Genomic DNA, 288,358 nt, shown 5'->3' with positions numbered 1-288,358 from the left:
GATCAAGAAAGGAGGTGGCAGAAGGGATTGGGAGTGGGAGGAGATTAAGAGCTCTCTTTTAGTTATGTTGAGCTTGAGCTAATGGCTAGACATCCACTAATAGACTTCAGAGAGACAGGCTGAAATTTTAGTAAGACATGAGACAGGTCTGGGATAGAGAGGCATATCTGTGAGTCATCAGCAAAGAGATGGTAGTTAAATTTGTGTTTGCAGATGAGATGACCCAGGGATAAAATGTAGAGGGAGAATAAAAAGGGCACCAGTTTTGCAATAACCATAAAGCATGCCCAGTTGCCCCAGATTCTGCTCCTTTCACCACTGCAGTTCCCAATCCTTGGAGAGCCCTGCAATTCAGTTCAACGGCTGGTTCCTGGGATCAGCGAGCCCATGTTCTGCTCCTTTCGCTGCTGCAATTCCCAGGACAGCCCTGCGGTTCAACAACAGAACCGCAGGACTCTCCTGGGAACCGCAGCGCTGAAAGGAGCAGAACATGGGTCTGCCACTCCCAAGAGCCAGCGCCCTGCACTGGCAGCTCCTCCTTCACAGCTGTACCAGTAGTGCCCCCAGCCCTGCCCTCTGGAAGGGCTATACAGACCCCAGACAGGAGACACAGCTGAGTGGAAGGGCTGGGGGCAATACAGCCATTCCAGAGGAGCTGCCAGCGTGGGGCTGCCTGGTGGCAGCACATTCTGTTCCTGTCTTTTTCCGGTACAGTGTACTAGCAATAAATATCATAATGGTACGGTGTACAATACTGTACCGCCGTACTTGCACCACTGTCAACAGCAAGTATGTTATTCCTGGGGGCATTCTGCACCAAAAAATTAAAAGTTCTGCACACACCGCAGAAAAAAAGTTCTTTAATATTTTAAAATTCCACAAAATTCTGAAATGTTTATTTTTCAAAATAACAGTACATAATCACACCAGTTTCAATTATTTTGGTTATTTCTTTCAAAATACCTGTCAGCTACTATGTCTGTAACAATACAGACACACAAAAAATCCCCCCAAGAGTAGAGAGTTAAAGAAACTGCTATGACAATCCAGTTCCTGTTTCTCTGCCCCCTTCCTCACCCAGAGCCCGGCCGGGGGAGGGGGTCAGACACCCACAACCCCTCCCCGCAGAGTTCAGCCACACACACCCAGTCAATACACCCAAACCCCCTTCCCTCCCAGAGCCCAGCCATGGGCCCTTTCCTTGCCCAGATACCCACCACTCCTCCCCCCAGAGTCCAGGGATCCGGAGAGAGAAACAGCCTAATGCTCAGTCCCAGGCTTGCATGGAGTTTCCTGCACGCCGCCCTCTCCTTCCCTCAGGGCATGCTGGGAACTGCAGTTGCTGGGAATCCTCTAGCTGCCCCCCACCGTCAGTGTCTTCTATGTGCAAGCGGATCTCTTCCAGGTCCAGTGGCCCCTAGTGGTGGCTAGCAGCACTGCAGCACATTTCTGTGGGGGAAAGGAAATTCTGCATGCACATTAATTTCTGCAAAATTCTTCATTGCACAGTGGCGGAGAATTCCCCCAGGAGTAAATATGTGGCAGAGGGAACAGAACTTCTATCTTTTTATTCCAAAACACAGATCCTTATATACAATAGGCTAAAGATACAACGCCACCAACAGAAATAACTCACACTTGAGTAGGTATGACATTACATTCAGGAGAGATCAACTGGTACACCTACATTGTCTTCATAGTCCAATGCATTACCAGTGGGACACAAACAGTCAAAAGCAAACTGAAGGCAACATATATGATTATTTGCCTTGTGGGCAGGTGGCATATATGTGTATTTGGTGCAAGCAATCCATGGCCTTCAGAGACCAAGTATGGGTTCTTGAGACCAGAGTGCTGAACTGGAGGAGCTAAGGGAGATAGAGGTACACAGATGAGACCTTCCAGAACACGGAGCAGTCCCACCCCCAGCCTGACAGCCTCTGTGCCATTGAGGAGGATGAAAGGCTCAGGGAAGGAGAACATCAAGCTGGAGTGGAGGGAAATGATCCCATAGTTTGGACCCTCCCTTCAGATGATATTATGGTATCTTCTCACACTGAGGATATCTCTCCCAGAGAGGAGAGGTAATAGTAATGGGGGATTTGATTATTAGAAATATAAATAGTTGGTTTTTGATGTCCAAAAGAACAGTGTGGTGAATTGCCTGCTGGGTACAAAGGTTGTGGATGTTTCAAGACATCTAGATATACTTATGTGTAGTGCTGGGGAGGAGCTGGTGGTCATGGTACATGTAGGTTCCAATGGCATTGGGAAGGATAAGAGAGAGATCCTGAGGGCAAATTTAGGCTGCTAGGTAAGAGATTAAAGTCCATGACCTCCTTGGTAGCATTCTCTGAAATGTTTCAAGTTCCATGTGCAAGGCCAGTTAGACAGGCAGAACTTTGGAGTCTCAATGTGTGGATGACACAATGGTGCTGGAAGGAGGGATTTCGGTTTATTAGGAACTAGGGAACCTTTGGGGGAAAGGAAGAACCAATATAGGAAGAATGGGCTCCACCCAAAAAAACCCCCCAGAACCAGATTTCTGACATGAAAAATAAAAGGTCACAGAGGTGTTTTTAAACTGAGGGCTGGGGGGAAATGGAGGAGCATACAGTTGCAGACAAACACATCCTTAGGGGAGAATTTACTAAAGGGGATACTCTATATCAACTTGTAGCCTCTCCTCTTTACTATGATAAAGTGCAGGTAGAAACTGAAGAGAAAACAGTCAAAGGAAAGTGTTCCATTCAGTTGTATCACATGAAGACAGACAACTAAATATTGATTAATTTTATTAGTGCTTGTATACAAATGCTAGAAGTTTAAAACACGAAGATGGGTGAACTTGAGTGCCAGGTATTAAATTAGGATATTGATACAATAGGCATCACAGCAACTTGGTGGGATGATGATAATCAATGGGACATGGTAATACCAGGGCACAAAATATATAGGAATGACAGAGTAAGCCACACTGGTGGAGAAGTGTGTGAAAGAAAGCATAGTCAAATATAGTAAAAAGCTTAAATGAATCAAACTTTACCATAGAATCTCTGTACATAGAAAGTCCATGCTTGAATAGTAAGAATATAGCAGTAGGAATATACAGCTAACCACCTGACCAGAATGATTGTGAAATGCTCAGCGATTAGACTGGCTACGAAACCAGAAAACACCAGTAATAATGGGGGATTTCAACTATCCCCATATTGACTTGGAATGTGTAACCTCAGGATGGGATGCAGAGATAAAATTTCTAGACACCATTAATGACTGCTTCTAGACACCATTAAAGGGCCGCTTGTCCTAGTATACACAAAGGAAGAGGCAATTCTCAATTTATTCGTAAGTGGAACACAGGATCTGGTCCAAGAGATGAATATAGCTGAATCACTCAGTAATAGAAAAATAATATAATTACATTTTATATCTTTGTCGAGGAGAAAATACCAAATAACCCCACCAGAGTAGTTTTTAATTTCAAACAGAGGAACTACACAAAAATGTGGAGACCGGTTATGTGAAAAATAAAAGGAACAGTCAGAAGGGTGAAATGCGAGCAAGCTTCACAGAAACTTTTTAAAAACACAATAGAGGCTCAAGCTATGTATATCCCAAATAAAAAAAATGAAAAAACTGTAAGAGGCCAAAAAAATGCCACCATGCCACCATGGCTAACCAGGATAAAAGAGGTGGTTACAGACAAAAATACATCCTTTAAAAATTGGCAGGAAAACAGAAAGAAGCATAAACTCTGGTAAGTCAAGTTTAAAAGTATAGTTAGATAGGGCAAAAGAGAATTTGAAGAGCAACTTTGCAAGAGAAAAACAAACTATCAGCATTGTTTTTTATTTTTTAAGTACATTCGAAGCAGGAAGCTTACCCAAGAGTCAGTGGAGCCAAAACACGACTGAGGTGCTAAAGGAGCATTCAAGGAAGACAAGACCACTGCAGAGGAGTTTAATGAATTTGTTGCATCATCTTCATTGCAGATGATGTGAGTGATTCTCACACTTGAGCCATTCTTTTTCTGAGGAACTGTCCAAGATTGAGGTATCAACGGAGGAAATTTTGGAACAGATTGATAAATTAAACAGTAATAAGTCACCAGGACCAGATGGTATTACCCAAGAGTTCTGAAGAAACTCAAATGTGAAGTTGCAGAACTACTAAGTGGTATGTGACCTATCACTTAACTCAGACTCTGTACCAGATGACTGGAGAATAGCTAATATAATGCAATTTTTTTTAAAAAAAGGCTTCAGAGGCGATCCTGGCAATTACAGACCAGTAAGTCTAACAGTACCAGACAAATTGGTTGAAACTATAGCAAAGAGTATTATTAGACACACAGATGAACATAATATGTTGGGGAAGAGTCATGCTTCACCAATATATTAGAATTCTTTGAAAGGGCCAATAAGCATGTGGCCAAGGGTGATTCAATACATATAGTGTACTTGGCCTTTCAGAAAGCCTTTGACAAGATCCCTCACCAAAGACCTTTAAGCAAAGTAACCTATCAAGGGATAAGAAGGAAGGTCCTCTGATGGACCAGTAGCTGGTTAAAAGACAGGAAACAAAGAATAGGAATAAATGGTCAGTTTTCATAGTGGAGAGAGGTAAATAGCAGGGTCCCCCAAGGATCTTTACTGGGACCAGTGCTGTTCAACATATTTAAATGATCGGGAAAAGGGGGTAAACAATGAGGTGGCAAATTTTGCATCTAATACAAAATTATTCAAGGTAGTCAAGTCCAAAGCTGACTGAAGAGTTGCAAAAGGATCTCAAAACTGGGCAACAAAATGGCAGATGAAATTCAATGTTGATAAATGCAAAATAATGCACATTGGAAAATAAATCCAAACCATATATGCGATGATGGGGTATAAATCAGCTGTTCTCTCTCAAGAAGGATTTTGGAGTCATTGTCAATAGTTCTCTGAAAACATCTGCTCGGTGTGTAGAGGTAGCCAAAAAAGCTAACAGAATGTTGGGAATCATTAGGAAAGGGATAGATAATAGGACAGAAAATATCAGAATGCCACTATATAAATCCATGGAACACCCAACCCTTGAATACTGCATGCAGTTCTGGTCACCCCATTTCAAAAATATATACTAGAATTGGGAAAAGTACTGGAAAGGCAACAAAAATGACTAGGTATGTGGAACACCTTCCATATGAGGAGAGATTAAAAAGCCTGTGACTATTCAGATTAGAAAAGAGATTATTAGATGGGATATGAGAAGTCTATAAAATCATGAATGGTGTGGAGAAAGTGAATAGCAAAGTGTTATTTACCTCTTCACATAACACAAGGGGTCTTCCAATGAAACAGGCAGCAGGTTTAAAACTAACAAAATTAAGTACCGGTACTTCTTCACACAACACAGTCAGCCTGTGGAACTTGGTGCCCTGGAATATGGTAAAGGCCAAGAGTATAACTGAACCCAAAAAAGAATTATGTAAGTTCATAGAGGATAGGACATCACCAGCTATTAGCCAAGATGGTCAGGGATGCAACACCATGCATTGGGTATCCCTGAACCTCTGACTGACAGAAGCTCAACCTCAATGACAGGGGATGGTTGACTTGATAAATTTCCCTATTCTGATTATTCCCTCCGAAGCATCTGGCACGAGCCACCGTCAGAAGTCAGGATTCTGGGATAGATGGACCATTGTTCTGACTCAGTGTGACCATTCTTATGTTGTTATTAGAGAAGGTTTATAGTTCAGAAAGAGAGAGAGAGAGAGAGACCATGAGTGGAAATGGTTCTGCATTTTAAGATATCTTGCCATATTATGATTAATTTTATAGTCTATGCACGGATGTTTAGTTAGTGAAGGGCTGTAGATATCCAGTACAATCCATCAAGATGGTAGGAATAAACTGTCACTCCCAGTCTAAGATGTGAACATGTTTATTTATAAGCCATTCTGCTGTAATAGGAAGAGAGGGATATCTAAAATGTTGTATGTTAAAACAGCAGCTAGCAGAAAACATGCAACAAAAAAGACACTCAATCTTTTTTCTATTTACAAAGAGGAGAACACCATCAAGTAGGTTTTTAGGCCCAACATTTGACAAACTTTAAAACTGTTACAATTGGGGTGGGGTAGGAATATATTCCGAATTCAAAATACTAATTAGGTTTGCTTTGTTTTTATTCAGATCAACAACACTGTTGCTGTGAAAATTTGTAAAGCCAATACTCATTACACCATGTTGGTCTATTCTTGCAGAAATAGCAACACAGCACAAGTTACAATCAAGAAAAACTTCCAGGTAATATAAAAGATTTTCTAAACTCTACCTATAATTATAAAGAGTAATTCAAAGTGCTTAAATATATTATAGAGCTTTTTGATTAGACACAAGTACAGCCAACATGATTTTAATAGTTGAGTCAATATTTATAGAAGAGCAAATAAAACCTGATGGTTTCTTCTTGGATTGTGAGGGTAAACCCCATTTGTGGGGGCAAGGTTCATATTTCCATCAGAATCATAAGTATAGCCTTGTTTAGCTTGGGTCTTTCTTTTAAAATGTTATTACCAAGTGTCTAATTCTATTTTCATCTTTTGACTCAGGCTGTAATTTTAGATTGAACTTTAATAAGAAAACCTCCATTTCTTAATACTGAGGGGGAAATAATGCACATTCTAGGAATCTTTATAGCTTCATAACTTACACAGCCATAAGACAAAGGTAATTTTATTCTGTACAAATGAATACCAACCTGTATTTAACTTGGAATCTAAGGTATTATGAAATTTACATACTCACAAATTGAAGTAACATTAAAGGTTACCTCTTCCAACCACTGAATATTGTTTTAGCTACATGGCTCCCACAGCCTTTAAAGGGAGATTTGGGACTAAAAAAACCACATGATACTCTCAAATTTACCAATAAGTGTTAGACGTTCTGGTGGATAATTCTGCTAGTTAATTCTGAAGCTAGAAAATTCTGTCTTCGTTCTGTCCTTGATTGTATCCATTTATATAATTCTTGGGACATCCCAAAAGCAGTTGATTTTGCAAGTCCTTCAGAACCATTACAATTTATTGAGGAAGATATCTACACTTTTTTGAATGTATTTTTGAGGACCATCCTGATATATTCCTACTTAGTTTTGTGCAGTTTATTGTACTGGAATCATTTTATATGAAACCTCAGAAACAAAGGTTCTGCTGCTTGGAATTTCCAGCCATTACACCTTCTGACAACTCAATAACTCAAGCCTGGTCTTGGAGTTATCTTTGACTCCTCCCTGTCTCTAGGCCAAATCCTCATCTGCCTTAAATCAGTGTCACACCATTAAATTCAACAGAACAACACAGATTTACACCATTTAGGAGTCTTCTCCCTCACATTCAAGCTTGACACAATCCAATTTATGGAGCTGAACTTTCCCAAGTTTGAGGTGATTCAGAATGAATGATTTAATTCTGGACCATCTCTACTTTGTACGTTTTATCCAATAATCTCAAACAGCTTTACAAAATATTATTTAATTAAAGCTCTCCCAAACTCTGTGAAATAAGAATACAAGGGACCACTTAGCCTAGAACTAGCATGATGGTGGTCACCTATGAGATGGGAATACTGTATCTGTTTAACAACACAACACTATCTAGCACTTTAAGACAAGAAAGATAATATATATAATTCAGAAATGAGAACAGAGAGAATATGATTATTAAAGCTGGATGAAAAATGATAAAAATAGAGTTGCAAACATTTTCACCATTCCCCTCCATCCCTGCCCCAATTTTTTCATTTACATTTTGTCCAGTCCTAATGAAGACTGGATCTTGAATTTGGCCATCATAAAAGCTTTAGCACTCCTACTATTCAAAATATGCCCTCTGATCATTAACGATCATGAGTAGTCAAGACTCTGGCTTTATGTCTCTTCTCCAAGATGGCACCTCTAGCATGATGGAAGGGCTTAGGTTTTCTGTTAAAGTAGAACGATGAGTACCATGTACCAAGTCACCAACATGAATTCTTGTAGTGCCTAGATGACCTCCAGGAGTCTTCCGTGAGAGAACTGTTCCAGTTTAACCCTACTTTTCTTTTGCAAACTAATTGAACAATAGCACAAAGGTGATGGGCCTGCATGTACATCCACTAAAGTGCTAGTTCACTATTTCCATCTAGTAAATGCTAGAGTTTCCCATAATGTTTACACTACATATTTTTAAAATATCTGCAAAATGATACATTCCTCCACTGTGTCCTAACTGTACAACAATTTGTTAGTGTATAATACCATGAGACTACAGATAGGAGGATCTAATTGTTGCTAATGTGCCTTATCTGAGCTATGGTTTCACTAACATATACTTCAGGTTGTAATTTTAGATTGAACTGCTGGCTAATAATGCCCTTGGAAAGATTTGTTTTAGCAAGAACTGTATGTAGGCTATAAACAGAACTAATTATATTTTCAATGTTATCCATGTTAGATGATAAAACTAATAAGAAAGCAGCTTTAAAAATATTTTGCAGAACAGGTCTCTAACACTGAACAACTCAACAATACACACAATGGTGGCAGGACTCTTTATTCAAGTCCCAAATTGGCCTGTGGGCAAGTAGGGCCAGCAACAGAGGTGAGAGGGAGAAAGAGGAAGCCCTTTCTAATGTTAGCAGCAACACTTGCCGTTTCATCGCTTAAAAGTTCTGATGTATTTTACATGGATATCCAATTCAGTCCAGATACATGGGAACATCAATACTATCTTAAAAAGGAGATGAGGATTGGGAAAGGGAAAAGATGTCTTCATATAATGATATGAGAGTGCCTCAGATTTCCTCCAAGTTTACCTGTGTGGTTTAGTGGTTAGTACAGGGGAATGGAAGTACGAACTCCTTAGTTCCATTCATGGCTCTTAGAATCTGGGCAAGTCACTTAACTGAGTGTCACTGAGGTTTTCCCATCTGTAAAAGAATCTTATCTACCTTGGATAGGTTTTATGAGTCTCAGTGAATGTTTGTAAAGCACTTGGAGATACTGAGCTCAAAACCAAAGTTTCACAGGTAAAGAGCAAAGTACTACTATTTCAGCTTACCAACAACTAGTTTAAATCATCTACATGTTAAAATGGCTGCTAATAGGCACAATAAAACATTTTTAAGATATAAAAAATCAACTGATATTTAGAGTGCTAAATGATTTCAGGATTACACCCTGAGACCATAAGTCAATATAACATTTATATAATGACTTTTATAAGGACTGTTTTATATTTTAGAGAAAAGGACTCAGATATCAGACACTGTCATCCATTCACAACCCAAACACATTTTAAAAACACAGTTAATTGATCTAGATACCTACAAGGTATCTAGTACACCCTCTACTGTACTAGAACATGCCCAAAATGTTAATAATCATAATTATAAACAATTGTGACCAACATCCAACCACCAACTCATTTTCTTGTTTGTCTTTTAGCTTTTCACCTTGTGTTCAGCTGCCGCAGCTTGGTGACAATGCAATTCTCTGGTAGATGACACATTTGTCTATGCCCTTGGACCAAGACCAAGACAGGTTACAGAAACTCTTTATGCTTCAGTATCTCTCCTGCGGAGATACAGGGGTCTTTTGAGATGTTTCCAATAGATTACCCATGCAGCAGTAATCTTAACAAAAAGAAGATATTACAATCAGAGAAATAATGGAATTAAAACTAAAATTTTCCCAATAAGGTAAGTGTAACTTAGGCCTGGTCCAACATGAGTAATTAACATATGGAGGGAGATATGGAGGGAATGGAGGGAGATATGGAGGGAATGGAGGGAGATATGGAGGGAATATAGAATTAGGGAAGTTAACAAATCATCAGGTTGAAAACAGAATCTTTATGTTAAATAAGATGAGTAAATAGGTCAGTAGGCTAAGATAGAATGTCTGAGCCAACTAAGATAAGAGGGAGAACATGCATGGAACTATTTACTATGAACTAGATAACAAAGGAAGTTATCTAGTTATGATCAGTGCATGGACAGAGCGTGTTGCACTGGGGTTGTTTCCTGCAAAGTAACCAAGCCAAGCCAAAAATGTGTGATGCAATGTATAGTAAATGTAATGAGATATGTAATGTATATAAAAGGGAGAAGGTTTCTGTGTAACTTGGGGCTGTGATGTACCCTGCATCCTCCCCTCTGCGTTTGAATCTGATTGACCCAGCATAGCACTGCTGTATGCTAAATAACGATACCTGAGTGATGAAGGCTGGAGTCAAACTGAGTTCTTGGGAAGCTGAGTGGAAAGAGGTCTCAGAGGGAATCCCAACAGTAAACTATATAAGGCATTTTCAATTTATTCACAGAGAATAGGAAAGTGAATAGCTTATATATCTGACCATTCTTCTCATCCACCTTTCACTACCATCTCATCCACTTGTCAGTATCAATTGTTGTCCCCAGAATTCCCTTTTAGAGTCCCCATCCCTGGATCACCTTGCATGTACTGATATGCCTCTCCTGTATGTTCATCCATCTCTCACATGTTAAGAGTCCATTCACACACCAGAGTGAGATTTTTGCTAACGTTTATACAAATGAGTCTTTGAATCAGAAGTCTTACCTGGGAAGAAAGTCATGTGACTATTGCCTCACAATCACCTCTTGAAGTTCCCCCCAGCCATCCTATCTTCAAGGCTATCATAAACCCCGTGAGTTTCATTTATTTAAATATAGTAATCTACTTTTAGTCTGCCATTGTTCCATTCTAGAGGAGCTAGCTCATGGCTCCAGATGAATATATACAGTCTCCACCACTGATGATCACAGAGGCAGCTTGGGTATAACCCTTTTAAAAGTTTATTTTATTAATTTCTCTTACCATAGAACAAATAGACATACCCTAGATCCTCTGCCATATCTATGAACACAAAAAAATCTGCTATGACACAGGCTGACCTAAAATGCAATGGAAAGGCCCATTACAGAAAGCCACATCTATGTTTACAGCATTCACAGTTCAGAGTGGCCTGGAGAATCATTGCTCAATATACACATGTATAGTAAGCAATGCATCTCAGTGCTCTATCAAAAGTCTCCATGTCTAAATTGAATAGATGAGTCACTTTTCACACAGTCATATCTATGCACTATATAAGAAACCACCAACATTGCACAAGACATCACATTATGTGCCATGGGTACATGGCTGAGTGGTTCATAGGAGAAACATCTCTTAGCTGTACTGCTTAGCGAGGAAACAACTCAGTTACTATCCTATAGTTGTCACACATAATCACAGTTCTGAGACTGAATGCTAATATGTCACAGCAGGAATCCATTTTTGACAGCATGGTTGCAACCATTGTGGAGATACATTCACCAAGTGCACAGGTGCCTTGTCAATCACTGCACACAGTCCACCACAAATCTTGATGATGTCATGTGAACAACACTCATCGAGAGGACATGTAAAGATTTGCTGTCATCACATAAGCACTCATATGTGAATTACAAGCTGTGAGTTGCCTTGGCAGTCATTCACTGTTGTCAAGCAATTTGAGAAGTCTGTTCTTTAGGTCTGATATGTGAAATATAAATATACTATGGGAGTAACCTGGAGAGTACACAATAACATGACTGTCACACACCCTATTCATGCATGCTTATAATGTGGGAGTGTCTATAGTTATGGTGGATAGCGGATGTTCCAATGCAGGTGGAGTCACTCCTTGTAGTGACTCTGAAATCTGGTATTACAGGCCAATCTAAGGTTTAGAAACAAGTTTAGGATCCCAGTGGGAAATTAGGAATCTCACCTTTTCCAGTAGCATAATACACCACTTACTACCTCTGTAGGTATCTTGTCACCAAGTTAAGGAAGTATGGGCTGGATGAATGCACTATAAGGTGGGTAGAAATCTGGCTAGATTGTCGGGCTCAACGGGTAGTGATCAATGGCTCCATGTCTAGTTGGCAGCCGGTATCAAGTGGAGTGCCCCAAGGGTTGGTCCTGGGGCCGGTTTTATTCAATATCTTCATAAATGATCTGGAGGATGGTGTGGATTGCACTCTCAGCAAATTTGCGGATGATACTAAACTGGGAGGAGTGGTAGATACGCTGGAGGGAAGGGATAGGATACAGAAGGACCTAGACCAATTGGAAGATTGGGCCAAAAGGAATCTGATGAGGTTCAATAAGGATAAGTGCAGGGTCCTGCACTTAGAATGGAAGAACCCAATGCACAGCTACAGACTAGGGACCGAATGGCTAGGCAGCAGTTCTGCGGAAAAGGACCTAGGGGTGACAGTGGACGAGAAGCTGGATATGAGTCAGCAGTGTGCCCTTGTTGCCAAGAAGGCCAATGGCATTTTGGGATGTATAAGTAGGGGCATAGCGAGCAGATCGAGGGACGTGATCGTTCCCCTCTATTCGACATTGGTGAGGCCTCATCTGGAGTACTGTGTCCAGTTTTGGGCCCCACACTTCAAGAAGGATGTGGATAAATTGGAGAGAGTCCAGCGAAGGGCAACAAAAATGATTAGGGGACTGGAACACATGACTTATGAGGAGAGGCTGAGGGAGCTGGGATTGTTTAGCCTGCAGAAGAGAAGAATGAGGGGGGATTTGATAGCTGCTTTCAACTACCTGAAAGGGGGTTCCAAAGAGGATGGCTCTAGACTGTTCTCAATGGTAGCAGATGACAGAACGAGGAGTAATGGTCTCAAGTTGCAGTGGGGGAGGTTTAGATTGGATATTAGGAAAAACTTTTTCACTAAGAGGGTGGTGAAACACTGGAATGAGTTACCTAGGGAGGTGGTAGAATCTCCTTCCTTAGAGGTTTTTAAGGTCAGGCTTGACAAAGCCCTGGCTGGGATGATTTAACTGGGAATTGGTCCTGCTTTAAGCAGGGGGTTGGACTAGATGACCTTCTGGGGTCCCTTCCAACCCTGATATTCTATGATTCTATGTCAGACAAAAAAAGAAAGATCAAGGATGGTATGGGTCTGCTGCTCAGTGGAGAAGGTGAGCTGGTAACAGAAGATGATAAGAAGACAGAGTTGCTCAATGCCTATTTTGTTTCAGTCTTCACACAAAAAATAACATGTGACCAGGTGACTAGTGAAGTTACCAGAGACAATAAAAGGGAAGGGATGCAGATCAGGATAAGTAAAGAACATGTCAGAGATCTTCTGACCAATTTAAATGAATTCAGTTCAGCAGGGCTTGATGCTATTCACCCCAGCTTGCTGAAGGAATTAGCTGAAAAAATCTAAGAACAACTGGCAATAATATTTGCAAATTCATGGATGAAAGGAGATGTCCCAGAAGACTGGAGAAGGGTTAATGTAGTGCCCATCTTTAAAAACGGGGGAAAGGAGTAGCCGGGGAACTATAAGCCTATCAGCCTGATCTTGATATCTGGGAAGCTATTAAAGCATGTATTAAACACTCAGTTTGCAAATATTTGGAGAATGAAGGGGTGATCACTAGCAGTCAGCATGGATTGATTAAGAATCAGTTATGCCAAACCATCTTGATTTCTTTATTTGACAAGGTAACTGGTTTGGTGGAGAGTGGGAATGTGATGGACATAATATACCTGGACTTTAGCAAGGCTTTTGACACAGTCCCACATAACATTCTCTTAAGTAAGCTAGAGAAATGTTGGCTTGGTAGAACTACCTTATGTGGATACATTATTGGGTAAACAACCTCAAATAAAGAGTAATGGAATTATGTCAGATTGGAAGGAGGTCTCAACTGGGGCTCCATAGAGATCTGTTTTGGGTCCGGTGTTTTTTAACATCTTTATTAATTACCTGGATGTAGGAATAGAGACCATACTGATCAAATTTGCAGATGGCACAAAGCTAGGGGGTTTGCAAACTGTGACAGGGCGTACCTCACCACTGCGGCATCTCCTGCTGGGTGTCCGGGGAATTAGCACTGACTCCTCTTCTGGTGGTGTCTCGCCTGCTATCACCTTTGTTCCTGGACCCACATCACTCCTCAGACCATGGTGTCCTCTTCAGCAACACTGCCCTCCAGCTGTGCCACACTCCATATCCCCCTCCCTTCCAAGGGGGCCAGCAGTCTATTGTCCAGCCACTCCCTACAGTGGCAAACTGCAGTCCACTGTCTAGCCACTTCCTTCAGTGGCTCCAGCAGCCTCTTAGCCCTTCCATCAGGGCCTCAGTCTGCAGATCCCTGCAGCCTGCCAGGAGCTGCCTTTAGCTCTCTGAGTCTCTGCCTGTAGCACTGCTTGGTCCTGGGTGCTTGCTGCCCTCTGCCTGTAAGGCAGCAAGTCCTCCTCCCATCTCAAGCTCCAGGGAATCACTCAACTCTGCTCTGCCCTGCAGGCCTTTTTACATGAGCCTGCCAAGCCATGATTGGCTACTCCTCTCAGCCCCTTTCTAATTGGCTGCCTCCTGCACAGCCTCCCTATGGCTGCTTTTAACCCCTGTTCTACCAGTGATGGGCAGCTGACCCATCACACAAACACACTGGAAGATAGAGCTACTATGCAAAGGGATTTTGATAAACTGGAGAACTGGGCTATAGACAACAAAAATTAAATTAAAAAAAAGACAAATGTAAGGTATTACACATGGTGGGGAGGGGGAACCAAATGCACAAATAGAGAATGGAGGATAACTAGCTTGGCAGCAGCACTGTTGAGAAGGATCTGGGAGTTGTATTGAATCACAACCTCAACATGAGTCAACAATACAATGTTGTTGCAAAAAAAAAAAAAAGCAAATGCAGTTTTGGGTTCCATTAACAAAGGCATAGTATGCAAATCAGGGGAGGTAATAGTACCATTCTACGCAGTGCTGTTTAGGCCTCAGCTGGGCTATTGTGTCCAGTTCTGGATGTAGAGAAACTGGAAAGGATCCAGAGGCAAGTGACAAAGATGAAGAAAGGGATGGAATGCAAGCCATATGAGCAAAGACTGATGGAACTGGTTATGTTTAGTTTGGAAAAGAGGAGATTAAGAGGAGGATATAGTAGCAGTCTTCAAATCCTTGAAAGGCTGCCATAAAAAAAGATGGAAAAAAATTGTTCTTTCTTGCCACAGAGGGAAGGAAAAGAGGCAATAGTTTCAAGCTATAGCATAGCAGATTTAGATTAAATCTCAGGAAAAACTTCCTAACTGTACAAACAAATTGACTAGGGAAGTCATGGAAGTTCCTTCTTTGGAGGTTTTCAAAAAGAGGCTGGATAGCCATCTGTCTTGGATGGTTTAGACACAACAAATCCTACATCTTGGCTGGGGGTTAGACTAGATGACCCTTGCTGTCCCTTCTAACCCTATGGTTCTATGACTCAATAATTCTATTGTATGATTCTACTTGGTACCTAATTTTACCGATGCTGGTGTCAGGCTGGGACAGACCTGTCTACATAGCTCAACTAAAAGCCTGAAAAAAGTCCGTATGTTATATTTAAAATATACATGCATGCAACATAAAATGGGTATCACACTACACAATGTACTACCCCCAGAACACACATGTGTACGCCTCCGTTGATTCCCATCAAATCTATCAGTTACTTCCTAGTACATAAGGCATCAGGTTTTCAGGATCAGGCCCCAGATTTGTTTTTAAAATATCTTGGAAGTGTAAAACAATACACTTACAGCTAAGTCACTGACTAAGTCTCCTGTCAAGTGCTATGGGGAAAATTTTGCATTGAGGAAGAGCCCCATATTATAACAGATATACAAATAAGTGTTTAAAAAGATAAAATATAACAATAATGGATCACACACTCATGAAGGCCAAATGCTGTGTGTTATCCAACTTTTTAACTGCAAATGGCTTTTCAGGTTTAATGTCCAGGGGTTCAGAATCTTAGCCTGGCTGCCCTCAGAAACTGAGAATGGGTTTGTTGAAGCTGAGGCTGGAAGAGTTGTGACAGGAATGAATTCTCCATTAGAAGAGAATGGGCAATGTCATTCCTAGCTAACAGACTCCACAGAAACAACAGAAACCCTTCAGGTGCCCTTTGATAGCATCGCCTCTCAGATGGCTGAAGAGAAATTGAGCAAGGAGGGGAAAGGGCCAAAGAAATTTGAATGGGAGTAAAATTGATTGGGGTGATGATGTGGAAAAGTCCTGTGTGGAGAAAACACTATATATAAATATGTAAGTAGTTAAGTTTGTGTTAATTGCTGGCATTAATAGCAAACCTACTTAAAGCTGAGGTGTGTGTCCCCCAATACTCCCTTTCCCTCCCCATACCAGGTCCCCCATTCCTCCTATCTCTCATGTCAAGGGCTCTGTGTATCCACACATCTCCCCCTCCATCCCCATGCCAGGGTTCCCCATTCTTTCCCCTGTGCCATAGATGCCACATCCCCCATCCCCACCCTCTTCCCTTTTCCCTCCCATGCCAGGACCTCAAAACTACCTTTCTTCTCCTGGAATTGGAAGGGATAGGCAGACAGTTGATGTCCTCTGTCTTCTCTTCCCTCCACCCCACCATCCAATATGCTTCGGGGAGGCAGCACAGTAGGAAATGCAGCCTTCTCTTCTACCTCTACAATCCCCTGCTAGGTCAGCAACCATCCCACAGCAGTTAAACAATTGCCAGACATACAAGCATCCTCAAATTCAGATAGACATACAGAGAAGTGTAATTAAGTTGAGTGTCAGACCTCACTTTGCTCACCCACTTAAACAGGTTAAAAATGAATTATCCAGATAATTATAATATAAGATGAAATGGCAAAGTGGCACTGTATTAACACCATGACAAACTGGAAATATTAGTTATGTTTAAAGGATTCATAATCCTATATATTTACAGAAAATGTATACAAATTATATAAGCATCATCTTCCAATATTTCTTCAGATCTCACACCTTCAAAAATACCACACAATCTAACATTAAGACAATATTTAGGATTCTTGTGGGATTCAATCCACACTTATTTTAGAGAATTGTTTTGGAAGGATCTGATCCAAAGCCTATTGAAGTCACTGGAAAGACTGTTATTATCTGGATCAGGCTATAAGGGCAGATATTCTCTCTCTGCCTTTGTCTCTTCTGGCCATTGTGGAAGATCACTTTTTGAATGGTACAGTGCTGCTAGGCTGAAAAATATGGAACTTGAGAACTTTATCCTGCAAAGCTTTATGCCAGTGAGTAATTGTTACTTACCTGAGGAGTCCCATATTGACTTCAAAGATGACTTATATAATAGTTGAGCCAGATGGTTTGCAGGATTTAGAATTTTGTTTGTGTTTAATTTGGATGAGGACAGTGAGGTAGTCATTGGGGATTCAGAAATGTCCTTCCTATGGGCCCAATCCTGGGGGAAGGGGGGTGTCTAAGAAGTGCTTGGCACTTTCAACTCCCATTGGTATTTAAATGAGAGTTAAGTGTGTTCACCATCTCACCCAAAATTATGGTGTCATGGTCATTTTATATATTCAGTAGTAGGCCCACTGTTCTCAGTGTTTCATTCATGTGCTAAACTACCTGCCTTCTGTTATAAAACTGCTTCCACATGGAAGTTCTCTTGGGACTTTAATTTCAATCCTAGCTGAGACCACTAAACTCACTCTGTATTATTTAGCACTTCAAGCTAGACAGCAACTTGGCTGTAGAAAGGAACAGACAGTGTTTTATTCACCATTAAACACAGACACCTTTTAAACTGTTCACTGTGCATTTTTATTAAAGAAATGGCATTTTACTGGCACAGAGCCATTTTACATAAGTATTTCTCGGTCAAGATCCAATAACGTAGAACATCCTGAATAACATTAAAAGAACTATATAACAAGATTTGTATGTCAGATTATATTAAAGTGAGAAATTTAAGGTAGCTTAGTTTGAAAATTATTGTAGTGTATGAACTGGATCTTGCTCAAATATATAGAAAATAAACCATAAATACACACATGCAGAAGTTAGTTATCTATTCCAGATGTATGGTTTTCTTTTCAATGTTCATAATTTCCTTCTGGTAAACCCAGTCACTTTCCCTCTATTATATTCTGGAAGGGGAAAGGAGATATATTCACACACTGACAACCTTGTAACTATTAAGTTATCAGTATAATTCAGGATGTCCTCTTGTTGTCATTGTGCCCTTGGTATGAGCTGTCGGAGGCCTGTAGATCTGAAGTAGCAAAACATTGAGGCCTGATCTACACTACAAACTTAGGTCAACGGAATCTGCCTTATGTCAACCTAATAATGTATGTGTCTACACTACCAGGTCCCTTCTGCTAACCCAATTCACCTGTTACGTTTGACTTAATTACTCCACCTCTGCGAGAGGCATAGCACTTTCGATGTTGATGGGTCAACAGAGGGGCAGTTTAATGCAGTGTTGTGTAAATTGACTGAATTGGCCTCCAGAAGGTGTCCCATAATGCTCCGCTATTACCGCTCTGGTGATTGTTTTAAACTCTGTTGCAGAGCAGCCAGGTACATAGAAATAGCCCCTCCCCTGTTAAAGCCCCAGGCACTCTTGAATTACCATTTCCTGTTCGATCAACATGGAGAGCTCGCCAGCCCAGCTGGTCATGATGACTCAATGCCCAAAACATGCTCCAGCCTGGAATACACAGGAGGTGGTGGATCTTAGTGATCTGTGGAGAAAAGAGTCTGTGCAGGCACAGTTCTGATCTAGCCGTAGAAACGTAGACATCTACACAAAGATCGAGTGGGGCATAGGGGAGAAGGGGTACAACAGGGACACACAGCAGGGACACATGAAAATCAGAGAACTTCAGCAGGCGTACCAGAAGACAAGGGAGGTGAACACTCATTCTGGTTCTCTACCACAGACATGCTGCTTCTACAACGAGCTGCATGCAGTTCTGGGTGGTTATCCCACCACTACCCCCAAATATAGCGTGGACACCTCCCCAGAGTCTGAGTCCCGAGCTACCTCAGGCAACAATGAGGAGGACATTTTGGATGAGGAAGAGGAGTAGGAGGAAAATGGGAGACAGGCAAGTAGGGCATCCTTTCTCCCTGAGAGCCAGGAGCTATTTTTAACCCAGGAGCAGTCCAGCTGGTGGCAGGACAGTATCGTGGCTGAGCATGATGCCAGAAAGAAACCTCTGGTAAGCATGCAACTCCAATTAAACTGTAGGGGTTACATGCCCTTATGTTTTATGTTTAATATGAAGAAAAAGTGAGGTGCAGTGGATATCTGCTTCCCAATGGCCACTCCAGCTATGCAGAGGGTGCCCCCTAGAAAAGACTGTTTATGTGCATTGGGATAGCCCGGGAGTCCTCCATGGAGATCTCTAGGAAACTTGTATGAAGGTACTCTGCAATCCTTTGAAGAAGGTTTCTGGGAAGGGCTGCGTTATTTCTTCCACCTTGGTAGGAAACTTTCCCACGCAACTCCAGTATTAATTCTGCTGGCATCATTGCAGTATGCAGCATAGCAGCATAAGGACCAGTCTGCAACCAGACACTTACAGCATCTGCTGCCTTGCTGCCCTTGTTACCCTCCAGAGATTGATATCAAATAGGGTCACCTACATGAGATGATGGAAGTTTTCATTACAAGCACTCATACCACAAACAATAGACGATGTGATCCCCCACACATGGTGATGTCCAGGTTCCTCAACTACAGTTTCCCTAACATGCCAGAGGTTAGGGAGAGGGAGCATTTTTCACCTGCCCACCTGTGCTCCCAACACAGATTGCCCACAAGTTGCAACACAAGGCCTGTTGAGCATGCCACTGAGCCATGTTCACCATGGCTGGAACAGGATACCGGTTCATTGAATAGTTAGGGATAATGATTATGGTCTGACTTGCATTTCTGTGCTTTCACAGACAAGCTGACTTGGTTTCTCTTCTCCCAATTTTATCACACCGTTTGCCCAAGATTAAATTATTTTCCTGGTCTTTCAGTTTCTTTGTTTGTGCAATAAAGTCAATGTTTGAAAATGAAATACTCTTTATTTATCCCAAGCATGGGAGGGTCGGGGAGGGCAGGGGAGGTACAGGGAAACGGATGTAACCAAGGGGATGGTATGGGAAGGCACAACCCAGATAAGCAGTGCACGTTGCTGTGGCTCATTGCTGAAACAGGTTTTCCAAGCCTCCTTGAAACATAGAGCTCCTCACTGGACTCTTATTGCCCTGGTATCTGGCTGCTCAAAATTAGCTGCCAGTCTATCCATCTACGCCCCACCCCTGTGGAAATGTGACCAATCTCACTGCTCAGATATCAAATTCTGAATACTCAGTACTTGCAAGGAGCTGCTTGCAAACAAGCTACAGGAAATATTCATTGAAGTTATTAAGTGAATAATTGAACAATACATTTTTTAAAATGTGATCTGCTCATTAACAATATGTAAACATAAGAAGGTGAAACTCATCCAGTAAATTATTCAGTACTCACTATTCTCGTAATTAATGACTCATTGTCAAGTTGGCAGGAGATAGTAAGTTGGGACCTATTCTGGCTCCAGTATTATTCAATATTTTCATAAATGACTTGGAGGCTGGAGTGGGAAATATGCTAATTGCATTTGTGGATAAATCCAATGCTGAAAGGAATTAAAAAGTTGGGCTTGTGGGGCAAGGGCAGGATTAAACTGCATGTTGATGTTCTTAAATTACAAACTCTTTTTTCGACAAGGACTGAGTTTACCTTTGTGTCTGTACAGTACCTAGCACAATGGGATGTCAAGCCTGACCACGAACTCTGGGCAGGACCTTAATATATTAACATTAACAAAAATGATAAATTGGAGTAAGTGACTGAAATAAATAATACTCGATTCAATAAGTACTTCAGATAAGAAGAAATAATCAAATGCCCAAATTCAAAATGAGAGAACTCCCTAATTTAGAACTACAGCAGAAGATCTAAGCATTTTAGGGTGATAAATTAAATGGGTCAATAATATGACACTTTCAAAAATGGTAAACGCTATCGTGGGTTGTAATAAAAGGAATATCGTAAAACAAGCAGGGCAATTATGCTATATTACATGGTACCTCTGGTTGCAGTACTGTTTTCAGTTCTGGATACAACTCAGAAAAGCACATAGAAAAAACTGAGATATTAGGGGGAAGCACTGGTTTTATCAAGCTTGGAAAGGAAGACCTAAGTGAAAAGATTTAAGAAGTTGGGCATGTTCAGCGTAGAGAAAAGATGAGACACAATAAAAGTAACAATAAATAGGTGCTGTTAACAGGACATGGCTCACAATCCTCATGTTAACCATTATTAAACAAGAAGTTGTTGGATTAAGAGAGAAGTTTAACCTAAGTTTTGTGGAAAACTTTAACAGTGTTTAACCACACACCACCTCTTGGAGTTTGCCAGCTAATGGGGTCTGAACTTCTAAGGAGCCCTACTAAAAAGACTACAACTAAGATGACTACCAGAGCCCTTTGATATACCCAGCATGCTTGGAATCAGAAGTGGAGAGAAAAAGAACAAGAAACTCCAGCTGATCTGCACAGCGATCTGGACATGCAGTCCACTAGTCAAAAAACAAGCCAGTGTTGAGAAAGCCTGTCTTCAGACAAAAAAAGAGAGTTTTGAATTTGGAGAGACTGTGCTTCTCAGAGATTCCCTGCTGATTGACCCCTTCCTCCAAAAGGAATTTTTGTACTGCTCTTTTATTTTAGCTGCATGAGGCCGCTCCAGCACTGTAATGACCAGCATTCAGAAAGAGAAATCTGACCTGGCACTGCCTCCAAGAGCCAGCCAGGAGAATTCCAGACCAGGGAACCAGTGAACTTGGTTGGAGATAGGAGAGGCCCCTGCCCCACATATGGGTGAAGAACAAATAAGGTGACTTTTCTTTAAACCAGCCAATGCCACAGTGCTACAACACTTCATCTCAGGACATGAAACCTCAGCTTACCTTCTGCCTTGGCAACATGTCTTGGAGAGAGCTGGGCTTTGGAGAAGTTTCTGAGTGTTATGAGGCAGAGTGTTATTTTATTTATAAATGTTTATTAATGATTATTTATTCTGAATCCCTTCCTTCCCCAGATTCTGTTCCCAATAAAGTTCCTCCCAGTTTGTTTTAGTTATTTTTGATGTGTCATTCCTTTGCTGGGGTTTGTGTTATTTACCTTATTGTCTCCTGTAAGCTGGGCTTTATACTCCTTGCCAGCTTGTAGTATCATTTTTTTCTCAAGGGACAGCACCTCTGTGTATCTGGCACAGAGAGGAACCACTTTGAGTGGAGGCACCTGATACCCAGGACCAAACTTACACAAGGAGAAGGGAGAAAGCAAACAGCTGGGAGATAAAAGGGAGGAAGCTTATGCCAACACTTCAGGGGAGGAGCTACCTATGAGAAGTGGCAATGGAAACAGTTGCCAATGGAATATCTTTCAGCGATGGAAGGATGAATTAAACATACGTTTAGTAGGGGGGGTTTGTGAGTAGTAGAATCAGTCCAGCTACCATATAGAAAAAAGGATTATGTAAGTTACTAGAGGTCTTTTTCCAAATCAAATGATTACATAGTCCATTATAATGCAGACTGATGGACCTGAACTCCGTTTTTGCATCTTGGCTGAATAACATAAAAGTCTAATAAATATTCATACGTATTGAAGACGATAATAGGCCAGATTCTGTGTCTTTTACACTGCTGAACTGGCCAGTTCTTACCACCTGAGAACACCAATTTCTGTAGAGAAGTTATTGGTCCAGATTTGTTGCTGCATCCAGTCTTTACTGGGTGCAGCAGAGTAGGGGTGGGTTGAGGGTCAGAAAGGAGCCAGTTATGGATTCCTAATTCTCAGAGTGACTCTACACTAGTCCTGGCATAGTGTAGAATAGACTCATAGACTATCAGAGTTGGAAGGGACTTCAGGAGATCATCTAGTACAACCCCCTGCTCAAAGCAGGCATAATCCCCAATTTTTTTTTGCCCCAGATCCCTAAATGGCCCCCTCAAGGATTGAACTCACAACCCTGGGTTTAGCAGGCCAATGCTCAAACCACTGAGCTATCCCTTGACATGGAACTGCTCAAAACAATGCCATCTGGTACCAGGTTCCAAGGGCCACCTGGCAGCTGAGACTAGCCAGTGTAAAACAGTGATCCAGCCATACTCCATCCTACCCCAGCATAATTCGAACAGTTCAACAATGACAACCTCCACTGCTATTTGTTTGCCTCACCTACAGACACCTTAATGATTTCTTCCATGCTGTCTTATACATGGAATAACCTCCACTGCCTTAAACTTTGCTACAGTGGATGATTCTCTAATTGGCAATATGGGGATATTCCCACACATGTAACTATATTTTTAATTAATGCTAAAGGGACATCCATATATAATTCCCACATACATTTAGAACTCAGTGTAATGGAGAGATGGAGGGCTGACTGGACATTTCTCTTAATAAAATAAAAGTAACTAGTTTAAGGACAAAAGGGAAAGGAAGTGTGCTTTTAATGTTGTTAACAATGTTTACCACACAGTTATTAGATGTATCCCAATAAACTATAATAGCAAAGGACTACTCAATGGGAACTCTGAGGGCTCAGAATCGTAGGGTCAAGCTGTATCTTTGCATATTTAATGTTTTGTTTGGTGTTTACGTCCTTAATACAAGTCATAGAAAAGTCTGGGATTTTTTAAGTGAATAAAACATGCTCTCTGAAAATTATTTGATCTTTGTCTCAAAATTTTTATGATTGAAAAAATCTCATTTTACCAATTTTAATATTATAATATTTATTGCACATAGCATTTGGTGAGCTATATGAGAGAAAAATCTATTTTTCCCCCTTGATTTATTTTTATCTCAGTTCCCAGCTCTGCCTGTTTGGGAGTAGATGACAGAAGCATTGACATTTCCACAAGCCAATGGCACTATTCAGTGCCATAGACCGACAGGTGGAATTGACTGCCTAGACATCACCATTTGATAACCTTGCTAAGTGACTTGCCAACTCTCGATAAACTTAGAATACAAGAAAAATGCATTTTAAACACTGTATATAATTAACAATGTAAAGTCATTCTGTTAACATTTACATTGTAGGAGCATGCTAACACTTTCAGGAGAAAAGTTCTAATATCATTTATGAAAACTGCATATTTTTCCAGTCACCAAAATACAGAAGTTGTGTGTTGGAAGTAAAAGTTTTGAGTACGAAGTAACCCTTTCATGTGTGACACATACACCACAGAAGGAAAGGTTGGCTATATCACATAAAGGTCCAGTCCTGCAAACTCATGAGTATATGAGTAACTTTAATTAGAAGTAGTAGTCCCATTTAAAGTATTCATATAAATGTTTGGAAGATCTGGCCCCAATAAGGTACTTAAAATAATACAAAGGATTGAAGGAATATGATTTTCAAACACTCAGTCTTCTGTGTATAGTAGCCTATGGAAACTGCATGTAGTATTTTCTCTTACTGACAAGGAAAGTCCAGTACTAGTGGAAAAAATATATATTTACTTGGAAGGTAAATGTTTACATTTCTAAAGAGGTGTAAGGGAATTCAGGTACTCAAATATATAGTTGATGGCTAAGTCACATGCCTACATCACAGCTACCATTTTGCAAATGAAGAGATTAGTAAGAGAAGTGTCTGTATAAATGTACTGTATGTGGATAGGACATAGGCCCTCTAAGATTCAAATTTATATGCCAAAATTGTTGACAGCAGCTACTCTAATAATTAGCAGCAAGTTCTCACAACACTTGAATCACAAACGTTGGGGGTCACCTCATCTAAATCAATGCTGGAGGTTGTTCAAGTCATACTGTATTGCAGAATTATAAAATGGACATATAATAAATTCTGTGATATCCTCAACTGGCATTGACAGAACTCTACTGTACTTTACATGACTTTTGATTTACTTTATGGAAAAAATGAAGTATACATTGTGGAGGTGACAGTGATGGAAATTCTCAGAGGGAGGCTTTGTTGTGCTAATAAAGCAATTCAGATGGAGTTTAAGCTCTCTATTATTTCATCAACTGCAGAAGCAGAGCCTGCAAGGACACTAAATTTTTTCTTCCAAAGCATAATTTGGTGACTACAACTTGCGGGCCAAATCCTGCTAGCCTTCCACATAAGCTGGTACAAAAACCAAAGAGTCAGCTAGTCAGATCCCAATTTCCTTGGTCACAAAAAAATAGACATACCTGTTATATTTTCCATCTCAGGGTTTCCTGCTCAAACACAAAGCCCTGGGCTTAGAGAACATCCTTCTTCCAGGCAGTCTCCTCCCCCTTATAACTAGAGACACTGCTTTTATAACACCTCTTTGCAGCACCTCCGTTCCTATCAACTCCCTGTTTGCCAGAGACATGGCATGTCTTTGCACCTACTCACAGTCCCACTGATGGATGACTCACATATATAGTAAGGTGACTGCACCTTCTATAAACAGAATAAAAGTAACTCCCACTTCCTGCCCACCAAACATCCTCTTTCCTTCTCCAAACCCATTTCCTCCAGGAATCTTTTCTTCCCAATCTCATCGCACTTTCCCTGCCACAACTGTTGTCTCGTGTCTTATCACTGTTGGTCTTGATTAATTTAGGGACAGATTCTGCCACCTTTATTCAAGGTGAGTAGAATGTTACTTCTTAAGTAGTCCTATTGATTTCAATGGTACTACTTTCTGAGTAAGGCACTTCTCATCCTGGGGGTGACAGAATCTGGTCCTTACTTTGTAGATGCTTGAGGGCAGGGATGTTTAACTTACTCTATATTTGTAAAGTACTATATGAATTTACAACACTGAATAAAATAAAATACATATTATAAAATTTTAAAAATAGGTTAGAGAATTATAAGACTAAGTATGAAGTTCAACATCATCCTGCCCCCCATGCTGTAGGGGCTACAGTCACAAAGAAATGTAGACCTGCCAACACTGAGCATCACCATGCCTAACTTTTAGGTGCCTAGAAAATCACTGGGAATCACAAAGCCTGAATTAAGCACCTAGACTCCTTTTACGATGAAAAGGGAGAGGAAGGTGCCTCAGAATGGATTCACAATAGCCAGCATGGCTAGGCAGCTCCCTGCCTAAGATAGCCAATGGGAGATGCCAAGAAGAGGGATATGTTCTAAGTCTTGCTCCTCTCAGGGAGGTCAGCATCTAAATCGAGGCTTTTGGGAGGCACCTCACTGCATTTAGGATTCTCAGCTGCTAACCCTCTCTTGGAGTTGGGTTCCTACACTGATTTTTTTTTTCCGTTTGTTTTTTGTTTTGGTTTTTGTAAGAGGCCAGGAGAGGCTTGTGACTTTGAGTCCAGTGGTTAGGGTACTTAACTGGAATGTGGAAAACACACTGTTCAAGTCCCCGACTCCTCCACCTGGGAAGCAGGAAGGAGGGAGGAAAGAGAGTTGAACAGGGATCTGTCACCTCTCAGCTGAGTGCAGTAATCAGTAGACTATTGGATATTCTGATGTGGGGCTCCCTCAGTCTCTCCTGTTGACGCTGTGGATCTGGTAGGCAAGTTCTGAGCATACTTACTGGATCAGGCCCCACAAGTGAGTAAGACAGAGGAATGCCCATCTTTTCCCAATTTGGACATTGCTCCGAGGCTTCGTGTGGGGTGCCCGCTGCTTGTAGACAGGCAGAAACATAGGTGCCTAGGGAAATTTTACTGCAAAAAAATTAGGAACTGAGCAAGTTTAGGTACCTACAGGGTTTGGCAGTAGCTGAGCAGGGGTTCTGTGAATGTCAGTGGGGCCTAATTTTGGAATTTAGGTGCGTAAGGTGGCAGTTAGGTGCCCAAGTCTTTTTGTGAATCTAGTTCTAACTGACTAGGGAGGAGGTGAAGGGCATAAGGGCTCAAAGGGTAGGCCACGGTCCCATTTCCCCTTCTGTGGCAGAATGTATGAATCAGTATGCTAAATCACTTAAAGAACTATAGGAGCATACGCCTTCCTGTGGGGTGGTGCAACTAGTTTTGCCTATGGGACACAACTAAGGCCATAATTTTCAGTTACACCAGCAGGAATACAATTATAAAGGTTCTCAATCCTAAAATATTAAGGGTAAAATTTTCAAAAGTACCTACATGACTTCAGAGGTTACGTCTCATTTTCAAACATGGTTTAGGCCTAATTCCTATCGACTTTCCTAAATGCCTTGGGCTTCAATTTTTTATAAGGTAGTTAGACAGTGGTGTGCGCAGTGTTACAATGCCTAACTGATTTAGGTGCCTAAATCTTATTTTCAAAAGGCATTTAGGTTCTTAGGATCTGTCAATGGGAGTTTGGCTCCTAAGTGCCTGAATCCTTTTGAAAAGGAGATGTAGGCTCCTAAATCAGTTAGGCATTACAACATTGAGTGCAACAACTCCTAAATACCTTTAAAATGTGGGCCTAAATCGCTTTTGAAAATGGGACTTAGGAGTGTGAATCACTTAGGCACTTTTGAAAATTTTAGCCAAGATGATCACCAAATGTTGTCAGGCAAAAGACCACCTTCTGCCCAAGGGATAGCATTACATGACTCGGTGCATGATTGACATTCTTCATCTTATTTGAAGCATGCTGACTGCTGGAGACAGGATACTGAAATAGATGAGATATTAATCTGTAGCAATTCGTTTAAAAATGCTAGTCACCATTTTATGCTTGTCCATGATATGCATGCTAAATAAAGGACTAGGAAGTTCTTTTGAGGCAGGATAGAGGAGAACATCAGAAAGCATATAAAATCATGTGTGAGTTAAATACTGACTGTGGTTGGCAGTTAATAGGCGTTGTTCATGTAACTCAAGGACAGTTTATGGCCCTATGTGTAAATCTTCAAAACAGTAGAAATAATCCAGAATTTATTTTCAGTCTCTCACAAACATTAAACCATAGGCTGTTCTGTCTATGTGAATAACTCCAACTGATGTCAGTAGGTGTTCCACTGCATATCAGGGCCAATCTATGGATCTTTGAGTGTGAAACCAATGGTTGTCTCTAATTAATTTCCAGTATAAATCCTGTCCGAAGCTCTCTCTCTCTGATTTTATGGTCTTAAAACCCGTGTATATTCTTCAATAATCATTCTAATAGCATCTATTCTTCAGTGAGTGAGGTAATATATTTTCTTGGACCAACTTTTAAAGAGTAGAGATTGCTCTTTGTATTTATAAGATATATTATGTCACCCACGTCTCTCTTAGGCCACGTCTACACCCGCCAGATCGGCAGGTAGTGATCGATCTATTGGGGATCAATTTATCCCGTCTAGTGTAGATGCAATAAATCGATCCCTGATCGCTCTGCCATCGACTCCAGAACTCCACCACTGCAAGAGGCGGAAGCGGAGTCGACGGGGGAGCAGTGGCCGTCGATCCCGCACCGCGAGGACACGAAGTAAGTGATTCTAAGTCGATCTAAGATGCATCATCTTCGGCTACGCTATTCTCGTAGCTGAAGTTGCGTATCTTAGATCGATCCCACCCCCAGTGTAGACCAGGCCTAATATCCTGGGACCAACATGGCTACAATAACACTGCATATCTACCCCTCAAGGGTAAGACCTGTACTGAAATCTGGCATGTAAGGCCTTCAGATAGAGGCCACCCCTGTTTTTCACTTTCAGTATTTTCTAATAAAATTGATTCTGCAGACTCAAGTTAAAGTAACCCCAAATATGTATGTTTCAGATTCTTTCTTTCTTTCCTCTTCCAAGCAAATGAAAAAGCCACCACACCCCAAAACAGCTGTGATTTTTATAATGAAATTTTGCAGGCAATTAGCTTGTAATGCAGAATAATCGGTTTAGGTAATTTAAATTGGACAAGATGTTGAGGTTTAAAAGCGGCTACTGCACACTCGGTTTTCTACTGGTGTGTTTACTGTGCATTAAATACTGTGGGTATACTGTTATTACAACACAGCAAGTCCATGTTTGGAGGGCAATTACCATTCTGATGCAAAGGAATAATAGCAGAGATTGCTCTTTGTATTTATAAAACATAAAAGATGGTGATGTTGGAAAAGTGTCTAGTGAGCTTGCTCAATAACTGCCTTACATAAAGGAGTTTCACTCTGCATTAGGTGATGCAAATCCACCATAACCATTCAATTTTATTGTGCATACACAGTCATGGTATGTGCAATAACCACTCCTGAGATGAAGTTTAGGAAAAAAAATCTTCTTTATATTAGACAAAATGGTGCATGTGAAGAAGCCTTAAAACCCAGTGCATTTCAACAGGGCTTCCCTACACTGACTTTAAAATTCTGAGATAAAAGAAAGGAATGACAAAGAATTAAGTGTAAAGTTACAAGTACATTTTCAACACCTGGTGCTGTGCACAAATGCACCAAACAAATGGCTTGTTAAAAAATTGTTAAACAATGTTGTTGCAGATCAAATTCATTGCACTCGTGCTAAAAATTTACACCAAAGGCCCAATTTAAACTCAGAGCAGAGGCATTCAGAATTAAGGGCTCAGAGCAGAGCTCAGGACCGAGTGGTACAAAGGGGCTGTAAAGCATGCTATGAGTCCCCAGTCAAGTAAAGCAGCCACAGTTAGCTCCTACACCACCCCCTCTGCAGCCTTGATACAGGGGTTGTACAGAGAAGTAAGGTTGGCTGTGAAGAAAAGATCTGACCAGTATACAACAATGGATGGCTCTATGAAAGCATAGCCAGTGTTGTATTCATTTAGATGGAATATATGAGCCCAAAGCATCAAGGTGTTAACATAACTCAGTCACTGTCCAACATTAAACAGTTTCCAACAAGGTTTGGTATACAGAGACTTCAGCCTGCTTAGTATCTAGTAAAAACACCGTTTAACATCTTTAACCTTTCATTAAAAATACAGACGAGAAGGAAAAAACAGTTGAAGTATTTGAAATGTAAATTATTAAATAAGCCTTACATTTTAACATTGTTCCCTTTAGCAGGGGAGAGTTTTTAAAGGGAATAATCCCCTTGTTTGGCAGGCTCTCGGATGGTATTAAAGATGGTAATAACTTTTTTCTGGGGGGAAAAGAAGTTGGTTGAGATGGGCTGGAGCTGTCTTTGTTGCTGCTGTTAAAGTCCAATCCCATTTCCTAAAAGACAAAACAAGATGAACACACACAAAAGAGGGGTGAAAAGAATAATAAAGACAGAAAATGCAGCTTCTATGTCTGCTGTTGACTCTCACTTGCAACCTTGCTGCTAGAAAAATACAGGCACAGCACATGGTCTTAGCAGCCACTCCAAGACCTGGCAAACTTGTACCAGCATCAGGCTGCTTACAGCATTAAGAATATAAGGCAAACATAAGACTGGCCACACCAAAGGTCCATCTAGCCCAGTTTCCTGTCTTCCAACAGTGGCCAATGCTCAGTGCCCCAGAGGGAATGAACAGAACAGGTAATCATCAAGTTATCCATCCCCTTGTTATCCCCCCAGCTTCTGTCAAACAGAGAATAGGGACATCATCCCTGTCCTGCATTGTATTTCTGGTCACAGGCACACAAGCTGCAAAATATACAGCCTTGGCCATCTAAGACACACTCTCATCAGATAGAAGGAAAGAAGGAGAGAGATAGGGAAGAGAAGAAATAAGGTAAGGAATGAAAAGGCTATGTGTTAGGTGGAGAAGACATTCTCACATTCCTGGTGGTGACTGGGATTTAGCCAGAGGCAGTAGTGGTGGTGAGGTCATCTGGTACCTGCCTTCTGCATGGTCAGGACCTCTCAGGACTAGGATCTTGAAAGCCTGTGGTCCCAGGAGGTAGTGGGGATGGCAGTCACGAGGATGAAGCTCACTCCAATAGCCAATTTTTCTCCTAAAGTATCTTTCTTTAAAGGACCTCAAAAGGACTGCTGGGTAGAATAGCTCATCCCTTTATTCTTTTGTCTGCTAGTTAGGCCTAGTTTCCAAATTTTGATTCACTGATTTCTGATCTCATCCTGTTCTTGTTTACCAGGGATTATCTCAACACAACCTTTGAATTGTATCAGTAGGCCCTTTTGTTTGTACTAATTCAATCTTTCTCTCTCTTTTTTGCAACTTTTCCCATCAACATTTGTTATAGGTTATTGTGATATTTTATTAATCTTCATTCCCTTTTTACAGTTTAGCTCAAAGGTGAATCTGTAGGCCCAATTACTACAACACCAGTGAGGTATATTTTAGAGCAGCGTGAGGATGGCTCTAAAATATAGTAGGGGACAAATCAGCCACACTGACAAGCAGCCACATATGTCGCCCCCAATCACCAAAAAATATTGGGCACAGCTGAGGACTGATGATTAATGACTGGTCTACACAAAAACTTTACATCAGCACAGCTATGTCTCTCAGGGGTCTGAAAAATCCATACTCCAGAGAGATAGTTAAGCCAGCCTAACTCCTGGTTTAGACAGTGTGAGGTTGACTGAATTCTTCCATTTTAGCTACTGCTTCTTGGAGAGGTGGATTAACCAGTTCCTCTCACAATACAATCATATTTTAATCTCTCCAATCTTAAAAAAAACCCATCCATAACCCCATTTGCCTCTTCAGCTACAGCCCCATCTCTCTTCCATTTTGATGCTTACTGAACGTACTGTTTGCAATTGCCGTCTGGAATTCCTTTCCTCCAATTCTATACTAGAACCTCTCCAATCTGACTTCCATGCCTTGAACTCCACTGAAACTGCTCTTGCCAAAGTCTTTAATGACCTCTTCCTACCCAAGACTCAGAACTAGTACCCCATCCTCATCCTCCTTGATCTGTCAGGTGCCTTCAAAATGGCTAACCATGCTTTTTTTCTTGAAATCTTGTCTTACCTTGGCTTCTGAGAGTCTCTTCTCCTGGTTCTCCTACCTCTCTAATCCTTCAGCATGTTCAGGGGGTGCTCCTCATCCACCTTCCAACTTTCTGGGGAGTTCCACAGAGCTCTGGCCTTTGTTCCCTTCTCTTATCCCTCTACACCTTATCTCTGGGTTCTCTCATTCACAAACACAAATTCAACTACTGTCTCTTTGACGACACCTCACAGGTTTACCTCTCTCTGCTCCAGACCTGTCGCCTCCTCTCCAAACTTAAATCTTAGCCTGTCTCTTTGACATCTCATCGAGGATGTTTAGCCGTTGTCTAGAATGTCATCATCTCATGCTCAATATGGCTAAAATAGAAGTCTTAATCTCCCCCACCCCACTCCCCTGCCCAAGTCCTCCCCACTACCTCCTTTCTCGATCAGTGTACCACCACCCTGCCTGTCAGTCAGGTGCATAATCTGGGTATTATCTTCAAATCAGATATTTCTCTAGGTGTTCACATCCTGCGCTATGTCTAAATCTTGCTGATTCTTTCTGTATAATATCTCTAAGACATGGCCTTTCCTATCCATCTACACAGCTGACATTCTCCTCCAGGATCTCATCTACCTTCTCAATTACTGTAACACCCTTTTCTCAGGCCTCAACAAATGCAGTATTGCCCTTCTCATACCTATTCTGAATGCTGCTGCAAAGATCATTCTTCCAGCCCATCACACCCTCTCTTTTTATCCCTCCAATGGCTCCCACTTCTCTACTGAATCAAATATAAGTTGTTTGTCTTCACTTTCAAGGCCCTTCATGGCCTAGTCTCACCCTACAGATTATCTCTGATTTACTATAAATATGTCAATTCTGGCCTCCAATCGGCCCATGATGGCAGCCTCCCTTGCTCACTTGCTAAATTTTCAAACAAGCACCTTCATGCTTTCTTCCAAGCTTCCCCCCATGCTTGAGATATCCATAAATATCTGCCAAGCTAACACATTATCCTCCTTCACATCTTTCTTTTAAACTCTTCTTTGCCATGATGCCTTCAAAATATTTGACAATGGCTAGGCTTCTGGTGTGCTGATACAACTGTCTATCATGCTGACTAATATTGTCTCATTATTCCCTAGTACTGTCCATCTGTCTCCATCTGTTATCTCTTGTTTTACACAAGATTGCAAGCTCTGTGGGGCAGGGATAATCTATTATTTTTATTTGTGCTGCTCTTACAACATTTGAGTCATGGTCCTAGGGCTCCTAGGCACTACAGTTATATAAATAATATTAATCTCTGGTCTTGTTTATTCTGTTATTGCTATTTACTGTTAGAGGGCCTTCCAGTTAAAAATTGGGGTCCTGTTGTGCTAGGTTCTTTATAAATTTCCATAAACCTCTTTCCCAGATTAGGTGTTTTTCTTTCTTTAAGACAAGGAGCTTCCGTTCCCCTTCCCCTCAGACTCACAAAAACATAGCCACACAGGAGAGAGCTGAAATAGCTCTCTTGGGCTGGGCACTCCAGGTTAGAGGGCAGGTGTTTCTAAGAAGTAGGGATTTTTAAGTGCAGGGAGAGATGAGCTCATTTCCATTCATTCTCTTTACCCTCAGGTAGTTCTGAGACTCACTGTTGCAGGTTTGATTTTCTTGGGGGACTAGCCATCTGTCTTAAGTTGACCTATACTGTGAATAGGCCAGCCTGCCACAGAGCCATCATCTGTGGCCTTTGAGGGCCTGCATAGCCCACAACATTATTGATACATTGGGCTTTTATTCCTTCTTGCGTGAAATCCTGAAATCCTCCCTAACTTTCATAAATCAAGTTTTGTGCAAATAACTAAAGTAGACATCAAAGTTTTATACAAAGGAATTTTGTCAAAGTATTCTTCAGGAAAATTAAATTACATAAACCTCTTAAGTATCTCCAAGCACTGTATTCTTTATTTTAAGATATGTACTGTGTTAACCAACTGTGAGTTTGAATGTTTGACTGATATTTTTGTTTTATTACATAATCTTATTTTTAAAATGTCTGGAATATTACTACAGCGTTTTTATAGTTAATCCTATTTACTAATACCAGTTATTGGGGGTGAATTAAAGCTAAATTTGGCCAGACCCACAAACATTTCAAGGATCGCACCTGACGGCCTTTTCCCTCTCAGCTCCTCCGCCATCCCAGAATGTTTCCTCTAATCATTTACTCCACTCCCTTTTGAAGTCCTGAACATGGGTGCTGTCTCATGATAGTTTGGCAGTGTGGTGTATTTGCTTTAGTTGTCATCTCCTTAATGCAATATGTGCAACACACTGAGTGAGAATTACTCCCACATTATCACTCAACTGTCACCTTCCTAGGACTACCATTTTCCTGGTTATGGAGGTGGAAAGGCGTGGGGGTGGGGGGATATTCCCTCCTCAATATTTGAAAGCAGAGGGAACAGAAAATTACTTCAACCCCATCCTCCCATTGTCCAGGCTGCTACTTATCTAATTCACTTTGGTATTTCTATAATGCACATCTCCTTGACAATAAGTGCCAAATGGTTAAGTAGAAAGCAGAAAGATAACCAATAAGGTATTCTGTCTGGCAAAGTTTCCACTCCTCCGACAACAGGTAGGATACTAACTTTCCTTCACCCAGCCTTTCAGCCCTGGGAGGACTCCATCCATTCTCCACTCTTCAAAAAATGCTTCCTCCTCTGCCCATGTGGGGTGGTGGGGTGGTCTTGGTGGCTATTTCTCTCTCATGCCACGTGAGGGGTTCTTAAAATCTCATTTTCCTCCATCCCAGTTGATTGTGGAGGAGGGGGATGTTGGTGCTTTCCTGCAGCTTCTCACATGAGCAGAAGTATTCCTGGTGGCTCCAAGACACTGTTAGGTCTTCTTTTGGAATCTTCTGGACAGTGCTATCAGGCAGAGAGAGGTGAGCAATGGTCAGCATGTTCAGTATAAGGAGAAACAGCTCCTCAGCATGAACTTCTGCTGAGTAACCATGAGTACAGGAGTGTTGGAACCACTCTTGCTGCTTCAGGCCTGCAGAATCTGTTAGTATAATACAGTGTATGTATGGTGGCACATATCTATGGAAATCCTCAGGTGTCTAACATTTTTGTCCTCCTTTGTTAATTGTACCACTGTTCAAAATTAACCATAATAAAAAAAAAAGTAAATTATCCATGGGCAGAGGGGTGATTGTAGCTTAGCATCCTGGAAATGTGGCACCACGTATTATCTAAAATTGTGTGATCCATTGCAACATGTAAAAAATGGCTCCCACCAATGACATGGCTAAGCAGTATGTGCTGACTACATCTTCTATCAGATGCAGATTGCAGAGGGCAACACTTAACAGCTGTGGCCTATAAATCCCCCTCAAGTAATATATAAAAAAAAGCAATACCAGGCCGCTTTTATAAAATAAATCAACACATCTGCTGGGAAGGGGAAGCTTTGGAATATGCCCCCACTAAGGCCCAGGTGTTTACCAATACCTCTGTGTGTGTTTGAAGGACCGCCTACCCCAGGATGTCCCTTGATTTGCTGTTACACTCTCAGGCGCAAAATTTTTCGGTGCATTGGCCCGCAGTTATGCAAAGTATGGTTAATATCTCTAACTATGTTGCGTTTAATTTTTCATAAATTACACCCAATGTTTTCCTGCCCTTAATGCACACCCAAAAACAACTAACTGTATTCCAGATGAATGCCTCCTCCTTTACAGTGTTGCAGCACACGTTTAATCTGAAAAAAGCTGCCTTTGCCACAGCCATTCAAGTGGGGCATCTATGCCAACAAAATATATACGCTATCCTATGTTACTAATAAAGCCAAAAGTCATTATTAGCTAGTGTCTGCAATTATTGCTGCCTTAACAATTTTATGTATGTTATATTATTTATATAAAAGGCCAACAGTAACCCTACCCACTGTGTCAGAGGGAGGATAAAAACCTAAGTGGTGACCCCTCACAACAAAATGTTGATTCGGGGTCAAGGGGGGGAATGTCACACCCCAATGCCCCCCTCCCACAGGGAGTCTCCGGGGAAGACATATCAGCATTGTATGTGGCTAACACTGGTGCAAGCATCAGAAAGCATTTTGGGGAGGGTCAAAGGTGTGTAAGTAAAGAGTGAAAGTTTCCTTTGCAGAATATGAGAGGACGGGGGACTGGGGGGCGGGGAAAGAAGAGGAGCAAAGAACGGGTTAACTCAACACTTCAGCTAGCTCCGGGTGAAGATAAGATGCTGGCCCCGGCCCAAGGTCATGGGCTCGAGAAGAAATCAGCAGCTGCCCAGCCATAACAAGAGGAGAAAATAAGTTGAGCAGAGCTGCAGAGATAGCAGCAAGAACAGTGAGAGCACATAAGATGGCGACAGTGAAGGCCAATAGAAGGGAAAACAAAGTCTCTGGAGCCGGGATGTTTTGTGAAATTGAGGAGGCCACAGCAAGCTGGTTTGGACTGGCACAAAAAGCACCAGAAGCAGAGGTCCCTGAGTAGAATACCCACCCCAAAGAGCCCAGGACTTAAAACCCTCCTGAGAGCTGGAGCAACTTGGAGATCAACAGCAGATCCTCAGACTACCTGGGCCCAAGACACCACTCCCGTCCACCCTTCCCCACCTCTTCTTCTGATGTTACGCCCAGGCCTGGCCAGTCTCGGGTAGTGCATGTGTAAGTATGAAAGTGGGTTAGGGCTTGGGGCATTAACACTTTCTTTCTTCCCCTGATTGACGTGGGAGCATTCCCAGCACTCTCTGCTGTTTTTTTATTATTTTATCAATAAAGCTTTAAAACTTAGACACTTGGTGTGTTACGTCATCTCCTCCCTTAATGATCTTGTGGCATCAGCCTAATCACCTGATGCCCCAGACAAATTGGTAACTTAAATCTGTCACACTCAGCATTCCCAAATCTGGAATGCCTTAACTCCAGGCCCATGGCTGAAAGTCTGAAGGATCCGATCTTAATCTGCCACTGCCAATTATATTAGCTTTCACAGTTTCATGGGAAACAGTCTTCCTTATTAAAGGCAAACTTACACAACATATTTCATTATATCCTACTTACCGTAGCAACCAAAGAGATAATCACATTGCTGTCAGCAAACAACAAGAAAACTTGGAAAGTTGTATTTTCTTCTGGCTTTTCTTTTCTTTGTAATATCCAGTTAATCAAACAGCACTTTCCCTTTCATAGTTAAGAACCCTGGCCAATGACACAGCTGAAGCTAAAACTATTTCAAAGGGAGTGCAAGCTTTTGTTGGGATTTGGCTGGAAGTCATAGCTTAGTGGAAGGCGAGAGTGCTCCTTGCATTGTAAAGGAACTTTACAAGGCAAGGAACTTTAAAGAGGGTTGACAGCAAAAACTATTGGAAGATTAATGAGGATCCCCACAGCCTGGTCTTTTATGGATCACCAGTTTCTCTTTCATCAGCTATATGTACTGGGCAAGTAAATCTACTGCTAAAAAATATGAAAGGCAACTCCCACAAGCCTGTGTAAAGGTAAGAGTCCCAAACAAAAAAAGAGTTAACAGCATTCTACCAACAATGAAAGCCCTAATAAAACATCATAAAAATAAATACTGAGTATCATCATCATTGTGCCTGCCAATTAGTCATTTTGCTATTCACTGCCATGTAGCTCTGGGACTGTCTTTTCTCAAACATAAAGAAGGGTGGTTAATCATATTGCTGTATTGATCTTTTATTAAGCACTATGCTAAACCTCTAAGATTGTTAATAAAATTATAATGTATTTATGACACCCAGCATTTAAGTACAGAGTTATGACTCAAAGTATATCTAGGCACTGACACATATTAATGAGGTGAGGCAAGTTCAGACTATTCAAACATATTTATCATGGTAACAAAATGTGTAATATATATAAAATCTTAGGAATAGATCCATAAATGGAATTTAGATTCAACATTGCAGCACCTAGTTTTAGGCACCCTGCCACCCAGTGGAATCCACAGCCTTGAGTTAGGCACCTGGGCTCCCTATACAATGCATGGGGAGAGCTAGCCACCTAAGAATGGGATCCAGAAAATCCAGCATGATGAGCAAGGAGCTCTCCTAAACTAGCCAACAGGATATGCCAAGGAGAGAGTGGGGCTGTCAAGGTTCCTTCCCCATTCTGAACTCTAGGGTACAGATGTGGGAACCTGCATGAAAGACCCCCTAAGATTTTTCTTACCAGCTTAGGTTAAAACTTCCCCAAGGTTCAAACTGTTTTACCTTTTGTCCTTGAACCTTTATGCTGCCACCATCAAAGTGTCTAACAAAAATAACATGGGAAGTGTCCACTTGGAAATGTCTCCCCCCCAAAAAAATATCCCCCCAAGCACTACACCCCCTTTCCTGGGGAAGGCTTGATAAAAATCCTCACCAATTTGCATAGGTGAACACAGACCCAAACCCTTGGATCTTAAGAACAATGAAAAAGCAATCAGGTTCTTAAAAGAGAATTTTAACTAAAGAAAAAGTAAAAGAATCACCTCTGTAAAATCAGGACGGTAAATACCTTACAGGGTAATCAGATTCAAAACATAGAGAATCCCTCTAGGCAAAACCTTAAGTTACAAAAAGACACAAAAACAGGAATATACATTCCATTCAGCACAACTTATTTTATCAGCCATTTAAACAAAACAGAATCTAATGCATATCTAACTAGAATGCTTACTAACGCTTTACAGGAGTTCTGACCTGCATTCCTGCTCTGGTCCCAGCAAAAGCATCTCACAGACAAAGAGGACCCTTTCCTCCTCCCCCCCCCCTCCAGCTTTGAAAGTATTTTGTCTCTCATTGGTCATTTTAGTCAGGTGCTAGCGAGGATATCTTAGCTTCTTAATCCTTTACAGGTGAAAGGGTTTTTCCTCTGGCCAGGAGGGATTTAAAGGTGTTTACCCTTCCCTTTATATTTATGACAGGGGCCTAAGTCCCATCCCTCAAATATAGTTAGTCAACTAATTGTGGGAGGGAGGGAAGCATCTATCTCTGCTCTGGATTCACGGACATGAACTCTCTCCCATAGTTAGGTGCCTAAGAACTTTTTCTCATGGAAAACAAAGGAGGTGGTGGTGCAGGGCTCTCTGCCTCCCTATTATACGCAAGAACCCAGGGATTTGAACTCAGGTCTCCCACCTTACAGGTGAGCATTCTAACCAATGGGCTATTGGATGTCAGAGTGGGGTGATACTACCACCATGGCTGTATTTTGTGCAGGCTACGTGTGCTCTGAGAACACCTATTGAATGAGGCCCAGCAGGTGAGATAGCTGGGGGAAAGTCTAGTTTGAGGGACCCACCAGGGTTTAGGCATGAGTAAGAGGCTGGGCATGAGGACTGAGGGAGCTTTGTTCAAGCCCACAGGGGGGGGGAATCTAGGTGCTTAGGGAATTTAGGTGCCTATAGGTTTAGGGGGAGACTGCACAGGGATTTTGGGGATGTACATATTGGATGTATAATGACAGGTTTCAGAGTAGCAGCCGTGTTAGTCTGTATCCACAAAAAGAACTCCTGTTCTTATATTGGATGTAGGCACCTAAAGTGGCAGTTAAGCACCTAAATCCCTTTGTGGATCCAGTCCTTAATGTTTTACCTAGGTCCTGATGTTAACTCGTAATAAATCACATTTGTAACTTACTACAACAGGTTCAATTCATAATATGTTATGTAATAGCCCATGGAGACATAATTATATTGCCAGTTTTCTCATCTCTGTATGTTATTTTCTTGATGGTATAGCAGTTTACACACTATTTAAAATGAGCATGTACTCAGTGCAGTACAGACCCCCAAAGAGCCCATTCCTCCACCACTGTCCCCACCTGCATATAGGCCCACACCAGGGGCAAAAGTAACATTTAACACTTACCAGTACAGGGGCTGGCTCTGGCCCCTGGAAGGGGTGGGGCCTCGGGCAGAAGGGGCGGGCTGGGGTCAGCTTCCTCCAGCCAGCCCATCTGCACTGCCTGGCCCATGCCGCCCAGGACTCCAGCGGGGATTTAAATGGCCCAGGGCTCTGGCCCTCTGGCCACTGCCACAGTAGCAGTGGCTGGAGCCCTGGGCCCTTTTAAATTGCGACCCTGGGGCAGCTGGTCCTTTTGCCCCGCCAGGGTGGTGGGGAGAAGAGGCCATGATGAGTGCTTTAAGGACCTTGCTTAAAGGACTACTGTGGCAGTACTTTAATGTCAGCTGAATACGGGCCAGTACTAGTGGCCACTTTTTACAAGAACATCATACCAGCCTGTACCAGCTTACTTTCACCCCGACCCACACCCATAGTGAACATGGCTGTATTTTTCAGCAACTCATCCAATCACTGAAGCCCTAATTCAGCAAGGTACTTAAGCATGTGCCTAATATTAAGCACAGGGATAATCCCATTGACGCCAACATGACTTAAATCTACTTAGAGATCTGAGGTTCTGGAACAGCCTCCCAACAGGATTTTTGGGAGCAAACAACATAATTAGTTTCAAGAGAAAGTTGGACAAACGTATGAGTGGGATCATATGATAGGGTTGCTATGCTTGTCAGGCAGGTCTTCGGTGACTGAGCCCACCAGCCAAGACACAGTCCATGTGCAAAACAAACCCCTTCAGGGCTACACAATCCAAGGTGTCCCCCAATATCCCACAGACCCCCTTGGGCTCAGTCTTCTAAAACTGTTCAACACAGCCTATTGCAGTATCCTCAGTTGGTGTGTCCTCCTCTGCAGCCATCCCTGGGCTCAGACTTTAACCAGTTCATCAGGGCCCATCATGATACCCTTGCTTGGCCTGGCTAGGTTACAAGGCTACTACTTTGGAATTGAGCAACAGCCCCAGGATTTCTTTCCTGGGGACTTTTTGCCTCTACTTGAGTCCTCAGTGAGGCCAGCCTTCCTGCTGAGCCACCCATCTTGGACTCAGTTCACTGACCACAACTCCCCACTGAGTCAGTCCAGTGCAGCCCCCTTCTCTGGGATACCACAGTTATAATTCCCTTCATTAGGGCATAGCCACTTCCCACCAGTGGATTATGGGGGGGAACCCGGTCCCACCCACTGCTCTGGGTCCCAACCCAAGGACTCTTTAAGTATAGTGGCCTCATGCTGCATCACTTTACTAATTGTTCCTCTGGGCCACTTTCCATAGTCCATCTTAGTTGAGTCCCAGGGGGCAGCCTGTTATACCAATAAAATAAAAACCAGCAGGATCTTATTAAAGGGGAAAAGGCAAAATGCCACATTTATTGTGACTACAAACCTGGATTTGTGCTGGAAATGGCCCACCTGTTGATCACTTTAGATAAGCTATTACCAGCAGGACAGTGGGGTGGGAGGAGGTATTGTTTCATGATTTCTGTGTGTATATAAAGTCTGCTGCAGTTTCCACGGTAAACATCTGATGAAGTGAGCTGTAGCTCACGAAAGCTCATGCTCAAATAAATTGGTTAGTCTCTAAGGTGCCACAAGTACTCCTTTTCAGTAAGCAGTTAGTTATAGCTATAACATTCCATTCAATTTCATATTTATTCACACACACACACAGGTTTTGCAAGGTTGTTATCATAGTTGCCAGCCTTAGAGTTGCTTATGCCAAGCCACTGGCCAGGTGACCTGGACATGAGGAGGGAGCAGGGCTTTGTCAGATGCTCATCTGATGCTCCTGGAAGTTGGTTTGCAGAATCAGACCCCAAAGTTCTCACTTTCTAGAGTCCATTTTTATAGGAATTTCTTCCTATGCCAGTCTATGGGAATTGCTTCATCATGCTGTTGCTGAATCAATCAGCAGATAGCACATTCCTGACAGCTCCGTGCTGCTAGATGTTATCTTGTTCTTTGGTTCTCCCATTCTTGAGGCTGTTGGGTGGATTCCAGTCTGCCCTCCGGGGGTCCTCTGGTTATTTCCACTTGGTTCCAGTATCCTTTATGCAAATTTTCTAGTGCCCCCAGGACGATATATGCTGTATAAAGAAAATATTGCAAGGAATTAAACAACAAGTAAGAAGAAATTTCAGTTCAATGATATAGTTTGCCCTCCATTTGCAGGAGAGAGCAGGGAGAGCATGATAGTTTCAAAGTCTTATTTCAAAACAAAATAGAAAGTTTTAAATCTTTATTCTCCACACCATATTCTGCACCATATTTTCTAATCCCAGTTCACTATGATTTTGGGATTATATTATTGTGTTGACAGCCAGTTGCTGTTTCTGGAAATGCTTGTCAATCCTAAAAGTTACACACACAATTATTCATAATAAGCGTTTTTATTCCCTGTACTTCATTCTCTTGTTGTTTCAATCAAACGGTCAGGCGTGGAATCAATAACATGTGGTTTAGATGACTAACCACTTAGCATCAATATTGACTAGCTGAGGTGAGCAGTTCATGAGCACCCCATAGCCCGAAAATTATTTATTCAAACTATTTAGTGAGTAGTAACAAATACAAAAACAATCAATGATCCAGTAACCAAATGGAGGTCTCGATTTGTATGGAATATTGTTAACCAATAGTTTGAGCAGCTTTAGCAAAGAGTAATTGCTGTACTGTGCTCCAACTAAACAGTGCAGCTGGAGTAACTCCTCTGCTTCAGTATCGAAGGATAGGCAAAGTAGGATAACTCTTCACTGTGGAGGTAACTCTAATTAGCTGCACTTGAATTATTCCTCTTGAGTTAGTCTAGCTTGAGTGAGAGCAGTCACACTGTGAAATAATACATGCACTGTGCCATCCACACAGATGCTTCACTCACTTCATGTGAGGTGCTAGGACTTCTGGGGGCACATCTTAGTGCTGCACTAAGCTGAGCCACTCTATTGATTCTTTCACAGGGTATTGTGGGAGAACTTGTCTGTCCTTTCTGGGCAATTGGGTGGTATTATGGAAAGGCATTGGAGAACTAGAGGTACATGAGTGGGGCTAGCCTGCATCCACTTTACAGTACGCTCCTGTTAGCAACTGAGTTGTGCTCACTGGAGTTTTAGCCTATATTCGTTCTTGGGGCAGCTGGCTTGAGTTAAAAGCACCACTGAACTTGAGTGAAAGGTTTTAGTATGTTGATAGGGCTTGAGTTAGGGACATGTAATTGGGTGGACTAAGCCCAGAGGCCCCCTGCCGGAAGCCTCAGAGTCCTGGCACATCTGTTCTAGGAAAGGAGCAGTAGAGAGGTCCTCCAAGTGGGCTAGAGTGGCTGCAGAGAACAGCCAATCAGGGCCCAGCAGGCCCATATAAAAGAAAGTGCTGGTCCCCCATCAGTTCAGTTTGTTAGCAGAAACTTCAAGGAGTAAGAGGTGCAGCTGGCTGGAGGTGGGGGGCTGTAAGGGCCAAAGCAGGTAGTTACTGGAAGGGACTGTGAGAGTGAGGAAGGAGCTTCTGGCTTGTTGGATCATATTAAAGAAGTTCTGTATTAAAATCATAAATGAGTTTGAGTCCCCATAGTTTAAATTCCAGGGTATTACTAATGAAGAGGTCTCTTGGTTTTTCGTAGTGTTTCTCTCTGTCTATGCGTGAAACTTGCAAGTTGCTAATTGTGTCAGTACATTCTAAGACAGAGTTTGTTCTCAAAGCAATTCTTTGTAACAACAACTACTCACACAGAGAGAGACTCAAAGCAATACTCTGTAACAACAGAAACAGCACACAGAGACTCCCCGCCCTTTTGTTGTATTCATCTCACTTTGTTAACAATTGTGATTAAAATAGAGATAGAGGATGTATGTGGATGGATGCTTGGTGTGGATAATAACTGAATGATCAGGGAGGTGCCAGCCTAAGAATCCAGTGTCCATCAGCTGAAGAAGGCTAAGTGGTTAGTCATCTAAACCACATGTTATTGATTCCACGCCTGACTGTTTGATTGAAACAACAAGAGAATGAAGTACAGGGAATAAAAACGCTTATTATGAATAATTGTGTGTGTAACTTTTAGGATTGACAAGCATTTCCAGAAACAGCAACTGGCTGTCAACACAATAATATAATCCCAAAATCATAGTGAACTGGGATTAGAAAATATTTCCATGAAAATATTAATGGAACTGATTTTGAGGAGATTACTATTTGATCAGCTCTGCTTTTAGCTTTCTGCAAAAACACAAAATGGATTTATTGGTCATTGAAACCAAGTAACCACTCCAATTTTGAAAGTTATAACTAACAACTGGAGCCTCTTTCCACAAATTTTATTTCAGTTAAAACAATCATAGTGCTGAAATGGCTTTAAGAGAAGATGACATTGGTTAATGAAAGTTGTATTAAATAATTTTCTCTATGTTTGCTAGACCCCTTCTTCTGACATCAATAATTTAGCAATTTGTATTCTCACATTACCTACAAGTACACTGCTTTTTCCCTACCCCAGATTTTTATATTTTCAGTTTGGTTCCAGTATCCTTTATGCAAATTTTCTAGTGCCCCCAGGACGATATATGCTGTATAAAGAAAATATTGCAAGGAATTAAACAACAAGTAAGAAGAAATTTCAGTTCAATGATATAGTTTGCCCTCCATTTGCAGGAGAGAGCAGGGAGAGCATGATAGTTTCAAAGTCTTATTTCAGAACAAAATAGAAAGTTTTAAATCTTTATTCTCCACACCATATTCTGCACCTATAATCCAAGTTTATCATGTCATCAGACTGAGTTATAGTTTGAAGCACTCTCTGATACAAAGTCTCCTAAACAGAAGTGGGAATGAGAGATCATGTATTTTGCCATTCACATCCAGTATCTTTTAAGAAAAACCTAGAAATTCATAACTTTCAGCATAACAATAGTAATGCCATCAATAATAAAGTCATCTAAAACATTCCATTTTAAACTTTCAGGCAACAAAAGTTGTTAATCAAAAAAACAAGCTTTCAGTCTTGTGATGTTCATCAGATTGTACAACCATATTCTCTTCAATAACCAGTAAATCGTTTTCTGAGCACTCTGACTGTTTATTTTATTTTAGATTGCAGAGTTTGTTGAGCCTCCATCTTCTCTTTACTTTTCACTCCTTTAGAAGGTTATATTTGTAACATCTTCATTCTATAAGCTCACTGAGAACTTTCACTTTCTTCTTGTTGCCTGTTCATTTCCAGCCTCTTCAGCACCAGTTTTAAGATCCAGGATCATGTTTATGAGCCATCCATGCCTGCTGAACATCAAGAAATATGGTGCATGCATAAGGTATATTGTTATGCTCATAAGTCAGACGAGGCAGGCAGAAAGGCTGTTTTCTGATAGGGACCTCTGCCCCATTATTAGTGTTTGCTTGGCTCATTCACAAAGCCCATTGCTTTGTAGATAGGCCATGGTCTTTAGCTTGTGTCTGCCAAAGAGCACAATTCCTCGAACATCTGTGATTCAAAGCATGTGCCTTGGACTGGGATCACTTTGATGCAGCAGCCATGGGACTGGACAAAGTAGAGCAGAAAAGGTTTCTGCAGTTTACCCGGCAATAATGTCAGGAATTTGATAAAGTGATCCACAATTATAAGGAAGCTGGATATCCTACTCTGTTTACATTCAAGTGGCTTAAGACTACCAACTTGAAATCTAAGCTGGTCTCCTGTCCTCTGATGCTGGTTTCCTCCTCTTGGTAAAGGCCTGATAGGCCTTCCATCCTTCCTGTACATCTCAGTTCCATCGGAGCAAGTAAAAAACTGCCTGCGAACATCCACTTAAGTCTTTTTCTCCCCAAAGTGGTCAGAAGCATTGTGGAAGGCTTCAAGAATCATGCCACCCCCCATTTGAAGCAATACAATCTGGGTAATTTCTTCATTCGTTCCAAGATCCATGCTATTATGTTACCCTGCTTCCGACCACCCAGTTGTATAGCTTCCTAGGGCAGCCTGTTCTGGTCAGTGGCAGAGAGTTGTGTCATGTCAGATGATCTTCTGAATTATAGGGTTCTGATCTTGGATCTGGACTATAGGTTCTAGTCTCTCTCATACTCCTTTAGAGGTTCCTTCTATGCTCATCCTCATGGGAGGCGTCAAAAGTCTGAGAATACATCAGCTGGGCCTGGGCCAGTGACAAATTATCAGAATCTGAGTCTTTATGTTTGTTGGGTGCATCTGTAGACATGATTTTTTAAATAGGAAAGCTTAGATTCTTGAGCACAAGATGGCAGCCACAAATGCAAAGTATCAGCTCACTGAACCACAGAAAACTGGACCAATTCACCTCCTACCTTCACGCCTGCAGAGATGGTAGAGATTCTGTTCCAAGGTCCTGTGTGGTCCTAGATGTAGGGATATATTCTAGGGTGGGGCTTAATTTCAGGGGGTTTGGGTGGAAGGTTTCAGACCCTTGATCAGATGTGAAACAGTCAGAAATAATCCATGGGGGCTAGTGGGACTGCATTATAGGACTGTGAGCAGCAATGATACAAGTGAAAATTAATGGTGCAAAAAAAAAATGCAGCTATTTGGGGAAGCAAAGAAAAGAGCCTGAATCTGACCCCTGATTATTAAACTATTCTTATACCTAGCTTCTTCTTGTTGCAAATGTTATTAGATTATACTTTAACTAATCCCTTGAATTTTGTTCTTTTTAATCTCAAAATTCTTTCAGGGTTATACAAGCATAAAAACTCATCTTAAACTTCTCAATTCTGATCTTTTTGCAGTGTTCTAGTTCAAAAAAGGGCAAAAAGGATTTTTTTAAAAAGTTTATTTTGGAAAAAAGATTCCAGCCTGAACTCTGAATACCAAATTTCAACTCAGCCTTAATTTTTATGGCCCATTTATAAACATCTAAAATATAGGTTTGAAATGGAAATACTGACATACCCGTAGCTATAGTGTTGCTGTAATAAGAAGCCGTATGTCACCTATTATTAATTGGGGACAGGCTTAAAACATCTTTTCTAAAACATCTCCTTCCATCCTACTTTAAATTCTCATAGTACTGTATCATAAAAATAAGTTGCCCAATTTTGTCAAGTGTCAGAGGCATTCTGATTGTTTATCCCTAATGATAATCCAAGTTTGACATGTTATAATTTGTTATGTTCCACTTCAATTAAACTGATTTTCCTGAAAATCTACAAAAACCGTGGCTGGAAACTTCAGAGTCTTTTTAACAGTGTGTTTCCAACAGCTACAGTATTGCTAATCTGTAAAATATAACTAGACTCATAATGGATACATGCTTAATTGCATGATTAAAATAAGAATGCAAAAAACTGATTGTTTAGCTGAAGACTATTTAAAAAGGTTTCCATTCTAAATGCTACTCTTAGTGTATTACTACCACTTTGGGAGTGCAGTTAGTTTACCCTAGGGTAATCAAATTTGGTGGTTAATCTGTTTCCAAAAGGTGTTTGGAGATGCAGCTGTACAAGCAAATGGGATTGTACACAAAATGTGAATATTGATGAAGTTCCAGATTTCTTTATTCCCAAGGGAACTGAATTTTTACACTAAATCTTTAAAAATTAATTTGTATTTTGCTTGTTTTATATACTAGTGATGTGGGTTGCTAATTAATCAATATTTAACAATGTAATTACAGCTGGTTTTAGTCTTACCAAATAACACAGATTAATAAATGACCTGAAACTAGTGAAGTGTGTAGAAAGGGTAATGAATTCTTTCCATCAGCACATTAATTTATTAGTAATAAACAAAGAGTATGATTAATTAGGAGAATTTGTAGAGTTTCTGGATATTGCAACAAAAATTTCCAGATGAAAGCATTTAATCATTCAGTTTTCCTTCGTTTACTTCTCTTCATGTGTTATAATGGTTTGGGATTTGCTTTTCTGAGCTGCATTAAGCAGCCCATCTAAAGCTCTATTTCTACACTTTATGTAGGTTCACGTTGATCCAGCTCATATTGCTACACATCAATTTTACCTACCACTGAAGGTGGTGTAACTTTGATGTGAACTAATTAAATTCTTTCCATTTAGATGAACAGCTTAATGCAGCTCAGCAAAGTGCTGCTGAATTAGCCCTGTCTTTCTAAACTACATTTGATTCCATTTGAAAAGGATACCCAATTGCAGGTAGAAAGAAGCAACTCTAGAAGTAGTCTGATTAACGTTACCTGCCTCTGTCAGGTAAGTGGGTTATCATACATATCTGCATTTCGTAGAGACATAACTGTTAAACCCTAAGCAAATCTTGTTTTTTTTTTTTAATTCTTATTATAGCCTTTTTATGAACTCCAGAGGTATTCAGATATGGACAGACACCTATTGTATTTAAAGTTGCATGTGAAAAGTAATGCTCAAAATCAACTAATTTCTACTTACTTTTATCAGGTTTGGGTAAGTATACAGGACCAGCAAATCACCAGATAAAAATAACAGCTGAGAAACCCTACTGTATAGGATACTAGGCTGGAACTCAGAAGACCAGGGCTCAATTCCATTGACTCCAGTGGAGCTATGTTGAGTTACACCAGCTGAGGATCTGGCCCCGTTACCTTACCTCAGGCTCTGCAGTTCTATGACCAGCTCCCAGGCCTACAGCATGGATGCAAGGAAATCTTCTGTTGACTTCTGTTAGACTTACAACAAGTAAATATTAAAAGATCAGATCCCAAAGGTGCGGTGGCAGATGCAGCACTTATTTGGAGGGACTTATCAAAAGGAGATACAGGTATTGGGTTCTTGCCTTTGGGGGTTCTGACAGCACTTACTCACAAGGGCTGCAGACGCAGTATAACTTAAAAATATGTATGAGATTTCACTCGGTTAGAATGGGGTGAAATCACTGTTACCCTAATGGGCCTCAATACTCAAAATCTAGCATAATCATGAGATTCATGGATCAAGCCTATTTACAGCCGCTAAGGATCTGGCTCTTTATTTGTATATGGTCATGTATGTAGCTTCACTGTGTTTACGTTGCTAATATGAACATGTACACCATATATAACTAAAGATATTTTTAATTTGCAGTTTTTCACAACTGCAATATAGATTTCCCAAATGCTCAGCCGACAGACATACGTGTGGATGGCAGTTAGTCCAGCTCAGGATCTGCAGTTGAATAAAAAGCCTCAATCCTTCTTCCTTTATGTAAAACTACTATGAATGTAGTGTGGGAATTGTGCATGTACTTTGCATGTTATGCACATACTGAAAGATCAGGCCCTAAACAGATATGCTTCAGCATTTTTTCTGTAAGGATAAGAAATTGGGTTCTCCTCCAATTTCTGATGAAGCATCCTTCCCTTTCAGTCTTTGATAGCAGTAATGCACAGGTGCAGTAGAGGCAGTACAGATTTAAAAGATATGTACTGATTTCAACAGGAAGGAATGTGACCAAATATGTTAATTTGCTCAGCCTGATTAAACTCCCCAAATCTAGCATACTCACGCTTCAACTTCCTATATGCAATGCACATTATATGGCAGGATACAAGGGCTGGAGCCACATAAATGGCCCTGAATCCCTGGTGCAGGTACTATGGAAAACAGCCTTCTTATCACAAGTTTTGTCAAAAAGGGCATGGTGGGGATAGGAAGGGTATGTCAGGGGCAGAGCTTCTGCATGAAGGTTGCTGCCAGTGCTGCTGTCCTCAGAGCATCCCCTGAAGGCTGCCTTAATTTAGACAAGCTTCCAGGGCCTTTCTAGCCCCCACAACACTGCAGGATAGGTGAGCCCAGAAGTGGCTGAACGCTGTCTTAGCCCCCCATTCCCTGGGCTGCAAGCTCTGTGCTGTGCCTCCACATATCTCACCTTCTAGGTGAAAACATTCAATGTGAACCTTGTTCTTGTTTCATGGGAAGCAAATTCCCCCCTTCCTAATGGGGTGATTAGGAGGAAACGCATGTTAAAATTGTATAGGGGACAGTCTAGTCTAGACTTTTACACCAAGTGTTCAGAAAACTAATGTCTAGTGACGTGTTCCTGACAGATCCATTGAGCTGTAAAACTACATTAAAATAAAATTGAAAGGTATGAAAAATCATGGAGCCTCAGTTAGGTTTTAAATATATCCCCTATTGGTAGGATAATTATTGCAACAGATTGGTTAATTTTGCTCAATGGTTTGGACCCCAATAGAATAGAATATATGGACAAAATACTGCAGTTTACTACAGAGTATCTTAATTCCAGATGTCCTGGTTCTATCGATTTAAATCTGCCAATTCAGATTATTTGAATTCATATTTTTGGTTTCATTTAATCTGACTGTTTATGATCATATTTAAAAAGAAAAAACAAAATGAAACTCAAAATGAAACAGGAGAGTCCCTCACAGGAGACTATTCCAGAAACTGAGTTATTGCAGAGTGACAGCTAAAGTTCTGACAGTTTGCAAATTAGGTAAGAGATAGGAAATAAAGAGTATTAATAAATGTTAAATTTCATCACAGAAGCAGATAAATTATGGGGTGTGCCAAAGTAATATACTATAACGAACATTGTTTAATATATTTAGTAATGATCTCAAAAAGAGTGAACAACAAAGTGAAAAAAATTGCCAGTGACACAAGATTTTCGGTACAAAGAAAAGGAGGACTAGTGGCACCTTAGAGACTAACCAATTTATTTGAGCATAAGCTTTCGTGAGCTATAGCTCACTTCATCGGATGCATTTACGGTAGTCAATTTTAGAAAAGACTGAGGAACTCGAAAAGCCCTAACAAAGCTAGGCAACCAGGCGACACAATGATAGAGAAATTCACTGTAGACAACTGCAAAGTTATGCATTTGGAAAGAAAAATGTGAACTACTCAAACACATTGATGGGCTTTACATTTTTTGCAACCACTTAGGAGAAAGATCTAGACATCACTGTAAACACTACAGCTCAGGGACAACTGCTCATTGTGCCATCACTGATAAACAAAACAAAGACATTAGGTTGTATTTAAAAAAGTCATACTGAAAATATAATACATAAATTCATGGTGTGCCCTCACATTGAGTACTGTGTTCAATTCCTGCCACCCGTTCCTCAGAGAAGATATATCTGAAATAAAAAAAGATCTAGAAAAGAGCAATGAAAATGATTAGTGGCATAGAATGACTTTCATTTGAGTGGGCATTAAAAAAAAAGATTTGGAGTGTTCTGTTAGGGCCTGATTCTGTCACTCTTATTCAGATTGACTAGTACAGGGATCGGCAACCTGTGGCACATGGCTTGCTAGGGTAAGCCCCCGGCGGGCCGGGCCGGTTTGTTTATCTGCCGTGTCTGCAGGTTCGGACAATGGCAGCTCCCACTGGCCGCGGTTCACCACTCCAGGCCAATGGGGGCTGTGGGAAGCGGCGGCCAGCACATCCCTTGGCCTGCGCTGCTTCCTGCAGCCCCCATTGGCCTGGAGCAGCGAACCACGGCCAGTGAGAGCTGCGATCGGCCAAACCTGCAGATGCAGCAGGTAAACAAACCAGCCCGGCCTGCCAGGGGGCCTACCCGGTGGGCTGCGTGCCAAAGGTTGCTGATCCCTACTCTCGCTCTCTCCCCCCCCGAGCAGTGTCTACTATGTGCAAGCTGGGGGGGAGTGGCTGTTAGGTCCAGTGGCTCTAGTGGCGGCCAGCAGTACTGCATCCCATTTCTGTGGAGGAAAGGAAATTCTGCATGCACAACATTAATTACTGCAAAATACTGCAAAGGTTCTACCAATCCGAAAAGATCGGACCTATTACCTCCCAGCTTAAAGAATATTTCAGATCTTACCCAAATACACAAAAGAGCATGGTTAAAAGATCAATATACATACAGACATGAGTTCAATTCATTGAGGTTCAGATTCACAGCAGAGACAGTGAGCTTTGTAATTGCAAAGGGTCCAATGTTTAAATCTCATTTTCAGGGCGTACCAGTATAACTGGGACCTCAGTCTTGCAACTCAAGCTTCCCCAGATGAAGTCTAAGCAGATCTGAGATGACAGAATCAGGACCCAAGGATCTTTTATATCTTTTTCATGTCTTTTGACAAGTTGGGATTTCCTCAGGGACCAAGAGAATTAGGATGACTTTGAAGGAAGTCCATCATCGATACTTAGCTATACAAATTAACATAAGGCCAGAATTTATGCAAATGCCCTGCTCATTCAGGGTAGTACAGCCCAAGAGCTGGAGTTCACAAAGCTGGAGTTCACTGCTCCTACTGTCAGGGCAGTGTGGCCCCAATGGCCAGTCTATGCAAACACCCTGCTCATTCAGGGTAGTACAGCCTAACAGCCAGAGTCCATGAAACACACCCCTACTGTCAGGCAGGGGGGCCCAGACCCACCCAACTCCACCAGGCCCCGACCCAGGGCTCTAGTAGAAGTGGAAAGACCAGCTACCAGCTCAGCAGGGAGTCCCACAAAAACACACCAAGCTTACCTCTATGGTGACCAGATAGCACATGTGAAAAATTGGGACTGGGGTAGGGAGTAATAGTTGCCTATATAAGAAAAAGCTCTGAATATCAGGACAGTCCCTATAAAATCAGGACATCTGGTCACCCTACTTACCTCAGTGGGAGATACCACTCTGACACCGCCCCTGGGTCTCTTCCTACCACAGTCTTGGGCATTGTAGTCCAGGAGGCTTTGGGATCTCTTAGTTCCCCAGCACCGGTCACTCCCTGGGGCTCTGTGAGCTGCTGTGGTCCACTCCCCTCTGGCACAGGTTGGAGGTCACCCATCAGCATCTCTCCCTGGCTGAGCTGGGCTGCTCTCTTTTATACTGGTACACCTGGAGCATGCCCAGTAAGGAGAAGGGTGCATGGCTTCCTCAGCCCACAATGTGGCGTTAACCCCTTCCTGTCCTGTGTGAGGTGAGTGCGCCCTGTCACAAGGTACAAAAATTCTTCCAGTATATAATAAACACAGTATGTAAATAGTTTTCTGCACAGAGAAAAGATTATTTGGATTTGGACTAAAATGACAAATAACCAGACTCTTTTCTATCATTTCTATTAATAGAGACTGATTTCTACTATCACTCATTGTTTTAAAACACATCAAATGTGACTGCCCTTGCAACTGGTTTTGTGGGCAGTAGCTTGTGTAGATGGACCTGTATTCAGAATCGTTTTTTGAACATCTTTGTAACCACAATTTTGAACTTGATTTAGCCCTGTAAACAATAGCAAACAAAGCATGTTCAAAATCGGCTGAGAGGGGAGCTTTTGTGAACTGAATTTTGAAACTACTTGCAAATACAGTTCTTTCTCCACTGTAAACTGTACAACCTCGTAATTTGGCCATTTTTTCGACATGGCTGCTTTACTAATTCATAATAAATTATGTGGCCAAATGTGCATTTTCACATTAGTAAAGGGGCTGATTTATTGAACAGTGGACCAAATTCTGCTGTTGGTGCAATGGGGTCAGTCTGTGTAACTCAGTCAGTGTCAACAAAATGAGGCTACGTAAGAATAGCTATACTGGATCAGACCAAAGGTCCATCTAGCCCAGTAACCTGTATTGTGACAGTGGCCAATGCCAGGTGCACCAGAGGGAATGAACAGAACAGGTAACCATCAAGTGATCCATCCCCTGTTGCCCATTCCCAGCTTCTGGCAAACAGGCTAGGGACACCATCCATTCCTATCCTGGCTAATAGCCATTAATAGACCTATCCTTCATGAATCTATCTAGTTCTTTTTTGAACTATAGTCTTGGCCTTCACAACATCCTCTGGCAAGGAATTCCACAAGTTGATTGTGTGTTTGTGTGAAAAATACTTCCTTTTGTTTGTTTTAAACCTGTTGCCTATTAATTTCATTTGGACCGCTAGTTCTTGTGGTATGAGAAGGAGTAAATAACACTTCCTTTTTTACTTTCTCAACACCAGTCATGATTTTATAGACTTCTATCACATTCCGCCTTAGTCATCTCTTTTCCAAGCTGAAAAGTTCCAGTCTAATAATTGCTCCTGATATGGAAGACGTTTCATATGCCTAACCATTTTTGTTGCCCTTTTCTGAACCTTTTCCAATTCCAATATACCTCTTTTGAGAAGGGGTGACCAGATCTGCATGCAGTATTCAAGGTGTGGGTGTACCATGGGTTTATATAGATGCAATATGATATTTTCTGTCTTATTATTTATCCCTTTCTTAATGATTCCCAACATTCTGTTCACTTTTTTGACTGCCGCTGCACACTGAGTGGATGTTTTCAGAGAACTATCCACAGTGATTCCAAGATCTCTTTCTTGAATGGTAAGAGCTAATTTAGACCCCATCATTTTATATGTATAGTTGGGATTATGTTTTCCAATGTGCATTACCTTGTATTTATCAACATTGAATTTCATTTGCCATTTTGTTGCCCTGTCACCCAGTTTTGTAAGATCTTTTTGTAACTCTTTGCAGTCTGCTTGGGACTTAACTATCTCGAGTAGCTTTGTGTCATCCCCAAATTTTGCCACCTTGCTGTTTACCCCTTTTTCCAGATCATTTATGAATATGTTAAATTGGACTGGTCCAAGTACAGACCCCTGGGGGACACCACTATTTACCACTCTCCAATCTGAAAACTGCCCATTTATTCCTATCCTTTGTTTCCTATCTTTTAACCAAAAAGAAAAGGAGTACTTGTGGCACCTTAGAGACTAACCAATTTATTTGAGTAGCTCACGAAAGCTTATGCTCAAATAAATTGGTTAGTCTCTAAGGTGCCATAAGTACTCCTTTTCTTTTTGCGAATACAGACTAACACGGCTGTTACTCTGAAACCTATCTTTTAACCAGTTACTGATCCATGAGAGGACCTTCCCTCTTATCCCATGACAGCTGACTTTGCTTAAGAGCCTTTGGTGTGGAACCTTGTCAAAGGCTTTCTGAAAATCTAAGTATACTATACTCCCTGGATCACCCTTGTTCACATGCTTTTTGACCACCTCAAAGAATGCTAATGGATTGGTGAGGCATGATTTCCGTTTACAAAAACCATGTTGACTCTTCCCCAACAAATTATGTTCATCTATGTGTCCGACAGTTTTGTTCTTTATTATAGTTTCAACCACTTTGCCCTGTACTGAAGTCAGGCTTACTGGTTTGTAATTGCCAGAATCACCTCTGGAGCCCTTTTTAAAAATTGGCATCTAGATTCACACTACTTTAATTGAGAACAGAATTTGGCCTAGTAAGTGTAAATTTTCAATCAACAAAAAGGATTAGCTTAAAAAAACCTAGACTTTTGATTTCTTTGTTGCAGTTAACCATTTAATTTGATGGTGTTTTAATTGTAACATACTGAATTGAATGGAATTTCCAGTTGCTTTTTTCTCAGGGATTTGTATATGAAAATTGATGCTTATAGTCCATTCCTCTCAGGTATTTCAGTTTATTTGTAAGTAATATTTCTTCTTTTATAATCTGTTCTTGTTTACACAAGGTAAATAGCAACCACTCAGTGCGATGAGACAAAGTAACTCTGTACCATCTTACAGAATAAAAGGAAGTATTAAGAAACATTACCAAGAGGCAGGGGAGAAGGAAAAATCATATTAATTGAAAAGGATTTCAACTTCTGTGTACATCTCATAAAGATTCCTTGTGGTAGAACCTGAATTCAATCAGCAACATTATTTTCTTTCCTATCCATGTGACCATAAAAGAGAGGAAGAACAACAGGGGAGCTTTAAGATGTTTTACTATTGTATTTTAAAGTTGCTTCATCTTAACTGTGAATAAATCCATTACTGTCTTTAGGATGCAGTAGGTACTTAAAATGTGTAAAGGATTCTGTAAAACTGCCAGATTTAGCCCAGTGACTGATGGTCAGGCAGGCAGGTCAGTTTGAAAATGGTGCTATTGAGGAAAAAAATAAGTATTTTTAGAAATACAGCAATTTAATTTGTGTTTGTGACAGAGAAAGTATACACATACACACACATACACACACATAAACACACACATACACATTCTTTTTGTTGCCAAATTTTGAAGGGTTTTATGTGTTCAGATAATTAACATAATATAACATATGCATAAAATATAGTATAGAAAATTATAAGAACGTTTGTATACTGCAGGTGAGACAACAAAAACACTTATTTTTTTATTATACCCAGGACATGTATATATCTCTTTATCACCCTCTTCCCTAGCTTTCCTCTAAAAAAGCTTTTACCTTTCCTATTCTTAGCCAACCCTAGTCCCAACCATAGGTACTAGAACTACAGAGCCTGGGAGGGCTGCAGCACCCCCTGGCTTGAAGTGGTTTCCAGGGTTTACAGTTTGTTTCAATGGCTCTCAGCACCCCTCACCCCCCCAAAAAAAAATGTTCCAGCACCCTTTGTCCAAACTGAAATGTATATATTGTTCTTTTCTTTTTTACAAATGCTATATAGTGAAAATCATCTTTATGACTTAGCGATCCTGAATTGAAATGTTACCACTGATCACAGTTATGCTAGGAAACTGGAAGACTAGCTGGATTAAGGACTTTTTCCTATCTGGCTTTATTACAGTTACAGTGTTTGACATTTTGATGCTATATGAAAACCAAATTTACCTGTGAAAACCTGCAGGGAAATTACAAAATACCTGTACATATGGGTTTAAAGTAAAATAGTCTTTTAAAGAAATGTACCAGCAAACTCATTGTTTTTCTCTTTCTCTCTATTTATGTGTGTGAGAGAGACAGCAAGAGAATAATAGCACCAGAAAGCATGTCACCATATAAATAACTGTATCTACAATAGCTAAAAATGCTATGTTCAAGAATTTCTTGAATTTAATGGAAAAATATTCCTACTCTCACCAGTGAGTATTAGTTATTCAGTAGATGAAAGGAATACAGTAAACTTCACATGCTACCTCAGTATCATTCTCAGAAGTAATGATGAGGCGCTGGAAAGTGTTGAAAGCCTGGAGGATCTATTCCATTTCAGAGGTTGCTTATCAGATGATGCTGCATAGATGATTTTTTAAATTCTAATTTTGTTTTATCTACTCAAGGATTCTATAAACAACCTCCCACATTTTAAAATTTTATTTATAACATACCGTTTTGCGGTATCAGTGTCTCCATTTACATATGGATTGTTTCAGATTCTCATATAATCTTGGCAATGAATTGTAGTTACATTCCCTGTGTTTCTTTATAATTATCTGCTTCTAAGATATAATCAGTTATTCAGTTTATGTCCTTTAAAAGGACACAGCCAAACTATTTTTATTTAATTATATAAAACATTTAACATTTAATATAAAATAAATCTGTGGGACATATACATTATAAAATCAAAAATACCAACCCAAGAATTTAAGAGAAGGAGAAAGGAAAGGAGAAGATCATTTAACTATTATGTTATGGCATCCTGCTGTAATCTCATCTGAAGAGTAGAAACTTCACATTCCTTCACAGCACAACTGTGCATATGGCAGTTGTTGACAAAATTAGGTTGTGTATTCCATTCAGACAAAGGCCATCCGTGGTAACATCCCCATTACAGTCATCAGTAGCACTTCTATTTTCCCCTCACTCCATCTCCAGATCCATCCTTCCTTTTTAAATTTTTTAAAGCTTCATTTCAGGAACAGAAACTTTGTTTGATTCACCCTTTAAAAAAGCAAGATATAGGTAACAGACATATAAGGGCGAGGAGGGTGGATCTTCTGCTGGAAAAGCACTCTTCAAGTCAGTGGGGGTGAACTTTGACAAAGGGAGATTTGGCAAGTTTCTTTCTTTTTCTTATTATCTCATTGTTATTGGATTACCCTTCTTTTGGATTACACCCGATTGGGAAAAAGCGTCTAGTATCAACCAGATTTATGTTGTCTTTAACTCGTCTCTTCACAGTTTTGTGAAAGCAGGGAAATGAAATGTTAGTGTTATGTCTCGAAGAATTTTGATTTTTTTTTTACAGAGACTTGTTTTAAGAAATGAAACACAAAACGTACAAACGTTCTGAGTTTCAGTAGCAAAGTGTTTACTTGCTCTGTGTTATGGGTAGCACCACACAGATCGGAAAATATTGTAAAAGATTCCCGCAGAGGTCAGAGAAATAAGGGAAACCATCAAGGCGGAATGTTCTGATGAGCGGTTTCGACTTGTCCAGCTTTTTCTCAACAAACCTTCCCTTCCTCTTGGGCGATGCTCATTGTGGCACGGATGCCGCGATCGAAGGGGTTTTTAAATGATCACGTTATTGGGTGGGGGGTGTTCTCCACCCCCCCCCCCCCCGCTTCCTTGGTCGGGGCTTGTTTAAAACTCTTGCAAACGCGCTATTTCACGGTGATCAGTAAAACACACTGCGTTCATCACCCACTCCGAGCGGTGCCCACTCCGGGGAACTAATTTGGTGGCGGCCGCGGGGATGCTGCAGGAAAGATAATTAAGGAAGTTAGCAGGCGAGGGAGGGTCTAAAGAGTCAGTGCCCTGAATCACTTGACTTAGAGGAACGATCAGAAAATCCCCGTCTCCTTAAAGGCTGGGGCTTGCGCAGCCAGACTCCTTTACGCTATCCTGAGAGAGCGTCTCGTCTTTTTTAACCACTACTGTTTTTGCTTTATTGCAATCCCCAGCAGTAACGAGCCTGCCTAGAGCGCGGCTCCCAGTCCTGCCATGCCCTCCCCACACTCACAGCCCGGCCCCGGCTACGCACTCAACCTGCGGGGAACCCTGTGCCAGCGGCAACCTGACACCTCCCCCCGCTCATTGGACAGCGCCGCCGGCCCCGCCTCCATTGCCGGGGCTAGTCGTTCCCCAGCTCAGCCTCCCCGGTCTAGCTTGCAGCTCCTCTTAGGCCGGCTGCGGCTGCCAGTCACTTTGAGGGACGGCCCGCTCTCCCGGCCCCGGCCCCGCCCCTTCCCCCCTAATTGATATTATTGGAGTGTGGAGCTCGCAGCCAGGCTGCAGTCAGAGACTCGCAGGCAGCAACTACGGTGTGCAGGAAACGCATAGGCAAGAGGAGCAGGCAGCCGGGGGAGAGAGAGCTCCATGCAAAGGCAAAATAAAACACATAGCACAACAAACCCTTTAATCCCCAACAAGCGGCGGCAATAGCAGCAGCGATCGTCCAGTAAATTTCAAAATATCCTGCTCCTCCACCATGGTTTTTCAAACTAGGCTCCCTTCTTGGATTATTTTATGCTTCCTCTGGCTGTTTCGCTTTGCACACACGGGGGAGGCACAGGCTGCAAAAGAAGGTAAGGTGATGCAGAAAACAAAGTTTGGGCTTATTTATTTCCGTGCGCACACATTGCAATGTTTTAGTGTAGGGTCTACTGCAAACTGCATGCTGCCCTCTCCCCTCGTTAAACAGCGTCTTACTGAGGTGGGGGAGAGGCATCCACCACGGGCAGTGTGTGTGTGAATGCGTGCGTGTGTGAGAAAGAGGGAGGTCGGGACAAACTGCTTTTCCTTTAAGGAATTGGGTTTGCACGGCAGTGCACTTGAGGAGCTGATATATTGGGGAGGGGGTCACTGCAGGGGGTGCTGTCTATTGAATTGTTAATAGTACTAATAGTATTACTACTAGTAAGGTGAGGGTAAGAATCTCTCCCCCCCTCCCCTCGGGTGGAAGCTACTGTAGTTTGTCAGGGGCACGCAACCCGAGTGCCACAACCAGGACTGCACCGGAGTTTCACTACTCTGGGCGCACCCCCAAAGGGGTTGGGGGGGATTTCTGTTAGTCCCCCAGGCAATCATAAACTAGCTAATAAAGTCCGCTTCTCCGTTTCCTACTGATGCGGGCCTGCAGGTCTCAGAAACCTCTGGAAATGAGACACTACGGGGAAAGATGTGGCATAGATCATGTTGGGGGACGATTAAATGTCTCCGAGGGATGGGTCTATAGGATGCTATATACATGCATTATATTTGTGTATGTTATCTAGTAATCTGTAGGCATCTCTGACTAGATGTATATAGATAGAGATTTTTGTTCCATCTGCGTATCACAAACAGGGCTTCATAAATCCCATCACTCCAGCATCAATGTTTTGCATAAAACAAACGCATAATATTTCCTACTAAAAGAGAGCACGGGAAATTTTCTATCGGAGACTAACATACACACCAATTCAGAAAGTCAGTCCAGGCATTTCTTTTCGTATGGGGTGGGGGGATCTAAAAATGAGACCTTTTCACTCTGATAGTGTGGTATCAGTTTCCATCTTTGGGAAGAGAGGGCTTGGGGGTTTTCCCCTCTCCCAGATAGGTCAGTATTCGTCTCTGAACCATTGGCATAAAGGTAAAGGACCTTTCTGAGCCTGTAGCTGGAGCTTTACAACTAAGCTCTCTCTCAATTAAGATGTTCTTTGTCCCTAATAGAAGAGAAAAAAAAAAAAAAAAACAACCCAAAGGCCCTTCCTGGACGGCATTTCCAAAGTTTATTTGAAGAGATTTGCAAACTGGAATAATGAACTAACTCCTGGAAGGGCGAGAGAGGCTGCATGGGGGAGGTGAGCGGAAGCGAAGCGCAGACGGGAGCGGGGAGCTGGGCTTGGCAGCTGCTTTGTGCAGGCTGCGTGGGGAGAGCGCTTGGAGCTGTGACATGCTGCTCGACGGGCCAGAGTCCCACGTACACCTCGAGTTTGTGTTTCCGCTTCTAGCGCCCAGCAGTTCGTGTAGGCTGAGCTGGCAGGAGGCGGGGGTGGGGGGGAGCAGGCAGGGATTTCGGATCCCTATGGCTGTTAACCTGCTGCAGGCTCGGAAATCTCCTGCGCAAAAGTAACTTTCGTTGCCGCTGGCCCTCACCGTCTCTGGTGGTGAGAGAATCCAGCCCTCTGCAGACACCTCCTTCTCCGTCGGAAAGTAGCCAGGCAAAGGGGCTGGGGATAAGGGAGGAGAGAGCCCAGAAGTCCCTAAAGTTTTCCCAGCAGGAGCTGGATGAATAGGCGTCTCAAGAGGGAGAGAAGGTGATGGGGGTATCACTAGGGCGACGGGAGTTTGCAGGGGCAGAGGTGACCCAGCCAGGCCGGGTCTGGAAAGTTTGGAATAAAGGGATCCTGAGTGTGGGGAGAATTGAGCCTGGGTCCCGCCCGGGGTCACGGTGCACGCTGGTTTACACTGGGCGGTGAGTTCGCTGCCTTCCAGCCCGTCGCGGAGTCGCAGCGGCAGGGCTCGGAGGTTGCACACAGGTTAAACACCACCTTTGACTCAGCTCCCTCCTGCCTCCCGTAGGCTGCGGCTGCTGGGCTGGGAAAGGCTGCTTCAGCCCTAAAGCGCGTGGGGGAAGATCCTGGCCCTGTTGACGCCAAGGGGAGCCTTTGCCATTGACTTGAAGCGCGGCGGGGGGGGACGGGACGGACGGACACGATTGCGCCCGTGAGCTGGGCACGGAGATGCCCTGCCAGCGCGGACTGGCGGCATTTGAACCCCAGCGCCGAAGTGAGGGACCCGGCGGCGGGTTAGGGGGAGACCTCAGCTCCCCGGAGAACACGCGTGGGTCGGGGGTATGGAGGAGGCGAGAGGCTGCCCTTGGCTGTCCGCAAACAGCGGGCCCCTCCGGCTGGGTGCAGAGCCCGCGGGGGGAGTCCCCAGCTCGGGGAGCGCACGGGAGCTCAGCGCAAGGGGCACCGGGGGAGTGAATGATTCAGGCCGAAAAGGGCGGATTAAAGCCTCCCATTGACTTCCCCAGCCACTTTTCACTCTCTCTCTCCCAGCTTTGTCTTGTGTCCGCTGTAACGCAGTGAACCAGGCAGTCTTGCCTTTCTTCAAAACTGGGTAGCGTTGCTAGTCAGTTTCTGCAACAAGAAGAAGTTCCGAAGCTCAGCTCCTGCTCACTTTGAGCGCTGCATACAAGAACTTCAGGGCTGCCTTGGGAAGTAAATGGAGAATGTTTCCCACCTCTTGGGGAAAGTGTCTTTATCTCAGAAACGGGACATGCTGGATCTAGACTGTAACTGTGTAGTAAAAAAGGCTGTCACCCACATAACTTTTAAAAACTAAGCCCGCACTAGGAAATTAGCAATTCATATAACATTTTACCTATTCAAGGCATTGTACAAACGTCTGATTAGGAAAGATATTTCCCAGTAAGTTCTAGTGCAGTGAGGAGTACAACATATGATCATGGAAAGGTCATCTGTGTGGCACTGGCTTTTCATACTGCTTTTTTATGAAGAATTACTGCCAGATGACAACATGGTGTGTCCATCCACTACTGCATGGGCATGGTGATGAATGAATTACCTTAAACTTGCGCCATACCTAAATTTTTAGCTTATCAGCATTGTCCTTGATTAGCAAGCCAACACACACACCATCAATTCTTCTTTAGGTAGTTTTACTAGTTAAAGACCCTTAGATAGTGAGATTAATTAATTAATTAATTAAGAAGATAATCTATGTAAAGAGAGAAGAGCAAATTTAATTGGTTAGTTTAAGTGTATGTTGGCTTACAGAAATGGAAGTTACAGTTTTGTCTTTAACATGTTTTAGCTATTCCTGTCAGCATGAACCTTTGTGAAAAAAAGTTTGATCCTTCTAATAATGTTTTAAAAAACTATTATTTGAAATTATATTTGACATGGAGTCTAAACCAAAGGTATTGCTCAACTTAACAAAAAGTTAATTATACTGAATTCAAGTTTAAGAATTAAAGCAGAAGATCAAAATATATGTAACTACTTATTCCTATACAGCCTTTTACATTGGTATTGGTAGAGATGTAATAATTTTTTATAATTAAAATATATTTGTGGTTATTTGAAATTGAAATGTGTTTCTCTTTTGTTAAAAATGGAACAGTTATTTGTTAAGCAGTAAATATGACTGTTTTTGTTCCAAAAATGTAGCATATATAGGCAGATATAACATATATACAGATATAACATTAGGATTTCTTTCTTTCCAGTTTACAAGATTATTTTTTAAAATGCAATCTAACAACTTATTTCATAGAGTTGCTTAGAAATTTCAAGGTTAACTAATGCAAGTGCTTTTTAGAAATTTGTGAAAACATATGCAATAATATATTCTGAGATTTAAGACTATCATTAAATATAATCTCAAGCTGATAGTTAACAAAATATCAATATGATTTCCCCCAATATGTAATAAAGTGGACATTTTATATTTATATTTAACAATTTGTTTATTGGACTAAGATTGAGAAGTCTGCATTAAACACTTTTACCAGAAAGTCACATCTAATTAACAGCTCTGTGTATCAGAACTTTTTAGAAGTCTCATTGGATGTGTATACACATATGAAAATATTTACTTAATAAAATGTTGCACAAGAATTAATTCTAACTAATATGCGCGTTCAGTATTTTGAAAATGCATGATGCTACATAAGTACAAATCCTTATTTTGTGGAAGCTTATTTGTCATATATTGACTTATTTAAATTAAGTCTCATAAATATTAAGGAACCATCTTTCCTTGTGCATTACCCTTGACTTCAGAGTGGGGGTCCAAGAAGGATGTAGTGTCCAACAGTGTCCAAATCAGTCTGGACAATGTTGAAATATTGCTGAATTTCATTTTTAAAAAAATCCTAATTTTAATGAAAAGTACATGGGAAATATCCTTTGTAAGAAGGAGCAAGAGGAACAGATATTTACGATTAAACCTTAGAATCTTTGACACTTAGATAATAAGATGGTAAGTATAAATATGTAGACAGGCATAGACAAAGATGCAGTAAAAAAATAAGATTTAAATATTTCTGCTTAATAAAAAATGTGAATATCATACCTTAAATAATATAAAAACTTTTCTAATTACAAACATGCATATAATGGTGAATATACATAATATATTTATTCCTTTATTAAATAATTTTGACTGATAAAAAGAAGACTTTATATACATTCTTGTTGAATTTCATCACAAAGTTTTTGATTTAGTTTTTTAAATTATGAAGTTCTTTCTTTAATACATAGCGGATACTTTTTCTCTTGCAGTAATATTGCTGGACTCTAAAGCACAACAGACAGAGTTGGAGTGGATTTCCTTCCCTCCTAATGGGGTAAGTACTCAGAACAAACAAACAAACAAAACAAAAAAAACCCATCGTCCAAACATTGCTGGGTGTTTCATCGAGAGAAATTTTTAAACGTGCTTTAAACAAGCTGGTATTCCCCAAATTTCCCTCAGTAATCATAGTGAGTGTTTACAGCTCTTAAGTTTCTGTTGTGAAAAGAAGCATACCTCAGGTTACAGTGTACAAAAGCAAGCTAATTACAAGGAAGAGTCTCTTCAGTAACTCACCTAAACCCCTTTATTAGCTTTATGCTTTGTAGTGTAATCCTTTGTGGTGTACTAGAAGGCTTTGTGTACTTGTGACACTGTATTTTAAATATATTTTTCTTTTCTCTTTTTCTTTTTAGAAGCATTGTAGGCAACAAATATATTTGTATATGGAAACTGCCTCAGATATTGGATAATCAGATATTTGGATATTTTCCAAATAAACAGTGATAAGAACTTTATATACAATATATTTGTTGTAATTGAATAGCGTAGTATGAAGTGCTCTAAAATATAAATGTCTGAATTAGAGATAGGTCTAAACCAAAACCCACACCTGAGCATCCCCAAATTTTAAGGAGTTTGAAATCTGGCTCTAAGTCCAAATTTTGTGGCTTGGGCCTAGTTCTCATTTATATACTGCAATGCCTTTTAGAACACATGCATCCCAAGATGTTCTATGAAAACTTATCAACATGCAAATCCATCATTACACAAATGATAAACTTAGGACATCCTATGCTAATTGTCATGTTTATTGTCTATTAATAAGTTATCAAATAGCTGTGTCTTCAGCTCTTAATTAGAAATTGTGAAAAAACATATCCCTCATCTCTTGAGGAAGAACATTTCAAGAGAGGAGAGTATGGCCAGTTGTATTTACCTTAGAACTCAATCCTACAAACCTGAAGTCATGTGAGTGGTTCTTACTCCTGGAAGCCATCTCATTGACTTTGTTGGGGCTCCTCGCATGAATAAGTGCTTGCGGGATCAGGCCCTTAATCTTCAGCGCCTTATGAAATCTGGAGCCAGAAGAGCATGACGTGTAAGTGAGGATATAAAAGTGAAATAAATCCTTTAAATAAGAAGAATGAAAATCTGAAAGTGTCTTAGTTTAAAAGCAAGATCGTAAAATCAATACAAGCACAAACTGGAAAGGAGTCTGAAGACGTGAGAAACTACATAATGTGAGCCGAATGCTTAAGATTGATAATAACTTTGGCATTAGCATTTTGCATTGATTGAAGCCTTTTAATAGAGGTGTCTAAAAGATTAGTTAGAAGAGAATTGCAGTAGTCTAGCCTGGAGGTAATAAAAGTATGAGCTTTGCCAATGTATTTGAGGATGAAAGGTAGAAACATAGTTGACTAATATTGTACAAATGGTAAAAAGATGACTTTGTAAGGTTAGAAATACGGATTCAAAGGAACACTGAGAATCTAAAATAACAGCTAAACGATCGTCAGAGAGAATGGCTAAAAAGTAGTTTCTTATAAACTAACAAAAAATTACAATTTATTAATGGTGTTATTAAAAAATTAAAAATATAGTACAATTTTTTGTTAAATTCAGCTGCATTTAATTCTCCCCTATGTAGTACAAATATCATGAAAACATTCACAAATAGATGAGAGAAACCAATACATCATCGTATGCTAGTTAAATTTCAGTGGCAAATGTACTCTCTGGCTCTGAGTGGCATGAAACATGTTTTAAATAACTAAAGGAATTAACATGTAATATGGTGTAGGTATACGATATGTATTAGTGGGAGAGAACATCATGTATTTCACATATATGTATATAAAAACAATGGGATAAAGACAAATAAAAAAAGTTAAGTGTCTGAAAAGTCAAATATAGTGTTCAGATCACTCCAAGATGATTTTTTAAGCAGTAGTTTTCAAATATCGTCGACAAATACAATTATATTCCGAAGTATGTATAATGTGTGCCTGTCAAGGGGAGGAAGTTTGAACTCTTTCAGGGGAATGTTTGAGTAGTACAGCTATTACTACTGAAATTTTTCAGAGAAACCAAAAAAGAAATGCACACAAACTATCCTTATGATCTTCCCCGTGGTTTTAGAAAGATGGGTAAGGTGAGACAATGGGTGTTAGCATAAGAGATGATCTCTACTGGATCGTTTTTTTGCCATCCAAAGGAATAATCTGAGCACCTCCAAGATTAATTATATTGGTGTGGTAGGATTTTAACACGCATGGAATCTCTGGCTCTTCTTCTGGTTTGTGTTACCCTACCCAATGCAGAGTTTTGTATTTTTATGGTTATTTTGGAGGATTTTGGGGAGAGAAGAAAGGAATGCAGATGATCAGTTGTCTGTATTCTGCTCTTTGGATACGCTTGGGTAACTCATTTGACTTCAAAGGTGTTGCACTATTGTAACTTTGGAAATCTGAGAGCAGGATCTCGATCATGATGGGAAGACTGCTTACATGAGATAAAACATAAAATACTCAAAATGAAACTGAGAACGAGAGCAGCAGAATGAAACTCTCAGAGTGAACTTAGGCGCTGAGCCCTTTTTGTGAACTGTTTTTTGTACTGCAGTAATGCCAAAAGCCCTGCTTCATGGCCGTGTTTCTCTTTTGTTGTTGTTGTTGTTTGTTTGCTAACCTTATCAATACTAGTCCATACAGGAGAAAAAAATCTTGGTGGTTAAAATCTACTAAATGTATAATGAAGATAAGCTTTCTTCCTTTCTAAAGAGTGTTAGGTTTTAAAATGTAATAATTTGTTAACTATAGAAACATTTCATAATATTTTACTATAAGCTAATACCAGATGTGTGGTACCATATATACCATATCTATAGTAGCTGAAATACTTTGAAATGCATTTTGATATTTACAACTTCTGTCCATTTCAACACTTACAGCCATAATATATTTTGTGGTAATAACTTCCAGCATCAGTTCATCAGCATTTACTTTTCTTGGCGTAGTGGAGCAACATTAAATGATCTCATTTGCTGTCAAGTAGGCTTGTGAAATATTGCATGCTGCATGACTTTTGGTCTGAGAAACCAATGTCTGTTCGTGTTTGCCTTCCCTGCCTGACTACCAGTAACAGCACATTCTTTAGGTGTTCAGTCCTGGCAGGTGCTGTGTGCTCTAGCCAATCCAATAAAGCACATGCTTAATGTTAAGCACATGAGTAGTTTCACTGATGTTAAGCATATTGTAAAGTGCTTTGTTGAAATGGTCTGAGCACTTGGAGGGATTGAGATCTAGTTGGCTGTGTTATTAGACACCATTTAACTAATTGAACTCTTTAAAATATTCCCATTTTATTCAAGTTGTAATTTCTGCTATGAATTGAGCACTGCAATACATTTATAAAAGGTGTAAGGGCCAGATTCTGCTTTTAGTTATACCTGGGTAAATCTGGAATAAGGGTCTAACCTTAGCCCAACTGATTTCAGTGGGAGTTTTGATGTTGACTTCAGTAGGTCTGGGATTTGTTTCCAACTTCGTAAAGACAATGGAATTATTGTGCATTTACCATTTTAGCGCCTAGATACCATAGTGACTGAGAAATGAAAAAAGAAGGAAAGCAGGCCCTGAAACTTGCAGATCCTTATTCAGATGATTAGCCCTTACTCAAGTATGTAACCCCATTGACTTCAAATGAAATCCCATTATAGTGAGATAAGATTGTTTTACTATTGGTCAGTGAAACCTATTCATATGAGTAGGGGTTTGCAGGATCAGGTTTGTAGTTTGTAAATGGGAGCTGAAAATGGCCCTAAATGCATAAAGTGACAAAACTTCATGATTTCTTTTTTCTCCATTTTCAGTTTGTTTTCCCTGCAAAATGTGATGATGATCACAATAATGGTAATAAATTAAAGTGTAAAAATAATAATTTCAAATGCAGAGTAAAAAGAAAAGGAGTACTAGTGGCACCTTAGAGACTAACCAATTTATTTGAGCATAAGCTTTTGTGAGTTAGTCTCTAAGGTGCCACTAGTACTCCTTTTCTTTTTGTGAATACAGAGTAACATGGCTGCTACTTTGAAATGCAGAGTAGTAACTAATAAAGAATCAGGGCTTATTGAGTCAGGGCTCATTGCTTGTGAACCAAAAAGTGTCACTGAGGTTTAGGTGTGCAAGGTCTGCAAGTTTAAGGGCTCTCAGTTTCTGAGACTTCTTTGTTGATTATAGATTTGTTTCTAGCAGCAAATCATTGACCACCTTCTTCATTCCTTGCTTACCTAAAATTCTGATTGATGTAAGAGAATGTAGGACTGAACCCCAACTATAAGCAGTATTTGAGTATATTGTACAGTACTTTCTAAAACTTGTAATTAATGTAACTGTAAACTGTTGTAATATGAATAATATATTTTGAAGGTTATTTACTTGCTAAAATACATGGAACACAAACTAGAATGCGCTTAAAATTTGTACTTTTCTTATACAAAACATTAGCATTTTAATAGTACTCCACTATTTTTTATGAGGCTTCACTGTTTACAAAGAAGGAAGACCAGATCTGTGTCAGAGTATTTTTATATATGTACGGATTTAGTACAGCAGTAAAATTCTGTCTTGTATTAATAACTGTTTGTTGTTGTTTTAGTGGGAAGAAATTAGTGGACTGGATGAAAATTACACTCCTATACGAACATACCAGGTATGCCAGGTCATGGAACCTAACCAAAATAACTGGCTTCGGACTAACTGGATTGCAAAAGGCAATGCACAAAGGATTTTTGTAGAACTGAAATTCACTCTGAGGGATTGTAACAGTCTTCCTGGAGTACTGGGGACATGTAAAGAAACTTTTAACTTATATTATTATGAAACAGACTACGACAATGGCAGGAATATCCGAGAAAATCAGTATGTAAAAATAGACACCATTGCAGCAGATGAAAGTTTTACCCAAGGTGACCTTGGGGAGAGAAAAATGAAACTTAACACAGAGGTGAGAGAGATTGGAGCTTTGTCCAAGAAAGGATTTTATCTTGCATTTCAAGATGTAGGTGCCTGCATTGCTTTGGTTTCTGTCAAAGTCTACTACAAGAAATGCTGGTCTATTATTGAGAACTTAGCTATTTTTCCAGATACAGTGACTGGCTCAGAGTTTTCCTCTCTAGTTGAGGTACGAGGAACTTGTGTCAGCAGCGCAGAAGAGGAGGCTGATAACTCTCCTAGGATGCACTGTAGTGCAGAAGGAGAATGGTTAGTGCCTATTGGAAAGTGTATCTGCAAAGCTGGATACCAGCAAAAAGGAGACACTTGTGAACGTGAGTAAACCTACACTTTTAATAATATCCTACAATAGCAGGTGGGTTCTACAGTCACATTTCTATTGTCTTTGCATCAAAATATGGTATTAGGCCCATACTAATACTTTGAGCATTTGAATCTATACACTTCATACTGGCGAACTTAAATCAGTCAGCTCTTTCAGGAATGGAAGTCAACATTTGCATATTGCATTTTCAAATATAAAATAGGCAATTCAGAGCACAGTTTAATGTAAATACAGTTGCAGAAATTACAATTCACACAGAAATAAGCTCAGGATGACATTCAGTGTAGTTCTTTGTAATGCTACTGAACAGATTGTATCTTGCTAAGAAGACCTTATTAACGTTCTTGTGTATGAGCATTATATAAACTACTTGCTGCTGTTCCATATGTTTTGTGACAGAAAATTATAAGGAAAATAAAACTCAGGATATATGGAATTTGTGCTAAAGCATGTTTATTAATGTATAGCACATACTCCAAATGAAACCTGAGCTACAAAGTTTTGAATCTGCATTTCATTCTCACTCCTGTGCAAATGCAGTAGATTTATTTATTTTAAATCTGTTTCTTTCAAACAGAATATATCAAAATATCGAGTGGCAGAATTTCAGTCAATATTTTTTACATAAAATTAATTCAGCTAGAATCTTAAAAATAAAACTTTTGGGTTATTTATGGATTACATTGGGACTACTATGGAGAGCTTTTTATTTTGTATTTTCAGCATGTAGTTCATCTGGTAGTGTTAGGTTATTGGAAAGCAGTTACATTTCAGAGTAACACACAGGATTAACATTTTCACTCTGGCTAGTGAATAAAAATCTCAACGTAGTTTGCTTTTTGAAAACAATCTCTTTAGGTCTTGATGCTGTCACCTGTATTCATATACTTACTCTGCAAGTAAATGGAGCTACTTGGGTACAAAGGCAATTCTGAGCATAAGTGTGACACAATCGGGCTGTTTTGTTTACAGTGAAGGTTCTAGGATACTAGGTACTTTGTATAGTGAGTAATGGTTTCAAATATATTTAACACAGAAACTGATATGCCATCAGATTTTTCTTGTAGCGTATGATAGAAACATACTTGTCTGTTTGTAGTGCTGCAGAAAAAATGATATAAAATAAATGTGAAAGTGAGAAAATACCAAAAAGTAAAACAATTACAGGCATTGAAAAATCAAGGGAGTGACGTATACCTGACTTATTTTGGGGTTAAGACTAAACCCTGCAGTCAATGAGTTTAATGAGAGTTTTGTCTGTGTAAGGATTGGAAAAGGACTGCAGAATTTGGCTCATACTGAAAGGAAGAAAGCAAGCAGCGTCTGATCCTGAATCCTTAGTCTTCAGGAAATTCACATGATTGCCTTCAGCAGGGGTTTACAATGGAAGATTTGGTACATAGTTGGAGTGTGTGGAGTTGGTCTGGGATCTTTCCAGCTTTCTTTCAGCATTGTGGGGGAAGGGCTGAGTTTCTACCGTGTGGAGGGTGATCTCATTAAGAGTTATAATGTGAAAACTGCCCACAAAAATCAGTTCAATACGGTGTGTCTAGGCTCTGTTAAAAGTATTAAAATCATTTGGCCCCCATCAGAGCACATTCTGAAACCTTCAAAGGCTTTCTCTGGAGACACTGACTTTTTTTTTTTAAGCATCTTAGTTAACTCACAGTTGATGATGTGAACCATGGATAGGTCTATAATTATAATACTAATTTTCTTTGACTTTCAGTAAAGGAGAGAAAGTGCCCAGCCAAAGGGAAGTAGGGGTAAAGGGGGAGGGGGAAGGGAATCAGTGTTTGGTAATTGGAATTCAAGTAAATTGTTTATTAAATAGGCTTCTTAATTTCTAACCACAGCGATGTTGACAAAGGAATTAAATGATAACTTGTACTTGAGTTCATTTGCAAGAACATTGCCCATTTTTGGCCTGCTTCCAGAGCAATTGCTAAGAGAATACGCAACTCTGGAAGCAGTCCAGAGGCACATTGATAGGATTTCTCCACTTTTCTTTCAGTGATCTTGTTAAGAGTTTGAAAACAAACTCTGGCTCCATATTGAGGCAAGTTAATATATTGAGGCGAGAGAGAGGGTGGGAGGCAGCCACTCACAGAATGAATGCTGTTACCAGCTTGAAGTCCAAATGATCTGGGTGACTCTGTGGCTCTGTAGTAGTTGCATTCTGTGATACTCGTTAGGATTCTCTGCACTTGAAGATGTTATTAAGTATGATCAACTATATAGTGACTGATAATGCAGCTGACATACTGATACTGTCACTGTTTTTGTGACAGATATTGAAAGAAACTTATCAGGATGTTGACACTAATGCAAGTGGCTATCTGTTACTGTCAAACTTTGAAACAGATCAAGCAGAAGCAGGTCGGTGCATGCTTCCTTAATCCAAACCTTTTGTGGTCCTTCTTAAGGACTCAAAGCTGCAAACCCAGGCATTCTGCATTGACTTCATGCTAGTAAGCACTGGACATAAGACCCTGTCTTGATGGTTGAAAAAGATACCTTTTCTTTCTTCAATCATGGTGGCTCAATGGACTAAATTTAAGTTAACACCATTGGAACCCTGCTAAGATGCAGGCTAACATGTTTGAAGATGTATTAGTTGGCTGGGTTGTAGCCAAGGGAGGATGGTTGGTGAGAGCATAGGCTACAACATAGTCATCTAATACATCTTCAGATGTGTTAGCCAGCATCCTAACAGGGCTTTTTGATTGTGTTACGCTAACTTATTTGAGCTACACTGGTTGAAAAAGTCATCTTTTTTGTCTCTCATGACATTACCAGTGAGTAAGTATTTGCAGGACCTTAAGAAACAACATTTTATCTTTTAATTTTAATTTAGACAAATTTCACTCCCAGTACGTTGGCAGAGGATATTTGTGTCATGTAAACAAATACTCTGCAAATAGTAGTAACTGATAGTGCTTATCAAAGATTAAATATTAAACTTGGGCACTAGTTTTCCCCTTGTGTTCTATCTCCAGTACCAAATCTTTTAATGTGTATCTATATATAAATGTCCTTATTTTGGATGTACATTGAATTATTCACATAATAAATTTGCATTCCATTAGCATCTTGATGCATAAACCAAGTTAGGACTACATTGTGCTAGGTACTGCACAGACGTATAATAGAAACTGTCTCTGCCCCCAAAGAATTTACAGTCCTAGTTTAAGGCAAGCCACAACAGCTAGGTGAAATGAAGTGTGTGTGGGGGTGGGGAGGAGGAGGGCGGTAGCGGTAATAACATAGGCCACGTCTGCGCTATCTGCTGGATCGGTGGGTAGTGATTGATTGATTGGGGATCACTGGACGCGATAAATCAATCCCCAATCGCTCTGCTGTCGACTCTGGAGCTCCACCAGGGTGACAAGCTGAAGCGGAGTCGACGGGGGAGCGGCAGCAGTCGATCCAGCGCTGTGAGGACGCGAAGTAAGTAATTCTAATTCGATCGAAGGTACGTCGACTTCAGCTACGCTATTCTCGTAACTGAAGTTGCGTATCTGAGATCGACCCCCACCCCCCACCCCAGTGTAGACCAGGCCATAGTCTTAGCTTTAGAGAGCTTACATTTTAAGGCTTGATCCTGACAGTGCTTAGGAAATGGTGAGCCCCTAAAACATCCACAGACATACTGTTTCTGCTACTGTAAAAACAAATGGAAATGTTAGCACTTGGGAGCACTACATAGGACCCATTCCTGCAATTCTCACGTAGCCTATGACCTGTGCAGTGGGAATTTCACCTATTTTGCCTATGCAAGGACCGCATTTGGGATAATATTTGAATAACTGTGGTTTGGGGGAAAGGAGGGAAATTCTTTGTAAAGTTCTACTATAATCCACTTGCCATATGTTTCACATTATTTAAAGAGAAACTATGCCCATTTGCTCCTGAGCAGCAGTATGATATTTCAGAAGGTAGGAAGCACCTTTCAACATGAATGAACTGAAAAAATATAGGTGAAAATTAATTTGGCACCACGTCTGAAAATTCAGATTTCTGGAGTAAGCCAAACAGGTACAGTTTACTCTTATCTGCTTTGTAATACTATGTGCATTAGAAGAACACAACAGAATACAATTTGCTTATCCAAAAAATGGGAGAGGGCTACAACTTGTTATGGAATGCATGTCACTGAAGTGAAGGGTACATGCTTGATTTTTGGGCTGCACTGTATATTGTATGCAGCAACTTGCAACCTGCCACAAACTGCTACAGGAACTACTGATTTCTTTTGGGATATAAACTTTTGGAGCTAGTAAATGTGACTTGACAGAGAGGTCCAGTCTATGAGATGCATTATATGTGACACATTTGTGATATGTCATTTTTAGTTACATTTTCAGGCATATTCCACTTCAGAATAATTTTTCTGATCAGTCTGTGTTAACACTGAGCTAATGTCATAGCATACTGTTAGGAGGGACTGCACTGCTGGAGGAGCCTGCTTCAGAGACTTAAAGATTGGCCATTAAAAATCTCATAGCACTTCTAATAAGAGTAGATTGTATGAACTGTAAATCAATGTAGAATTTGGCCCAGGGTGTCTTTCTGAAGAGTTGTGGCTAACCTGCAGTTTGGGGTAATTATCTCCTGTCTACCTAAATTCCATGCTGTTTCAGTTTTCCCTGTTCCTCTTCCTTTGCACTGCTGCAAAGGCTTATACGGAGTCAAAACCTTCAAGTCCTTTGCTGGAGTAGAGTAAGTAAGGTTGGATCCGTCTCCCTCCCAGTACTCCCAGGCACAGAGCTGTATTGTATTAGGTGGGGCATTTCAGTGTGGGGAGGTGGTGTGCTTGGAACACAATGCACTAGCTGTCCTCACCTGTCTATGGTGTGACTTCAAGCAAGTTGTAGCTAAGGCAGAGCACAGGCAATTTGTAGCTGGGTCTCTGATGGCCTCTCTCCTGTCTGCACCCAGCAAAAGCTGGATGCGGCAGACTCTGCCCCACGTTCTTTTCCCTTTTCTAAAGTGTTCTGTAATGTTTCTGTGCACTATTAAACAGTTACTGGTTTGGTCCCCAGATGTGACTCTGTTTCAGTGGTGGATGCTTCTGTGTATATCAGTTTGTGAAGAATTTATGTAGGGTTTAAAAAATGTGGCTGAAACCTACTTGCTGGAGGATGAGAAAGGTAAGTACAGGGCTCTGACCTCCTGCCATCCCCAGCTGTTCAGAGGAGAGCTGGAATTTCCATGGGCTTTCCTGAAGATGCTGCTTAGGGACACCATGTTTTTATATTAGTCTTTGGCTAAAAAATGACTCAGTTGCTAGAAGGTAAAAGGATACTGGTTTGTTTTTCTTTTCCAGAGAGTTGTGGCTGCCTTTCATGGAGTGGCTAGGTAGGAGAGTTATCTCTTCCACAGCATCCTAGCTGTTATGGAGACAAGGGTTTTTTACTACTCTACTACATCCTTCTGGTCTAACTGAAGGTGGAATGGGTCTTCAGTACTGTCCTGCTCCTTTAGCCTTTTGGGTGCTTTGAGTAGAGGAGGGAAGGGGGAAGAAGTTTATTCTATTTTACTACTTCTCCAGCCTTCTCCCCCTCTTCTTCAACCCTCCCCCCTCAGAATTCCATGCTTTCCTAAGTTAAAGGAGGGAGAGGGAGTCTTGCTTGTGGTCAGCGGGTGATAGGTCCCCAACACCACCACCCTTTCAGTCACTCAACTACTTACCTACAGGCTATACCAGGCCTGTTAAGCTGCAAGGCATAGATAGGAGGTTCCTTTGAAGCATTTCCTTATGATATATGCCCCTGAAACTGGCTACTCACAAAATCGAAGACCCTCAGAATCAATGTAGCCCATTTTACCAATTTTACCTTAAACTACCGCTCCTGCATAACACACAGCACTTGCAATGAAACAAAAGTAAGCTTATTTAAGAAAGAATAGAGATTCCATTAGAAACGAGAGAGTGACGAGGAACAAATGGTTACAGTACAAAGCAAAATCATAAAACGCAAACTAAGACCTACACCTATGAATAGTTCTTTCCTTTCTAGTAGGAACAGGAGAAAATAGTAGGTTGCCCCCCAAGTTCAGTCTGTTGCAGAGCTCATTGGCTTCACAGGAACCGGGGTCCAGCCTTTCACAAAAAATACCTCTGCACAACAAAATGTCTGATCAGTGAATGGATTCAGAGTACTTCTCCTCACTGTGTTATACTGAAAGTCTTTTGTCTTTATTCATAGGCAGGGCGATCCCCTGTCTGTTATAATGCTTCTTTTTTGTTTCCAAGTGGTTTTGATTGTTGGCAGGAGGATTCTGGTGGTTTTCCATTGACTGTTCTGTGATGGGGCAGTGGTAGACAATTGAACCTTGCATTATGTTACTTGCTAACCAGGGAGGGAGGCAACTCCCTCCTGCTTGAATAGGCCATCACCAAAAAAATCACTCCATGGTGACTGCCTTTAACTTTGAGACCTTAGGGCCATAAACTACAATATAGTTACATTCTTCCTTCGGTATTACCCCTACATACATTATGCCATGATTTTGAACAAGCTTTCAGCAGAGACCTTACATGTTACCCTTTGTGGATAATTATCCTGTGAGCAATGTATTTGATGTAATGAGTTTGTCATGTCTGAGATGAGAGCTGTTTGCAAAGAACGGGGGATCCTTTGTCAAGAAACCTGTGCCAGAGAAGCCTTCCCTGAATAATCAAAATCAGGTATAAATCCAGATTTGTGTTTAGTTGTTGATCAAATGCTGGGTATATCCACTCCCAAGAGAAGGAGACGCACGGTGGTGGTCGGGGACTCTCCCCTCGGGGACTGAGTCATCTATCTGCCGCCCTGATCGGGAAAACAGAGAAGTCTGCTGCTTGCCAGGGGCTAAGATTTGCGATGTGTCAGAGAGACTGCCGAGACTCATCAAGCCCTCGGATCGCTACCCCTTCCTGCTTCTCCACGTGGGCACCAATGATACTGCCAAGAATGACCTTGAGCGGATCACTGCGGACTACATGGCTCTGGGAAGAAGGATAAAGGAGTTTGAGGCGCAAGTGGTGTTCTCGTCCATCCTCCCCGTGGAAGGAAAGGGCCAGGGTAGGGACCGTCGAATCGTGGAAGTCAACAAATGGCTACGCAGGTGGTGTCGGAGAGAAGGCTTTGGATTCTTTGATCACGGGATGGTGTTCTATGAAGGAGGAGTGCTAGGCAGAGACGGGCTCCACCTTACGAAGAGAGGGAAGAGCATCTTTGGGAGCAGGCTGGCTAACCTAGTGAGTAGGGCTTTAAACTAGGTTCACCGGGGGAAGGAGACCAAAGCCCTGAGGTAAGTGGGCAAGCAGGATACCGGGAGGAAGCACAGGCAGGAACATCTGTGAGGGGAGGGCTCCTACCTCATACTGAGAATGAGGGGCGATCAGCACGTTATTTCAAGTGCCTATATACAAATGCACAAAGCCTTGGAAACAAGCAGGGAGAACTGGAGGTTCTGGTGAAGGCAAGGAATTATGACGTGATTGGAATAACAGAGACTTGGTGGGATAACTCACAAGACTGGAGTACTGTCATGGACGGTTATAAACTGTTCAGGAAGGACAGGCAGGGCAGAAAAGGTGGGGGAGTAGCAATGTATGTAAGGGAGCAGTATGACTGCTCAGAGCTCCGGTACGAAACTGCAGAAAAACCTGAGTGTTTCTGGATTAAGTTTAGAAGTGTGAGCAATAAGAGTGATGTAGTAGTGGGAGTCTGTTATAGACCACCGGACCAAGGGAATGAGGTGGATGAGGCTTTCTTCTGGCAACTCGCAGAAGGAAGCAGTGACCATGAGTTGGTCGAGTTCAGGATCCTGACATGGGGAAGAAAGGTAAGCAGCAGAATATGGACCCTGGACTTCAGGAAAGCAGACTTTGACTCCCTCAGGGAACTGATGGGTAGGATCCCCTGGGGGAATAACATGAGGGGGAAAGGAGTTCAGGAGAGCTGGCTGTATTTCAAAGAATCCCTATTGAGGTTACAGGAACAAACCATCCCGATGAGTCGAAAGAATAGTAAATATGGCAGGCGACCAGCTTGGCTTAACAGTGACATCCTTGCGGATCTTAAACATAGAAAAGAAGCTTACAAGAAGTGGAAGATTGGACAAATGACCAGGGAAGAGTATAAAAATATTGCTCAGGCATGTAGGAATGAAATCAGGAGGGCCACATCGCACCTGGAGCTGCAGCTAGCAAGAGATTTTAAGAGTAACAAGAAGGGTTTCTTCAGGTATGTTGGCAACAAGAAGAAAGCCAAGGAAAGTGTGGGCCCCTTACTGAATGAGGGAGGCAACCTAGTGACAGAGGATGTGGAAAAAGCTAATGTACTCAATGCTTTTTTTGCCTCTGTTTTCACGAACAAGGTCAGCTCCCAGACTGCTGCACTGGGCAACACAGCATGGGGAGTAGGTGGCCTGCCCTCTGTGGAGAAAGAAGTGGTTAGGGACTATTTAGAAAAGCTGGACGTACACAAGTCCGTGGGGCCGGATGTGTTGCATCCGAGAGTGCTAAAGGAGTTGGCGGCTGTGATTGCAGAGCCATTGGCCATTATCTTTGAAAACTCATGGCAATCGGGGGAAGTCCCGGACGACTGGAAAAAGGCTAATGTAGTGCCCATCTTTAAAAAAGAGAAGGAGGATCCTGGGAACTACAGGCCAGTCAGCCTCACCTCAGTCCCCGGAAAAATCATGGAGCAGGTCCTCAAGGAATCAATCCTGAAGCATTTACACGAGAGGAAAGTGATCAGGAACAGTCAGCATGGATTCACCAAGGGAAGGTCATGCCTGACTAATCTAATCGCCTTCTATGATGAGATTACTGGTTTTGTGGATGAAGGGAAAGCAGTGGATGTATTGTTTCTTGACTTTAGCAAAGCTTTTGACACGGTCTCCCACAGTATTCTTGTCAGCAAGTTAAAGACATATGGGCTGGATGAATGCACTATAAGGTGGGTAGAAAGTTGGCTAGATTGTCAGGCTCAACGGGTAGTGATCAATGGCTCCATGTCTAGATGACAGCCGGTATCAAGTGGAGAGCCCCAAGGATCGGTCCTGGGGCCAGTTTTGTTCAATATTTCATAAATGATCTGGAGGATGGTGTGGATTGCACTCTCAGCAAATTTGCGGATGATACTAAACTAGGAGGAGTGGTAGATACAGTGGCAGGTAGGGATAGGATACAGAGGGACCTAGACAAATTGGAGGATTGGGCCAAAAGAAATCTGATGAGGTTCAACAAGGGTAAGTGCAGGGTCCTCCTGCACTTAGGACGGAAGAACCCAATGCACAGCTACAGACTAGGGACCGAATGACAAGGCAGCAGTTCTGCGGAAAAGGACCTAGGGGTGACTGTGGACGAGAAGCTGGATATGAGTCAACAGTGTGCCCTTGTTGCCAAGAAGGCCAATGGCATTTTGGGCTGTATAAGTAGGGGCATAGCCAGCAGATCGAGGGATGTGATCGTTCCCCTCTATTTGACATTGGTGAGGGCCTCATCTGGAGTACTGTGTCCAGTTTTGGGCCCCACACTACAAGAAGGATGTGGAAAAATTGGAGAGTCCAGTGAAGGGCAACAAAAATGATTAGGGGACTGGAACACATGACTTATGAGGAGAGGCTGAGGGAACTGGGATTGTTTAGTCTGCAGAAGAGAAGAATGAGGGGGGATTTGATAGCTGCTTTCAACTACCTGAGAGGTGGTTCCAAAGAGGATGGTTCTAGACTATTCTCAGTGGTAGAAGATGACAGGACAAGGAGTAATGGTCTCAAGTTGCAGTGGGGGAGGTTTAGGTTGGATATTAGGAAAAACTTTCACTAGGAGGGTGGTGAAACACTGGAATGCGTTACCTAGGGAGGTGGTAGAATCTCCTTCCTTAGAAGTTTTTAAGGTGAGGCTTGACAAAGCCCTGGCTGGGATGATTTAATTGGGGATTGGTACTGCTTTGACCCCCTGAGGTCCCTTCCAACCCTGATATTCTATGTTTTTAAATTATGAGGATCTCCAAAGTACTCCCATTGCTGTCCAGCTGTGAGATCTGCACATTGGGGATACATACTTGTGATGTTTTTCTGAGCCTTTTCCTGCACTGTTTCCCCGAGGCTTTCCTCCTTCCCTCTCTAATCCAGAAAGTAGCCACAGGCTCCCTCATTGCAGCCCTTTCTGGTGACAACTTCCTGGCTTTTTACTAGCACTGTCTGTTCCTTCTCAGCTGAGTTCCTTCATAAATCAGGGGTTACTTAGGCCACCTGATTCTCTTCAAGTGTGGCCTGTCTGCTTAGTTGGCCCTTGTCAGTCTCATTAACCATTTCCAGGCTAGTGTGGAGTGAATACCACATCACAGATGCCCAGAAAAATGGGAGTTAAATGTGAGGATTTCCCAGGCTAAAGAATTTTAGCTTAAGAGTGAGCAATTACAAACTTGATGCTCACCTGGTGTGAATCATAAAATGTAGAATTCTGATTCAGTGGATAAAATGATTTCTGTTTTCACTTTTTACATTTGTTTAGAGCGATCAATGAGTGAGCTAGGGTGCGGGAGACAGGGTGTGTGTGTGGTGGTAATGGGGCTAGAAGGAGCTGCAAGCCAGGAGGAAGGAAGCAATAGAGAGGCTGCAGAAGAGTGGAGAGCAGAGAGTAGTTGTTTTTGTTTTTTCTCAGGAAGGATCGGGGAGCATGTGTGTGTATATATAAGACCTCTGTCACTTTGGAGTCCAAGTGCAGATAAATGTGTAAATGTGTTTGGGTAAATCATTTTTGAAATAAAGATGGGGCAGTGGGGGAATAATAGGGATATATGGAAACAAAAAAAGAAAAGATGCAGGAGGTGGTATTTGTTAAAAAAGTGAGTCCATACCTGCTATGTGTGGCACAGGAGTTGAAGGCAACAGAAGTTCCATGTGCAAAGTTTTTTCGTAATTGGGCTAGTGTTTTAAGAGTTTTGTTGTATTTCAGAGCTTCAACAGTGTATGACATGAAATCATGTTTTCACTTTGTTCCAGCTGTCAGTTCATTAGTATTGATTAGCTCAGGAATTCTAAGAATACCTGGCTCTTATTACCTGAGAAATTATGGACGTTGTTCTTTCTTTGATCTTTATCTGGGCCTGCAGTTGCTATTGTTTTATTACCACTGAAGATTTTTAGAGTAAAAAATAAGTTATTGCTCCCTCACTTCAGGCATTAATAGTATATGATTTAAATGTTTTCCCTTCATTCTGCAAGCCCTGTACCGCAGTGGTAGTCTGGTTGATTTAAAACACTAAGATGTTCAGAGAGTGTGAATGTATATTAACTTAACGTGAAATACTATAAATTAAATTATTTTAAACTACCGTGTCTGCAAAAGGCAAACTGGAATTTTCTAAGTTGATTCCCTTACTGAAATATTTCAGTAGCTTTTATAAATTGAATAATTTTGTTTTACATTTTATTCTTCTGTACATATTAGAACTCACACTTTTTAAATATACCTTATTAATCAGAACTAAATTTTTGTTGAGATCAGAAGAGAACTAAGAACAAAACCTGGATTTTAAAAAAAAATCTAGTGTCAGTTCAAGGGCTCATAATAAATGTGAGAGATCACTCATGTAATTGGAGAAACTTCATCTTTGCCATTGTAAGTCTTCACTAAAATGTGGTGTTGTGATTAACTTTTTCATGAAGCCAGAGAAACAATGGTCAGCTCCTATTTAATTCAGTGTTACCTGTCATTTAATTCCCTGAAGTGACCTGCTGTTTGCAAGAGTTTCCTTACCAGACAATGAGTGAACTACCCAACTTCTCCTTTGGCCTTGAGCTGGTGCAGTGCAGGTGGAAACAACATGATTCATAGATTCTATGGCCAGAAGGGACTACTGTGTACCACCTAGTCTGACCACCTGTATAACTCACGCCATAGAACTTCCCCAAAATAATTCCTACAGAATATCTTTTAGAAAAAAAGCATCCTATCTTGATTTAAAAACAGTCAGTGATGGAGAATCCACTATGACCCTTGGTAAATTTTTCCAATGGTTAATTACTCTCACTGTTACAAATTTATACCTTATTGCATAGAGCTATTTTGAGAGCTGTGTTGTTCTAAGTTTAACATACACTTAAAATTTCATTGATAATTTAACAGTTCACTAATTATTAAAGTTTAAATCTCATTCAGGAGCTTTCATTCCCTCACATTTCAAACTCCTTTAATTTTCCATGACTGTCATTGAAAGCATTTAGTCCCTTAAGGCAGTAAAATGATTTTCTTATAGTGTGTGTGTGACCCTCTTTCTCTCTGTCTCTTTCTTTCTGTTGTAGTTTATAACAGAAAAGTGTTCTCAGAACTTTTCCTCTCAGGACCCTCTTCAGACATGTGCCAAACATGGCAAAATCTGCCCAGAGCTTAAGGGGGCTCTTTTGGCAGGGCAGAAGAGCATTTTTTTAAACCTTTTCACCAGCAACTGCTTGTGACTCTGCTTGAACCTCTGTAGTACAAAAATGTTGCCCAACGCATTGAACAAATGACCAACAGTTGGGAAAATACACTCATGGCTTCTTGATGACATTATGATTCCCTCATGGAGGTAATTTATTATATCCTTTGAGCAATAATTTTCCTCATACAGTAAAAGCTTCTGTCTTTGGGCCTAAATCTAATCTCACGTCTAGTGGACTAAATCAGGAACAGCCCTACTAAAGGCAAAGAAGTGTAAAAGTGGTGTAAGTCAAATCAGACTCTGACTCAGTTTTTTTTTACAGCCCCTATGTATTTGTGTGGGTAACCCCATTGACTTCATTGGAACAATTTATGAGGGTAAAGTTAGGCACATGCATAAATGTTTGCAGGACTGGAGCTTAATATTGTGGTTTTTTGTCTTACATGTACTGCAGCTGTAGTAATCCTCTGCTGCTGATTCTGTTTTAGATTATAGCTTCACGTGATCTTTTTAGATAATAGCAGATCTACTGGAATAATAGCATCAGCCATCTTGAATGAACGGATAAATGTTAATTAACATTACTACCAATTGTTATAGTTTCTGGTGCTTCATATTTACTTCAAAATGTGTTATATGAGAGCTAGGTTATTGTTAATTTTTTTGTTTTTACGCAGAATATTACTGTGCATATCTCCTGGTGCATAAGAGTACCACAGATGGTGTGACAAGTGGGGAGTAAATGTTACGGTCAGATTTTCAAAAGTTGATTTTTGAAATTGTGCACTCAATTAACACTATGTAATTTTTACTTGTACAATTTTAGAGAGAAATTTTAAAAAGTAATCCCAAAATATTTCCAATGGAATTTTTTTTTGCCATATATGGTGCAGCTACAGTGGGCCATAATGATGATTTTTTTTTTTCTTTTTGAGGACATTGGAGTTTTGGGTGTATAAGGCCCAATCCTACAAACTCTGTATTTAAAGAAATGTAATGATGGGTCATAAACTATGTAACTGAAGTCGACGTAACCTATGTCGACTTACTGCGGTGTGGTCGCCGCTCCAGGTCAATGGGGGCTGCGGGAAGCGGCGTGGGCTGAGGCATGTGGTGGGAGCTGGAATCGGCCGAACCTGCGGATGCAGCAGGTAAACAAACCGGCCTGGCCCGGCCCGCCCGGGGACTTACCCTGGCAGGCCACATGCTAAAGATTGCCGATCCCTGGACTATTAAGTTCTAGTCTGACCTTCTGCATAACACAGGACAATGTCCAGTCCAATGTCCTGCATCAAGCCTATAACTTTGGGTTGAGTTAAAGTATATATCAGGGATCGGCAACCTTTGGCATGCGGCCTGTCAGGGAAATCCGCTGGCGGGCCGGGATTGTTTGTTTACCGGCAGCATATGCAGGTTCAGCCGATTGCAGCTTCCACTGACCGCGGTTTGCTGTTCCAGGCCAATGAGGGCTGCGGGAAGCGGCAGCCAGTACATCCCTTAGCCCACACTGCTTCCCACAGCCCCCATTGGCCTGGAACGGCGAACCACGGATAGTGGGAGCTGTGATCGGCCGAACCTGTGGACGCTGCAGGTAAACAAACCATCCCGGCCCACCAGAAGATTTCCCTGACGGGTTGCATGTCAAAGGTTGCCGATCCCTGGTATATATCTTGGAAAGACATCCCATGTTTTAAAGACTTCAAGTAATGTAATATCCCATGTCCTTAGGTAAATTGTTCCAGTGGTTAATTACCTTCACTGTTAAAAGTTTGAACTTTGTTTCTAGTTTGAGTTTGTCTGGCTTTGGCTTCCCACCATTCAACCTTGTTTTCCCTCTCTCTGCTAAAGTAAAGAGCTTTGTACTATTAGAAATGTTATCCAAATGTAGGTATTTATAGATTGTGATCAAGTCACCTCTTAACTTTCTCTTTGATAAATTATATAATTGACAGGTTTCAGAGTAGCAGCCGTGTTAGTCTGTATCCGCAAAAAGAACAGGAGTACTTGTGCACCTTAGAGACTAACAAGTTTATTTGATCATAAGCTTTTGTGGGCTACAGCCCACTTAATTGGATGCATGCAGTGGAAAATACAGTAGGAAGATTTTATATACACAGAGAACATGCAACATTGGGTGTTACCATACACACTATAACGAAAGTGATCAGTTAAGGTGAGCTATTATCAGCAGGAGAGGAAAAAAACCCTTTTGTAGTGATAATCAGGAGGGCCATAATTGAGCTTTCACTGTAAGGCAGGTTTTCCAGACCTTGAATCATTCTGGTAGCTTTTTTCTGAATCCTTTCCAGTATGTTAACTGAGGCACCAGAACTGGCATAGAGTTCCAGTAATTGTCTCTCTAATGTATGACCTTTGCCATGGAAGTCAAAGCTAGCAAAGGCCTTGGCCAGATATTTAGAGGTATTTAGATGCCTAAAGATACAGAAGTCACTGGGAGTTAGGCACCTAGCCACTTTTGAAAATCCCACTAGGTGTCTGTTTTTATCTTTAGTTGCTTAAATGCATTTAAAAATCTGGCCCTAAGTGCACCTAAAGCTGATGTTTTCAATTTGGCCATATACCGTCCTATTTGTACACCTATGTAATATTAACAGTACTTATTCCTGACTGGATTTTCTCCTTTATTTCTTAAAAGCTCCCCTTTCTTCTTTGTAAAGCACTCACATGCTCTCTGACTTGTTTTAATGTTTATTTCTTAATTGCTGATGAGATATTTTAGAACATGATCCATCAACCATTTAACTAAAGTTGGATGTTAGAGCTGGTCATAGTCTTTCAAGTTTCAAAATTTCAACAGGTTTCATGGTAGCAGCCGTGTTAGTCTGTATTCACAAAAAGAAAAGGAGGACTTGTGGCACCTTAGAGACTAACAAATTTATTTGAGCATAAGCTTTCGTGAGCTACAGCTCACTTCATCGGATTTGTTGCTGGATTTTGCCAAAGAATGGGATTGGACAGTTTTCATAATTTTTATTTGTTTTGTTTTGACAAGTTATATTGATTGTGTGTTATTATTCATCTGACCCCTGTGCAGTAGAATTAAACACTGATTTTTTTTCACACTGAGCATACTGTCACTAGAAAATATTCTGAGTCTTAATATACTTATTTTCATGTTTGCTGTATATGAACAATATATACAAATGGAAAATAAAAATGCCAGGTTGCTCTTGGAACTAGGAGGAATTATTATTATTATTATTTATTTATTTTGCAAGACTTAGAAAGTGGCATTGCTATTTTAACTGGCAGCAAATTCCAACATTCTGTACTGTCAGCTACTAATTAACTCACCTGTAGAATTTTCAGCCAGATCCAACCTGCAGCTTCTTGGGAGACCAAAAAGTATCATATATATTTCAAATCTTAAGGAAGATAGAAAATATTGTCTTGGCTATGAACACAGTACTCTATCGATGAACCATGAATATGCCTTTTCATTCCACTCACTTTTGCCTCTCATTAGTTATATAAGGGTGTCATTGGCTGAATACAGAGGGATACTCTTCGGCCTTCCAGGGATCATGGTCTGTCAGTTGTTTCAATGTGTCAATTAAAGTGAATCTGTTTATCTTTGTGACTGGTCTAATGTAAAAAAAAAAAAAAAAAGTCTTGTCAGTGAGATTGCTAGTGAATTGTGACAAGAAATGAAGAAAAGTGGAAGAATGTCTTTCTAACATGTTTTTTTTGGAGTGGGGGGGGAGTGACATAATTCCTTTTGATCTTTAGTTTAAAGATTTCCTGTCATAAGTACAGAGTTGCAGAGACACAGTATTGTGTGTTAGAATGGTTTAAAAATGCATATTCAGAAGTCTGAGATTTAAGCTTGTATAACACAAGCTGAGACAAGGTTGCCTTGTTAGAAAATAAAAACATTCATGTTCACAATAGTTCAAATTAAATGAATCTTTTAACACAGACTTTTCTTTTTTTCTCTCTCCTAATACAGCAGGTAGATGAAAACACAATCTACATTTTCCCTGATCAAGCCACACATTTAAAGTCCACCATTTTAACGAGATGTATGTATATTTAAGCAATGACAAAGGTATTCATCATTCATTAACATTCAGTAGATAGCTGACTGCCAGTTGCCAGTCAAAATAGCGTCTGGGTGAGTATTGACATTGATTGATGGACATGCTCTGAGAATATGCACAAACAGGCTGTTTAGGTCATTTGAACACATAAAAACCACGGTAGCTAGGCTCCACAGACACAAAAAGACTCTTTGCTTGCGCTTTCCTTTCTTTCTAAAGCATCCCAGAGTATCTGAGATTCACATGATTGATAAGGTAAACCTTAGTTTTCGAACAACATTGTCATCAATTAAGGAAAGTTTCTAGTTTGATCTGGTAAATACGGGCGGATTGTATTCATGCTGCTTCTAGCTCTGAGCTGAGTGTCTGAGCGGGTGCTTAATCATTCAGCTTGACACTTTTTTTTGGATGTTGTTTTATAATGTGCATTTTACATGCATACCTAAAGATGATTGGTTCTCTCCAGGGGATGTGTGTGGAGGCGGGGACGGACAAATAGAACACTAAAAATGCAGAGCTGGAAGAGTTTACATGTTGATATAGCACCACCCAGTACTTCACTGAAGCTTTCAGTCTCCCAAGTAATGCAGAAATGAACTTGTGATTTTGCTTATCTAGTGCAGTAGCTAAGTACTATAAAGGATTGATTGTGGTGTTGCCGCAAACCCAAGGTAAAGGGCATTGAGGTGTTGTGCTTCCCCGGGAGTAGACCGTTGATCATATTGTGACTGCAGTTTGGTCCCTGGTTACTTCCGCCTTGGAATAGGAAGAATTTTGCCATAGACTTATTTCTGGCACGATGTTATTTCCCTTCCATGCTGGTTCAGCTGTGCTGGCTGGTGCAGGAGAGGACAGTGTAAGCTCTGCCCACTTCTCACTGCTGCCCACCCACACTTGTGCACAAGTAGGGACAGTGGCCTGATAGAGGCCCTGTGCTGCAACCTGTGATATTGGCACGTAGATATTGGTAGAGGGGGCACGTTCTGTCTTCTTACTCCCTTGTGCAGGTGTACAATATAAGTGACTTGAAGCTGTGGAGTGCTATATAGGCACTGCATTTTCTTATTAGCATTTTCATGCATCTTAACACTGGCAAAGTGATCATATTTGACTTGCATTATGTGACCAAGGTTAAATAGAAAATGGGCTGTTCTCATTTGTGCCAATTGCAAATCACATCAACGTGATTACATGACAGATAGGATCTAGCAAGATGTTTGTGGCCAGGCCTCTTTGCGCCTGGCTAGGGACCTACATTGGCCATGATGGAAATGGCATAGGGGTTGTTACATTGGCTGTACAGCACTGGAGGACCAATCTTTCTATGTGTGGCTACACTGTTTGTAGGATCACTTTGAACCACCAGTGAAGTACAAAACAGATGTAGCACAGCCCAAAATCTGGGGCAATATATGTAAGTGTTTGTGAGAGGCTGTTTCCACAGCGGGTGTAGGAACTTAAGTATTGCTGTGTTGGGGCAGACCAGTGGGGCATCCGGTCCATTATCTTTTCTCTGGTAGTGGCCGTCTGTGGATGATTCAGAAGAAGGTGCGAAAACCCTGTAAATCTTTCCTCCTCCCTGAAGCATTCTCTTTAACTCTGTTCTTTTCATGTTCTTGTACAATGGCCATAACTATGGTATCGGAATGCCGGAGGGTTTAAATCTCTAATAATTTTTTTTATCCTATCTAACATAACTGTGGATAGTCCCATTCATCTAAATGCTTAACCCTTTTTTGTGACTCCTACTAAGCTCTTGGCCTCAATGCTATTTGTGTCAACAAGTTCCACAAGGTAATTAAGTGTTTGTGTGGGGGAGTTAAACCTGTTTTTACTTACACATTTGTAGCCTTTCAGTTTGATTGCAAACAGTATAAAAATAGAATTCTACTGTGTGGACAGATTTCTATACATACAGTTATGAGAATTAATAGCAAGTCCTTTATTTTTTTGGTATTTTCTGTCAGTGAAATTAATTTGTCTAGCCATTATGTCTGGTATCAAGACAAACATATTGTTCCCTGATGGTCGCAAAATTACAATGGTTGTTTTTTGGCTTATCAGCACTTTATGAGATATGAAAGGGTTAAACTCTCCAGGCAAACCACCTATCTCTTTCCTTAAAATGCCATTGGAAAACTGAGATAAATGGCGAAACATTTTCTGTGTTGACATGATGTTCGCCTGTCCGATTGCATCCTTCCCAACAGACAGCGGAGAAGCAATTACAGAAAAAGACATCTGTGCCAAGGTTTGGCTAGCCAAAGAGGGCAAGCTCTCGTGTTTAAAAGGTATAGAATCCAATCGACGAAAACGTCTGGACCTGTTAGCACCAATAAAGCTGAAGGCCACTGGGAAGCTCAGAGAGGGTCTTTTGTTATGGAGAGAGAAAGGAGGCTGAAACTGTGACACTTAGGGAGGAATAGGGTCAGCTGGTATGATCATCCATCTTCCGCTGTGGCAGCTTTTTGTCAGCTTCTAACCCTGCTCAGCAGAGGATCTAAACACCTCTATTGTTGACAACAGCCAATTCTCAGCCAAGTGTAAATGAAGTTAATATTCACTGACCTTATGCATAGCCAATGAAGGCCCTCTGATGACATCCTGGAAATAATGTTATCTGACACTTTAAAAAGCAAATGTTGGCGAGTTTTGGTTTTTTGGGTTTTTTTTGTTGTTTTTTGGCTGAGCAAGAAAACAAATATACATTGTTTAGCCACCTCACATTTTAACTGATTTCCATCATAATCACAAATGTCTTTTTGGCCTTAAATCAACTTTGTTATATTTTCAGTTTGTTTCTCATTATATCTTACTCTGAGTCTGTGGGAGGTACCTCGGCTTACTTGCATAAGAAATGTAGAGGCCAGTGAGCAAAACTGTATGTATGTTGATAACTGAATAGGAAATTAAAATAGTTTTCAAGAGAACATGTGAGCCAAGAGAATGCCTTTTTCAGAACCCAGTGAGTTAAAAGTTCAGACTAGAGTTTATTTGATTGATAGATGTATTCAGAGAAAGTACAGTATTTTAAAACAAGACTATGAAAGTCTTTTTGAGAGACCTCGTTAAAATTAATTGCTAAGATCTTCCTTTGTCTCCGCTGTTTGTCATGACCAAATCTTGTTGATCTAACAAGTATTTTAATTACAGAAAGTCCAGCAATTCTCACAATCCTGCTTTGCCAGAAAATGTATTTAAGAGAAAAATATCATCATAAGCTTTCAGAGAAGGATTTATATTTCAGTAAAATATTAGCTAATAAAGAGCCACAGGAAGGAGTGTGTATAAACTGTCTTCTTGAATATGTACTCTTGAGTGTTGATTATTATGCGGATAGCTGTATTTATTTAGTAGTTTTCATCCAAATGGATCCCCAGACACCTCACAGACTTACTAACTGAATGCATGTGCACCATCTCTGTATAAAATCAATTGGAAAACAGCTACCATAGTTCAAAAATGAAACGCTGCATCTATTTTTAAAGCACAGCAATGCTGCACAGCAGTGTATGGCCCTGATTCAAGGAAGCACTTGTGCTTAAGTGCTTTTCCGAATAGCACCTAGCACTGGAGGTGAAAATTACCTTATCTAACAGAAATGCTTATCGCCCGCTCTAGTCTTCCCTGGAGGTATGCCAGCTATCTGCTGTCTCATGTCAGGCATGCTTACCTTATAAGAGATTAGGAGATCACAGTTTATGGTAGCAAAGTATGGCTTCAGGATGAACAGTTATAATTAATCAAGTATGTCCAGGTGTATCCAGCAAACTTTGCACAGCTGCTTTCCCCCTGCCATCCCCACCATGAGCAGAAAACAGCAATAGATAACAGAATTATCTGTAAGTATACTATAGGTATCAGTCTTTTTGAAAATTCTGTGGAAAGATGATTATCAATGTTGGCTAGAACCCATACCAGTATCTGTAAGGAAACAATCCAAAGCTGTCAGGTTTCAGTGTGGTAGCCCTGTTAGTCTATATCAGCAAAAGAACGAGGAGTACTCGTGGCACCTTAGAGAGTAACCAATTTCTTTATAATTATACATTAATTTATAAATTAGTTAGTCTCTAAGGTGCCACGAGTACTCCTCGTTCTTTTTAATCCAAAGCTGTGACATTTTTGGCAAAGATTGGGTTAATGGTTGAAGTGAGTACTGTAATCACAGGGATTGCTGGTAGGTGATTATCTGACATGCTGGCTATCATGACAATCACCAGAACAGATCTGCATCTAATTGGCATCACTCATATTTGATCTCAAAGTAAACAGTCCTAACATTTTTTTGGAAGCTGTGTATTGATTCTGTTCACCTCATCAGTTTTGTTTATTTGTATCTATTATAGCTGTGAACATGTTTCCTGTAATGACAGATTTACTTAGGCAGCATCTGATCAGCTAGATGTTTTACTTATGGGTTTTGCTTGATATAAACTCAGATCTTCAGATGGGATTTTAAAAGAGTCAGTCTGACCATGTTCCTGCATTTATGAAATTGCCAACCAGTTTTGTTTAAAATACAGCACTGTGTTGCATTAGCTTTTGGATGGTCACCTACAGACTGAGAGGACCATGCAGTCTATCTCACAGAGCAAATAATTAAAAGGTCCACTTTCAATTTTGGACTGATCATACTGAAGTGGTCAACAAGACAAATATATACAGACAGATTAATTAAAATAAGACATTTTTACAGTGGTTTTGGGATGGACAATATTATTATTATTCTCGAGTTACCTGGGGAAGCAAGAGAACTTTTGAAATATAGTCAGCTACTGAACTGTGCAATAGGGGGCCTCATCCAAAGCCCATTGAAGACAATGGGAGTCTTTTCATTAATTTGATTGGGCTTTGGATCAAGCCATAAAATTACTAAACAGGCAAATTTCTACCTACGAGACTTTTAAAAGGATCTATTTATTGTGCAGACAATATCCAATAATAGCTAGATTCTGAGCCAGGTCTTGATTTCCTAAATCCACTGACTTCTGGCACGGTTCTGAAATTCTGTCCCTTTGTCAGGTTTATCCTGGGGAAGGTGTGGAATGCCAAAAACATATCAAAACTTTTTTGGTTTTGCCATTGCTTATAAAATAAACAGATAGTGGAATACAGTGTTTTGTTTAATATTTCTGGCTCAATTCTGTGTTTTGCTCTGAGAGAAAAAAAAACTTGTTTCTCTGAATTAAACTATGGGAAAGTTGATTCATTTCTCCTTTTGGTATTGAATATGAGTCCTGTTTTTGTTGAAAGTTTACAAAATCTTAGCTTTCTATAGGCAAAGAACTGAGTAAGTGATCCAAAAATAATGTAAATTGAAAATGTTTGGTTTAATGTACCTTTCTGTTTGTTTGTTTTTCTCTGTAAAAAGACAGAAGGCAGGTTCTTTGTACTAAATGTCAGGGGAAGATTCATTAGGCCAATAGTGAACTGTGGGTGTCTGAGGAGGTGGCTTTTTCTCTTTGTTGCTGTTTGAAGGGAGAAATAAGCCTGATAGTACCAATAGCTGGTTTAACATTGTCACTCTGTCCAGCTGTTCCTGTGGAGGAAGCCATGCAAAAGAGCATGCAGGGACTGGGGATATAACATTCTCATTGGGAGCTAGGATGATTTTACTATGATTAATTTAACTTGTAGGGGGTAAGGACTTCAGTGACAGGTTTTGGTCTGCTTCTGTTATTCAGAATAATGGGTAACTTTCACCTCCTACCTCTGGGTCTGTGTAGAAAAGATCTGTATGGATCGGTGTTCATTCTGAATTGCATTGTCAGCATAGCTGTGATTTTCTTTGACAGTTACATCAGTGGGGATGAGAAGAAAGGAATTAGGCATGAAAAATTGCTTTGTTCTCTTGAGTTCTAGACAAGATTTTGAATGTGTGCCATGCAGTCTTCAGCACATCTGCAGATGATTACATTTATAAAGAATAAACATCAAAAATTATTTGAAAAACTTAATAGTGCAGGAAAAAAGAAAAAAAATCAATTTGAAGAGGAGACTGAATATTCTATGGTGAGTAGCCTACCCTATTCAATAAAAAAAAAACAACAGATTATAAAGAATCGCCTTGAAGGCTGAGTCGACCAGATACCCCATCACTAATTTAACCAAAGCATATAATTTTACAACAAACAAAATTTGAGACACGCAGAAAGGATCTTGGTTAAATCTTAGATATTATTCTTTAATCCTCACATTAATGAAACAGTCCACTTGTTTCCACCAGTAGGGCAACTGCAGCATAATGCCTCCAATTGGTTAAAGGGCATTTTTTTGTTTTCATACTGTAACATACCTATAGTTCAACCGTGGTAATGTCCATTGTGCTGAAGATCTGGGCCTGGGGTTAGCCACAGAAAGATACAATTTAGGCAATAGGTTTATTTGAGACATTCTTAGAAGTACCTTTTGGTTTTGATTAGTGACAAGTTGGTAAAATGAACACAAGAAAATAAGTTTGGGACCTGATCCTGCTTCTCCTGAAGTCAGTGGGAGTCTTGTCATTGACATCAGTGGGAATAGGGGAAGGCCCAGTTCCTGTTTGAGTGTTCCCCCCGCCCCCAATACTATTTCCAAAGTACACTTTGTACCTTAAGGTATCAGCGATTCCCTTTTTTTTTTTGTTTTGTTTTGGAGACACATTTTCTGATTGATACAAAGGCCTTAACTTGGAGAACTAAACTTGACAACAAAGGGCTCAATTATGAGCCTTTCTGCGCACCCAGACAGTGAAGTAACGAAGCATGAGGAGCCACTTTACTGTACCCTGTGGGCTGTGTGCATCACCATACCCTGCACTGGAGGGTGTAGTAGGCACCAGGGTGCTGCTACTGGCCTTCCTGCTCAAATGGGTGGGAATGGACAGGCAGAAGTGGATGAAGCTGGAGGCTTTCCCCACATCCTGCCTGTTGCCAGAACTTTTTCCCGCTGCCAGAGTCTTTCACTGCTAAAAATAGTAAAGATGGGGCTTGCACTGCGTGGGTATATATATACACAGAGAGCTGTGTAGGATATATACCCTGGGGGTTCAGGCATGTGGGGCACTCTACTCTACTTCCCCGAGCTGTGCCTCACTGTCTACACCGTTATTTGTACCCGTGCTAGCTGGGAGTGCAGTGTCTATACTCTACCCCCCCTCCCCCCAGTATAGGCACGCTGTAAGAAATATCACCAAATATCGCGAGAATCCCCATAAAATCATGTGAGTTGGCAACACTGTTAAATAAGTAGTTCTTCTCTGAAATTCCTGTGTAAAAATCAGACCTTCTTACTGAATAGATGTGTTCCATTTGTGTATTCCTAGTCAGACCTGCTCACTCTCTTGCTGTTTTTTTAACGCGCTTAGCCAACACACTTCAGACCGAGTGAGCTGAGGATGCTATTATATCTGATCATCACCAACAACATTGTTTACTGAGTTGCAATAGAAGACAAATGGGTTGCAGAGGTCTCTCTGAATACAATGGGGTTGCACAGATATAATTGAGGGTGTAATTTAGCTTGCAGAAACTTCATTGTGCCTGAGATGGAAAGAAGCCAGTTTGGCTTTCACAGTCCAGAAGTCCGGACTGAGTTGGCATGGTTGGCTGCTAGCAAAAATACCTCTTTACTTGCAAACCGAGCAAATTTGATACAGAAATAATTGAAGAACCATAAACATGAATCCACATAATGCCATTTTTAGAGTCCCTTTTTAGAGTAGAAACACGCTTTAAGCAGTGTGTGCTGAATACCCCCAATGGACAAGCTAAATGGGACATTGAACACATAATGGCATGATCATGCAAATCCTTCTATGGTAAACATCAGGGAGCACATGATAATTGCATTCCTTTCCTCATGTAAACAGAGGCTACGTGTGGTCTCAGGTTGGGTTCAGAATTAGGAATATTCCCTCTGCACTGAGCAGAATAGGTTTTAGGCCCATGGACACCTACTCCTTTGTACTCAAAAGTGCAGGATAAGAAAGGAATGGGGGAAGAGCTGGTGAAAAACAAGCATATCTGAGGAAACGTGGGTTGAAAATTGCAGATCAAATGCTCAGCTATGTATTTCTCCATTTGGCCTTACTACTGCTGCAAAACTGGAGTAAGCTGGTGGCTATGCAGAAGCAATCTAATTATTTCAGGGTTGGTTTCCACTGCTCTCCCTATCCTGCACATACGCTTTTACATGTACAACATTGCACTTACACTGTGCAGATCTAGCCCTATATGTTTAAAACTTCTTTTTTATTGTTCTTGTGTTTCACAACATCCAGCCCTGCTTGGATTTTCAATTCCTGCTTCATTCTAATATTTGGCATAACTTATCTGGTAACATCACATCACTCCCTGAATCTCCATGGAGCAGTGGGTGACCTGTAGGGAGGTGGGCAGGTATGTCAGCTAATATAACTTCCAGTTCTCCACTTACCACTTTGATAATGTGATGCCGTAGCCATGTATTCCAGGGCTGAATTTTATTCACTGTGCAATGAACAGTGTTTCCAAACTGAACAATTTTATCACACATTTTGTGATATTGTGTGTGTTCCCCCTGCCCCCATTAAAGACCCTGTTCCTGGAGCCATGAATCTTAGCTTTCATTTTTGGATAAGGAGCAAAGCTGGAAAATGTAACCTGAATGTACCTCAGAGGCTTATAAATCTGAGGGAAAAGAAAAAGAACCTTATACGTATTATTTAAAAATCTCATGACTTTTAAGCCAGTTTTATGATTTTGGGGGTCTTGGCTGATGTTTTTTTTTTTTTTTTAATGCTTGATGTGGGCATTAGTGAACATATCTCCTTTTCATTCCCTTGTACAGCGTTCTCCGCTCTCTCTGTATGTTAGTACCTGTCATTTGTTTTTCCCCTTGGTGGCAGTGGAACATGAACACTCGGGGTTTGATTCTCATCTCATATCACTTTTACAACACTAACTTCAGCAGGTTACTCCTAACTTTTATGGGTGTAAGTGGAATCAGAATGAGGCTGTTGACATAAACAGATTGTCCCAAAGTTCTCAAGTTCGTGTGTTCATGTGACAGATGTGTATTTGCGGGGACTACTCTGTGACAGCTGGTCCAAAAATGTGTTTCCAGGATTATTGTACCCCATACACAGAGTGTAGGAGAAGTCTGTCATGGGACAGCGATTACATCCCTGTGATGTGAGATGCTATACCATGCTGTGGGAGAAGCTGCACAGAAGTCCTTCTGTCCAGAAAAAAAGAACCCTAGCAGCCTGACTCCTAGAGCACAGGAGCACAAACAGGTGAAGTTACACAGCCCATGGCAGGACTTTCTGGATAACTTCCACATCACTAGGCAGGGGCCAGTAGTTTTTGTGAGGTTTAGGTTGGACTAACTCTGCCTACCTTTTGAGCTTCCAAGAGGAATATTTATGCCCCGGAGGGGGAAAGTAACTAATGTTTTGTGGTATTATATTTTTGGATGGAGAAAGAAGGTAGTTCTTGTTTTGTGTGGACTCATTTTCCCCCCTTTTCTTTCTAATTGCCTGTTGTATACTTCAGAGGTGGAAGGGGAAGAAAGTTGATTTATTTATTAATAACAAATAATGGATTATATTTGTGGATAGTGCCTGTCAGCAAGAGTATCCTTGATGCTGCCCAGAAGCATCCCTATTAAACTCATTAAAACCACATAGATATATTTATTCTTACCATCATGTATTAATAGCACTCAGAGCTATTAGTATCTTTCTATTGTGCATATGCAATAAGTTGCATTATTAGGTCAGCACATACACTGCTTTTCTGTGATAAATGAGCAATATTAACTATCAGGGCAAGTACAGATTAAAAATGTTTAGATGTCAGCTTTTTATTTTACGTTTCGGCTATTTTTCTTTCTGTTGCTAAAATTCTAAGGTAAGTGCTAATTAGATAGTACGTAATGTTGTTCTGGACAAAATGCACCACAAACCAATGATATATGTGAGATACATGAATGATATTTTTATCCTCTGGACAGACAACTTAGTCCCTCATAGATTTCCACCACAAATTCAACCACTACCACCCGTCCTTTAAACTCTCTGGAACGTTCCCACACTTAGCATCAACTTCCAGGACATCAAGATCAGCTTCAGCAATGGAGCCCCACAAATAACTATATACAAGAAACCCCCGGATCACCACACCTACCTTCACAGATCCAGTAACCACCCCAAGCACACCAAGAAATCTGTTATCTGAGCCAGGGACTCAGATAACACAGAATGTGCTCGAAAGAGAAAGTCCGTGATATACACCTTAACACACTCAAAACCACCTTCACCAAACAAACAAGGACACGTCACCAGAGAAGTAGACTGCATCATAGAATGGGCCACCCAAATACCCTGAGAGAACCTGCTACAATTCAGAAATAAAATCCCCTCTGATCACACACCCTTAGCTGTCAACTACCACCCCACACTGGAACCTATTCGGGTTAATATCAAACTACAACCCATACTTGATAAGGTCCTAATCTAGAAAGTAATCTTTCTTGAATCCGCTCTTCTGACCTTCAAACAACCCCCAATCTCTCCAAGCTCACCATCAGATGCAAGCTCCCCGCAGATCAGGACACACCAACTCAAAGCGGCACCAGACCTTGCAAGAGCAACAGATGCAAAACCTGCAGACATATCTCCACTGCTACAATGATCAACACCCCACACAACACACCTTTCAAGATCCATGGGTCCTTCACATGCCTATCACAACATATGGTGTACCTCATCCAGTGCACTAAATGCCCCAATAGTAACTATGTGGGTGAAACCAGACAATCACTATGCTGTCGAATGAACTCACACAGGAAAACAGTAAAAGACAAAAACACACGCATCACCTGTGGGCGAACACTTTTCACAAAGCGATCACTCTATATCTGACCTGTCAATCCTCATTCTCATAGGAAACCTGCACAACACTCTCAAAAGTTGAGCCTGGGAGTTTAAATTCATAACTTTGCTAAATACTAAAAATCTTGGTCTTTATTAAGACCCTGGATTTATGGCTTATTATAACAATCTGTAACTCACTTACCACCCCTTTTTGTCCTATGAATATATGGGTGTTTAAGGGCCACTTCACCTTGAGTGGTCCCTTAATTTAGCATAAACACCACATATTCTATCTGTTTGATCTTGTATTTAGCTTTGACACACTTAGTATCTTTCCCAGACCTGAAAAAGAGCTCTGTGTGGCATGAAAGCTTGTCTTTCTCAACTACAGAAGTTGGTCCATTGAAAGATATTACCTCTCCCACCGTGCCTCTCTAATTAGGTAGCATATCATGTAGGTGTTGTAACTTTAACTCTTAATATTTTGAATCTGAAAGAATGATAAAACATTTCCCTGCAAATCTACAAAATGATGTGAAATGCTTTAAAAAACAACAACAAAAAAACAGTGCTTGCCTCTCCCTTCTCCTTCCACCACGCATTCCTTAATCCAGTTCCTTGGTTCAAGGTTGATACAACCTCACCAGCAAAGTGCCCAACATTATTCAAATAGGAGGAGATGTTCAGAGCAAAGCAGGATAATTTGGGATTCAAGAACAAAAAAAGTAACCTTCACATTTATACTGAATGCCCTCACTTAATTTGCCTCTTTGGAGAATTAGCACATTGCTAAAGTTAGCGGGATTGTACAAAAAAGATGTTCAGGTCACTTTAAAGATATACTGGTTCCTTATGAAAAGTCTGAAAAACATTCCATAGTACACAAATATTTCTTCATGTGTGCTGCCATGTATGTGTGCGTGTGTATTTATTTCTATCACTATTCTATTTACAGGTGATGGGTCGCCTTGTGCTCCCATAGAAATAAATGGCAAAACTATTGGATTCAGTTGGTAAAGGATTGGTCCAAATACTTGCATGAAAACTAGATCTTTGTTGCTCAGTTCCAGCTGATGGTTTCTCAGCTAAAGTCAATGGGTAGAATCCTGGCGCCTATTGAGTGCAATGGGGCCAGAATTTGACTTTGAATATTCTGTTTGTTACTGCATAATCATTTCTATGACAACTAATTGATGTCACAGAAGACTTGTGACTTCAGATAAGAAATATCAGCAAGAGCTGAACTTCTGAATAACGTAAGATTTAGGTAAATGTGTTTTGTAAAACCATACAATAAAAAAAAGGGAAGTCCATGACACACAAAGTTTTTTTTCAAGGTTTTTGATGAGTCAGCAGCTCCTCAGGGGATTATGATGAGAAGTGAAAAGGAAAATGGTCAACTTTTTGAAAGATGTTTAATAGAGTTAGGATATAGGTTACTTTGCCATGTTGAATTTTGTAACTATGAACAATGCATAGAGCACTTGCCAATACATTCATGAACTATTTTTTTTTTAAAAAGTGTTTTCTATAGTAACAGGAGAAGTGAACTTTATAAGAGATGTGATTTTTACTATGCTTCTGTGTAGAAAGTTATTGGTTGTAAAAGGTGGACTTCTGAATGAAACATTTGTCTTCAGCTTCCTTGTAATCTGCATTACGCTTAAGCCTGTTAGCTCAGTAGGAATAATGTGCCGATTTTCTAAGGATAAAGAGAATTTTATCCCCTTTCCCCCTTCTAAGGTCTCTGTGCAGTGTTTCCTTAGATTTCACAGTACCTGTTTGGTTTTAGCAGCTCTAATTTCAGTCTATCGCTTTCCCTGGCTGAAGTGTAAAAACTGATATGCCCTTCTCCTTGAAGGGGAATATTCAAGAAATGCAATCCCAGTAAGAGTGCTATTTACCAGCAGCAGGGATCCTTTCTTCCTGTCATTTTCTTAATTCAGGCTCTGTTTCAAATCTTTATCAGCACCTGTCCTTTTAAGGAAACAGATTAAAATGTCTGGGGTAAATGGAGGATTGATTTGGTGTGAACATAGAGCTTCTGTGCTTTTACAATGCATGCAGTTATAAAAGGGGAGCCACATGTTTTAACACTCTTGCTAGCTGTGTAAGATCAGTCTTCCTTGCTTGCTTACCCATGCTGCTTTTAATTCTGCCTTGAACAATTTAGAATTAAACTGCATGTTGTATTTTAGGGGGCGGAAAGCTTTTAGGTAAAGTGTAAGAAGAGTTGCCAGTTTTGGTTGGACATATTTCTGGAGGTTTCATTATGACATAATCTTTAATTTAAGAAATTAGTCTTTAGTTCCTTGCGACTCCAGGACAGTCCTGGAGGGCTGGCAATCGTAAGTGTAAGAGTAAAAAGAAAAGGAGTATTTGTGGCACCTTAGAGACTCACCAATTTATTTGAGCATAAATTGGTTAGTCTCTAAGGTGCCACAAGTACTCCTTTTCTTTTTGCGAATACAGACTAACACGGCTGTTACTCTGAAAAGTGTAAGAGTGGGGCTGTTCTATGGAAATACTGAAAAATTCAATCATTGGTTGGTTTTATCTGTTATAAAGATTAATGAAGTATGCAAATTGCAAACAGTAACAAAAATTATATTCCTAAAGGTTACAGAACTCATTTCTGGTTACTGTACCTCAGAATGTTTCAGTGACTCTTTCACTGAGCTAGAGATAAAAGCTCTAGATATACATTTTGTCTATTTGTTCTCATTTAATTTCACTGGAATGAGTCACATAGACATCAAGATTTATTTATTTGAGTCTAATAAGTAGTTGGAACAGAGCATCCAAATAATGGCTGTAGAGCTTTCTGGAATTCCATTTCTCCTGACTTTGGTTGACATTGTGAGTCTGAATACTGGAAATTAGAAAGGGGGATGTGGGAAGATCCTAATTCAGAATTCACATTTTATTCATCATTATTTAGCCTGTATGAACAAAATCATATTTAAGTTGAGTTTTCTACATTGCCATATAGGTACAGAATTTTGAGTACACTGTATTCCTTAGCAAAAATTTCCCAAATAAGTGCAGTGTATGTTTATCAGACAGCAATTTGAAGAAAATAATTCATGAGCTCTGATTTAAAATATGGCTAGATAACTTCAGACATTACTCATCAACTCAAAGGAATCCTCCATCAGCAATCAGTGGACAGAGTAGCTGAGTCTTATTGTCTCACGTGGGAGAAGTGGATCAAACATGATCCGTTTATGCTGATGGCACTAATTTTGGTACAACTGATGCTATGAAACCTGCTACCTCTGTCACCATTGTTGGTACCATTATGAATTTTTAAAGGAAAGCTACAATGACTTTTACTATAGCTGTACGTGAATACAGAAGAAAAAATTCCACTACAGCCTGATCCTGTGAGGTGTTGAGTGCCTAGTGGATCGAGCACTGACTGGGACTCGCAGACTGGACTCTATTCCCTATTCTGCAGTTGGCCTGCTGGAGAACCTTGGGAAAGTCACTTCACCCCCTCTGCCTCAGTTTCCTCAGAATGCAAATAAGTATTTTAAAATTTCTGGAACTATTTCACCTCTTTTATATGAACAAGGAATCTGTGTAGTCCCTGGAAGCTGCCATTTTAATGGCACTTCTAAAAGGCAATGCCTTTTGATGAAATGAATTGAGACAGGAATACCAGAGCTGCTGCCAGAGATACCGAAAACGATACTTAAAGCCACAGGGACCAGCAGGAATTTTTCACGCTCTTTGTAGGTAGGAAATGTAAGTAATTATTTTTGTAGCTCAGTTTTTCAGTGGATCAACTGCTTAAGACGGTTTCTCTGTTCCACTGACATTTTCCTTCAAGCTATAAAAGTGCTTTCTGGAGCTGTATATATTTATTGAATACAATTTTGTTTTTAGTTATTACAGAAATATCTTGGCTCACTCTCCTCACTACTCCTCACTCTCCTCACTATACGCCAATAAGAGACCGTCTCCGCCCTGAAGAGCTGACAGTGTAAACTGACAAGACAAAGAGGAAAATGAGATGGCAAGTGGCAAACTCAGTGGCACAGCTAGGAATAGAAACCAGAGCTGTTAGCTCCCAGTCTAGTCCCCTGGCCACTGGATCTTACTGCCTCACAGTGGTATCAACAACAGTGAAGAAGAGGCAGCAGCTTTCACAGCATCTGGTGTGTCAGCATTAGTGCCATCAGCATAAATGGACAGGTCTCTAAGCAAGTCAGTTTATTGTGCAAAAGCAGATCATGTAAAACTTACCAAACACCTGTAATATTTAGCTAGCAATGGCGTCTTGAAAGTGAATAAAGAAAAGAAGGTTTAAGGTTGGAAAGCTGCCCCGCATAGCCCACTGTGCTGCACAGAAACAAATGTTGCTTGTATATACAATTTGTCCAGGTAAGATGGTACCTTAGTAATGATTAAAAATTAGTCAGACCGAAACAGTGAGTCACATTTCCATCTGTTCATGGGACAGATTATCTGCTGCTTCCAGGCTGGGTGTTTGTTTTTGCTTGTTCGTTTTGCTTTTTGATTTCTCTTCTTTATCTGAGAATCACAAAGGGGGTGAAACTGGGTGGAGAATATGCTCCTGCATGCTTAAAGAAGTAGATATATATGTATCTTTAAAAGAAAAAATCAGTATCACAACTTGCTGTGCTTTTTTGTTTGTTTGCGTGACATTTAAACGTCTGTTCTTCACATCAAGGCCAACTGGAGCAAGGCAGAGTAAGAAAGCCCAAACCTATTTTTTTAAGATAGGTGTGATACAGCTTCTATATGTAGCTTCGGATTAGCTATATTGCCTTCCATAGAAGTTGAGGCTACTCATCACCTTGCAGTATAGAGACCAGAATGAAGGCAATGATGAGCAGTGGAGGAATAATAGGTATGTTTCAGCATGAAGGAATTTGCAGTGCAAACTGAAACAGAAGTTCTGTGAATCTAAATGCCAGCTGGACAGTCTGAGGAAGAGTAGGTAGACAAAAGTAGTCTTAAAAGATTTTGCTAGAAGCTCCACTTATAGAAAGGGAAGCAAGGAGGGGACAAATCAAATTATTGTGGTCATCATCTTATAAGAAATAGGGTATTCAAGAGAGAACCCACTCAACACAACAGCAGTAGCTCATTGGAGAGACTTGTTAGACATCTTCAAAGACTGAGAAGTAAAGAAAATAACTACAATAACTGTAATGTACTTTGCAATCCTGGCTGTTAAATTGTGGTTAAGGAGAAAATGGAAATGTTTAGGTTAATCAAGGAGGTATATTATCTTTATTTATAATGTTGCTTACCCCTCACTGCACCACAATATTTGGAGTGTCTGTATATCATAATTTAGAGTAATTTAAAACTTATGAAATTAAGACTGCTCTCGGAAAGCTTAACAGATGCAAACAGTAAATGGGTCTGCTCAGAAAAGACTGTATGGGCTGTTTTCAGAGTAACAGCCGTGTTAGTCTGTATTCGCAAAAAGAAAAGGAGTACTTGTGGCACCTTAGAGACTAACCATGGGCTGTGTGATCTTCAGTAGAACAGAAGGGTACTCTTATCTCCTGGATTTAACAGGGGTAGTATAAAACCAGTAGTACCAGTAGTATAAAAACATCTATGTATAGGGGAAGGGGTGTGTGGGTACATGGGCTAGGTTCCTTCCCAGTACTTAGCAGAGCACACAGACCCATTTCTGAAGTTTGGCTTTATCCGTAAATCAAAACCTAAAAGGCAACATAAACCTCAGCCTCATCTTCCTTCCTGAGCTTGACTGACCCTGGGCTTTCCCTCCACCTGCCCTTCTACTCTACTCCTCCCTGCTTACAGAGATATCCTACCCCCTTTAAGTTGTGGTGGGAGTTAAGTGGACTCACCTGGCAGCAAGGGTCAGCAGTAATTCCCCTGAATCTTAATGGGGGTTGTAGTACCTGAGCCTAGAGTGACAGAACACAAGGACCCTGCATTCTTTTGCAGGGTCTTACAATCTGCTGACTTGTTATGGAGTGTTACAAAGAGAAGAGGGATAATTTATTTTCACCTGCCAGTGGGTATAAATAAAGATGCTGTGTGCTTAAACTCCAGCAGGAACAATTCACATTAGTTTTTTTTTTTTTGGGGGGGTGGGATTATACGATCAATTAGACATTGGGATAAGCTGCCAACAGATGTTGTAGAAACTTCATCTTGGAGAAGGTCAAAAATCTAGACTATACCCCTGTATGGTAGACTAGACTGTAGACATTTTGTAGCAGCTTCAGTCAAACTCTAAGATGGTTGTGTCAATGGATTGAATATAAAAACAGATTCAATCAGTACAGGATCCCCTGTGTTACTTATTTTCACATTAAATTCCATTTCTTTTATGCTGCCTCCCATTTTCATATTTCTGTGACAGATTTTTCTGTTGATGATGCACACACATTGTGTGGTGTGTGCTGGGGTACTAGTGCGAGGAGGGAGAGCTGGAGGCTTTAGTAGGCATACCTTTGGAGCTTTGGGCACTTGTGGAAAGGTAGGAGGCAGTTTGTGGAGCAGGAACAAGACTAAAGTCTGTTTAAGAATTAAAACTGGCTGGAAAACAACTCTCTCATATGTGTACATATTTGGGCATGATCCTGAAAATACACTTACGCAGAGTTATTCATGTGGAAAGTCTCATTGTTGTCAAGCAAGTAAGAGTTTGCAGGATGAGGCCTTCTTCTGTGTGCTTGAGGATTTTAGGTGAGTTTATGTTCCTTTTTAATCGTAATCCATGTTACAACTAGCCAAGTGTTGCTTGGCAAAGTTATTCACTATTATATAAAAAAAAATGCTGCAGGTCAAACACAGTGTTCAGCTTGGTCCATTTGGGTACCTTATTGGATAAGGGCAGCAAAAATAAACACAAAAATGCTTTGTGATTTGAACAGTAGAGTTAATGGTTGGACAGAGGAGCTGGTAGACTCTTCCATGCAGAATGTGATGGTGAGCTGTTAATTAGGGATTCTCAGAACCTTAGTCCATGTTTCCTGCTTATTGTGCCGCGTGGGCATGATTGCAGAGTCCAATATGTTGCTGTTGCATCTGAGATTTTACAGATGTCGTATGCCTGATGTGTCTCAAAATTTAAAGGAAAATAAAATGGGGAAAACCAATTAGAGTGCTTTACTTTTCTAAAAGTGTAATAGTAGAATAATGACAAAGCCTTGGAAACCTGAACTTTTGCAAGGCCAGTAATAGTTTTTAATGTTTAACTGCTCTTGGCTTCATCTCAGTTACTTACCTGTTCCTGTCACTTACCAGGTTAAAAATAAGACCAGAATAGAGCGGCATAGCACCAAGTAAAACAGTAATGCATTTTGAGACTCTGTCATTGCTGATGTGTTTTACCATTGTATAGTAAATAAAAGAAAGGGGTCTAATGATAGCACTTCTAAAGAAAATACTAGTCAGCCAAGACTAAGGCCCCGATCCTACAAACACGCACGGGCTTAACTTTAGGAACACATGCAAGGGAATGTAAATAGTCCCACTGATGTCAATGGAACTTGTGTACTCAAAGTTATTCATATGTTCAAGTCGTAATAGGAACAACGTTTATTTTCGCTTGTTACCTTGAATATAAACCAGTGGCTAAAACTTTTTTAAGAAAGTTATTGTATGGCACAGCAATGTTGGTTCTGGGAATTTCAGGAGATCTAATATTGACTATGTGGATTCCACAAACGAACAAACATAAAAAAAACAAACAATTTTTATTTTGCAGAACATGTCTATTATAAGTAAAACTAATATCGTTTTCTCAACATCACACAACAAATGTCAGATAATGAGTGAGGTCTGGAAACAAAGAAAATCTGAAATAAATTTTCAGTTTTTCTTGCTTTCTCTAAAATTACTTATACTCCATATAGAAAATTATCAGTTTTATCATCAGATTCTCTTCTGTGTCTTTCCAGTCCTTGGTATCACTTTCCACTAACTTTATTTAATTAAAATAGTAAGTCATTACATAACACTAATGCAAAGACTTTTTTCATTTTACAGTTTAATAACAGAACTCACTTCTTGTAAGTGAAGAACAGGATTCAGGTGTTGAAATCCCTGATAAATCCTTGCTCCCTGAATATCAATACCTTGTGATGTTCTCTTTCCGACAATATCTTTCTAGGGTTTAATTTGATTTTATGCCAAAAATCACTGTATTGCACTCTTTGTGATAATCACTAGCTAAAAGATGCTCAGTTCTTTTAATACTTGGTTGTCTGTATGGTGTTATTTTCTATTGGCTGTTTTCTGTAGTAGGATTTGATATGCTCTAATTTCCCCCTTCTATGTGATTTATTACTCAGTTCCTGCATTTTACTTTCTCAAAGAATGTATACTTTCAATTATTGCAAAAGCTCATTAAAGGAAAAAAGCAAAGCAAAAAACCCTACACATTTTATGCTGTGGCACATAAGTTATTCCCTATAGGTTCAATTCTTCCTTAATAGAACCGCACACAGAAAATCCTTAATTTAGCATTAAGGTTGCTCAAGTGCATGTTCACTCAATACAGTCACTGAAAATCAAAAATTACCAGCTAAGCCAATGTTCACATTCACACCAAACTCTGTTTTGGTGCCTTACCATAAAAATTTAATACCCCCCCCAACAAGAAAAAACCCTCTCAGAAGATTCAGCTCCGTAACTAACTCACTTTCAGTTCCAACAGATAGCCAGCCACAACGTATGCGACCAGTTCTCCTCATGCACACTCAAACATACCAACCTCAATGGATTAAGATCTGTTCTCCACAGTAGACTGATTGTTGGCCTCATTTTAGTCACTGAGATTTTACTGGCATGACAGAGCAATACAAGTGTTACCAAAGCCTGTGTGTGGAGGAAAAAAAACAGACCCCTCTGGTATTTGTCAGGGGAAGATATGATTTTCACAGGATAGCTTTACACTGTTAGGAGATTGGTCCACTGTGTCCATTTGTCCTTACTCTCCATTCTTCATCTAGCGGCTCAGGTAGACTTTAAAAAAGGTGTTATTTGTGCATGAAAAAGTGTAATATTGAGGGTGAGGTTGTGCATTTGAATGTGATTTGAGGAACTGGATGGGTGTATTGTGGTTGGCTGTATACATTAGAACTGACATGAGAAGCTGAGAAACTAGTCTAGAACCTCTAGGCAGTTTTGAAGTGCAGACCATGGAGTTTGTTAGCATCTCTGGTCCTGAGCTCCCTTGCATGTGTTTATTCATCCCATCCATGCTTCACCATCAACAATCCCCTCTCCCCCAGCTTTCCTAGGAGTGGCCAGCAGGCATTCCACTCCATCTCCTAGGCTTGTTAATAAAGGGGTAAGGAGAAAAAGAAGCATTTTGAGATGCAAGTTTCTCAGAGGTTGCAGATCTGTTATGGAGAGACCCTCTCCCTTTGAGCACCCTGTAGTTCTCCAGCGGGCAAACCCATTCAAACAGAAATGAACAGGTCTATTGGACTGTATTCCTGTTGCCAGATGTAATAGACATCAGGGAGTCTCAGGTGGAAGGGAGTGAACATAGATGTTGGCAGGAGAACTAATAGGCATGAAGGCCATTGGGGGAGAGGGAGGATGAACCTAGAGAGTCAGACTTCCCACTGGGGCCAGGACACTGGACTGTGTAGTAGGACTATGAAATACAGTGTAGTGTATGAGTACAGTGTACAGTACAGTGTACAGTGTAGTGAATGAGTGTGCAATGAAGCATTTTTTAATCTTTCAGAAGAGTACAGTCAAAGCTACAGTCATAGTAAATGGCTAATGATGTCAGAAGAAAGCTTGCAGTTAATTTCAGAGAAGAAGGTTAAGTTACCCTCAAAAATGAATTCCCCTGAAATCCCTAAATTGGTTTGCAATTTTTTCTTACTTTACTTTTCTACCCTCTTTTTTCTTTTTTTACGGTTGCCCTTGAAAGATTACTTCCTGTAGTCTTTCCCGGAGAGTGACATAGTTAAAAAGCTTGATTAAGTAGCAGTATAGCACTTTCCAATCCAAGAAAAATATTCTTTTGTGTGGGTTCAGTGAGTATTCTTTTGTCTTGTATAACAGGGATAAAGTCTGTTGCTTCAGAGGATGCCATGCTGGCACTAAAATGCGTTTTCAGGCATCCAACTCCTCCACTTTGTATTGGTGTTTAATCACTTGCAGAAGCCATGTGTTGCTTCATACTCTTCCACCATGCACATTACATTATCCCTTAATTATATACAACTAAGCCCCTCTTGACTAGAAGACATTTTGTTTGTTCAAACGCATTTACAAATACATTTTCTTATCAGTTCTTTGTTGAACATTTACACACAGGGAGCTGTTTAAGTATGAAAATAAACCATTTTTTTTTTAAAAAAACCTTGTTTGACCCACCCACCTGGCCTCCATCTGTAATTGTTCTGTTTTCACAATCTGTCGTCTGCTTTTCCTATGCATGCTTTTTATCGTTTCAGATGGGTGCTGTCTTTGAACTGCCTTACTACACCTCCCTATTTTCTCTGAGCTGCTTAGTGTGAAGTGACATTTCCATATCCTCAGGATCAGCCAGGCAGATTTGATACATTATCAGCTATAAGATACAGTTGTGATCAGGGTGTGCAATTAGTAGAGACAGCTTCATTTCACAGTATTGTGCCTCTGCTTTACTATTTGGATCTGCAGAGTTACGAGATTCTGGGACGTTTCCCTCATGAAAACTTTCAGCAAATAAATCTAACATAGGGTTATCACCCTTTCTATTGCCACAGCCTTACTGAAGCAAACCCAGAAAAAGAAATCTGTTCACATTTTATTCTAACTCCATTTCGTACTAGTACATTGCCATGATGTCTTTCTTCCTGAATTTCTTTAAAATGGGGGTGTTAGATTTGTTTTTATCTCTTCATAAACTGCTGCCTATTTCTTTAGATTATTAATAAATCCTAATCTAACTTAATTTTTTGATTATAATATTAGAAACGTAGGGCCCGATGAAGCTCCTCCTGTATTCAGTGGCAAAAGTTCCATTGGCTTCAATGGGATTTGGAGTGGGTCCATATTTTGAAAAAGTTAAATGTTTTTATTTCCTTTCCCATACCTTCTAGTCCCCCGCCCAACCAGACCTAGTTGTGGAGTACAGGGAGCTCGTTTACATAAGTTTTCCACCATAAAACACCAGTCCTACAAATGCTTATGCGCTTCCTTAACTATAGCCATGTGACTGTTCCCACTGAAGTCAGTAAGATTACCTACTGCTTAAAGTTAAGCACATCAATAAATATTTGCAGGATTGGGGCCTAAATCAGGTCCTCCATTCCCCAGCCCCAAGAGGCAGAGAATGATCTGTTTTGCTTTTCCTTGTCACAACAGACTGACCTTTCTCTTGGCTAGGCTGGCCTGCTGTATAGTTATGGGGGACAGCCTGGAATCCCCCAGATATGTTCTGCTGGATCAAGGTCTAGAACTTTAACAGTAGGTCACAGACTATCGAAAGGAAACAAAAACATGATATTAAATTATTTTAATTACATTTCAATTGGAAAGCCTATAGAGATACCTGCTGCTGTTTTACATTATGAACAAGCCCTCCGGATCTATTTCTTGCTGGTTTGTCATTAAGCATTATTACCATTAAATTAAAAATCTAATTCAAATAGATTGTGTAAAAGCATTTTTTTAAAATCTACGCTTACTGCTTTTTTTTTTTAAATTAAACAAAATAGTTTATCCTGAAACAGGCTACCTTAGTTTTCTCAAGAAAATCCCTGTAATTCAATCTGTGACAGATTTCATGCAGTGAAGCAGAATTTTGAGATTGTCCTCTGGAGATCTGTACATGTATGTCAGGGATGCTGGAACAATTTGTATAGTGGGGGTGCTGAGAGCCATTAAATCAAGCTGTAAACTCTGTATATAATGAAAACCACTTCAAGCCAGGGGGTGTGGCACCTCTAGTTCCAGCACCTATAATGCATGTTCTCCTTTGCATGTGGAATAAGGAGGTCAACAGCCTTGAGACACAATGCTCAGATCCTGCAGAAAACTCTTTGTGGGGATGGGAATCCAGGACTGAAAAGAATGGAGCCAAATTTGGGGAGGAATGGGAGTGTTCGTAATGTCCTTACCCCACAACTATGGGGAAATGTGCTCAGAAGTTTATACCTGAGGGTGCATTAATTCTTGAAAGCACTCGTCTGAGTAGTGGAGCCTCCCTTTGCAAGTTGTTCAAGGGGTTGCTGCCCTTTGGAGAAGCCCAGAGTCAGTCTGGCTCTGACAGAGCTGTACTAATCAGAGGAGAGCTGCAGTGGACAGGTAGGAAGGAAGCACAGGGCATCTGAACACATAGACCTCTAGTGCTGGCAGACCCCAAATTATACAGGGCAACAACTGCTGACCAGAATTTACCACCTGGTAACCTATAGTTTTAGCTCTTGCTATGTATTTCTAGCTGAACTTTCTTCCTTAAATAGAAATATTTTAAAGCCATCCTGGGTGAAATTCTGTGTCATATCTTACGCAGGTCAGACAAGAGGATCATAGTGGTCCTTTCGGGCCTTGAAATCATGGATCTTCTGTAGTTCATTATATAGCCTTCAGACAAATACAACAATTGTCAGCTTTGACTGCTTTTTTCATTTTTTCAGAAAATTGAATTGTATTATTACTTACTATATACTATTTATTGAGCTTTGGCAGTAATCTTGGTGCTATGTAGGACATAAAAGAAGACCGTTCTTTGCCTAAGCTGTTTGATATCTAAGGCCCTGATTGTGCTTTGCTCATGGACAGACCCCCGTGCGTGGACAGACACTTGTGTCTGCGAAGACCCACACTGATTTTGGTGGAGTTGGAGTTTAATTGCAGTGGAGTTTGAAAAAAGGAGAGCACAAAATGTAGCTGGCTTGTGGATCATTCTCATTGGGATGCTTCAAGTAACTTTGTTCATCCAAGCTACAATCAAAGGAATAGCTGATGAAAATAATCTATTTTATTGATTTCCTCACTGGTAATTTTGTTGCCTTTTTGTTTGCTTTTGGAGCTATTTCTTCTACAATCTCAGAATAATACACTAAAACAAGTCTGTGACCTTTTTTCAGCATAAACCTTCCATGAGTCTATTTAGAAAATGTTGCTTTATTTGTATTGAAAGTTTGAGTTTGTATAGCTAGTTTTATTTCATTATAACAATGTCTAGTGACTAAAACCAGCATGGCTAAATGATCTGTCAGTGTTTGTGTTATACAGTCATAAAACTTCACTGTGAGAGCATAATGATCTAGGGGCTGATTGTTCCCCTGAGGTCCTCTGATGGTGGCTGTTGCCCTTTGCCCATGGAGAAACCATACATGCTGCTCTGAATCCCTTTGAAGAGCCTTCAGCAAGGAGAAGGATGGGCCAGTAGCTGAAATGGGAGGGCCCAGACAAAGTTGGGAGGGGAGAGTCTTAGTACCTCATTCCCTCTAGTCATTCAGACTTCTCCATGGATAAGTCCTCTGAGCAAGTGAGGAGGCACACAGTCTCCAAATGAATGGCTCAGGTTCTGGTAGGGGGAATCCACTTTCTTCTTTGGCGGCGCCGGGGATGTATTTCTCTACCCTGATGTTGGGTTGGGGGACGCATTTCACTTCCCCAACCCCTCCACACACTACCTGCCTAGAGCTCATATCCCAGGTGTGGTGAATTTCACCCACAGGATAAAGGGTTGTTATTAGAACATGTTAGCGAGCATGTTTAACTAATGGATTCTAAAATTCTAGCATACAAGAAGTTGTATTTAGCAGCACATACTAAGGTAAAATGTGGCTCATCTGTATGAGAGTTTTAGAAGCTGTTAGTTACAATGTGCTAGCTAACATTTTCTGTTAAAAAAAACTGTTTATCCTAGTCCACACAAACCCAAAGTGAGTGTTGTGTACACAGGCTATCTGGAAAGATTATTTTTTTGTTTTGGTTGGTTTTTTTACCTTCCCCCACTCTCTCTCTTCCCCCCCCCCCGCCCCCGCCCGGAATATCAGAAATGTCAAGTCTTGTTTTCCCTATATTTGTTGGTGTACTTCATTCATGACTCAGAAACATATAGTGGGAGTTTTCTCAGCTGTTATTAGAGCTGACCAAGAACAAGTAAAATTATTTACAAAAGTCTTGATGATGAAAAGTGTGTCCTCTTTTTAAGAAATTTTGACCAAAGTTTCTTGTTGAAATGTTAACATTCAAAAATGTACTTTTTGTGATTAGAATTTCTAATTGAGTCCAAAAATAGTTTTGAAAAGAATCTAAATTCAGAACATTTTTACCAGCTCAACCTTTTGAAAGAATAGGCATGTTAAATAATCAACAAGAGTCATTTTTATACCAGGGTTTTTACTTAACTAAGTAAAAAAACCCCCACATTTTCCATCTCAATTAATCATATTTTTCTTCCATACTTGTCATAATGCCATAATACCATTAATTCTCCAGTTTAACATAGAATCTTCAGTGGACTCCAGCAGGGAAAAATAAATTTCTGAGGAATTGGAAAAACCCTGAACTTTTAGACATTTTTTATGGGTATGATTCTGCAAGGTGCTTGAGTTCTGTGGCCCCGATCAAGCAAAGCACTTAGTGTGTGTGATGAACTTCAAACATTGGAGTGAGCATCTTGAAGGTTTGATCCTTATATTTTCATAAAAAAACAAAAATGGAAAGAACTAATCTATTTTCCTCTTTTCCCATCCACACTTCGCAGGTCATCATTAACAGAGTTTCAGCCTTTCTTCATTTTCCTTTTTTTGTGAGTTTCACACGTTAATTTTCAAAGCTGTTTGTGGTGATTTAGCGGTGCCATTCACATGAAGGTTAATGTGAGGTCACATGTCTAAATCTTTACATACTTTGAAAATGTAGGGGGTAAGCACTACATACTATGCAACAGTAAAGTATGTCCAAGCACTTAATTTTGTTCAAGACTGCACTAGTGTCACTGTAATTGCCATTTAAATGCATTCTTTATTCTAGCCTTTTCATTCATAGGTATTTAGGCTCTGAGTAGTTCTGTTGTTGGACTGCAGTGAAACTGTATTCTCTGACTTGCTCACTCAAGAAAAAAAGCTTTATATTCCGTAATTGTTTTAAGTATAAGCCAGCAAAACATTTGAGAGTATTGCTCTATAACTATTGGATTTCTTTGCACCTAGAGAAGTTAAATAAATGATCTGGCATCTTGCTACACTGTTTGAAACTTAAATGTATTAGAAGGAACTTCTGATATTTAAGAGGATTTGTAGGAAGGAGGAATTTTCATTTAATCTTGAAAAAAGCTTTATAGTATTATTTAAATGTTCAAAAACTGAACAAAGTTTATTTGTGCAAACAGCAATATGTGAACATCTCAGGGAAGACAGGAAGGCTTTGGACAACACGGGTTTATTAGGTTTGGGAGGTGAATATGAAGTCAGAGAGATTCTTGACAGGCAACAGCAAACATTCTGCTAGTGATGGTATGCAGTCACAGGACAGTCCTGTTTAGATATGTCATTCACACTATTGCTGATGCACCATTAAAAGGCTTGTGTTTACTCTGGCTAAACCATACAACATAATTCTTTGATTGAAACATACATAATCTTTAGACACTATTGCAGTTAAAAAAATTTGCAAGATAAAATAAACATCTTTTTCAGCTAGACATTTATCACTGTATAGTAGTTAGATAAATGAAATACTACAGTCTTAGATCCTTATAAAACACTATATATTAGGTGCCATAGAAGGCATAACAGATGCCGTCTCTGGCTATAAAAGTAATTTACACTGTCTAACTTAGTCATGACTGGAACACGCACATGAATTATTGGAAAAGGGGATCTGGGATTATAAAGTCTCCCTTTGCTGCTGGATGTCTTCCCAGTCCCCCTTTGCACTGAACTGTGCATTTGAGAGTTATTATAGGCTGATCTGCTTTCACTTACCTAAACGTTGCAAATAGACTGACTCTAAAACTACCAGTGCTTAATGTTATTATCTATTAGTCAAGTCTGTGTTGTAAAAGTGTGAAACTTTTTCTTTTAAAAACTTCTGTTTATAACCATATTGACTGCCCAGGTGATTACAAATCTTATATGTCCTGTGCCAAATTGTCATGTGTTTGCAGCAGGATAATGCAGAAGGGGTCTCACAAATCTTAATATAATCATTACACCATGTTGTTTTCATCCTCCCAGTCTGCTGTTCATTTTCATTGTGAAAAATCATTATAGATCAGTGACAGGAGGTCTGCATTTGAGGCTGACTGTTGTAATTACTCCCACTGAGGCACTGTCAGTAGGATTAAAATAAAGATTCTGGACCTGTCCATCCTAGATGAGGTCAGCAACACTAGCAGTGGGAGTACTCTTTCTGCAAGCTGTGCTTTCAGTTCTGAATGATAGAACCATCGATATTAATATGATACAAATATTCAAAAGCTCCAATGCAGAAACGCCAGCCTTTTTCTGCATTAGCTGAAGTGTCCATCTGTAATAAATAATCTAGCAATATCAATCCCAGTCCTGAGTAGATATGTATGTTAATTTTAAAATGTATCAGAACCCCAGAGAGTTACAATTACAGAACAATCCATTTTATGTTTTATAATTAATAAGCTCCTTGCAGCTGCATAACTTCAGCCAGGAAACATCTGCACAAACTCCTAGCATATAAATAATTTCTACAAGAAGGGTTTAGCTGAATTACCCTTAATGTCTACCAGCTTAGAAAGTGGTCTTGTGATTTGGTCTGCATTATCTGAAGAACGGATGTATATGTTCAGTATGTCCACATCAAAACAAAACAAAAATTCTAGCCATTGCCTATGAAAAAATAATCATCACACAACAGAGCAAAACTAAAAGGTAAATGGGAATCCCTATTGATCAAATCAATTTTTATTCAAAATTTACAGGAGGAGAGGAGTAAGGGTGAAAAACCTGGCCTCATTTAAGTCAATAGGAGTCTTGCCATTGACTTCAATGGGGCCAGGATTTCTCCACACATTCATAAGTAAATTATTAGCAGTTTAACCCTCATCTTCACCAAGGTCCGCTTTTTTGACACCATTGGATTATTAACTTTAGGCTACTGTTTTTTTAACATTACTTTAATCTTCACTATGTATAAAATTATGGTATTTGTGCCAGTATGATATGCATATGATGGCAGGGTAAATTAAACATGACATATCAAGCATTAATGAATGAGCTCTATTATTCTGATAACACAGTGTATATTTATTCATTTCCTTACACTGATTATTCTAATATTATATATTGGTGACAAACAGTAATTAAAGTTGCAATCATCACATGCAACATATTAAGTTTTTGTTATTTTTCATGCAGACTGAGAAGTTATGATCAAAAAATCATGTTCAGTCAAGCGTCCACCATGCCAAAAATGGTAGAAAGCGTGGTTGTATGCCCTTTGATTCTCTAATCTAACTGCTCTCCCTAATCTCTCCACATTTCTTCATAACAATAATTCTCCTGAATGAATGTATCATTAACGTCAGTCCTATTTGCCATCTTTCCTCCTATTATCTGAACAAGATTTATTACTAATCTATCTTTCTTTCCCATATTCTCCAAATTTAAATCCAAACCAAGCTGTTCTAGCACAAAAAAACACATCTCGCTTTCCACAGCTTTTACGCTGAAAAGTTTTTAAAGGTGCATCAAAAAATTTATATTACTTATGTTAACACCTTTCTTTGTCCTCTTTGTCTCCCACAAGAGGGACTCCAAAATGCCATATACTGCTTTCCACATCCGCTCCTTTCCCTCTCGTGGAATTTCTTGGAAAACTGTTCCTCATATATACAAAGAAATAAAAAGAGAAGAAATTATTTGATCACCATTGGCCCTCGGGTGGCTGAAGCTTGTGCAGAGCTCACTGCAGAGGAGCTGCCATTTTTGTACATATACAACCATAACCAGCATCCCAGGTTATCACTGCCAATGCAGAATTGAACTCCAGATGTGGGAGTGGAATTCACAATGCCTTGGGTTAACACCCTTCAAATTATTGGAGGGGTTTCCAGCATTAATATTTCCATACAGCAAGCTCTGAAAGGTCCCCAAAGACATCGTCTTTGAAACATGCCTGGCCATACTGTCACACACTATGCATATGTGAGAGAGAACACCATATTTTGTCAAGGTTGCCTTTCCATTCCATGCGCCCTATCATATGAACGCAAAACATAAGCTTTCAGGCTGTGTACGCCAGGTATGCAAGAAAGAAATAAAGTTACTAATGCTAGGCCAAGAACAGTTACTTAAGCAACCTTCACTGGCTTTAGCATGTGTACATCAGGGTCTGTCATTATATGAGGACTCCACATATGGATGGACTACCGAATGTTACAGCACATGTAAGGTTTCAGAGTAACAGCCGTGTTAGTCTGTATTTGCAAAAAGAAAAGGAGTACTTGTGGCACCTTAGAGACTAACCAATTTATTTGAGCATGAGCTTTCGTGAGCTACAGCTCACTTCATCGATGAAGTGAGCTGTAGTTCACGAAAGCTCATGCTCAAATAAATTGGTTAGTCTCTAAGGTGCCACAAGTACTCCTTTTCTTTTAGCACATGTAAGGTTATCAGAATAGGAGCAGTTTAAATATATATAATCAGAACCCTTTTCAATTACAGACCTCAGCTATGCAGGACAAGGAGTAGCTGTCTCCTGGGTGGATTCTTCCCTGCATAGCAGAACGACACCAGGTCCTTTGTAGGACGATTTTTTTCACTTATGGAGGATGAGGGAGGATTTGCTCTTAAGAGCAGGCAAGGCTATCCTAGACACAAGCCTAGGATGCTAGGCCCAAATACTGGTGAGGGTGAGACAGATTTTAAATGAGGAGCTGTGACTTGGCTGGACTCTGACTTCCTCTCTGTATTTGTTGCGTGTTACACAATGAAGCCCTGATTTGGTAATATAACTATTTCAATAATAAGCACAATAATCTTCATGTATTCATCATTTTTAGGGTACTTTTGAAAGTACCATTTGGAGGCTTGCTGTAGCCTCTGTGCTGTTCAGCGAAGTGGTCTTACTGCTGTTGGGTTGGAGCCCCCTTCGTGTAATGTGCACTTACTAGCTATTACAGACTGGGCTCTGGAGCAGCTGCTTGAACAAAACAGACCCTTCATCTGGGGAAGAGCTATTCTATTCAATTAACAGCTGTGCATAACACACAGAATTGAGTGAAGGTCAATTTGTTTCACTGTTTTCTTGTTTTTCACACCTTTCTGAATGGGCAGTGCCCTGGATGACCTCGTAACAGAACCCCCACTGGACCGTACTTCGCTTTGCTTTTAAAGTTAAACGAGCTCAGACGAGGAGTGCAGTGGCTTCAAACATCACAGTGCTACCCCTTCAGTTAAAATGTACTGTGGCTTTCATATATTATTCATCCCAAGATGCACTGTTATGCATCTTTAACATCACTATTTGCATTTGTGTTACCATTTGATTTAATGGCTACGGGCTGAAACGTGCACTAGGGGTTTTATCTCAGGTGAACAGTGTTGCTGAGCAGTGCTCTCCCGCAGTGTTCTTTAGAGGGTGAGCTTGCTTAGGAAAGTCTCCAAGTCTTTACCTCACCCTTTGACTGTCCCAATCTTCCCAGTTATAAATTCAGTGAGAATTACTGATGGCTGTGGGTTGAACCTCTCTAATCCGGCACTCCATGGTCTGGCAACATCCGTGGTCCAGCATAGGCGCTGACTTTGTGAGTGCTCCAGGGCTGGAGCACCTACGGGGAAAAATTAGTGGGTGTGGTGATCCACTGGTACCAAGCTCCTCCTGCCTCCCCATGCCTCTCATGCACCGGCGGCCCTGTACTTACCAACTCCTCCCTCCAACGCTTCCAGAGTGCCATGAATCAGCTGATTCATGGCGTTCAAGCTCTGGGACTGAGGGAGAGAAGCAGGGACAGGGCGCGCTTGGGGGAGGAGGCAGGGCGGGGGTGGAGCAGGGGTGGGAAGAGGCAGAGCGGAGGCTTGGGGGAAGGGGTGGAGTGGGGACTGGGCCTGGAGCGAAGGGAGGGGGTCAACCCCCCTGCAAGATGAGGGGTCAGTGCCTAAGCATGATTTTTAGTTAGCCAGATGTCCGCTTATCAGGGGTGGGCCCAAGTTTCCTGTGGTCAGGCAAAGTCCTGCCAGTCCTGGCTCTCAGTGTACTGTGCTGTATCCACCTCCAATTTACCCCTAAATACGTCTTCTAAGAGACCAGCAAGCAGTGGCAGTGGTGGTAATGCTGCTAATGGTAAGCACGTGTCAATATCAATACAGCAAAAGGTGGAAGTGTTGCAGAAATAGGAAAAGGGCACATCAGTACATGCCTTGTGTGAGTTTAACCATGTAAGGTCACCTATTTGAAGAATCAAAAGAAGCATATCCTTAAGTTTTTGCCAAAAGTGACAGTAAAAAAAGTATGAGTGTTTGTAAGACACTGAAGGAGGGGGAAAGCAGCGATTTAGATAGTCCGCTTATACATTGGTTCAAGCTGTGTAGGAACAAAGGTATTCGAATTTCAGGCGAGATGGTGATGGCACAAGCAAAGATATTCCACAGAGAACTTAACCTGCAGCATGAGTGTGACTATTTGCAAGGATGGCTTCAGAAATTTAAAAACAGACATGGCATTAGTCTACATCGCATGTGCAGTGAAAAAAGAAGTGCAGCTACGGAAGCTGCCGCTAAGTACGTTGATAAATTTGCACAGTTAGTTGCAAATGAGAAGTCATCCCCAGAGCAGGTATACAATGCCGATGAAACTGCTCTCTATTGGGATTGTATGCCTACACAAACGTTGGCTCGTGATGCAAAGGAGCCACCATCTGGTATGAAGGAGTCGAAGGACAGGGTTACTGTCCTTGGTTGTAGCGACGCTTCAGGCATGCAAAAATGCAAGCTCATGGTTATTGGGAAAAGTGTGAATCCAAGGACATTCAAAGGGGTGAAAATATTCCCGGTGATATACCATGGCAACAAAAAGGGATGGAAAATGACTAATCTATGTCTCGAGTGGTTTGAGAAATAGTTTATACCAGAGGCAAGAGCCCATTGCACCATGGTAGGTCTGGATCCGAAGTGCAAAATTGCGCTGATTCTCGACAATTGCTCTGTCCACCCTAAAGCAGAGCTGCTTGTCAAAGATAATGTGGTGGGACTGTATTTACCCCCAAACTGTACCTCACAGATTCAGCCTTGTGATCAGGGTATCTTATGATCCCTGAAGTGTATGTACAGGTCCAAGTTTATGCACCAATTGCTAGTATTTCTTAATGATGGGAGCAGTTTGACAATATTTAGGAAAGAATTTAACCTCAAGGGTATGATTTGGACACTAGCTAGAGCCTGGGAAAGAGTAACTCCATCTACTCTGAAGAATGGATGGCACAAATTGTTACCAGCACTAATGTTCGAGGACAGTCCTGCCGTCAATGACGAGTCCGAGTTCACTGGATTTGAAGTGTCTGAAAACCAACAAATTGTTATAGAGTTAATGGAGTATGCCAGCGGTATGTCCTATCCTGTAGTGCTTGAGCTGGCCAAGGATTTGGGAGAGGAAAATTTATTAGACTGGATGGAAGTTGACAAAGATGCACTAATTGCTAATCAAATGACAGATGGAGAAATTGTGCAAATGGTACAGCAGGGGAAAAACAAAGATAACAAGGAAGCCATTGATGGTGATGAAGATGATGAGGAGTACATCACAGAAAAAATTTCTATCGATAAATGCATACAGTTAGCAACAAATTTAATAGAAGGACTGGAGCAAAGACGTTTCATTTCTGAGCAAGAGATCATGTCTCTCTACATGATACAAGAAAACCTCATTAAAGAAAAACCAAAATACATGAGACAAGCCCAGCTGGAAGATTGGTTAAAGTGGCGAAGAGGAGCGGGGAGCAGCACTCTACAGTCGGAAGTCCTGTTGCCTCCACTCATCTAACCCGGATATACCTACAGCTGAGACCCCAGATGTAACTTTAGTTAGCAGTTATTGTCACTTCATTTTGGAAGTGGAATTCAGAGATTATTTTAGATGAGCAAATGATAGATTTGCCTGTATTATTATCTATTTATTTTTCATATTATTTTATTCTTTTTGCTTTATCTACTTATTTCCTTGTGCCAATACAGTAAAATTGGGTAACAACACTAATGCTTTGTTCTGACGCGAGCTGGTAAGCCTTGGCTAGGCAGCATTGCAAGCATAGTTCAGTTTATTCACCTCAGCGGTGACATAAAAATAACAATTGATCCATAGGCACAGGAAGTAGGGGGCCCAGCTTGGCACCCTGCCTGTGGTCCCTGCTGCTGCCTAGGGTCCCGGCCACCGGCCCCCCGACCGGGGGCTCCAATGCTGGCCCCTCACCCGGGGTCCCAACCGCTGGCCGCTCTGCTGCAGCCCAGGGTCCCAGCTGCTGGCCCCACGTCCCAGCCACGCCCCTCTGCTATCGCCCGGGGTCCCAGCTCCCGGCCGCAAGGCCTCTGCTGCTGCCCAGGGTCCGGGCCGCTGAGCTTCGCTCCCGGCCCCAGCCCTGGGCTCTGCAGCTGCCCCCAGCAGTGGTCTCAGCCGGGGGCAGTGAGGTGCTCAGAGAGGGATAAGACTCAGACAACAGGTGAGGGCATCTGCGGAGCCCTGCGGTCAGTGTCTAGGACTCCAGGTGACAGCAGAGGTGCCAGCGACTGGGACCTGGGGCCGGCGGCCGGGCTCAAAGCCTGGGGGTGCTGCAACACCCCCCGCATCCCTACTTCCCGCACCAATAGAGACCTGCTGGACTCTGCATTGACCTCCCGTGGTTTGGTAAATTCTCTGGTTCGGCATCGGTCAGGTCTCAAGAGTGCTGGACTAGAGAATTCAACCTGTACAACCATATGTGTACTAGGAAATACCCAGAGTTACTGCAGTATGGTACATTGGACAGGGCTTCTGGAGACATTAGTTCTGTTCTCAGCGCTGATGAACTGTTTGACCTTGGGCAATTTGCATTCATTCTGTGTGCCTTTGTTTCCCCCTTTCAGGCTTTTTTCTATTATTTCTCTTCAGGAGACACGCTGTCTTTTCCTACATATTTGTACAGTGCCTATCACAATGGGGCCCTGAGCTTATGTGGGGCCTCTAAGTGCTAATGTGGCATGAACAATAATTTTGTTGTTTTGCTTATCATTCACCACCACCATCATTGAAATGTGACTCATATTATTTTTTCAAACATGGCAAATTGTCTTTTTCCCATTTAGGACCACCACACATGCGAAATCTGAAATTTTAAAACAAAGCTACTTGTTACCGAGGCAAAGTATCAAAATATTGAGAGCTATAGGATCAAAAGTAAACTGGGGGTTAAACTGAAATCACCACCTCAACCTTAGCTACAGAGTAGCTGTTATAAAAGGATAATACTATATATACAGGTCTACGAATAGCATTAGCATTTCTTTGGCAAATGGTTATTTACAATTAATGAGAGACAAGTTGGGTGAGGCAATATCTCTCAGTGGACCAACTTTTGGTGCTGAAAAAGGTAAGATTTCCAGCTCCACAGACCTTGAAAGTACCATCTAAAGATGTTAGTCATTTTTTCTCCATTAGATCAAAAATATATTTTTAATTATTTATAATTTAAAAAAAAGTAAATGTTGACAATTCTGAGAGATTGGGCCAAGGGGAAAAACAATCAATAGAAAATTTCCTGTCTTAGCTTAAAAGAACAGAAACTATCTCCGACTTAAAAATAAAATAAAATTTAGAAAGGAAAAAATAACAATAAGCTAATTTGTTTCTTTAATTCCATCAGAAAAAGAGGAGCATTGCCCTTTTTAATATAATGTATGATACCTTGAATGTATCCCTTTTTAAATTTCTTAAAACCTTTTTGTGTGTGATATTGGTGACAATTTGCTATTAAGACTGTGGTAGAATCAGTTGAAAGCACCTTTTTAAGGTTGTTAAGGAGTGCATTGCAGGAATAATGTTGCTCTATATTTATGGGGTGCTTAAGTCAAAGGAATAGTAATTAAATGCCATCACATGGGCCTCTTTTATTAGAACTAAAGATGATGGAGATAGTAGTATGATACAATGAGTGTCTGATCCTGCTGCCTCTGGTATGCACTGCAGAAGAATAGAGATTTCACTTAGACTAGTAGCAGACATTCAAATCCTTTGAACTATAATAAGAAATGCACACTTACTTTAAATAACAAGTGACTGAGCATATAAATGTCTAGATCAAGCCATCAAGAAAAAAAATGTAAAGGGGTTTTCTGTTTGTTTTGTTGTTTCTGTCTGAAATCTCTATTTTCTTTTGGCATCTTTGCTTTGAAATGTTCCCTGCCGAGAGGGACAGACTGGATTCACAGTAGGCATCTGTGCCTTTCAAGTTGCTCTTTGCTCTGCAGAGGGCGGCATGCTGGAAGATGCAGTGTGTTTGTCCAGTGCTTTTCTCATCTTCTGTGGAACTTGACTAGCTAAGACAAGACAGGAAACTTATTATTTGGTCAGGTGGCTGGATCTTAATTGAGTGTGCTGGAATAATAGACCTAAGTTTAATGCATTAATATTTATTTATAGTTCATGTTTACAAAATAGTTTAGCGTCAGTGCTCTTCACCCTTGACCTGGAAATCTTTAGAATAATCTTGAAAGAGGATGAAAAAGACTAATTCCGCATTAAATTTGAACTCCTAGCATCATCTGAAAACTCAAGAAGTCAAGTTTATCCAAATGTTTGTTCCAGAATGCTCTGATGAATGCGTACTAAGGTGTTCTCGTTAGATGTTTGTTTTTTAGTGGTGCTATATTTGGCATAATCATATGTTACCTTGCAGTGATACAATCAATGAAAGAGAACATATATTTTCAAAACATAGGGCTAAATTCTCTTCTGAGGTAAATTAATGCAATTTTATTGAAGGCAAGCCAATCATTTGGCTTAGAACCCCTACATTTAAACAGGACAAACTCCAAAATATCATTATGATTATTGTCTTTTGGACCTGCTTTTTCTTTAGAAAATTAAAAAAAAATCAGAAGTAAATCTTCAGAGAATTTTTCATTTGTTTCCTCTGTAATGAACTAAATCAAGAGTGGATTTTATCAGTCCGAGTGAGGAAAATTTGACCTGTATAATTTATAGCAGGGTTGCATAGTGCTCATATATATTAAGTGGAATAGTATGGCTACTACACTACAATGCACCCGATATAAAGCCCACTGAAGTTCATCTGACTCTTTTTTTCATTGATTCTAGTGGGTTTTGAATGAGGCCCAGTGTTTTTAGACTGTGCCCATCACTGTGGTATCTGATCTCCAAAACTACATGTAAATATTTTAAGTATCAGTAACTCAATATCTGCTGTGAGACAACCTCCCCAATCAATGTGGATGTTACCAGAGCAAATGCTTTCTCTGTGGATTTATAAGGACTATTTAACTAGTTTTTCCCTGTGAAGATTTTAACACCTGATATTCAGCTTCACCCACAATAGATTTTTTACACACATAAGCAGGGCCTTAGAGGTTAAATTGTCTGTGCTGCAGTTGCCTGATTTATTGGAGAACAGAACTTGAATGAAGCTGTGCAATTGAAAGAGCCTGAGTTTCATTAGAAGTTTCCAGGGGAATTCTGTACTCTTGCATGTTTTCTGTTGACCATGGTTGCTATATTAGCAAGTGTGCCCCTGTAACCTTCTTCACTTAAGGTGGAATGGGGTCATAATCTGTTTACCATTGGTGGCATTTCCCTTTGTTTAGTATGATGCAGCCATCCTCCATTTGGAACATTCCATCAGGTTTGGGAGCAAGAAGGATTACTTAGAAAATAATCTGTTTAATAACTTGTGCAGGTTGATTCCCCCCTAGTAGTTAACTGAAGTAAAGATTAAAAATATAGCCATTAATCACATTCAGGTAGGTTTATAAATGTTTTGCTCTGTAAGCCAGAAAACACAGTGTGGTTTGTTTAATGGCAAATAAATGGTGGTGATTGAAAATGTGTTTAAAAATCACAGTTTAATAGCTAGTACAATAAGCAAGCAAGCAAACAAACGTAACTTCACAATGGGCTAGTTTGTCCATAGCCCTTTAGTGGGTGCACACAGGTGGGAGTGGGGATCCAATGAGCCATTCCCCACTCTTTGTATCCCTGGAACAATTGTCCAGGACAGTCACAGACTGCACATGAGGGGGAATGTTCCTTTCGAGTGCTCCCTGAGCTGCTTGCCCAGATAGAGTGGAAGGGGTGGGAAGGGAAAGCTAGAAGGACCAGGATCCGTTTCTTACTGGCGTAAGGTGCTTTTTGGGCACCCTGGTGAAAGCAGGCTGCTTAATCCAAAAGAATGGGGTAGAATGCACATTTTCTCTGTGTACTAGGAAACCCTTGGAGGGATTGTGCCTCTCCTTGAGGGGTGTAGCTAAATACCACCAAATGGACCACAGTGTACCTATAACACAAGTCCTGGTACTGATTGCAGCTGTGATTTTCATTCTATTCTATTAAAACTTTCAATGTATTTTGACTTTTGCTGAGTTAACTTACCCAGGGGGTCATCTGTTGCGGTTCAGTGATGAGACAGAACACAGCTTTATGCAAGCAAACAGGCTGGTCAGCGGAGATGGGCTGTTCTGCCCCCCCCCTGCCTTCCACCTTCTCCTTTTATTATATTTCTCCCCCTAAGCATTACACACTGCTACACAAAGGAATGTATGACGTTGATTCATATGCTTAGTTACCATCCTCTATCTACTACAATCCTGGTTCTCAGGCCTTGAGCCCAGGCTAAAGAAACCTCCCACAGTTGCTGTCCAAACAATCAAGTTCTCAGGGTTCATATCTAGCCCTTGTCCTTGGATAGAGCAATGTGTGCATTGCTCCTAGGAAACAGTCAGGGTGTGCCCCGCCTGCTTCCAGGTGGAATAGCTAGACATTAACCCTTCAGTCATCATGCCTTTAGATACACACTTCTGAGGCCAGATGCTTAGCTGGAGCTGTGCTGATTATACCAGCTGAGGTTCTGGTCCAGTTCTCATTGATTTCTGTGTGTCTGAGTGGAGAATTGAGTCCTAGCTGTCATATTTCTTTCGTCTTCACCGTCAAAATACTTTGCCGCCAGCTGCTGGTCCAATTGTAGTGTATGTTTGCATTGCAGCTTATGCCACAAAATCAAGTTAATAGCACACGATGAAGAATAATATATATTTATCATGATGGAGTTGAGCACAATGCCTTGCTTTTGCTGAAGTAATTTGCTGTGGAAGTGTACACTCTACATATAACTGAAATGGAAAAGAAAGCAGGCCAGATGCACATGCAAATGTATATCTTAGTTTTTCTTCTTCTCCCTTAGCATGTGGCCGAGGATTCTACAAATCATCTTCCCAAGATCTACAGTGCTCTCGCTGTCCTACTCACAGTTTCTCTGACAAGGAAGGATCTTCCCGATGTGATTGTGATGATAGCTATTATAGAGCGCCTTCTGATCCACCATATGTTGCGTGCACAAGTGAGTCAGTCATGAATTTAATAGTGAAGGACGTTGCTTAACCAACTGGGTACAGCCATTTGTAGTTTGTTCTCACTAGTCCTTACTATTGGTCTTCAGCATGTTTGCAAAGTAATAAATAAAACTGATAAATTAAATTGAACTGCAATGGGAAAATGTACACTGAATATAGAATCAACATAAATATAATTTCATGTTTGCCCGATGTAACCTTGGGAAAGAGAAGTTACTGGGTAAATACATAACTAGACATAACAGAAAGAATGCAAGCATGGTTTTCCTATAGTCTTAAAATTGTCACAGGCTGTATGCCTAATATGATACTACACAAAAATGAATTGAATGCAAAATGAAAAGTAACCTGTGTGGATTTGGACTTTGATTAAAATGTAATGGGATCTAGCTTAACATTCCATCTGCAAATAGACTAACCTACACAGGTTGGTGGTTCAAGTAATGAAAGTCTCCAAAATCCAAAGCTGTACCCAAATACTGTTGTAAATCATATCAGATCTGATTAAGGACTGTCTAAATGCATTCTGTGCTGTTTGTTTAAAAGGGAAAAAAAATCCCCATACTAAAAATGTTGTAAGAGTAAACTTCTGAGGTGTGTTAACTGATCCTTTTAGTTGCACAGAAGAAAAACTGCTAAAGTCAGTTGCAGTAAATACACAGACAATTGTTATCCTGATTCCTTAATGGGAAATAAATAAAGCTTTTTGCCAAGTGAGGTCAAGGAGGCTTTTATGTAGCTTGTAGTAAATATAATGAAATGTTTATGTGAAGAAAAATGCTTCATCTAGTTTGAGCGTCAGTAATTAAAACACTAGGTAAATGTTCCTCACTGATTTCATGTATTTACATTGTCTTTTTTATGTGTTTTACAAAGGACCTCCATCTGCACCACAGAACCTCATCTTCAATATCAACCAGACTACTGTGAGTTTGGAATGGAGCCCTCCTGCCGACAATGGGGGAAGAAATGATGTGACCTACCGAATTTTGTGCAAGAGGTGCAGCTGGGAGCAGGGTGAATGTGTTCCCTGTGGGAGTAACATTGGATATATGCCCCAGCAAACTGGATTAGTAGAAAACTACGTTACTGTCCTGGACCTCCTGGCTCATGCTAATTACACTTTTGAAGTGGAAGCGGTAAATGGCGTATCTGACTTGAGCCGTTCCCAGAGGCTCTTTGCAGCTGTCAGTATTACCACTGGTCAAGCAGGTAAGTTTTTATGACTCACTGTGAGAGCAAGACAGACTGTGAACCTGCAAAATGCGGATGCAGTTTTTCAGGTTTATGTTTGATGGATTCTATCTCATGAATCTTTTCGTTTTGCCACTTAATTAGCATATGTTTATGCTATATCATGATAACCTGCTACCTTTTCTTGGCATGATAATTGTTTTTGGCAAATAGAGTTTCACAGAATGTATTTATCTTCATCCTTTTATATAGGTTCTCTTGCGTCTGTACAAAAATTCTGTCTCCTACTTACTACGGCATTGGTGCTACAAGGAGCTGAAGAAAAAATACAGTGTGAAGGTTCTTCTGTACAGGCTCCCTTTCTGAGTATTTTAAACCTGTATTAGAATGTTGTGTGCCTGGAAGATGACTTGGGTATCTGACACTGTTTTCAGCATTCATGTCTTCTTCCCTCAGGATTACACTTCCAATTTATTTAATGTGTCCAGATATTTGATGATTAAATTCAGCGAGAATGTGACAATTATTCTTTGTTTCTTATATTTAACATAATCTGACAGGTGAAATGTCAGGGAAAATAAAATCAAACTAACATATCGCCCATAGTGGGAAAACGATTCAGTTTTCCGCATGTGGAGTGAAAAAAACTTGGAAATCTCATATCGGGATAGTGAAATGGTAAATTGCTTGTTGATAAAAAAAATGGTCTTATGACTCTACTGTATTTTGCTTTGTGGCATGATCTTGGGAGAGTAGTAACCCTGCTAGGAAACTAACCACCTGAGGTTTAAGCAGAAGTCTTAACCCATGCAGTAATTACATTTGCTAGGTTTCTGAGGGAATTCTAAGTGGCAAATAGGAAATGAATGTGTATAGACTGGTTTAAGAAATATTGTTAAGTAATGTTTTAAAGTATTTCTCGTAATTTATATGTCTTTTTAGCACTTTTTATTGATCATCATAATCCGGATTTTTTTAATGCAGATATTTATTCTTTTCTGTGGAAGCAAGCATTCACTATACCAGTGCATTTAATCATAGTCTACCCACTTTGGTCTCCATAGTGAATTGAATTCAAAGGCTGTGTGTGTGTGTGGGGGGGGGGGGGGTCTGTGGCGATAAGTAAGAAAAACAGCCTTGAAAATGTAAAATGATTACTATCTTTTCAATAAAAAGGGGCTATAATTTTTTCTAATGCTAAGATTGTCTGTGACATTTCTAGGTTCTGTGGATCACAGTCCTCAAATTTAGGCTTTGTCAGGTTCAAGTATTTCCACACTGATCTGCCAATATACCTAAGTTCTTGCCTATAGGAAATCTCTGTTTCCATGTTTCTTCAGCCTTTGGCCTTTCAGTTGGGATTACGAATGTAGACTAATTACTGTCCAAAAGTTACCCCACTTTGCTGCCTTTAAATCACTTGCTTATGTTTTTTTTAAGTTGCCACCAATTTAATTAAATGGCTGTCTCATTTCAAGCAAACAGATGGACGGTGTTCAGGACTGGATATACATCTATTCTGAGCTATCCTATGGTGAAGAGAATTAGAATCCTCTGGTATTTAGCTGGCCAAATGGACTTCCATTATATGTACCTTGGTGATCCAGTCGCACACCATATATATAAGAGGAAGTGTGGTCCAGTGGCTGAATTCATAGCTGAGATGGAAAAGACCTATTAGGTCATCTGTTCTATCTGTCTGCCAACATAGGATCGTTCCTAGTACATTTTCTAGTATTTTCATAGTCATGGATTTATAGATTTTAAGGCCAGAGGGGATCATTATGATGATCTAGTCTGATATCCTACGTAACACAGGCTATAGAATTACTCCAAGTGATTCCTGCATCGAGCCCATAACATCTACGATAAATTCTGTAGCTCATCCAGAAAGACATCCGGTTTTAATTTTAAAGCATGTAAGTAGCAGAAAATCCACCATGTCTCTAGGTAATTTTTTTAAGAGCTCAGGAGTTGAGAGTCCTGGATTCTGTTTTTAGCATGCTTGCTCTCTATGGCTTGTTGTGTGATCTTGAGCAAGTCACTTAGGCCAACATTTTCAAGTGCCCACTAATTTTGAAAGCTCAAATTATGGCACAAAGACCCTGATTTCAATGAAGTTTTGGATGCTAATCACTTCTGAAAATCAGGAGCTAGATATCTCTGGTTGGGCAATCAAATAGTGACACATCATGGGTCTGGTTTTGAAAATTTCGTGTTCAACCTCTGCACTGCAGTTGCCCCGTCTGTAAAATGGAAACAATACATGCCCATCTTTTAAAAATCACTTTGAGATCTTCTGATTAAAAGTGCTAAATAAATGTAAAGTATTTTTTCTGTTTCAACTACAGAAAACCTTTTAAAGAAAAGACTAGCTTCCTTCGTACATTTTTCAAGGACAATTATATTCACAAAAAAGGAATATTCTCATTTACGTTATTTTATAGCAAAATGTTTTGCTGCATAATGCTGATTTCTTTGGTTAAATGAGGGGGGAATATTTTATATGGAACAGATTGATTATTATAATTGAAAATGGAGAGACTGGTTACACAAAGGAGAGTGTAATGCATCTGTGCTCCTGTTTTATTTTTACCATGGAGAGAAGACAAATATTAGATTTATTTGTAGCCAAGTAAACTAGAATTCATGCAGCTCTCATTTGTGACTGTGACTCTTCTATACTACTTGCAAAAAATATTCTTTTTGTATGCCTGTATTGGTTTTTGTTTGTGTGAATGTGTGTATGACTAAACCCTTTGAACTTCCTATTGTGTTGTCACGTTAGGTGGCTATATGTAATAACTGGGCATACCACATGCATGGAAACTTGCAGTAAGATTTGCCTTTTTTGTGACTGGATCCCTGGGGCTATCTTCCCAAAATTCAGATAATTGTGTAATGATAATGTGACATTATTTATACAAGAATGGGCTTACAGAATACTTTCTGCTCATTAATCGGCTTTTATTCTCCCACGTATAACAGGATCCTAATCGGACAAAGAGATCATGTCAGGGAGGGGGATGCCAAGTTGGCTAGATGTTTAAGATCAAATTATTTGTTTTTGTGAAATAAATATTAGTGGAGGAGGTATGTAAGTGGATAAATGGCAGCGTCACAGTGCTCGCAATGTGTATGTGTGACGCACAGCTGTTGGATCTTGTGTTTAAAAGCTGTGTGGTGGATAACAGCAGATGCTATGTGACGTCGTTATAGGCTGTATCCACAGCCATGCAGCCTACTTTACAAAAACAAAAAAAGAACATAGTCAGAAGTGGAAATGCAACAATTATGTGAGCCCACAGGTATGAGCTAGCAATTTCCAAAGAACATGAATCTAAATTGAGGTTTACTGGTATGAAATGTGCAAAATAAACTCTGATCCTGCAAGTTGATCTATGCACACCCCAGCAGCCACCAGTCTTGTAGGATCTTGTAGATTATACTCCTGTATAAGTCCCAGACACAGTGGATGAGTGCATTGGCGAGGGAGGCAAAGGAGTGGTGCACTACCCACCTTGTGGGGCCTGTAAGAAAGTTGTTCATGGAGGGTGAAATTCACCTATGTTTTTCATAGGGGCCACACAAGGCTTATGCACCATTTAAGACTCCATTAAATCCTCAAAATGGGGCTGAAATGGTGCCTGGACCTCATGTCATCTGTCTGCACGCAGGCACATTTCAACTTGATTCAGCACGGAACACAGGGAGACCAGAGGAGTTGAGAGAAGAAGCAACTATTGTAGCTTTTTGGGGTCATCCCTCAAAAGTACCCTTATGGAGAACCACTATAGGTCCTAAATGAATGGCCTATTAGTAATTACAGTAATATACAGTATAGTTGTATATAAGATTGAAAATGTTACAAAATCAAAAGCGTTTATAATAGGTCAAATATATGACCTATTGGTAATTTGGTAACTGTGTATTGCTAATTTGCGTATAGCCCTCAATTTCTTTTGCAAAATACATCAATAATTAATTTTTTTATATGTAAATGTATGCCAATTAACTAGAATTGATACTGATACAGAATATTGGACCAAAATTTAGTTGCCTGATTCCTGCAGACAATCCCACTGAAATCCATACAACCCTCTTTTCACTGTTGAAATGCTGTTTGGATCCAGGAGGAGACTTGCATTCAACAGCGTGGTGCCACTGAGGTCTTTGTGAGTGCACTTGGGAATGCATTTGTTCAGATGTAAGTTTCAGTAGGGTTGGTGAGCTTCTTTGTCTTACACCATCCTCTTAGTCCCTTTATGACTTCCTGGACCACAGTTGGTCTTGGGTTAGTGAGAAATTCACCTTTTTGCACACCTGGAATATCTTCTTTCTGACTGATCACAACTCCGATCAGTCAGATCCCTCTCCCCACCCCCGATTTCCTACTCTCCCCACCTAGCACCCACAAGACTACAAGGAGTTAGACTCCTTTTGTGCAAACTTGATATTTATCAGGTGTGCAACTTAGGCTACTTTGGCACTTAGGCCCCAATATTTACATCACTGATAATTCTATCCCATATAATTGGAGTTGTCATTTAAGGGAATTATATATTTAAGCAGTCATCACATTTTTTACCAATGTGTATCATTACCAGTGTGTTTTAAAATTGCCTTATTCTGCATTCTTGCTTACCCAATAAACACTGATGGATCACTCTACATTTTAAATGACAAGCAGAAGCAATAAATAAGATGTTGGAATTTTAGTGGCCTTCCCCCTCCTTGCACAGGTTCCTTGCCCATGTCAGGAATTACCAGACGAGTGCTTGCTCTGTCTCAACAAGTGAAAGTCACCCAGTAGTTTTGTTCCAAGCCGATTCCATGTGGCCAGCCCAAAGCATTTAAAAATCCACAAGTTAAGCCCCCCTCCCCTAAAAAAGATTAACTTAAAACTCATGAAATTTTTAAAAATAACAAACTCAGGCTCTTTTTATTTGCCTTTCAATGTTTGTGCTTTCAGGATGATGTTTTCAAGCTTTTCTCTGCAATCATTAGGGCTAGAACTCCCTCCCCCCCCCCCATTTTAAATGAAAGCTGAGTTTCTGATGTAATTATATGATTCTAAGAGCTGGGGCTTTAAGAAAAACAAAAAATATCATGACTCACAATACAATCATGAGAGTTGGCTATTTGACATAAGATAACAAGAAATGAACAAACGGATAAAACAATTAAACTGGTTCTAAAATATCCCTCTTGTAAGGTTGTGTGACATGAACTGTTTCTAGCATTCTTAGGTACTTCTGCAGTCTCTCTCATTATGGGTATCTGAGCCTCTGCATTGTCCTTCACTGCCTGTTGCTGCTTCCCATCCTTTTCTTTCCTTGCTTCTCCTGACACTTCCCAGAATTGTTGCCCATACCTTTTCCCCTCCCTTTCCACCATCCATCCTGTCTCATCCCCTTCAACCTTTCTTCTGCTTACTTTGGAATGTCTGCTCCAGGTATAACTATCTCACCACTATCCACATCCTGTTTTTGTCCTCCTCCTCCTCATTCTCTCTAAAATCTGACTCTCCTTCTTCAAAATGAGCTGTCTCATAGAAGAGGCAGTAAGCAAGAAAAGGTGCACTAGAAGAGCTATTGGTCTCTTGCTCTCCCACTCCTGTTTGTTGCCTCCTTCCCTGTGACTCCCTTTCTGCCTTCCTCCCTAATAATGTTCGCTTGGTTATGTACTGCAAATGGCTTCATATATTCAGTCCTTAACACTTACATTCATCCCTCAATTTCCCATCCACACCTTCTGTGACTTCAGCTCTCACCCGGATGTCCTGTCTGACACCTCAACTTCCAACTTGTTGGACCTTACTTCTTCATGTATCTTTTCAGCCTGATTAGATCTCCCACAATTAAAATGGCCACTCCCTGAACTTTTTCTACATCTGTTCCCAGTTCCTTTTCTCTGACCACTCTCTGATCTCTCAGTATTGTGCAGTAATCCCCAACCCCTTAGCCTTCCATGCTTTAATCCATCAACATCCCTAAATTCTCTGCTGCCTTTTATCCACTCTTTCCCTCCCTCTGCACTGTGGATTGCTTGGTCAGCTCTGTTCTTTCTCCCACTGTTGATTCCTTTGTCTCTCTCTCTTACCACAAACTCCTGCCCTAGCCCGCACTTCACATCCTCTTCTTCAGCTCTGCTTATGTGCCTCTGAACACCTCTGGAGGAAATCCAGGAAGTATTCAGACTTTCTCCCCTATACATTTATTTTTTTCCCTATTTTTAACACTGTTTCTCCTCTCTCATTGTGTTCAGAACTTTCAATCCCCACCACATCTAATGTCTTTCAACATCTTCCTCAAGTTTGTATCCTCCGTAGCACTGTAAGCCCAGATTTTGCTAACTACTAGAGGTGCTCAAATTTTTCCAAATGTTAAGTTTTGGGGCAAACTGTTTTGTCAAAAAAATTTCATCTAAAGAACAGCTAAATATTTTTTTCAAAAAAATGTCCAGCTACAGACCTGGTGGAAATTTTTCAATAATCAAAGTTTTTTGACTTGTTTCAAAATTTTTTTAAAAACCCACAAATTTTGTGGGGTTTTTTGTTTGTTTTTAACTGGATCAGCAACCCATTCTACTAACTATTTTAAGGAAAAAATTGACAAAACCCAGCATGTCCTTTCTCCACCCCTTCCCATTCCTCGTTTCCGAACTATTAAGTTTTGGAGTGGAACCAATTCATACATACCTTAGTGTGCAGCTGTGTTCCCAAATGCTTCACATGTTTAAAGTTAAGATGTACATAAGTGTTTTCAGGATTGGGCCCATTATCACTAAAAATATGACATTTTTTTAATAAAGCCCCAGATTGTGTGCAGGGTAACATTAATAAAACAGTTCTGTTGAAGCTGTAGGGATCAGAAGGGTACACGTAATGATGATTATATTTTGGGCTACCATTGTGTTTGGTTTTTGTAATAAGAGTTAGAAAACCACTGCTACTTCTGTTTATTAAAATAATGTCCAAGGTGTATCCTAATGTCTTTTGTTTATTTTGCATTTTCTTCAACCTTGCATACACCCCTGTAAGCCAAAGGATGGACAGGATAGTTCTTTAGGAACTTTGTACAGTCTGTGTCTTCACTTGTGTACAAGTAACACTGTAAAAAAAAATATTGGCTCATTTTAGTCATTTTTTCTCTCACTTGCTATTATGCCTTTTCTGCACATTTTTAAAATTGTAAGAAATAGATCAGGTTATTTCCACTGAAATAAATACAATTGATCTAAATCACTTTGTCAGATTAATATTACATGTATTTTACAGGAGGTTGTAGCTAGTTTTATGCCTGAATGAAGCTTATGGATAAAGACAATAAAAAAATTCCTCTGTCTGAAACAAAGACCACCAGATCTGGGGAAGGAGTTTGTTCATTGACTGATTATGTCAGTCAGTGTAGCATTTTCATGGAAGATCCACAAGATTAAAGAGATACTTAAAAATGCTAGCTAGGGCATTATTATAGAATCAACCCTAAATATTATACTAAGAGTTTTAAACCATCTGAAGCATAGTAATCAATCCACTGAGATTTCAGTCGCAGTAAACTAGAGTGGTCAAAATATGTGATTTCCAGGCTGTTTTGATAAGTTAGAAATCAAAAAAGCCTGAAAGGGCAAAGATTATGTTCTTGAAAACTTGCTGCAGAGCATGGGATTTAAATTTGTTTTAGGTAGATATTCCCAACTAAGAGGTAGAAAAGAAACACAGGGGCAGATGTTAATCATGTCACGTAGGGTCTGATCCTGCACCATTGAAGGAAGTTCTGTAATTCGCTTCAGTGAGAGACAGGTCTGAGCCTTAATGCACTGGCTAGAAGGCACTGATACTATAATGTTGGGTAAGAGATAAGGAATAGAATAGAATAGAAAACTCACTTTATGTCAAATCTTACTACTTATTGCTGACTACAGCTGTTTAAAGTTTTCTAAACTTAAGTATTTTTTGTCAAAATTAGATATTTTGATGAAATATTGGCTTTTTTTTGCATTTTTTTTTGTTCAAAAATGTTTCCCATATTTTGACCAGCTGTACACCTGACAGTTTTCTAGAGTAGGGTGCCACAGTCATTTAAAGGAATACAGTAAGTATCTGTGGCACAGCATATATGAAATTTATATTAACATTAATAATAATGGGCTACTCTAAGGAAGTAGGAGATTGGCTTATAAATTTGCAGCTGAATTCTGTGTTGCCAGTTACACAATCAAAAAGCAATGTGAAATAGAGATAATCAGACCTGGCAGTGTGACTGTTAAATGTTCAGTCTTGTGCACTGAAGCTACTTTTCACTTACTTTGTGCCTTCATTCCTCCTCCCTCCCCAAATTTCTTAACTAATGTCATAAAATGGTGTATAGGACACACAGAAGCAGCATGTGTCAAAGAACATTGGTTTGCTGATGGACTATGCAGTGCTAATACTGAGCAGTGATTTCATGCTGAAAAATGGCTTTGTCCTCAACCTTGACTTACGTGAATTTAACTGTTGGGCAGTCAGATTTCCCATGCCTCAAGCGTTTTTTGCTTTGTCTTTTTACTACATGTTATCTCCCGTTAGTGTGGGTAGAAGATGACTCTGTATGGAGAGATTATGAGATGGGTGAATTGGCTTGCGAAGGGAGTGTAAGTAGGATATCTGAAGATATGTTATGGTGCGCTTATCTACACTTAGCAGGGGATCGAGGAGTGGCGATTGCTGCATTGGCAGTTGATTTAGCAGGTCTAGTGAAGACCCACTGAATTGATCACAGATTGGGCTCCCGTTGACTCCTGTACTCCACATGAACGAGAAGCGCAAGGGTAGTCGATGGAAGAGCATCTTCCGTCGACATAATGTAGTGTGGATCCCGCGGTACGTAGATCTAAATAAGTCGACTTCAGCTACGTTATTCACATAGCTGAAGTTGTGTAACTTTGTTCCATCTCCCCCTGTAGTGTAGACGAGGCCGATGACTCTCCATAAGGGAGGTAAGACTTGGCACATCTTCAGTGAATCCCCTTAGCTCCCTTTGAGAAATTTCCAAAGTGGGAACAAAAGTGGAACATGAAATCAAACTTCTTGGCTAAATAACACCAGCTCTGTTGTGGACAAAGAGAGCATTAATCATCACTCTGCCATGGAGTGTCACACACATATCAATAATTATTTACTGTTTATATTAATCATACACAAGGACTCCATTGTGCCAGGTGCTGTACAAACACAGAACAAAAAGATAGTCCCTGCCCCAAAGAGCTGACAATCTAAGTATAAGATGAGACAAATAGCTGAAGATGGGGAAGTACAAGGAAACAATGAGACAATGTTGGTCAGCCTGATAGACAGTGGTCTCTCCAAGCCAGAAGCCTGTTGTCAAATTTTTTGTACGTCCTGTGGAAAAAGGAGTGTTTTCAGGAGGATTTTGAAGGAGGATAATGGATTAGTTTTGTGCATATTCTTCCCAAATGTGAGCCTAGGAGAAAGCATGAAGGTGCTTGTTTGAAAAATTAACAAGTGAGTATTGGAGGCAGCTGGCATGTACCACTAAATTCTGCTTGGATGATGCTGTAGACCCAATTTTAGCATAATTTTGGGTGGTTCCATCTAGTTAATCCATGATCTACCTACTGATTTAGGAAGTAGCTATGTTATTTTCAGCCTTCTTTTAATGCACAAAGTGGCCAGCTGTGGAAATGAGCTTATTTAAGTATTTGGCCATTTTTTGTGTTCCTTGGGCAGGACCAAAATGTGTCTAGCTTTGTTGACATATAGACTATTTGGTTATATAAGCGAGAACACGCCTGAGTTGATATTAGTGCTGCTGTTTGGAGTCTGTGCATTATTGATCGTTGCAGATACTTATTAAATTACAGATACTCAGCTACTGCTGTTGTTGTGCCTTACATGAGTTCCTCCATTTCAATACAGAGACACTATTCCATGTCTACTTCAGCACCACAGTCATTCTTTTTTCTTTTTTCTCTCAGCCTCAGAGACTTATGGATCTGATGGATTTGTGTGTGTGTATGTGGTCTCCTAACTGTTGCTGGAGCAAATCAGATTATCCCTTTCAATCAGGTGGTTGGTAAATTCACCAGCATCTCACATTAACTCTGAGTTCTGTAGAAGTCTATCTCACCACAGTGAAATGTGCAAAACCAAGGCAGGCTGATCAAATACAGAATCAGTGACCACATCCCAGTGCAGCTTATTTTTATGAAGTGCAGCTTACTATCTCCTTTGTAAGAAGGTAGCAGTTCCATAGGCTAATGTTTCTGGCAGTAAAGTCATGACCCCACCTCCTTTTCTGCCTGTCTCACTTAGGCTATAATGAGCCACTGGGAGTGCAGGGATGGAGCAGTCCAAGTAGGTGCCTAAGGCCATAGAATAAGTCAGGGGCTCAAGTGATGACTCTTACTTGCTTGGAATGTTTTACACATGTGTGCACCTGCATCATTATGTAAATAAATTATATATCAATGATCATGAGCTGTATAGAAGTACTTATTCTGAAATGTTGAAGTTCTATAGGACCTGTGTCATATTAGCTAAAGCATTGTAGTGGTTATATTTATACCTAATTATTGAGGAAAAATAGTATAGTGGAGAAAATAGAGGTCTGGGAAACTAGAGATTTGGGTTGTATTCTGGGTTCTACAGCAGACTTCCTGTGTGGCCTGAGTATTTACATTTAGTTCCTTTGCCTCAGTAGCCTCATCTGTAAAATAGAAATAATAATACTTAGCCTATCCTTCGTTTTAAGGATTTACGTCTCAGGATTTGCAAGGTATTTTGCAATTTACCAGTGGAAAAAAAACAATGGGAACTTAAAGTATTATCAATATAATATAATATATAAATATTTTGGTTTATTGTGTTTGAATTATACTAAACTCAAGATACTATGTTAACATGATTTCAAAGAGCTAACTGAAGTACTGGAAAATTTAGAATTAAAATGTTTCACTCATGTTTTTTGCCTAGTAAAAACAATTTTAAGAGCAGTGCTTGATTATAATTGTGGTTAAAGATGATGTGAAATGTTTTTTGACCCAGAATTTCCTGAGTTTTGTAGGTTTATATCACATCCTTGGTATTGGGGGGGGGAGGGGTTGTAGTTTTTTTTTTTTAATAGTAAAAGCTCACAGTCACTCTTATATAAGCAAATGAACACTACTGCTGAAATATACTATTGCGAATGCATAAGCGCTCTCATGTCTGAAAGCATAATTGAGCTTCTATGTAGTGAATTAAATTTCTTTAAATGTAACATCTCTACATAATAAACAATGTGATGATAGAGGCAGTGTACTGTAATGGTCTCTATGGAAGTCTGTCAGTAAAGAAAAGAAGATGGTTCACAGAGGGATAAGGAGTTTTTACATTAAGCTTAAATGAGAGAGTATCTGTGTGCTGGGATACCTTCTGAGACCTTTTCTGCTCAGCTTATGCAGAACACCTTGTCGAGTTCTGGGAGAACACTAAGTCTACAAGTTCTAGGAGGGACAGATTCCTCACATTGATGCCTATTTAATGGATGCCCGCTGTGATGAATTTGTCACAGCGGGCATGGTTTGTAGGCCAAATGTGCAATGAGGCAATGGTTTGAGAGTGCTTTGGGTAGAGTGCTTTGTTAAGGTGATGTTCAGACAACTCTCGTGAGGATGTTCCATCCCATCATCTAGTTCTTAAAAAGCAGATCCAAGTGTGTTTATCTAACACTTAGCTCAATGAGGTCTAGTCCTGATTAGCCATAGCATATTATAAATGATTCATAATAGTAATAATAATAGCGCTGTCACTGCTTAAAGTTAAACTCTTCTTGCTTAAGTGGCAGCAGAGGTGCAACTTCATAGAAAAAAATGTTTTGGCAAGGGATCCAGAAGTGAAAATGCATGAGTCCATGTTGAGAAAGAGAGTAAATGTTTTCTGGAAGGCAGAGGGGCTATATCATTTCTTCATCCTCTGCTTTCATGAGCACTGAGTGATGAGTATTATAGAAAAAAAAAGATATATTAAGATTAGATAAATCTGCTGCTTTTGGATCCAAAAAGCAGGTGTTCAAGACCTCACATGGACAGTTTTCTCCCAGTGCTTTTCTCCAAGCTATCAGACTCAATACACATTCTTTATTGGATAGTGCAGTGATATTGGTGTTTCTTTTATTGGTTGAACTATTTTTGTATAAATATGCATTTCTATTATAAATTCTCACTGGTAAAGTCAAAATATATAATTGGATCTAGTTTTAGGGCAAAATCTGTGGGCAATCTGAGAAAGCCACGGTGGGAAGCTGCAAATTGAGAACAATAAAACTGTTATCCTGTATTCATTATTTAATTTTAAGATACTAGATGCTGATTATCTTCTTTGCTTCATTAGTGATGAATGGAAGCAAATTTGATGCAGACAAGCAATCTGGTGGAATGATGCAGAGCCATCTATGAAAACATCTGTACTAATCCACCAATGCAGTAAATTATAGCTACAAGCAAGACATTGATCCAGGAGGATCATTAACAGCTTTAAATAACTGATCCAAGTAATAGGGTAAATGAGAGAACATAATCAAGACTTGACTTTTTAGAGCTGTCAATTACAATTGCTAAAATACAGTTTCTACATTGTTTCAATTTCAAATACTTCATGACTTAAGTTCATTGTATTCTATTGTGGGCGGCCAACAAGGTTCAACGGAATAGTAAAATCCACAGGAAAAAATTATTCAGCCATCCTGCACTCCATTTACCAGGAGGTCAGTCACAAAGGGAGAGATAATTGCTGCAAGCCAGCAAAATTAATTGGGGATGAGCCAGAAAGAATGATGTATGTTCTGTGACAATGTACGTGACAGAGATGTTTGTACAAACCTGTAGCTGCTTGCCTTTTTGAGGACACAAGGACAGAAGAAGGAGACCTGTGAAAAACAATTAGCATGGCTTCAGTGTGAGCAATTCTTAATTATCCATAGCATGTCGACAGCAGATAATTAGTGTCCCAATTTTTAACAATATTTGGTCATTAACTACAGCAGACTAGAGAAGAGCAAGAGCAGAGACATTTGTCTGAGCTAAGTGTTACATAACAGCACCCGCATGTGAACACAAGTCAACTAAATCATGCTGATGATAACAGCATAGAAATCCTGCTATTGTGTGACTTATTCAAATGCACTAAGTTGTAATGTACAATAAACTACATTTTATGTCCCTTTATGGTAAGCTGTTAAAACTGAGATATCAACCCACAAAACAAAACAGGCTTAAATGAAATTTGTAACTTAAAGCTCTCTCTATAATGCACTGCCTGTTTGTCCTTAAACTGTTAAGGATTCTTGTCAAAGCATACCACAAACAACGTTGGCCACTTATCTCAAGTCACTTCAGTATTAACAGATTTTTAAAGGCGTGGTTATGAGCTAATTACATGCAAATCCAAATAATTTATTTATTAAAAAAATGATGAAAAGTCCTTATAGAACCACAGTTTGGGGATGCCCCCCTTCTTCATCCCATCTCTCTCTCTCTCTGATACACATACACAACCAACATTTTAAAGTATTTTCTGCTCTCGTTTTCTCCTGGGCTCAGACTATATTTCCTGGTCTCTGTAGGACAATTTTTTTCAGTTCTGTTGAAGTCTGTGGCAGACCTCCCAGGATATAGCCCTATAACTATAATTTTCTGTTTTCCATTTCTCTTCCTTAGCGCTATATCCTCCAAACACTTAGACATATATGAGGACTTTTGTTGCACACTGTTGTCCCAGCGAGTTCCATATACCCACTGGTGTGTAAATATTTGTAGACTTAGACAGAATCATGTATATGAAATAAAGAACTGAGTGATAGCATTTCAGAACCAATGTATTGAAATTACTTCTTTCTCCAGAAGCCTTCAGTCGAATTGCTCCGGACAGTCACTGGTGTAACTAAGTTTCTTTAGTTGTGATCTGATTAGCAAGAAAGAAGGAATATTGTACTCTTTTGTATCATACAGGGTATGTGTACAGTGCAATTAAAAAATCACAGGGCTTGGACTGTAAAACTGGGATGTAGATTTCGGACTTGGGCTGGAGTCTGAGCTGTCTCACTTTTCCCTCCTTGCGGGGTCCTGGAGCTCAGGCTTTAGCTGAAGCCCAAATATGTAGACTGCAATTTTACAGCTCTGCAGCCCGAGCCCCGCAAACCTGTGTCAGCCGACATGGGTGAGCTGCAGGTGTTTTAATTGTAATTTAGACATATCCATAAAGGCCCGTGGGATAAATCAAGTAAAGAGTTTTAGGGCTACATTCTGCCTTTCTATGTGTGGCATTCCAAGTTGGTTTGTGGACCTTTATCTCAGTTCCCGTCAGAACCATAACATATTAATTAATTAATTGTAGGTTACATATTTAATATCTTTTGAGCCTTTGCTAAGGTTTCATTAATTTTTGAGAAAGTACCAAAAAAAGAGATAAGTAGACAAGAAAGTTAATGACACATAATCAGTGTTTTAAAATGCCATAAAAGGCTATTTATTTAATCATAATAGTACATGGTTTTTAAGATATTTACTACTAACTGAACAAAGGGACATTTTATTCAGTATATGCATATGTAGGGATGTCTTTAAAATAAGGATAATTAACTTGAGTATTTAAATATTTAGTTTTATATAAATAGATATGATATATGAATGGCTAAAATGTGAATAAGAGTATAAAATATTTGTTTTATTCATTTTTTTCTTTAGATATAAGCAACAATAAAAAGATGCAATAGATAAAACTCGAGGTGCCCCAATGATTAATGAGACCAATACTAATGATTATCCATCTGCAATACATATTCATAAAGACAGCCAGTAGTATTAAATAAATATATACAGATAATTGTAGCTAGCCGTTCAATCAGAGCAACAGAACCCTCCCTCTCCCCTTCCCCGTTCTCCCTTCTTCAGGAACATAGGCTCAGCTTTCTTCCTGCTTGCCCAGAAGTTGTCAAGTTCAGGCTACCTTGAACCAAGATGGGGAGCAAGTTCTGAAGGCCTGGGGCCCTCACCAAGAATGTTTTTTTGGTGGCCTTCTATGTTTTAAATGGGGGCAATCCATTTTGAGCACCTCTCAGGTGGTCTCTCAGGAAGCCAGGTCTCAGCCAGTTTAGGGCTTTATAAGTCAAAACCAACACTTGAGGGCACCAATAGGCAGGGATCCAGAGCACTAGTGTCAAGTATTCCCAGAGAGAGGCCCTGCTTGGTAGGAGTGCTGCTACATTCTGCTTTAACTTTGGTCTCTAGAGTACATTGTAATAGTCTAATGTTGAGGGAGAAAAGAATGGATAATGCTGGAAAGTTCCCCATATAAAAATAAAATATGGCAACCTCCAGGCAAGGAACAGATGGTACAAAGCTGATCTGGCTCCTGTTGTAATGTGCTTATCTAACAGCAGCGGGAGGTCTAGAATCATCCCTTGGCTGGGAACTGTGGTGACCAATGCCTGACACATTCCCTAAATTAAAGGGTCTGATAGTACCTCTGCCAGCAATTGTTTGCTTCCCCAACCCACTGTTATCACTTTGATCTTGTGTGATCTGAGCTTCAACCAGGTGCCTCTGATCTAGTCCCCAGCCTCAGCTAGATATTGACTGAGGCCCTGAACCACATTGCCCAAATTGTATGATAGAGACATACAGTGGGTGTCCTCGGCATACTGATAAGACTGCACCCCATGACTCCTTGCAAAGACTCCTAGTGACCCCATATATGCTTTGAATGAGGGTGACAGAATGACACCCTGTGGCACTTGATTGCTCTTCAGGAAGAGGAGTTTTTGTCCACAACTGCCCACTGAGATCTCTCCAAGAGAAAAGAATGAAGCCTCTGGAAGCAGCCCAATCATCTCCCTCTGAGGTCTGCAGATGAGACAACACCACTTTGTGATAAATGGTATTGAAGGCAGCTGATTGGTCTAATAATATCAGCATAGACATGTATGAGCAAAAATACTGACCATAAGCATTAGATATTTTAAAGTTGTGAGTGGGCTGCATCTAGCTTTTTAAAAAGAAGCACCTCATTTGTGTGCAGTTGGAATTTTGTATCCTTAGTTGGAGAAAGTCTGTATTCTGCCTTTCAGCTAAGAAACACTGTAGCCATGTTAGGTGCCACTAAAAAGATTTCTGCCTCTTGTGAAGCTGCCATGACAATTAAGAGCTTGATCTTGCAAACTCTTACTCACATGAGGCAGACTAATCCTTAATGAAGTCAGTGGGATTACTTGAATGGAAGAGGATTAGGAGACTCAGATCTTGCAGGATTGGACCTGGGGCCTCAGTTTTAAACACAAGCAGCAGCAGGATCAGCGCCTAAAAGAGAGAGCAAATTTCACTACGTGAATTAACAACAAAATAAAATTCTAACAATAGCGATAAACAGGGGTGCTCAGAGTCCAGCTTTCTTTAATATAGAGAGGCAACCATCACAACTACAGATCCTAGCATACATTTACCATCTTGATGCAAACAATTAATCTTAATTTTAATATGGAATTGTTTTGTATAATCTTTAAGACTGTATCTACACTGCTCTGCAGTTAGGACTACAGGCATGTGAATAGAAGGGTGCACCAAAATGCTACACTGTAATGCAATGTTCCTAGTTTGCATTAATGTAGTCTGGTTTGAAGAGGACTGTGTTAATGCATTCTAGGAACCTTTAGTTTGCACATGCAACATCTACATGGAGGTTATAGTGCAGCACTTTGGTGCACAATGTTGTTGACATCACTGTAGTATGAACTGAGGGGCAGTGTGGACAAACCCCAAGTGAAGTTGAAATTCTAGGACATTTTGAAGTCTTTTAAAGACCTATATAGAAGGTGATAATTTTGTATCCCTGATTATTTTATAGGCTTAGTCCCTTAGTAAAATTCTGTATTATAAGGTGGCCTTTCTGTTGAGCTGTCCTAAGGTACTTTGCAAATTTTCAAGTTAGGAATATGTCAAGTCACTCAGCAATAAGTCAGGAGACAGCAAAGGAAATTGATTTTCAACTATTAATGGCCTATCTGGCTGTTTTGTCTTAACTAGATAATCATTTATAGTGAAAATTATGATTTTTCAAATTATTTTAAGCCTAGGAATATTTTTTCTAACTTCTTTTTGCGGATCCGTTATTCCTCACCCTCCTTCCCCCAGTGCTTGTTGTGTCCATGATGGGGAAAAGCTCCCTCAAAGAAAGCAAACAGCTTTGACAGAGGGACATCTTAGAACAATAGCATTTATTTTTCAATATGAAACATGTTTTGTGTGCATTCTTTTAACTCTTGATATTCCACATACCATATCTTAACTGAAAACTGAATACTTTCAGCAACTCTTTTGCATCTGATGTCCTATGAAGAGTAACACAGGCAAGACTGGGATGCCTTCTTATCCTTCCTCCAGAAACAAATAAAGTCCTGTTAAATATTAGTGTGACATTGGCAGACCAGGTGCTAGCTCATGATAAGCTGCCATGTCTCCACTGACATATACATAACTGGAGCCAGTCTGGCTCACCTGTGTGTTAGTATTGTAAAGGTAAGTATTAGAGTTATAAGAATGCATTTAATGTTTAGACTTCATTGAATGCTTGTGAGTTGCTTCATGCATTAGCCTGGCTTGTAACATCTGTATCTCATATTGTAAGGTAATATTTGAGCATTTACTCCTGAGGCATTTTGTGCCAAAAAATTCTGTGCACGGTATTTTAAAATTCTGCAAAATTCTGCAAATTTTATTTGTCAAATACCTGGTCTTGTTGCTTTCCTTTGCTTCCCCATCAGAAAGTCATTTTTCTGTGGTGAAACAAAGAAATCGGTGGGAGACATAAATTCTGTACATGTGCAATGGTGCAGAATTTCCCCAGAGTATACATTGTAAATCTGTGTTACTGTGTAGATCACCAGACAGGAGAGAGACATTCATTGGAGTGAAATGCTGGTCTTCAGAAGGTGTTATGTCCTGCTTGAAAAGAAAGGCCTATTGACACCAGACAGGCTATAGTGCAACATTAAAGAGGAAAAAAGACTTTGTTTTACTCTGTCCTGCTCTCCCCACATGAAGTGAATCCTTCTCATCGGCTGAGTTTGCAGCTCAAAGCTGAATGGAAGAAGGAAATAACTCCTAACAAGGAGGAACTGTATCTTCATGCAGCTGGGACTTGGGGGAGGGGGAGCAGGCAAGGATGACTAGACATAAGCAAAAGGTCCATGGTGCTTAGCCTTGGTTAGCCCCAAAAGACATATAGAGCTTGCTTATTACAGAATCTTCTGTTACTTTTTGAAATTTAAGATTGGAACTTGTGGGCATATATGTGTGCATGCTTTAACCATGTAAATAACTCTTATTTCTTTTTCCTATGTAATAAATCTTTAGATAGGTTTATTATAGGTTTGGATACAAGCTTTGTCTTTGGTGTGAGATATAAGGTGCAATTGACCTGGGATAAGTGACTGGTCCTTTGGGATTGGGAGTAACAACACTATTCAGGTAAGGGGCCATGTATCACAAAGGTAGGCTTACCTGGGTGTCAAGACAGAATTCCCAAGGGGACTGTCTGTGACTCTGTGTTAAGGCTGGTGTAATGCCTGTGGAGTTTATACTTGATAATTGGTTGGTGAAATTGAGTATAGAACTCACAGCCAATTTGGGGTGTATGCCCCTGGTTCTTAACAGTCTAACCTGAGGTTGGTACTCATGCTCTTGAGCCACTGCAACACAGCTTGACAATTGAGTTTTTCCATTTAATGGTTAACAGAATCATTTCATATTAGTATGTTTGCTGCATGACTCTTTTAGGCCTAATCCTGCTTCCACTGAAGACATTGGCAAAATGCCCGTTGCCTTCAATGGGAATGGTATCAGGCCGTTGTCCTTGGTTCAGTTTTTCACTCTTGATAGCTCTAATGTCAGAAATAGTGTCATTTAAACAGAGTAGGAAACTGATGGTTAGTTAATCTGCAACACAGAAAGGAAAATACAAAGCAGATACAGGTGTTCCAACTGGAAAGGTGCTAAATCACCTTCTGTGAACTTCTGTCTTGTTTCACTGATGTTTCATTATTTTCTCAGAGCCAGGGATGAAATGGATGAATGAATCTTAATTGCAGTGTCCTGGTGGCTAAATATCAGACAGTTCTCTAGATGGGTGCTTGGTAATCTGACATACAGAAACGTTTTTGCTTCAGAGCTTGGTTGGGATCTAGTTATAAGTGAAAACATGTCGGCAGAGGTAAAAAACAATCTCTCATTAGAATGGGTCAATTGTTTGTGTTTTTAATGTAATCAATAACCATTAAGAAAATAGAACTACATACGATATTGCATACCTAATCAATAACCCAATAACAGATATATTTTGGTACATTGCTTTATTGAACTAAAAATGATTTCAAAGTTTTTTTTTAAAAAAAGCACCCAAATGATTGGACTTATTTGTATTGCTTTCTCTCCTGCAATTTCAAAACTTTTTGACAAGCTCAGATAGTGTGTTATAGTTAAAAAGCTGAATTTGGGATCGAGTAAACTAAATTTCAGGTGAATTTGAACTTTCTGTTGCACCATTTAACATGAACAAAATATTCATCTATTGCCAAAAGTTGCATTCTTTTTTTAATCTCTCAATTTTATATGAGAAGGGGAAATAAAGGATAACGTGTGAATTTTTTGTTTTTTAAAAAGGCCCAGAGTTCTCCTTTAGAACAGAGAATACCTATTTGTTAAATATACAATAATGCTTTCTGGAAGTCTGTGAAAATCTTGAATATACTTTTTGTAGAAGTAATGTAATAGCTTGCTGTTTCAGGAACATTGTCTTGCTATAAAACCCATTAAAGGCAATGGGAATCTTTCCATTGCTTTCCATGGGCTTTGGATCAAGCCCCGTAAAATGATGGTGGAGGTGGTGGTGGTTGCTATTATTTATTTTATTATAAAAGTTACATAGAATGAGCCACAGTCCTATTCACTTTACTCATGTGAGTAATCTCATTGTGGTGACAGCATTTAATGGTGGGATTATATTAATCTTACAGACAATGTAAAATAAAGTAAATGTGCAACACCAATCAATAGGAAAATACATTTTTATAAGTCTGAGGAATTGCTGTTAACAACTGGGCTACATGTTCCAGTACTCTTTGACCATCAGATATTAAATCTAAAATCAGCCTGCTGTTTTTCTTTCTAAATGTCTATACAAAGAGACAGATCTTGGAAACGTTTATTCATGTCAGTAGTCCTGTTTGAGTCAAGGACTTTATGAATATATATGGATTTGCAGAATCTGGCCAAATGAGGGCCAAATCTTGTATTCCTTCTGCATTCAAAAATACATTTACTTCAATGTATCCTCCTTCCTCAGTGTGTCTCAAGAGGAGCTTTTGACATGCCAGGATTCCACAGTGGATTCTTATGGCTGTAAAAAGTAAAAGGCAGTGATCTTCTTTAGAATTAATATCCCATTGGGAAATATCACCTGCCCTGTTATTGTAAAACATTATTTCTTTTACTGTTGTTGTTTCTGGACTGTAAATACATGTATTGATGTTAAAGAGTTAATGACAAATTTCAGAAGACTTTATTAAATAGCAATAATGTGAGATACTACTTGTGCCACTTGATTTACCTAATTTATAACCCTGTTTGATTACGACAGCATGTCTTTCATCTGTAAAGATTGTACCCAAGGGACTAGTCAACTTATTAATTCATCACTTGCCTTCTTTTATGGTTGCAGTCTCCTATTATGGCACAAAAGTAGAGAGATATACTAATCTGAAAGCTGCCAGCCAACTGGTTCCACTCTAGTTGACCTTTTGTTTGCAGGTACAATCCTGATAACTTTTCTATTGGTTTCTCTTTCTTTGAGGTTACATTATAATCTATTCTTTTGTCTTACAGTACTATGATGAGAGCAAGACAGTGTGAATTGAATTCAATGTCTGCAGTTATTGTAGCTTCTAAAGAGGAAAGGCTGCCTCAAGTTAACCTGTAGCTCTTTTTTAAAAATGCCTTTTGATTTATCTGTCACCTGATCCATTAGCAATGAATAATTTTCATGGAAGTTGCACTTTAATTACATTCCCATTTGACTTGCATTATCATGCCCTATCTAGGTAATTAATCTCGCCAAGTATCCAATTTCGGCCTTTATTGCAGGCAGGCAGACCTTCTAAATTATGTGTGCTTGAATGGGCATTGGGTCTGTTGTTAAACCAAACAGGCCATGAAACACTATTTTGGGTGCTCCAAATTTTCTTTACAATTTATCCAGTAAGATTTTTCCTTTTCTGTGGACTGCTGTAGCTCATTGCTGTGGTTGATGCTATCAAGCCTTTTAGAGTTTACAGAAGTTAAACTCTGTAGCAGATACTGACTGAAGCACAAATGATTAAAATAGCAGAATCCCAAGAGCCATGCACTCTTTGAAGTAGTAGTCAGCAGGCAGTGAAACTAGGTATAAAAAAATATTTTTTGGTCCTTGAATAATTATTGAGTTCATAGCATAGCCAAAGGTCTACTTTGTAATTGGTGCATTCAGAGGTCATATTAGTATTCCTCCTACCACTATGAGATTAGGAATTGCAGTTGTGTTTAATTTTGAGTTTCACTGCTCTGTGGGGTGAAAAATAGAGTTTTAAGAAACACTGTGCCCTGAACCAGCAGATTAATGTACATTTTTTGTCAGGATGGTTATTCTAATATCTTATTAATTGCTACCTAGAAATAGTAGCTAAGGACTCAGGTGCTAGAGACCTACAGAATGTGGGAAGCTGTGGAGAAAATACAGTCTTTCAGAGTAAAAATGAATAAATAAAAGAGCACAATTAAAACCTTGTAGTTAGGTTTCTACTTTAATGGGGGAAATTCTATATCTGTCTTGTGAAAAACTTCTTAGTGCTTCTAAAACTGTTTATTTTTCCATCTTGAAAAAGAAAATTATTTGATCTGAGTTTTAATTAAAAGGAATCCAATTCTAGTTGCTCATATTTTAACTAGAGTGACCCAAGCTCCTTAGCTCATATCCAGTTCCTATCTTCCCCAGAGTTCAAGGTTTCCAGGGGGTCATAGTCATAGAGTTTAAGGCCAGAAGGCTCAAGGTTTTGGACTGTGTTTTAGAACTGCATTTGGGAAGTATCAACATTTCTGAAGTCAAAGATCAGTTCTTAGTGGCAGTTTTTAAATTAGTTGTAGCAGGCGGTTTTAATAACTTTAGCATAATCCCCTAAAAACATATAGGGAGTTTAACAGAGATGCAATGGAACTTGTAATGCTCCCCCCCCCCCGCCCCATTAAACTTTTAGAATAAATATTCTAAATTTTGGTTTCAAGACTTTTTTTAATAGAAATCGGATTGTCTCTTCAATCAGAATAGTCTTATTTTATTTGAAAAAATCTTTTTTTTCATTTTATCAGGAGTTCCCCGTACACAGAAATCTTATTGAAAATACATTGTTTACATATAGAAAATGTAACTTCAGTATCTAAAGTCTGAAAAAATTTAACTGGATCCAATTTTGGGGGGGTGAGAGGATAAAACTGGTCTTTCGATAGTTTAACCCACATCACACCCTAGTGTCTCTAATTCTCACTGATAGAGAGAATTACATAGTTGATACAGAGAATTAAAATGTACTACTGTCCAGTTAGCTAACATTTAAACACATTTCCTACAGCTTTAGTCATTGCTTAGTGAATCACTAAAACCAAACCAGTCCACTTAACTGAACATAACAAGGAAAAACTAAAAATAGTTATAGCTTTCTCGGTGCTCTTAATTTCCCCCCCTTTAATTACCATCTCTCTTAGCAACTATGGTTAGTGACAAACTGATCATTTTAATGTTACATTTAATCTTGAGTGAACAAATTTTTGTACATGCACTCTCATTTTTCTGTATCTCCAGCATATTACTTGTTTTCAAAAGCACCGTGTATGAAGTAGGCAGACTTAGAATAAAGTCTGAGAAGGGCCCACTGACAGGTTGGGCTGTGAAAGATTTTGAACCTGTGTGTAGCATGAGGATTTTCTCGCTGTCTACTGTCTCTGCACCTCTTTGGAGTCAATCTGGTCCCTTTATTGCTGCCTCTGAAGCTAAATGGTTTTCTGATTAAAGCATTGGACTGAGATTCAACGAGATCTGTGAAAAATTAGTCAGTCCCACAGACTTTCTGTGTTACTTTGGGTAAGTCATTTAATCTCTCTGCACCGCCATTCTCCATGTGAAGAATGGGGGTAATAGAACCTTCCTACATCAAAGGGGAGTTGTAAAGAAAACTCCAGTATTGATTGTGTGGAGCTCAATACTCCGGTGTGGGGGGCCATATAAGTACTTTGAGAGACTGAAATTCTCAGTCTTCCTGCAAATTTGTTGTTTATAAAACGTAAACTAAAATTGAGCATTTGTAGTTTTTTCCCTAAGTTGCAGCTTTTGGCCTCCCCTATTCAATAACAGGCAAATCCTGCCTTGCATATACCACTTCTCTACCCCCACCCCCACCCCCCGCCCTTGCTCTTTCCCTAAAGCCCCAGAAGGTCCTGAATGCAGCCCCTACCTGCTGCAGAGTAGAGCTCCATAGAGGTACCCTGAGTTCTAGTGTGCAGGGTTGTAGAGCAGGGTTGGGTGAATATCGCCACAATTATGTGGGGAAGTCTTAGTGATTATCAGTGTCTACTGAAGCCTGAGGACTGTGGTAGAATGCACAGAGTAGCTTAGCTACTGACTGAAGCCTGGAAAGAGGACTAGCCTACTTCCCCCTACACATGCCTCTCCCCGTCCGACCCTGAAATAACTCCTCTGCACGCAGTCCATTCTTTCATGCTCTGCACAGATAATGCGATTTAGCCCTAAGGTGGTGCTTTGTTTTTGTTTTTAAATATATTCACTTATCAAAAAATCTTGTGATTGTGACTTTTTTAAAATAGTGTACGGTTTCTGGAACTTGGTTTTTAATCATTAATCATTTTGACACCTTTTTTTTTGGCAACCTGGTCCTTGTGATTCTTTCTGTACTGTTCTAGGTCAGTCTCCCATGGGAGAAAAGTGAGTCTTGGAATTGAGGCATTGATGTACTCCACTAGTCCTTGTAGGCACTTTATTTAGGGCCCTCTTTTGTTGTGGTTAATAGTTCACCTAATGTACTAAAATAACATCAGTCACATTCAAGTGATCTTGCACGTTTCACTCCCCTGCATCCTCTCCCCCCCAGTAGGCAAATAATTTGGCTTGATGTAGAATCACTGCTGTTTATCTTTTGTATGAAAAGGCCTTAGGATGTTGTATACCATAGATGTCCCTAAAACTCAGATATCACGTCTGTCACCTTCCTGCTGATTTGCCAAGTAATTAAAAAGCTCAAGAGGTTTTTCAAGCATATGAGTATATATGATCGATAGCCTGTATCTGAGCTGGTATGAGGTGAGGCAACGTTACATCTACTGCTGTTATAAGATGAGGCAGGTTGTAAAATAGCAGCTAAAATGATTGCAGATTTTGAGCTCAATTTTATAACTTTCATTTTTGCTGTAAGTCTCATTAAAGTGAATTACAGCTTCATAAAACAGATGTGGCAAAATCAGGCTGTAAATATATAGCTGACCATTATGTTTACGAAATCATTGAGTTTTGCTTAAGAAATCATGGAACACTATATTAAAAAGGTGTGCAGTATAAAGAAAAAAATCCTAATTTTTTATTGCATACATCTTGTCCCTTGATTTTAGACAGTAAATCCAAAAATGAGGAGGGGAGGGATGAGAGTGAAAGAGAGTGTGAGGGAGCAAATGCTAAATTGCTTTGCAGTTTCAATAAGAGTATAGCTTTTCAAACCTCTTTATTCAGAGACCCTACAATAAGCACTGAGTGGACGAAGAGAAATCTGGCTTTCTCAGTATGAAGACTAAAAAGACAGTAATTAAGGCATAATGAACGTCAAGTTAATGACCTGACCATAAGCTAGCTTCTCATTGATTAGATTTTTCACTCCAAACTTTCTCAAAATTGTAGACTCTGCTTCTCTAAGATTGCAAGGAAAGGAAAATATGTAGCACTGGGTTGGATGGGAGGGGAGGGAATAATAAAAAACCTGTTCCCAAAGTCCCCATTATTTCTTTGCCACTGCAAAGGAAAATGGGCAAGAATTAATTGCAAGCATTTTGGCTAATTTGCTATCAAATGTGCACAATGTACAATGGATTACACTGTGCCTTATTCTCCCAAATGTTTATTCCAAAATATGTTAAACCCTTTAATACGAGCATCTGCTGTGTAGCCTTTTGCTCACAACAAACCTTTTACTATCACACCACCTTGGGACCCAGGAGTGGTTGTGACCAGTTCACTGGTGTATTTCTAGTCTTTGCTTTTTCCCCCCCTTCACCAAACTGCTAGTTCTCCCAGGCCTTTCTGATGGTGATCTTCTGCATAGTGTTTCTCCCACACTACAGATTATTTTTAAAGTTCCTCAACTTTATTAATAGCTTCCAAAGGCTGACCAATACATCAGTCTGATTATAAATCAAATTTGAAAGAATTCCAGTACTTGTATGACCCCACTTATGGGCAGGCCTTAAAGCTTATACAGTAGAGCTATACCCAACTATTGTATTCAGTATAGCATATGGAAGCAGTTAAAGTATATATTAAATAAAAAGTGAAATTTTCCTCCTGGTATTTGAAACAAAGGAAACAGAATTTTATCAGTGTGGTAAGTACAACAGTTTTATACCAGTTTTACAAGTCAAGTGAGAAGATGGAGCAAAAACATTATTTTTTAAGAGAGACCTCTTTATCTTCTCCTCTGCAGCACAGAAATATGTTCAACTTAATGTAATGGTATGATCCATTCTTAAACTGTCAGATTTCTAAATACAAGTCATGTATCATGACAGTGCAGAACAATGTATGTGGTACCAAAGCAGTGTTGTTAGTGAAGGTGAAAATATGTAAATTCTGCCTCAGTCATTGGGGAGCTATGTTAATTTGCATTACTCTTTCAACCTTGAAACTGGTAGGTTGTGATCAGGTGATAGGGTTTTTTTAATTAAAAAAAAAACCTTCCACCAAAATATATTCAACTACACAAAAGGTTCCTTAGTCTGTTCTATTTGATAGTGTTATCAATATGATTTGTTAGTGCATATATAAGCAATTGAAGATACTAAAAATTCCAGAGAATGTTTATCTTAGTTTTTCAAGGGAATCCATTAAGGGACACATTTTCAGGTCAGCCTTAGCAGGTCTTCATTTTTGTGCTCATGATTTTGCAGGTGCATACTCTGCCAGTTAGATTATTAATTATTTGATTTACTCACTAAATTGTGGACATAAAACTGCCTACAGTTGCTTGGACCCACAAATTGCATTGAAATGCAGGCTAGAGTTTGAAAATCTAGTCGTAAGTTTTGTATGCAAAATTATAGATTAGTACATTGAGGATCAGCAAAAGTAATTGCACAGTAGAAGTACTTAAACATACAATTTTTAATTTATTTAAACTCTTGCCATATTACAGTATTAACCATTTATAGCAAATGCATTAGTAATTACAAGTCCATTTTACTAAGCCAAAGTAATTTAACGGTAAGTGTTACAGTGGATGAAATATTTAGTTTTTATGTAGGTGATTAGAAATGTGAAGCATAGACAGACAAATCTCTTGCAGCACATTTTGGAAGTAACTGGTCTGTGGTAACAGATTGTGCCTTAAACCACAGCCACTCAAACATTCTCAGCACACAAAACATCTGTTTACTGTCTGTTGTGAACATATATATTCTAGTAGAGCTCAAAAATAAAGTGTTGGTGTAAATTTAATATAGTTTAATATTTGTCGAGATTAGCAGTGATAAAAAGAACATAGAAGAGGCTGACTCTTATATGAATTTGATTAAATGTTCCACAATTTTGTGACATTAGATGTTGTTGTTGTTTTGTTGTTTGGGGCTAGTCTTTTTAAAAAGTATTGAAGGACACTTTGAGACTACGGACATAATAATGGTTTTATCATTAATGTCAATAATACTGCACCTCAGTTTGATAAATGAGACCTACTAACGCTTATGTTTTGGGGTATTTATAAAGGTAAAAATATTTCTTCTGACAAGTACAAGATTGACAACCCTGAAGAATTAAACTGTGTGTTTATATGCAGAATTAAGACAATAGGGACACCAACACAAGCTTCTCTTTGCTGTTTTCACCCGTGTGATTCCATCACGGTTTGGTGGAAACCTAAAATACTTAATCCCTGAAGCACACTCTATGCTGGGCCTGTCTGCTGAGACAAGTCAGGGTACTAGTTGTAATAGTGGTTTTGTGTACACCAGCCCAGCTGACCGTCTGTCTGTCATGCTTATATGGCTCCTATTACAGCAGTATCTGAGCTCCTCACAATTTCTAGTGTATTTCTTCTCATAAAACCCTTGTGAGGTAGGGAAGTGCTATTATCCTCATTTAACAGATGGAGAACTGAGGCACAGTGACTAGGTGACTTGTCCAAAGTCACACAGGAAGTCTGGGGCAGAGCAGAAACTTGAACCCAGGTCCCAAGCTAGTGCTTTAACTACTAGACCAGTTGTCCCCTCATTGCATTGTCCTCATTCCATATTCCTCTCATATTTCAAAGCTCACTGGATATCCAGCAGATGGCAACAGCTTTTAACCACTGCAAATTTGTGAAAAGCTCTCTTGTTACCATTCTCCAGTTTCACAGATATATACTCCCTATAATACGATGGTGCTATTTTCCAGTAACTTAGAAAGATGGGGCATGTGCTGTTAGAGACCATCTATTTTAAAAGGATGAACATAGAGAAGAGAACTCTCTAGTTGAGACTGTGTAGGTTTCCTAGAGCTACATGTGAACAGGGTATTATGAAATAGAGACAAGAACGATATTGTGCACATTAAGAATGTTGAAAACTTATGTATAAACAATGTTGACAGTTTATGTTGCTGTTTTAATATGGATGTGAAAACCTATAATAGCCTAAAATATTTGTTGTTTGTATAGGGTTTACAAATTCCAATACAAATTCAGAACCAGAACAAAGATTTTTTACCAGTTTGTTTTTTATTAATGAATGTTACATTTGTTAACCTTTAAAGATTTGTAAATTCTGCATTATTGATACCAAATATACATCAGGCTCTATTCTGACTTCATTCGTTTTCCTGAGCAGATTTTTTTTACCGTATGTGGGAAGAAAAGTGCTTGGATTATATTAGAGTCAGTAAAAAGAAATATCCAGAAAACATTACTTCACATCCAGGGAAGAGTTAGATGACTTTATTTTTGAACTCTCTTTAAGGGTTGCATTAAACCATTTATGAGTTTATCCCTTTAATCGTATAAATCATATAAGAGAACTTTACGAACCTGAATGCTGAGTGTGTCTTATTAATGTGTTTTTAGGGTTGGCCTAACTGTGTAGTGCACAGAAACTACTTGGTGTTAGAACTTTTTGGTATAAATACCAATAGTGGTGTCCAGGTCTAATGCCTTTTAAAGGGAGCGTGTGTATACTGGGTGCTGCTAATACTTCCATATCTGATAACTGAAAAGCTGCTTTATTCAGATGCTGTACTGCTAATGGCTCAGCACTGGGTGGGGCCTTAAAGTATACTGGGACAGTCAGGTGTTAAAATGAGGAAGTTTTTAATCCCATTGTAAGAAAGTTACTAGAGCAGCAGATCATTGTTGTTCTATGGCACTGAACTCCTGGGGGAAGATCCAAAAAGCTGTGGATCTTGAAGATCCTGCCTAGCAGAATTGCCATATGATACAGAATAAAGTATCTAGGCTAAGGGTTTAAAATTTGGCCTGTAAATTTGGGTGCATCCATTTTTGAGTGCCGCGTTATTGATACCTAGGGCCTGATTTTCATCAGTGATTAGAACTGAAGTTGTAGGTGATCAGCATCTCTGAAAATCAGGCTTTGAGGCACAGAAATTGAGGCATCCAAACTTAGAGGCCACATTTGAGAACTTGAGCTTCAGTGCCTATCCCTTACACTTTATTATCTTTATCATTATTGTATATTATCATTCGGCAACTTAAACAGAAAAGGAGAATGGATTTCTCTTGGGTTTTTTTCCCCATGATTATGAAATCTTTGGTGATTAGTAACAGCTTGTTGCAGTTTTCAAGAATAATGTATCCTTTAACTGCCTTGTTATGTTGTCAAGATCAGCAAAATCTTAGGTTATCTGCCAAGAGGTGGCTATAACATTGTACAGCTTTTAAACCTTTTTAAATTGTTTTATTTGTTGTGTTTCTATGAATTTTTGTAACCTGCCAGTTTAATTTTCATTCTTCTGTTTTCTACCCTTATTTAGACTAAAGGCTAATGTATATGGGGTTTTGTTCTGGAATAGCTATTCCTGATCAACTCCTTGTGTGGACCCTCTGCTTCCACATTAGCTTAATCTACTTCAGAAATGGATTAAACTAATTTGGAATAAGACACTCTTATTCTGGAATAAAAGCAATTGTATAGGGAGTTATTCTGCTTTAAATTCATATCCTACCTAAATCCAAATTAACTTCTCAGTGTAGACAAGATCTTACTTAACTAACCAGCATCTATCCAATACATATTTCAGTGTTCAGACCAATATCTGTGGTAGGCTGCAAAATATTGCTTTTGGTATAGTCAAGAGAGATGCTTTTCTGACTAAATTATGGAAAAGTTTGAATGTTGCATGGTCTGTAAATACAGCACCCTAGTTATTATCTCCCCATATCTCATACTGAATAGAATAGTTGCAGTGAGAATCGGAGTATTGAAAGAAGTTGGTGATTCAGCAGATACTACTTTATCTGTGTATCATACTGACTGAACCCATAGCCCTTCATGAGAAAAGGAATTGTGCCATTGGAGTTGCTGCCTTTAAGATGAGAGACAAAACCAAAGTCCTGTCAAATGTAGCCTTGGCATTCTTTTCAGGGTTACAGGTGTTAAGCCCAGTGTCATAAACAAATTCTAGTTTGAATAGTTATGTCTAGCATACCTGTAAATTCAATTGGATAAGCTATTAATTCCTGTCCCAAATGCTTGTGAAGTATTTCCATCTTCCATGTGCTCTTTAGCTGTTTGCACATTTCACCTGAGACCTGACTGAAGTGATCTTTCTCTGTCTCTCAATCTTTCCCCGTACACACAAAGTAATTGTGAAGACCCTTGCAAGTTCATGGAGAAGCTTTCCAGAAGCCAACTACAAGCTCGAGAAATTGAAGTTAATATTCTAGTCTTTGCACAATCTGTATCTAGGCCAGGATGTGGAACTGAAACTTCTTTATTGGTACTGATGGATGATCTCCTCCTGTCAGTGGTTAGAGGAAAGACAAAGACATCCATTCTCATCTTCCGGGACCTCTCTGCAGCATTCAGTACTGTCAACCATGAGATTCTGCTGTCTCACCTGAGAGAGGTGGCGGGGTCCAGGGAAATGTGCTAAAATGGTTTGAGTCCTACTTGGAAGGATGCATCCAGCAAGTAATACTGAGAAACTGCACCTCCACTACCAGACCCCTCACTTGTTGAATCCCACAATTTTCTCTCTGGTCCTTTTCAACATCTACAATCACCGGGTAGATGAACTGGTCGGATGTCATGGACTTAAGTGGCAGAAACATGCAGATGACATCCAGCTCTACGTATTCCTCACCACACATGACCACCCTACTCCACCAAGCCCGCACAGTGCTTAGACATGATCAACTCATGGATGAGGTACAGCTGGCTGCAGCTGAAGCCAAGCAAGTTAAAGGTGATGCTGGTGGACAGAGGAAAGAATTTGCAGTCATGGTGAAGTCTCTTTTGATTGAAGGTTCACATCCACAGTTGGTTGATTCAGTCCATGAATAATGCTTTCTGTCTTCTCCAGCTGAAGACTGTATCCCACCCTGGCAGATGTTGACCTGGCCTCTGTTATTCACAGCTTTGTCTATTCTCAGATGGACTACGCAATGCAGTGTACCTTCCCATAAAGACTGTAGTGCTTAGGAAATTCCAGCTAGTACAGAACACTGCAGCATGTCTCCTCAGCAGCATAAACAACCACAAGCACATCAGACCTGTCCTCCTGTTTCTATGCTGGCTTTCCATACACTATTGAATTAAGTTCAAGGTCTTGGCCCTAATTTCAGGGTGCTCTGTGACCTGGGCCTAAACTGCCTAAAACTGTGGACAGGCACTCAGACATTCTGGTGATGAGTGTGGTATAAGAACCTATACAGAATAGAATTGAATTTGGATATTCCTGGGTGAGAATCCTGTAGGAGTTAAGATCCTCAGCTAGTGTGAACTGGCGCAGCTCTCAAAGGCCTTCATTGAAACTATACTGAATTATAACAGATGAAGATCAAGTCTATAAACCTATATTATAAAACCTGGTTGGATTAGATGGTTCATAAGCTTCTTTTCTAAAGAAGTTGCTAAACTATCTTTAGTTGTGCCAGTATTCATGAACATAAATAACACAATATTTACATTGAAATTAAATACCAAAATAATAAACATTGTGACATTCAATAATTTTTACCTAATATTAGTCTTATTGCTGTTGCAAAGATATTGGGTTCTCAGGGAAGAGTTTGAAAACCAATCTCTGTACAGTCAATTCTTCCTATAGATACTATTCCTGATATTTTTCTTCGGTTTATCTGTTACTGAAGATACATGGTTCAATTTGTGCACTTCTGCTGCGGGAGTCTGTTGGATCTTCTCTACTTGGATTAAAACTCAAAATCTGAAATTAACATCTTTAAACTAGTAAACATTACAGCAATAAGAATTTAATCCTAGTGTGTCTGACATTAACTACTTTTTTAGAAGATGCTAGAATTAATCAAGTTGATCTCGTAGGATAATATTCTAGCCCAAGGTCCATTTTCTGTCTATCACGTTATTAAATTTGTTCTAGTCTGGGCATACAAATTAGAGTTGGCTGAGTCAGATAGGATAAAATATACACAAACCTTCGAGCAGAACTCTGCTCCCGTTTTGGTGATCTAAAAAGCTCCGAGGACTTCTGTATCTGGCACTCACCAGAGGTGTGTAAATTGTAGAGCACTTTAATTGCCCTGTGTAGACCCTGCTGACACATTCTATAAAGTACCTAGTACACTCTGATGTCGTCCTGGTACCTTGTGTAGAGCATGTCACCAAGGTTTTCATGGGGCAGGGAGAGTGCAACATTTTAGAACGCACTGCAGTTTACCCCTTGTGGTGCACATTGCTGCATGTGACAAGCCCTGAGGTGTTTTGTTTTGTTTTTGGGTTTTGGGTTGTTTTTTTTTTTTTAATCTCTGCATTCTGAAAGACTTTTCTTCTGGATTTTATACTTGGTAGGAACCAAGAAGTGAAGGAAACATTTAAAAAAATCTATCTCCTAAGAGACACACTAACGAGGTTCAGGTACATCTGAATAAGCAGCCACCCTTTTAATTGCTTATCCAAGCATCTTATCCATTATTGCATAAAGCCTATTTGTAGATAATTTCCTTATATCTTTTGGCAATATGGAGATATTGGGAAATACGACTACCTCGGAGCCCATGCAAAAAAAAACAACCCAATTTTATAAGAGAAATGTTTGTTTGGTGAGGGGAAAATCAAAATTTCCAAAATACTTAATGCAACTTAATAGCATTTTTAACAGTTATTTTCATGCCATCAGTACTTCTAGTATCTGTGGGCCTGATCTCTCTTGCACTGATTTTCAAGTATAGAATTACTCTTTCAGTAGAATGACTCTTAATTTGCAGTAGTGTAAGTCAGAGAAGCAGCCAACCCTTTATTTTTCTAGGGTTCCATCAGGATGTAATTGTGTTTTGATCCAGAATACACCTGCATCTCTGCCCTGCCGTTATACTACTTTGTCAGAGGCTCTCAACCTTTTTCTTTCTGAGCTCCCCTCCCCTGCCAACAGGCTATAAAAACTCCACAGCCCACATGTGCCACAATAACTGGTTTTCTGCGTATAAAAGCCAGAGTCAGCGTTAGAGGGTAAGAAGCAGGGCAGTTGTCTGGGGCCCCATGCCACAGGGGCCCCCATGAAGCTACATGGCTCAGGCTTCAGCCCCAGGTGGTGGGGCTCAGGGACATGGTATTCAGTTCCAAGCAGTGGGACTTTGGCTTTGTGCCCTGGTCCCCAGTGAGTCTAATGCTGGCCCTGTTGGAGATCCCCCCTGGAACCTCCTCGGGGCCCCCTAAGGGGCCCCAGACCTCTGGTTGAGAATCACTACTTTATACTACTGTATGTATTAGAAAATCACCCCATACATCCCTGGCCCTGTTTTTTTTTTTTTCCTCAGTTACAAATGAATTTCAGTGTGGATCACTCAGTCAACCATTGTTCTCAGTTTACTCTCCATTAAAATCAGAGATCATGTCAGTTTTCAGGCAAAGTAAATTTAAGGATTTAATGTACTGGTTCCCAAGCACTGGTGTGTTTACCAAGAGAAATATTTCATCATCTTATTGTGACTATACTCTGCTTTCCTTGCCTGGTCCATTGCAATGTTGCTACCTGTCTCACATTCAGTTAGTACACTCCAACCTATGGAGGAGTTGTTCAACAATACTGAAAGAAGGACAGGAGCCACTTAATAATCAGGCCACTAATTTATTATTAGATGTCTGGGACTACCCAGCGGATAAAAGTATACAGTGCAGACAACATCACCTTCATTCAATAATGGCCCAGAGGCTGCCACCAGTCCCCCCTTTCATTTTCCATCCAGGTGCTTCAGCCAACCCATGGCTGAGACTTTACCATCATCTCGCCCGCCTCGTTAAGAGGGTTAAGGTAAGCTATAAGAAAGGGGGGTTGGCTCTCTGCTGTACCAATCATAGCAGCCCCCACCCCATTCCGTTCCTTGAAACAACACCTCCTTCTTAAGTCCTTTACCAGGCCATTTATCCAATCACTGGATGCCTTCTCTATGGAGAATCTGCACTGGACATCCTCGCCACACTTACATAATGAGTTGTGACACATAGCCTAACCCTCTTTCCTCCTCAACAGAATAGGTCCTCCCTGAAACCCACTGTGGGGAAGGCAAACAAACATACATAAATAAATAAATAAATAAATAAAGAGAACCCACTCCACCTCGGCCAATCTGGTGGAGAGGGGAAAATTCCTTCCCAGCAACCCAGCTCAATGCCCATAGCAGGTCCTAGCCAAACCTGATATTTGCCATCTCAGGGGGAGGGAGGGTGGATGCTGCTTTGCCTGCTGCATGGAGAAGGGGATTCTAATGCCCAGGCGTGCCCCTTTTAAAGCCTTCTGCACTTACATTCACAGGGGATGAGTCAGCAGTACCACACTGACCCCCACCCACCTTTTTGCAGCAGCTTCTGACCTCCTTTCCTCCCTTCCCCCTCTCTCCCCCGCTTGACACACACACTACCCATAACTGTTACCCTTCCTCCGGAAGCCCGGACAACAGCCCCCGGCTTCAGGTGTGATGTGGTCATTTGGCCTGTTACATACCTTAATGGTGGGTTAGTGCGTGCACAGCTGAATAGAAAGTCATGGGTACTAGCTGGTACAAGTTAGGTGTTAGCTCTTGCTAACACGTGGTTAACCGACTTTGTCACTCCAAAATATTCACAACTATGGCTCTAAGGGAGCCCTCATTATTGTGGTGGGGCTTTGCTTGATTACATAACTTTCAGTATTCAAACAAACTGAAGCCAAGTTCATGGTTCTGAGCTTTCAGGAACTTGAAAACAAGAAATTAGTTTGTCAAGGGAAAAGGAAAAATGGACATTTTTATCGGTGAATTTCTTTGCACAGTAAAATATAAAGTAAAAATGCCAAAAGAATGAATACTAGGACTAGTGATTTAGACCCTAATCCTTCAAACACTTATGCACATGGTTAATATGACTACTGAGATTTGCCCTATTAAAGTCAGTGGGATTTTCATGATAATAAAGTTAAGCAAATATGTATATACAGGCTTGAGGCCTAAGAAGAGACAGCCTGAAAAAGATTTCATCAGCTCTAGAGTTCTAGATTTGCACATCCGCTCATACTTGCATCAAGCTTCTCCCCATATAGTTCCTTGAATTTTGATAGTTTAAGGCTGGCTGTTATTGCTACATAAATAGCTTGTTGCTTTTGCTAAATATATTCATCAGAAGAACAGAAAACTGAAGAGCCACCTGGAGTGAAGATTTTAATATTTCGTTGTTACAAACTAACTCCAAAACCAGTGTGTTTTTTTTTTCCCTCAGCAGATTTGGTGTGAAAATGTTTAGCGTAGCAGATGGAGCTACAGCTGGTAGTGTACATGTTTATCAGGGTAGCTGGCATTTAGCTGTATCCAAAACTGATATCAAGCTAAAAGAAGCTAAAATGCAGCAGTGATTGGAAGCTTAGATGATACTTTATTTGATCAGTTAGGAGTAAAATTCTTTAATTTTCAGCACTCCGGCCTCAGAGGAATAGTTTCAATCTGGAGAAGTTTTAAATTTAAAAATAAAATAGAAAAATATATCAAATAAAATATTTAGATACTCTAACTATGTTTTAATAAGTAGCTGGGGACATTCAGATCATAACCTTAGGTACACTGAAATTGAAGGCTTAAGTGACGAATAACATGCATCTGCAAATGTTTAATTATCATGTATGTTCTGCATGCAGAATACAGAATATGTATGATATCTTATTATACAGCAGAGTATTTAGATGGAGCTGAAGAAGGGATGCATGACCAGAGAGGAATAGGAACTGAACAATTGCAAATAAATTACTATCACTATTAGTAGTAAGACAATAGTGCTTAAAGGCCTCAACCACAATTGGTGCTCCATTGTCCCAAAGAGTTTATAATCTAAATAAAGAAGACAGATACGTGAATTGAAAACTTACTTACAAATTGTGTATACAACTGAAAGCTCCTAAGTCAAATGTAAGATATACAAGTGACAGAAAAATTAAGTGTATGTACCCCATGCTAAATCCAAACCAGGTGCAAATATGGCTAGAACTGGTCAAGCCAAAGTTACACCCATCTATTAGTCCAAATTTGGACCACTGACTTTGGCAGTATTACAGGAATAATACTGTACTCAGAATGACCAGATCAAGCATACTTTCTTTCTTCCAGACATAATTATTCTTTCTGTGCTGTTTCTTTTCCTTTGGGTCCTCTGCAAACATAAGAAAGTTCTGACAGGTGCATTAGTTTTCCTGGTCTCTATTAGATACAATATTCCAGAATGTTAAAATGGTACAGGATTGTGTTACATAGTGCTATTTTGTACAAGACAATTCCTTATAATTTCTATGTCTAAGGAGTTCTGTATTGCAATTGAGATCTGTTCCTCTTATCCTTCCATCCTATAGACTGCAGTGCTAATTTCCTTTTTTTTTTTTTTTTTTACACGAGAAGTTCCAGAATATACTACTTTACTTGTTGCCAGTAGCACAAGTAGCAGAGACAAGTGTCTCTCTGGCCATCTGAAGTGGCAACATTATAGATGACTGAGTTGAGACAGTTCTGCTCTCTCAACCTGAACCATAGCACTAAATTACTCCTACTCACTGCACACCGATGCTTGTTCCCTCTTTGGTGATGAGTAAACTTTCTGTCTCATGGATGTGACATTAAAATGTGACGGTGCCCTCAATAACAAAACAACAAAAAATCTGAAAACCAGGAGCTGATTATTTTATATATTTGGTACAAAGGTAGCAGAGCTGGGGCTGCCGAGACTTGGCCTTTCATTATTGTCATTGAGATAAGTTAACATAAAAAGCATGGTGAGATCCTCTGGGCCCTTTATACTGGGAAAGGGCCAGAGCAGCATAAAAAAGGAGTCCTAAAAGCCCCAGTGCAGGCACTGTTCTGCCCTCTGAGGACTGCTTGGAAGTGTGGGGGGCATGCTGGTGGAGAAGGGCAGGTTGCAGCACACAGCTCTGGGGAGATTCCAGACAGCACTGCAGTTCATAGGCCAGACCTGGGAGGCTGCTATAACTTAGACCCCCAGAGCTGTCAAAGTTACACTCGGGACCTCTCTAGCCCCTGGAATAGTCTAGGAATGGGAGGGTGCAGTGGTAGCTTAAAGCCACCTTGACAGCCCCATTTCCCATTTCTTAAAAAGTTAAGCATGTGAAGCTTAACATGCCTTTGATTCTCTGTTGTTGAAAAGTCCTTTATAAAAAATATCTACAGGGCAGTAGAAAAGCCCTTATGAACATTTAAAAACTGAAAAGGTTAAGTCATTCTATTTCTGTACTAGAAATTTTTAAAAATTAGTCAGATTCAAATAATTCAAACTGACAATGTCCCTTTTAAGGACTATGCATCAGACACACTCCTCCAACAGTACTGGGCAATTCCATACAGTTAAGTTATAATTATGCAAGTCAAATGATGGTGAGATAATACTTTATGATGTAAATAGCCATGATATTTTATAAGGCAATGGCTACGTTTAATATATTCAAACTTCTACTCTTTCCATAGAACATGAACACAGTTACTTGTATTCAGGAACATGTGGGACCCTTTAAAAATGAGACTGTGCTGAATGGAAATCCAGATTCTTTAGTAACATGAGTTCCAGTAAGCTTATTCTTATCTTGCCTTTTAGCTTTTTAATGTTGTCTCTGAGCTTCACTAATTGTGTTGGGCCATGCTGGCTCCAGAGCAACTAAACATTAGCACAAATATGCAAGCTTTAAATATGAACTTGGCCAAATTATATTTCAGACTAATACTTATGTAATTTAGTATATTATGGATAAATGAAAAGGAATATCCCGCATTTTTATTTTTCAGTTTTGGTAATATACTCTTAATTGTATCCAGATTATATTTTTTTTGTTGAGAAAATAGAAGAAAGAATATATTGCAGATATGGCACCGTTAGATGTTCCACAATGTAAGTTTTATAATAAAGTAAAGAGAGTTATGTTTCTCCCCTGTGTAACAAACTTGCACTAAAATGCTGTGTGTCCTAATGGTCATGTTATTTTAAAGCAAACCAATATAACTGGTCTCCAGCCACATTGTATATCATAGTAACATAATGTTCAGCTTCCAGAAGGCTCTTTTCAAGGAGGAAAAAATGCGCAAATGGGTCTGCTCAATAAGCGCTTCCACTAAAAACTGTGGTATGTTAAAAACACCCTCATTTCTCTTTTCCAATGAAAATAAGCATTTAATAAGCCAGTGTTGAGCAAAAAAACACGTGCAGGTGTGAAAAAAATATTTATTTCCCACTCTCAGGATGCATCTCTTATTTTATTTTGATGGCAGCTTGCAGCGTACATCAAGTTGAACTCAGCAGACGGAACTTGGGTTAAATCCAGATGCTGCTTTACACTAACAGCTGGTGATGAGTACTGAAGTCAAAATATATAACAAAATGTTGAGATTTAGGGCCAGATCTTGCTAGCCTGGCTTTCTTAATGGGAGTTTTGCATGGTGACGGTCAGCAGGATTTGGCTGTTACTATAAGAGATCAGAAGAAAAAGAGTATGCTAAAGTGTAGTGTGTAGTAAGGATAAGAAGAATTATTCCAATTAGGACAAAGCCTGTATTTCACTTAATAGTTTGTAATCCATGATTGTAGGTGAGAAAAATGGACTGGCATGGTGGAAAGTTTGGCCCTTATAAACAAAGAGACAATAAAAGGCCCTTCATAATCCATTTGTTGTTATTAGGAATTGAAGATTAAAACTTAATCGGCAATACATAAATAAATTAGGGTTGTCAAGTGATTAAAAAAATTAATCGCGATTAAAAAAATTAATCGCGATTAATCGCACTGTTAGACAATAATAGAATAACATTTATTTAAATATTTTTGGATGTTTTCTACATTTTAAAATATATTGATTTCAATTACAACACAGAACACAAAGTGTACAGTGCTCACTTTATATTTATTTTTGATTATAAATATTTGTGCTCTAAAAAACAAAAGAAATAGTATTTTTCAATTCACCTCATTCAGGTACCGTAATACAATCTCTTTATCATGAAAGTTGAATTTACAAATGTAGAATTAGGTACAAAAAATAACTGCATTCAAAAATAAAACAATCTCAGACTTTAGCCCCTACAAGTCCATTCAGTCCTACTTGTTCAGCCAGTCACTCAGACAAACAAGTTTGCTTACATTTGCAGGAGACAATGCTGCCCTCTGCTTGTTTACAATGTCACCTGAAAGTGAGAACAGACATTCACATGGCACTGTTGTAGATGGCATCGCAAGATATTTACGTGCCAGATGCGCTAAAGATTCATGTGTCCCTTCGTGCTTCAACCACCATTTCAGAGGACATGCATCCATACTGATGACAGATTCTGCTTGATAACGATCCAAACCAGTACAGACCGATGCATGTTACTTTCATCATCTGAGTCAGATGCCACCAGCAGAAGGCTGGTTTTCTTTTTTAGTGGTTCGGGTTCTGTAATTTCCACATCAGAGTGTTGATCTCTTAAGACTTCTGCAAGCATGCTCCACACCTCATCCCTCTCAGATTTTGGAAGGCACTTCAGATTCTTAAACCTTGGGTTGAGTTCTGTAGCTATCTTTAGAAATCTCACATTGGTACCATCTTTGCATTTTGTCATATCAGCAGTGAAATCTGCACGAACAACATGTGCTGAGTCATCATCCGACACTCCTATAACATGAAATATATGGCAGAACGTGGGTAAAACAGAGGAGGAGACATACTATTCTCCCCCAAGGAGTTCAGTCAAAATTAAATTAACACGTTATTTTTTTAATGAGCGTCATCAGCATGGACGCATGTCTTCTGGAATGGTGACCGAAGCATGAAGGGGCATACAAATGTTTAGCATATATGGCGTGCAAATACCTTGCAATGCCAGTTACAAAAGTGCCATGTGAATGCCTGTTTTCACTTTCAGGTGACGTTGTAAATAAGAAGAGGGCAGCATTATCTCCTGTAAATGTAAACAAACTTGTTTCTCTTAGCAATTGGCTGAATAAGAAGTGAGTGGACTTGTAGGTTCTAAAGTTTTGTTTTTGAGTGCAGTTATGTAACAAAAAAAATCTACATTTTTAAGTTGCACTTTCACAATAAAGAGATTGCATTATGGGACTTGTATGAGGTGAATTGAAAAATACTATTTCTTTTGTTTATCATTTTTATGGTGCAAATATTTTTAGTAAAATAATATAAAGTGAACACTATACACTTTGTATTCTGTGTTGTAATTTAAATCAATATATTTGAAAATATAGAGAATCAAAAATATTTAATACATTTCAATTGGTATTCTGTTGTTTAACAGTGTGATTAAAACTGCGATTAATAGCAAATTTATTTTTTTAATCACGATTAATTTTTTTTAGTTAATCATGTCAGTTAACTGCGATTAATCAACAGCCCTAAAATAAATTAATATAAATATGTTCTAAGAAAAAAAGAAGGGCTTTACATAAAATTCATCATTTCAAAGGATGCTATGAATTTAACTAAAATTCTTGACTTGATTTATTTTCCTTTTATGTATGTATGACCAGCCACCATTATGGAGTATTGTCAAAATTCCAGGGAGTAATCCAGCATACCTGGATCAGCCCAATGTATGTATGAGTGGAAAAAGAGAAACAGATCTACGAACTAAAAACCCTAAGTCAATTTTTAGATGTAAAAACCACCACTTTTTCTCTTATTGATCAAGCCTTGGCACCACTCTTGTTGTTTCTATATCCTCCATTTTTTTTCAAAGCTATTAGAGACTGATCCTACCCCTATTGAACATAAAGGAGATGGGCAAGTGGAGGCTGGGATTAATGTACACTGCTGCCTTAACAGTTTTCACTGGCTTATAAAGGTAAACCAGTGGCTGGTTTATAATATGCTTTGCTGTGTGGTTTGGGAGACTGTCAGAATCTAAGTTATTTTAATAAGTTTGGCCCTTCTTCTGAGCAGTTTGCATTTATTTTAGTTTTTGGTCTAGTCTTTGACTTCTCTATGTTCTCCAAATGAAACCACTGCCATTTTAAAAGTCTTGTTTCTCTCCTTTTAAATATCATGAAGAAAGCAAGAAAGTTGTTACTGACAAGTGACAAAGTGGAGTGTGTGTTTTTTACATTGCATGAAATGAATAAGCCCTTTAAGAGATTTTAAATGTGTTCCCCTGTGCCATATATTGATGCCTAATCACCTTATTGCTGGCAAGTGATGAAATATCCTTTGGGCTAGTGAATGCTGATTTTGCCCTCCCCACACAGTGATATATTGGGGTGATTTCATAATAGTCTGAGCCTTCAATTACAACTTTCTTTTATGGTGGTGTAGTGTTAGCACACTGAGCTGTAATACACAATATATATGACTCTTCAAAGTGAAAGGCTAATAGTTGTTCAAGCAGGTAAGGACAAGGCTGAGGGCAGAGGATGGACATCTTGAGTAAATGTGTTAAGCATAGCATGATTTACTTTAAAAACTTTTTAGCAGTAAATTCCCTTTCCATCCATGGATTGTGGAACCAGGTCCTCCCATTTCTAGCTGTGAAAATGCAAAAAATCCGTCCAAGGCCTAGATTAGTGTGAAAAACTCTGGATAAAGTTGCCAGATAAAACAACCGGGTTTGCTTTCAAAAATGGTAGTGTTGACAACTTTTGCAATATGACTGTGAGTCTTACAATATTTAGTGTTTTTTTTTCCCTTAAAGCCCCAGCTGCTGGAATCAAGAGATTGTATGAGAATCTAATTTTTCATTAAAAAGAAATAGTAATTCTTCTTCGAGTGCTTGCTCATGTCGATTCCATGTTACATAGGCACACTCATAGCTATCATGGCATGGACATGAGCACACATCTTGAAGAACAACAGTTATTAGAGGTAGGTAACCGTTATTTTCTAGCCCTCATGGCCATGGAGAAAAGCTTGAAAACCTAAAGCAGGTGCACCCTGCTGGCTCAGCAATCAGAAGAAAAACAATCCTAAATTTATTTTATTTTTTTAAATCTCATGATTTTTTGTGGCCTGACTCATGCATTTTTTTGGAGGTCAGATTTGAAGTTGGCAATACCATGATGGAGTAGAATACAAAAGGCAGAGTGTTTCTTTAGGTCCCACAGAAGGTCAAAATGCCAGAAGAAGAACTATTCCTCATAACAAGGAAGATTCAGGAAATAATTAGTTTCATGCAAAAGTACAGTAATTTCAGAGTGGAATATATGTAATAATGGGCTTTGAATGGGCACCTAGTGAAGTCAATGGCAAAAGTTCTACTGTCCTTACAAGCACATTGTTGGATGTTTCTTCTTAATATGTAGTTGTGAATAATTAATAATGTGGACTTTGAAGAAATGTTATAAAGTTTCAGAATTAATAGTACACTGAAATGAATAGAAGAAGTTCACACATCTTAGAACTACAGTTTCAGAGTTTCTGCAGATGCAAGAAGACACCACTGCATTGATTTGCATGTTTTTCATATTTGAACATTTTCCTTTGCCATCAGGACTAAATAACAATTGTTTTGAAAATGAAATCTTAAATTCTGGAAACCAGTTCTGTAGCATCTTCCCCGCTAGAAGAAGAATATGATATTTAGGGTCCTGTTTAAAGCACTTTCTAAGTTTTTGTTTTAATGCATTAAAATTGATCAAAGAAGAGTCACTGTTTCTCTGATCATCTCATATCCTAAATGTAGAAGAAGTTTCTTAACATCAAAGGCCATAGTAGGTTCCTAAATTTAACCTGTTCACTGGTAACAGTAACATTCATAGAAGGAAACAATATGATGATTTCATTTGACTTGTGCACAGGCCATAGAATTTCGCAAAGTGATCCCTGCTTCCAATTAGATTAATGCTATTTTAGTTCTTGTAAAAAAACAGATATATCAAACATCAAAACAAAACTATTCAAAAACATGAAAATACATATTTTATATACATTTGTGACAGAAGTAATAAAGCCACCAGAGGTATGAACGCTGGGCATCAAATGTGACTCAAAACAGAAAATTGATATATGAAAGGAATAGATATGTTAAAATCTATTTTCTGTGTACCAAACCAAACTATAATTAATAAAAACAATTAAAAATTGAATGGAAGTCTTAAATAAAGATTTGATTTTAGCATCAGTGTAAGGTATTTAACAGACTTTTTCTGTGCATCCTACTGCTTTTCTGCTTTTAAAGCACATTTAGTTAATATGTATTTTTTTACCATTAAGTATCACTGCAAACTAATTTGACATCTAATAATATCTTGAATGTCATTCAGAAATACCAGAGGGCTGCAGTCATAATCAAACAAGTTTGCTTTGAACCTCATTTGTCTCTCATTCCTGTACAAATACAGGTTTCAGAGTAACAGCCGTGTTAGTCTGTATTCGCAAAAAGAAAAGGAGTACTTGTGGCACCTTAGAGACTAACCAATTTATTTGAGCATGAGCTTTCATGAGCTACAGCTCACTTCATCGGATGCATACCGTGGAAACTGCAGAAGACATTATATACACACAGAGACCATGAAACAATACCTCCTCCCACCCCACTGTCCTGCTGGTAATAGCTTATCTAAAGTGATCATCAAGTACTTTGTACAAATACAGTGATTTCAGAATTAGCAAGGAGAATGAGATAAGATTTAGTGTTGGAAAACTAACTGTTGAATTGTCATCCAAATATTTTACAGAAGTGAACCAAAATAATAATAGCACTTGCTCTTGACTAGTTATTTTGTACAGGTAAATTGTTTGTGTAGACACCAGGTCCAAAGTCATTCCTAGTGCAACTCAGAGTTCTACCAGAGATGAATTTGGCCAAGTGTGCTGCAGATAGAAAGTATCATTGCTTTAAGTAGTAATACTTTAGTATTACTTTTATGATTTTTTAATTATTTTTGTTTCAGAATTAGCATTTCAATAAAAATAAGAGAATGTTTGTGCATAAAATAGTGTTTTCTGGGAGAGACAGTGAGTGTAAATGTCATCCTCTCTGTATGTTCTCCTACTCTCACTTCATTTGTTGAAATGCAGAGCTAAAGCTGCTTTTCTGAGCAGCCGGCGTTTTAGCATATTGAGGAATTTCAGAAATTATAGTTTTTTCTAAATGTAATCTCTTCCAGGAGGAAGGGAGGGAAAGGATCTTGCCAAACGTTCATCCTGTTAAAGAATGACTGATTTATAAAGTAGTATTCAAACTGATTTCATTGATGAGGTCGGAATGGATCACATCCTGAATTAATTGCAGATTAGGCTCGATTAATCCATAGCCCAACATTCCACCAGCTGTGAGTTTTGCTGCAGCTTTTTTATTTTTTAAAGGTAGATTAGTTTTGATTTAGTTTGGAGGGGGATTGGAAGCCACATTTTTCTTTCGAAAGCATGCTGCTAATAAAGGGCAATCCTTTGACAGGTCTTTCGTTGGGTTTATTGAAACCTATTGCACTTGCCAGAGCAGGTGATGAAGGAACTATGTGAGCTCAGTTCAGCGAGCCATTGAGAAATATGTTGTAGTTTTCAGAAGCAATAAAGGTTCGGTTTGGTTAGAGCCTGAGATGGAGCTTTGAGTTATCAAGTAGCACATCACTCAATAGTGATTAAGCCTCAAAGGTTTCCAAACAGTAATCAGTTCACAAGACAGAAAGAATACATTGTCTTACTAGGACCCCTTCAGTTTTTACTGTGCCACCGATCTTGTTTTCTCATCTGTCTTTTAAAACAATGCAATTAGAAGGCTTCTGTCTCACTCTATCCTTTTATATTCCATGGTATGAGAGCCTACCAAAAAGTCCATATTCATAAGAAAGTAATATTGAAATTCTAGAGCTAAGGAGAGGGTTTCAGTATTTTCCTGAGAATAGTGTCCTCTCCCTCTTTTCAAATCCTCTTCCATTCCCTTCATCTCAAAGTATATAAATCATCAAGATAGAAATTATGATCTCATTGAAGACAGGCACCATAAAACTAGTCAACACTGTGGATATATTTTTACAGGAGTCAGCCTAAATCATAATTGTGCACTATTTGCTCAAGTTGGTTAGTGTGATCCCATGGGAGGAGCACAGAATAAACAGAAGATGGACATAATGTCTTTCAGTATTTTTTAGTTATTATTCCATGCTGAAAATGTACATTGCATCAGACTCCCCTCCCTTACAGTACTGTTTGTATTATGGAGGGCTAGGAGAAATAATGAAAATGTAAAACAATTCATGTGTGTGAATGAAGTGAAAACAGGAGAATGCTTTTGCTGAGTTATAGCCCGCTGTATTTTTAAGGGTATATTGTGACTTACATGACATGCCCAGGCCAGAAAGTAAGAGGGAAGAACCATTCATTTTAGGCCCCCTATACAGGCTATCTGTGTCTTGTGCATTTAGGCCACACACTTACTTATGCCCTTCCTGGGACAGGTGGGTGCAGTAGGGCAGGGAATGGGAGGAGCCTCTACTCTGTACTCCACCCCACTCCACTCACTGCCCCATGCTGCTGGGCCAAAGCAGGGTAGTTGCAGGTGGGAACAACTGTGATGTTTGGGGTTCACGCAGGCCAGTAAGGGGTTTGGTCACCATCTGCCTTGTAACCTTGGGTGTCTTGTGGCTGTGCACCTTCAGGCCAGATCTCTGACCCCAGCGCCTCATAAGCCTCACCTTGGCTTTGCCCAATCTGGTTACTCCTTGCAGCTGACTTTAGTACACTTCCTGCCCCAAATTCATCTCAAAATCATCCTACTGCAAGGACCTGTCTCTCTCACTGGACCCTCACAAAGAAAATATTAGGTTCGCTGCCTTTACAAAGACAGTATAACTCGCCATGCTGTCAGCTTTCTGAAGCTCACACTTTACTGAACTTACACAGTGATGATGATTTATAATGAAAGCAAAACAAATTCATTAACAAAAGAACATGAATTAATTACACCAAGTAAAGGGGACAAAGATAGAAATGGTTACAAGCAAATCAAAGCGAAAACGCATCTAAAAGACTAAGCCTTAATCTAGCAAGATACAGTTCGTTCAAGAGGGTTTCTCTCATCCACAGTCTTTCCCAGCATTTGCTAACCAGCCTGGCCTTGACACATCACGGAGATCAAGTCACTTGGTTCCTTTGTCTCACAAGGTAAAGGAGCAAGCTGGAGATTCTCTGTGTTCCTTATATTCTTTGTCTTACAGGTCAGGAAGGCCTCCTGGGGACGCAGTCTCCTGTGTCTCTCTGGGGTGCAGGAGCCATGGTAATTCTCTGTTTCTCCAGTTGAGGATCAGAATAACACTTGCCAGGTTAGCTTGATGGCTTTATTTATGGCTAATATGTAAATTGGGGTAAACTACTATTCCTTTGACTAGGACAGACCTGTTCATCACCTTTACCTAGGCTAGGCTGTTCTTAAACATAAACGTCATAGAGACAGAATTCAAAACTTCACATATAATGTTAACACATACATTTTACAAGGACATTAATAAGCAGTGTGGTGTTATTGTTCATATACACCACAAGGAATATTTTGCACAAATATTATTGCAGCAGGGTGTAGGGTATGAATATAGTGTGCCTAAAATCACACCAGTGTGGTTAGTAATTTATTGTTTGTGTGGGCCAGAAGTAAATCTTACAACCTCCACCTCTGAGCTAGGAGAAAGCAGAGAGAAGTTGTGACTCAGAGGGATTTGTCTGAGTAACACTGCCTTGTAGGTCTACTTCTTGAGGGCTGCAGTTTACACACTACCCCCTGCTCAGGGCTGTGCCTAAAATTGAAATCTCCCCATACTATCATGAAGAGAATCATCCATTTTTAACAAGAAATGCTCTGTGTTTTTAAGATTGGTTATTTTGCCTTGCAGTGTGTGGATGGCTCCTGTTTTACTTTAACCCCTTCCTTTCAGTGACCTTTCATATTAACAAATAAAGCTCGTCAACTAAGAAACCCATAATTTTTAGACAGTTTTGTCATTTGATTAATAGCCAATAAGAAATCTAGTTATTTAGTACAGAAGGAATAAAATAAAGTAATAAAGGAATATAATAAAAAACAGAGGCCTAATCCAGCCATGACTCAGATGAAGTCAATGGGACAAGCTTTGAGTAAGTGTTGCAGGATCAGACCCCAAAATGTAGACTCATAACTAAGCTGATCATAAACAACAACTGTATAAAGCCACACCTGTCTGAAACGTGTTTGGTTCCATGGCTATGCTAGGGCAAGTTGTGGGGTTTGGCCCAAAGGTGGGCCGCGACACAGTCCTGGGTGCAACTGCATTCTCCAGTCAAACAGTTTGGTTTCAAAGATCTTGAAGCATTTCTTTGAGTGCATATTGCTAGGGATTTCTGTCACTACAGTTTGTTTACACTAAAATGAAAAGGAAACATACATTGTTTATTTACAGTGTTATTGTTTATATGTATGTAATAATTAAAATTAATAATTTTCCTCAATAAACTTTTACGGCTGTAATTTCCAGACCAGGTCTCTGACCAAAGGTAAGTTTTTATGTGTTTGTTTCTTTAAGAAAGAAGGGACTTGACTGTTTAAGGGAAAATGTTTCAGCTATTTGGAGATATAAAAAGAGTGGGTGAGGAAAAATATACTTTTCCGCTTTAAAAAAATAATCTTACAATATTATTTGAGTAGCTCTGGCACCACAATTACTTGGTGATAGAAAGTTGAAATTGGTCTGGAAAATAACCACGACTAAGGTGACATATCCATGATTATTTTGGTGAAATTTTTCTTTGATTTGGCAGAGTCATGAGCCTTTGTAAACTCCATGTAATTCATGTGGAATACCTTTTGTGGAGCCCTACTTTATTCACCGCTTATGTTGACATTCATGGACTCTGTCTGGCATACATAGACTTGTAAATAGTAATAAATAGTACACATGTGGTAGGACCTTACCTTCTTTTTTGTTTGTACAATGCATAGCACGTAAGATCTGCTAGAAACAAATAACCATTATTAATAATAATCAGACCAATATTTGGCTCTAGGTTACCACCTATGTTGTTGGACACCTGTTTTTGCTGATGGTGGAGTAAGATAGGAAAGTATACTAGTAGAGTCTGTTACATAATTGTTTTGCCTATTTATACCAAAAGCAAACATATGGCAGATTTATCCCAAAGGCATAACAGTTTAAAGAATCTTTCGTAGGGGTGTAAAATTTAGAAAAGCACACTTGTATTGGAACCCATTTCAACTGACTAATAATTGTCCTTTTCTCCACTCCTTATTTCAGGTATTTTTGTTTGAATAAGTGCTTTTCCTCCCACAACCCATCTCCTACTGACTGATCCTTCAAGATAGTGAGAATCAAGTTTTCGTGGTGGTCTCTTGCTATGAAAATTAATGTAATATCACAAATCAGGATAGAGATTGCACTGCAGGCTCAGGTCCTGCTTAAAAAGATGGGAAGAGATGTAGACTGTCTTGTTTCAGCACAGATATCCTTGATAAATTGACTAAGTGGGAAGAAGAGTAGTCTGGTAAAACTGGTAAAAATAAATAGATTTGTTTAAGTCTGTTACTTACTCTGCTTTGAATGTGCCTCTTTAAATCCATGGAAATGTGGTTTGCAAAGTAACTTCTTCACCTTGCATTTGGAAGTGCCAATGAAAATATCACACGTCTGCAAGGCCAAATCAGACCACTCTGCCAGTCTTGCATAGAGGGAGAATCCAAGTTCATGATTAGGCATCCTTCATTATTAGTTATTGGATATATGTTGCTTGTTGAGTCTTCTGTCGGGTTCCAGACCTCATTATGCCAGGCATTGTGTAGACATATAAGCAACATAGTAATAATAAAAAGATATCTGACCCAAAGATAGTAAGACTAAGTAACAGTGCCATCCCTCACCAGGGACATGTTGAAGTGCGAGTGTCTTATTTACTGCTCATGATGCATGGGGAAGATGAGCTTTATGCTTCTTATTTCTTGAGTTCCCTGAGTAATTAGGATATGTCCCTCTGTTATGGCACTGTCTGGGGCACATCATAAGTTCCCCATTTTTCCTTCCACCATTTTAAAAGGAAATCTCCATCCCATAGTTAAGTACATATTGCCTTCTTTCTTATTCTTTTCCATGGTACTGATTCCCTTCAGCATATACAGCAGAGAAATTGGAGTCGGTGAGATTGAGAAGGTGTCACAACAAATTTTAGACCTTACTGCGGGGAGCCCAAATCAAATGGCTTTCCACGTAGTCACTGATTTACTTGAACTAGCCTTGATCACCTATATCATCTGTGACAGATCCAGACTAGTGGGGTACAGGAGTCTGGTAGAAAGCAAATATGCTGGCCACTGGATGAATAGTTTTCTGTTCCCTGAGTGACCAGAGTAGGGGCTGCACTAGAGCAATCAGGAATCTGCTAGAACCAATTAAGACAGGGAAACTAATTAAGACACCTGAAGCCAATTAAGAACATACTAGAATCAGTTATGGCAGGCAGACTAATCAGGACACCTCATTTAAAAAAGGACCTCCCATCAGTTAGTGGAGGGCGTGCACGGAGCAGGGAGTGAGAAGGCATGCTGCTGGAGGACTGAGGAGTACAAGCGTGATCAGGCTTCAGGAGGAAGATCCTGCGGTGAGGATAAAGAAGATGTTGTGGGGGAGGCCATGGGGAAGTAGCCCAGGGAGTTGTAGCTGTAATGCAGCTGATACAGGAGATGTAGACAGCTGCAATCCACAGGGCCCTGAGCTGGAACCTGGTGTAAAGGGTGGGCCAGGGTTCCCACCATCCCTCCAGCTCCTGATCGGACACAGGAGGAGTTGACCTGGTCTTTGAGCAACACCAGAAGGGAACATCTAATTTGGAAAGGGATCTGGCCTGTCCCCGACCCACTAAGTGGGACAACAGAGATTATGGAGATTGTTCTCCATTTCCCCCATGCTGGCCAGTTATTAGGTTAAATGAATGAACAGCAGGTTTGAGCCTCTACCAGAAGCGTCCAAACTGAGGGCTGCCGTGGACCTCTGAGGTGAGCAAATCTGCCAAAAAGCGCAGGACCCACCAAGGCAGAGGAGGAACTTTGTCACATATCACATATCTGTGATGTGAAGCATTGTGGGTCAGAAATGTTTAACATATCCACCTAGAACTAGGAAAGTGAAAATGTCATTTATCTGGAGGATTTAAACTGATGCATTTACCAGCCTGGAGGATAACATCATCATAGACAAGACCACAGAAATATACTTGTCTTTTCTAGTAGAGTTACTGCTGTTAACTGTTCTGATTGGTGACCTATTTTGAGATTTCTGGATACAGTGAGCAGTAATAATTGCCAGATAAATATTCATAACAATGATTCATAATTTTTCCACAAACAAGTTTATTACAAGAAATGCAGTGGTATCATTGCTTGTATCTCTATTTTTGGCTAAAACAGGAAATATTTAAATAGTATTTATAAAGATTTGACACTTGTTAACCCATTTGTCAGTGTCAGTGTTATGCAAGTTTATTATGACAATACTCTTGTTTTATATTTTATCTTGCTTTAATTATCAATATATGGTTTTCTTCTAAAATAGAATAATGCCCTTATAGCTTATGGGTAACTTTTAAAAAATTTATTTAGCAATTGACTTTTTTCTTAGTGGTTATGGAAGAATACAGATCCATTAATGTAGCTCTGCTCCTTTCAAAGACCACTTTAACATTTCAGCATATGTATTTATCACATATATTGTTAATGATGAGAAACTGGATTAAATTCAAAGAGATGAAGGACACCTAAATGGATATTTTTTTGTATTCTAATTGAAATTATAATGAAGAAAAAAACTCTCTTAATCACAGTATCTGTCTGGGGTGGAGCAACATTCTGGTCTCAGTTAGTCTGTCAGTAAAGTTGCACTAGTATAACAGAACAGAATTTGGCTCCTGTACTTAAAATAGATCAGTCTTTCACACACATTATGAATACATATATGTAAATTAATGTATAGTACTTACTGGAGCTATTTACACCAACTGAGGTTCTCTTTAAGTCTGCATAATGGAAAAGGCAAGAGTACAAGAAGGGCCACAGTCAACCCAACCATCCTAATATAAGCAGATAAGTAGCAGAGACCACATCCCAGATCACCTTCCCTTACTCCCTAGGGCATCCAATTCATATGGAATCAAAAGACAGTGCCTTCTTTTTTGACTAATACAGGGAATTATAATGGTTGCCATCAACAGATGCTATTTACACAGTTACCACACAGATATCAGAGATATCTCATCACTGTTTTCCTACACTTGTCAAAACTGCCAGTGACTTCATTGGGAGCAGGATTGTGTCTTTAATAGGAAATAACAAGAATAACCTTGTGTGACAACTGAGGATAATAATTGAATGGTTAATATTGACCATTGTTCTATTCATAACGAAATGGGTCCTAGGGTAACTTTATCTTCTTCTTGTAGTAACGAGATTCTTTAGACACTGTCAAGGAAGGTAAAGTAGAGTCTTTAATCACCAAGGCAAAGATGAGTATTGTGTTTGATATGTTGAAAAAGGGGGAGCCAATGAAGGGACGCAAAGAGAAGGATGTCACTGTCAGGATGAAGAGCCACAAAGATTCATCTGCATTTTGAATGGACTTGTAGGGACAAGGTTGTAGAAGTCAATGACAGATTATAGTCCTGACAGTTTGTTTTCTTCAGGTCCACTTGCCAGAGTGCCCTTTCTTAAGGACTATCTCCCCCACTCTGTGGCTAGCTTCACCTTTTTAAGCACCACTTCTCCAGGTAGAGTATGTTCTGCAGGTTCACCCAATTGGCACTACCTGAGTGGGATGGGGGCAGATCCTATCATGGATTCTCCTAAGAAATGTCCCTACTGTGCAACAGACACACAATCTTCCACCTCAGAAAGCTAGTGATGTTTCCCAGGATGTCGGAACCACAGATCTTCTCTTGTTAATTGGTGAAATCAAAGCCTTGGCAATAGAGATGTCAGGCAACCCTTACAAATAAACTATTTTGTCATTATTTCAACAAGGATGTAAGGACTAAAAAGATTATTAGTTTTACACCATTTTCTTTGTTACCAAAGCACAAAGTCATTAGTAGCTGTGATTCTTTTGCCAGAAAAAACAAAAGCCTTTGAGACTGAAAAAAAAAAATGAAGAAAAGACAGAGTTTCAGCATAGAACAAACTGAGAGATGGGACAGACGGGCAAACAAGAAGGGATACAGAATTCAATTTTTTTAGGATTATCATTTCATACCATATGCAAAATTCAGCCTTTTCAATCGATGGTTTAAGGCTGGGTTGGCTGATTCCAATGATTAAAAGACCAGAATTTGTTTTTCAGCCCTTGGCAGAGACTCCTGCCTCAGAGCTTGCCTCCTTTTCACCAATACACACTATCTTCATTTTCCTTCTGGAATGCTGGCATATACCTCCTGTGTCTCTCAATGACTGGTCTGTGGACAGGCACCGGTCCCTGAGATCTTCCTGACACAGTTTGGGAAGGCAGCAAGCTGGTCCCTGGTATCAAAAAGATTGAGAAACACTGCCCTAGACCACCTCCGAGTGGCTAGGCTCAGAATGATATTGCAGTTACTGAGTGGATGGTTCCCAGGCTTTGAGGAGTGCAGTGAGACTTTAAATGGAAATGATGAGCTCAAGTGAGAGCAGGTAAAAAACAATGATAGAGTTCAGTTTGGATGGAGGCTGTGTGAATTAGTCTCTTTTGGAAACCCTCTCTGCAATGACCTGCCCAGCAGCGCTGGCTGCCTGTTCTCATTTGGCTTGACTTCTGCACTCTTCTCTCACTTCCAGGGGATAGGCTCATTGCCTTTCTCTTCTGCAGTGGGACTGGAGGAGAACCAGGACTATACTTTTCCACTTCTCTGTTTGATACTGTAACTTGGGCCTCCTCTTCCCCTTCTTGCAGTCAGTGTGGCTTAGGGCAAAGGCCTCCTTTCTCTCTAGAGTTACCTTGATAGAGCAGGGACTCATGACTCTCTTTCGCCACTGTAACCGGGTGCAGACGCACCGGTGGTGCCTCCTGCTGGTTGTCTCAGGGAATTAGCGTTCCAGCCTCCAGAGCGCCCTCTTCAGGCCTGTGTCTCGCCTTGCTGCTGGCTCCCATGTCCTTCCCAGGACCCCGGTGCCCCTTTCACTGGGTGCTGCCCCTGGCAGTACCCCACAGTTCTGGGTCTCCCCCTCCCAGGGGAACCCCCCACCCACTATCCCTACCTCGCCTCAGTTGTAGGCTCCTGCCAGTCACCAGCTAGCCCCCGTGCTCTGGGGCAGGCTGCAGTATGAGCCACTCATCACAGTCAAGGTTTAGACCTGCTGCCTCTGCCTACCCATGGCTGCCCCTGCAACGCCCATATCTAATAGGCCTTACCAGGCCCGCAGCCTGGGGCTTTCCTAGGCCGGAGCTCCCCAGCTCCATTGGCCTATCCCCAGCCCTGCTTCCCTCCAGATCCTTGGTTAAGCCCCTGCAGCCAGGCCCTTCTCTCTCTCAAGGCAGAGAGAGACTTTCTCTGGGCTTCTGGCTCACAGCTTTTATAGAGCCTGCTGGGCCCTGATTGGGGAGTTGGCCCCCAGTTGAGTTTGCTTCCCCAGTCAGCCCCGCTGCCTTTCTGGGCCCTCTGGGCCCGAGCAGGTGTCCACCCTGCTACACCGCCCCCCCTTGACAATTCCTCAACAGGGGTGAAGCCTAAGATCTTTCTTCTCACTTCATGTAATGGCATCGGTGGGATTCAGACTCTCAGCTGGGCCCTACTGTCACCTAATTGAAATTCCATGCTCTCTGCTGTTAAATCTCAGAGTGCAACATGCAGACAACTTAAATTTCACATGCTCAGGTGGTCACTGGGTCAAGAACCACACAGAGGTGGCTAGAAATAATACATGCAATTCAGTAAAGGAAAAGTAAACAGGGGTGGGATCAAGGATGGACTTATAGAGTTGCAAGGAATCCAGAAGCGTCCTATCAGAGAGGAAAGGGAGGAGAGAGAGAGAGTAGGAGCTATGTCAATATCTTCTTCCATCTTGTTCTCATTTTTCTGGGGAGGGGGAAAGATGAACATCCTCATACAACACCAGTGGAAGTCAGTGGACTAACTCTCAGTGTCCAGCATCAGGCCCTTAGTGACATTTTAATCTTGAAGCTATGAAGTTGGTTCTTATTTGAAATTAATCAGAGAGGGAAAAGAGAAAAAGAGATTTACTCTTTTAACAAGAATGAGTGGAGCAAAGGGTGCCGCTCTAGTCATAAACAGCATTCCTGAAATTATGCCACTGCATGGATAATTAGTGACAGCCGGGCAATCTGGACTGCAAGAAATGGTAACACAGTTGATCCACCTGTCATTTCAGTAATAAATAGACTCTCAGTTTGTTCCATTTATTTATTTGTTACAATACCATAGTTTTAAAGTTCTATTGATTAAATTATTCTTTATTTCATCTTTCTAAAATTATATTACTGCAATTTAAAAAGAATTTTAAATACACTAGTATGCCATTTGTTTTTATTGACGTTTTCACCCTGGGGACTTTATTCCTTTGTGGTTAACCTTGGAAATTAACTTCTGTTAATGTGTTAAATGCTTTAGGTAATTAGATTGGTCCCTGAAAAGCACTAAAAAACACCTGCAGAGTCTTACTGTAATAACCATCAAACTGTCACAGACTAAGATGACAAGCAAAATGTTCACAACAAAGGGAAGGAGAAGACAGCTCTGGAAAGGAAAACAAAACATAGTATTTATAAAATAGATTGTAAAAATTGTTAATGCTCAACATGTGATGTTTGTGCCAATAGAATGAGTCAGATCTACTTTGAGTGAAATACTGTATTACATGCTGCTGAATGTTACCAGTGCCTGCAGGGATAGTTTCCTAACCCTCCATGGACATATACAGCCAGCTCTTCAAAAGACATTTCCATTATATAATATTAGAGCTTTAAAGAAGTCCTTTATTGATCATGTTTGTGCGCGATTTGACTTGTTAGCACTTGAGTCATAGGCAAGGTTCCTCTGATAAATATCAGCACTATAGGGGTAAGGAGAGTTTCTGCAGTCTAACCTATATTAATTGATAATGTGTTCTAGTTATGCTGATTATTTGGCTTTTTTGCATTACATCTCACAAAGCTGCAGTAATCACAATACTATGGCACATATATTTTTAAAAATCCTATGGTTTTCAGGGCTTTGGGTGTTTTAGTGTATAAGGGATGAGAATTGTTTCCAGAGACCTCAGAGAGAAAAAATCAAAGTAGAGGCTTGAGTGAAGGCAGAATGAATAAAGTGACATTGTCCATCTATGCCAGAAGACAGGCAGGAGGCAATAGATTTGGTTTAATTGGGCCACAACATTATTCACTTAAAATAGCTGGGCGTATCTTGCAATAAATTGTACAGTGCTGATGGTTATCATGTCCTTAATCATTTCCACACAATCCCCAACCTGGTCCCAGCCATCCCTTGGCTTGGCACCAGCCGCCCTCCCCTCATAGGAGGTTAAGAGGGCTAGAAAAGGACGGGGGATGGCTCCGTGTTGTACCAGAGGTGGGAGCCCAGAACCACACTTCGTAAGCTCCCTTAAGGAATGTTTTCTTTTAAATTCTTTTCCAATCCATTTTCTCCAATAATCGTATCCCTTCCATAACAATTACCTGCCCTGGACATCTGCCACGAGGAGGTACCAGCACTTCAGTTTGCTGCCTCCCTCCCATTCCCCACTGGGTTCCCGGATATTCTGGCCACATTGGGCTGTGCCTCAACTTCCCAAAGCTGAAAGGAAGTTCTGCAGATATTTCAACCCCAGGTAGTGTGCCCACATCCTATTTGTAAGAAGCTCTCTTTGTTGTTACCCAGGAGGTACCTGTTTTATTTTTGAACAAAGTACTTCATGCTCCAATATTATCAGACTCCAGATGCACCTTTTCACAAAACCCTTAATTCACCTAGGAAAGGATGGATACAGGGTAAAAAAAAACCATTGAAGTGATTTAAAATAAGATTTGTCCTTATCCTCACCGGTTATATTTTATGATTAATTGAGCCACTGATGGTTAATTGGAACAGAAGGTGAATTCTTTTGCTTCTTTTATTATTTCCGATCCTTGAATGCAGTGAAGCTTTCAATGAGTGGTTGAATAACTGTCTCTCTAATTCTGAATCCAGCAGGACTCATGCAAAAGCTAGAGATGGCCTCAGTAGAAAACTGCACCCTGAGGTAATGAGTCAATGAACATTTTAATCACTGAGTAGCCAGAGAAGTGTTTTGGCATAGCAACATTCTAAGCAGGGTTTTTACATATGTATCCAAGTGAAAAGAATTAACATGCACTATATTTATTGCCAGTCTGTGTTGCATGGGGAATCATAATTTATCTTTCCATTTTATACAAAGAGAAGCAGTGAAAACATTAAGTTTGATACTTTAATTTCAAATTCAGGAAATAAGTTATAGTTGACCATGCAACTTTAAGTCTACCCACGTGTGTGCATTCGTTATGATATAGGGCCTGATCTCACTTACATTGGTGTGAAAAAAAGGAATTCCATTGAAGTGTGGTCACATAGACAGAACACAGGATTAGCAGTCAGACAGCATGGGTTCTATTTCTGACTCTTCTGTGAGTTACAGTGTGACCTTGAAAAAGATACTTAACCTTTCTGGCTTCTAGTTCTGTTAAATGTGGACAATAATGTTTGTTATGCCCACCCACATAAAGCGTATTGAAATCTGTGGATGAGAATTATGGAAGCATTAAATATTGTTTGGTTGATATGACTGGTAAACACAAACTTTTTGTGACATATTTTTTTGTATCTTTAGACATATTACTGTTTTGTAAACTTGGGGCCTCTCTGTGAAAAGTTGGTAACTGGAAAGCTGTTGTCCCTATACAGTCTACACAGAAAAACATCTTCTGTACGGAAGGAGGGCAGGGAATCCTAGATAATAGGTGAAGGTTGTAGAGAAAACTACTTACTAGAATAATAACATAATCATACCTTGACAGAATTCACAAGGACATTTTAATCTGGTTGTGAAAAATGAGAGACTAGCTGATTAGTGATGCATCTAGGTTCATGATCAGTGGCAATAATTAAATTTTTAATGGCATGGAAATGCTTCATATTTCATTCATTGTAAAAAATGCAACTCATGCAATAAAGCGTCATTTCACTTCTGGGGCCTGAATCTGATCTTGTTTACAGTGGTGTAAATGAAGAGTAACTTAATTGAAATCAATACAACTGAACTAGTCTATAATCGAGGTGAGATCAGAATCTGTCTCTGCTAAGAGTGGAACTAATCAAAAAAGAAAAATGATTTATAATTTGCACAACTGACATTTTGTAATGTATATCAGCAGCAACTTTGATGGGGAGTAACTGCAGAAAATACTTACCCTTTGGGCAGTAAGCTTATCTTCCTCTCAGATCCATGATAGACTACAGTAGTGCATAGGAAAATGTAACCAATAAGAGGTGTGTAACAATTTTAAAATTTTCTAGTACCCTAAAATCATTTAGTTAAGTCTTTCATGGCATGACTGATTTCTGCCCAATCGTACATGCTTTTACATCATGCAAGTGCATGTGTAAACTTCTGTTATAAGCGGAAATGGGAAAGGGAACAGACTTCTGTGTACACTGAAATGATATAAGGTAACATTTTCAAAAGCACCTAAGTGACTCAGGAGCCATTGAAAGTCAATGAGACCTAAGAATTTTTGAAGATAGTAGTAGTGTATTGTCTATGCAAGAGGAAGGTCGGATACACTGACAGTAAGAGTATCTTTTAAAATTATGCTAGATAAATTCTTAGGGCTTGTCTGCACAGTGCAGCAATGCACATTACTGTAGTATGATTTCTAAAATGCATTAACTGACCCATGTAGACCCTTCTCGTGTGCACTGAAGGTTCCCTAGTGCACTTCCATGTAGGGCTGTTTGAAACTAGGGGTGAGGTAGGGTTGTGATTCCCAGCTTATGTGCACATACTCACACTAACTCTCATACAGCCAGCTCAAATATAAATAGTACTGTAGCCAAGCTGGGTACATACTCAGCACAGCTAAGCTATGCTGCCCTTGCCAGTACAACCTTGCCTACACTGCTGTTGGTCCTCAGGCAATGAGGACTGGTGAGAGTATGTGTATGCAGACTGGGATAACACCCCTATCTCGTAGTATAGATGTAGTCTTTGTGCTCACTAGCAATGTCTACACAGATCAATTAATGCACAACACATTAGTATATTTTATAAGTCCCCTCCTTCCCCACCGTAGTGTGCATTACACCACTGTATATATGTATAAATGTATAAACTAGCCCTTTGTAAAGTTACATAAACTTGGGAAATGTGTTATTTTTATCAGTATAATTGGTTGAACATGATCTGTAGGAAACCGAGACAGTATAATAAACTTCAAGTATTTGCATATCTTTTGGGCATGACTTTATTAAAGGAATACATATATTCTCTCTTTGAAATATCTATTATTCTCTTTATAAATAGAGATTCCTTTTTAAGATTGAATGCATTTTCTCTGTCTCGGTTTGCCAGATCTAATTTATGGAATAGTTTATGGAAAAAAGATTCTCATGCTCGAAATGACTTTCATTTAACATTTTGTTTTAAGGATACATCAAAGTAACATTGTATCAAATGGAATTTCTATCAATGGTCAGGATGTTTCTACATTCATAGACATAAGGCCAGATGCTGATCACCTTATTCACACTAGAGAGCAATTACTCAGAACGGTAATCTCACTTCCATTAATGGGACTACTGTTGTGATTAACTTTGCATCTTTGTCAGTAAGGAGTTCACAGTCTGGCTTCATTTACACCAGTTTTATGGCTGTGTAGCTTCATTAAGTTCAGCAGAGTTACTTCTGATTTATAAAGGAGAAGAGAATCAGGTCCATAGTGTGTACTTGCAAGCCCTCTGTTCCAGGAACTCTCACTGCAATCTCTGGGACTGCCACCTGCTTTGCTTGCATAAATGTACTCACTGTTAGCAGTGCTATTATAATGCATTTCAAATGAATTTGGAAAGATGAAACAGAAATTGTACACATTTTAGGAGTGCTAGCAAAGAAAACTTTTTTTTTCTCCAAACATACAATTATGTCCTTGAATGTGCCACGGTACTAATTATTGTTTTCCATTGACATCTTTATGGAATATTTAAACATTTTGCAGTTAATATTTGATCAGTGATTTTTTTTTTAATGGCACTCATCTCCAGGGTTTTGTTGGCTGTGTCTGAAACAAAATGGTTTTTCTGAAATTGGAATGTATTCAAATATCGCTTGGACATCCTACTCTAATAAACATAATCATACCAGTGTGCAGGCCTCTGAAACCATTGTTTTATTCGTCAGGCATCATATTTCCCTACAGAAATATTATTCTTGTTTGTGGACAAGTTACGCTTGAATGGTATTACCAACTATACAGTAAAAGTCAACATATATTAAGATATTTTTCCAGGACTAACATCCTTGAAGTTGACATCTTCTAGTGACTGAGTAGAGAGCAGCAAGGAATTCAATTACAGCAAACAGTCTCTGTCATTACACCTATCCACTTCCACAGGAAGTGATTTGTAAATTGTGCTTTATTTTTTCATCCCATCAATCTTTTGTCCATAATTGACACTTGTCACTAGAGATGAATAGCAAGAGAAAGAAAACATAAAGTAGATGAGTAGCCCACTGGGAAAACAATGTCTCTGTGTTTGGGAGACTTTTATAAATTGCAGGACCTTTGGGTCAGGGTTTTAATCCAGAGGCAGATGTTTTGCTTTTGAAGAGTCAGTATAATAGCTGAATCTCAAAAAAAGGCAGAACAAAAATAAAAAACCTAATTAATAGAAAAATATTTCTTCTGTGGAAGAAAACAAACACTGCTAAAGAACAAAAGCCTCTTTGTGTTAGTTGTAAGGCTAGTTTATTATTCTAACGCATTTGTAAGAATCCACTTTGTTCCCGACACGTCAAAACTCATTCGGGAAGCAAAAGTTGTGGATGTCTTGGGAGTTGATATTGTCACTTGTTACACAAGTCAGCATCAGTTTGGTGCTGATTGATACCCATGTCAGCAGTTTTGAAAAAAACGGGACACACAGATGCCAATGGTATTTGTACCAGATGTTAGGCAAAAGAAACAGGGAAGTTCATACAACAGGTCTTGGAGCAGATTCTGGCCAGAAATACTTGACAAACATTCAGCTCTTATCGTCATAAACTGTTTTTTGTTTGTTTGTTTTATGTCTTTTTGCAAGTTGGAGTTTTTGTTTTGTTTGTTCTTTGGTCCTTATTGGTTTCTGTCCCACAATTATGTCACTGTAGACAGCACACATAACTGATCCCAGGGCTGACTTACAGAATTTGATAATAGGAATTAGCATTTAACCTCTTTAATTATTCTGAATACATCAGCAATAACAAACAGATGGGAATTTACTAAATTATTGCACATCCAATACTAAATAAGGGCATTTCTTGCAAATTTTAAACTGCATAATTTTAGTAAGAACGGTGTGAATATGATCATATTTAGCTAATATGTGAGGTGGAAGGGGAATTGAAGCCATTCAGTCGGAATGTAGATTCCTTTTAATCTATTTCTGACTCCTAGCTTTTCCTTAATTGATTTGCAGATATATTCAAACAGCCATTCTTACTGTTGCTCCCCATAGATCAGCAGGTAATTTAGGAGCTTTTCAACCACAAAAACAATGAGAAAAAGCTGTAATGGAGTAGTGCAGTCAGCTATTACTTGAGTTTGTTGCCTTTTAGCATCTACTACTTAAAAATCCCCAAGTGGTTCAATGAGCTGGTTGCCTCTCTGCCCACAGCTTACAGAGCATTGTAAGCACACAGTGTTATATTTATGAGCCAGAAAGCAAAGTGTGTCTGAGGAGAAGTTAAAGTGGCTTCTCTGTAGGATGTTGTTAGTGTAAAATAACTGATTTATTTGGATATGTTTCTGTATGGTGCAGCTTGTAAACACAGTGGGGAATTTCTCTGTCATTGATCCAGAGCAATAGGTACTAATGGCATAATACAGTGGTACTCAATAACCTTTTATCACAGGCTGCTTTGTCATGTGGAGACTTAACCGAGGGCCAGAGATATACTCTGTAACAAAAGTGAGAGTGCTGTAAATTTTTGTCTATTTAAAAATATTCAGTTTAAGAGCTGCCATGGTTTCTGCTGCCACTTTTGTATGTATTACTGTGTGATTTTGGCACGTTAGCACAAACATGAAGACGAATATACACAAATGTTTCAAAACAGCCAAACATTCTTAGGAAGAGAGGTAGACCAAATCACTGTCAGAAGCTGAGCATCAGTGCCATACTGGAGCATGGGCTATTTTGCTTTGTTCCTGAAAATGCTTTGCATGTTTGTGGGAAATTTAATAAACAAATAAGGGAAATACTTACACCAATAAAATTATACAATTGACGCACACATGGGGCAAGATTTGATTTTAGCTATGCCTGTGTAAACCCAGAGAGACTGTAAAGTGAGTGTTGGCATATCCTCCCTGGGTTAAATGCATCGGATGAAGTGAGCTGTAGCTCATGAAAGCTCATGCTCAAATAAATTGGTTAGTCTCTAAGGTGCCACAAGTACTCCTTTTCTTTTTGGGTTAAATTGTGGCATTTAGCTACAGTCTAGCATAAGATATGGTGTGGAGCTGCACCATCTTCCAAAATTACCTAGTTGCACTGGGGGGGACAGTAATTTGCTACAGTCCTTACACAGGACTGATAATGGAGAAATGGGGAGATGTTTATTCTCTCCTTGAACAGCCACAAAAGGACTAACGATAATCTAGTCCAGTGGTTCTCAGCTGGGGGCACACAGAGGTCTTCCAGGGGGTACATCAACTCATCTAGATACATGCCTAGTTGTACAACAGGCTACATTAAAAGCACCAGTGAAGTCAATACAAACTAAAATTTCATACAGACAATGACTTGTTTGTACTTCTCTATATAATGAAATGTAAGTACAATATTTATATTCCAATTGATTGATTTTACAATTCTATGGTAAAAATGCAAAAGAAAGCAATTTTTCAGTAGCAGTGTGCTGTGGCACTTTTGTATTTTTATGTCTGATGTTGTAAGCAAGTAATTTTTCAGTGAGGTGAAACTTGGCGGTATGCAAGACAAATCAGATTCCTGAAAGGGGTCCAGTAGTCTGAAAAGGCTGAGAGCCACTAATCTAGTCCTGTCCTAATATTTTTCTATTTCAGTTTCTTTCTACGTAGACCTTTGCATGCACTGTTTAGAATGGGCCACATACCGAGCTCAGATAAAACGGGTATAAATTCAGAGCAATTCCAGTCTACAATAATCTGCACAGAAAACAGATAGGTAATATATTTTTGAAAGAGACATTATTTAAATAAATATCGGTAATGGTATGATTGGTACTTCCATTTATGATTTGCATTTTTAGGACTGATACCTGAATACTGAATGCTTCATCAATTGGTACAACATGTCCTTATAGAAAAGTGGTGTAAATATTTCATGTAATTTTATTGTAGCCTAAAATAAATCTTTGCAGTGATATAAAAGCAGATCTGAACACTGCATTACGAAAAATCTACCATTTCTGAATAATTGCAGCATACATTGGGGATGGAAAAAAGTACAAGGCCAAAAGCCACACAAGAAATTGTGTTAGGATGCTGTACCATTAAAGCGAATGGGAGTTTTCTGACTGACCTCAATGAGTCTAGCATCAAGTCCTAATTGTCCTAAGTGTCTTATTTTTGTCATAAAATAAAGGGATATATAACAAATAGTCAACTCTGTTCACTTACTTATTATGGCAACACTGATAAGGAAAGCCCAGTTGCATCCATAGTTCCACTATTGTTTTGTAATAGGGATCCCCCAGTTTTGCAGTATGTATTGTCATCAGTTCAACAGGATTTCTTCACATAATCCATAGCTGCAGAATTGAACCCCTCTTTCCTTAAGGATTTGAGCAATTTTGTTTAATGCAAACTCCACTTCTACATGTATATTTGTTGCCTGGAAATGTTATTTCAAGACAAATTTCTCACAAAGCACATCAAATGAAAAGTTTCCATGACTGATGTTGCTGGGTGTAATTGCAGTGCATTGATGTACAGAACTTGAAGTCTAACAAATCTTGGAGAAATGGCTGAGTAGCTGTCTTTTGCAAAGTATTTTTATGAAAGCTGCATTTCAGTTGACTTTGTGCTAAAAGTGCTCATGCAATACCTTACTTGCTGATACACAGCAAGCTCCAACTTCCCATACTTTCAGTTTTTCAGCTGACATCGTTTTGGTTGTTTTGTTTTGTTTTTTATTCTGGTTTCAGGTTAATATAAAGAGGAAAGCATTTCATTTCACATCAGTCACTGTGCTTTGGAAATGTTATCACATTGTATTGAGGAAAATTCTAGGACTGAGAACTGTAGAGACTAAGTACATTTATTTAGCTCAGGATGTAGGTTAAAGGCCTGGGCAAGTAGCATGTGTTAAAAAAAAGTTGAGTGTAAAGGATTAGTTTCTAACACTGTTGTTGCAGTTTTCTATCTATAAGTATTCATATATATTATTAATAACGTGTCACGTGATTGGTTTAGGGAGATGGTTGTAACATGTTGCCCTACCGAATGCAATGTTCTCTCCATAGCAGAGTATTTCCTTGGAATACCCTGCTCCTTTTGACACTTCAGTTTTAATTTTTACTACAACCTGATCTGAAAATGATGACCAGCTTGAAATCCATATAACTTGAAGGCTTTATCAGCAAAGCCCAGCAAAGTTATATTTCTCTATGGCTAAGATGTTGAAAACCAGTGAAAAATCAATTTTTTCTTGTTCTGAATGGTGTATTTGAAGCACTTAAAAAATGGTGAAGGGGTGTGCTGAGTGCCTGTCATGCTAGCAATGTTTTCTTCTGCAGCGTGTGTAGGGACATCCACCTGTCAGCCCTGGTAGGCTATGAGAGTTTGATGAACTGGTTGTTGTGTCAGCACAAAGGAAGGAAACGGGAGTTGAGGAACGTCAGAAAGAAAGTTGGTAGCAGACCGTGTGGAGCACATCATCGAAATAATTAGCTGGATTCTGAGAAATGGTGACTCTTGGGAGCAATGGTGCATGGGGAGTTGAAGAGTGCACAGCACAAAGCCCTACCATCAGGTTCCTAACTGACTGGGAGTGCTGTCAGGGATGGATTAACATGCTTTGACAAATTTTCAACTCACAGAAATGTGGATTAAAAAATTCTATTGGTTTGTTAATGAATGTTCACATCCTTCAGGAGAGACTGTGGGGAGGTGTCTGGGTATGGGTTTAAGGATCAGAAAGAAGCCAGAAAGAGGTGGGGGGGAATCAATGAAAACTTGAATACAAAACAGATAGTATTAAAAGAGAGAGACTATGGGGAAAATGACCATAGAGAACAAGAGAGAAAAATTGTAATGGGAATAAAAAATACAGAGGCCCTGATTCTGAGCTGCACCTCTCACAAGGAGCTCAGAAAATGCAGCCCAAGAGGCCAGGTAAAGGTGGCTTAAAGTCACCTCTGTGCCTGTTGAATTTTGGGACCAGCACCCAGACAAAGTTGGAGCAGCCCACGTTGTTGCTCTAACTTATAGTGGTTTTCCTAGAGGCACCAGTGAACCAGCCAGCCCAGAATAGCCAGGGTAGAACACTCTGGTTAGTCAGTCCCTTACCAACGTCCCTCCCACCTCCCCCTACTCTATGTCAGGGGCTTCAGGCAGAGCTACAATGTGTCTTGGGGCCGCCTACACCAATCTGGGAACCACTTTGCACCAAGGGAATTACTGATTGTGGCTTTCTTTTAGCACTAGTACACAGCACAGTCTTCCCTTTAACTAGAAAAAAAACATATTTTATTTTGCTTTTAAATCAAATCTGTCTTAGGAGAAAGTAGGGCTGCCAGTTAACAGGAAATAAGGTTCCCAACTCAAACTACTTTTGCACACCTACAATATAACTTGGAAGGTTTGCAAAATAATCTAATTTTCCTCCTCTTAATTTGTTTTCTCTAAAGGAAAAGATGAAATAATCCCTTTTTTGTTGTACACTTTGTCCAGAGGTTAAGTGGGAGCCGTGCATGGCACACACTACTTTCCCAATATCCCCAGATAAGCAAGGTTAACTAATCCCAAAGGGGGTAGTTCATATTGCTTCCTTGGTTAAAAGAAGAATAAATAGGATGACCAATGGAATGAAAAAATTAAATCAGATAAAACCAAAGGGAGTGAACATTGGGAACAATTTCAGATGACCTCAGTACTGTATAATTGTATTAGAATAAGTATGAACATTAACAATTTTGGACATCTAAAATGTTAAATTAACAGCCTGAAAACATTTTACTGGATGAAATAGAATATGATACATGGAACACAAGGATTCCTCTGAAATTCAGCCAGTATGCTGTTGCTACTCATTTAGACAAAGAAGACAACTAGTTAATCATCACAAAGAAAATTAGACAAGAGTAAATTGGTTTGCTGCATTCCAGAGACTTAGCTACCAAAGGAATATATACCACTAATTAGAGTGAAAATACTCCAAGCATGCAGTTATCGAGAGAGAGAAAGAGAGAGAGAGAGAGAGGTTTGGAATGCTTCTACTAAACCATGAAGTTTGTGATACAGTTATAAGATTTTATCAGTTCAGCAGCCTATGTTAAGGGACTTCAACTTTGATTATATTGACTAATGACATAATAGGTTATAATGAAAATTATCAGGCATGCCTTGAATCCTTTGTTTCCCTGGATTCTCTGAGCCCTTTAATGAAACATAAATAGGTTACATTTTAAAAGGTATACTAATGCACAATAAAATAAAAAGAGATTAGGAAACGCAGGAATTGAGTTTCCTAGAGCAACATTAACTTGGTCATGCTGTGGATATTTTGGCTTTTTCGTTATATTTATACAACATTTAATTTTGAATTAACATAAATGTTAGAGTTTCACTTGCGTATTCTTTAAATTAAGAGAAGAAAAATGCCCATGTTCAATATTGGAATGGAAGCGGTTCAAATTAGGCTTTGGGTAAAGAAAGCAGAGTTCGCCCATTTGCTGCAGCAAAAGGCCCCAGATCTTCTCTGGGTTCCTTATGGATAGAGACTGAATCCAGTGACATCAGTAGGATCAGGCCTATTAGTTGTCTAGAGATACAGCCATCACAGTGTGAAATGATGCACTATCTGCATACCTGAAAACTAAGCTAACTTTTTTTCCCTGACTAACGGGTTATGACTTTCAGAATCTTAGAGAATTCAGGAGAACTTGTGGAAAACTCCTAAAAATCATGGGATCCACAATATTTTTTTTCACTGATGATTTTCTCCTGTTGCTGATATTAAGCAGTCATTTTTTAAGGCTTGAGTTTTGTGCATTTCTGTGAGAATTTTACCATTTCCCCTGTGCAGCAGCCCCTTCTCCTATAAGAGAAGAGAAACTTTATGATATCATAAAAGGTGTGGGTTTCATTGGGATCTTCTTAAAAAAAAAAAACTAAGATGCCAAGGAGCATGCTCAGAAGGGATTTTCTCCTTTGTTCTCACTCCTTTGGAAGAGTGTCATAATTCATGGGTATTACTGTCCAGCTCAAATGAATGGAAGCAGAATTCCTTTTTTTAGGAATTAGGAATTCCTCCTGCCTGTTAGCATACTAACTACATCTTCCTCATTCTTATCTTCTTTCACAAAGTTATTTTAAACTCCCATTTGAGGCTTATTCTGACAGGCATATGCAACATCTTGGGTGGGTAACATTTTAAGCCTGGTTGTCAATATATGCTTTTTCTAACAATGGCAAAACTGAGTTGCTAGTTTCTTTGGATGCAAATACTAGATGTTAGATCCTTCAGTCTTTTCTAAGTGCCTTGATTGCAGGTTGAAAATTTGTGATATTTAAAGAAGGAATGAAATTTACATATTATGTAATTTTATGCATAAAAAAGCGGGGGCAGGGATTCTTCTGGGAAACAATATTTTTTTTAGTTTCAGAACTACTTAAATAGTCTTTACTGCATCTTTTAAATTTCAGACTATTTCCATCTTCTGAAAGCATTACTAAATGATTCTTTTTCTGTGCCCCAGAGCCACCTGTTACCTTTGTTGGTAGTGATTATTTTTGTGGGTGTTTGCTATTTTATTATTTTCCATATATAGTTGGTCGCTTCTCATGAATTATGACATCTGACCAGAGCAGTGGATCCTATGTCTGACAAAGGTAAAATCAATTTTATTTCTAATTTTGATTTCTTCTATAATGTATGGATCCATTACTCTGAATAGATTTTCTGGATCTGATCCAACTCTCATGAACAACAGTGGGAATCTCACCGTTGATTTCAGTGGGAGGAGTATTAGACCCTCTTAATAAACCTACTCTACATGAACTTGATCCTGCACCATTAGAGTTAATGGGAGCCTTTCCATTGACTTTAACGGTAGTAGGATCCAACTCTGATTGTGCTTGGTATACCATGGGAATGTTGTAAGGACAAGACGTAACATCAAACAGGGCTAAAATGTCATACAACTGACATTTGCAAAATGGTCATATTTGGGTAGTTTTCTATTCCACATTGTAATTATTTTTCTCCACACGTTTGGAAGTACCCATTAGTGAGATGAAGAAAAGGAGGACTTGTGGCACTTTAGAGACTAACAGATTTATTTGAGCATAAGCTTTCGTGAGCTACAGCTCACTTCTGTCACTAGATCCACTTAATAATAAATAAGAAAATCTGCCACCTTTCAGTATCATTAGACAGGATTACCCATAAATTATTTTTACCCAGAACTTGGATCTGTTGTAAGAGAAATCAAAATGACTTGTGCAAAAACCTTTTCAATCACTTATAACTTAATTATCACTTTATTACCTGACCAGTATATTTTCAAATGAGACTGTGGTGTCACACTATTTGCACACCATGCTTCAAGTTCCAAAATTCACCTGGTTTTTGTAATATGTTTATCGAAAGAATGGTGCAGTAGAAAAAACATAGAGTATGGGGGTTTGGGGGTTTTTTGGTTTGCTTGTTTGGGGGGGTTTGGTTCATTTTTGTTTTGTTTTACCTCTTCACTCCACAAGAACATACTGTATTAATTAATTTGTCAAACGTTCCTAAAGCACTGAGATCAAGTCTTGAAAATTTCACCCCAAAAGGAAGAATGTTTCAGAATGTTTTGAATGAGTGAAAACAAAGGATTATAACTGAAACAGGTTTGTGATGTTTACTATGTAGTTTTCACTACCAAGCAAATTCAGTCATGAAAGAACTTTGCTGGTAATTGTTTGAACTGGATCTGGAAGCAGCCTTTTGAAATCAGCCTGAATATGATAGTCTTTTTGTTTCTTTCTCTTAATTTTTCTTTTCTTTTTTTTTATAAGTGTTGTCAAAACACATGTAATAGATATTTGGACTCTTAATTTACCACAAGAGATTAATCTGAAAACCTACTTTCCTGGCTTAATTAGAATTCATTTGCTTAATTGTCCTTCTGATCCTATCAATTCCAGTTTTGCACTAGCTTGAACAATGCTATCTTGTTGCTGTTTGCACTTTAATTTAGATTTCTATTATGGTTTATGAACAGTAATAAGGTTCTGCTTGAATATTCATTAACTTTTGAATTGTGAGCTATGAAAAGGTGCTTTTCTTTACCTTAATGAAAGTGGCACAGCATGGGACTGATCAGTAGTGACATTTGATTTGAGACATCCAGCAAATTTGCTCATGGTTTATTGACACATCTCGTCCAAACAGCTCCCTCGCAAGTTAGCGAAGTAATGAAAGAGCGAGTGCTGCAAAGGAGCGTGGAGCTTTCCTGGCAGGAACCAGAACATCCTAATGGAGTCATCACTGAATATGAAATCAAGTATTACGAGAAAGTAAGTGTATGTGAAATGCACAACAATTTGCTGTTTGCATCATGTCATCCCACTCTTCCATGGGCAAATTTTAATGCCATAGTAATTATACCAGCTATTATCTGTTGGTGTCATTTCAGGTTGTAGTTGATTTTTAATAACCGTCTTCCTATCCCATTAATTTATTATCATGATAGGTTCTGTATATTGTATTTGTATATTACACAAATGAAAACATCCACTCGATAGCATGCTTATCTTGCTTGTTTTTATATGATTACAATAAACAGGACTGTGAATGTATTTGCAAGAGACTTGTGACTTTTCTGTCTCTTATCCCTTTTTTTTAATACTTCTAGGCTGTTGGAAATGTGCTGTTGAGATCAGACATAAAACAAAGCTCCAGATCATTTTTGGTAATAAAATAACCTATGGCACTTTTGCAGAGTTGGGCATGTTAGACCTGATGTCTCAAATCTTCATCCATTTTCCCTGAAATATCAGCTGGATGAATTATTTTTCACTTGCTCCCCTAAAAGCTCTCAATAATGTGTTGGTAGAAAGTGGTTGCATTTCCATGGTAGGTGAAGTTATCCTTGTATATGTAGCGTGAACTCCTGGGCCCAGTGAAGATGAGGGTTGTTTTGCCATTGACATCACTGAGGCCAGGATTTTAATCTCTGTTAAAAAAATGCTCGATACATGCAAGATATTAATTAATGCTCAAAGCTTCTAAAAAAAGGCTGAATTAAGATATAATAAAGGAAGGAGCTCTTCTGTGATCACTGTTGAGGATGTATTTTAACTCCATATCTAAGCTAATCATTATATTTATTTCAGAGCTGACTATGTCAAGTTTCTAGGTAACATACAATTAAATTGAAACCACATTGTATCCAATATCAAATGTCTCATCTAGTTTTCTGTGCTGAATAACACAAATATACTTATCTGATTATTTTTACATGGGTTAGAAAGGAGAGTAAAAAGGTAGATAGTTTATAATGATCGTAACTCTGAGTTACTTGGTTTAATTTCTCTTATTACAACACTTGTCAGAGAGCTGCATACCTCAATTTTTATAGCTTGCAAGATAAATTTTACTGTTTGTACAAGTTAATTCATTTTTTCACAGACCCACAACAGTGAAATTCTATCTTGGGATAAATTCCAAGTCTTCAAATGTTTACCAATGACTAAACAATGTTATTTTTTACATATCCTAAATAGTTTCTTGCCTGTAAAAATCATCATTGGTCTTTGTAAAACACTGAAAATGCTCGATGAAATCACAAAACATTTAGCTTTTTGTGAATAGGACTCATGAGAATATGATTTTTATAATTTATTCAATATATTTGTGTTGTTTTAGTGAGTTGTGCAAACAGGAGATTGGTAATAAATGTATTAAATCATTGCTATAAGAGAAATATCTGCCCGTCATAAATTAAAATTAAATTAATTAATGAGAATTCAAGACTAAGGATCTGATCTTGCAAATATTCACTCAGAAACTAAACTTTGCAGCTGGGAGTAGTCTTTTGAATTCAGTGGGACTGCTCACATGCATGTACAAGCAAATGTATTTTAATTTGAAATGTGTGTCTGACTCTTGCTTACAGGAAGAGTCACACAGTTATATAACTTCCTGAACTTTCACCTTGTTTTAGAACCAAACAAAAGTTTCAAAGGTTCTGACATGTTCTGATAAGTGTTTCTTCGTGTCTGATTTCTGGCTAGGGCTGGAACTGGAAGTGCCAGAAATCTCACAGGTAAGCCTGTTCTTGTGAGATTTCTAGCCCAGTTTTTCCCCCCAAATTCAAGAGGTTTTCAAAGTTCAAATAAGCTTAGTTTATGTATTCGAACCCAAACTCTGAAGTTCTGCTGACATTTACAGTACTATTCACCATTTCCTGGTATTTCTGCTTCCTTCTCCTTCCGCATCCCCTTTCCTCTCCTTCCCCCACATACACACACATTTCACCATCCCTAACCATGTTTATAAATGATTGATTTCCTCTTGGGGAAGATATGAAAAAATATTTCTACACTATCTGACATGTTCACTCAAAAGATAGGGTGGACAAACCATGGGAGAAGGCATTATCACATCTTGTACAAGAAATCTGACACATCATATGAAAAGCTATATTTCAACACAAGGGCTTTGTTGTTATACTGAAATACAGTGGACAGAATTCTCCACTGGTATAGTTGGGCAAAATGCCATTGAAATCAACGGAGTTGCCCATATCTACACGGAAAGAGAATTTGGCCCAGCAAATGCCTTGTATGGGTTGCTATCTGAATTATTTTATAGTTTCTGATACAGCTTGTGTAGCATTTAAAAAATGAATAATTATGTATAGATATTGCTATTTTTATTTTTTTCTGGGCCAAATCCTGAACTCCTTATTCGGTTTTTAATCTGTTTTACCTTATGAAATGGAATCAATGTCAATTTGCCTGAGTGAAATCTGTGTTAATAGTCAAGGACCTCCATGTTTGGTCCAGTATCTGGTAGATCACTATTGGCACTAAAATAGATGTAGAAAGCTGTAGAAAAGAAAGCAAGTAGCACTGCTCTGATGAAAATGGAGCGCTCCCTATCTCTTTTGAGGACAGTCAGAGTTGTCTGAATAAGGGGTTCAGGATAAAGACTATTTACTGTGGAACAATTCGAGAAATTGTTTTCATTAAATGTAGGAGCTGAGTTGTGAAGATACCATTTTAATGTTGTTCCTCAACCAACAGAGAACTTCTTTGGAGTTCACTGATGATCAAACTGTTCCTCAATGAGGCACAAAGGCAATCATTTTATCTCTGGATTTTTATGACTAACAGCATGTGCTTCCCATTTAAATTTTATGTCATTTTAAGAACCCCTGAATGAAATGACACTGTGTTGTAATGCTCCACAGAGTGTGCTACATTCTTTATAAGGGGGAAAAAAACCACAGCAAGTTGAAATAAACTGCCAGGACCAGTTGTCAGTTGTTTGTGTGCAACAATAATGAAATCTGACCTGGAAATATAACTTCATCCTTTGTCTTATTGTTTCTAGGATCAAAGAGAGAGGACTTATTCAACAGTAAAAACCAAGTCCACTTCAGCTTCCATTAATAATTTGAAACCAGGAACAGTGTACGTTTTCCAGATTCGTGCTTTTACTGCTGCTGGTTATGGAAATTATAGTCCCAGACTAGATGTTGCCACATTAGAGGAAGCCACAGGTAAAATGTATTCACGTTTGAAGGCAATTAACATTTTTAGTAGGAAAAAATGATATACTATAGTGTTATCTGAACTAGAAAGGATGGAGTTTGTGCTAATGTAGCATTTTTCTGTGGATGAAATCTTATACTTTGGGAAGACATGAATTACTACCATTGTATTTTGGTATGGGTGATGAGCTGCCTATTGTGTTTTATCATAATACAAGTAATTATAGTGCTATAGATAGCCAGGGAAGAATTGTAAGTTATTGGGCTATCCCTGTCTGATGGCCCCATTCTATAGAGAGAAGGGATGTTTGGCCCAAATACTACCCTTTGCTCTCCCCACATAAAAGGAGATTGGTGGAAAGATGGAGGACCCCACAGGACTTTCCAATAATAGGGAGTGTGTCTCTACTCACACTTTGCCAGATCATTTAATTTTTTCTAAGAAGTACATAGCCTTCTTTTCCTCCTAAACCCTCACCACCACATAGCTACATATAATGAGGACTGTGGGACTACAGCAATTCTTGCACTTTTTGTGGGACCAGATGGGAAAAGAAGCAGAAGAGTCAGGAGCCTGAGAATGTTAGTCACTGAGCTCTAGAAACAGTGAGATCCCTTACACAAACTACCTACCTGACAGCTCCACAATTCTGCTGCCTCTAAAGCAAAGGTTTCCCTGTTTTGGGTCATCTGTTTCAGGTGGATCTTTCTACCAAACAGGTCAGCCTCATGGAGCCAGAATATGTAGCCTGCCATTGCTTGCAAGGTGAAAAGGCCATGGATTTAGTATGTTAAATGTGGTATTTCTTTATGCTTTGCAGAATTTCTGTACCAAGATACACATTCAGTGCCTGACTTTAATTGTATTTAGGTATTACAACCATGAGACAGAGGAAGTTTATAGTTAGGTCTTGCTGCTGACCTTTATTTGTTTGAAAAAATGGAAGACTGTGAAAATGAAGTTCAGTGCAAATTATAACACATCATATTCTTTCCATTTTAGGCAGTCTGTTGATAGACTCTGCTTTGAATATATTTTTGGCAAATAAATTAAATGTTTAGTCCTTATTTATGATTCTCTCTGTTTTAGGCACCCATCACTTTGGTATTTAAGTTCTAATTATCAATGTCTCTAATTTAGTGTCTGTAATCTGTTTCATTTTGGTTGACCAATCAAGAAGAGGTTCTCCATGTTTATAGTCCATGTTGTAGACCGGAATAGTCACTGAGAGTAAGCATAGATTATTTTAGGATTCAACATTTTTGACAGGATCTACAAGTACCAGTAAGTATGCCAGTGGTTCTCTATTTATCATTGTGGGCCACATTTGTTGCAGGAGCCGGGTGACAGGGCAGCAGCAGCCCAGACTCCTTCCGCTGTGCAATGCCAGCCAACTGGCTGGCTGGCTGCCCTGGACTTCTCCCTCCATGCGGGGCCTGCCTTTAGCATGTAGCTGAGCTGGGCTGCAGCTGTGTGATAATGGGGCCACATGCAGCCAGTGGGCCACATGTTGAGAACCGCTGATGTATACCAACATTTGACAGACCAGGAAAAACAATAGTGCAAATATTCCATAGGCTTCTTAATGTATCCCATTTTTGACTCTTATAATGAGAAATTTCAGACAGACTAACAATCCAGTAGCACTGAAAAACTTTGAAATTAGGCTGGGCAAAAACATGTCACAAGGTAGCTTTCTGTTGTGACATACCACATAAGCTGCCTCATTCCTCAATTTAAAAAAAATTGGTTTTCACTTTGAGAGGGATTTTTTCTCCCCCGATGCATTTAGGGTTTATTTATGTCCTTTCTCTGAAACATCAGGGATAGCCATGTGTGAACATGGGACATTGGGTGGGGTAGGGCTCTGAAGTGGCATTGAGCATTCTTTCTATCAGGTGCTTAGCTGGCAGGTTCTTGTTCACATGATCAGGGTCTGACCGTTTGCCATATGTGGGTTCTGGAAGGAATTTTCCCCAGGTTAGATTGACAGTGACCTTGGTGAGTAGGGGTTGCCTTCCTCTGCAGCATGTGCGTATGGGTCACTTTCAAGGATTATCTGAGTATATCTTACTTTATCATTTCCCTGCCATTGCTGGGGCCTCGGGCAACGTGCCCCTCAGTCCCTCCTGTTCTCTGCCTATGGACAGAAAAGTCTAGTCTCCTGTGGGTTGTAGCACTTCAGTTTTGCTTCTGTTGTTGGGTTTAGTGTGCGGGTGCTGGGTGAAGTTGGTGGCCTGTGATGTACAGAAGGGCAGACGTATTCTTGTGGTCCCTTCTGGCTTTAAACTCTGACTCTATTTCATACTTTAATCTAATTGAGGCTTTGGCAGCATTTAGAAGAGAGACCTCCAAGAAAACTCACAATGCTTCAGGGAGCTGAGTAGATAATTTTGTATGTGACTCCCATCAAAGCGAGAAGCACACAGTGTTCTGTAGTAGTGGTGGTGGACCACTGTCAGGGTGCCTGGACTTCCCAATATTAGGGGCTTTTTCCTGTATAGGCAATTATACCCTCTTCCCGAAAAAAAAGTGTCCCTGATTTTTCACACTTCCTATCTGGTCACCCTAGCCACTCTGATGCTGTAGGTGCCGTCTTCCACATGATTTCTGGAGCTGGTTCTTGGATCTGGCTGAAGAGATCAGATCCCGTGAATGACATTTTTGAAATAGTGATGATGATAACCCTGGTGTTCAGCATCCACATTCAGATAAATATATTTTGCCCACCTAAATTTTCTATCAAGTTTCAAATGTGTTTTCACTTATTATCCCAAACTGTTGTGTGAGCAGTGGTGCTGTACTCACTAAAACAGATATTATCTTCCCTTCTGAATGGCAGCATTTCAGTGCTGGGAGAAGGAGGCTCTTTGTATAGTAAACACACACAAATTTTTATGCTGTACATATTTGTATAAAAAAAGTTTAAGATTATCTGTAAAGCAAGATATGTGTATTCTGCATGTCACAGATCAAAGTGTATGAATCATTATACATTGGTTTGTAGAGATACAAGTCCCCAGGGGAGTATTATAAATCTACACGATGTCCCTCAAATTATCATTTTGTCTTTTGATTTGTTGGATTTATTTGAAAGATGGTTTAAATCAATTACAGCCAGCGGATCTGAAGAGGTTCATGTGCACTATTTATTCCAATAAGTATATAATAAGGGGTTATTGTGCTCCTGAATTGTACTCTTGAGTTCAAACAGAAGTATGTAGTGAGCTGGTTGAAAAACTGGATATATTGGTATTTTTATCAAAATTTAGATAGGAAAAAAAGAAACAAAATATTTGTGAAAGTATGCAGACATCTGTGAAGTAGAGCTACAACCGTCCTGCTTTTATCAGACCACACACTGTTTGAGGGATCTTTCACCACAGATAGAGCATTAGACAGGGATGTCTGTTCTTAGATGGGGATATACACACTTGAAGACTTCAGTATCAAAGAAAGATTTTGTGAGGAGCCTGTTTTAACCCTTCTTACACACGATTCCACTGTGTGTGGAGAGAAAGGGGGGGATGAACTGGGATCAGAATCAATTATTTAATATTCCAGGGATCTAAATGTAGTTTGGAATGAGTTACCTATCTCACAAGCATGCAAAGTGGAATATATTTGGTCTAGAATTAGCATTTCAAAATTATGGGCTTTGATAGGAAACTCTATCATCTGCCATAACTGTGGCAATCAAGGAGTGGTTAATGCAAATAACTACTCCATAATTGGCAGTTAGAAGTTTAAGTCTATCTCCATATATTCCTGTTATCCACTACAGGGGTAGTCCATTAGGCATCTCCATAACTTTTCAACCCTTTGACTTGTCAAAGCTTACCCAAATCATAGTTACCCATGACTACCTTTAATAACATCTCATCCTTATTTAGCACTTTTTATCAGTAGATCTGAAAGTGCTTTACAAAGCAGGTTAGTATCATTATCCCCATTTTACAGGTGGGGAAAGGGAAACCCAGAGAGTTGAAATGACTTGCTCAAGGTCTCCCAACAGGGCAGGGGTAGAGCCAGGAATAGAACACTAAACTGGGAGAAGAGGTAGATACGCTGGAGGGTAGGGAATAGGATACAGAGGGCCCTAGAGAAATTAGAGGATTGGGCCAAAAGAAATCTGATGAGGTTAAACAAGGACAAGTGCAGAATCCTGCCCTTAGGACGGAAGAATCCCATGCACCGCTACAGACTAGGGACCGAATGGCTAGACAGCAGTTCTGCGGAAAAGGACCTAGGGGTTACAGTGGACGAGAAGCTGGATATGAGTCAACAGTGTGCCCTTGTTGCCAAGAAGGCCAATGGCATTTTGGGCTGTATAAGTAGGGGCATTGCCAGCAGATCGAGGGACGTGATCGTTCCCCTCTATTCAACATTGGTGAGGCCTCATCTGGAGTACTGTGTCCAGTTTTGGGCCCCACACTACAAGAAGGATGTGGAAAAATTGGAAAGAGTCCAGCGGAGGGCAACAAAAATGATTAGGGAACTGGAACACATGACTTATGAGGAGAAGCTGAGGGAACTGGGATTGTTTAGTCTGCGGAAGAGAAGAATGAGGGGGGATTTGATAGCTGCTTTCAACTACCTGAAAGGGGGTTCCAAAGAGGATGGATCTAGACTGTTCTCAGTGGTAGCTGATGACAGAACAAGGAGTAATGGTCTCAAGTTGCAGTGGGGGAGGTTTAGGTTGGATATTAGGAAAAAACTTTTTCACTAGGAGGGTGGTGAAACACTGGAATGCATTACCTAGGGAGGTGGTGGAATCTCCTTCCTTAGATATTTTTAAGGTCAGGCTTGACAAAGCCCTGGCTGGGATGATTTAGTTGGGGATTGGTCCTGCTTTGAGCAGGGGGTTGGACTAGATGACCTCCTGAGGTCCCTTCCAACCCTGATATTCTATGAAACCAGGTTTCCTCAGTTCCAGAGCAGTGCTCCCAACATGAGGAGTCATTTCCTCTCTTTAAAAGTTATGCACTGTGCAACAGATATTTCATGTGAGTATTCCATTAAAGAGTGGACACGTATATAAATAATGAGATCTTCCACAGTTATATGAGATAGGAAGTTTGAAAAATATAGTTGTATCCTCATTGTTTGGGGAATAAACATTCTCCAAACTTAAGAGGGTTAGGAAGAAAGTTCCCTTATTGGCAGTTTATTCCATAACTGCCTACTGAGTGGTTTCTTGCACCTTCTTTTGAAGCAACTAGTACTGGCCACTGTAAGAAGCAGAGGAATCATGCTGATCGGCTCGCCTGCTGCCAAACAGAGCAAAGAATATGTGAGTTTTGTTTCCATGGGAATTCTGGAACAGGAACCTGATTTTGAGGTTATTTCAGTGGCCCCAGATCTGTGGAACTCACAGGGCCCTGACTCCAGCCATTCTTTTTTAGTTAACAATACAAAGTCTTAATCATATAACAATACCACCTCAGATGTATTTAATGAGCCAGTGCCACACTTTCTTGCTCTTATCCCTCCACTGCCTCCAAATGACTCACTTCCAGAATGTTTTTTTCGACAATGTTGCCTGACATCTGTTACTTGAGTCTAAAGTTCATGGGCCAGATCCTCAGTGGTGTAAATCAGCACAACTCCATTGACTTCAGTAGACCTCTGTTGATTTACCCTTTCTGAGCACGTGGCCCCCTCAATATATGGCAAGCAAGCTACATACATTTCAAAGAGAGGTTCCTCAAGTAGGGTGCTTATATCCTCAGTTTACATTAATGTGACATATATATTAACAATAGTAGAGTCACTGCGTAAAAAAATAGTGGAATAATGTGCAGATTTCTTGGAATGTAAGTCCTTTGAAGCAAGGATTGTGTTTTCTCTTGCATTTGGAAAGCACCTAGCACGGTGGGTGCATCTGGAAACAAATGATAAATAATAGTAACAATAATTATAGAGATGAAAATGATCAAGATGGGAGAAAAACGTGATGATTCAGAAATTGATGCACATAGGGCTCCTTTAGGTTGGATCCAGTCCTAGAAAATAGTTATTGTATGTTTTCAACTAAAACACCTCACTTCTAAAGTCCTGTTCCCCTTGGATACTCATTAACTCACCCAACATTTCTGATGAACTTAGGATAGATGCCTTTCTTTTAGACCAACATTATCGTAACATTTAATGTCTGTACAAAGTTTCAGATTACAGAAGAGGTAAACTATCTGTCTGTGATTTATGAGGGTTTATTTAACCTTTGCAGTTCCTTTCTACAGTATATTTTGAGTTAATCTTTAGCTCTTTGCTCTGTTTGTAGCCACAGCCGTTTCCAGTGAGCAGAATCCTGTCATTATCATAGCTGTGGTTGCTGTGGCAGGCACCATCATTCTGGTCTTCATGGTGTTCGGATTCATCATTGGACGAAGGTACTGTACATTGTGTAGCTGTTGGCATTTCTGGCCCCACTGTTGTAGATTCCTTGGAATTATACCAGCCTGTATCTTAGAATCTGTAAATGGAAACAAAAGTAATGTATAATCTAATATGGACAATTTAGATCTAAATGTCATTATAGGATGACAAATTAGCCCACTTACTTTACATTTGGAAGGACTCTGTTAGCTTAAGAAATGCTTTGTGTCTTATATTAGGTGTCTTCTAAATATTTGTAGCTTCTCTGATCTTTTTCCTTGAAGTGTGCTATTTCTGTTGAATTGTTCACACATGGAGAAGCTTGACATTTTACCTATTCAGCCATTCAAATAATACTTGCATTTGGGGACAAGAGCCAGAGAAGTAAATTTAAGAGCAGCATCATGTCAAAAATACCAGCCTTGTCACTCCTTCAGACTCTTTAATCTTTAGGCTATTTTGCTCATAGCATCACAGAAAGTTTCTAATGAGGACTCCAATTTTGTTGTTTAAGCCTTTAGGACTCTTCCCAGCAATTATTAGATACAAAAGCCTTTTGATTGGAACTGTTCGTGTTTTGTTTTAAAACCTGTTATTGAAAGAATTACAGCTGGGATATTTTTAAATGCCTGCTGGAGTTAGGCTGCTAACTTCCAAAAATTCCAATCTAGTAGAACTTTAAATATAAGGCAGTAAATCATTATTTTCCTGTAAAACTGACTTGTTTTTATTTTATTTTTTTCAGGCACTGTGGGTATAGCAAAGCTGATCAAGAAGGGGATGAAGAACTTTACTTTCATTGTAAGTGTTTTGCTTCCCCTCCCACCCCTCAGGAATTCCCAAACCAATTATAAGACATTTGGACTGGCAGTATTGGAATATAGACAATACCAAAACCACATACCTATAAAGAAAGGGCTATAATAAATCTGAAATGCTGTGTAAACAGCAAGTGTGAAGTTAAAAACCATAAAAATATATGACCTACACAAAAAAGGAGACAGATTATCAACATTGTTCATGCCATGCATTTTATTTCTGTACATTTGTGCGACATACTGTTGTTCCCATTCTGAATTTTTCTTTTGAATAATTGTTTCACACCATCCTAATGATCCCCCTGGAGATGCTGTAAATTGATAGGTCCTTGGCCAAGTGTCTGTGTGAGCTTTCCCTCAGGCAAGCTTCAGATTAAGAAAGTAAGGGTCACTGTGTCACCCCAATAGTGAAACTGTTCTGGTCAAGAATTGTTTTCTGCTACTGTGAACTTTGCATCACCAACATTTGTAGATCATAATATTAATAGAAAATAAAATAAAATGATGTGAGAAAAGGCTCATCTCTGTAATTCCCATCTCTGCATTGAGTTGCAAAAATAGCACTAAAAACTGCTCCAACTGAAATCAGTGGTGAAAGATTGGCCTAATACCTGTTCACCCAGTATTAAGGAATGCTGTCAAGACAACAAGAAGGGTAATAGATACTCAGTACATTTTGTTTCTTTGCCCATTTCTCATACTTGTCATTAGGCAGATTATTATAAGACTTATTAGAACTGTGCAAAAATAGTTTGACCATCTGTATCAGTTCAAACAGGTAACATAAAATCATGAAATACAGCATAATTGCTTTTCAGTAGCGCCTCCAGGAATCTTTTGACAATTTTTTTTCCATCGGAAAATGCCAGTTTATCAAAACCAAAACTTTTCATAGATGGTTCTAACAAATGTCTCAACTCAAAAAATCTGAAGAAGTTTTGAAATTGTCCAAATGTTTTGTTTCAGCATTTTCTAAACAAAAAATTCCAGTTTTGGAATTGACTTTTTATTTTAAAAACATAAGCTAATTGTAGTAGAAATAAATTCAAAAACTTTTAAAATGATCAGAATTGGAAGAAAATGTTACAACTGATGCAAACAGATTTTTTTATGATTATTATTTTCATTTCACAATTTCTTTTTTTAAGATTGTCCTTTTGTTACAATTTAGGACAGGATTTTTTTTAAAAAAAAAATCTCAAATTTTTTCACAGGACGCAAAAACCATTTCCTATCCAGCTCTAATTTTAAGTTGTGATACAAAATAATGTTCTGACTATGCCAGTATCCTCTCATACCTTATAATGTAAATATCAATAGAATACACTGTTGATTCTTACCATGCCACCAATTATCTTTATCACTTACTGTCACTGCAGCCATAGGTTAATTTTTACAAATGACTGCCAACAAAAATACATTTTTTAATCTTGTATTGCTTTGTGTTAAAGTTACGGTGTCAGTAGTTTATCAGGGTCTGGTATCTCATAGTGGATGAGGCAGTTACTAACCACAAACCTTACCTTCTAGTAAGGCTAACCAAAGACTGAGGTCAAAGTTGTGTCAAGATTTCTGTCTGACCTTTCTAGCCTGACAATATTTGGTCAGCCTGGACTCCCTGAGTTCTGGATGTGTCACTGCCTTAAGTCACTTCATTTATGTGCAGGGTGTATTAAATCAAATGGTGACATCATTACCGCCTTAGTCAGACAACCTATTATATTGTAGATAAAAAGTGGAAAATAGAAATGGGAGAAGGATTAATTATCACATAGCCTGCACTCTAGCTTATTTTAAAAAACTGCATCAGAAATCTGATGCTATTTAACTGTAGCTAGATGGTTACAGATTTGAAAATTGCCTCTTTTCGTTTACAATATAGGCTTTATACATCTCCAAAAGATCCACTTCTTTTTTATCAGGGAGGAGAGAAATCAATTGCATTTTCTTTTATTTGCCTGTAAAGGCAAAAGAATATACCAGCTAAAGAATTCCTTTCCCCAATCTAAATTATGAATGAATAAATTAGAATCATTTTCAGATTCTAAGTTTCAGTGAAAATGTGAATAGGTTGATGAGGAAGCTAGTGCTTAATATTCAGCAGCTGGTCAGGAAATTCTTTCTTTCTTTCTTTCTTTCTTTCTTTCTTTCTTTCTTTCTTTCTTTCTTTCTTTCTTTCTTTCTTTCTTTCTTTCTTTCTTTCTTTCTTTCTTTCTTTCTTTCTAGAAATCTAGTTATCTAATATTCAATAACTAGAAAATATGTCAGAACAGTTAACATACACTGCCTTTATTAATACTGTAGCATGAAATATTAAAAAATAATTTTTTTACCAAGCTACTTTTTAATGTTTTTGATGGAAAGTTTGGTATTTAATTTGATTTGATGACTAAATCCCCAGTAAGATGAAACACAACACTGTGGTCACCAGCTATTTACAATTTGTTGTCCTTTTGTTCCTTTAGTATCCAGACAATTTTCTTATGTTCTAAGACACAGATTCAATTTTCACAGTAACTTGAAAGCAACCATTTAACTAGTTTTAGACCACTGCATTTAATGGAATGTCCAATCTTTTATTTCAGTCCTCCTCAACTTTCCATGGCCCCAAGTGCTACATTTAAAGATATAAGCACAATGGAGGAGTTTTGTCAAGCAATTCCAATTTACATTTTGTTTCCTCCTACCATTTCTTTTAACAATGTGTTCGAATCCACAGCAGCACTATTTCAGGTTGGTATGCCAAGATAGCTTTGGCCTGTCAAAATGTTTTATGACAGCTTGAATAAAGAACCATCAGAGCCCCATTTGAGATTCACAAGGTTACCTCCAATCCAGGCCCTTATCACAGACTCAAGAGGATGGCTCATTCTCCATCTGCCTGCCTGAAAGCACAATATAGGAGGTTAACCTATTGTTTTCTTCTTTCTTTCTCTGATCTTCTTGTTTCATTTAAATGACACATAAATGTTTATCTGCTCAGAAACTTGGAATGTAATTAAGATTAGAAATAAATCTGTCAAAATACAGATTATAGCAAAAATTAACTTCTAGATGAAATCTTAAATTATTTCTACAGGAATTTGGTATATTCATTTGGCTCTTCAAACTTCCTATCTCTGGTTTTGCCTGTTTTCCATTATATGATTTCTTTTCCAATTATTTTATTTGAAACCTATTAACGCATACCACTAACTGAGCTATTATTAATTACATTTCAAAATATGCAATAGATTCACATCTAACTAAGAGGTTGCATGGCACTCTTAAGTTATCTGTTTTGTATTGACTTCTGATCCAATTCCTACATCTCAATAATTCAGCAATTCAGTATTGTTAAAATAAGAACATTCTTTCTTATTTTCATATAGAGAACAATTATTATATCTTTTTAAATATGCTGATTTGATTGCAGCCCATGATTGTAATAGTTGGGATCCAAACTTCTTCTATAACAATAATTTAGTTAACAGACTTTTAGTATGGACCCTCAAACTTATTTTGGCTTTACCACAAGTCCTGAACAAAGGGCAGCGTGTAGTTGTGTTGCCCCAGGAGCAAAGCAGAAACTGATTGTCCCTTGGTTACCTCTCTGCTCCAGGAAGGAAGCAGACTGCATCACCATATAACTGGTGCCCCCTACTTCCTCAGCTGAGATAGTTGGTGCATAAGGGGGTGAGGGGAGGAGCCAAGGTTCCACCCACTTCCTCCCTTGCTTGGGAAGGGAAGTATTTTTCCCATAGAATCTGCTCTCCTATCCTGTGTTTCGTCCATGGATGTGGGTAGCCCACAGAGAGTAAGGACGTTCCTTCTGTCCCCTTGCACACCAGCTCAGGAGCGTAGCCAGCCTTCTAATGTGGCCTATGAAATGATGGTTAGCTTCTGTAACCATAGCCTATAAACACTGTTAAATTCTGTTAAAGTATATTGAAAAAGGAGCGGGAGCTCTCATCTCCAATCCAGCAACAAGGGGTAGTTGTGGGAGAGTGCTGCTTACCCAGGCCAGGACAGGAGGTGGTGGTCCCCTCTACTTTTTTGGGGGGGAACTTTCCCTTCCTTCCTCCCAGTTCCCTCTTACTTTAATTCCTGATTACATTTTACCCATTGAAAACTATTTAATATTCATTACTTTTATGAAAGACTTCACACTTCCAGCCACAGATATAGTTGCTAATGACAAAGGATCATGCCCTTGTGTGAGGAAGCTTACAGATGATGCCTCAGACTAAAGTTGTCTCTTAAAGCTGCTCTGATTCCGGTGGCATGGAAGCAGGTTCACTGTTCCAAGGAGCATTCTGCATAATGAAATTCCTGGGCTGACTGCACAATAAGTGCTTTGCTTCATCACAGTCATGCTTTCTTACATCATTACAGTTAAATTTCCAGGCACCAAAACCTACATTGACCCTGAAACCTACGAGGACCCAAATAGAGCTGTCCATCAATTCGCCAAGGAGCTAGATGCCTCCTGTATTAAAATTGAGCGTGTGATTGGTGCAGGTAAGGCTGCTGTGGCTTCTGTATTCAACTGTTCCATTTAGCTGGGATCAAAGCTCATACATCATAATGACAGGCAAATAATTATCTCAAGTATAGAACTTTTTGCATTTACCAGAGCGGACAGAGCAATGAAGCTGCATTTGCTTATAAAATGTAAAAAATAATTATAGAAAAATAAAGAGGCTTGTGTGGGATTAAAAGCTTGTATGCTTCTAATTCCAGAGCCATTTAAAACAATTGCAAACAACATTTTTTTAAGTAATTTTTTTACCTGTTCATTGTCGGAGTAAAGAGGTTGGATGTTAGTGTAAATCCTGCTCGCTTTACTCACATAAGTAGTTCCCTTGACTTCCATGCATTCAGAAGGCAGGATACAGCCTGTAATGTATGGTCTAATGAGGTCTTTTTAATAGAACAGAATCCTCTTTTAAAACTTTTTGTTGCAACCATTCTACCTTTTTAAAAAATAAATAAATATATTTTATTAGTACAAAAAAGTTCTTGTTTTACCTCTCATGCTGGATTGTAATTGTACTGGCATTACATTGTTTTTCTTCCTCTTGAACTGTCTACCACCTACTTAAGTAGTGTGGTGTTCATACTCTAAGAAAGCAATTTCATTGTTTGCTTTAATGAGATATGTGACATTTTTATTGCACTAGTCGATGTAGTGAAATTAAGTTTCCATGGGTAGGAAAAATATCAAATACTTTGGATTCCTGGAAGAAACATTCCATTGCCTTCCTGTTCTTTTTATCATGTATTGTTAAAATACTTTATAAATCACCCTACTATGGTTTGTCAAGCACTGTATATTATGTGTAGCATTGCTATGTAAAAAAAAATCTACAAATATTAAGTTTTAGGCTATAAAAAGGAATGACAGCACTTAGAATTAGCTGATATTCCACTTTCAGAATCATGTTCCTTAGATACCCTTACACATGATGAATGTTACCTTACTTCAGGTGTAGCCCCACTGAAACTAATAGAACTTCTTACACAGAAAGCTGCTACTCAAAATGAGTAAAGGCATCCAAGTCAGGTTCTTAGACTGGGTCTACACTACCACTTTCTTCAGTGTAACTTATGTCACTCAGGGCTGTGAATAAGCTGCCCTCCCCTGCCACCCCCCAAGTGACGTAAGTTACACCGACCTAAGCACGAGTGTGGACAGCACTATGTCAGCAGGAGGGCTTCTCCTGCCAACATAGCTACTGTCCCTTGTGGATTTATGTGCATCTGCGCCGATGTGGCACTTCTAGTGTGGACTAGCCCTAAGTAAGTGGCATTTAGCATGATACTAGAACAGCAGTATTTCTTCCAATACAGCATTACTCTTCATGCTGCCCTTTTAAAATTCAAGATTGGTACAGTACAATCAGTAAACGTGGTCTTTGCTGGTGTGCTAATCCATTGTTTGAGATGAGAGACTACCACATCAACAGTTTAGAGTAAAAGGCTCTTGTGCTCCTCCTTTGATTAGGCTGAAATGCTATTTGTCAAGTCACTTTGAGCGAAATCTTGAAAAACCTCGCATGTAAACGAGGTGGAATTTAACACAGAAATCCAGTTCTGCTGTCACTTACAACAGGTTAAATCCAGAATAACTGTTGGCATCCCTGGAGTTACTCTGGATTTGCACACACATAAGCAAGAGGAGTTTGTTTTCAGTGTGTAAAATGGGCTTTCGGGAGCATGTAAATTAGAAGCAGCGTTGTGGTGCAAGTGTCATTTTTGCTGTTTTTAGCTATGGTCCAAATGAGTGGATGCGATTAGCTAGCAAGATTGAAAGGGAAGGTATACCTCTTACAGCAGGCTGACAGAGACACAAAGGAACTGCTATACTCCACAGCAAAAACGACTATAGAACGTCTGCTAGGGATATTCAGAAAAGCAGCATAGAATTCTGAGAGTGCCTCAATCATTTTGGTAGGATAGAATACTGAGCCTGTCTTGGATGAGTGCTCTGTGAGCATGTGTTTGTTGATTTTCACAAGGGTTATGGGATTTTTCTTGCTAACTTTGTCATTGCCATCCTGCTGATGCCACCTGTTATATGCAGGAGTTGGTGCCACTGTGGTGAGTCTTTGTTCTACACTATAGCCTTTTGTTTCTACCCAGTTCCCTGGTGACATGCTGAGCCAGTGGATGCTTGGCTGTGAGTATTACACACTCTGTGACATATCTTCTGGGGCCATCTATGGGCATGGCCTTGAATGCCTATGCCAGATGACCAACTTTAGCAGTCATTATGGTTGGACAAGCAGTGTTTGTGAAGTCGTTTGGACTTTGCCAGCCCATGCTGTTTTATTATATGTGCGTGTGTTCCTGTTGTGCTGACTGGTAGAGCTGTTTGGTACAAATATGCACTTTCATCATGTAATCAAACAGAACATTCTGGTTTTTATGAAACTTTCATTAGAAAGGTTTTGATGTTGGGGCATGGGAACGAAAATTTACCCATTTCATTGATTAATTAAATTAATATCTTCCATTTCATAAACTTCAGTGTGATTATTCTATTTTTGACAGTCCTTTACAGTCTGATTCTGACCTCATACCAGTATAAATTAGAAGTAACTCGAAAATAGGTGTGAGTTAAGAATCAGGGCTAAAAAAAGCAAGGAAATCCATCATCCTTTACAAAACTATTTTATTTTATTTTACATATTTATAGAAAATATTACTGATATTTTATAAAGACATAAATATCAGGGCAGGGGGAGGGGCTGACATAAAATGTTTGCTGTTTAGGCCCAATTCCTCAAAGAACTCAAAGCACGTACCTAACTTTAAGCTCTTGACTAGTTCAGTTAAAATCAATGTGACTATTCATGGGATTAAAGTTAGACATGTACTTAAGTGCCATGTTGAATGAGGGCCCCAGAGAGGACATTATATAAATGAAATGTCATTTGTAGTCAATCTGCTTTATTTTAGGAGAGTTTGGTGAAGTGTGCAGTGGGCGTCTGAAACTTCCAGGCAAGCGAGATGTTTCAGTAGCCATCAAAACCCTGAAAGTTGGCTATACAGAGAAACAAAGGAGAGATTTCCTGTGTGAAGCAAGCATCATGGGACAATTTGACCATCCCAATGTTGTTCATTTAGAAGGGGTGGTTACCAGAGGTAAGTAGTGGCTGGATGTTTCAGTCAGATAATAAGCTAACTGGCAGTAATTGCTATAATATGTCTACGGTCAGAGATTCAAATTAGAAATGAACTGCATACTCTTAATGGATTTTCTCCTGAGGCATAACTAACTAAAACAATACTCACTTTATGCTACAACCTGAGGAAAAAATTAAGATGCACACATGATTAAAAGATGGAGTACTTTGAAATACACTATTTTTCTACTTTCAATTAGCCTCAAAGACCATGCCGGAAGATAAGGTTTCTTATGTCTTTTCATATTATCTGAAGTGTCATTTTCTCAGAGTCCTCGTCACACAGCAGGAGTCAGGAGAACACGCTGACATTTTGATTTGTACAGTTTAATTTTGCGAATCATGACCATGCTCCATGCAGACATTTAAAGACTTAGAGCTCAGTAACAGTGCTGGAGGCTTCAAGAATGTTGGTCTCAACTATTCAGCCCTTTTATAGGAGCAACATGTGTTTTATCAGAAAAAGGCACTCAGTTCAGATTATGGTTTTTCAAACAAAATGTCCCTTCTTTTCCTTTAGGGAAACCAGTCATGATTGTAATAGAATACATGGAGAATGGGGCCCTAGATGCATTTCTTAGGGTGAGTACCTAAGGGAAATATCTACAGTAATTCAAAATATATTATGTATGTTACCAATTTAGCATAATAAAACATTTTCTCAGTCTGAAATGTGAACATGGCAAACACCAATAGATCTTTAAATTGTCCCAGCAAAATCAGATTAGAAATCAGAAGACCAGGCAGGATCAAACTGATACATTTCTTGGCATTTAAGTGATCCAATGTGGTACAGAAATCATGGTTTTGATTACCATCGTAGATTGAGGTTAATACCACGATACCTGAAGCCCTGTCATAATATTAACGCATTTGTTTAGAGGAATAATTTATTATTTTTAGCATGGTCGAAGTCCCTGCACAGGAATCCCTAAAGGAAGTACAGTAGTGCTTCAGAGAAGAATGAAGGGAAAAGAAAAACTACTTTGTGACAATTTAGCATTTGCTGAGTGAGTGCTCAGAACTGCCAAGCAATGTCTTCACCATTTTAGCATTCCACATGTACAAGCTATAAAATGTAGAACGACTTGCAAAATGGTAGAGAAAGCAGAAAGATAATGATGTTTCCTTGATAAATTCTGTGCTGTAAATAAATCATCAGTATTTAGGATAAACAGAGGCTTTGATCCCCAAAGTGTAATACAGTTTATTTTTTATATATATTGATCATTGTAAAAGGTGAAGAACATGGAAGTGAGTTACAAACAATGCTATATAAAGTAGTTTAAAAAAAAAAACCTATCATGTCACAGGTTAATTAGGCTTTTATAACTTTCAACAGGTTCCATTACTTTTAAGAGTTTAGCTATTCAGGCCTTTCTCAACCATGTGTCCTGCTTTGTGGCTAAAACCATACAGTTTTGTTTAAAATGGATTTTCTTTGCCCCGAGATGCATTGCCTTTGGGGTAAGAAGTGACTAGAGTGAAGAATGTTTGCAAACCTGATTTTCTTTTTCCCCCTCAAGTGCATTAACAAGTGTGCTGCTCCTGTCTTCCCTTCAGAAACATGATGGGCAATTTACAGTCATTCAGCTAGTGGGAATGTTGAGAGGAATTGCTGCCGGAATGAGATATTTGGCTGATATGGGATATGTACACAGGGACCTAGCAGCACGCAATATTCTTGTCAACAGCAACCTTGTTTGTAAAGTGTCAGACTTTGGCCTGTCCAGAGTTATAGAAGATGATCCAGAAGCTGTCTACACCACTACAGTAAGAAACACAGCCATTTGACAATATTTCTTAGGGGTCAGGAGATCTTATTACAAACCAAGCAATAGCCTCTTGAAGATATGGTTGAGGGAAATACATTAATGGCCAGAGAGGTGCTAAGTAGTCCAAGGGAATTACAAGTCGTCTTCAGAAACCTGGCTTTAAATAACTTTCAGTAAATGTCTAATAACATAATCCTCTAGTGAGGAGAATTCTTGGAAGGTTTTACTGGTTTTAGTGTCTCATTCATATCTTTATAATTTTCTGAATGAATGGATATGGAAGTTTGATTTATAAAACTGTTTATCTCCTCTTTGAGCTCAGTAAAAGTATTTACATGGAAATCCAGGGGTACTACTTTTTCAGAAGTGAGAATTAATCTCACCTGAAAGCTAACTAATGTAAGGCATGACTGAAACATTGCTGCTACTCCCATGTAAGGTGTAACAATTCCCCCCTGGATCTTCCCTTATTCCTAGTTGGGATCACTTTGCCATAGCTGTTCATAGGACACATCTTACTCCTCTGTTCTTTTGTCTAGCTAGCTCCACTTCCCATTCCTCCCTACCTTCAACCCTGCTCACTTATGGTGTAGATAATAGCTGCCTCATGGAGCTGATCCCTGATGCCTCACTGGAACAGCAATCCAGAGAGAACATGCAGGATGCTAGAGCTGACACTTATGCCACATTAATACTAATGACAATCTGGCCCTACATGATCAGACATGGATTTTGAAGGAGCCTTAAGAAATTTCAATGGGATTTGAATGCCTAATTCCCTGAGAGTCAGACTCATTTGAAACTCCTCTGAAAATTCCAACATCGATCAACGTTTGAGAATGGCATAATTTTGGTGCCAGGGTTAATGGAAATAATTGTAAAAATGCCACTAAGAAAAACACTATGGACATTTTATTTATAAGCAAATCTTTTTTTTTCAAATAGGGTGGGAAAATTCCAGTACGGTGGACAGCTCCAGAAGCCATCCAATATCGTAAATTTACATCAGCAAGTGACGTATGGAGTTATGGAATAGTTATGTGGGAAGTAATGTCTTATGGAGAGCGGCCTTACTGGGACATGTCAAATCAAGATGTAAGCTATACATTTGCTATATTTGTATGATTGCATACATGAGTACATATAAATAAATGTTCATATCAATTTTTTTCTTTCTACACACACAACTTGTTTTAACTCATAATAATTTTTGTAAAAATATTCTAGGATTTTTATATAGTGAAAAAATAAATATATGATTATCTAGCCAACAACATTATCATCTTCTTTGACACAAGTATGGATTTTAGGTTTATATCATGAGACTGAAACAGGATTGGGGCTCCAGAAATGATAAGACAGACAAGTATTTCTTATTTTATTACATTAAGCTTAGCAAGAATGACATGTTTTCATTCAAACACGAATTCTTAGTTTCTTGAACTCATAATTATGGTTAGTCGAGTGGAAAAAGTTGTCCAAAGTCCAAGTCAACAGTTAATGACATACTCTAGCAATTTCACTATATTTTAACAATATTCTTGTTTGTATAAGATGTGACCTAAAGCAGTAGGTTATCAGTAATAGCACAGAATAGTATTAATCTTGACTTTCTTACAAGGATATCTGTTCACACCGACTGTATACATAAACATATGCCAGAATGATTCTCATTCCGAGTTGTTCTTTTTTTTTTTTTTATTGAATGCTCGACATCAGAGTTATAAAAAAAAAAAGCATATGAAAGTGTAAATGATGAGTCAGTTTGGCAGAGTGCAAAGTTGTTAATATTTGACAGGTCTCAGTGTCAAAGATTTCATGGACTGTCAAAATATTGGGCAAACAAGTCCTTGGGGCAAAGAAAAAGAAATATTTACATTCCCTAGATGCCCAGTAGAGTTTCATTTCTTTTGACACCTTCCTTCTGTACTCGAGTCAAACATAAAAGGGGTCTGACAGGAATATAAGATGCCTCAAAGGCAAAGCTTACCTATCTTTCAGGGAAGAGTAAAGAAAAACTTTAAAACTGAAAAAAAAATCCAGTATCTTCTTGCTGAATTTTTGATTTTTTTTTAATTTATTTCCTTGTATTGTAAACAGTTGAGGGAATCATGTAAATTATCCTTGTTCATAAAAACACTAATCTCAAATCCTTACAATGACAAAAGAAATGAAATGACAAGTTATATCCCAATTAGCATGTACATTAATGATTTATAAATTCCTAGTAAAATAATTTCAAACACTGATGTGTATTGTGATATGCAGATGTGCCCTAAAATATGCACACACTGCGCACACGCACACCAACTAACCCTGGAGACTCACCCATGTGGCAACATTTTAAAAACTGCCTCTAATTACCCACAATGAATTACAGTTACAACGAACCACAGACAGAAATGACAACACTTAAAATGTGTCTTTACCAGATTTGCAGACGCTGTCAGCAGTTTGTTCACTTAAAAGCATCATTTGTGCCTACAATTGAGTGTGGATGCAGAATTACAGGCCATGCTGTTGTTCCTTTAAAAATATGCCTCATTGAGTTTTCTGAGTTTGAAGGTTGTTTTTTTTTATTCTCTACTATACTGTTTTATCCTATATTAACAGTTTTGGTGCCTTTGGATAGATTTGCGCGTAGCAACGCAATCATGACCGTCTAAGCACATTCCTGTACTCAGTGGATATATCCATACAGCGTTGAGAAGTACTAGCTGAGCATTCAACCCAAGAGCAATCCTGCAATTGCACAGCAGGATGGCTCAGGGTGAGTGGCACAGAACCCTGCTCACTGCCTTTCTGCAGGCACAGTGCCTATGCGTTCCTAACCCTCGCTGCCAAAACTAGTGAACAGTAGTCACTAACTAGCTCAACTACTGTGCATAACTCTACTCTGGTACCCATTAGAGCTTTGGTGTGTGCCCTGTACAGGGCTACTGGTCCCCATACTTACGTGGAAGGAGGAGTTCACTACACTCCCTTTTCTCCATATTTGTGTTCCTCATAGGGCAGGATGTAGCCATGCAAATGATGATTTTCCTTCAGTTACTCAACTGTTTTCTGTTGTGGCATTTTAAAAAAGGAGCGTCCCTGGCAGTGACCTGTTACAACAAACAAAGCATCACAGTACCCAATTAACACAGCTCTATCCCCAGAGCTGGTAGCTCCTTATCTTAAGCCTGGACTAGGCAGGTCCTCAGGCAGCCTGGAAATTTTGGAAGCACAAAGGTGTCTAAAAGAAACAATGGGCCAAGCACAGAAATTGAGGAACAGAGAATTGAGGCAAATGTAAATGATATGAATCTGTGCTATTAGCATGAATCCTTGCTGTATTCGATTAGCTATATTTGTTCCTATAAACTATATGATTATAGTTTATAGAAAAAATCCCTTCATTTTTATTTACTGCTTGTTATCTAGTTTAGAACTGTTTTTTTCCCTTTACATAATAGTAATATTTTAAAGCCACCAAAAATTTTAGCTATTAACTGTCAGTTTGGTTCTTTGAATCTTGAACATGCATAGACTATATTTTTAATCTTTTGGAAATCACCTTCTTCCTACTCCCACCATTCTGGCTATAGCCAAATCCGTTCTTTTTTGTTTCCCAATTTGATCCTTCAGACTTGTTTGCTCACACCAGATGTCAAAGACACTGGTTCTGCTGCATCCCTAAGGCCTTTCTAAAAATAATGTCATTATCATAGTCCCTTCCTATCTATCTTCTGGGATCTCTCCAGAACACAGTGAGCATGTAAAAATACTTGCTAATGTGCCTCTCATTTCATTTGCCACTTCCTCTAAAGCTTTTGAATGTATGTTGTCATTCCTAGGAATCTTGTCATTTTTAAATCCCTTTAACCTTTTAATGACTGTGGTGGTGTTGTCTGGATGCATTTTTATTATTCACTGATTGTCTCTACAAGTTTGACCTAAAACTGATATTTTTATAATGAGAGATACAAAAAACGATTTTGATGTGTGTTTTTCTTCTGTCTGGTTTCAGAGGAACAGCCGTGTTAGTCTGTATTCGCAAAAAGAAAAGGAGTACTTGTGGCACCTTAGAGACTAACCAATTTATTTGAGCATGAGCTTTCGTGAGCTACAGCTCACTTCATCAGATGTTTCTTCTGTCTGTAATTCCTGTATTCATTCTTTAGCATATCAGAATAGCACTTGTTTTTTTCATTTTGAATCATTGTTTCTTTTAAATGTGAGGGTTTTCCCCATAAATCTTGCTAACGGATCTTATCTCTCACTCTTCAAAATATTTTTCCTGTGTGTATACAGTATCCATTATTTGTACCCTCACCCTCCTGTTATCTGAGTGGCACTTGTACTATCTCTGAGTATTCTTCGTCACTGTCTATCTTAGGTATTTATATAGCCCCCATTACTGAAGGGGCTGAGAACTTCACAGTTTTTAATGTATTTATTCTCACAACACCCTTGTGTGGTAGGGAAGTGCTACTCTTTATTTTACAGATAGAGTACGCAGGCACACTGGGGCTGGGTGACTTGCCCAATGTCAGAAAGGAAATCTGTGGCAGAGCAGGGTATTGAACCCGTCTCTGATGAGAGCCATTTCAACTAGACCACTGGTTCTCAAAGCCAGTCTGCCGTGTGTTCAGGGAAAGCACCTTGCGCGCCGGAACGGTTTGTTTACCTGCCGCACCCACAGGTTCTGTCGATTGCGGCTCCCACTGCCACGGTTCGCCGCTCCGGGCCAATGGGGGCTGCGGAAGGGCGGCCAGCACGTCTCTTGGCCTGCGCTGCTTCCCACAGCTGCCATTGGTCTGGAGCAGAGAACCGCGGCCAGTGGGAGCCGCCATCGGCCGAACCTGCGGACGCGGCAGGTAAACAAACAGGCCCGGCGCGCCAGGGGCTTTTCCTGAACAAGCGGCGGACCGGCTTTGAGAACCACTGCACTAGACCATGTTTCCTGGGGCTTCACTTCCCCTCTGTAAAAGATTCTGATACAACCATTGATTCCAACCAACTTTCTGAAGTTCATTCTGCATTCTTTGCAGTTGCCTTTAGTTTGCAGTCCAGTGCTCTTGCACTTTCTCACACATCCTATGGAGTATTTTATAGATGAAGTTATAGTATTGACTAAACCTTGGATATTCACCAACTTTTATTTATCATGGCAGATTTATTTCATAGGGCTAAGCCTAGACCTGGTCTTGGTTTTGATACAAACTGAGAGGAAACAGTCCTGTGTACTCCCCATCAAGAATCGACACCCTTCCTTAGCAATTCTAATACAATTATGTCAGTCAATGTCACTGCACTTGAAATCTCCCACAAACAGTTTTTTTCGTCCTTTTTTACAAGCCTTTCTTATCTGCATTGCTTCCTGACATGCTTTCTTATCCTGCCTGCAAGGTGCATAGCAGTTTCCTGTGATTTTTCCTTTATCATTTCTATCTTTCTCTTAAATCCAAATGGACTTGACTGAGGAAGTCAAACAGTGGGTGTAATTCTTGCTTCAGACATTATGTCCTCCCTCATATCAGCATGTGCCACCTTCTCATATTAAGTCTGACCTTGCTTTAGACTGTTACATTAAGATATCACTCAGCCAGGCCTCACTTTCCCGTATCACACTGTATTCAGATTGCTTGTTTGCCTCTAATAACATGGATTGGTATAATATGCAATTTTTTCTTCCTAATAATTTCTGTCCACTAAATATTTCCTGATTTTTTTTAAAGTCTGGGGGCTTTGGGGATTTTGTGGGTAAATGCACAGACTCGTATCCATTTACAAATCAGTGCTTCAACTGCATCCTCTCTCTTAAAGGCCTTTGGGCAAATAATATTGCTTTCTAGAATATCTCTATCTATCCATTTATCTGTTGCACCCTAGGTGAATTTAATTGTTGCTCCCTGCTGCTGATTTGACTAGGTAATACAACTATGTTCTGCACATCATAGAGTAATATGTTCAATAATCAGAGAAGATAAAAATCAAGGGTATTGTATGAAAACAAGAATTCTAGTGTCAAAACAACAGACTCTGCTTTCATGATGCTTTGACTGTTTAATTTAGTTGCTTGATTTCTTTCCCAGTTATTAAAATTCATTCTCTAAATATTTCTCCCTTGATGAAATCCTCTTGTTCTGGCCATTAGGTTATAAAAGCAATTGAAGAAGGCTATCGTTTGCCAGCACCCATGGATTGCCCAGCAGGTCTTCACCAGCTCATGCTGGACTGTTGGCAAAAGGAACGTGGTGAAAGGCCAAAGTTTGAGCAGATAGTTGGTATTTTGGACAAAATGATTCGGAACCCTAATAGTTTGAAAACCCCTCTTGGAACCTGCAGCAGGTAAGAAAACTGCCAGTGAGGGTTTATAATTCTCTGAACATATATTGACTCTGAATGTGTTCTGATTAGCTGCTGGATCCAGCTCCCTCCAGCTGCTCTTCCCGCTACTCTCCTTTCTTCCTTCCCTTTTTGTTCCTTCTCTCCCCATTTCTTCCCTAGATGCCATTCAGTAACAATAAAATCCACCCAAAAATGACTTACCTAAATCAAAAATACCAAGTAAAAGAAGAAAAAAATCTTGCCACTAACGTTCCTCCTGTTGGCAAACCATGAACTCTGTTCACTCTGCTTGTATGTTCTATCCCATTTCCACACCCCTCCCTTTGTATGCCTTGTCTATTGAGACTATAAATTCCTCAGGGCAGGGACCATCATTGTCTCTGTGATTGCATGATGGGGTCCTGGCCTCTATGCACTGCTGCAATAAAAATAATAGTAGTAATACAGTTAAGCTCGAAAGAATTTGATTTTTATTGGGAAACTTCAATTTCACTGTGCTTACCCGCAAACCGATGACAAAATATTTCCATCAATAATAATCAACGTTTACAAATGCAAAGTGAGAAAAAGGCTGCTTGAGAACTTAATTAGGGTTTGATTTAAAGATATTTATTTTGACATGTGATGTTGAAAATTTTTGTTTCAGTGGTTAAAAAGCTTTAACTTTTTGAATCTCAATGTCGGCTGTCATTAAATAATTATTGTCCGATCCTACCATTGTCTGAGCCCGCCCCGCCCCCCCGCCCCAGATTTCCCAGAACTGTGAAAATGTAATCAATACAATTTTCTTAAAAATAAACATTGTTTTCTGTCAAAAATATAAAAAAGAATCAAATTCTGCCAAGCTTAAATACAGTGTCTATATAGCCACCCTTTTTATACTGTGCTGCAGAGTGACCTCTCCTGTTTACCCTCATGACTCTATTTTTAATTCCATTCAGCCATTTGATCTTACTTAATTTTTTGGTATGACTTCAATGTTTTCTTCTTATAACTTGCCTGCTCCCATGAGTTACTCAGTCACAGTTATCTTGTGTCAGGAGTCCCATGTTCAGATCCCAGCTCTGAGACTGACCTCATGTGTGACCTGAGGAAAGTCACTGCATCTTTCTCTCTTTCTGTTTCCCTCCATCCTTTGTCTGTTTTATCTATTTGAATCGCAAGCAATTTGGGGCGGGGATTCTGTTTTTGATGATGTTCTTGTACAGGGTCCAGGGCAATGGGGCCCTGATCTTGTTTGGTGCTACTATAATACAAATAATTAGGATTGTTGATTAATTGGTTAACTCACACGATTAACTCAAAAAAATTAATCGTGATTTTAAAAAAAATAATCGCAGTTTTAATCGCACTGTTAATAGAATACAAATTGAAATTTATTAAATATGTTGGATATTTTTCTACATTTTCCTATATATTGTATTTGGTGTTAACTGAAATTAAAGTGTATATTTTCTGTCATATATTTCATATTATTTTCATTACAAATTTTTGCACTGTAAAAATGATAAACAAAAGAAATTGTATTTTTCAATTCACCTCATACAAGTACTGTAGTGCACTCTCTTTATCGTGAAAGTGCAACTTACAAATATAGGGTTTTTTTGTTACATAACTGCACTCAAAAATGAAACAATGTAAAACTTCAGAGCCTACAAGTCCACTCAGTCCTACTTCTTGTTCAGCCAATCGCTAAGACAAACAAGTTTGTTTATATTTACAGGATATAATGCGTCCATGCTGATGACACTCATTAAAAAAATAATGCGTTAATTAAATTTGTGACTGAACTCTGTGGGGGAGAATTGTATGTGTTCTGCTCTGTTTTACCCGCATTCTGCCATATATTTCATATTATAGCTACTCATGGGGGAATTCTGCGCCAAAAAACTAATAATTCTGCAGCAGAAACTTAAAAAGTTGGTGCATGATATTATAAAATTTTGCTTTCTTTATTTGTCAAAATAATGCAATATAATCACTCTGGTTTCAATTATTTTGGTAAATTTATTTAAACTATTATAAAATGGATAGAGAATTGAGGTGGGGAGCATTAGAGAAAATTCCCAAACCCCCTTGCCTAATAGTAATGTACATAGGTTTGATCTTTATTTTTAGTTATTAGTCAACAGATATATGCAGCCACACGCTCAGTGTTGCATCATAGCCAATTGAAGACCAAGTGAAGGCTGAGGAACCAAACTCAAAATTTAGTCCAAAAATTTAGACCAATTCTGATCACTAAAGCACCATAAGCATTTATAAGGCCATACTGTCCTTTATACCACTCTGGCAATGTAAAGGAGCTTTAAAACTTTTACACCTATTTTACTCCTGGGGGAATTCGCAAAGAGAATGGGAACAATTCATTAAGCAGGCAGGCTGCTATGTTCTGCTCCGCCTGAAAGGACAGTGTTTGTCCCATGCCTACCTCCTCAGAAACACCCCGAAACCCTGCCCCTCCATGCCAAGCATGCCGCAAAAGCGAGCGAGAGGGACAAAGTGTCTCTCTCTCTCACACACACGACTGCGGTGATTTACATCTCTATTGGCTGCTCCGGTGCCTGAACCAACCTGCCTGCGCTTCCGGAAAAGGGTGTGTGACCACTCTTGCGGCTTCCTTTTGCTTCCCTGTCAGAAGTCATTTTTCTGGGGGGAAAGCAAAGAAATCTGCTGGGGTCATGAATTCTGCGCACACGCAGTGACGCAGAATTCCTCCAGAAGTAAAAATTTTAAGAACACTTTTGCTTCAGATTGACAAAACGCAAAGAAGGTACTAATGTGAGATTTCTAAAGATAACTACAGCACTCAACCCAAGGTTTAAGAATCTGAAGTGCCTTCCAAAATCTGAGAGGGATGAGGTGTGGAGCATGCTTTCAGAAGTCTTAAAAGAGTAACATTCTGATGCAGAACCTACTGAACCTGAACCACCAAAAAAGAAAATCAACCTTCTGCTGATGGCATCTGACTCAGGTAATGAAAATGAACATGCATCAGTCTGCACTTCTTTGGATGGTCATCGAGCAGAACCTGTCGTCAGCATGGACGCATGTCCCCTAGAATGGCATTGAAGCATGAAGGGACATATGAATCTTTAGCACATCTGGCACGTAAATATCTTACAATGCTGACTGCAACAGTGCCATGAGAACACCTATTCTCACTTGTTTGTCTGAGCAATTGGCTGAACAAGTAGGACTGAGTGGACTTGCAGGCTCTGAAGTTTTACACTGTTTTATTTTTAAATGCAGGTTTTTTTGTACATAATTCTACCTTTGGAAGTTCAACTTTCCTGATAAAGATATTTCAATACAGTACTTGTATTAAGTGAATTGAAAAATACTATTTATTTTCTTCTTTTTTACAGTCCAAATACTTGTAATCAAAAACAAATATAAAGTGAGCACTGTAATCTGTGTTTGCTGTGTTGTAATTGAAATCAATATATTTTAAAATGTAGAAAACATCCACAAATATTTAAATAAATGGTATTCTATTGTTTAACAGTGTAGTTAATTGCGATTATTTTTGTTAATCACTTGACAGCCCTACAGATAATAAAAAAGAATGTTGATTTCCAGTGGATAACAGTAGCCCATCAGGTTGACTTCACTCTTAATGAACTTTTGTCATGCATTACAATATGCTAAGGGGAACGTTACCAAAAGCTGCAAAATACTCTTACATACGTGATTGCTAGCCATAGCAAACAATTAACAGAACAGGTGAAATTGCATATTTGACCCTATATTTTTCTATTCCTATTTCTATCCTCCACCTTCTCTGACTCTGCCAAATACTCTGTTATGGTTTAGTATTTTAGGAAACAATTTATGTTACTGTTTTCTTCTGCCTAGACCAATTAGCCCTCTTCTGGACCAGAACACTCCCGATTTCACCACGTTCTGCTCTGTAGGAGAATGGTTACAAGCTATTAAGATGGAAAGATATAAGGATAACTTCACAGCAGCAGGCTACAACTCTCTTGAATCAGTAGCCAGGATGACTATTGAGTAAGTTGGCACTGGGCATGTTTGACCTACATTTAGCAACCTTCTAGGTAAAAGCCAAATAATATTAAGTTGCAAAATACTAGACCCAAATAGTACAAACTCAGTTCGTAAGGCCAGATTCTGTCCTCACTGAGGTTTACTCAGCACAGGAGAGTGAGTCCAGGGAGCAGATCCTGTCTTCTTGATTCTCTGCCCTACACAATTAGTGTAGTTTAGAGCAGCCCAGCAGCATCTCTAACCTATTCCAGTTAGTAACAGTCATTTTAGGACTGTCTGCCAACATAAAATTGGCAGAGGACATCAGTGGAACAGGAACAACCCCCTTCTCCTCCCTGGCATGTCCTTATGCTCGGGCTGAGGAGGCAGGAGGCTTAGAAGCTGGCCGTGGCAGCTGAGAGCTCCCACTAAAAGGGGGAATTCTCAGCTGCCCAGATATGGCCAGTGTTTGAATTTTTGGGCCACCTGGGTAGTACATATGTACCAGACTCTCAGAAAGATTGTAGCCCATTTTTTAATGTATATGAAAATCACCCCACCACCACCCCCAGATCACTCCCTGCTAACGAGCATATCTCAAGGACTGGAAGATTTTGAAAAAATAACAAGGAGTCCTTGTGGCACCTTAGAGACTAACAAATTTATTTGGGCATAAGCTTTTGTGGGCTAGAACCCACTTCATCAGGTACATCGAGTGAAAATACAGGAGCAGGTATAAATACATGAAAGGATGGGGGTTGCTTTAGCAAGTGTGAGGTCAGTCTAACAAGATAAATCAATTAACAGCAGGATACCAAGGGAGGAAAAATAACTTCTGAAGTGATAAGAGAGCTGTCCATTACAGACATTTGACAAGAAGGTGTGAGTAACAGTAGGTAGAAATTAGTATTGGGGAAATTAAGTTTCTTTTTGTAATGACGCAACCACTCCCAGTCTCTATTCAGGCCTGATGATATCCAGTTTTCAAATTAATTCCAGTTCTGCAGCTTCACATTGGAATCTGTTTTTGAAGTTTTTTCTTGAAGAATTGCATCTTTTAGGTCTGTTATTGAGTGACCAGAGAGACTGAAGTGTTCTCCTACTGGTTTTTGACTGTTATGATCCTGATGTCAGATTTGTGTCCATTTGTTCTTTTGCGTAGAGACTATCCAGTTTGACCAATGTACATGGCAGAGGGGCATTGCTGGCACAATGGCATATATCACATTGGTAGATGTGCAGGTGAATGAGCCCTTGATGGTGTGGCTGATGTGGTTAGGTCCTATGATGGTGTCCCTTGAATAGATACATGCACAGAGTTGGCACCGGGGTTTGTAGCAGGGTTTGGTGTTTTTGTTGTGTGGTATATAGTTGCTGGTGAGTATTTGCTTCAGGTTTGGGGGCTGTCTATAAACGAGGACTGGCCTGTCTCCCAAGGTCTGTGAAAGTGAGGGATTGTCCTTCAGGATAGGTTGTAGATCCTTGATGATGCGCTGGAGAGGTTTTAGTTGGGGGCTGTAGGTGATGGCTAGTGGCATTCTGTTACTTTCTTTGTTGGGCCTGTCTTGTAGTAGGTGACTTCTTGGTACCCTTCTGGCTCTGTCAGTCTGTTTCTTCACGTAACCAGGTGGGTATTGCAGTTTTAAGAATGCTTGATAGAGATCTTGTAGGTGTTTGTCTCTGTCTGAGGGATCGGAGCAAATGCAGTTGTATCTTAGAGCTTGGCTATAGACAATGGATCATGTGATGTGGTCTGGATGAAAGCTGGAGGCATGTAGGTAAGTATAGCGGTCAGTAGGTTTCCGGTATAGGGTGGTGTTTATGTGACCATCACTTATTAGAACTGTAGTGTCTAGGAAGTGGACCTCTTGTGTGGACTGGTCCAGGCTGAGGTTGATGGTAGGGTGGAAATCGTTGAAATCTTGGTGGAATTCGTCAAGGGCCTCCTTCCCATAGGTCCAGATGAAGAAGATGTCATCAATGTAGCGCAAGTAGAGTAGGTGTGTAAGAGGATAAGAGCTGAGGAAGCATTGTTCTAAGTCAGCCGTAAAAATGTTGGCATACTAAGGGGCCATGTGGGTACCCTTTTTGCATGCTGTCTGTGTTGTGGAGAAAGGGATTTGCATCCTTGCAAAGGAACCAGGTGGTTAGCATGAGCACAAAGGTTTGCTGGAGGTCGAGTGTGCCTCTATATTGGCTCTGTGGTCTCTTAGAGGTCTTCTTGGCTTTCATGAAGCAGAGCCGCAGGCCCTGCCCATTCCACCCTCTTCCCAGAGAGGCTTTGCAGGTCAGAACGTAGTGGGGATGGCGTTATAGAGACAGCTCCACCCTACCTTCCACCTATATGGTAGCGGAGGTTTCCTACATGCATGTCTCTAAAGGGCACAATGTGGTCACAGTAATCTTCCTTTTATACAGTGACTTTATCCTGAAAGCATCCCAGTAGGAGTGTTTTCCTACACTGAGTTTTCTTCGTAGGTACAGTTACACATGATAAGTGATGCAAAACAATGTTATCTCACTCCCAAAACTAGGGAAATGTGTATATTTCTGATGAGAAGATCGAGTAGGGTTTTAGGCACAATTCACAATATTGATATGAGGCTCCAGTATAGCTTTGGTATATTCAAACATGGGTGCCCAGGGTACTACTCAGTTTTAAGTGACTCCTTTATCCCATATAAGTGCACTGTACATCGAATAATTAATACTGTACACATTTATCTTTCCCAGTGATGTGATGAGTTTAGGGATCACGTTGGTTGGTCATCAAAAGAAAATTATGAGCAGCATTCAGACTATGAGAGCACAAATGCTACATTTACATGGCACTGGCATCCAAGTGTGATAGACATTTCTCCCTTATGAGGGAGGTAACGGACTGAGAGAACAGCACTGGCCTTCAGTATACATGAAGTGCTGCTGGAAGACACTTGATCTCCTGGGTCCTTCCTGCAGTGAAGAGAAGATCTACAAGAAGCACCTACAGACTTGAACTCCTAAGTGCCACCAGAGGTTACTAAAAGGGAATTGGGATCCACCACTGATGGCAAGGAAAACAGCAGTGACAATAAACAAAGTACTACCTGAAACACATACAAACACCTTGAGCTCTCTAACCTCCTTTTTATCTAATAGACTTTTTAAAATGTACATAAAGAATTTAAAAAAGAATATATTTGTCAGATAAAATCATGATACTATTGTTAAATTCAGCAAAATATTTTCCTTAAATCTTGATTTAAGAATCTTTTTTTAATCATTTGTGTTTATTCTTCATAAAGACCTTCTTTTAGTATGATGTTTATATCTCTGGACCTTTCTAGGGCTAATTCTATGACACATTACTACACTGGGTACCTCTGAAAGGTTACTAGAAGTTTTAGAAATGTAACAAGCATGACTGAGCAACATATATCTGTCCAAACATTGATATCCTTTTTTGTGCCATTTTATTCTGTTAAATCAACACTGTATTGACATGGTTTGCTAACTGGCAGGGAGTCAAGAAAATGCAAGTTGCTAAGAGCTCTGATATTTTTTAAAGAATTTTTTAAGGTTAAACATATATTATCTTTTAAAGAAAAAAAGAAAAAAAAGCAATAATGACCCCTAAGTAGTCCAAGGCACTTTTAACAAATTGTTTGCAAGATGATTTTAATGGACTAGATTTAAGATGAGATTTTTTAAGGAGTAGATCCATAACTGTAAACCAACTGAGGTATTTTATGGAGTGGATGATAATAGGAGTGCCTCAGAAGTCAGGTGCAGTTCTCCAGTGTTACCTATTTTAATCTGAGCACATCACATTTTTTTCAATGCTCTGCATTAGCAAATCTGAGAGAAATGGCTGGCATATATTTTATATGCATTTCAGTTGAGTGCAGTCCAGCTGTGAGAATAAGAATTTACCTTTGATATTAGAACTGTAGAGCATGAGGCAAGGGGCAGTTCAGAATTTTCACATTGTTTACTAGCTTTCATTGCTCTCAACACCAACACCATACACACACACACACATTCATTTGGGAACTTGAGTGCAAAAGTACTTGCTCAATTAAAAACTTTTACACCATTTTTATTTATATATGTACCTTATTTAACTAAAATGTTAAACTACCATAAGCAATAAGAAAGCGTGGCTACAGATATTGCAGGAATGTATACACATCAGAGAGATGCTTTCAGAAATTATGAAAATTGTGAACTACCCCTTCAGTGAAATGCTGAACTTCCAAAGAGAATTGGGCTGCTTCCGTTGATTTTGATAGAGAAAGATCCCAGGGATCAGTCATGAATTGGTCTTGTTTGATAATGTGGGCATCCACAAAAAAACTGTAAATGTTCCTTTGTAAAACTTGTAAATTTAATTTATACTGTCTTGTTTTGTACACACATTTCTGTGTAGTGAGCTCTGAATACATTGAAAATGCACTATATTTTTCTATTTTACTTGCAGAGCGTCACAAAAGAACATGTATTTTCAGTGCTACATAATGTGTTTTCCCACATTTAGGACCAAAGACAGCTACAGAAAACTCAAATGGATCATTCCTTCCTCCACCCCACCCCTTTTTTTATCGCTGTACAGTGTTACATTTTCCATTTTATTTATTTGTTTGATTAGAAAAATCACTTTGATTATGCCAATTTTCTTCTCCTTCTGCCTTCGTTGAAGAAAATCTGTAAAAAGCTTTTAATTAGCATAATCCCGTTACATAGACACTTCCATTTGTAATCTTTGTAATAGACTGTAAATATATTTTTGGAACTATAACACAATGTTCACAAGGATTATTTTTCAGTGTCCATATATGATCGTTTATACAATTCACAACCCTTTGCAGTCATGTTGAGAAGCATACTTTATGGCCTGGTTTGGCTATAAGAAAGAACGGCGAAGATTCTTCTTTACCATTAGATTATCAACTCAGAAGAAATGAAGTTATTTGCATACACATAAGTCAGCAGGCTTTTTTTACTGTTAATTTTTTTTTAGAAAATTATTAATATTAGAAGACAAAATGCACCACAACCCCAAATTTTCAGTCTAATGCACCTAAACCTTCCAGCACTTAAGTTAGCAATTGTGTTGTGTTGTAGGCAGCCAGTTTTGAAAATCTTGACACTAAATCTACAATAAGGAACCTAGGCTGGACTTTTCAAAGGGGCCTAATGTACTCAGCTGCCCACATCCCATCATATTGCAATGGAATTTGGGTGCCTAACTCCACTAGGCCATTTTGAAAGCCCCAGTTCTAAATATACACATCTCATGGGAGTTGTGGACAAACCCTCTTTAAATGGAAAATGAGGCAAACACCTGTATGCGACTGTGTTCAAGAGGCACAAACGATGAAACACATCATATCTGAGTGTCCCCTTTGTTCTTTCACCAAGGGCCTGAAATACATTCACCAGCTCACTGCTGCAGCAATGTGCTGGCTATCAAATCTAGATACAAATTTGTAATCATTGCTACCTAGCCAAGCCGTATGAAAGAAGAAGTTCTAAGTGGTCTGACTTTCAAAAGTGTTGAGCCTTCTCCAGCATTCAGTCCTTGACTCAGCAAGATATCATGTGGTTCACTTTGTAGACCCTTCATGGGACTTGGGCACATGCTTAACCTTGAGCAGATATTTAAGTGCTTTGCTGAATAAGGGTTAACTTAACATGTGATTAAATGCCTTGCTATATTGGGGCCTCATAGTTTAGAAGCTGTAGGGTGATCAATTATTTTCCATATCAAGCCACTTACTTAAGTACCTAACTATGGATTTAGGAGTTGAACTTCAAGCACCCACTTTTGAAAACGTTTGGGTTCAGGGGCTCGATCATGCAAGATGCAATGCTATTCCTTTTTAATAAGGGTTGAGGGCCACTCTGCACCTTTAGGAGTTGCTAGGCATCATGGACTTATCAATGCAGGTTTGAAATCTTAACTTTAGGCAAAGAAATTTTAAAATGAGGCTCATAATAATGATTATGTCCACTTTATCTTTCCCCTTTACGGTCATAGCCAAGTCAGATGCTTTGAATAGATGATAAAACATTGATCATCTATCTCTCTTGACTGCCTTAAAGTTGCTACATATTCGTATGCCTTTGAAAAAGGCAGGACAGACCTTCAAAGCACAATCAATATTCAAATACCCAGTCTATCTTTCTGGCTAGAACATTATTGCAATTAGGAGTATATGTATGCATATCCAATTTTTAGCTGGCAAAGCATCAACATTATAATGTTGCTTTCAATTCTCTATGTTTGAAGAGAGATGGAACAGGGTAAGGAAAACAATGGCAGGAAAAGGTTGGAATCTTCTATTGAGACTCAAGCATTTGGCGAGCAGTGGAAGAAAATGTGGAAATTAAAAAAAAAAGTTTCCAATTATTTAGAAAATGAAACAAATCACGCGGATCAAATTCTAGCCTTGTACCCCATCCAACTAAATTGAAGTCACTGGCGCTGTACAGGGTGTAAATCAGATTAGAATTTCTCCTTGTGTGTGCTTGACTGCTAGAAAGTTATTTTTTCCGAATGAACCAAATTTTCGTTTTATAACTAAATAAGCTCTTCCATCACCAATATCTTCCAGATTTTCTTAAAACACACTTGTCGCTTCCAACAATGTGCAATGAATCATCTACCTGCAATTGTTAAGTAGGATATTAATTCTTTATTGCTCTAATTGTGTTGATGTTCCAGTGAAAGACCCAACTGTCCCACTGGTAAATTGCACTTCTATAACATCTAAAATAAATTGGAATGTTCATTTACATATAACTTCACTCAAGAGGCTATGTGATCATATATGATAGTTATTGTTTGGATAAAATCATGTTTAACTGAAACTCTGACATGGTCATGTTAAAAAACTCCAGGAAGGAAAAAAATGCTTTTATGTATCTAAAACTTGAATGTTGTTTTTAATATCTCAATAATTCAGCTCCGTTTGTATTCACCATTTAAAAATTAGTTTTTGATATGTTTAAACTGGATTCATTTGGCATCCACTGAGTTAGTTTAAAGAAATTATTTTAAATTATATTTTGCTTTTCTCCACTACTAATTCACAGAAAATAATTTCCCAGTGTTTGGAATGTTACAAAAACTATTACTTTAATGTAGGGAATGAGTTTTACTTTATATTTGTCAGGTAAGAGTTGAAATAAGCAGAATTTGTCCTTAACTTCCAAAAGGATTTATATATAGCAATATAACTACAGTATAACAAATTATATTACTAATTTAGGGTAGATTTGTGTCATTTATGCATAGCCCATAATTAGAAGTGATGCAGAAGTACATTGGCCCAGGGTGAGTTTCAGCAGGCATTCTACCTCTTAGAAACAGAATGGATCAGATAATGGGCAGTAAACACGGAGTATGATGTTACTGAACCAAAATAAGAGTATGTCCTTTTGTCACTTCACTTTTAAAAAAAAGAATACTCAAAAAGTTAGAAGTTAAAACCTACCTTTTTTTAAAAGCCAACCATACCATTTCTGAAGTTAAAAATGATATAACTCTTTTCACAAATGTCTGTTGTTTTTCTATTTCAAAATTATTTATTTAAATAGAGCATATATGGAAGGCAGGGGAAGAGACCAGGTCCCTGGTCCAGGTTAGAAATCCCGGTATAAGAAATGTGTGAGACAAATGCTTGCCTACAATAACTCTGACACCTGAGCTGAGGCTGCAGTAATACCAAACTCCAGTTTCAGGGGATTGGCCCAGGAAAGTTATTGTGTGTACTCAGATGAGTTAAACAAAACCGATACAATGTGACAGAGTAATTGTTTTTATCAAATTTGGTAGCTACCTGAAGATGGTAGATTCCGGATTTAGGAGACAACTCAAAATGTCTGAGCTTTGAGGTAGCACATAGGACCAGAAGGGACCTCCTAGGTCATCAAGTCCAGTCCCTTGCTAACACAGGCAACCTGGTCATAAATCTTGTATATACATTTTTCAGGCAAAAACTAGTTGGATTTTTTGCCCCCACAGCTATTGGAAGACTGTTCCAAAATCTAACTCCTCTGATAGTTAGAAACCTTCTTTTAATTTTCAACCTAAATGTATTTGTGGCCAGATTTTACCTGTTCTTGTGCCAACATTGTACTTTATCTTAAATAGCTCGCGTCCCTCCTTGCTGTTTACCTCTGTGATGTATTTATAGAGAGCAGTCATATTCCTTCTCAGCTATCATTTTAGTAAGTTAAATAAGCCAAGCTCTTTTAGAATCATTTTAGTTCCCGTAAAACTCAAATTCTGGGCAGCAGCATATTTTCCCCATTATTCCCCTAAGAATCAGAAGTCTGGCCAACAATTACTTTCAAGCAAGAATATTTATTGCTTGAACAGTGCAGCCTTCCATCTACTTAGGAATATACAGACTTAAATTAAATTTCCCTTGAAAAACAGTGGTTTGAAGGGGAAAAAAATAAGAGGTTGGTGAACGTACAAAAAACATGACCAAAAAAAGAGACCATAAATGTCATGAAACCCAAAATATTACTTGGTTCTTCTGTCCTTATTGGTATTGCATTCTATATAGTCCTTTGCAGAACATGTATAATTACTGAAGGATATTACATACCAGATTAAAAGACGGAAATAAAAATGCGTTGTATCCTAGAGCTGAATGGAAGCAGTAAGCAAGCTAGATAGTTTTTGCTTTTGTTTTAAAGAATATATTTAAAATGTGTTAAGTTGGGTGGCTTACACATGTTAAGGCAGCGATTCTCAACCAGGGGGGTACATATTTGCCCAGTTTTAAAATAGGGTCCATAAAAAGCAGTAGTGAAGTCAGTACAAACTAAAATTCCATACAGACAATGACTTGTTTATACTGCTCTATATACCATACACTGAAATGTACGTACAATATTTATATTCCAATTGATTTATTTTATAATTGTATGGTAAAAATGAGAAAGTTAGCAATTTTTCAGTAGTAGTGTGCTGTGACACTTTTGTATTTTTATGTCTGATTTTTGTAAGCAAGTAGTTTTTAAGTGAGGTGAAACTTGGGGGTATGCAAGACAAATCAGACTCCTGAAAGGGGTACAGTAGTCTGGAAAGATTGAGAGCCACTGTGTTAAGGTACAGGCTTCCATAACCTAAGTGCCACAACAGTGAATGTGTGATACCCATGAAACTGCGTTTGGGCATTTAGGACGGATAAATGGTGTACAGTTTAAGAGTGATGGGTACTATTAGAAATTTATGAGATTAAGAGACCTGGTAGGTTATGTGCAGTAAGATCATGAAAAGCATTAAAAATTAAAAAGCAAAACCCTTGTCCTGCACTTGACTGGAACCAGAAAGTGAGTGCAACAACAGGGGGAAATGTGAAGATGTTTAGAATGTGTGACTATTAATGGTGTGGAGTTCTATAATGTCAAGTTTCAAAAGCTTGCAGGGAGGCCAAGAAACATCAAAATTTATTTTTAAAGTCTCATAGTTAATAAAATATGGCTAATAACCTTGAGTGGAGTGTTTTTAATACTATGATTTTTCTGAAGGCCAGATTGGAATTTGTCAAAGAAACTAAATTGAGACAGATGGGAAAGCAACTGGTAGTACACAGCCCATTGAAGCAGACTTGAAAAACACATGAAAGGAAATTTTTACATTAAAGGCATGAAAGTAAAATGTGAAGTATGATGATATTTCCTCTCAGAGGAATCTAGAATGGCTTTCTTTGACTGGTATAATGATGGCAGATTTCAGCACTGATGGTATGCAAATTGGGCAAAGTGAACTCTTGATTAGACTTGATTAGACCAGGAAAGAACCCCAAGTCAAGGAAGAGTCAATCACAGTCATAGAATAAGACGAGATATAGCCATGCCAGACTAATCCAGTCAGCCAAATGTATATTGGATGAAGACAAGGGAACATAATTTCTAAAACCTGAGAAGCTAAATCAAGAATGGCAAATATAGTCATCTATGGACCAAACTGCCCATGTTAAATTGAACTGAGCACCTGATTGTAGAAAGGTAAGCGTTTGTAAGGAATAAGAAGCAATAATTTAGGGGTCATCTACAATAATGTGGTTAACAAGGGAAAACACATCCAGTGGTTAGCTCTGTTATAGCCAAAGGCCTGCCTGTGCCACTGATATTAAAGTAGAATGTCAGAGCTCTCAGATGCTTTAGTCTAGTTGTGCGCCAGAGAGATACCCAAAAAGAAAAGGAGGACTTGTGGCACCTTAAAGATTAGCCCATTTATTTGAGCATAAGCTTTCATGAGCTACAGGTTAGTCAACAATAAAATAATTAAATACTTAAAGTGGGGGGCAGGGGGGAAGAGCACATTAAAGAAATCACTAATGCTCTGAATCAAATATATTCAGAGTTATAAATATACATTTGACTTTACCTAATACATTAAAAGGCAGGGTCCCAGTCCCAGAGACCCAACCTAAGTCACAGGGCAAAATATGGCTCCTATAGAACTCAACAGGAGTTTTGCTATTGTCTTCAAGATTTTGCCTGGAGAGAGGAGATCTGTAAACAGAGGGGAAGAAAGAAACATGAATATTGTAATGAGCAGCATTTTGTGCAAGGAGATATGTTACTTAGGAAACTAGTGTTTATTCAACCTAGGATTATGCTGGTTTCCACTGGCTTACTGCAGGACTATCTACAGGCCGTCTTTTGAGGTAAGTCTATGTGAAGACAAGATTCACTGGCTCAAGGTACCAAACCCCTGGTTCGACAAGAAAGTAACTACTGCCAACCAGGGACCCAGCTTCAGGGGTTAAATCATTAAAGCTTACAACTTGAGAGAGCTGGGTTCAATTCCTTGCTCTACTACTGATTGTCTGGCTGGTTTTGGGCAAATCACTTAACTTCTCTGTGCCTAAGTTTCCAGTCTGTGAAATGGGGATTGCATCACTTCCCTACCTTACAGAAGTGGTATAAAAATAAATACATTAAAGATTGTGCGGTACTCAGATGCTAGGCTGATGGCACCCATAGAACTATCTTAGAGAGATGTTGCCCACAAGACACAGAGATTCTGTTCATTTGTCAGGTAGATTTCATCAATGGCATTCGACTGGTGCCATGGTTGCAAATGAAAGTTGCTCTCCCATTGAGGTTGCATGTGAAAGAGCTGCAGTGTCTGTCCTCATATAGAGGTGATGCAGGGAGATGAAAATTGCACCACTCTGCACGCTGAGGAGTGAATGTTAGCCCTATGAGTTTAAATTTGAGTTCCCCTCCAAGGGAAAAGACAAAGAGCATGGCCATCCAACTGAGTAGGGCCCCACACTACAAGAAGGATGTGGAAAAATTGGAAAGAGTCCAGTGGAGGGCAACAAAAATGATTAGGGGACTGGAACACATGACTTATGAGGAGAGGCTGAGGGAACTGGGATTGTTTAGTCTGCGGAAGAGAAGAAGGAGGGGGGAGTTGATAGCTTCTTTCAACTACCTGAAAGGGGGTTCCAAAGAGGATGGATCTAGACTGTTCTCAGTGGCAGCTGATGACAGAACAAGGAGTAATGGTCTCAAGTTGCAGTGGGGGAGGTTTAGGTTGGATATTAGAAAAAACTTTTTCACTATGAGGGTGTAAAACACTGGAATGCGTTACCTGAGGAGGTGGTGGAATCTCCTTCCTTAGATATTTTTAAGGTCAGGCTTGACAAAGCCCTGGCTGGGATGATTTAGTTGGGGATTAGTCCTGCTTTGAGATCCCTTCCATGGATTCTATGATTCTCCTGCTGAATCAATAATCTGGGATCCCTCTAGGTCTTGAAATAATTTTTGTTGGGCTCCATAATGAGGGCAACAAACTCTTTGCACCACTGTCTCGTCCTCCTTTTACCCAGAGTGACAGTGCTGGCATTAATTACCCAACAGAACCTGTGGTCTAGGGCTAGGAATAGGAACCATGGTAATGGAAAATAGAAATTCCCCAATGGAAGTTAATACTGCTGCTCACTATGGCGTTAAAATTTTTGAGAGTTTGGTGTTTTGAACCATTCCCTGCCACTCTGCAAAACACCAGACCTGACTGCTTCCTTCAGTGGGATGTCCATAGACTCTGGACAAGAGGAATCTTACTCCTGGGACCCCTATATTTGTCCATCATCCATTCCATGCAAACACTATGTTTGTGTGTGTCTGGGGAGGGAAGGATCGCATGGCCCTAACTAGGAACAGAAATAGTTAGCAGATTGGCAACATGAGAAGACAATGACAAGAACAGGTTGAATACTGAGTGGTTAAAACCACAATGAATGTAAATGAACTCTTAGAGGAACAAGAGCTCTGATAAGATGAGATAATATGACATCTTTAGAAATAATACCCAAATCCACCACCCCATCTGAAAATGTTACTATTTAACACAATCAAAACAATCTCACTACAGTTAGGGCTGAAATGAAGAAAGCAAGACATTGTGGGGGTGATTATTTATTTAACTTTCTTCAGTTTTTATACATTGCAGATCAGCACATTTGTAGCTGAATTTAATAAGGGGAAAATCTCTCTCCTTCTTTTTCTCTAGGCCTGCACTAGTATCACAAACTTATTGCTTATGCATTTCAGAATATGTAGATAGATTAATGAAAACTGTATGGAAACTACCTCTCTCTCTCTCTATCTCTTTCTGAATTATTTTCTGAAGAAAAATCAGTTTGCACTAAAATTATATTTTTAGCATGAAGATATCTATAGAAAGGCCCATACTCTATGGATATCAAAGTCGCCTAATAACTATGGAAAACGTAGGAGCAAATCATTATAAAATAAGTCAGCAGAGAATCCAATGCTGCTCTTAATACCAATATTTTGGAATAGGATCATGTCAACCTGGATAATTTTTTAAAGATATTGTGAAATAATTTAAATGGAAAATCCTAGGCAGATGGATATTTTATATTTTCTCTTCCACATTCAAAAGTGTGTATGGTGCTTAAGGCTGATTTTTCAAGTTCTAAACTCACAGTGTTTAACTTCAGATATGAGGAAAGCAGAAGTCCTGTGTCATTATGTATACCTGTGTAACATTCCTTGACTGGCATGAAACCATCTCAGCATGTTCTTCCTGAGGAAAAGTTATTATTAGGTAGTATTAATCCTCTTTCTTCTCCTGTTTTTGGTTATTCCCCCCCCCCGCCCTGATTTATTACTTGTTTTATTTTTAAATTATTTTTAATAATTTAAGATAATATTCATTGTCCTTTTGTGAATCAAAATCCTCAGCCCTACATCCAATCCATGTCACTGGTCTCCATGCTGAGCAGATGTGCAGGGGCTGAGGTCAGTGGAACCCTCTCCTTCTAAGTGTGGAGCCATTCCATGAAGGTTACTTCTGCCCAGTCGCTGAATCCTGGGGTTCTAGGTGTGAGAACCAGAGTACAACAACAGAGCCTCTGGCCCCACCCCACATATAACAAGATCATACATAAGAAAGATTGCACCCTGCCCCACAAAGTCCAGCATTTCTGGCCCCAGTACTGCTCTGCAGTCCTACTACATAAACCTTTGTGTCCATGCCAGGCCCCACTGACTTTGCTGCCTAGATCAGGATAAATTGGGGAACTACAAAAACAGGGTATAAGTTTCAAGGTTGCACAAATAAGATGACATGGTAATTTAGCTTGGCCATATCCACTTAATAATTCAGGGTTTGTGTATTTGTCTGTAAGCCATTGCACTCAGTACCTGGCCGTGAAAAAGGCTAATGCAATCCTAGGATGCACCAAATGAGGTATTTCCAGTAGATATAGGGAAGTGATATTACCATTATACAAGGTAATGGTGAGCCCTCATCCTGTGTGCAATTCTGGTCTCTGTTTAAGAAAGATGAAGTCAAACTGGAATAGATGCAGAGAAGAAATAGAGGAATAGAAAACCTACCTCAAAAGAGGAGCTTGACTTGTTTAGACTAATCAAACAAAGGCTGAGGGATAAATACCAGGGAGGGAGAGTAAATGCCAATGTTGACACAAGAACAGAAAGATATAAATTGGTCATCAGCAAGTTTAGGCTTAAAATTAGGTGAAGATTTCTAACAATCAGAGGAGTAAAGGGAAAATTAGGTGAAGATTTCTAACAATCAGAGGAGCAGTGAGGGAAAAATTGCTAATTGACTGCAAGAGTGAGCTTGATACGTTTTCGGGGTGGGGGGGTGGTATGATGAGACTGCCTACAATGTTATGTTGTCCATTTGCAACCAATAGTAGCAAAAATCTACTATGATCAGAAATGAGGCAGTAAATGGGGAGGGCACTGAGTTAGCACAGAGAATTCTTTCCCGGTGTCTGGCTGTTGGGTCTTGCTGAAATGCTCAGGGTTCAACTGATCTCCATATTTGGGGTTTGGAAGGAATTTTCTTCCCAGTCAGATTGGCAGAGACCCTTTGGGTTTTTCACCTTCCTTTGCAGAGTGGGACACAGGCCACTTGCTGACTAAATGGTAGACTCTCTGAAACTTGAAGTCTTTAAATAATTATTTGAGGACTTCAGTAACTCAGCCAGAGGTTATGGGTCTATTACAGGAGTCAGTGGGTAAGGTTGTGTGACCTGAGAAATGCAGGAGGTCAGACAAGATGATCATGATGGTCCCTTCTGGCCTTGAGGTCTATGTATGTAGTATTAACAAATGGAGAATAAATAAAATTTGTCTTAACTGGGGGAAAATAACCTTTTCAGATAAAGGAGAGCTGAGGAGGGTGAGGTAATATATTTCATTGGAACAAGTTCTGTTGGTGAGAGAGAGATGCTTTTGAGCTTACAAGAGTTCTTCAGGTTTTGGAAATGTACTCATAGTATCACAGCTAAATACAAAGTAGAACACATTGCTTAACATAAGTAGTTAACACATATTTCTAGGAACCATTCAAGGTGAAGTGGTCTGCTAATACTTCGCCAGTCATAGTGGGGAAAGAAGGAAAATAAAAACTGGCGGGGGCATTGGTTCATGGGTTACATATTGTTGTAATAAGGCATGAATCCAGCGTCTCTATTCAGTCCATGATTTTTAGTGTCTAGCAAAGTTATGAAGTTGAGCTCCAAATCTTGTCTTTTGAAGACGTTATGCAGGTTTCCTTTGAGGATGAGGACTGAGAGATCATATATAGAGTGATGACTTTATATTGTTCACCAAAGATGATATGGTGTTTTTGTCTTGTATCATATTTCTGTGTGAGTTCATCTGAAAGCATAATTATTGTGTCATTTCACCCACATAGTTGCTATTGGGGCAATTAGTGCACTGAATGAGGTAAACCACATGTTGTGACAGGCATGTGTAAAACCCATGTATCTTGAAAGGTGTGTTGTGGGGTGTGGTGATCATCATAGCAATGGAGATATATCAGCAGGTTTTGCATGTGTTCTGACAGGGTCTGGTGCCATTTTTAGTTGGTGTGTCCTGATCTGCGGAGAGGTTCTGATAAGCTTGGGGAGGTTGGGGGTTGTGTGAAGGCCAGAAGGGGGGGGGGTCAGTAAAGGTTACTTTCAGACTGTGGTCTCTGCGTGATACCCCACATGGATTCCAGTGTGGGGTGGTAGGTGGCAATTAGGGGTCTGTGGTCAGAGGTGGTTTTATTTCTGTAGTGAAATATTCTCTCTTGATATATGGATGACCTGTCCATGAAGTGATCTTCTTCTCTGATGGAAAGTCCCTGTTTGTGAAGGTGATTTAAAATGTGTTGAGGTGTATATCCTTGGAACATATTTCTGTGGTATTTGAGTGCCTGACTGAAGATAACGGATTTCTTGGTGTATTTAGGGTGATTACTGGATCTTCAAAAAGTCATGGAAGATGAGAAAGATTCCAGAGGACTGGAAAAGGGCAAATATTGTGCCAATCTATAAAAAGGAAAATATGCAGACCAACATGATAGCTTTCTTTGAGAGGCTAACAAGCCCTGTGGATAGGGGGGAAGTGGTAGATGTAGTATATCTTGACTTTAGTAAGGATTTTGATGCTGTCTCACATGACCTCATAAACAAACTAGGGAAATACAACCTAGATGGAGCTACTATAAGGTGGGTGCATAACTAGTTGGAAAACCATTCCCAGAAAGTAATCATCAGTGGTTCACAGGCAAGCTCAAAGGACATATCAAGTGAGGTCCTGCAAGGATCAGTTCTGGGACAGTTTCTGTTCAATATCTTCATCAGTGATTTAGATAATGGCATAGAGAGTACACTTATAAAGTGTGTGGATGATATCAAGCTGGGAAAGTTTGCAAGTGCTTTGGACGTTAGGATTAAAATTCAAAATGATCTGGACAAACTGGAAAAATGGTCTGAAGTAAATTGAATGACATTCAATAAGGACAAATGCAAAGTACTCCACTTAGAAAGGAATAATCAGTTGCATACATACAAAATGGGAAATGACTGCCTAGGAAGGAGTACTGTGGAAAGGGATCTGGGGTCATAGTGGATCACAAGCTAAATATAAGTCAAGAGTGTAACACTGTTGCAAAAAAAGCAAACACCATTCTGGGATGTATTAGAAGGAGTGTTGTAAGCAAGACACAAGAAGAATTTTTTTTCTCTACTCTGCTATGATTAGGCCTCAACTGGAGTATTGTGTCCAGTTCTGGATAAGGATGTGGACAAATTGGAGAAAGTCCAGAGCAAAACAACAAAAATGATTAAAGGCCTAGAAAACATGACTTAGGAGGAAAGATTAAAAAAATTGGGTTTGTTTAGTCTGGAAAAGAGAAGACTGAGAGGGGACATAATAACAGTTTACAAGTACATAAAAGGTTGTTACAAGGAGGAGGGAGAAAAATTGTTCTTATAAACTGCCAAGGATAGGAAAAGATGTAATTGGCTTAAATTGTAGCAAAGGAGGTTTAGGTTGGACATTAGGAAAAACTTTCTAACTGTCAGAGTAGTTAAGCACTGAAATAAATTGCCCAGGGAGGTTGTGGAATCTCTGTCATTGGAGATTTTTAAGAGCAGGTTAGACAAACACCTGTCAGGGATGGTCTAAATAATACTTAGTCCTGCCATGAGTGCACAGGACTGTATTAGATGACCTCTTGAGTCCCTGACAATTCTGATTGTATGAGGTTAAGGCAGCCAGACTTCAGGATCCAGCTGCCCAAGAAAAGCGTCAGACACCGAGCGTGTGCCTGAGAGATCCAGAGGTAAGAACAATGACCACACACTTCCCAAGCTCAAGGGGTTATAAGCACTTGGGATCCAGCATTTGTGTCTATGCAGAGAGGTGGACTGAGCCAGGCTGGAAAAAATGACATCTATTTAATCCATTTTGGGAACACAGCACCACCATATCATTACAAAAAATCAAAATGCATATAGAATATTTATGCCTGTTAGACATTAAGGATAGGATTTTCAAAATGCCTTCAGCACTGAAAATCCAACTACAAAGGACTTTCAGAATTCCCTCAAGCTGTTCCAGAATGCATAGAATCAGGAGACTTAGCTTCAGCAGTCACTTCCAGAGCAGCTCAACACTGGTTAATTTTTCCCTTGATACACTTTTTTATACAGCCATAATCAAAAAGCTAAACCTAAACATGTTTTGCAGATGACTTAGTTTTTAACTGTGCCTTAGAAGCATATAAGATACTCTGAATTTTTAGGGAGTTTCTTAATTAAATTTCCCTGCCAATAAAAAGGAAGTTGATCTTCTTTGTCCAGTTCATCAGGGATATGCTCAGAACTGGCAAAAGACTGTTTTTGTATAGAGTGTATAAATTAGAAGAATTCTTCAGAATCACTTGGACTTGCAGCTTATTTCCCCTTTGGTTACTCTGCTAGTACAGCACGGACTCAAGAAATGTAGTTTCCAAACTTCCCTCTGTTAGTGTAACTTTAACGGGATCATGTGTGATGTAACAGCTCTCCCATGGTGATATGTCTGCACCCAGACAAAAGACAGTTTTAATTGTGTAAGTATGGGTTCATTAAAGAGGGTCTTTCTCACTGAAAGAAACTTTTCCATGTATCAGACTGAACAAATACATCTACTTTCTCACTTGTTTTAATTCCTGCCCCTCCACCCCTCAATTTTGCTTATAATCAGAATTATTTTCTTAGACAAATTTCTGCTCTTGCAGTGAAGTCATCATTCTCTGCATGTGTTATCAGCTATTTCCAAGTAAATAGACCTTGGTGTTACAAATTCAGGAGGGTAATGAAGTAACAAACAGAAGGAGAAACGGGACTCTCAGGGAGGGCAAATTTATTCAAATGCAAATATCCCCACAACAGCTGAAGAATAGAGTTATATACGAGAAAAGTAATATCCTATACAGCTGTTCCCCTAGTTCATCTCTTTTGTACATCTTTACATTTCCTTTGATATTTTCCAAACTGTGGTTTCCATTTGTTTCAAAGAAAGTAGTATGACTTTTTCTATTTTGTTCTGATACCTGTGGCCACCACTATGCTATCTGAGTGCCTCATTTATCCTTATATATGAATAAATGCATATATCAGTCATCTTTACTAATTCAAGGAGTAACTCGTTTGCCTTCAAACTAAAGAGAAAGCTCTCACTGTCAGGGGCAATGTTGTGTTTGTGATTTCTTTGCCACACGTTTCTCCAATTCATTTTCTATATTACCAGTATTTCAAGGGCCGGTGCAAAACAATAGAAGAGGTATTTATCTTAGCTACAGCCTTCTAATGTACAATTAATTGAAATTATGGCACCTGGGTACATAAAAGTTCTCTCTTCATCAGATCACTTCCTACGGCTGTTGCTGAACCTCAAACATGTTTGGCTATTAATTCTCTTCTGAACTTCTAATGAAACATCTGCTTTCTTTTGTCCAATCTGGTGATTGAGATGTATAGCATGTTATAGAATATTAATAATGTTCTTTTCTTTTTTTGAATGAAGATCTTCCCTTTGATTCACACCGTTAAATAATCTTCTAATCTGTGAGCCAGAATGACAACCAATACTTTGGAAACAATCCTAAGCATATTGGTTGGGCTGATGAAGGGGGAAGTGGAGGACATTCCTTTGCCGGTTTATTTTTCTTTAGTATTAGTGTTACATTGGCTCGTCTCAAAGTCTGTAATAAATTGCTTTTCTCTCAGGAATTTGCAAATAATTTAGTTAGGGGATTGCTAACCATATGTATGTTTTTTTTGTTTTTTTTTTATTAAGTCCTGGCCTGAATCCATCACTTCTTGAGCTATATTGTTTCAAAGATGTTTGGCTGGCCTGTCACTAGAAGCAGAATAAAATCAGCTTCTTTTCTTGGTTTTTGTTTCTTTTGGCAACGTAAGCAGTTTAAAAAGATCGTAGACTGTCTGATATAATGTAGTGATGAGACAAGTCAGTCGGCTAAGGTTTTTGATAGCACTCTTCAGTGATACTGGGAGTTTCTGATCACATCTTCAAGAAAATTGAGATGTTGCCCTTTTGATAAATATGCACTGCTAAATGCCAATAGTGTGTGTGTTTTAAAGTGTGATCTAGCCTAGTTACTACACAGTAAATAGGCAGACATTTCCCCATTTTTTTTATGAAATACATGTTTGAAAAACATTCCTAACCTCATAGATATCCTTCACTTCAAATATTCAAAGTGTCATGTGAGATTTCAGCCATTTTAGTCATTAAAGTCTAACTCAAGATACACAACGAAAATCCTTACAATATACCAGTTAGAGTCAATTATTTGGGGATCTTTGGTTTCTATCAATATTTATCCAGTGAATCAATGAGAACTTTTAATGAAATTTTGGTTTATTTATCAAAGTTGGTGAGTGGCAATATGTACACAGAATGGCAGAAATAATGTAATTTGCCCCTATTTCTTCCTGATATCAATATTCTGCCAGGCTGTCAGTTTCATATCTATTATTATTTGTTTGTTTGACAGCACCCAAAACCATGCCAGGTGCATTGCAAAACATGCACACAGATCCATTTCCCGAGGAGTTCACAGTCTAAATAGAGATAACATGATGCCAGAAGATGATGGCAAAGAAAGCAGCTAAGGGGCAACAGAACAAGATTTACAAACATAAGATCAAAAAAAAAGAAAAGGAGTACTTGTGGCACCTTAGAGACTAACCAATTTATTTGAGTATAAGCTTTTGTGAGCTACAGCTCACTTCATCGGATGCATGCAGTGGAAAATACAGTGGGGAGATTTATATACACAGAGAACATGAAACAATGGGTGTTACCATACACACTGTAACAAGAGTGATCAGGTAAGGTGAGCTATTACCAGCAGGAGAGCAGGGGGTGGGAGTGGGGGGAGGGAAAAACCTTTTGTAGTGATAATCAAGGTGGGCCATTTCCAGCAGTTGACAAGAACGTGTGAGGAACAGTGTGTATGTGGTGGGGAGAGGGGAATAAACATGGGGAAATAGTTTTACTTTGTGTAATGACACATCCACTCCCAATCTTTATTCAAGCTAATTGTATCCAGTTTGCAAATTAATTCCAATTCAGCAGTCTCTAGTTGGAGTCTGTTTTTGAAGTTTTTTGTTGAAGAATTGCCACTTTTAGGTCTGTAATCGAGTGACCAAAGAGATTGAAGTGTTCTCCGACTGGTTTTTGAATGTTATAATTCTTGATGTCTGATTTGTGTCCATTTATTCTTTTACATAGAGACCGTCCAGTTTGACCAATGTACATGGCAGAGGGGCACTGCTGCCACATGATGGCATACATCACATTGGTGGATGTGCAGGTGAACGAGCCTCTGATATTGTGGCTGATGTGATTAGGCCCTATGATGATGTCCCCTGAATAGATATGTGAACAGAGTTGGCAACAGGCTTTGTTGCAAGGATAGGTTCCTAGGTTAGTGTTTTTTGTTGTGTGCTGTGTGGTTGCCGGTGAGTATTTGCTTCAGGTTGGGGGCGCTGTCTGTAAGCAAGGACTGGCCTGTCTCCCAAGATCTGTGAGAGTGATGGGTCGTCCTTCAGGATAGGTTGTGGATTCTTGATGATGCGCTGGAGAGGTTTTAGTTGGGGGCTGAAGGTGATGGCTAGTGGCATTCTGTTATTTTCTTTGTTGGGCCTGTCCTGTAGTAGGTAACTTCTGGGTACTCTTCTGGCTCTATCTGTTTCTTCACTTCAGCATGTGGGTATTGTAGTTGTAAGAACGTTTGATAGAGATCTTGTAGGTGTTTGTCTCTGTCTGAGGGGTTGGAGCAAATGTGATTGTATCGTAGAGCTTGGCTGTAGACAATGGATCATGTGCTGTGGTCTGGATGAAAGCTGGAGGCATGTAGGTAAGTATAGCGGTCAGTAGGTTTCTGGTATAGGGTGGTGTTTATGTGACCATCGCTTATTAGCACTGTAGTGTCCAGGAAGTGGATCTCTTGTGTGGACTGGTCCAGGCTGAGGTTGATGGTGGGATGGAAATTGTTGAATTCATGGTGGAATTCCTCCAGGGCTTCTTTTCCATGGGTCCAGATGATGAGGATGTCATCAATGTAGCGCAAGTAGAGTAGGGGCATTAGGGGACGAGAGCTGAGGAAGCGTTGTTCTCATTCAGCCATAAAAATGTTGGCATACTGTGGGGCCATGCGGGTACCCATAGCAGTGCCGCTAATTTGAAGGTATACATTGTCCCCAAATATGAAATAGTTATGGGTGAGGACAAAGTCACAAAGTTCAGCCACCAGGTTTGCCATGACATTATCGGGGATACTGTGCCTGACAGCTTGTAGTCCATCTTTGTACTTAGATTGTACTTAGATTTCCAGAAAGCCTTTGACAAGGTCCCTCACCAAAGGCTCTTATGTAAATTAAGTTGTCATGGGATAAGAGGGAAGATCTTTTCATGGATTGAGAACTGGTTAAAAGACAGGGAGCAAAGGGTAGGAATAAATGGTAAAGTTTCAAAATGGAGAGGGGTAACTAGTGGTGTTCCCCAAGGGTCAGTCCTAGGACCAATTCTATTCAACTTATTCATAAATGATCTGGAGAAAGGGGTAAACAGTGAGGTGGCAAAGTCTGCAGACGTTACTAAACTGCTCAAGATAGTTAAGACCAAAGCAGACTGTGAAGAACTTCAAAAAGATCTCACAAAACTAAGTGATTGGGCAACAAAATGGCAAATGAATTTAATGTGGATAAATGTAAAGTAATGCACATTGGAAAAAATAACCCCAACTATACATACAATATGATAGAGGCTAATTTAGCTACAACAAATCAGGAGAAAGATCTTGAAGTCATCGTGGATAGTTCTCTGAAGACATCCACGCAGTGTGCAGGGGGAGTCAAAAAAGCAAACGGGATGTTAGGAATCATTAAAAATGGGATAGAGAGTAAGACAGAGAATATCTTATTGCCCTTATATAAATGCATGGTACTCCCACATCTTGAATACCGCATACAGATGTGATCCCCTCATCTCAAAAAAGATATACTGGCATTAGAAAAGGTTCAGAAAAGGGCAACTAAAATTATTAGGGGTTTTGAACGGGTCCCATATGAGAAGAGATTAAAGAAGCTAGGACTTTTCAGCTTGGAAAAGAGGAGACTAAGGGGGAATATGATAGAGGTATATAAAATCATGAGTGGTGTGGAGAAAGTTATTTACTTGTTCCCATAGTATAAGAACTAGGGGCCATAAAATGAAATTAATGGGTAGCAGATTTAAAACAAATAAAAGGAAGTTCTTCTTCACTCAGTGCACAGTATACCTGTGGAACTCCTTGCCTGAGGAGGTTGTGAAGGCTAGGATTGTAACAGGGTTTAAAAGAGAACTGGATAAATTCATGGAGGTTAAGTCCATTAATGGCTATTAGCCAGGATGGGTAAGGCATTGTGTTCCTAGCCTCTGTTTGTCAGAGGATGGAGATGGATGGCAGGAAAGAGACCACTTGATCATTACCTGTTAAGTTCACTCCCTCTGGGGCACCTGGCATTGGCCACTGTTGGCAGACAGGATGCTGGGCTGTTTGGACCTTTGGTCTGACCCAGTTGGCCATTCTTATGTTTTTAAATAAAAACAGACACATTTTATATGTGCTTTGTATACACATCCCAGAAGTCTAAAGACTAAAGATGGGTGAACTTGAGTGCTTGATATTAAATAAGGATATTGATATAATAGGCATCACAGAAGCTTGGTGGAATAATGATAATTAATGGGACACTGTAATACCAAGGTACAAAATATATAGGGATGACAGAATAGATGGTGGGGGAGTGGCACTATATGTGAAAGAAAGCATAGAGTCAAATATAATAATCTTAAATTAATCAAATTGTACCATAGGATCTCTATGGATAAAAATTACATGCCTGAATAATAAGAGTATAGCAGCAGGAATATACCACTGACCACCTGACCAGTATGGTAATGGTGATTGTGAAAATGCTCAGAGGGATTAGAGATGCTGTAAAAATAGAAAACTCAGTAATAATGGGAGATTTCAACTATCCCCATATTGACTGAATAGGATGCAGAAATAAAATTTCTAGACACCATTAATGACTGCTTCTTGGAGCAGCTACACCTGGAACCCACAAGGGGTCTAAGTGGAGCACAGGATCTGGTCCAACAGGTGATTATATCTGAAATACTTCGTAACAGTGACCATATTATAATTAAATTTAACATGCTTTTCGGTGCAAATCCCAATACAGTAAAATTTAACTTCAGAAAGGGGAACTTCACAAAAATGAGGAATCTAGTTGAATGGAAAGTAAAAGAACAGTCACAAGAGTGAAATGCCTGTAAGATGCATGGAAACTTTTTTTAAAACACCATAATAGAGTCCCAAATTAAATGTATACCCCAAATTAAAAACAATAGTAAGAGGGCCAAAAAGTTCCCACTATGGCGAAACAACAGAATATAAGAAGTGGTTAGAGGCAAACAAGGCATCCTTTAAAAATTGGAAGTCAAATCCTACTGACGAAAATGGAAAGGAGCTTTAAGTCAAGTATAATTAGGCAGGCCTAAAAAGAATTGAAGTCAACTAGCAAAAGACAAAAAACCTAACATCAAAAATGTTAAGTGTATCAGAAGCAGGAAGCCTGGCAAGCAATCAGTGGGGCTATTGAGGTGCTAAAAGAACATTCAAGGAAAACAAAGCCGTTGTGGACAACCTAAATTAACTCTTTGCATCAGTCTTCACTGCAGGGATGTGGGGGAGATTCCCACACCTGAGCCATTCTTTTTAGGTGACATATCTGAGGAACTGTCCCAGACAGAGATGTCAATAGACCAATAGAAGAGGTTTTGGAACAAATTGATAAATTAAACAGTAATAAGTCACCAGGACCAGATGGTATTCACCCAAGAGCTCTGAAAGAATTCATACGAAATGGCAAAACTACTAACTGGTATGTAACCTATCTCTTCTGTATCATAGGACTGGAGGATAGCTAATTTGACACCAATTTTTAAAAAAAGTTTCTGGGGGCAATCCTGGCAATAACAGGCCTATAAACCTAACTGCAGTAACAGGCAAATTGGTTGAAACTATAGTAAAGAGCAGAATTATCAGGCACATAGATGAACACAATATGTTGGGCAAGAGTCAAAATGGATTTTGTAAAGGGAAATCATGCCTTATCAATCTATTAGCATTCTGTGACGGGGTCAACATGCATGTGGACGAAGGGGATCCAGTGGATATAGCGTACTTGGACTTTCAGAAAATCTTTGACCGTTCCCTCTCCAAAGGTTCTTAAGCAAAGTAAGCAGTCCTGGGATAAGACATAAGGTCCTCTCATGGATCAGTAACTGGTTAAAAGTCAGCAAACAAAGGGTACGATTAAATGGTCAGTTTACAGAATGGAGAGGTAAATAGTGGTGTGCCCCAGAGATCTGTACGTGGACTGGTGCTTTTCAACATATTCATAAATGATCCAGAAAAAGAGTAAACAGTGAGATGGCAAAATTTGCAGAAAATACAACTTTACTCAAGATAGTTACGTCCAAAGCAGACTGTGAAGAGTTACAAAGTGATCTCACAAAACTGGGTGACTGAGCAACAAAATGGCAGATGAAATTCAAGGTTGATAAAAGCAAAGAAATACACATTAGAAAACATAATCCCAACTATCCATACAAAATGATGGGTTAGCTTCTACCACTCAAGTAAGAGATCTTGGAGTCATTATGGATAGTTTTCTGAAAACATCCACACAATGTGCAGCAGGAGCCAGAAAATCTAACAGAATCTTAAGAACCATTAGGAAAGGGATAGATAGGAAGTAAAGATCAAAATGCCACTATTTAAATCCATGGTGTGCCCACACCTTGAATTCTGTCTGCAGCTCTGGTTGCCCCTGTGATGTTGCACTCCATATGTTTTATGGAAATATGCTTATGAGTATAAATATGATGTAACTGGAATATGCTTTATGCAAAAGGACTTTTGTAAAGTATAACAAAGGTTATAACCTACTGAATATATTCTTCCTATCTGTATGTATTGTGACAAAGTTCCTCCTCTGCCTTGGTGCGTCCTGCACTTATTGGCGGATTTGCTCGCCTCAGAGGTTCACAGCAGCCCTCAGTTTGGCCACTTTTGCTAGTGGCTCAAACCTGTCATTCACTCAGCTAACCTCATCACTGGCCAGCATGGGGAAAAGGAAGGAGAACAATCTCTGCAGTCTCTGCTGATCCACCTAGTGGGTCGAGGGACAGGCCAGGGACCTTCCCTTCTGGTGGGACCCACAGTCAAGGTCAACTGCTCTTATATCCAATAGGGGGGAGGTGGATGGGGGGAACCCAGGCCCGTCCTCTACTCCGGGTTCCAGCTCAGGGCCCTGTGGATCACAGCAGTTTACTGTATTTCTTGTAACAGCTGTGTGACAGCTACAACTCCCTGGGTTACTTCCCCATGGCCTCCTCCCAACACCTTCTTTATCATCACCACAGGACCTTCCTCCTGATGCCAGATAGTGTTTGTACTCCTCAGACTTCCAGCAGCATGCCATCTCACTCTCAGCTCCTTGCTTACCCCTCACTGACTGAACTGAGGTCCTTTTTAAATCAGGTGCCCTGATTAGCCTGCCTGTCTTAATTGATTCTAGCAGCTTCTTAATTGGCTCCAGGTGTCCTAATTAGCCTGCTTGCCTTAATTGGTTCCAGCAAGGTCCTGATTGTTCTGGAACCGCCCCTGTTACCTTACGCAGGGAAAAGGGATCTGCTTAATTTGGGGCTAATATATCTGTCTTCTATCACTCTCCTGTAGCCATTTGGCCTGACCCTGTAACAGTATGTATCATACTTATATCTGAAGCTAGAAATATAAAGTATAACTCTAAGGTCCTATTGTAATTATGCAAAGTGTAGGCCATTGATGGTGGTTTAGAATCTTGATGGCTCCCATTGACTAGGACAATTTGTTGTAAATGGCTCTGTTTACTTGTAAGCCTTCCTGTGTTTGTGTGAGCCAGCCCTGTGACTGAGTCACATTATACCGTAATCCATCTTAAACCTGGTGCTTTTGCATTTAGAAGGAGGGGTGGGGACCCAGCTAATCAAAGGAGTCCTGTCTTGTGCCAAAGCTATAAAAGAGGGTGGAGCAGGACAAAGAGGGTCCCAGTCATGAGAAAGCCCCTGCTTTTCACCTAAGATGCCTGCTGGAACTAACAAGGACTGTACCGGGGAAAGGATTGGGCCCAGACTAAGAAGAGGTCGAGTCTGTGAAAAAAGCTTATTGGAACATCTCTGAGGGTGAGATTTTACCTGTAAACAGTTTCTGAATGTATTAGGCTTAGACTTGCGTGTTTTTGCTTTACTTTGCTTGGTGACTTGCTTTGTTCTGTCTGTTATTACTTGAAACCACTTAAATCTTACTTTTCATACTTAATAAAATCACTTTTGTATATCAATTAAGCCACAGTAAGTGATTAATACCTGGGGAGCAAACAGCTGTGCATATCTCTCTATCAGCGTTACAGAGGGAGGACAATTTATGAGTTTACCCTGCATAAGCTTTATACAGAGTAAAATGGATTTATTGGATTTAAAATGGATCCCAATGGGAACTGAGTGTCTGGGTACTGGAGATAGGAGACGTGCTGAGCAGTTTTTGGTTAAAGTCTGAAATTTTGGGGGCATGGGTCAGGCCTGTGTGTTGCAGCAAGCTAGCGTGTCTGGCTCAATAAGGCAGGGCTCTGGAGTCCCAAGATGGCAGGAAAAACATGCTCAGAGGTAATCTCAGCATGTCAGGTGACAGTCCCAAGGGTGTATCTGTGACCAAACCCATCAAAGCCCAATCTCAAAAAAGATATATTAGAAATAGAAAAGGTACAGAGAAAGGAAACAGAAAGTAGACTCAGGGTGTGGAACAGCTTCTGTATGAGGAGAGATTTTAAAAGACTGGGATTACTCATCTTGGAAACGAAAAAAATTAGGGGGGGGATATGGTAGAAGTCTATAAAATCATGACTAGTGTGGAGAACGTGAATAAGGAAGTGCTATTTATCCCTTTAAATAACGCAAAACCAGGGGTTACCCACTGAAATTAATAGGCAGCAGGTTTAAAACAAACAAAAGGAAGTATTTCTTCACACAATGCACAGAGTCAACCTGTGGAACTTATTTCCACGAGATGTTTTGAAGGCTACAACTGAATTAAAAAAAGAATGAATTAGCCATTGATGGACTTGTGCTCCATGAGCCAATTAGCCAAGATGGTCAGGGATGCAACTCCATGCTCTGGGTATCTCTAATCCTCTGACTGCCATATACTAGGAGTGGCTGACAGGGGACTGCTCACTTGATGATTGCCCTGTTCAGTTCATAGATACTAAGGTCAGGCGGGACCATTATGGTCATCTAGTCTGACCTTCTGCACAACGCAGGCCACAGAATCTCACCCACCCACTCCTGCGAAAAACCTCACCTATGTCATTGCCTTTGAAGCACCTGGCATTGGCCACCATCATTAGACAGGCTACTGGGCTAGATGGACCATTTTGCTGACCCAGTATGGCTATTCCTATGTAATTTATAACACAAGTAAAATGATAATATCAAAATGAAACATTTTAACCTTATGCAAATAAAATGTTTCAAAAATGTGCTATTGAAAAATGTTGTCAAAATCATACTCTCTCATAAAGCACTTTGATTTAATCAAATCAGCCTTTTCCTATAGAAAACTGTTCTGTCCGAACATTTTTTACCATTTTAGAATATAAGCATTGTGGGGCCTGTGGGGAGAAATGAGCAAGCCCCAGAACAGTCAAGCCTGCCCATCCCTCTCCCATGCTTTCACGATCTGAGGGGCTATCTTTTCTTTTCCAGCCCAATCAAGCATCTGTCCCCCAGCTCATATGGCAGGTGAAGGGGATCGCCATTGACAATGTCTCCCCTGGGAACAGTAAATGACCAGCTTCTTAAAGAAGCATTTGTTAGACCTTTGCACAATAAACTATTTACTGTCACAGACAATTTCTCTTCTACCTTCCCATCTCAAGTCTCCTGTTTTGGGTGGGGAAAATGACTGAGAATTTTATGGTGAAATATTCCCAGACATATTTGTAATCCTCACATCTTTTTCTGAATCAAATTGTTTTTAGATGTGGTTATAGTATGGAAACTGCACTGATTAGATGGTTGAGGATCTATTTCTGATGCTGGATGTGTGTCCATGCTGACTCCGTTAACTGTCACAGATTCCTTTGGTATTGACTGCAAAGTGTTGATGCTTCTGTGGACCCTAGCAGAGGCCAATGAGGTCACTTGCATTGCTCCAGTCTTCTTTCTCAGAACTTCCAGATTGCACTTTCGGGCAGCTGCTCTTTTCTTCCAAAGGATTGTATGTGTCACTCATCTTGTTCCGTGTATATATGGTGACTGAAGGAGGGATATAGGTGGCTATGTTTCCTCATGCAGATGATGCCCATCTTTAAACTTATTTATCTTCTAGCAGTGGAACAATTTATCCATTATCTAATGGACATTAGGGTTTAGATAGAGACTGGCTGGCTGAACCTCAGTTCAGATAGCACTTAATATTTACATATTGAGGATAATAAGTGAAAAAAATGGCTGAAATTATACCACCCTCTGACCCCGAATGACTGTTTTTCTCTGTCATTTGTTTCAAGGTTTCATAAAATGGTGGTTTATTGGATTCCCAGGTAGCAGTAGCTGCCAAGAACACTTTTTATCCCCTGCTATTTGAACTTTGGCATAGCTGTCTAAGCTCTTGTCACCTCAGGGTATGATTCCAGCAATGAGATTTATGAGGGCCCATACCTTCAAACTATGCAGGAACTGAAGCTAATAGATAGTAAATACAGAAGGTATGCACAACACCCAGTAGTGCTGCAGGACCAGGGCCCTAGACAGAAACCCACTTCCTCAGTCAAGAGTCATTCCAAAAAAGTACAGGTAAGTTGCATCCTACACTCTTTTAACTTACACAAATTCAACTATACATGCTCAGAAAAAAAAGAAAAGAAAAATAACAAGATACCTGTAAATAGTGTAAGTGATTCCGCCTACCAGTTCACTCAATAAGCATATGCCCCAGAGTAAGGCTGAGATGGGAGATGTGAATCTGCTGTTCCCTCAGTTGGTCTCAGTTCCTGCATGACTCTCATAGTGTGAGCATCTTGCTGCACTGAGTGTGATTCTAGTGTTTCAAGATACTGTATTCAGAGTAACAGCCGTGTTAGTCTGTATTCGCAAAAAGAAAAGGAGTACTTGTGGCACCTTAGAGACTAACCAATTTATTTGAGCATAAGCTTTCGTGAGCTACAGCTCACTTCATAGGATGCAAATCTGATGAAGTGAGCTGTAGCTCACGAAAGCTTATGCTCAAATAAATTGGTTAGTCTCTAAGGTGCCACAAGTACTCCTTTTCTTTTTGTGAAGATACTGTATGTATTTTTTGTACAACATGGCCCCTAAACGCAAGGCAACTACTTCATCTGGTTCTCAACTGAAGAAACAGTGATCTGTTCCAATGCTGGAGGAAAAACTGGCTGTGTTGGACTTATTGAGAGATGATATGTTGGTCTCCAACGTGGCGCTTAAATATGGCCGCAATGAATCTAGCATCCATTCCATCAAGATTCGAGAGAGAGAAATTCATCAAGCCATGGCATCAAGTGCTCCAACAATTGTTACGGTGACTAGCCACGTGCATGATAAGACTTTACTGAAGACTGAAAAGGAATAAAACTTACCGCTGGAAGACATGAACCATAAATGTGTGCCTAGTGATGGCAACACATTGCGAGAAAAGGCTCTTAACCTCTATGCGCTGTTCAAACCTCCCACCAAAGAGGGACAGCCTTCTGATGAGAAGGAATTCAAAGCCAGTCAAGGTTGGCTTAACAGTTTTCGGAACCACTTCAACCTCAAAAACATGCAGACTACTGGTGAAGCTGCATCTGCCAATAAAGATGCAGCACAAGCCTACCCCAAACAATTAAAGAAAATCATAGAAGAAAAAGGCTATCTTCCAGAACAAGTTTTTAATGCTGACGAGACTGGGCTCTTCTGGGAAAAGAATGTTCAACCGCACTTACACTTCTGTCAGGGTTCCTTCCCCACTCTGAACTCTAGGATACAGATGTAGGGACCTGCATGATAGACCCCCTAAGCTTATTCCTACCAGCTTAGGTTAAAAACTTCCCCAAGGTACAAACTTTGCGTTGTCCTTGAACCGTATGCTGCCACCACCAAGAGTTTAAACAAAGAACAGGGAAAGAGCCCACTTGGAGACGTCTTCCCCCAAAATATCCCCCCAAAACCTACACCCACTTTCCTCGGGAGGTCTTGATAAGAACTTGTGAACTGGTGAACACAGACCCAAATCCTTGGATCTTAAGAACAATGAAAAATCAATCAGGTTCTTAAAAGAAGAATTTTAATTAAAGAAAAGATAAAAGAATCACCTCTGTAAAATCAGGATGGTACAGGGTAATTAGATTCAAAACATAGAGAATCCCTCTAGGCAAAACCTTAAGTTACAGAAAAGACACAAAAACAGAAATATACATTCCATCCAGCACAGCTTATTTTACCAGCCATTAAACAAAAGGAAATCTAACACATTTCTAGCTAGATTACTTACTAACTTAATAGGAGTTGTGAGGCTGCATTCCTGATCTGTTCCTGGCAAAAGCATCACACAGACAGACCAAACCCTTTGTTCCCCCTCTCCAGATTTGAAAGAATCTCGTCTCCTCATTGGCCATTTTGGGTCAGGTGCCGGCGGGGTTACCTTAGCTTCTTAACCCTTTACAGGTGAAAGGATTTTGCCTCTGACCAGGAGGGATTTTATAGCACTGTATACAGAAAGGTGGTTACCTTTTCCTTTATATTGATAACAACTTCGAAATCAGAAAGACAAGCCCCTGGCTTCAAAGCAGTTAAAGACCGTGTGACTGTGGCAATTTGCTGGGCATTTAATAAAGCTGGGCTTGCTCTACAGGACTGCAAATCCCCATGCCCTAAAAGGCAAGAACAAAAGTCTCCTGCCTGTGTTCTGGCAATCAAATAAAAAGGCTTGGGTGACAGCAGCATTATTTCTGGATTGGTTCCACAAGAGTTTCATTCTGGAGGTCAAGTGGTATCTCGAAGAGAAAGGATTTGACTTTAAAGTGTTGCTGATTGTAGACAATGCTCCTGGCCACCCTGTGGCACTCTGGTTTGCTCATAATGACATTGAAGTTGTCTTTCTCCCAACCAATACCACCTCCAAACTCCAACCTCTTGACCAAGGCGTGATTCGCTGTTTCAAGGCCATGTACACGAGGCTTATGTTCTCACTGATATGTAGCGCTATGGATGCTGATCCCAATCTTAATGTGATGGAGTGTTGGAAGTCCTTCAACATTGCCGATTGCATCACTTATATTAAACAGGCAATGGATTCAATCAAGCCTGAAACATTCAATGCATGTTGGCGAAACCTATGGAAAGAATGTATGAAAGATTTTAAGGGTTTCCCGACTATTGACAAAGAAGTGAAACGCATTGTTCAGGTGGCCAGGCAAGTGGGTGGTGATGGCTTCGTCGACATCCTTGAGGAAGAAATTGAAGAATTAATTGAGAGCCATAGAGAAGCATTGACTAATGAAGAGTTAGAGGAACTGATAAAATCGCCTTCAGAAGACAAAGATGATGACAACAAACAGGAAGAGCCAGCAAGTTGGAATCCTCATAAATTTGCTGAAGTGTTCCAAGCAGCGCAACACTTGACTGATTTAATTTCTGAATATGATCCCTCTATGGAACGAAGTCTCAAAATCACATATAGTATTATGGATGATTTGATATTAAAAAAAGTTTGAGCAGCTCAAGAGACAACAGCGACAGGTGCCGATTACCATGTTTTTCAAGGAAAAACAACCAGCAGATGAGTCTACGCAATCAATTTCTCAAGCTGAACCAGAGCCAACCACTTCATCTGCAACTCGCTCTCCATCACCCAAGCTCTCCGTCACCTCCATCTCCTGGATCAACATCAAGCCCTGTACTTACCCCCTGTAATTACCTCCTGTAATCAAAAATACAGTACTGTAAAATTATATTTGGCATACGTTCTCTTTATTATATACTGTACATTACTGTATACATTATACATTCATACATATTACTGTACAGGGTTGTAAACCCAAACCACATACAGTATACTGTACTTTATGGGTGATTTAAGGGATTTTCAACAGTAATTTTGACTATATGCGATTTTCGCCTTACGCACTGACTTTAGAACCTAACCCCCGCGTAAAATGTGACTCCACTGTATTGTTGAAACAAGCCAGGTCATTAGAGTTAAACCATATGGTGAATACTCATTTTGCAAAATCTACCTTAGTTATATTCCTGTCTCTTACAGTTCACAGTAACCCAAAAGGACATTACAGTCTACATATCCTGGAAAAAAAAAGATGACAAGGGAATGTTATTACATGTCACAATAATGCAGTTAATAATTATATAGACTTGACAGGAACCTATTAACATATCAGCTACATACCTGCAATGCTTGGAATAACAGAATTAGCATAAAGCAATATTATATTTTCAACATTTCTACCAATTATATTTAGGCAAGAAATGCATAATATTGCCTCCACTGACTCACCTGCGCCTTGGGCAAGTCACTTTACATCTGCCTCAGTTTTCCCATCTGAAAAAGAGTAGATAACTATATTGACTCACTTACCGCATAGGAGTGTTGAGGATTAATTAGATAATATCTGTACAGTGTTTGAACATTTACAGTGCTACATAAATGCTAAGCATTATTGCTATATATTAAACTTAGTAATGTGGGTTCCCTCTCTATTTGTACTGAGATCTCCATTATTATTATTATTATTATTATTTTTATTATTTTATTTATTATGCAGTTGTTCTACAGCATCTGTTCTTACCATTGAATCTTTGATAACACTTTCAAGTAGGAAAACTCTGCACTTAAACATGAAGGTAGAAATCCTGGCCTCATTCGTGTCAATGGCAAAATTCCTACTGACTTCAATGGCGACAGGACTTCACCTGGAATGTTGAACTGTGGGCAGGGACTAGAAGAGCTGGTAGAAGTTTTATATTTATATATACACATCATACTAGAGTCCATACCACAGGAAGAGGATGCAATTAAAAAGCACATTATATCTCCTCAGACATATATTTTTGTAGTGTTCTGCTATATTCAAACTAAAAGCCTTATCTAACTCTCACTGCAGTTAATGTTTCTCCATTGATTTTTATGAGCCTAGATTTAGTGACATGCAACACAGAAAAAAAAAAACTGAAGAGGTCAAAGTCTACCAATATGTGCTCCCCGCAATCACAAGAAATTTATCATGTGTTTGCTCATCTTATCCTAATGGATGAACACTATTCTATTTTTTAAGGAAAAGTCGTTGCTAATATACCTATGAAAGAGGGTGAAAACGGTGTTAAACCCTGACTCGGCATATCAGCTTAACCCAATATCTTATTTACCCTGAAATACCACTGTAGTAATTGTCCAAGACCAAATTGTGCACTCCAAGTTAAATAGATTATACCCAGCTACCCTAGTTACCACATACAAAATCTGAAAACGCATAAGTCCATACAGGTAATAAGAGCCCATGCTGTATTAACAACATATTTAAAATACTCACATAGTGGGGAATGTAAGTGGATGGTGACTGACATTCGGAATGTGCTGAGCTATGTCTTGGGATATTTGATGTGAGGAATGAAGAGAAACCCTTTCCTTTTACGAGACTGAAAAGCAAAGGAAGAAAAGTAGTAGTAGGTCTATTTCCCCTTAGTTACAAAAATGATTATTTCAAGAGCTGCAAAAACTTCACTGGCTTGTAACAAAAGAAGATTAGCTGTCATGGAAAATCTTTGACTTTGCTAGACAAAGCATTATGAAAAAAGAAAGCTTACAGGTGTAGCTCACAAAAGCTTATGCTCAAATAAATTGGTTAGTCTCTAAGGTGCCACAAGTACTCCTTTTCTTTTTGCAAATACAGACTAACACGGCTGTTACTCTGAAAAGCATTATGAGTTTTGGTCTGTTCCATTACAATCTATATGCATTGTTTGAATTCAACTGAACTCTGAAAAATAATGTGCAAAAAACTGATGACCCTACAGATTAATGGGTCATCCAACTGCCATGTGCCTTCCTTTTTTAACTCTTAATGATCTTTTAAGTGTATAGTTATAAATGCTTAAGTGTGGGTAACTCCAACATTCAAAACCAATCTTGTATCCCCTCAGTTTATGATAGGAGTTTATTGTCTCAGTCTGAACACCGCTTCTGCTTTTCCTTTTCCTTCTAAATCTTATGTTCGATCAAGTTCGTCCCACTTTTAAATGTGGTACATATAAATAGAGCAGCAAATAAATGCAACTATAAAAATACAGAGGGGGGGGAGAAGGATGAGAGAGAGTCTGAGAATAAAGGAAGACCTGAATCAATCTGTCTGTCTCTTGTGTGTGTATTGCATGTGAGCTTTGGAACTTTGTGCAGTACAAGAATGATCAATAAAATTGATATTTATGTACCCTTAGTATCAAGTTTCTGTGTTTTGAGTGAATAAGTTTCTAAATAACCTTGCCTACAACTCAGGTGTGAAATGTATCTCTGTCACTGAAAGATTAACATAATTTTCAATTCACTGTTTGATTACAAGAATATGGCTTTGATGAAGTGATGCAATCTTTGAAGAAAACGAAATAATTGTTTTCTTCTAGGTTTACTAAAACAAATACGTTTATTGGCATTTCCTGGGATGTGCATTTGGGCCACGATTTTCAAAAGTTACTAGCAACTATGGGAGCCTCCATTTTTGGGTGCCCAACTTGAGACACTTTAAAGGGATCTGTATTTTTTTTTTAAAGACCTGAGTACCTGCCCTCTGCAGTTTAGGCTTCTTCAAGGTACCACAAGTTGAGCATTCAAAAATTATGTTGCCCAAAATCACTAATTACTTTTGACAGTCATGGCGTTGATTTGTTGCAACTTACACTCACTCTCATACAGATTCACATACATATTTCTGCACCCCTGAAAACAGAAGGCATGATTCCCTCTCCCCCACCTCCCTCCTCATTTTGTTAACATTACATGTGAAACTTCAGCCAGTGGTTAGCTATTTTATGAAAGCTGGCATATCCAGAAAAAAATCGAGATGGCTGGCTTGGAGGCAGGATTGCTAATTAATTCTAAAGGTTGGCTTTATGCTTCATCGAATACTTGATCAGCTGTGGAACTCTAAAAGAGGATTCACCCTTGTCAACCACTATTAGTATTAGTTTGGATAACAGTAATTCAAACTGTTCTGTGACCCAGTATTCAAGCTACTATTCCCATGAATAAATAATGCAATAATATTTTTTTCATAATTTGATTCAAAAAGGCAGAGCCAACAGACCTCTTGCAGAAAATTTAAATTTTTTGGAACATTTAAACTGTCAAAGACTTGCCAAGTAATCTGTGAAAATATCGAACACATCATATATAGATATATCTTCTTGAAAACTTCATGCTGTAGTACTAACTTCCATCAAAAAGTCACAGTTCGAGCATAATTTGTATAAACAATAAGCAGAGACTAAATGCTGAGTGTTTGGAGGAGAGCAGTTTAATGTAGGTATAACACATTAACATGTTTCTGTCATAGGAATACAAGAATTGCCACAATGGAACAGATCAATGGTCTAACTAGTTCAGTATCCTGCCTCTGATGGTGGTCAAAACCAAAGAGTTCAGAAAATGGTACAAGGAAATTCAGAGGTGGGATAATCATGCCCCCCCCCTGACCATTTTAATGCCTACTAATTAGATATGGTCTTAAATACTGAAGCGTCTATCTATATGGTCCTCCCCACCATAGAATTTGAGCTCCTTACAATATTGATGAATGAATAGATGCCTTTCTGGGAGATATACTATAGCCAAACACAAGGTTATTGGGCTTTCTACAGGATGACTGTAAGAAAATGTATGGCTTGTATTATACAGGAGGTCCTACAAGATAAGCCAATGATCCCTTCTGACCTTCACATTTATGAATCTCAGAAGTTATCCTCACAATGACCTTCTGAGGTAAGAAAGTAATAGTCCCATTATACAGATGAGGAACAGAGGTACAGAGAGACTAAATAACTTGCCTAAAGTCACGCAGGAAGTCTGTGGCAGAGCTAAACTGAACGTAGGTCTCCTGTATCCCAATTTAGTGCCTATCTTGCAAAGACTATTATTATTCCTTCTTATGTTGAGATTTCTTTCTTTCTGTGCCTATGTGGGAAAATAATTCTTATCTATGATTCCATTCTTATATCTCTTGTTGCGCAATGCACAAAGGAAGTGAGAATGAAATCCAGAAAACAAGCCAAACTTCAAATAATTATGCCTCTAAACCAAATGGAAAAAATGCAGCTTTTGTGAACAAAAGCTAGCCCCATATAGACTAATTTTCTCTCTAATAAATAAGGTGGTAGTTAATCTGCTATTCACTGATAACAATTCTAATTACTATTGCTCATGTACATTTATCTCACTCATATATCAAGAAAATACAAGATAAGCAGTTCAAATATAGAGAGGTTTTTTATCAGCATTATTTTGATAATAACAGAAAAAGAACCACTGTCACCCTCTTCAGATATATGCTGAAGGATTTTCTTTATTCTGGACATCCAGTTTCCCAAAAGAGATCCTTGAAAACAGTAGTGCATGGCTGGATGGACTATCATTAAATGCTTTCCCCCTCCTTATTCTTGACTTCAACTGTAACATAATCATGAACTGTTACAAGACGATTCCTTCAATCGTCCCATTCATTCCAGCCCCAGTATCTCTCAGGGAACATTGCAAGAAGTTGCCACTTAGTGGTCTGCTTTTAGGTATCTGTAACAGGGTATATTTGCTCTTTAAAAGAGGGGGCGGGAGAGTCTGGGAGGGCAGGTTACCCCACTCCAGGAATTCTGGAACAAATGAAGGCCTAGGAAATGGCAGAAGCAATAGTTGGGAGAGGAAGTGGTCACAGGATGATAAATAGTGTCTGGGTATTTCTGGGCTACTATTACTTTGAGGGCCTGGGACCAGAAGTCTTGTGGTGTAGGGTGGGGGCAAGGCTTCCCTCTCTTCCAGCCAACCAGGATCAGTCCTGACAAGGAGGATGGCTTATAACCAGTCTCTTCTCTCATAGGAAGAGAACCACCAGCAGGGGAAGGCTGCTGAGCTGCTCCTTCAGCCCAGAAAGGAAAAGGAGTGAACGACAAAGGAGGACAGCTGTGGAGGAGCTGGTTTAAGATTCCAGGGAGGCTGAATTAGCACAGCAAGAAGGAGGGCTGTGGGATCCCTAAGCCCAGGGTACCCCTTTAACAGTACCACACACACAGAATCCCTTTGAGCGATGTAAAACCCTGCTGCCTTTGTCAGCAACAAAAACACACCTGCAACAATACAGGAGCGGGCACAGATGCACATTTAAGGCACAAGTGATTGGATTATCTAAATTTTTTAATATTTTCTATATTTAACAAATTCCTGTGTCGTCAGTGGTGAGAGAACCTAAGATCATCAGAACCAAAAGCTCAGGCTTCTACCACTTGAGCTAAAGGGATAATAATCTCTCAGCTGGCAGTAACAGTAAGCTTATTTTATGATGACCAACCAGGAGACGATGAGACAACACAGCTATATATAAAACACAATAGCCACGTCCTTGTATTTGATCTCTCCTTGAGGTGTCAGACTACTTTGTTCTCCTTCCTTTTGTAATTTTGTCGGAAGAATGAAAGCTGTCATGAATCAAATCCTTCCTCTTTCTCATCTTTTCCAACAAGATAATCTTCCTTTACCCCCTAAAAATCATGTTTCAGAACCTCTTTTTACACCAGCATAGATTCAGGGGAAGGAAAGAACAAATATCATATGCTAAGTATGTTATGTGACAGTCCCTGAGTTGAGTATAAGTACAGTGTTGGTATGTGTACCTTCATATTTTATAACAGTGGTCACACAAAATCCAAATCTAATTTTCCTTAGGTTAATTGCTTAATAACTCACTTAGACTTTAGAATTGTGTCGTGGTCAACCTTGATTTCTAGTTAATGCATCCAAATAATCACAGTTCTATCTCAAAATTTTCCTGTGAATAGCAGCCTTCAAACTGTCTATGGCTATCCAATAGTCCTTTTATTTTGTTATTTTAAAATGCACCCATGCAGTGCTGAGGGTATGTATAATTTAAATATATTTACAAATCAGATACAATTTGGAATAAGTTTTGACAGAGAGACATATAATTCTTACAAACCACTGCTGGTATTTCAATGGAGATCAAACTCAAACTAAGCTGGTTTCAAATGCTATTCTGATTCAAGTCCAGCATTTTCATCTCTATAGTTTTGGCCATATGCATGTTACATGCTCATGCCTGATTTTCTTTTTTGTCATTGGTGATTCCCAAAAGACCACTACTTTCCAATACTTTACTGATTTTTTAAAAATGCCTTTCTTCTTCAATTGTTCCATAAGTCAATAGGCCGCTTATGGGATAAGACTCTCAGCATGAGTAAGGGAATTACTTATCCTTTGAAATTATACAGAAACCTTATATTAATGATGAATGAGGAGGTAGTTTTCTGGAATGCTGAAGCAAAAATGAGCACAAAGAGATATAATCTTCGTTCTTGCCATTCTATATCTGAATACAACTTCTGATTTTTCCCCACTTCTATCTCTGGAGAAGAAGCATAGAATCACAAAATATTCACCCTCATCTATATTTTCATAATGAAATATTCCCAGAGCAAATACTGCATAAATTCTAAAAGTCAGGTATTTTTCTTTTCCATTGAGGCTACCAATAGGAATGGGCTTGAGAGAGAATTCAACCAGGAATAAAAATATCAGATGCTATTAAATGTAATGAAATCTCAAGGTCAAGTTAATTTCTTAGCTTTCCTTATCACCTATTACTATGTCTCAATAACTGGCACCAATACCTACTATAAGAAATCTTGACTAATTACTAATCAATCATGTCAGTTGGTTTGATCTCATCCAGTCTAGCTACTGAACTTTAGAAGGAATGCAAAAAAGTAAACAGAAATATTTTATGTGTATGTGCTTAGTCCACTTATCTTCAGCCGTGGCATAAGCTTGCAGTTCAACCTTTCATTATATTATACTAATATGTATGTGAATTTTATGGGGTTGGTAGTTATTCATTTAGGAATGTTCCGCAGCACTAAAAAGTAAGACATTTAGCTACTAGCCAAAAAACCTCATCAAATTCTAAAAGATAAGATTTCATAAAAGTTGAACAGTACTAGGACATGAACAAAACGTATTTAATGAAATTCTGAGTCAAGAATCATATTTCAGTATTAAGTATCAACATAAGAACCTAAATTAAGAATGCATCAGAGAGAAAGCCAACATTGCAAGCAGGGGTGGGCAAACTACGGCCTGTTTTAAGCCAGCCCGAGGGGTCTGGGGCTTGCCCTGCTTCGGCACTCCAGCCAGGAGTGCTGGGTCAGGGGATGCACCATATGGCTCTGCCCTGCCTCAGCGGTAGCCAGGGCGCAGCGGCATGGCCCTGCTCCAGGGCGCAGGGTTGGGGGCTGCACCACACAGCTCCTGGAATCAGCTGCATGGCCCTGCTCCGGTGCTCTAGCAGAGTCAGGGGCCGCTCCACGCATAGGAGCTGGAGAAGGGACATGCCACTTCTTCTGGGAGCCACCTGAGGTAAGCATCGCTCAGAGCCTGCACCCCTGAGCCTCTTCCCATGCCCCAACCGCCTGCCCCTGCCCAGCCCTGATCCCACTCATGCTCTCCAAACCCCTCGAACCCAGCCCCCAGCATCCTCCTGCACCCCAAACCTCTCATCCCCAGCCCCACTCCAGAGCCTGCATCCCCAGTCAGAATATGCACCCCTTCCTGCACCCCTGCCTCAGCCCCGATCCCCCTCCCACCCTCCGAACCCCTTGGTCCCAGCCCGGAGCACCCTCCTACACCTCAAACTCCTCATCCCCAGCCTCACCCCAGAGCCCACATCCCCAACCAGAGCCCTCACCCCCTCCCATACTCCAACCCCAATTTTGTGAGCATTCATGGCCCGCCATACAATTTCTATTCCCCGATGTGACCCTCAGGTCAAAAAGTTTGCCCACCCCTGATTGCAAGGGTATGATCCAGCAAAGCACATAAGCATGTGCATAAGTTTAAGCACAAGAATAGTCCCACTGAAGTTAATGGGACCACTCACCTGCTTCAAGTTACACGTGACATGAAAATAAAAATATTTACAAGTCTATTTAATAACTGACATTCAAATAAAAAAATCAAGACTTTTGAATTTGAATATTTTATAAATGAGTTACTTTCCAAAGAGATATCACTAGAAATTAATTGATCATTTTGTTATTGGACTAATCAGTCTCCAGTTCCAAATAAACAAAAGTAAATCAATGAAGAAAACTTGTTTATGTGCAGTAATCTCCAGAGGATTAGCATTTCAGTGGATCAGATATCCTAATCCCCCTTCACTCCTGATAACAGCCACCACAGTGAGGTGACACACCAGAAAACATAAATTATCTACAGCTGTAGATAAGCAGAGGCCATCTGGGGTTTCTGAGTGCAATATAAATAGATGCAAAACAGTAGGACAACTGGTGTTCATCACAAATCTCAAAAGGATTAGCAGTTTAAACTCTGATTTCCTAGCTGTGATTTATTATCAGACAATGAGTGAAAGGCTCTGTCTTATTGGTGATAATTTAATGCCTTAATGGCAGTCTCTTTATCCGGAGGTCATAATTAAGCTCGTTTGATCAGGACTCCAACAAGGACCTAGCTGGTATTTTTAGCTAGTCCTATTTTTTGTCGGGGGTGTAGAAGTATTTTTGCTAATTATTATTAACAATATTAATGTTAACAATTATTAGTGATGCTAACTAATTATAGCCGTGACATTGCAGTATATGGTTGGAGGAAAAAAAAGGAACAAAGAAATTGCAACACACTGAATTTCACGTTTCAAAGTCTCAATCACTCAAGTTCGGCTTGTCAGTTTCAAGTCAACCTCAGAGGTAAAACTGAAAATGAAAAAAGGCTGTGTAAAGTCATCTTCATAGAAAACCGCTTTACTGAACAAAATTAATATCAATTTGGAAGAAAACATGCCTTTTACTGTCGTGTACATCTGCACTGTCCCAACCTGTCACTTCATCAGATTCACCTTTATGAATCATTCCCTCAGCAGTTACCTTACTCACCTCAATGAGGTATAAACTTCAAAGTCTGATTAAGACCATTTAAGGGCTCAGTCCTATTTCAGTCTGTGAAAGTTTTTGCGACTGCCTTCAATGGGAGTAAGGTCATGCTATCATTACAACTGGTTGAAATGTTCTGAGTTTTTGAAATTTCAGTGAAAAATTTCCAACATTTTTTCACCAAAAAAGGTCAGCCTTTTTCAAGCTGCTTTGGCTAATAATAAATATGGCTCATTTGTATTTTTTAAAAAAATCTTTTTCTGTTAAACAAACCACCAAAGAAAAGGAAAGTAAAAACTCTGTGAAAGCAATGTTAACATTTTTTAAAAAAAGGAAGGACATGCAGAAGATATGTGTCCTACAGCAATTTTAATTTGGCCATGTTTTATCCCATTTTTTATTGTTTGTTTTATATATATAAAATTATATACATTATATATATTAATGTGTTAAGTTCTGTACAAACACGATCATAAAAAGTAGTCTTTGCCCAAAAGGCTTACAATCTAAGTATTTATCTATTTAACAATATGAAACATATTACAGCTCTGTGCCTCAACACTTCAAGGAAAATGGCGTGGGTGGTTCAGGACTTTTATATGGCTACAGTGGGCCCACCCAGATATACTCACTTGAAGAACTGGGGCCCTTATGTATGTTGGTACTGAGATTTATAATAAGGATATATTCTCTTTTGGTAGAACTCTGATCAGTACAAGGATACAAACTACTAGGATTAGAAAAGAGTAAAAATGAAAAAGTCTTGGATCAAGTCTTTGGGTAGCCCAAAAATTGCAGGCTATTTTACACATGGAGGATTTTATTTAACAGTTTATTCGTATTCTTGACTCTATTCCATGGCCCCAGCTTATTACAGAACTTACTTTTAACAAATATTTTATTAAAATATTGGAAGAGGACACCCAAACAGTTGTATGGGCCAATGGACCAAAAAAAATACCCCCCCGGCCCTCAAACAACAAACCAAAAAAACAATATACCCCATAAATCAAAAACCAGACAAACCCCAAAACTCAGAATTCCTACAATATCTTACCAACCTAGTCTTCACTATTTCTTTCAGCCAGCCTCTTCCCCCAAACCACTATACTATTTTTCCAGGAAATGCCTGGGAGAACAAGCAGTATGTTTTGAAATTCTGGTAATATACTCAATGCCTAGACTCTTCCTAACCAATACCACATCTGAATTTCAGAGCCAAAGACACACACCTTGTCCTGACCAAGAACTCCATGCTACTGCCTCCCTTCAGTTTGAATTTGGAAAGGGTTGTTAACTTGAACTTCTCAAGTTCACGTCAATGACTTTGGTAAAACGGGAAGAGAGGATGTTTTCCAAGAAAGTTTTGATGCAAACTGTTTAAAGCCTGATTTGTCAGAAGGCAGCGCCAGCTGAAGTCAATGGAAGCTGGGGCACTGACCACTTCTGACTATCAGGCCCTTACGACTTAAAAGATCAAAACGAACAGTTCAAATGGCACATGGAAATCAATCAGTGGCTAGTGTAGCTCTAGTGTAATGTGTACTTTATTTAAGAAGCAGGACACTGCATTCTACATGACCTGCAGCTTCTGACTGATCTGAGCCCTATTAAGAGGAAGTTGCGCTGATTTAATCAACTGTGCAGATAATCATGTGCTGGATTGATACATATTTTTATTGTATATTAGCTAATGTGTTTTGGGTTGGGTTTAAGGCTAGTATTAATGTTAATACGTAATAATTTAAACTACTTATATTTTAGAAAATATTACATTTGTGATCGTTAGGTATTGAGAAAAGAAAATATCAGATCAAAATCTTATAATAATTTTGTCAAACTGAAGTTTTATTTAATCATTTCTCTGATGAAAACAGTGAATATCTGAAAAGAGAACCAAGAGAAAAATTCTATGCTGTATTAGCATGTTTCATGTTTCAAAAAAAATACTGACAGAAAAAATACCCATACCTTATTATGGAACGAAGCTCCTTTGAGTCACTTGTAATATCCCACCAGTCCCTTCCAACATGTATGAGAGTAGCAGCCATGTTAGTCTGTATCCACAAAAAGAAAAGGAGTAATTGTGGCACCTTAGAGACTAACAGATTTATTTGAGCATGTAGTATCAGACATGCTGTCGTGATGAGTAGATAGTTACACAGAGAGACACAGAGTAAGAAAAAAATTCTCAATTCAGTCCCCTTCTCTACTCAAGTAAAACAACTTACATTCGGTAAGTTCTGCAAGTGGATCAGAACTGGCTCGTGTTCAGTTGTCTGTCGCTATCAGATAGGTGAGTGATTTTGAGTTTATCAGTCAACCAACAGCAGATACTATATGTTAGGGGGCAGTCGGTTGGAGTATTATAGGGGAAAGACTCAAGCAAGCTTTCTTCCACACAAAGGCCCTGATCCATCATTCCGCTGATTTCAATGGCTGCTGGATTGGGCCCTCAGCTATGTTCCAACACCAGATAGCACTGATCTGAGGTGACGGAATTTCACTGAATATGAAACAAGGAAAATATGTGAAAGTGACAAGGTGGTACAGTAGCTTGCAGTGTCACATCATGAAATCTTTGCCCAACTAAGGCAGACGTTGCCAGGGTATTCTGCTGATCGTGACATTCTGGCTAGACAAGCCCACACAATTACCAAGAAATCTGCTCTGTGCATCTAACGTCTCAGATAACTTTCCAAAACCAATAAGAACCTAATGTTTATTTATGATTATTCTTTTGTTGATGTCAGTGTGTGACAAGGTTAGCCGGATTTTTTTGTTCATTACTAGAGCAAATTGGGAGGGTACATAAAATAAGAATTCCTGCCCAGTTCACAGTTAGAGTAGAGACAATGACTTGCTGTCACTGTTGTACTGTGTTGTCAGCTGCATGCCTGCTACTGCCAGACATAATATAACCAAATACATTGCCAAGAACAAAAACATCATAAAGCACATAAAATGCTGTTCTACTTTCCTTTTAAGTTCACCAAAGGCTTCATCTGGGTCTGATTGTTATCAATATAAGAAAATAAATACATTTCTAAAATCCAGAGTTGTTTTAGTTTGGTCCCTTGCTTCCAAAACCCTTTCTCTTTCCAAAGAGGTCACAGCTAATATAAAACAACTTGTACTAATTATTGGGGGAAAAAAAATCTGTACTTAAAACTATGTAGTCTAGTGGTTACAAGAGCTGGATTCATAGTCTGGCCTAGAGCTGGCAGAAATTCACAATTTTGCTTTTGAGGAATTTTACATGAAACATTTGTATATTTGGAATGATTTTGTAGCCTCATCATTTTTGCTTTATTTTTAATTTCAATAATGTGACTTTATTTGCATAAAAAGTGCCAAACCATTTCCAAGGGCCTACTTCCATCCCCAAACAGCCATGTTTTGCTGAAAAATTATCCCAGTTTTCCTCAGAGTATTTTCATCCCCTAAGGAAATGTTCCATTAAGGGTCCAATTTCAAGGGTGCAACAAATATACCTCCACAATTTCAATTAGTTTTACATTTCATTATGAATACTTTGGACATCTCCCTAGTCAGGATTGACGGTTTCCATTTCCCAGTTCTGCCACTGACTCAGTGTAAGAGTTTGGACAAACCACTAAATCTCTCTGGACTTCAGTTTATGCATCTGCAGCAGAGATGCTGAGGATGATTTAATTCATGTTCTTAAAGCTCTTTGCCCTCCTGTGATAAAAGGTCTAACAGAAGAGAAAAATATTCTAAAAACTGCTCTTTTGGGTCTCATATGTTCCTCATCTATTTCTCCCTTTACTAGCCTGTGAGACAATCATAATATATTATACACACAAAGCTGATTTATGTGCTAGGTCTATACTCCATAAGAACACAGGACTGGAACAGACATCCTGGGTTATTGAGTCCAGTCCACTGCTATCACAGGTAATTCTGTTATATCATCCCATTCATAAACTTTCTTTTGTCCCAACAAACTTTCATGATACATATGAACATGTTTTGTGTGTTTCTATTCACCAGTTTCACAAAAAAATGCAAAATTTCCCAAGTATGAAAAATGATCTCAACAAAGATATAGACAACTCTTCATGAAACAGTTCCCATAACTTTATACAGCCTTTATTAGGCCCCAAATACTGCAATTTTTGGTGTGCGGGCAGAATGTTGCACCCAACCAGAGCCCTACTGAAAACCCCTAGTTTGGAATTGGACATGCAGGCAGCTACCTCTGGTTGTACATTAAAAGGAAGCCTCAAAAAAAGGTCAAAATAACAGTATTAGAGACAAAATACTGCTGTTTTTTAAAAGCAATTAAAGCTTTATCAAACTTGAGTAAAAGGTAGAAGCAGAGCTGGTATAAAAACAAAAGATTCCTCAGTGTTGTACAATAAAAGATGAGCCCTTACTGGAAAATCATCCTGTATATTATTGAGAAAAGACATATAAGTCAGTACTAGTTATCCCATAGTCCTTTTCACAGAAGTATGGGTATGATCTTAGTTTCTCAACTGGACTCTAATTTGGCAATTACATCCTGCTTATATCTGGTGTTTAATAATAATAAAAATAATAATTAATAATAATAAATAACAAATAAAGTAATAGCAATTGCTCTTGAAGTCCTAATTGGATGCATTATTCTTCACTGCCCTCCCTAAACTGCTGTGTAATGTTCTTGTGTTCTTGCCTAGAGGTGAAGTCACATAAGTGCATATGTGTATTTGTATTGGGCCCAAATCCTGATGTGCTTTTTCAGGGCAGAAGCAGCCCAGATAAGGAAGTAGAAACTTACAATTTACGTATAGGAAATTTCTGTTGCACTGTTGCACTGAAAGATAGTATCACTCTTCTCTCCCATGTAAGGTGAGGGTTTGGCCCTCCCTCCTCAAAACCTTTGGATCTTCTGAGATCTTCAGGAGGCAAGGGTCTGCTGCTTGGCTCTGTTACCTCACTGCCTCCACTGAACAACATATTTTATGCCAGAGATGTGCTTTCAGGGGCTATTCCAATCATAAGCTTCAGACTGTTTGTAGGGGACCTGTAAGTTATTACAAGTTCTTGGCACTTGTGCTGGTTTGGGGGTTTTGCTTTGTTATTTGGGTGATGGAGAGGTAAACTAAGATCTACTAGCCCATTCACTTCCATGTAAAAATAATAGGACTGATCCCCCCCAAAAGAAAAATTCTCCACTAACTCAGTAGCTCCCAAACTGTGGCTCACAGAGCTCTTGCTGGTAGTGTAAAGGGTTTGTTGATCCCATGGGACTTAATCCAAATCCAGTTGAAATCAGTTGGTGTCTACCCATTCACTTTGATGTGCTTGGATGAGACTCATGAGGCTGGGTCACTCCCTTGTTGCCAGCTGTTGTCACATTAAAAGAAGCTAAAATTGAGCAAGTCCATTTCCTAATAATGCTTTTCTATGTTATTTATTCACTATAAGCAAGGGAGTTGGATCATGAATGGGAAAAGTCATTCCCAAGAAAATCTGTCTATTAACATGTGGTCCAGTATGAAAAGGTTTGTGTACCCTTGTGCTAATTTATCTCAATTATCATTGCTTGCTATGCTGTTGTGGAGTATGAGTTGTGTATGGTCTTTATAGTGGTCTTTCATTCTAGCTGATAAATGGTTAACCAGGAGGTCATTAAAATAGGCAGCCATGGTGTATACTTTGGAACACTCAAAATATTGCAGCAGAATCAAATGTCATCAAAACACAGACACACAAATGACTTGTAAAAAGGCCCAATTTCTGTAATTACAGGGTTAGACTCTTACAGAGCCACTGATCATTTCATATATACATGTAGGTCTATTGATCATAAATCTGCTACACTGTTAAACTAAGAGATGTACAGTTATTAATCTTGGGAAAGATCCATATACACTTTACAGAAAGATCAGAGAAGCCAGTTAGAGGATGAAATGGCATCCTATGTACAGGAACAGCTCTGCCCTTCCACTATACAGACTCAAATAAATGCCAGAGCCTGGGGGAAAATAACAGAAAAAAAATCTGTTTTCAGTATTGTTGTCTGTCATTTTAAACCAACATTGTCCTCAAACTAAACTTTTAAAAATCTATGCAAGTTTTTGATACCTGCTAACTAGTCTCTTTCCCCTCCCAAAAACGTCATATGCCAGCCTCTAAACTCCCCTAAAACAATGTGGGTTCACACTGCAAAAAAAAAATGTCAAAAGTTGCTATAAAAGAAGTAGTAGCTCAACCACAGAAAGCAGGGGCATTCAACAACATCCTAAGGGTTGTAAGGGTTATTAGGAAATATAAATAAATTAAATTGATTGTGTAGTCATAATAGATTTTTATTTAAAATTTTAGGACATGATAATGAAGCAATGAGTATACAAGACTTGTGTATTCATATTACAAGGTGAAGTCCTCGCACTACTGGTAGAATTGCCTCAGCATAAAATACTGAAACAATGTGTTTTGGAAACAAGACGTGATTATTATTATCTCTCTTATTGGAACATAAGAATGGTAATTGTGAGTGATCTGTCTCCTGCCATCCAGTGCCAGCTTATGGCAGCTGGAGGCTTAGGGGCACCCGGAGCATGGGGTTGCATCCCTGACCATCTTGGTTGATAGAGGATAGGTCCATCCAATGGCGATGGACTTATCTAATTCTTTTTTGAACCCAGTTATACTTTTGGCCTTCACGACATCCACTGGCAATGAGTTCCACAGATTGACTCTGTGTTCTGTGAAGAAGTACTTCCTTTTGTTTGTTTTAAACTTGGACTGCCTATTAATTTCTATGGGTGACCTTTAGTTTTTGTGCTATGTGAAGGGGTAAAAAATTTTTCCCTATTCACTTTCTTCACACCATTCATGATTGTATAGACCTCTATCATATCCCCCACCCCACGAATTGGCTCTTTTCTAAGATGGAAAGTCCCAGTCTTTTTAATCTCTCCTCATTTGTAACCTAATAATTTCCATTGTCCTTGTCTGCACCTTTTCCGATTTTAATGTATCTTTTTTGAGATAAGGTGACCAGAACTGCATGAAGTATTCAAAGTGTGGGAGAACCAGAGATTTATATAATGTCATTATGGTATCTTCTGTTTTACTATCTATCCATTTCCTAAAGGTTTCTAACATTCTATTAGCTTTTTTGACTGTTGTGCACATTGCACGGATATTTTCAAAGAACTATCCACAATAACTCCAAGATCTCTTTTTTGAGAGGTAATAGCTAAGTTTGAACCCGTCATTTTGTATGTATAGCTGGAATTATTTTTTCCAATGTGTATTTGTGTATTCCTTTACATGTATCAACACTGAATTTCATCTGCCATTTTTTTACCTCATCAGCCATTTAGCGAGATCCCTTTGTAATTCTTCAAAGTCTGCCCTGGACTGAACTATCTGGAGTAATTTTGTACTGTCTGCAAACTTTGCCCTCTCACAGTTCATCCCCCTTTTTTTTCATCATTTATGAATATGTTGAACAGCACAAATCCCAATACAGATTCTTGGGGGATCCCACTATATACCTCTCTCCATTGTGAAAACTGACCATTTATTCCTACCCTTTGTTTCCTGTCTTTTAACTAAAGGAGTACTTGTGGCACCTTAGAGACTGTCATAAATATAAAGGGAAGGGTAAACCCCTTTAAAATCCCTCCTGGCCAGAGGAAAAATCCTCTCACCTGTAAAGGGTTAAGAAGCTAAAGGTAACCTCACTGGCACCTGACCAAAATGACCAATGAGGAGACAAGATACTTTCAAAAGCTAGGAGGAGGGAGAGAAACAAAGGGTCTGTGTCTGTCTGTATGATGCTTTTGCCGGGGATAGACCAGGAATGGAGTCTTAGAACTTTTAGTAAGTAATCTAGCTAGGTATGCGTTACATTATGACTTCTTTAAATGGCTGAGAAAAGAATTGTGCTGAATAGAATGACTATTTCTGTCTGTGTGTCTTTTTTGTAACTTAAGGTTTTGCCTAGAGGGATTCTCTGTGTTTAGAATCTAATTACCCTGTAAGGTATCTACCATCCTGATTTTACAGGGGTGATTCCTTTACCTCTATTTACTTCTATTTTTATTAAAAGTCTTCTTGTAAGAAAACTGAATTCTTTTTCATTGTTCTCAGATCCAAGGGTTTGGGTCTGTGGTCAGCTATGCAAATTGGTGAGGATTTTTACCAAACCTTTCCCAGGAAGTGGAGTGCAAGGGTTGGGGGGATTTTGGGGGGCAAAGACGTGTCCAAACTACATTTCCCAGTAAACCCAGTTAGAGTTTGGTGGTGGCAGTGGATATTCCAAGGACAAAAGATAAAATTAATTTGTACCTTGCAGAAGTTTTAACCTAAGCTGTTAAAAGTAAGCTTAGGAGGTTTTCATGCAGGTCCCCCCATCTGTATCCTAGAGTTCAGAGTGGGGGAGGAACCTTGACAGAGACTAACCAATTTATTAGAGCATAAGCTTTCCTGAGCTACAGCTCACTTCATCGGATGCATACAGTGGAAAATATAGTGGGGAAATCTTATATAAACAGAGAACATGAAACAATGGGTGTTACTATACAGACTGTAACAAGAGTGACCAGGAAAGGTGAGTTATTACCAGCAGGAGAGTGGGTCGGGGCATGGGGGGGGGGCTTTTGTAGTGATAATCACTTGATCACTCTTGTTACAGTCTGTATGTATTGTTTCATGTTCTCTGTGTATATAAAATCTCCCCACTATATTTTCCACTGTATGCATCTGATGAAGTGAGCTGTAGCTCACAAAAGCTTATGTTCTAATAAATTGGTTAGTCTCTAAGGTGCCACAAGTACTCCTTTTCTTTTTATGGATACAGATTAAAACGGCTGCTACTCTGAAACCTGTCTTTTAACTAGTTACAGATCCGTAAGAGGACCTTCCCTCTTACCCCAGACTGAGAATCTACAACTGAGAATTTGGCTGTCCTCTATTTTATTATTTACCTTAACATTTGCATATTATCTTGAAGACTAACCCTTGAAAGTCCTGACAACAAGGCAAACTACTGTCTAAAAGATTAGATGGGTTTTCTTTTAATAACTAAGCAAGGGAATTAATTTATGGGCAGGTTTGTCCACCATTTTGGTAATTTATCACAGAGACATGTGGTTAGGGTCGACTTTTTTTCCTTCTTCACTTTTTCTGTGATGAAATAAAACAGTGCAGCTCATGTTACACTAACCTGGAAAAATCTGGGCTGCAGGGAGAGATAAGGGATTATGCTTATTATAGTGGGATCTAAATGAAGGTTCCAAATTTGAATCTGTGTGCGAAGGATTTGACTGCTGTGCGTAGGCCTAAATGAGTAGTAAGTGATTTTGTCCAAAGAATTAACATGCTTAATTCAACTGCTTTTTAAAATTAGCACACAAACCTATAAAACTCTCAAAATTGTTTACTTTATTTTGCTGAAAAGTAGGAGGTACGGAGGAAGACATTAAAAAGTGGTGTGAGTATGTAGGGCCATGATTGATTTTGTAGACATGTGGCGGCAGGTTTATTGATTCTGACTCATGAAGTATGAAGTTATAGATTTGTGCGATGTTAGAAAGCCAGCTAAAACACTTATATAATGTCACGCACTGTACAAGTACAGGTCAATTAGATTCTTGCTTTATATCTCTTGGCTGTTTATGATACATTGTAGACATGATGTAGCAGCTGGATCAACCAGCCAGCTTTTCTATATTACTAACAAAATATATTGTGCATGCTACACAAATGGGGACAAAGGAGGCAAATGCAATTATTATAACACAGAAATAGGAAGGATGAGGACACTGAGATTTCATATTTTAAAACATCTTAATTAAAATTAAAAATGTGGTACTGATGAAAAGTACTAGTTTGTCAACCCTGAATGAGAAAGCTAGTGTATTGTAATTGTGAGTCTTAAAAGTGACTGCCTGCATAGATCAGCCCTCCTGGGATCTGGGAATTCCTTACATGCATCTGCTAGCTCAGACCCTGCAGAAAAGTTGTGCCCTCACAGATCTATATGTTCAGATGTGAATTCAAAGAAAGACTTAACATATGACGCTCCTTATATGATGGATAAGGCATTAGGGCATCTCATTGACTATTCTTGTAGATGGGATTGTCAACAAGAAAACCGTCTTCAAGGACAAGAGAAAAGGAGTACTTGTGGCACCTTAGAGACTAACCAATTTATTTGAGCATGAGCTTTCGTGAGCTACAGCTCACTTCATCAGATGTTTACCGTGGAAACTGCAGCAGACTTTATATACACACAGAAATCATGAAACAATACCTCCTCCCACCCCACTGTCCTGCTGGTAATAGCTTATCTAAAGTGATCAACAGGTGGGCCATTTCCAGCACAAATCCAGGTTTTCTCACCCTCCACCCCCCCACACAAATTCACTCTCCTGCTGGTGCTAGCCCATCCAAAGTGACAACTCTTTACATAATCAAGTCGGGCTATTTCCTGCATAGATCAAGGTTTTCTCACATCCCCCCCACCCCCATACACACACAAACTCACTCTCCTGCTGGTAATAGCTCATCTAAACTGACCATTCTCCAGGTTTAAATCCAAGTTAAACCAGAACATCTGGGGGGGGGTGGCTACTATGGATGTAGAAGCCCTCTACACCAACATTCCACACAAAGATGGACTACAAGCCGTCAAGAACACTATCCCCGATAATGTCACGGCTAACCTGGTGGCTGAACTTTGTGACTTTGTCCTTACCCATAACTATTTCACATTTGGGGACAATGTATACCTTCAGATCAGCGGCACTGCTATGGGTACCCGCATGGCCCCACAGTATGCCAACATTTTTATGGCTGATTTAGAACAACGCTTCCTCAGCTCTCGTCCCCTAAAGCCCCTACTCTACTTGCGCTATATTGATGACATCTTCATCATCTGGACCCATGGAAAAGAAGCCCTGGAGGAATTCCACCATGATTTCAACAATTTCCATCCCACCACCAACCTCAGCCTGGTCCAGTCCACACAAGAGATCCACTTCCTGGACACTACAGTGCTAATAAACAATGGCCACATAAACACCACCCTATACCGTAAACCTACTGACCGCTATTCCTACCTGCATGCCTCCAGCTTTCACCCTGACCACACCACACGATCCATCGTCTACAGCCAAGCTCTGCGATACAACCGCATTTGCTCCAACCCCTCAGACAGAGACAAACACCTACAAGATCTCTGTCAAGCTTTCTTACAACTACAATACCCACCTGCAGAAGTAAAGAAACAGATTGATAGAGCCAGAAGAGTTCCCAGAAGTTACCTACTACAGGACAGGCCTAACAAAGAAAATAACAGAACGCCACTAGCCGTCACCTTCAGCCCCCAACTAAAACCCCTCCAACGCATTATTAAGGATCTACAACCTATCCTAAAGGATGACCCAACACTCTCACAAGTCTTGGGAGACAGGCCAGTCCTTGCCTACAGACAGCCCCGCAACCTGAAGCAAATACTCACCAACAACCACATACCACACAACAGAACCACTAACCCAGGAACTTATCCTTGCAACAAAGCCCGTTGCCAATTGTGCCCACATATCTATTCAGGGGACACCATCACAGGGCCTAATAACATCAGCCACACTATCAGAGGCTCGTTCACCTGCACATCCACCAATGTGATCTATGCCATCATGTGCCAGCAATGCCCCTCTGCCATGTACATTGGTCAAACTGGACAGTCTCTACGTAAAAGAATAAATGGACACAAATCAGATGTCAAGAATTATAACATTCATAAACCAGTCGGAGAACACTTCAATCTCTCTGGTCACGCAATCACAGACATGAAGGTCGCTATCTTAAAACAAAAAAACTTCAAATCCAGACTCCAGCGAGAAACTGCTGAATTGGAATTCATTTGCAAATTGGATACTATTAATTTAGGCTTAAATAGAGACTGGGAGTGGCTAAGTCATTATGCAAGGTAGCCTGTTTCCTCTTGTTTTTTCCTACCCCCCCCCCCCCAGATGTTCTGGTTTAACTTGGATTTAAACCTGGAGAATGGTCAGTTTAGATGAGCTATTACCAGCAGGAGAGTGAGTTTGTGTGTGTATGGGGGTGGGGGGGATGTGAGAAAACCTTGATCTATGCAGGAAATAGCCCGACTTGATTATGTAAAGAGTTGTCACTTTGGATGGGCTAGCACCAGCAGGAGAGTGAATTTGTGTGGGGGGGTGGAGGGTGAGAAAACCTGGATTTGTGCTGGAAATGGCCCACCTGTTGATCACTTTAGATAAGCTATTACCAGCAGGACAGTGGGGTGGGAGGAGGTATTGTTTCATGATTTCTGTGTGTATATAAAGTCTGCTGCAGTTTCCACGGTAAACATCTGATGAAGTGAGCTGTAGCTCACGAAAGCTCATGCTCAAATAAATTGGTTAGTCTCTAAGGTGCCACAAGTACTCCTTTTCTTTTTGCGAATACAGACTAACACGGCTGTTCCTCTGAAAGGACAAGAGACTTAAACATGATGTGCAAGAGGTTTAAATAGAGTTTTTATCATCTTTGTCAGAACCAAATACAGGTTCCATCAAAATGGAGGCTCACAAATGTGTAGAGCAGGAATGTTGCAGAAACATTTTAGCAACTGGATGAGTGAAAACAGAGTGTACTGGGGGCATATGATTCATCTGTCTGATGAATTCTCTGCTTAAAGACAACCTTGAGTTTTTGCAGGACTGCAAATACTGTGACAGAACATGGACTGTAGGAGAAAAAGAAAGTACAATTTTAGCAGATATCCATACAAAAATATTTTCCATTTCAAAACATAAGCTTTCCTTGGAGAAACCCAGAGACTCTACAGTAGGCTTCTGTTAAACTTCTCAGAGCCGTCTAAGTGAGAACTCCGGAAAATTTACAATCCAAGCTTCATCACACTGAGATTATTATTTATTTGCATTATAGCAGCATTTATACGCCTCCTGTGAGATTATGACTCCATTGTGTTAAAATTTATGCATATGCATAGTAAGACACTAAAAGATTACAAGTTAAACAGAAAAAAAAAAGAGCGAGAGAAAGATATTATCCCTATTTTACAGATGGGGAACTGAAGCACAGAGAGATTAAGAGATTTGCCCAACAGCTCACAGGAAATGTGTAGCAGGACCAGGAATTAGGCTCACATTTTCTGCATCCCAATCCAAGACCCTAATCAAAAGACCATTTTGCCTCTCAGTCTGTTAGTTTTTTCCCTCACCTAAAAATTATCAAAGCAACGATGGAGTCCTTCAGAGACCATTCATGTTGAGTGCTGCGTCTGAATTGCTACAGTTGATGCCTGATTCTTGGTGCACCACTCAAAGTTCAATCACCACTTGACCCAGAAATCATGAGCAAATTCAATTTGTTGTGTTCAGTTATACAGCAGTGGTATTTTATGTTAGTATTTATACTTCACAATTTTCAATGTGAGGAAAATTACTTAAAGGGCAAGCAAATTGCTGTCCATTCTAGTGCTCATGTAGAATGCCTCATACATATCTGAAGTGTCCACGGTCAACACAATCCCTTTTGATAGAGGACAACAAGCAAAAAGTACTTCCTCACAGACAATTGTCTGGAACTGAATATAAAGGCATCCTGGGCATCTTGCGGCATGGTTACTGGAGATGTGATGTTGTCTAGTTGAGGACAATAGATATTACTTAGCCACTGCTGGAGAGATTTTAATCTGAGTCTGGCAGGTGGACTGTAGGAGACCATACATAGTTGGTATGACTGAAACATAGTTTCATAGCTGAAACATAGTTGGTATTTGGATCTAGCCAGATACTTGTCCCTTGAATTTCCTGCCATGTGTCTTGAAGTTAACACAGATTAGAATTAAGGAGTTCCTGGCTCCCAATTTGATGTTCAGCTCACTAGACCACACTTCATCCCTGAAAGAGCAGTTTCTATTTCACTTGGCATCCCCTTTCAGTGGGTTTGCAGCCTGATAAGGCCCTTCTGCACGTTCAGTGCCATAAACATTTTATTCGTCATTTATTGAAAAAAATAGTCTTGCCAAGCCTCTCACTTTTCACTGTTCTCTGATTTGGCTGAAAGTGTACTTTTACCACTGCAATTTAAACAAGTCTTTATTATGATGTTGTGATGAAGTGGGAATTTTCTGTTATATTTTTGATTCCTATGCATGCCTCAGTTTCCCTCTGTATTTTGCATTGCTACACAGTAGGGGCAAAAGGGTTAAAATTACTCCCAGAGCAGAGCAAGATTCCGGAGGAGTTTGTGTCATTTAGCTGTCTGCAGTGGAATGGCTGAAACTGACCTGAATCCAAAGAGACAGTGGGAACCTCAGTGGCCAGGACATTCACACCTACCAACCAACAACCAAGAGGAAGATGATTTTCCCCCATGGGTGCTGGGGCTGAAGAACCCAGGGAAAAAATAGATGGGTTCTCAGCATCCACCAGCCACAAATGATTGGTGGTGCCACCCAACAGCTGTTTGGCGGCTCGCGGAGGGTGGAGAGCAATGACCAGTGGGAGGGCAGGGGCATCACGGAGGGGGCGGAGTGGGGGTGGGAAGAGGTGGAATGGGGGTGGGGCCTCAAGGGAGAGGGTGGAGTGGAGGTGGAAAGAGCTGGAGCGAGGGCAGGAAGGGGTGGAATGGGGGCGGGGCCTCAGGGTGGAGCAGGGGTGGAGTGCCCCTGGGGAAAGTTGAAAGTCAGTTCCTATATTACCCCGCATCCCTAGTCAGGGAAGCAGAGCACAGGCCTTATCTGGAGAACAAGGGAAAAGGTGTCAGGTGGATGGGATAAGCACTCTCTTTGGAGAAACACAGTGCTCCCACCTTGGACTGACAAAGTGACAGAGCCAGAAACAGATAGTGTGGCAGAGTCCACAACAGCATAGTTGGATGGAATGCTGGCTTGGCCAGAATGGACTGTGACTTAACCTTTATATCTCTGTGTTAACCTAAGGGCTTCCCCGTGCTGAGTTCTAATTGACTAATAAACCCTATTCTGTTTTGAAAAAGCTTCTTGGTATCACTGCAAATACTTGCTGAAGTGCATTGGTCTCTATCTCTATTGGACTCACTGGACAGAGCTCACAGTGTGAAGCAGGAGCACTGGAGATCAGAGGTTCAGCCTCAGAGGTTTTGAGGCTGTGTGGCCCACTCATATACAAGAGTGAGACTCCTTGGAGATCTGTGGCAGAGAAGGGGTTCCACCAAAGGACTGTTTAAAAGCTTGGGGGTATCACACATCCTGTGGATCTGTGACAGGTGCATATATAGAAGTAAAACCAGAACACTCTTGCATAGTGTTCTACAAGACAATCATTGCTCATTGGGCCAATACCTACCCACTAACTACAAGAATATACATTCATGGATAAAAAGACACCATATTGCATTCCTGGCGGAAAAAAGAACACTTGGTTGACAAACATTTTAGTAAGAACAATATTTAATAATTAAAATCTCCCACTGCAAAATAAAGCAAACAAACCCACAATATTACATGTAGTCAATTAAGAATTCATGAACAGCTAACTACATATATTTTATTTATTTGCCAGGAGCCAAGGTCTGATATTTTGCTACCTCCGTCACATAACTGAATAATATTAATCTCATTCCCTCCTCCCAACAAAAAATCTGGATAATTAAATGGCAAGATAATGATGCGAGACAAGATAGAAACAGAATTACCATTACAGATGCAAATTGGAATCTTGATTCTGCATTTCTATTTCATACCAAAATCCCATGATCAAATTTCCATTGAATTCAATAGGATTTTGAGATGCACAAGGAATGCTAGATGAAGCACTTGCTGGGGAGCTGGTAAATACCAGTCAATAACACTTTATCACCACTTGGGCCTGATTCTCAGCTAGTGTAAATCAGCATAGTTCAACTGAAGTAAATGAAACAACACTAATTTATAGCAGCTTAGAATTTTCACCTATCACCATGGTATCTAAGCAAATGGGCTACACGCAGACTTACAGTGTGTTTCTTTGCAAAGAAGTGAGAAGGAGTAAGAATTCCCCTTATATTCATCCTCAGGCTAAACTGTCCTTGGGGAAAGGTGTGAAAGTGATGCTGCTTTCCTATTTATTCCTCCCCAGAGCATCTGGAAGAGTGGACAGGGAAGATTGGGGAGTTGGCAGTGCCCTGGCTGTCTTCACTCCTCCCTGGCAGAATAGCAGAGCCAGCAAGCAGTTGCAGAATAGGTATTTACTGCTGCTATAGGCCAGTAATAAATCACTACCTCCCCTGGAGCAAGAAGGAAGCAGGAAAAGAATTGTGATTCTGTGTCACAGTCCCTACTTCAGGAGTGGGGCAGCTTACAGCCTACTCCTTACTCGGGGTTGTGCCTAAAGTCAAAATCCAGCCTTTTGTAATTTTGCATAGATCTCATCAGCTAACATCACTTACAAAGAAACACAGACGGGACCTGGCTTCTGGAGAAACGTGGGGAAATTCTATTTCTTTTTTCTTTTATTAAAAAATTGAATAAGTTCAACAAATGTACTGGACCAGATCCACATCTGGTGTAAATCAGGTCCACTCCATTGACTTCTGTCAGCTGAGAATCTGGTCCAGTACATGTAAGTGAAACAATATAATCTGATTTGCATGAAATGTTGCATGCAGGTATGAACTGGGAAGCTGGTGTGTAGCCCTTATATTCAGCTTTTTAATTACTTTCCTGTATTTCAGAAAACAATGTTTGATCCCCATATGGCTAATTTAAAAGTTCTCATAAGAGAGTTATGGATCAGATTCTGACAGGACAACCATGTTTATACGAATTACAGTATGACGCTGAAGAAGACGACAAAATAAACAAATCCTATTTAAAAATAAAAATACCTAACATTTCATCTTCAAAGTTTTGTATATATATATATTTATTATTATTTTCTAAGGCCACCTATCTGAGGCAAGGAAACATTTATCTCCATGTTACAGATGAGGAAACTTAACCTCTCTAAGTGAATTTGCTCCATTTTGTAGTGCAGATAATTTCAGATCCGCGATTGGAACTTAGGAGTTGCCGGCTCCTAGTTACCATGTCCTTCTCTAACCTAAATAGAGACTCTGCAACTAGCAACAGAGAAATATTCTCCCCCCTGTCTCTCACTTTGTCACGATTTCTATCCCTCCTCCTCAAAATCTATCCCTTGCCTTTTGCTTCTATTTTTAAAGATTTTTCCAACTCTGCACTCACATCTGTAGAAAACATGACATCTGAGTGTTTTTCCTGTGGGGATCTTACTAATGGTAAATTTAAGGTTAACACTAAGATTTGTTTTATTACTTCTGTTATTCGAATAGGGAATGAAAGTGTAATTTAGGCCATAAATCCTGTGGGGTGAAGGACCAGGAAGTACAACAAAATGATCTTTTCTAAGACTTGAATAAAACAGTTTTTGTCCTCTTCCCCAACAGAGAATGTCAAAACCATGCAAGCAAAAGGAAATCAAATAAAGAAGGAAAACAATTTTTTATACTTAAAATAAGCACCCACATCATTAGAACTTGGATTAGTAACAGGGAGTTGTTTATTGGCCTTATTGGTCCCACAGTCAAAGTTCCAGCTGAAATGAGAGATCTAATTGCAAACATAGTGTTCAGTTTATACTTTTATTCACCCAAACCCCAAAATTGGCTACTCTGGTCAAAGCTTAGAAGATTTTCCTCTCAGATTTTCCTTTCCTAACACAAGAAGCTGGCAGAGAAAAAAACATATGCTTCCAGGCTCAACAGGTTTCATTAACTGTGCCCATACACCTGAGAAGTATTTTGAAGTCTGGATGTGTTTATGAATAATCTTTAACTATAGAATCAACTTTGGAACACTTGAAAAAGACACATAAAAGATACTGCAACACACCAAAATGAATAGGTAACATGCTGGGCATGATCATTCCTTTGTTCTGTCCTCATTCTTTGACCTTATTGAGCTTTTGACTGCTTGTGTGGGCGACTAATCTTGAGTTTAAGATTAAACTAAAATGCGACAGATAATGAGCCAACAGCAGTCTTTATCTGAAAACATGCATTCAGCATTCAAGAAGAGGAGATGAAATTTAACAGCAGGGAACTGAACTAAGGCCAAGATAATATACAGTATAACCCCCCCACCCCATATCCCATCTACTGGCATCAGGCAGTTTTTTCTTCTCTTGCCAATTATAATGGTGTACTTGTAGACATATGGAACTCACTTATTCTAATGACATAGGGCCAGATTGTGGTACAGCCTACAAAGGGGCATAAGGTGGAGTAGACACGCCCCCTTTACATCCCTGCTTGGCCTCCCTGCTTTTCTGCTGCAGTAGTGTGGTAGAAAGCAGGAGCTGTGCACCTAGCACTTCCCTCACAAACACTCTGTGGGTGAGAAGTGGCCAGAAATGGGTGAGGAATGATGTAGCCTTGGCTCTGAGCCTCCAGTGTGCTGGCCGGCACACCTGAGCCAATGCTGAGGAGGAGGCTGGTATACTACCTTCAAGGGCAAGGGCGAAATTCCTTACCCGCTCCTGGGATGCTACAGTTTAATGCTGCTCCTTATGCAGATTAGTGGTATATAGACAATATAATAATTAAACTAGACACTCAGGGCCAGAGCCTCAGTTGAGGTAAATTGGTGTATGCTATTTCACACTAGATGAGTAAATAAAAATGTTATAAGAAACTAGACTTTATCATATACATAAAAGTATGAGAAGTTGGGTTCTTATCTTAACTTCACACCTTAAATTAATTAGCTTTTACTAACCTTCTTGAGCATCCCCATATAGACAAGCCCTAAGAGAAAAGCACTGATTATTGCTGGAGCTCTCCAAAATCCAATGCACACAGCAATATCCAGGAAGAGGTGAAATGATGACAGTTCTGTGTGATACCTGATCAGACTTCACTTCCCTCATTTTTGCAACAGTACCAAAGGTAAAGGCACAGGTCAGTGCCATTTTTCAATAACCAGAGGAGAGATCCATCTCTGCAGTCTGTGTCCAAGACAAACCTGTTAGATGAAAAGAGGAATGATTCACACCCTTTTAGCTGATATTACAAGGGCTAGTTTTCCTCCATTTCAATGTCTGGTGATTGGTGAACAAGTTTTTGTGGTGCAGGATAGAATCCTTCAATGGATTCAGAGGTTACTTTTTTGGTGTTAAGACAATGGTGAATAATGCCGTAGTATGTCTGGGCTTTTTCACAGGCTCTTTTTTCCCTGTAAAGGGAAGCTCATGTTTTTTTTTTTTTAAATCTAAACAGGTTTTTTAACTCTGAATAGATCCTTTCCAAAGGAATCTGTCTAGTTCTTTAACTCTGAAACTAAGTGCATTAAATTGAATCGAGGTCTTTTCAATGACTGCAGATTTGGAATAATTCATTTTTCTTTCAGAAAAGGCAAAAATGCTTTTCATCAAATGCATTTGCACATTAATATATTAACTGCTAAATTGAATTCTGTGTTTCAAGTAATTCAACTCTCTCTCTAGGCGTGTCTTCATAATAATTTTCAGTGGCAATTTCCAGTCAAAACTGGAGTGGCTCAACAACATTTTCATATAAGCATGTGTCAAAATCAGCTACCCCATTTAACTATGAGCTAAATAGTAAGTGATTTGAAATGAAGGGGGGAAATGTTTCATTAATGAAAGACAGGTTTGCAGGGCTCAAATTCTAAACTAGGCAACATCCTTTAGTTAATATTTGCATTATATAAAGATATTAGAGTTAAGGACAAAAATATATTTTCCTCTTGTGGCAGAGGGTCAAATTTTCAAAAGCGCTTATGTCCTATTGATTTTTAGTGGGAACAGGGCTCTTCAATAGAATTAGGTGGAAATGGTTTTCCTGTCCTTCAAAAATTTGAGATTTTTTAAAAAAAAATCCCATCCCGCATCAAGATGAAATCGACCTTTCTAAATTGTTCACAAAAAAAGCAAAGAGATCCACCCATCCTACCAGTAGGATAGGGAACTCAGCTGGGAAGTGGGAGACCCAGCTTCAAGTTCCCGTTTTTGTTTTATTCAGAGCTAGGGCTTGAATCTGGCTCTCCCATGTGAGAGCCACAGGAATATTGGCTATTCTGGACTTACCCCCACACAACCCGATGCACACCCACACCCTTTCCTGACAAAACTTTAGTTGATATGTTCCTGAGAAAAGTTTTGGTTTCAATGAAAAAAACTTTTCATGGAAAAATGCTGGCTCAGCTCTAATTCTAATTTACTTTTGCCCTGGGTCTAAGGGTAATTCAAATACGTGTTTGATTACTAAGAAAAAGTTACATGTCTCTATACACTGAGCTCCCTGGCAGTACTATAACTGTAGGACCATGAATGTGTATATGTCTGTATTACAGACAGTGGAGGTATAACTTTAGTATCACAAAAATAAATTGCCATACTAGATTTTTTCCTGTAAAAAGCCAAAACCCACTCACATAATATGATAAAAGGATATACAAAAAATACAAGGTATTGTCTCTGCTACAGAGCCATTATATAATAAATTGTGCATTGAAAGTATTAAGTGGCAACAGGGATGCATTCTCTATCAAATTTTCCTTTCATTTTATGGAAGGCAGAGTCTCCCTTAAGTCTGTATAAAACATTTACAGTGCCTGTGCCCATTCTTTGTGTGCTACTGTATGCAGGAACAGGGCAAGGGACAAGGGAAGAGAATGTTATAAATAAAATATTATGGGATTTTATTGTAACTTTATAAGCCAGAGCATGCTCTCTTTCTCTTTGTATAAAGGCACTGCATCAGTGGCAATTCTCAGGTGCATTGGGCCCGCAGTGGATGGAGCTAGGTCAAATTGGCCCTGTGGCTGCAGGGTCTAGTATTGCTGAGAAGTGGCTCTTACACCTTTTTGTTTTGTTTTGTGTTTTGAAGGGCAGTAGGCGTTCCACCCAGTACCGCAGTTTTCCAGTCTCTGAAAACACAAACAAGAATTTCCTTACATACTCCTCTGGGCCTCCTTTGAACTGTACAATCAAGTGCCCCTTCCTGTTCTTAAAGGGACAGCTCCCATTAATGGAAATATAACTATCACTCCAATACACGTTAAAACAACAATATCTATATTAAGTGCTAAATACATTGTTTTAAAATATTAAACCATTTCAAGAATTACAATTATCTTGAAATAATTATTACAAGCATCAGGATTTCTGGATGCTTCCTGAGGGAATGCAAAGAAAAGATTTCTGTGTCTTGCTCACCTATGCAGGGAGGGTCAGTATACATCCTTATCTGACTTACAATCACTGATGCCTTATTTCAACCCAAAAGTGCTTTACAAAAAATTGTACAAATGGAACAATTTAATCACCACAGAAATGGAGCTACCTTTGTGCTGCACAAGGGGACATTATGCGAATTTTTTCCATCTAGAAATTGTGATACAGTAGTTTAAATTTTCAGATGAATGAATCAGTTATGTTATTAAGTTTGCTTATAATCATAGTTTTTATAGTTAAAAATCCTTTTATCACAATCCTTGTACTAGCAAGGTTTTGGTCATAGGCTCTGATCCAAAGTCCACTAACTTCAATGCGGTTTGGATCAGGGCCATAGTGCAATGGGAAAAGGTCAACAAATATAGAGTAAGCCCATTCAAAGAGGCATTAGAAGTTTCAGTTTGACAATGGATGGAATTTTCATATGACAATACTGTACTCATTTTTACACATATGTATTCACAGACTTTATAGGTTTTTGTTTATTAACACACAGTGTTAAATCTGAAGAAATTCAGCAAATGTAAGGTCCCATACTAAACCCTTTATGCAGAATCAGGACCACTAAGAAAATAAATACGATTCAAAACATGGCCTACAAGTAGAAATATGAATATTTTATAACTGTCTGAATAATTCTGTGAATGACCAAAATACATGTGTATCTGGCACTCTGCCCTATTGTTACATCACAGAGTGATATTGTACTTCCAGGAATAACATGCTGTAGATTTAGCAACTAGAATTTTCAGTGCAGTAGTGTCAGCGGTAGAATAACCCTTTCTTATTAGCAGTACATGCTCAGGAAGAATACTGACCATGACATATCATGCATGCAGGTAAAGCTGTATTGGAATATTCACCTAACCAATAAAAAAAACAGCCATATGCTTGAAGTTATACACATGCCCATGTGCTTTCCTGGATCGAGGTCCTAACTTGCTGGGTGATTTGGAGGTACTGGGATATTTAAAAGGCTTGGCAGATCATTTAAAAAGAAAACTCTTTTACTACAGTGAACAATTCTGTGATTCTCAAATTACAATGAACTGATGTCATGTTCTTACTTTTCTCTGATGCAACACAAATTCTTGTGGGAGTTGGTTGCATTTTTTCCTTATCCAGAGTCATACAGAACAAACTATTTTTTTGCAAGAAACTATTGGGAATCTTTAAAAAGAGACATATATTAAAGTTGTTACCAGGCTGATGCATCTCTTTCTAGTCTGATATATCAGTGTCTGACTTTGTGAAGGGTCACTTGATATATAACCAAAAGAGATTATCACAAAGATTTGTAAGTGCAGAATGTGTATCCCTCTCAAGAAATATCTCTAGCTTTCCTTCCTGCCCATTATTTTGGTGTTCTCCCAGCATTAAATATATCCTAAAAGAATGGGATATATTTTTCACCAGCAAATGACTGATTTATGAACAGAACTTAGTGGGAAATG

The 288,358-nt window shown here is 39.5% G+C and overlaps 1 protein-coding gene across 7 annotated transcripts; it reads left to right on the top strand.

Annotated features, from left to right (window-relative positions):
- Positions 1-58,450: 58,450 nt before the first annotated feature.
- On the top strand, positions 58,451-228,714 carry EPHA7 (EPH receptor A7). 7 transcript variants are annotated; one of them, XM_073336778.1, is made up of 17 exons: positions 58,451-58,756; positions 63,467-63,531; positions 68,139-68,808; positions 123,489-123,644; positions 124,534-124,869; positions 193,673-193,797; positions 196,841-197,009; positions 203,285-203,393; positions 204,125-204,180; positions 208,584-208,697; positions 211,641-211,826; positions 212,388-212,449; positions 213,431-213,640; positions 214,588-214,737; positions 219,782-219,975; positions 223,834-223,989; positions 226,699-228,714. In XM_073336778.1, exons 1-17 carry the CDS (start codon positions 58,660-58,662, stop codon positions 226,811-226,813), a joined length of 2,970 nt encoding a protein of 989 aa, XP_073192879.1. In that variant the 5' UTR covers positions 58,451-58,659; the 3' UTR covers positions 226,814-228,714. The 7 variants fall into 7 exon arrangements, with proteins under 7 accessions (XP_073192879.1, XP_073192878.1, XP_073192880.1 ...); XM_073336777.1 differs by having other exon boundaries at positions 208,572-208,697; XM_073336779.1 differs by lacking the exons at positions 219,782-219,975; positions 223,834-223,989; positions 226,699-228,714 and adding an exon at positions 216,256-216,408 and having other exon boundaries at positions 208,572-208,697.
- Positions 228,715-288,358: the final 59,644 nt, after the last annotated feature.

This window comes from Lepidochelys kempii, chromosome 3 (assembly GCF_965140265.1).
Source record: "Lepidochelys kempii isolate rLepKem1 chromosome 3, rLepKem1.hap2, whole genome shotgun sequence".
NCBI lineage: Eukaryota > Metazoa > Chordata > Testudines > Cheloniidae > Lepidochelys > Lepidochelys kempii.
This window is presented reverse-complemented; position numbering and strand designations above follow the sequence as displayed.

Excerpts from the sequence above, each read along its gene's own strand:
- EPHA7 (XM_073336777.1), top strand. The coding sequence starts at position 58,660 with ATGGTTTTTCAAACTAGGCTCCCTTCTTGGATTATTTTATGCTTCCTC. Across the intron at positions 68,809-123,488 it reads AAAAGGAGACACTTGTGAAC|CATGTGGCCGAGGATTCTAC; the intron begins GTGAGTAAACCT and ends CTTCTCCCTTAG. Across the intron at positions 193,798-196,840 it reads AAATCAAGTATTACGAGAAA|GATCAAAGAGAGAGGACTTA; the intron begins GTAAGTGTATGT and ends TATTGTTTCTAG.